Raw genomic sequence first — 221,172 nt, 5'->3', positions numbered from 1 at the left:
TTGACTGTCAAAACCCTCTAGGTTTTCTGACTTCATTTAGATTTTGGCCTGTTAATTCTCCAGTGTCTTGTTGGCTTTACCATGCTTTCAGAAGGAAGATAATTATATTTTACTCAGCATTTTAAGTTGTTTTTAGTGTGAGGATAACCAACCACGTTGAAGAGAAAAGAAGTCTGTTTAGCTTTTCCAACACAACTTTTTATTTTCATTGGAATTAATGTCTTTTTTCCCCCTTAACTTTCTACATAATGATACTTATCATTAATATATTCCCAGGCTCTCCTCTGGTTAAACAAATCTGTTCTCAATAAGTTCAAATGTATTCGTATTCAATCAGTTTTATTTCTTAAAGAAATCACTCCCAAATCCTTCTGAACTGCTCTAATCTTATGAATTGATCTCTAGTCCTGCCCTACAACTTGGAATCTCCTTTCAGCATCGCCTTGGGGATTCCTTTTGTTTCTCTTTAGTGCAAGGATACCTTGTTTCTTGGATTTCATACTTTTTCTGTCTTTTGACTAACAGTTGTCCTGGTGTAATAAATCCTCTCCTATCTTTCTGAAGAACAATGCATGGAATATCCATATTTTGAGACCTTGCATGTCTGAAATTGTCTTTATTCTGGACTCATAATTAGATCATAGTTTGGCTGTGTGTAGAATTCTAGGTTGGAAATAATTTCCTTCAAAAATTTGAAACCATTCTTTCTTGTCTTCTATCTTACAATGTTTTGATAAGCCTAACTGCTCTGATTCTTGATCCTTGTATGCAATTTGTCCTTTCTCTCTAGAAGCTCTTAGAATCGTTTGTCTGTGTCCAGTGTTTTGAAATTCTATAATGATGGATGTGGTGTGGGCCTGATTTGTTTTGCTATCAGTGTGCCCTTTCAATTTAGAGGCTCAGTTCTCCATTTCAGGATAATACTTTAAAATAATTTCTGTGATGATTTCTTCCATTCTGAGTCTCTGTTCTTTTTGTGGAACTGTCATTATTCAGATGTTCAACTTGCTGGACTGATCCTTTGCTTTTTATTAATTTTCTCCTAAGGTAGAGCAAATTTGATTTTCAACTTTATCCTCCAGTCTTTCTACTGAATTTTTATTTCTGCTATCATGGTTTTGATTTCCAAGAGCTCTCTTTTTCTTACCTGAATAGTAGTTACTTTTAAAAATAGATTCCTGTTGTTATCTTACACACACAATATATTATCTCTCCGAGGATCTTGATGGATTTTTTGTTTAATTTTCAGTTGCTTTTTCTCCCTTGCAATTTGTTTCCTCTAAGTTGCTCTTTTTCTTCTTGCTTGTTTTGGTGTCTTTCTTGTACATTAAATACTTTCCTTAAATTTTTTATGATCCTTGGCTGTCAGCTTATATTTTAGAATGAGGATATTAAAAAGCTGATTGGAAGGATTGTGTGAGGGCTGGGGCACATAGGCCAAGGGCTTAATTGTAGGATTCCTTCACCTATTTCTTTAAGAGAAGCCTGATGAGAGTATCTTTGGGATTTCTCTTTGGGGCTGGACAGATTCTCCAGATGAGTTTTTCCAAAGATACAGTCATTTCATGTTTATGTTTGTTTAGGAATCAATTTCACAGGTTTGCTAAATCAGTTACCATTCCTCCATTTGCTTTCTAGCTTCTAAAATGTTGCTGCTGTTGTCTCCTTTCCCTGTCCCTTTGTTCCTACATGGCCTGGAGGATAATACGTGCATTCGCTGCCTGCCCCTCTCCCCCCAGCTCCCGGTTTTCAACTGGAAGTCCCCATTATTTCTTTAGGATAATTTTATTAGACGACAACTGCAGGATCGCGCTGAAAGGTTTTGACAGAAATTTGCCAGATTGCCCTTAAGTTGTATGTATATGTGAAAAGAGGAATACTATTATATAATAATTGTTTTGCCACAAGTATTAAGCAGCTTTCAGGAGTATTGCGTGCACGCACCCATCCGCCTCGATCCTCCGCCTGGCGGCGGCCGGACACAATACAAGAAACGGCTTAAAAAGCAATTAGAGATGCGCACAACAGCTGGGCGAGGACCGAGAAAAACTGCTTAACTAGGCCTAGCGGGTAGACGGTGCCTCTCTGGAACTGATGGAGGGTGGGAGGGGGTCCGATATCGTTGGTGATTGGTTGGCCTCTCTGACCAATCGTGAGCAGCGAGTGGTTTTGCTAATCGTCGTGATCCACCTCCTCGTGGGCTTTGGAGCCACGTTGGCAAATGGGACTAGGGCACATAAGAGGGACAGAACATTTAGCCAATGACACCTTGTGGCGTTGATGGGCGGGGTGAGGCCGCCGCCAGGTTTAGGGCGGAAGGAGTTGTTCTGGATTAGAAGGGGAACGAAAGATGGCGGCGGAAACGCTGCTGTCCAGTCTGTTGGGGCTGCTACTTCTGGGGCTCCTGTTTCCCGCAAGTCTGACCGGCGGTGTCGGGAGCCTGAACCTGGAGGAGCTGAGTGAGATGCGTTATGGGATCGAGATACTGCCGTTGCCTGTCATGGGAGGGCAGGTGAGGAGGCGTAGAGGGGACGAGGGTCCGGGGCAGAAGGGGAAGGGGGAGAAGGTAGAGGAAGAAGGGCAGCTGTGGAGTCTGTGGCGGGAGCCTAAGGAGAATCGGGAAGAGTTAAGCAGGGGTTTTATGAGGACTCCGGAGGGTCGTAATCGGAGACCCATTCCCTTGGGGCCAGGGCCTGGGAGGGGTGGGGCTTCCCACTGTCCACTTCAGGTCCCAGTTCCTGATTGAAACACTCAGACTCCTCCCCCGTGGAGAAGTGGGAGTGCCCTTGCCCCTCACCCGCTAAACACAGCTGGAGGACTTGTGGTTCTCTCTGTCTTGACTGGGCTCTTCCCCAGGATATGAAGAGGGATCTCGTTGTTCTCCCTGATCCCAACCTCTCTTTGCCTCCCTGCACCCCGACCCGCACTTCTTTCCCAGAGCCAAGCTTCGGACGTGGTAATTGTCTCCTCTAAGTACAAGCAGCGCTATGAATGTCGCCTGCCAGCTGGAGCTATTCACTTCCAGCGTGAAAGGGAGGAGGAGGCACCTGCTTACCAAGGGCCTGGGATCCCTGAGTTGTTGAACCCAATGAAAGATGCGCCTTGCCTGCTGAAGGTGAAAGGGACTGGGATGGAGGGAACTAGGGCTTGGAAACTATCTATTTGGGAACCATTGTGCCTGTGAATGAGGAGTGATGGGGAGGATCTGTTGGAATTAAGAAGGCCATTGAAGGAGTAGGCATATTGTACAGATAGGAAAGAAGCAAAGAATCCTGTAACCACTGATGACACTTTGCTGAATGTAGAGGAGAGTTAGAAGAGCTCAGAATAAGGGTTAAGCTAAGATTGAGGTGCTAAAGAGGGTCAATGTGGGGCAGTAGGGGCACTCCCCTAGAGAAGCCTTCCTGGTAAAGTCACCCCCTCCCCTGTCACTCTCTGCCCAGTATCCTATTTTATTTTCATCATGGCACTTTTCATGATCTGAAATCATCTTTTTAACTGAATCGTCCGTTTATTCATTTTTGGTCTGAGTCCTAGCACTAGAACGTAAGTCTATGAAGTCAAAGAATTTATCTTGTTCACAGCTGTATCCCCCGTGGCTAAAACAGTATAAGGGAGTTCAATTAATACTTTAATATTCTATGTTTCCCTGGTCTGAATGCTACAAGGATATCATGGTTTCGTATCTTTATGGACGACAAAGAAGGATTTTTTTTCTTCTTTTGGCTGTGTTGGGTCTCAGTTGCCGCACGTGGGATCTTCGTTGAGGCACACGAGATCTTTCACTGCGGCGCGCGGGCTTCTCTCTCTACTTGTGGCGTGCGGGTTTTTCTTTTCTCTAGTTGTGGCACGCAGGCTCCAGGGCGCGTGGGCTCTCTAGTTTGAGGCACGCAGGCTTAGTTGCACCACGCTATGTGGGATCTTAGTTCCCTAACCAGGGATCGAACCCACATCCCCTGCATTGCAAGGCAGATTCTTTACTACTGGACCACCAGGGAGGTCCCCAAAGAAGGACTTTTTTATAAAAAGAGAAGAGTGGAAAGCCTACAGGTGCAAACCACTTAGGCTGTAGAGGTCTCTCTCCAAGTCACAGAAGGCAAACAGCCCTCCCTCCTCACCGAGAACCTGGAGGATTGAGTGTGGAAGCAGAGGGAGATGAAAAGTAAATGAGAGATTATGTGTCTTGGAGCCAGGAGAGATTCTGGTTCCAAGAAGAGACATCTGTACTCCATCCCCCGATTGTTCATTTTTTTTTACTGTTAGACCAAGGACTGGTGGACATATGAATTCTGCTATGGACGCCACATCCAGCAGTACCACATGGAAGGTGACTCCCGCCTACATTTTTCCTAAGCCCTCAGCAACCTGTCATGGAAGGTGACCTGCCTCCCCAGTTCCCTTCCCTCCTAGTCCTCTGAGGACAGGGTAACCACGCTTCACTGTGCTTTCTTTTGCAGATTCAGAGATCAAAGGTGAAGTCCTCTATCTCGGCTACTACCAATCGGCCTTCGACTGGAATGATGAAACAGCCAAGGTGGCAGGAGTGTGGGATTGGGAGAGAAAGGGGTCTGGGCTGCAGACTGAGAGCCCTGACGAGAAGGGGAGGGTCAGGATTAGCTGACGTGTTTCTTGGGGTTTGGTGGCTACTAGGATAAAGTGCTCTTCTTCCCTCTTGCTGTCTTTCTCACACCCCTTCCTCCTGCCTGATGTCCTCCCCAGGCCTCCAAGCAGCATCGCCTGAAACGCTACCACAGCCAGACCTATGGCAACGGGTCCAAATGCGACCTCAACGGGAGGCCCCGGGAGGCTGAGGTTCGGGTGAGTCTTGGGTGAGGGAAGTTGACACTCCCCCTCCCCCAGTGACAACTCAGATTCTAAGGGAAGAGGGCAGGTTTGCGTGGTATAGTCAAGAGTTTCTCTCCCAGACCCTAAACTCTAAGTTTAAGACTCATATTTCTAGCTTCACGTCACTGCCTGGATTTTCAGAGGCAGTTCAAGTCAACATTTCCCAAATCCTCCCCTCTGAACCCCCAACCACACTTTTATCTGTGTTTCTCCTTTTTGTCACCTAAGCTGGACATCTGAGTGTCATTATTGACTCTTACTTCTTCAATTTGTCCTCCTTTCATCATTTAACGACTCTGCAATGAGGTCGTGCTGGTGTAGGTATTGGGCTCTGCTCTGGGGGTACAGTGGTGAGCAGACACGCAGCCCCTGCCCTCATGGACTACAGTCAGGAGAGGAAGACAGAGACTAAAGAATCACAGAAATGAGCCTGTGATTACAAACTGAGAAGTGATATGGAGGAAAGGAATCAGGGTCAACAACAAAGTCCACTCTCTACTTCTAGACTTCTCTCACAGCTCGCCTCTTCTTTCCCATGCTTGGTACCTTCATCTCACTTCCATCACTGCCAACAGCCTCTTAACAAGTGCTCCCCATCCAGTAGTCCTTAACTGAGTTCAGGCAGACAGCTGTATGGTAGGCAGAGTTTCTCAGGTGATTCTAATGTGTATTCACAAACATAAACACCTGTAGAGAACCACATGACACAAGAATTATCTTCATGTAATACAGATTTGCACATGCAGCTGTGTGCTGGTAAATGTGGAGCACCGGGATCGCCAGGGTAGGGTGGGGTGGTGGAGGGGGAAGCCCAGATGTAATGTTTGCCAGTATCCATGGTATAAATATCCCCATCATGGCAAAATTCATACTATCACTGTGATGTCAATCATCTTGCAACATTCCTGAAAACTTACCAGTTGGCTCTGGCGAACTGGCCTGAGCTGGCTTCAGCACACCACTATGAGCAAGTGTCCCTTCTCTACTGAGTTCTGGAAAACCTTCAATAATTATGCCTCACACAAAGGATAAGATCCAAATACTTCAGCATAGGCTGGGGTGGCAGCAGTGGAGGTGGTGGGAAGCAGCCAGATTCTGGATATATTTTGAAGGTAGAGCCAAGATTTGTTGATGGATTGGATGTGAGGTGAAGTCAAGTATGACGCCAGGGATTTTAGCTTGAGCAACTGGGAGAATGGAATTGTCATTTACTCAAGTGGGAAGAAACGGGTTTGGAGGAAGAAACTAGGCTGGTGTGGGACATATGAAGGTCAAGATGCCTATTAGATATCCCAGTGGTGATGGTCAGTTGGTAGTTGAGTCTGTAACTCTGGAGTTCCGGGACAGGGTCTGGGTTGGAGATATAACATCTTACTGCGTTTCTGTCCCACTGCCCTTCTTCCTGTCCTTTGAACCAGTGAGTCTCATTGTTCCCTCTGCCTAGCGCCATCTTCCCAGAGATCTTTAAATGGCTGGCTCCATCCTGTCAGGTTATATACACCTATGACACCTCCACAGGGAGACCTAACATAGGCACACAGACACACACACCCTTCCGCCTTGATCCTGGTAAACACCTACGGTGTTTTATATTCTTCAATGCATGTATCATTTCCTGAAATTAGTTTATTTTTTGAGTTTAATCTCTCTCTCTATCCCCAGTAGAATAAGCTCCAGGAAGTCAGGGACAATGTCTGTCTCATTTTATGCTGTATCATCAGTGCCTTCAACAGCGCCTGGCACCAAGTAGGTGCCCAGAGATTATTTACTGAATGAATGGAAGAAATGATAAGCCATTTCAAAGGTCACTTTATTTTATGTGACCTTTCTTGGCTAGCCCAGAAAGTTCATTGTGTCCCCTCAGCGCTTCATATACATATACAACCACATCCACATATATCCACGTCTTAGCCTGTTTGGGCTGCTATAACAAAATACCACAGGCTGGGTAACTTATAAACAACAGAAATTTATTTCTCACAGTTCTGGAAGCTGGAAGTCTGAGATCAGGGTGCCAGCATGGTTGGGTGAGGGCCCTCTTCCAGGTCACAGACTTCTTGTGTCCTCACAAAGGAGCTCTGTGGGGTCTCTTTCATAAGAGCATTAATCCCATTCATGAGGGTTCCATCGTCATGACCTAAGCATCTCCCAAAGGCCCCACGTCCTAATACTATCACAGTGGGCATTAGGAATTCAATATACGAATTTTAGGGAGACACAGACATTCAGACTATAGCAACCCACAGCATCCACACACATATATGATCTATTATAGCACTTGATTGTATTGTTTGTTTCTTTACTTGTCTGTACCTTCAGTAGGCTGAGAACTGAAGGCAATTTTCCTCACATCTGCTGAACCATATGCCCTGTGCTAAGCACTGGAGATGAAATGGTGACTGAGAGACCCAGTCCTGCTCTCCGGAGACAGACATTAAACAAAGAGCCACAGGAAGCAGGGTAAACTCTCTGATGGGTGAGGCACTTTTCACAGGGGAGCACACAATAACGGAACTAATCGAGTCCAGGTCAAGGGGAGGCCTCTGGAGGAGGTGACCTTTGAACCAGCAGTTAGTCCAGCAGCTATAGACCAGTGGGAAGGAGAGGGCATTCCAGGCAGAAGGTACAGTGAGTGCAAAAGGCCTGGAGGCAGGAGGGATTGATAGCCGTTCCCAGTGACTGGAGGGAATTGTGGGAGATGAGGCTGGGCAGTCTTTAGGGGACAAGTCACAGGTCATGAAGCTCTGTAGCTGTGTTGAGGAGTTTGGACAATCGGAGAAACGAGGGGGAGCCAGTGAAGTATTTTGAGCGGAGTGGTGCCATATTCGGTGTTGGTTTTGAAGGCTCACTCTGGCTGGAGCATAGCAAATGGTTGGGAGACCAGTGAGAAGGTGGATGCAGTAATCCAGGTGAGAAAACAAGGTGGTCCAGGGGTGAAGACATGTGAATTATTGGAGAGACTTAAGGGGCAAAATCAATATAGTAAGATTCCCAGGTTTCTGGCTTGAGCAACTGGATGGATGGTGGTTTGTTTTTGAGATGGGTACAGTGGGAAGAGGAGTAGGTTTGGTGAAGGAAAATGATGATTTTGATGTTGAACACGATGATTTTAGTGGCTGTAGGCATCCAAGTAGAGATATCTGAGGAGGCTGTGGATCTGTGGGTCTGGAGCTGACGAGAGAGGTCTAAATAGAACCCAGAGTGCTGGAGCCATCAACATACTGTTAATAATTGAAGCCATGGTATGGATGAAATCCCCCCCTGCCCCCCCGCCCAAGAAACAGGATATAGTGAGAAGTGGGACAGAACTGTGAGGAAGCCAGCATTGAAAGCCTGGGCAGAAGGGAACTTTGCCAAGAAGAAGCGACCAGAAGGGAGACTGTGGTGACATGGAACCCAGGAAGGACATGTCTCAAGGAGGGACTGGTCCGTGGTGTTGGCTGCATCTGAACCTTCAAGGAAGTGGAGAATTAAAAACTGCTTGTGGGTGATCATAGGAATTGTTATTTTAATAAAAGCAAAACAGGAACATGGAAATAAAAATTCAGACTGTAGGGCTGGGAACCAGATGAAAATTGGTAAGTCCGCTGCCCCCGGTCTCCCCTGACCAGTCCTTGGGTTGGACTCAATGCCAGAGGTCATTGGCAATCTCCACCAGAGCAGTTTCAGTGGGCTGGTGAAGCTGAGGTGTTGAGGAACGTGGTGAGGAAGTGGGAATCTTTGAAGAAATCTGGCTGTGAAGGGAAGGGAAAAGGCGAGCACTAGTTAGCAGGGCTGTGGGCTTGGGAAAGTGGGACTTTGTGCTTGTTGTTTCATGTGTTAAGATGGGAGCGTGTTTAAATGCTGGGTGGACCTAGTAGAAAGGAGGCAAGGCTGAGGTTCAGGAGAAAGAATGAGAAGAGAGTGTGGGCAGGGCTGCGGTCCTGAGGAGGCGGTTCTGTGCTTGTAACTAGAACCAAACGATGGCATATTTGCTGGGGAGTCTGGAGGTTTTAGTGGCAGAAAGTTGAGGGCGTTCCTCTGTGGCTGCTTTTATATCCTGATGGGCCACCCAAGTTCGTAGCCTGAGTGACTGAGTGAATCCCCCACTCCGGGGCAGGCCTGGTGAAGTTCCATCTTCCCAGTGCCTCCTTGGCGGGAGCAGTGTGCACAGCGTTTGGTAAAAGTGCAGTTTCTGGGGAGTTTTGGAGCAATCGGTTAGCCATCTGGAATTAAATAAATTTGGATCCCTATCTCAATTCGTACATTAAGTAAGATTTCAGAGAGATCTAAGATTTTTCCATTAAAATGTTTAATTATGAAACATTTCAAACATACAGAAAATAATGTCAAAGAGACCCATAAATCCACTGCCAAGTTAAACAGATGTTAACATTTTGCCATATTTGCTTCAGATCTGTTTTTTTTAATAGAAGGAATAAAATGCTAATGATATAGTAAAAGCCACCCTCTCATTTCTTCCCTCTCTCTCCTCTCCAGAACCACAACCATCTCTGTGCTTGCTTTGTACTTTTATTAATGCTACACATATCACAGGCAATATATATATTTTGTATTTTAAAATTATACATCGGTATAGTTTTGCTTTTTCACTAATCAATGTTTTTACTATTCTGTGGAGTGACATGGAGATCCAGTTCAATGACTTTTTTAAAAAATAAATTTATTTATTTTTGGCTGCGTTGGGTCTTCATTGCTGCACGGGGGCTTTCTCTAGTTGCGGCGAGCGGGGGCTACTCTTCGTTGCGGCAAGCGGGGGCTACTCTTCGTTGCGGTGCGTGGGCTTCTCATTGCGGTGGCTTCTCTTGTTGCGGAGCACCGGCTCTAGGCGCGCAGGCTTCAGTAGTTGTGGCTCACGGGCTCTAGAGCGCAGGCTCAGTAGTTGTGCTGCATGGGCTTAGCTGCTCCGCGGCATGTGGGATCTTCCCGGACCAGGGCTTGAACCGTGTCCCCTGCATTGGCAGGCGGATTCTTAACCACTGTGCCACCAGGGAAGTCCTAAAATGGCTTTTTCTATATCTGTAAAATATGCTGTTGAGATTTTGATAGGGATTGCATTGAATATGTATATCACTTAGTGTAGTATTGCCGTCTTAGCAATATTATGTTTTCCAGTCCATGAACATGGAATGTCTTTCCATTTATTTGTATCTTCTATAATTTCTTTTAATAATGTTTTGTGGTTTTCAGTGTACAGGTCTTTCACCTCCTTGGATAAATGTATCCTAAATATTTTTTTTGATGCTATTGTGAATGAAATTTTTTTTTTAATTTCCTTTTTGAATTGTAAGTGTATAGAGATACAACTGATATTTGCATGTTGATTTTATATCCTGCGTCTTTGCTGAATTCATTTATTAGCTCTAACAATTGTTTTGTTTGGGTTCCTTTGGATTTTCTTTTCTTTTTTTTTTCAGGAGAAGGAAGGATTTATTACTTACAGCAAGTACGAAGGACAGGGGGGGATCTTTCCCAAAGCAGTGTCTCCCCAAACAGCAAAATTGGGGAATGTTTTAGCTAAGGGTACATGCATACTCATGAAGAGACTTGAGTAGAGGAGATCAGCATAGAATTGGGGCAGAAGTGGACAGAGTCCAAGCTTTAGTGTATTGAAGTCAGGAAGGTCAGTATCATCATTCTGGCCTCTATCTGGGTGGGGGCCTTAGTTCCTACAGAACTCAAAGACTGTATCAGATTGTTATGTATATCCCTTGAGGAGGAGCTAAAACTGCACCCCAGATGGGACTCAAACCCGCAGTCTTCCAAGTGAAACCACACAGCTCGTCTCAGGACTTAATGAAGCTCATGTTCTTTATGTTTCAGAGCAGAAGGAATTCAGCAAGAGGGAAAGTGATAGGTAAGAAGTAGATTTATTAATATCCTTTGCAAAGAGGTGGCAGGAAAATGAGGCACAAGAGATGGTCATGTCCCAGGTCTCAGGTGAGTTCCTGGGATGGGCCATCAAGTGAGGGTCCTTGATTTTGTGCAGGAAAGAATTCAAAAAGCAAGCCGTAGTAAAGTGAAAGGAGAGATACACATTCCATAGACAGAATGTGGTCCATCTCAGAAGGCAAGCATGGCCTTCTTTGGATTTTCTATGTGTAATGTCATGTCACCTCTGAAACAGATAAATTTACTTCTTCCTTTCCAATTTGGGTGCCCTTTATTTCTTTTTCTTGCTTAATTGCTCTGGTTAGAACTTCTAGTACTGTGTTAAATAGAAGTGACATAAAGTAGGCATCCTTATCTTGTTCCTAATATTAGGGGAAAGGCTCTCATTCATTCATCATTGAGTGTGACATTAGTGGTGGGGTTCTCATGTATGGCCTTTATCATGTTGAGACATTCTCTTCTCTTCCTAGTTTATCAAGTGATTTTATCATGAAAGAATGTTGAATTTTGTTAAATGCTTTTTCTACGTGAATTGAGATGATCATGTGGCTTTTTTCTGCATTCTGTTATATTAATGTGATGTATTATGTTACATAGATTGATTTTTTTACATGTTGAACCATCTTTGCACTCCTGGAATAAATCCCACATATATCATGATGTATAATGCTTTCAGTGTGCTGCTGAATTTGTTTTCCTCGTATTTTGTTGAGAAATTTTGCATCTGTATTCACAAGGGATGTTGGCCTATAATTTTCTTTTCTTGTAATACCTTTGTCGGGCTTTGGTATCAGGGTAATGCTAGCCTCATAGAATGAGTTAGGTAGGCATTTTTTTTATATATTCCATATTTAATTCCTTAGTTATTACATTTTCTCTATAGCTTATCTTTTTCTTTTGTTTAGACTGTCTTAAATGTACTTTTAATTAACAAAATTTTTTTTCAGAACAAACTTTTTATTGAAGTAGAGTTGATTTACAATGTTGTATTAGTTTCAGGTATACAGCAAAGTGATTCAGTTATATATATTTTTTCAGATTCTTTTCCATTATAGGTTATTACAAGATATTGAATATAGTTCCCTATGCCATACAGTAGGTCCTTATTGTTTATTTTATATATAGTAGTGTGTATCTGCTAATCCCAAACTTCGAATTGATCCCTCCCCCACCCCCTTTCCCCTTTGGTAACCATAAGTTTATTTTCTATGTCCATGAGTCTGTTTCTGTTTTGTAAATAAGTTCATTTGTATCATATTTTAGATTCCACATATAAGTGATATATGATATTTGTCTTTCTCTTTCTGAATTACTTCACTTAGTATGATAATCTCTAGGTGCATACATGTTGCTGCAAATGGCATTATTTTGTTGTTTTTATGGCTGAGTAGTATTCCATTGTGTATATATACCACATCTCTTTATCCATTCATCTGTCAGTGGACATTTAGGTTGCTTCCATGTTTTGGCTATTGTAAATAGTGCTGCTATGAACATTAGGGTGTTCTTTTTGAATTATAGTTTTATCCAGATATATGCCCAGGAGCGGGATTGCTGGATCATATGTAACTCTATTTTTAGTTTTTTTGTTTTTGTTTTTTTTGCGGTACGTGGGCCTCTCACTGTTGTGGCCTCTCCCGTTGCAGAGCACAGGCTCTGGACGCACAGGCTCAGTGGCCATGGCTCACGGGCCTAGCCGCTCTGCGGCATGTGGGATCTTCCCGGACTGGGGCACGAACCCGTGTCCCCTGCATCGGCAGGCGGACTCTCAACCACTGTGTCACCAGGGGAACCGTATTTTTAGTTTTTTAAGAAACCTCCATACTGTTTTCCATAGTGGTGCACCAATTTACATTCCCACCAACAGTATAGGAGGGTTCCCTTTTCACCACACCCTCTGCGGCATTTATTATTTGTAGACTTTTTAATGATGGCTATTCTGACTGGCGTGAGGTGATACCTCATTGTAGTTTTGATTTGCATTTCTGTGATAATTAGCAATGTTGAGCATCTTTTCATGTGCCTATTGGCCATCTGTATGTCTTCTCTGGAGAAATGTCTATTTAGATCTTCTGCCCACTTTTTGATTAGGTTGTTTGTTTTTTTGATATTGAGCTGTATGAGCTGTTGTATATTTTGGAAATTAAGCCCTTGTTGGTCACATTGTTCGCAAATATTTTCTCCCATTCCATAGGTTGTCTTTTCGTTTTGTTTATGGCTTTCTTTGCTGTGCAAAAGCTTTTAAGTTTAATTAGATCCCATTTGTTTATTTTTGCTTTTATTTCCACTTCTCTAGGAGACGGAGCCAAAAAAAATTTCTGTGATTTATGTCAAAGAGTGTTCTGCCTATGGTTTCATCTAGGAGTTTTATAGTATCTGGGGGTTTTTGGGGGGTTTTTTTTGGTTTTTTTTTGGCTGCGTTGGGTCTTCGTTGCTGTGGGCGGGCTTTTCTCTAGTTGCGGCAAGCAGGCTTCTCATTGCAGTGGCTTCTCTTGTTGCGGAGCACAGGCTCTAGGCGTGCAGGCTTCAGTAGTTGTGGCATGTGGGCTCAGTAGTTGTGGCTCTGGGCTCTAGAGCGCAGGACCAGTAGTTGTGGTGCACGGGCTTAGTTGCTCTGAGGCATGTGGGATCTTCCCAGACCAGGGATCGAACCCATGTCCCCTGCATTGACAGGCAGATTCTTAACCACTGTGCCACCAGGGAAGTCCCAGTATCTGGTTTTATATTTAGGTCTTTTAATGGGATTGTTTCCTTAATTTCTCTGATATTTCATTGTTAGTGTATAGAAATGCAGCAGCTTTCTGTATATTAGTTTTGAATCCTTAATTCCAATATGATTAAAATTTTCAGTCTTTATAGTTTGTACTTTGGATCTTTTATTAAATACTTTTCTATTCACCTATATTTTTGAAGTTTTAGAAGATTTCTTATTATATTTCGGACTTCAATCAAAAATTTAATGTATAGTGTAAGCTTGGGACCTAAATATACCTAATTTCCATCAGGATAACCAGTTGTCCCAGCATCATTTATTGAGTAATCTGCATTTCCTCTCTGATTTGTAGCACCACCTCAGTCATTTATCAGGTTCCAATATATGTGTGCACTTTCTTATTGGCTTCTCTTTTGTTTTAAAAGTCTGTCTATTACTAAGTTTCGTTATCTGATAATGTGCATTTTCCTTTGTTCTTCAAAACCATCTGGGCTATTATTGGATAAGTTCTGTGAAAAACTGTTTGGGGAGTTTTAACTGGAAGTATGTTGAATTTTAGATTAATTTGGAGAGAATTGATATTTTATGATATTGAGTCTTCATATACTATGAACATGATGTTTACTTCTTTTTATTGTCTTGTACTTTAGTAAGATTTAAATGTTCTCTGTGAAGCTCTCGTACATCTTATGTGAGGTTAGTCCTCGAGACCTTGTAGCTTTTGTTTATTTGTGTCTTGTGCGTATATGTACATGTTCCAAGCATACAGGCACCTTATAGTTTTTGATGCAATTGTAAATGGCATCTTTTAAAAATTATATCTTATGATTGATTGTTGCTGGTGTATGGTCACATTAATTGATTTTATGTATTGATCTTGTATTCAGCAACTTTGCTGAACTCTCTCATTTCTAATAGTTTGCAGATTCCCGTGGATTTCCTGTGTAAATAATCATGTCATCTGCAAATAGGGACAATTTTTGTTTCTTCCTTTCTAATTCATATACATTTCATTTTCCTTATACTTACAGTGCAATAGAAATGGTGATGATGGCCATCTCTGACTTGTTCCTGACTTTAAAGGAAATGCTCTACACTAGTTTTTAAAAGTATTTTATTTATTTATTTAGCTGTGCCAGGTCTTTTTGTGGCACGCAGGATCTTCGTTCGTTGTGGCGTGCAGAATCTTTAGTTGCAGTGTGTGGGATCTTTTTTTTTTTTTTTTTTTTTGGCTGTGTTGGGTCTTCACTGCAGTGCGTGGCCTTCTCATTGCGTTGGTTTCTCTTGTTGCAGAGCAGAGGCTCTAGGCACGCGGGCTTCAGTAGTTGCGGCGCGAGGACTCAGTAGTTGTGGCTCATGGGCTCTAGAATGCAGGCTCAGTAGTTGTGGCACATGGGCTTAGTTGCTCCACGGGTTGTGGGATCTTCCCGGACCAGGGATTGAACCCGTGTACCCTGTATTGGCAGGCAGATTCTCAACCACTGCGCCACTAGGGAAGTCCCCGTGTGGGATCTTTAGTTGCGGCATTCAGGATCTTTTTTCATTTGCAGCATGCAGGATCTAGTTCCCTGACCAGGGATCAAACTTGGGCCCCCTGCACTGGGAGTGCAGGGTTTCTATTTATTTATTATTTTTTAAAAAATTATTTATTTTATTTACTTATTTTTGGCTGCGTTGGGTCTTCATTGCTGCGCACAGGCTTTCTCTAGTTGTGGTGAGTAGGGGCTGCTCATCCTTGAGGTGAGCGGGTTTCTCATTGCGGTGGCTTCTCTTGTTGTGGAGCATGGGCTCTAGGCTCACGGCCTCAGTAGTTGTGACTTGCAGGCTCTAGAGCGCAGGCTCAGTAGTTGTGGCACACAGGCTTAGTTGCTCCGCGGCATGTGGGCTCTTCCTGGACCAGGGCTCGAACCTGTGTCCCTTGCATTGGCAGGTGGATTCTTAACCACCATGCTACCAGGGAAGCCCGCGCAGGGTATTTAACCAAGGTTTTTGTTTTGTTTTGTTTTTAATAAATTTATTTATTTACTTTTGGCTGTGTTGGGTCTTCATTGCTGCATGCGGGCTTTCTCTAGATGTGGCGAGCGGGGGCTACTCTTTTGTTGAGTGTGCAGGCTTCTCTTGTTGTGGAGCACAGGCTCTAGGCGCGCGGGCTCAGTAGTTGTGGCTCGCGGGCTCTAGAGCACAGGCTCAGTAATTGTGGCGCACAGGCTCTAGAGCGCAGGCTCAGTAGTTATGGCGCATGGGCTTAGTTGCTCCGCGGCATGTAGGATCTTCCCGGACCAGGGCTCAGACCCGTGTCCCCTGCATTGGCAGGCGGATTCTTAAACACTGCGCCACCAGGGAAGCCCGGGAGTGCAGGGTCTTAACCACTGGACCACCAGGGAAGTCCCTGAAGTAACACTATTAACATATTTTCCTGTAGGCTTTGTAGACTCTCTTTATCAGGTGAATGAAGATCCATTCTATTCCTAATTTGCTGAATATTTTCATGATGCAAAGCTGTGGAATTTTTTTTTTTTTTTTTTTTTTTAAAGCTGTGGAATTTTAACACATGTTTTTCTGTATCTATTAAGAGGGTCCTATGGTTTTTCATCTCTGTTTTTTTATATGGTAAATTAAAGTAATACATTTTCTAAGGTTTTTTACCCTTGCATTTCTGGGATAATCCATCGTCATGAACTATTCTTAACACATTGCTATTCAGTCTCCTAATACGTGATTTTTACAGCTATTTTCATGTGTGAATTGGTCTATAATTTTCTTTTTTTGTATTGTGCTTACCTTCTTTTGGTATCAGGTAATATTAGCTTCATAAGTGCCTTGAGAATCTTCCCTCTTTGTTCTCTGAAATAGTTTGCTAAGATAGGAATTCATCTGTTTTTTAAAGGTTTGGGAGAACTCTGTAAAACTGCCTCATCCCCACAATTCACCACAGTATTGGTATATTGTGGGCATGGTTTTTACTACTGTTTTAATTTACTTAATGATAATAAAATTTTTTAGGTTTACTATGTCATGAAACATTAATAGATTATAATTTCTTAAGCCATTATTTCATTCCTAAATTTTCAAATGTATTAGCATAAAATTAGTGTTTTATTTTTATTTAAAATCTGTTTTTGTAGATATACCCCCTTTTTAATTCCTAATATTGACTTTGCTTTTTCTCTTTTTGTTGATCTGTCTTGCCAGAGATTTGTCTATTAGTCCAAGAGCTACCTTTTGACTTTGTTTATCCTCTCTATTGTCTGATTACTATTTCATTAACATCTTCATTATTTTATCTTTATTATTTCTTTCCTTCTTCTTTTAAGTTTGTTCTGTTCTCTTTCTAACTTGGATTTTTTTTCACACTTAAAAAATTTTATATTTAATTTTTGAATAGGTATTAAATTTTCATAGCTCCAATGTAGAAATGCTTTACAAAGTATACAGAGAAAAGCCTCAACACACCTTTCCCCTCATCAGTCTCTTCCCATCCCCATAAAAAGGTAACCATTGTTAGCTTCTTTTTATACACTCAGAAAATTTTTTTGCTCTTATTAAAACATTTTTAAAAATTGAAGTATAGTAGTTGATTATATTATATAAATTACAGGTGTACAATATGGTGAGTCACAATTTTTAAAGGTTATACTCCATTTATAGTTATTATAAAATATTGGCTGTATTCCCTGTGTTATACAGTATATCCTTGTAGTTTATTTTATACATTATAGTTTGTACCTCTTAATCCTCTATCCCTATATTGCCCCCCTCTTCATCTCCCCACTGGTAACCACTAGTTTGTTCTCTATATCTGTGATTTGACATTAAGTTATTTATGGCTTTTCTAATGTTAAACCAATTTTGCTTTCCCGAGATGAACCCAGTTCAGTCATATGTATTACCTTTGACTATCCTTTTATATCTTGTTGGGCTCAGTTTGTGATGTTTTAAAGGATCTTGTATAGTGTATCTCCTGAGAGATATTGACCTGTAGTTTTTCCTTCTAGTACTGTCCTTATCATGCTTTAGTGACAAGGTTATGCTAGCCTCAGAAAATAAATTGAAAAATGTTCACTTTTTCTATACTCTGAAGGGTGTGTAAGATTGCAATTTTTTATTCCTTAAATATTTGCTAGAATCACCTGGAAAATCATCTCGGTCTAGGTTTTCTTTGTGGAAAGATTTATGGAAACCCTCTATGATTTGTGGAAATCATAAACTTATGATTCATTTGATTTAGTAGTTTTAGGAATAGTCAAAGTTTTCTATACCTAGTTGGGTCAGTCTTAGTAAGTTATATTTTTTAGGAATTTATCTAGTTTGTCTCATTTTTCAGATTTATTGGTATAAAGTTGTTCATGATATCCTTCTATTATCTTTCTAATTTCTGTAGCATCTGTAATTAGGTTCCTCTTTTCCTTGCTCATGGGTTATTTTTGCCTTGCTCTTTTGTTACTGGTCAGTTTCTCGAGAGGTTGGTCAGTTTTAGTAGACTTTTCAGAGAACTCATTTTGACTATGTTGACCTTCTGTATCGTATTTGTTTTCCATTGTATTTATTTCCATGCTAATCTTTATTTTCCTTCCTTCTACTTTTTTCAGCTTTAATCTGCTGTTTTCTTCTAACTTCTTGAAATGAATACTTAGTTCATTTCCAGCTTTTCCTCTTTTATAATACGTCTCTTATAAATTTCTCTCCAAGTACTACTTTAGGTATGTATCACAGTTTTCTAAGCCTATTTTAAGTTTATCTAATTTTCAAATGGATAATACTTTCCCATGACTCAAAACCCAGAAACTATAGAGAGGTGTGCAGTGAAAAATTTCCCTCCAAACTTCCCTCGCACCTGCTCATTTCCCATCGTGCCCTCCTCCCACCCCCGCCCCCCAAGTAACCCTGCTTAGAGTATTCTTTGTCCTTCCAGCCTTTCTTTGTGTGTTTAAAAGCAATTATGACTAGAGATTCTTATTTCCTGTTCCCTTTTTTTACACACAATACACAGTATATTAAACACACATTCTGCACCTTGTTTTTGTATATCTTGACAATAATTCTTAGACATCTTTCAGTGGCAGTACATCTAGAACTTTATTCTTTGTTTTCACATTTGCATAATGTTCCATTGTGTGAGTATTCTATCATTTTGTCACCATTACTGTACTGATTAAAATAGTTTCCCCCCTACTTTTTGTCATTACAAAAGATTATTCCATTATACATATGTATATGTGTAACTGTATCTTGAAAGTGTAATTGCTGGGTGCAGGTTATATATATTTAAAGATTGTCCTTTTAAAATTTTTGTTATGGAAAATTTAAAACATAGAATCAGAGATAATTGTCCAGTGACCCACCTGTGTGTCGTCTGGCTTGAGCCAATATGGCCAGTCTCATTTCATCTATCCCCTTGCCCACCCCCCTGCACTACACCTCCACTCCCAGATTATTTGGAAACAAATTACAGACATCATATCATTTCATCCATAAATATTTCTGTATTATCCCTAAAAGACTAGAGCCCTTTTAAAAATATAACCACAATACCATATCACACTAAAAAATTAACCATAATTTCTTATCACCAAATATTCAATAATTTCGTTTCCCTGATTATCTTATATATCTCATAATTATATAGATTTTAATGGTGGTACCAGTTAATTTGAGTCCTCAAATACAAGTCCTGGACCATGTAAGTTTCAATTTGTTGAGACTTGTATGGTCCAGTATATGTCAATTTCTGTGAATGATTCTTTGTGCTTGAAAAGAACGTGTCCTCTACTGTTAGGCACAGTGTTTTCTGTATGTCTTTCAGGTCACGATTGTTCAAATCTTTTGTATCCTTACTGCTTTGTCTCCTGCTATAATTATGGATTTGTGTGTTGTTCCTTATTATTCTTTCAATTTATTCATCATTATTCTGTCAGTTGTTGCTTTTCTATCTTGGGGCTATGTATTAATTTGTTCAACAAATGTTTATTAAGTGCTTCTATGTGCCAGGCACTGTTCTAGTTGCTAGCGATATTTCAGAGAACACAACAGACAGAAATGCCTGCTCTAGTTGGGAGAGACAGACAATAAGGAAGATAAAGAATTACACACAATTTAAATTATCTTCCTCATAAATTGAACATTTTAACATTATGAATTGACCTTCTTTATCTTAGTAATTTTTTTACTTAAAGTCTCTTGTGTGATAATATTAGCTGTAACAGCTTTCATTGAGTTATGTTTACTTATTTTTTTCATCCTTTTGCTTTTATCTTTTCTGTATTCTTATGTTTTAAATGTGTCTCTAAATAGCATATACTTGTATTTTTAACCATTTATATATGTGTGTGTGTATATATTTGGACTTATGTCTAACGTTTTATTTTATGCTTTCTTCTGTTCCACTTTCTTTTTCTCTCCTTTCTTGCTTTTGGTTTATTTTGTCTTAATTATGCCACTTTTTCTCTCATCTCAGTGGGAAGTTATGCTCTTTATTTTTTTAAATAACATCTTTATCGAGATATAATTCACATACCACACAATTCAGTGGTTTTTTGTATAGTCAGAGTTGTACAACCATCACCACAATCAATTTTAGAACACTGTCATCACCATAAAAGAAATCCACTACCCTTTAGCAGTTACTTTCCATTCCACCTCTGCACCAAACCCCATCCTCCCTGTAGACAACCTCTAATCTTCCACTCTATAGATTTGCTTATTCTGGGCATTTCATTTCATATATATATGCAATGTGTGACCTTTTGTGTCTGGCCTCTTTCATTTACCGTGTTTTCAAGGGTCATCTGTGCATAGCATGTACTAGTACTTCATTACATTTTATTGCCAAACAATATTCCACATTCTATTTATCCATTCATCAGTTGATGAACACTTGGGTTGTTTGCACTTTTTGGCTATTATGAACAATGCTGCTTTTAACATATGTGAACAAGTTTTTGCGTGGACGTATGTTCTCATTTCTTTTGGTACATACCAAGGAGTAGAATTGCTGGATCATATGGTAATTCTATGTTTAACCTTTCGAGAAACTGCCAGACTGTTTCCAAAGCAGTAGCATCATTTTATAATCCCACAAGTGGTGTATGAGGGTTTCAGTTTCTCCACATCCCCATCAACACTTGTTTTTCATCTTTTTGCCTATAGCCTTCCTAGTAAGTATGAAACGGCATCTCATTGTGGTTTTGATTTGCATTTCCCTGATGGTTAACGATGTGGAGCATCTTTTCATGGGCTTATTAGCAATTTGTCTATCTTCTTTGGAGAAATATCTATTCAGATCTTTTGCCCATTTAAAAGTTGCAGTGTCGTTTTATTATTGAGTTGTAAAATTTCTTTATATATTCTGGGTACAAGTCCCTTCTCAGATGTGTGATTTGCAAATATTTTCTACCTTTCTGTGGGTTTCCAGTTCACATTCTTGATGGTGTCCTTTGCAACACAAAGGCCTTTAATTTTGATGGATTCCAATTTATCTATTTTTTGTTTTTGTTGTTACTTGTGCTTTTGATGTTGTATCCAACAAACGATTGCCAGGAAGACTTACACCTATGTTTCCTTCTAAGAGTTTTATAGTTTTACATGTAGGTCTTTGATCCAGTTGGATTTAATTTTTTGTATATGGTAGGAAGTAGGAGTCCACCTTCATTCTTTTGCTTGTAGATATCCAGTTGACCTAGCATCATTTGTTGAAAAGATAATTCCCACTGAATCATCTGGGTAACATTGTTGAAAATCAAATGATGATAACAGTGAAAATTAATTTCTGGACTCTCAATTCTGTTTTCTTGGTCTATATATTTATACTTATGTCAGTACCACAATGTCTTGATTATTGTAGCTTTGTAGCAAGTTTTGAAATCCATAAGTACAATTCGAAATCCAATCCTGTTCTTTTTTTTCAAGATTGTTTTGGCTATGTGGAGTTTCTCGAATTTTCATATAAATTTTAGGAACAGTTTGTTAATTTCTGCAAAGAACATGTCTGAAATTTTGATAGAGATTGCATTGAATCTGAAGATCAATTTGGGGAGTATTGTCATCTTAACAGTATTAAGTCTTGTAATCTGTGAACTTGGATGTCCTTCTGTTTGTCTTTAATTTCTTTCAGCAATGTTTTGTAGTTTTGAAAGTTTTTTTGTTTTGGTTTGGTTTTTTCCTGGGACATAGCAGGTGTTAAGAATAGTTAGCTATTGGGGGTTTTTTGTTTTTTTGTTTTGGCTGCGTTGGGTCTTCGTTGCGGTGCACGGGCTTCTCATTGTGGTGGCTTCTCTTGTTGCAGAGCATGGGCTCTAGGCACGCTGGCTTCAGTAGTTGCAGCACACAGGCTCAGTAGTTGCAGCGCAGGGGCTCTAGGGCGTGCGGGCTTCAGTAGTTGTGGCACACAGGCTTAGTTGCTCTGGGGCATGTGGGAATATTCCCCAACCAGGGATGGAACACATGTCCCCTGCATTGGCAGGCAGATTCTTAACCACTGCGCCACCAGGGAAGTCGTATTGTTTTTATATTATTATTTTTTTAAAATTGAAGTATAGTTGATTTAGGGAGTTCCCTGGCAGTCCAGTGGTTGACTCTGTGCTTCCAGTGCAGGGGGCACGGGTTTGATCCCTGGTCGGGGAACTAAGATCCTGCAAGCCACATGGCAGAAAAAAAAAAAAGTGTGAAGTCTAGTTGATTTAGTGTTTTGTAGTTTTCAGAATAATAGTTCTACACTTATTTTGCTACATTTATTCCCAATTACTTAATTCTTTTTGATGTTATTGCAAATGTAATTATTAATTTTATTTTTGGACTGTTCATTGCAGGTGTATAGAAATACAGTTGATTCCTATATCCTGTAACCTACTGAACTCATTTATTGTAATGCTTTTTTTTTTTTTCTAGTAGATTCCTTAGGATTTTCTATATGCAAGATCAGGTCATCTTGTAAATAAAGATAGTTTTAGTTTTTCTAATCTAGATGCCTTTTATTTCATTTTCTTGCCTAATTGCCCTAGTCAGAACCTCCAGTATGATGTTGAATAGAAGTGGCATGAGCAGACATCCTTCTCTTGTTCCTGATCTCAGGGGGAAACCATTCAGTTTTTTTACCATTAAGTATAGTGTTAGCTGTGGATTTTTCATGGATGCCTTTTTTTTTTTTTTTAATAAATGGCTACTTTTTTTTTTTTTTTTTGGCTGCATTGGGTCTTCATTGCTGTGCGTGGGCTTTCTCTAGTTGCAGCGAGCAGGGGCTACTCTTTGTTGAGGTGTGCGGGCTTATTGCAGTGGCTTCTCTTGTTGTGGAGCATGGGCTCTAGGCGCACGGGCTTCAGTAGTTGCAGCACGCGGGCCCTAGAGCGCACAGGCTTCAGTAGTTGTGGCTCGTGGGCTCTAGAGCGCAGGCTCAGTAGTTGTGCTGCATGGGCTTAGCTGCTCCACGGCATGGGGATTAAACCCGTGTCCCCTGCATTGGCAGGCGGATTCTTAACCACTGTGCCACCAGGGAAGTCCTATAGATGCCTTTTATCTGATCGATGAAGTTCCCCTTTTCCTTGTTTGTTGAATGTTTTGATCATGAAGAGATATTGAATTTTGTCAAATGCTTTTTCTGTATCCATTGAGATAATCACGTGGTTTTTGTCCTTTATTCTATTGATAGGATGTATTAATTAAATTAATTGATTTAAAAAATGTTAACCCAACCCTGTACTCCTGGAATAAATCCCACTTGGCCATGGTGTGTAATCCTTTTTATATGTTGTGGAATTCATTTAACTAGTTGAGGATTTGGGGGTTTATAATCATGAGAGATTTTGGCCTGTGGTTTCCTTTTTTTGGTATCTTTATCTAGATTTGGTGTCAGGGTAATACTTGTCTCATAGAATGAGTTGGGAAGTATTCGCTCCTATTTTTTGAAGAGTTTGAGACCGGTTGGTATTTTTATTTTTTAAATGTTTGATAGAATTCATCAGTAGACCCACCTGACCCAAGCTTTTCTATGTAGCTAGTGTTTTAATTACTAACTTAATCTCTTTACTTGTTACTGGTCTATTCAGATTGTCTATTTCTTCTTGAGTCAGTTTTGGTAGTTTGTGTCTTTCTAGAAATTTGTCCGTTTCATCTGAGTTATCTGATTTGTTGGCGTATAGGTGATCATCGTATTCCTTTACAATCCATTTTATATCTGTAAGGTTGGTAGTAATGTTCCTTCTTTCATTCTCAACTGTACTAATTTGAGTCTTTTTTTCTTGGTCAATCTAGTTAAAGTTTTGTCACTTTTATTTATCTTTTCAAAAATCAACTTCTAGTTTATTTTCTCTATTGCTTTTCTGTTCTCTATTTCATTCATTTCTGTTCTAATCCGTATTATTTCCTTCCCCCTGCTTGCTTTGGGTTTAGTTTGCTTTTCTTTTTCAGGTTGTGGGTTTGATATCTTTCTTCTTTTTTGTATTTTACAAGTAAAAATTTTCTTCTAAGCACTGCTTTAGCTGCATTCCATAAGTTTTGATATATTGTGTCTTCATTGTGTTTTCACTCATCTTAGTATTTTCTAATTTTCTTGTGATTTCTTCTTTGAGCCATTGGCTACTTAGGAGTATATGGTTTAATTTCCACATATTTATGAATTCCCCCAAATTCCTTTATATTATTGATTTCTAATATCATTCCATTGTGGTCAGAGAACATACTTTGCCCCTCCTTTCCTTTTTAAATTTATTTCATTGAAGTATACTGGATTTACAATGTTGTGTTAATTTCTGCTGTACAGCAAAGTGATTCAGTTATATATACATTCTTTTTCATAATTCTTTTCCATTGTGGTTTATCAAAAGATATTGAATATAGTTTCCTATACAGTAGGACCGTGTTGTTTATCCAGTCTATATATAATAGTTTGCATCTGCTAATCCCAAACTCCCAATCCTTCTCTCCTCCACCTCCCCTCCCCCTTGGCAACCACAAGTCTGTTCTTTATGTCTGTGAGTCTATTTCTGTTTCATAGATAAGTTCATTTGCATAATATTTTAGATTCATATGTGATATCATAATGTATTTGTCTTTCTCTTTCTGACTTACTTCACTTAATATGGTCATCTCTAGGTCCATCCATGTTGCTGCAAATGGCATTATTTCATCCTTTTTTACAGCTGAGTAGTATTCCATTGTACATGTGTACCACATCATCTTTATCCATTCATCCTTCCTATTCATCCATTGATGGACATTTGTTTCCATGTCTTGGCTATTGTAAACAGTGCTGCTGTTAACATAGGGGTGCGTGTATCTTTTTGAATTATAGGAGAACATACTTTGTATGATTTAAGTTCTTAGCTCCTTGAACATATTTATAATGACTACTTTAAAATGTTTCTCTATTATGAAGCAGAAACTAACACACCATTGTAAAGCAATTATACTCGAATAAAGATGTTAAAAAAAAAAGTTTCTCTGTGAAATCTAACATCTGTGCCCTCTCACAGGCATGTTCTGTTGCCTGCTTTTTTCCCGTGTATGCGTCACACTGAACTGTTTCTTTGCATATCTCATAATTTTTTGTTGAAAACCAGACATTTTTGGTATTATATTGAAGCAAGTCTGAATACTGATTCTTGCCCTCCACCACAAGACTTGTGTTGGTTGTTTGCTTGTTTATTTCTTTAGTGACTTGGCTGGGCTATTTTAATGCAGTCTACTTCTCCTACAATATGAGGCCTCTGATGTCACTTCTCTGAGGGCACAGCCTTGGACATGCACACAGTCACACGAGATGACAGTGGTTTCAGCAGGGCTCACTTTGTCTCTTTTGCTGATGTTACCCTGTCTGCCTCTGCTGGTCTCATACCCAGCTGTTCTTACCCACTAATTGCCAGCTGATTGCTCTGTAGTTTGTTACATGTGGGGCATAAGTTGGTCCATAGTCTGATCCAATTAAATTTGGGCCCCTTTACAGGGGTTGGTTTTTTGGTCTGTTTTTTGTTTTCTTTGCGGTACGCGGGCCTCTCACTGTTGTGGCCTCTCGCGTTGCGGAGCACAGGCTCCGGACGTGCAGGCTCAGCGGCCATGGCTCACGGGCCCAGCCGCTCCGCGGCATGTGGGATCTTCCCGGACCGGGGCACGAACCCGTGTCCCCTGCATTGGCAGGCGGACTCTCAACCACTGCACCACCAGGGAAGTCCCCAGGGGTTGTTTTTGATGCTACCAGCTTCTTTAGTGCTTACCATCAAATTTTTCATTTTTTTGAATGTGCCCGTAGGCTTAAACTTCCCCATACTCTGTTTTACATGAAGTCAGTTCCTTTGGAAAGAGCTTTGGAGCTCTCTGTTCTTATGGATTGCCTCTCCCCTGGGCAGAATCTCTAAGCCCCTGCTCCGGAGCTGGTATCAGGGACAGTGATCCAGTTCTGTCAGAGTGACACTCCTGGGCAGGGGTAATAGCCTCTGGTCTTCTCAGTTTGCATCTCTGTTGTGAAACCTCTGCCCTTTTAGTGATCTGTGGTGGGATCAAGGCCCAATATTCTTGTCCTGCTGCACCTGAGGTAGAGCCTCTGTCCTATGAGTGGGACTGGGTGGAGGAAGGGAGTCCTCAATCTCTTGACCACATTCAACAGGAATTTATTCTCTGCAACTCAGAACTAGAGAGGACTGAGAAATATTGGTGGCCTGCCCCTCTGGTGAAATACCATATCCCTTGGCTGGATGCTGAGGGGATAGGAAGACCCGTTTTTTTGACCACACTCACCTGGAGTGGAGCATCTGTCTAAGTGAGCTGTGAAGTGGCGGTTGGGGGAAGAGAGGGAGGGAGCAGGTCATGGCCCAAGTACTACAGACTTTCACTGTCCAAGATGTAGCAGATTTTCTTGAATAGATGTTTTTTAATTTGTTGTATGTCCTTAGGAAAATTTCCAGAGATTTTAAATGTGAATTTAAAAAAACTGTTCACCGGTAATGGAATTTCACTAAGCAGTGGGTCTGCAGAGCTCCTGCCGCTATTCAGAAGTGGGGCCTCCCTTCTACTTTTAATAGTTACTTTAGAAATTACAATGGTGTATGCTAAATTTATCAAAGGCTAACATCAATTGATATCTTTGTTTCTTTCTGAATAATACAAGGACCTTAGAACTGTTTGACTTTTTTTAAAATCATACACACACACACAAAGAATATATAGATTTCAAATACATATGAAAATATATATCAAATATGTAAAAGTATGTACATACTGTAATTATATAAAGCAATAACGTGAAACAAATCAGCTGGTTACCTACAGTTAAGCTGCCCAAGTTCAGTTCCTATTTTTACCACTTAGCAGCTGGTCAGCCTGGGTAAGTCCCTCAACCACCTCAAACCTAAGTTTCTTGAGCCACAGAGTTGAGATACTAATACCTCCCTTACTGGGTTTCTGTGATAATTAAATGAGCTAATGCATGTGAAGTGCCATATGCACAATGTATGCACAGTGCGTGATGAACTGTAAGTGCTTAATAGAAGACTGCTGCTCCAAGAACTAACGGTAATTGTTGGTAATTACTATTTACTCACCCTCTCTGTCCTGGCAGTTCCTCTGTGACGAGGGCGCTGGTATTTCTGGGGACTACATTGATCGAGTGGATGAACCCTTGTCCTGCTCTTACGTGCTGACCATTCGGACTCCTCGGCTCTGCCCTCACCCTCTCCTCCGGCCCCCACCCAGTGCTGCTCCCCAGGCCATTCTCTGCCACCCTGCCCTGCAGCCTGAGGAGTACATGGCCTACATTCAGAGGCAAGCTGGTGAGTAATTAAAACGAGGAAGGAGAGACATGGGGAGGGACACGCAGAAGATGAAGTACTGAAGAGCTGAGAGGAATGTGTCCCTGTCCTGCCTACATGCTGTCTTTCAGTAGACTCAAAGCAGTACGGAGACAAAGCCGTAGAGGGTCAGCAAGACCTGGACCCTCAAATATGGAGTGAAACCAAGCCTGGGGTGATGCCCCAAAAGAAAGCAGGTAGGCCCTTGTGTCACCTGTTCCATGAAACAGGTCTCCCGTTTCTTCCCTTCTCCAGCGTTACCGTCCTATACACCCAGGGGTGTCTTGTCCTTAACAGTCCTGACTGTTGGGGTGGGTGAAAAAGTACTATGGGCCCTAACCCCTTAGTAATAGAGAACGAACCCCATGCTATTTGCTCCCTTCTGTTTCTCCCCTCCTTTCAGGTTCTCCCTTGTTCTCTGTATTCCAGGCGCAAGCCTAGCCAAGGATGATGGTAAGGAATCAGATTTCTGGAAGATGCTTCACGAGCCAGAGGAACAGGCGCCAGAAACGGGGGAGGCACAGGCTGAGGTGAGAGCCAGCTTCCTAGCCATTTCTCTGATGAGGCTGAGCCTGGGTTTTGGGCTGGAGGGCCACTCAAGCTGAGGTCATTATGATGAGATGACCTCCATTTACCTAGGGATGGAAGCCTTTACCCAGTCATTGCTTTAAGAGTATGGTTGGCATGCATAAGCCTGCGTACTTGACCCTGCCCTTTTCTTCTCATCAGGAGCAGGAACCAAACCTTGAGGCAATGGATCCAGCGCCAGGCTCCCACGATGGTGAGTGAACCCTCCACGTCTCCTTTACCGCTTGAATGTATTTTCAGGTTCTGCAGGGGGCAGGTGGGGGACGGGTAGGGATAGAGCTAAAACACTGGGTTGGGCAGCCAGGCCAGCAGCAGATTCCTTTTTATAGGAGTGCGTGAAAGAGCAGGGGACTCGGCAGCTTGTTAGCATCCTTCTCTCTCTCACCTGTGAGGCCCCCTTAGGCCACATGAGCGCTCTCTGGAGGGGTGTGTTGGGCCCTATCTCTCACACTGGACAGGTAGTTCCTGCAGGCAGGGACCGTGTCCTTCCTTGGCCTCCTCAATTCCTCTACTTAGGAAGTAAAAACAGAAATAATTTAAGACACAATGGGTCCGTTCCTATTCTTTCATCACAGATTTCCAGAACAACGTGCAGGTCAAAGTGATTCGGAGTCCGGCAGACTTGATTCGATTGATAGAGGAGCTGAAGGGTGGAACAAGAAAGGTATGGGCCCTGCTCCAGGGAGGGGTGGAACCTGCCTCCCTGCTGGGAGCATTCAGAAAACCACCCCTGACCTGGGCCTGACCTCAACTTCCTTTACTCCTCCTGAGTCCCCCGGTACCACCTCCCTGTTTGTCTGCCCGCCACGTGTCTACAGAAACCCCAGCCATCTACCATCTCCCTCTTTCTCCCGATCCCCACCCAGGGGAAGCCAGACGCAGGCCAAGAGCAGCCTGGAGACGGAGCTGCAGAAGTCGCTCCCAGGGGACCGGAGGTGAAGGAAAAGCGTGATCCAGAACATGAGAACGAGGTGGAAGAAGAGGAAGACGATGAGGATGAAGAAGACGATGAGGATGAAAGGCAGTTGCTGGGAGAATTTGAGAAGGAACTGGAAGGGATACTGCTCCCGTCAGACCGAGACAAGCTCCGTGCGGAGGTGAAGGCTGGCATGGAGCGGGAGCTGGAGAACATCATCCAGGAGGTGAGTTCCACTCTCTCCACTCTTCCGCCGGCTGCTTCCGCAGCTGCCAGCGCCTGTGGGTGGGACAGGCCCAGGGACCGGAGGAGAACGGGGGCAGCACCTCGCCTGCCTGGGACCTATGACCTGGCGCCCTGAACCGCTAGCTGCTTACTTAATTAAAAGGGGGGATGGTGGGGAAGGGGGTCAGAGAGAAGGATGAGACTCAGATACTACTCCTCCGTGGAGCATGGACTGCCCCTCACACTGCAGACCCTTGACTCTCCACCCCCACCTTGGGCCTCCCAGACAGAGAAAGAGCTGGACCCAGACGGGCTGAAGAAGGAGGCGGAGCGTGATCGGGCTATGCTGGCCCTGACATCCACTCTCAACAAACTCATCAAAAGGCTGGAGGAAAAACAGAGTCCAGAGCTGATGAAGAAGCACCGGAAAAGGAGGGTTGTCCCCCAGAAGCGTCCCCCATCCCCCCAGCCAGCAGGTGAGAACTGTCAGGCAGGAAGGAGCAGCCAGGTCCATCATCTTCATCTCTTCTGAGAATGCTTACTCTCTCTCTCTCTCTGGGGTACTGTTCGCACTTGCCTTCTTCCCAACACCTCTGTCCCTTCGCCTGGTTACCTCCTAGTCGTCCTTTTGGGAAGCAGCTTTCGGAGGCCACAGGGCCTCTGGCTTGCTGGCGTGCCTGTTTGCCGGCTTGCTCCTGTACATCCAGTGCCTAGCACTTTGGCCGGCACCTCGTGGGTGATCAGTAGACATTAACCGAATGATGTGAGCCTGTGTGCGGAAGACCGCACGTCTGTGACAGGTGCTGCCTGTCGATGGCTAGCACTGCGCAGGGAGCGGCCCCAGCTAGCAGGGTGTCAGTGGGGCAGCCCAGCTGCTCATAAGCCAGCTGCCTGGACAGACTCGAAGTTCCCTTCCTCTTGCGCCCCTTGTGTCCATTCCACGGGGCCTGTGGGTGTGGAGACCAGGCATTCCAAATGGAATGTCCTAGTCTCAAACCTTCCATCCCACTATCTCTATCATAAACACTGAAATGTCTTTTGAGTCCCGACATTGTGGGGTGCCAAACCAGTTTTCCAACCTGCTTCTTAAAACAAACTTCTTTGCAGGCCCAGGTGGCCTGATTTTTGCTTCAGAAAACAGTCGTTTTCCTGTAGGTGATGGGCAGAATTATCGGGTCGGGAGGGAAGAGAGGAGACTGCAGTTGGTGGAGGGAGCTTTATGGCTTGCAGCGGGGTGGGGTGATGGGCACTAGTTTATTCTGAGCACTGGCTCACATACATGTTCGAGATGGAGTAACTGCCGAAACCAACTGCTGGCTTAGGGAGAGGCGACCACCACAGCCCCTCACCCTGGAGTCACGGCTCTGCTTTGTGTCTCCCTGTGTGTCTCCCCCTCTAAGAGGAGGATCCTGAGCACAGAGTCCGGGTCCGGGTCACCAAGCTCCGTCACGGAGGCCCCAATCAGGATCTGACTGTCCTCGAGATGAAACGGGAAAACCCACAACTGAAACAAATCGAGGGGCTGGTGAAAGAGCTGCTGGAGAGGGAGGGACTCACAGCCGAAGGTGGGCCCTGGAGGGCGGGCTGGATTCAGAGCTGTTGGAAGGGCTTGCTGCCGAAGTGGAGGGGCTGGGAACCTCGGCCGGGGGCCCCGGGGCAGAGGACCTGTGCTGAAGCTCCCACCCCTCCTCTCTATTCACCGGCTGTCCCAATCCTTTCCAGGTAAAATTGAGATCAAAATTGTCCGACCGGGGACTGAAGGGACTGAGGAGGATGCGCGCTGGCTGACTGATGAGGACACGAAAAACCTCAAGGAGATTTTCTTCAATATCTTGGTGAGAGGCGCCCCGCCCGTGAGTCCTGGACCTCCAGCCTTCCCTGTCCCGCAACCAGCTGAGGTGTTGAGGGTGTGGTTGAGAATCCTCCAGGCACCTCCCAGCCTTGCCGCTGGCTCAGCCTGTTTCCTCATCCGTAAGACGAGGCTATTGGTTCTGGGCATCGGGCCCTCAGCCGGAGCCCCACGAGCCATGTGTGCGCTGGCTCCTGCCTCCCCCATGCTTGCCCGCCCTCCCGGATCCTCCAGCGCCCGGGGCCTCCCTCGGCCTCCGCTCACCCCCCCCCCCCCCCCCCCCGTGCCCTCCCACCAGGTGCAGGGAGCTGAAGAGGCGCAGAAGGAGCGGCAGCGGCAGAAAGAGCTGGAGAGCAATTACCGCCGGGTGTGGGGCTCTCGGGGCGGGGAGGGCACGGGGGACCTGGATGAATTTGACTTCTGAGACCACCGCCTTTGGCTCGCCACGGAGTCCAGAGTCTTCCTAGACTGGCCCTGCCTCCTTCCCCCCAAACCCCCGGGGTCCTGAGGCAAAACAGCAGAGGAGAGCTGAGCTGTGAGCTGTGGACCTCGAGGCCCTCCTGGGGGTGTGCAGGGGCCTCGGGCTGAGCGCTGCTGCTACTGCTGAGAGCGCCCTCAAGACCTCCTAGGCCTGTGAGATTTGCTCTCCTGGGCTTCTCCCCATACCCGCGTCCTTTCCTCCCGGCTTCCCCCGTGTCGTCTCCCAGCTTCCCCCGTGTCGTCTCCCAGCTTGTGGGTTCCTTTGCCCTCCCTACCTAGAGCGCTGTGAGATCTTTTGAGTGGAGTAGGGCAGGGGGAGCAAGAAGGGCGGGGCGGTCAGCAGGCCCCAAGAGGCACGCCCACCCCTGCCTCACACCTGTTCAGAGGGCCTTCCCCCTTCCCCCAGACTGGCTTGGGATGTCCTGCCCCTTTCCCTTTCCACACTGTTCCCTACAATCTGTGCTTCTGAGTTGAAGCACCTTCTCTCTGTTGCTGAGAAAATGGGAAGAAAGTTGCCCACCACCTCTAACACAATCCCACGAAAAGGGTAGGCTGCGAATCCACCCACCATGTTCTAGAACAATCAGGTTTCAAAATAAAGAAATGGACCATCACACCATCAATCTTTTTTTTTCTTTTGGGAGGGGGTAGGTGGGTTTGGGGCTCAGTAGGGAGGAGACTTGGTGTTCTTCTCAGGCTGGAGGGCACGCTCTCTGATCCCATTCTGTGCGCCACAGTCCCGGCAGTAGCAGTGGGGCTGGAGTATGCAGGAAGAGACCAGGACGGTGAAACAAAGCCTGCTGGCCTGGCCCTGACTGAAACACTTGCAGTGCTGGTGTCCCTTCTCTTCTCCCCCTTTATATCCCGAGAGCCACAAGGTACACACGGAGTTACCCCACCACAGGGGCCTCCTGCCAAGCTCTCCTACAGTGCTGCAGACTCCATCCCACTACCTGCCAGCCATACCACTTCATTTCCCAGAAGAGACATCTACCTTTGGCCATGCCCAGAGAGAGGGCCGCTGCCCACACAGGCCAGCTTCCTAGTATGCCAGTGGTAGGCAGGCCTGGTTAGGTGTCTCCATCTCTTCCTCATTGCCAAGTGCAAATCTAGGTCCCCTGCTTCCCGCACTTTCTCCCCTTGCTCTGTCCGCATCTCTCAGGTGTGCAGCATTTTGCTGAAGACTCCGCTGACTCATGGGTAAGGGATAGAGGGCATGGAACTCCCACGTCTCCAAAAGTGGAAAGAAGGATTCAGTTGCTGAAGGAAGCTGTATGAGGTTGACCCTTTTCTTGCTGAAAGCAGTCTTGTACTTATTGGGCCAGTTACGCTTAAATTGTTTTATTTAAAAATGCAAATAGGTAGGCTTCTGAAACCCTGCTTCCCAGATCCATTTGTGTATCTTGAGGGGAGAGACCTAAGACACTATCGCAAGTGCAGCTACAGTCAGAATGCTGGATCCAAATCCTCACCCTCCACTTACTATTAGTAGGGCCTTGGACAAGTTGTTTTAACTTTTCCAGTGCTGTATCCTCATGGGTAAACTGGGTAACTGTACTGGCCTTGGCTGGTTGTGAGGACTGAATGAGATAAGAGGGTGTGTTGTACTCTTAGCACGGTACCTGGCCCACAGGAGGTGTTCAGTAACATAATAAACCAGCTGCTGAGTTCTGAAGAGACTAGATGGTACTTGGAGGCAAGAGTCATAGAAGGAATACCAAAAGCTAATCAGAAGCTATTTAGAATGGGAGAGTGGGGACAGGCTGGGGCAGGAGGGTTACCTTTGATTTGATAAGGGTAGAACCTTAACAGCATCAGAAAATGGAGTTCTACAGTTAGACTTAATTGATAGCTTCAGGCCACTACATCCAAAAAATAAAAACAAAAAACAATACACATTCTTTTTTAAGTGCACTTGGAACATTCTCTAGGATAGACCACATACTAGGACACAAAATAAGCCTCAGCAAATTTAAGAGGAAAGAAATTATTTCAAGTATCTTTTCTGACTACAATGGCATGAAACTAGAAATCAACCACAGAGAGAGAAACAAGAAAAAATTACGTGGAGATTAAACAACATGCTATTAAAAATACCAATGGGTCAATAATGAAATCAAAGAGGAAATTTAAAAATACCTTGAGACAAATGACAGTGAAGACACAACCATACAAAATCTATGGGATGCAGCAAAAGCAGTCCTTAGAGGGAAGTTCACAACTATACAGGCCTTCCTCAAAAAATAAGAAAAATCTCAAATAATCAACCTAACCTACCACTAAAAGAATTAGAAAAAGAAAGACAAACAAAACCTAAAGTCAGCAGAAGGAAGGAAATAATAAAGATCAGAGAGTAAATAAAATAGAAATTTAAAAAACAATAGAAAAAGTCAATAAAACCAAGAGCTAGTTCTTTGAAAGGGTAAACAAAATCGACAAACTTGTGGCCAGGCTCACTAAGAAGAAAACAGAGAGGACCCATACAAAATAAGAAATGAAAGATGAGAGATAACCAATACTGCAGAAATACCAACAAAATAAGAGAATACTATAAACAATTATATACCAACAAATTGGACAACCTAGGTGGAAGGACAAATTTCTAGAAACATACATCCACCAAAACTGAATCAAAACGAAATAGATAATTTGAAGAAACCAATCCCTAAGTGAAACAGAATCTGTAATTAAAAAAACAAAACAAACAAAACAAAACAAAACCAACCCCCTTCAAACAAAAGTCCATGACCAGATGGCTTCACTGGGGGAATTCTACCAAACATACATAAGAAGAACTTGTACTGATCCTTCTCAAACTCTTCCAAAAGATTGAAGAGGAGGGAACAGTCCCAAAGTCATTCTATGAAGCCTCCACCACCCTGATACCAAAACCAAGGACACTACAAAAAGAGAAAATTACAGGCCAATATCTTTGAGGAACATATAAGCTAAAATTCTCAACAAAGTATTAGCAAACCGAATCCAACAACACATAAAAAAGATCATGCACCATAATCAAGTTGGATTCATCCCAAGGTCACAAGGATGGTTCAACACACACAATCAATGTGATATACCACATCAACAAAAGAAAAGACAAAAACCATATGATCATCTCAATAGATGCAGAAAAAGCATCTGATAAAATTCAACATCCATTCATGATTAAAAACCCTTACCACAGTAGGTACAGAGGGAACATATCTCAACATAATAAAAGCCATTTATGACAAATCCACAGCCAACATAATACTCAATGGTGAAAAGCTGAAACCCTTCCCGCTAAAATCTGGATGAAGACAAGGATGCCCACGCTCACCACTTCTATAGTATTGGAGGTCCTAGCCACAGCACTCAGACAAGGAAAAGAAATAAAAGGTATCCAAATTAGAAGGACAGAGGTAAAACTCATTTATGCAGATTACATTATACTATATATAGAAAACTCTAAAGACTCCACACAAAAACTACTAGAACTTGGCTTCCCTGGTGGTGCAGTGGTTGAGAGTCCACCTGCTGATGCAGGGGACACGGGTTCGTGCCCCGGTCTGGGATGATCCCACATGCCGCAGAGCGGCTGGGCCCGTGAGCCATGGCCGCTGAGCCTGCGTGTCTGGAGCCAGTGCTCCGCAACGGAAGAGGCCACAACAGTGAGAGGCCCGCGTACCGCAAAAAAAAAAAAAAAAAAAAAAAAAAATCCCTTTTAAGATCATATCAAAAAAAAAAAAAAACAACTTAGGAATAAACCTGACCAAGACTTAACATGCTGAGCACTATAAAACATTGATAAAGGAAAGTGAAGATGATTCAATGAAATGGAAATATAGCTCAAGCTCTTGGATTGGAAGAATTAATAGTGTTAAAATGGCCATACTACCAAAGCAATCTACAGATTTAATGCAATCCCTATCAAATTACCCATGACATTTTTCACAGAACTGGAACAAGTAACCCTAAAATGTATATGGAACCATAAGAGAATTGCCAAAGCAATCCTGAGGAAAAAGAACAAATCTGGAGGCATAAACCTACCAGACTTCAGACAATACTACAAAGCTACAGTAATCAAAACAGCATGGTATTGGCACAAAAACAGACATATGCATCAATGGAACAGAAAAGAGAGCCCAGAAATAAACCCATACACCTATGGTCAATTAATCTTTGACAAAGGAGGCAAGAATATACAATGGAGAAAAGACAGTCTCTTCAGAAGTGGTGTTAGGAAAGCTGGACAGCTGCATGTAAAGCAATGAAGTTAGAACACTCCCTCACGCCATACACAAAAATAAACTCAAAATGGCTTAAAGACTTAAATATAAGCCATTATACCATAAAACTCCTAGAAGAGAACACAGTCAAAACATTCTCTGACATAAAGCATAGAAATGTTTTCTTAGGTTATTCTCCCAAGGCAATAGAAATAAAAGCAAAAATAAAACAAATGGGACCTAATCAAACTTTGCACAGCAAAGGAAACCATAAACAAAACGGAGAGACAACCTATGGACTGGGAGAAAATATTTGCAAATGAGGCAACCAACAAGGGCTTAACTTCCAAAATACACAAACAGCTCATACAGCTCAATAAAAAACAACAACAAAAAAAAACCTGAATCAAAAAATGGGCAGAAGACTTAAATAAACATTTCTCCAAAGAAGACATACGTATGGCCAATAGGCATATGAAAAGATGCTCAACATTGCTGATTATTAGAGAAATGCAACTCAAAACTAGAGTAAGGTATCACCTCACACCGGTCAGAATGGTCATCATTTAAAAAAGTCTACAAATAATAAATGCTGGAGAGGGTGTGGAGAAAAGGGAACCCTTCTATACTGTTGGTGGGAATGTATCTTGCGGCAGCCACTATGGAAAACAGTATGGAGGTTCCTTAAAAAACTAAAAATAGAGTTGCCATGTGATCCAGCATTCACACTCCTGAGCATATATCCAGAGAAAACTCTAATTCCAAAAGATACAGGTACCCCAATGTTCATTGCAACACTATTTACAATAGCCAAGACATGGAAGCAACCTAAATGTCCACTGACAGATAAATGGATAAAGAAAATGTGGGATATGGGGCTTCCCTGGTGGCGCAGTGGTTGAGAATCTGCCTGTCAATGCAGGGGACACAGGTTCAAGCCCTGGTCCGGGAAGATCCCACATGCCGCGGAGCAACTAAGCCCACGCGCCACAACTACTGAGCCTGCGTGCGCGCCTAGAGCCAGTACTCTGCAACAAGAGAAGCCACCACAATGAGAAGGAGCCCACGCACCATAGCGAAGAGTAGCCCTGCTCGCCACAACTAGGGAAAGGCCGCGTGCAGCAACGAAGAGCCAACACAGCCAAAAACAAATTAATTAAAAAAAAAAAGATGTGGGGTATATACATATATATGTATATATACATATCTCAGAAAGAGAAAGACAAATATCATATATCACTTATGTATCTAAAATGTGATACAAATGAAATTATTTACAAAACAGATACAAATGAACTTATTTACAAAACAGAAAACAAACTTATGGTTAACAGAGGGGAAAGTGGGTGGGGGAGGGATAAATTAGGAGTTTGGGATTAGCAGACACAAGCCACTATAAATAAAATAAACAACAAGGTCCTACTGTATAGCACAGGGAACTAACTATATTCAATATCCTGTAATAAACTATAATGGAAAAGAATACAAAAAAGAATATATATATATGTAACTGAATCACTTTGCTGTTTACCAGAAACTAACACAACACTGTAAATCAACTGTACTTCAGTAGAAAATAAAAATAAATAAATAATCAAGAAAATAGAGTTCTAGAGACCTCACTAGATTTAATCATTGTACTTTCAATAATAAATTCCTTTTTACTTTCCTTTGGCTTCTGGTAAAACTCCCAGCTGTGCTAAGGCACACAAGAGGAGGGGAGCAGGGTGTCTGACAGATGGTAACCAGGAGGGGGTGAGGAAGAGGGGATGGCGAACGGCAGCAGGAATCCAGGTGAGGACACCATGGGGAGCTGGGAAGATGGCGTGGATGTTAAGGGGCAGCAGCTCCCCTTCAGCTCCCAGGGAGTCCCCTTCTAGAGTCCTATTCAGCTACAGTCTGAAGGGCTCAGTGTTCTGTCACCCCACCCATGACCACCCTTCACATTTCCCACAGGCCAAGATGCAGCCCACGACAAAAAGGAGCCAGTGGAGTACTTAGTGTGGGGATTTGATTGGGTGCTGACACCTTGACCACCTTTCTCTGGTAGGAACCGAAAGGAACTTCCCGCTGGCCTGTGGTTCCCTGAGGTCATTTCATTCTCTCCAGGGTCCTTGTTTCCTCCCCATAGTCTCTCACACTCTTGAGCTACTGAGGAAGGGAGGGAGCTTTTGCCACCAAGAAGGAAAGTGGGGATGGAGTGGGGGAGTCCAGGGTCTCTGATGAAAGAGGGGAGGGGTGGCTGGGTCTTCCAGTTGAGGCTTCTTTGCTACTTGCCTCTCTTCCTCTGGGAAGGTTTTGCCTTCCCAGACCATATGCCTGCATCTGCACCTGTTACTGCACCTGCAACTCTGAATCCACCTTTTCCTGGGTCAGGGTGCTGTGCTAGGTGGTCACCCAGCCTAGGGCCCTGTAGAACCCGGGCCTCCCATGTGAGTGGGATCTGGGCCTGTTCCTGCCACCAGCTCAGTGGTGCACCTGCAACTGAATGTCCCTCGTGGGGATGAGGGGTGCAGAGGGCCAGAACCAACCTTACCGGAGGACGCTGGGCCACAGACTGGTTTGTCAAGGTAGCTGACATGTGTGTGGCTTTGCCCAGCCCGTGCCGGCTGCTGGCCCCCCGCCGCCCGCCCGCCCCCCGCCGGTCCCTCTACCAGGTCACATGCTTTCAGCTGCATGCAAGGAAAAGCGGGACTGCCTATATGCTGAACCACGAGATGCTGCAGCTCTTGGCGGCTGCGCCGGCCTCAGGCTGCTGTGTCCTTGCAGTCCTGTGCATGACATGGGGGTGGGCAAATGTCTGCCTCAGCTGAACATGGAGTTTGTGACGCCAGGGACATCTGTGATTGGGAGACCTTCCATCCCTTCCCTCCCTGCCAGGAGAGGGACCCCTACAATAAAGCTCTACTTCTGGTACCAGGTGCTCGAAGTGGGTAGGCTGGCCTGGGGCAGTCCTCCAGGACTGATGTTGGAGCCCCTACCAGGTGCCCTCTGAACAGATATTGTTCAGATTACAAATAAACAGATGCCACCAAGGTAACCTGCCCAAGATCACCTAACTATGAAGTGGAGGTACTAGTGTCAAAATCAGATCTGACCCCAAAGTTCCTGCTCTTAACCAAAGCTACTCTATCTTCTCACCCCTCCAGCAGCCCCCCTCCCCTGTCCTCTTCTCTAAGCTCCACACCCCAACTCCTTCCCAAAACAGGAGTTATCTTGGGAGTTAGTGACTCCTCTGCTCCCTGGGTCCCCACTGTTGCCCTGACCTGCCTGTCTCCTTCCACTACATGAACCTGGAACTGTTTGTTGTACATGATGGAGCATCTGACCTACTGCCTCCACGCCCTTGGATACTGCCCTGACACCAGCCCCAGCAGGAGGCACCCTCCCTGGCCCTCTCCCACCTCCAATTCCCCACCTTGATCAAGGCCATTCCCTGACCCAACTCTTCAAAAACAGACCAGCAGCTCACCCCCTAGACAAAATCACTTCCTCTTTAATTGCTGTTGAAGAAGATTCACACCACCTGCCTTGGAGGAGATGAGGGGCGGTATTCCCCCCCTGCCCCCGCCCCTCTCCTCTCCCCAGTTACCTGGTCCTTTGCAAAATATTTTAGCCAGGAAAAAAAAAAAAAATACCGGAAACCACTGACACAGACGGCCCAAGGGCTGGGTTGACTGAGGGAGGCGGGGCTGGGCCAGGTAAATTCACCCCAGCACCCCCTTTCCGGGTATGAGGCAGGGGGCCTGGAGACCCTCCCAGCCACCTCACATTCTCTTAACCCTGGCTGGGAGGGATCCTGGGGTTGAGGGCTGGGTCTGGACAGGAAGAACAGTGGGGGAGGGGTCCCATTGTAGGGGTGCCGCCTACCCCAGATCACCACGGGCGCTGCACAGTCACAGGTACGCAGTCACGGTCACAGACACTCACAACCCGAGAGCACCCCACCCCACCCCACCCTCTGCCCACCCTTGGCTTCCCCTACCCTGAAACGCCCTCCCCAAGCCCTGCCCGCCCCCGCCCCCTTGTTGGGGAACAAAGCAATAAATTACAAGGCCCCTCCCAAGTCCCCCTTAGCCCGCTCCTGCTCCATCCCTTCTCCCTCCCGAGATGGTAGTGAGGAGGGACCCAAGCTTTAGGCTCCCCCGACCCTCTAGCTTCCATCCATGGGTGGATGTGGGGGGAACGTCCTGATTTCCACTCCTCATGGTCCCTTTCACGGAAAGGGTTGGGGACCCCCTACCCCCATGGGCAGCAGGGGTCCTGCCCCTCGCTGCCCTTCCCCCTTCACTGGGCAGTGAGATTAGCATAGAAAGGGTAGGGTCCCCCTTATTGGCCTCAAGTCCCAGGGCTAGCCCTCCCACTTACTAACCCCTCCCTGTGGCGTGACGTCGCCCCAGGAGCCAGCCTGGGTAAGTGCTCGCGCGCCGTGGGACTGTCGAGCACAGGCAGGACTGGGTCTTTTCCCCCACCCCTAGGGGGCGCGAGCGGGCACATCCAAACGGCCAGGAGCAGGGACCGCGACGGGGGCGTCCCCTCCCGCCAACACCCAGAGGGTAGACCCAGAGCAATCCGAGGGTGCAAACAGTGGAGAGGGAGCGTGTCAAGATGGGGTCTCCATGCCTCGTTGGGGAGAGGGAGGTGAGTTTGTGTCTTCTGGGAGGCGTGGGGGCTGTGCCCTCTTGGGGGGGGGGGGGTAAGAAGTGCTCCCATGGGACGGGGTGCGGATTGGAGAGGTGAGTGGGTGCATCTGTCCAGCGGTCCACCCAGTGTGGTCGTGCCCGGCCCGTGGTGGGGTAGGGGGTGTCTCTCCGGCGGCGCAACTATACCAGCGCGACGGGGGCGTCGGCTCGGCCCACGCTGGCGGCGCTGCTCCGGCGACGGGGGCTGGGCGTGGCGGTAATGCTGGGGGTGGTGGCCGCGCTGGGGGTGGTGGCTGTGCTGCCGCCCTCACCCGGGCAGCCGTGCTGGAGGAGGATGTCGGCGCACAGCTGGCTGCCAGCCTGACGGGCGTAGAACAGCGCCGTGCGGCCCTGCGCGTCGCGGGCGGACACGTCGGCGCCGTACTAAAGGGCGGAGACGGCCGTGTTACGGAGCGTCCCCGGGGCCAATCCCCGCCCGCCGGCTCGCCGGGATCGCCGGGCCCACTTCCAGGGTCCCTGTGGGGCCCTCGGGCTCTCCCGCGCCTGGCTGTTTGCCAGACGGAGCCCTCAGAGACCCCTTTACCATCTCCGCGCTCACGTACCCATAGCAGCAGTTGCGTGATGACGACGTGGGCGAGTTCGGCCGCCAGGTGAAGTGGGGAGCGAAGCTGCGGGTCCTCTGGGCTGGTGTCGAGCGGCCCGTGTCGCGCATGGGCCAGAAGCAGGAGAACGGCGGCCACGTCCTGGGCCTGCACCGCGGCCCACAGCTGGCAGCCCAGCGGCTCCTCGGAAGTGCCCAGCGGCGCCAGGAACAGCAGCTGCTCGTACTTGGCGCGAATCCATGACTCACGCTCCTCCCTGCAGGACCAGGGATCAACGGGAAGGGCTCTAGGGACCCCGCACCCAGGACCTCTGCTCCCTACCCAGGGGACCCTCTCGGGAGCCGCACACACTAAGTCTCCCCTACCCCTCTCCTGCACGCGTACCGCGAAGAGTCCCGCGTGGGTTTGGCACGGCCCCGCGTGTCACTCTCCCACACGCGATTGGCCATGTCGTTGCCAATGGCTGTCAGCACCAGGGTCAGCTCCCGCGGCCAGTCGTCCAAGTCGAGCGAGCGAACGCGGGACAGGTGTGTGCCCAGGTTCCGGTGAATGCCAGAACACTCGATGCAGATGAGTGCGCCCAAGTTCAAGCTGGCCCACGTGGGGTCTGGGGACGGAACGCAGGGGTCAGCTCCTGGCCGAGCAGCACGGGCACCCCAGCATTCATCAATTCCAGCGAACCACACTCCCTCCCACGTCCCTCCACTGCTCCCTTGCGCTCACTGGGGGCCCCGCAGTCCACGCAGATAGAGTTCCCCTTGGCGTTCCGGATCGCCTGGATGGCCACGGCTTCGCTTTGGCTATCTGTGCGCAGCTGCAGGAAGGGTTGGGGTTAGTACTGACTCTCCCTCTGAGCCTTTATCCGGACTCCTCAGACACTCACCTCTGCTCTCCGCCCGACCCCCGACCCATTACCTTGACCTTGCTGCTCTCACAGCATTGCAGACTGGCTAGAATCTGACTTTCGATGGCCTGAACCCAGGCGTCCCGCTCCTCAAAACTGGCTGCCTCAAAGTGCCACGTCTGACCAGTGCTGGACACGATCAGGAACTCGAAGTTTTCCTCTGGGTGGGGGGATGGGATGGGGTCATGAGGGACAGAATTCAAACAGGAGCTGCCTTCCCCAAACCCTCTTCCTCCCTGATATCCATCCCAAGCCCCTGGGAGTGGGGCAGAGTCACTGGGGAAGCAGAGGGTGGGGGAGAGCAGGAAGCCCGAGCACATGCAGGGGAAGGCAGGAGCACCCCCGCCCCTCTGCACCCCAGCTGAGCGCCCCACCCAGCTCCCCGCTTGTTACCTGCTTTATAAATATTTCTTAAACTACCAAAGGATTTTAGTTTCCACATTTTGCGCTTGGCTGGTTTCCCGAAGCGAAGGAGATAGAGACAGAATGAAGAGCAGAAGAGAGAAAGAGACGAAGAAAGAAGAAAAAGAGGCAGATGGAGAGAGAGATAGTGACAGACAGTTCCAGAGACAAAGCAGGACAGACAGATGGGGAGAGAAAGCAGAACTAAAGTCAGTGGCCCCGGAGCAGAGTAGAGCGGAAGCCAAGAGCCATGACAGTAGGCAGATCTGGAACCCGGGTCTGAGCACCCGGCAGAGAGCAGGGGCGGTGGGGACTGGTTATCATGACCAGTGAGGAGCCGGGTCTCTGGGAGGGGAAGGGATGGCCAGCATCTGAGTGAACACGGGGAAAGGGGACAGGAGTTCACAGGCCTGGGGTGAGGGGTCCCTGGGGTTCAGAGGGAGTCTCAAGGATCTGGGGGGAGTCACTAGGGGCAGGAATGGGTATCATTGTAGTCAAAGGCTGTTGGGGGAGCTTGGCAATCACAGGATGTTATTGAGAACAGGAGCTGGGTGGTCAGAGCCCAGGAGCTGAGGAGTCGTGGGGGACATAGAGGTCAGGGGCTGAGTCCCTGGGGGTCAGTGGGGGACACAGAGGTCAGGGGCTGAGTCCCTGGGGGTTGTGGGGCCTTCTGGGTGCAGGGGCTGGGGTGACAAGCAGAGTTGAGGGCAGCAACAGGAATGAGAGGGTCATTAGGAGGGGGGGCAGGAGCTGCAGACGTGGGGGGTCACTGAGAACGGGCTGGGGACTACTGGGGTAAAAGGCATTGGCTGGGGAATGGGAGGAAGGACAGGGGCTGAGGGGCATCCATCCATTTTTCACTGAATAATGTGCAGAGTGGTAATCATAGTCAAGCACTCAGCGCAGGCACTTTTCCTCCTCCTGCAGGAGTGAGGTCAGGGATCTGGAGTTTCGGGGTGAGGGTCCAGGGTGGGAGTAGAACTGTCCACCAGGGCCTCACCTTCAGCCTGCCCAGCCGAGCCTTCAGTTTTAGATGGTGTTGTCAACTTTTTCCTCCTCTGCTTCTTCACCATGGGAGAAGGAGGGGGTTCCCGACTCAGGGGGCTCAGGTCTCCAGATGGGGTACAGTCTTAGGGAGGGGGACACAGCTGCCTCAGCTGCCCCCTCCAGAGATTTCCTGATTTCTCCATAGCCTGTCTCCCCTGAACTAGATTTGGCATTTTAGGGTCGCCCTCCTCAGCCAACCCTCTCTAGGAGGTCCCCCTTGATCATTCCTGGGGAGGAGGGCAGATGAGTGGTTTAGAGTCAGACCTGTACTCAGATCCTGGCTCTGCCACTTACTGGCCTTGAGACCTTGAGCAAGTCACTTAATCTTCTGAGCCTCAGTTTCTTCATCCCTAAAATGGGGATAATAATCTTGACCCGACAAAGTTGTTGTGAGGACCATTTGTTACAATGTTACTTGCTATTTTTTAAAAATACGTATTTCCAAACATTCCAAACATTGATGGCTGGCTATGTGCTGACCATGTTCTCAGTATAAGCCTCAAAGCAACTGTCTGAGGTAGAAACTATTATCTCCCTCTTACAGATGAGGAAACTGAGGTGTGGAGAGGGCAAGTAACTTGCCCAAGTGGCAAGCCAGGATTCAAGTTCAAGTTCAGGCAGCTTAGCTCTAGAACCCAGTTGTGTTAGCCATTATGCTAAACATGGTATGACTGAGCTGGGTGCCTGGGCACCCAGTTGATGCTCAAGGTGTCCACTCATGCATTCAGCCTCCAAGCTCCCACCCCAATTTCACTTCCCACTGCATCCCATCTGGATCTGGAAGACAGTGGAAGGAGGGTGAGTCCTCACTGACCAGTGCTGAGGGCTCGGGCCAAATTCCGGTCTGGCTTCAGCAGGTGCTTAGATGTCTGGTCTGGTGGTGGCTGCAGGGAACTGGGGCTGGGGCTCGGGCTTGGGGTAGGAGTGGTGGCTTCTGTCAGAAGGGGAAGAAGATAAATCCTCAGTGAGCTACTCAGTCTCTGGGCCCCACTCCTTCCATGGTCCCTCTTCATCACCCACCTTCCCGCTTAACCAGTCCCACTCCCTTCTTCCCTACTACCCCTAGCCCTGGCCCCTCTCCTGCCCCTTTGTCATCAGCCCCACTCACCAGGGCCTTCCCCCATCTGGACAGTGCTCATGTCCTTCACCAGCCCATTGATGCTGGCTGAGGGGCCAAAAGCAGAGATGGCCCGTGGTGGCCGCTTGCCGGGGACTTTGACTGTTGTTCGTAGCAAGTCCATCTCCTTGCCATGGGTACTGTGGATGTAATCCTGCGGCAGTATAGGGGTTGAGAGTATAGGGAAGGTTGGGGTCCTCAGTGGTGCTGGGAAGCAGCCAATAATATCGGCTAGAGAAGGGCTGGAGGGGGGCTCTAGGAGCGGACTGGTTGGGATGAGCTCTAGGGGATGAGCCCAACAGACCGGGCCCAGCACTGTCTCCTCCAGAAAGCATCCCCGAATGGCAGGCCAGGTGGAGGTCCTTCCTCCATTTCTCCCACTGGACTGCAAGTCCTAGGGAGATGTATTTACATTTCCATCTCCTGCATGGGCACATGGTAGGTGCCTAACAGATGTTTGCTAAACTGAAAAGAATAGGACTAGCGCTTCCCAGAACCGATGTTGGTGTTTGTCAGAGGCACAGACTGGGAGAGCTAGAAGTGCATCCAAGGCCAGCCAGTGTGGCCCAGCCAGTCTCTAGCACTTACATTAATGCTGGGATGGTAGAGTAGGAAGCCATTACTGGACAGGGTCACATATTTCTTCTTCCATTCTTTGTTCAAGGAGTTGCCACTTCGCTTTAGTAGGAAGCTCTGGAGAACGGAAAGAGGCATATGGGAGAAAACCAGTTAAGAGCACCTACCCCCAGCCTGCCCCCGGTCCCTGGGCCACCCACCTGTTTGATGGGGATGGCTCGCCCACTCCCCGTCGTCTCTCCCCGACTGTCCAAGCTCCGCTTCTCAGAGTCACTGCCCCGACGATTCTGGAATGGTTACTGGCATCAGTTAGAGGGTGGATAGAGGGATATGCTGACGAAAGGACAGGGAAGACAGATGAAGAAGGGCCCAACAGAGAGGTCTAGGGATGAGGGAAGATGGGCAGGTAACAGAGGACAGGATGACAGGAGGTTAGAATGTCCAATACCGCAAAAAGGCTGGTCCTGCGCTTGGCTGCCCGGTGCAGGGACCCTGGGGTGCTCAATCCAGCCACGGCAGCTGCCTCAGCTCGGAGCTCCCGGTGACCAACGTTGGGTGAGGATGGGAGGGAAGAAGAGTAATCGCTAGTGTGGCCCCCGTTACTAGCCTGCAGGCAGATGGAGGGGTCAGAACAGTTGAGATGCCCCCCCCACCAAGCTACAGTTACATCTAGCTCTGAGGAATTTGAGATATTCCTTCATTTCATCACCATTTATTTGTATTACCATTAATACTAAAACTCCTCACTAGCACTGTCACAGTGCTTTAGATTTCGCAGAGGTTGACTTCACAAGTATTATGCCATACAATGTTCCCGACAACCTTGTGACGTTTAGGTGAGTTGCTCAAGGACGCTGCAAAGGGTGTTTCAAGCCCGGTTGATTTCCAGTCCAACGCACTTTCTACAAATGGTATCACTGCCATTTCCATCTGCCCCCCGCAACCTCCTTGGGTTCTCTGTACCTGTCCTTGGATCACCAGCCCTTCCTCTGATTCCTACCGGCCCCTCTGTGGACCCTGAAAACCCAACTCACCTGCCCAGCTACAGGAGTGGAAGCAGCTGAGTGGCTTGGGGAGCTGGGCAGGGACTTGCAGGCAGCCAGAAGCTGTTGCTGTTTGCGCAAGGTCACCACCTTCTGGGCCACTGAGGGGAGGGGGAGGAGGAGGAATGAGCGGGGCAGATACCCAAGACCACCCTTCGTTGCCCAGCTTTGAGAACTCCCCAGGAGATAACATAGGTCCCAACTTCCTTGTCACTGTGGCCTTCATGCCACCTGTAGCCTAGCCAGCTCCTCCTGTCCAAAAGGACCTGTGGCTATGAAGCAAACCTTCTCTGACCTCCCTGGTCCCTCCTCCCTCCTATGCAGGTTAATTTCCTGTCACTCACAGAGAGAGGCCTGGATGTGTGACCTCCAAGAATATCCTAGTCCCCGGCTCCCTGATTCCCACATATGTGGGGATCGCCACACTCACCCTCTTGGAAGACCCGGTCCACATTGAGCCCATAGGTTGCACAAGTCTCATAGTAGCTGCAGCGCTTCATATCGGCACACAGAGCCCTGGCACGAGCATCGCCCACAACCCGAGGGGAGGAAGCACTGATCCGGTCTAAGGGGACAAGAAAGGGGGAGGACTGGATGAGGGGGCCCCATCCCCACTCTGCTGCTTTCCTTTCTCTTGGGCTCTAGTCCTAGACTGGGACCACTAGGACAGGGTATGAGAAAATATCCCTCCTATGACCCAGTGCAATGGGAGCATATAAGCCTTTTGTGGACGCTGAGCCCAGCTCACATGCCCAGCTGCAGCATGAGTAGGGTGGGTTAGCTCTGTGTGAGTGTCTTCAAAGAATACTCCAGAGGTGAACAGAACGTCCTGGTAAGGTCTGAAATGGCTGAGACTCATGAGTGACAGTCACCCAGCCTTGCAAACTCAATGAACCCTGAGCTGAGTGGGAGGACACCTGGCATATGAACCAGGAAGAGGTTGAATGTCCACGGATAACAGGTGGACTGTTCACCTGCAGCAAGAAAGCAGGAGGCGAGCGACAGGTGGAAGCAGCCACCTGCAAGATAGGCATCCAGACAGAAAGTCCTGCCGGCTTCATACAGGTGGGTACTGGAGAAGCTTTTCCTGGCTCTGCTGGAAAAGATGGCCTGGTGGCCCTCTCTGTGTTTTCTCCATCATTTCATTTGTGTCTTCTCTTTGTTTTTAGATAAGTTCCTTTGAAAAGTGTCAGCCTGACCCAGCTGTAGCAAGGGGAAGATGCAGAAGGCTTTCTAGCCACACTAGGGCCTGAGGTTTTCACTGTATTTACCATGGTGGTGGCATCAGGAAATGGCAGCGTGAGGAACACAAGGTAGGTGACATCTCAGAGGAATGAGGACTGCCACTGTAGCTGTCCCTTCCATCCTGGAGAGTCCTCTTTTCTCTCTCAGACCTTGGTAAGTTTATGCTTGGTTTAATGACTCTCTTATTTGGGAGACCAGACTCCTTCCAGAGGGTTACTGAAGTTATTTGGAGATGAGGCTCCTTCCAGAGGGTTACTGGAGTCCAAGTAGCCGTGTCCACACATTACCAAGCTCTCACCTATGTTGGGTGATACCCAGTAGGAACTCCCCTGAAAGCAGCACTTCCCCAGCCCCTCCTTACCTTGTGTCCCCACCAATGCCAGGGCCAGGCCTCCTCGTCCCTCCCCCCGAAGGGAGCTCAGCTGCCCATGAAGACGGTTCACGGCCTGGAAACTGTTCTCATCCTCCAGGCTGAAGACGAAGATCACAGCATCTGCCCAGCCTGAGAACTTGCGGAGCGTGAGGGAGCAAATGGATGGTCAGACAGGTCCACTCCTCTGGATGCTATTCCCAAGGAGACCTGGGAAACCAGAGCCCTCTCCTTTGGCTAGTGCTGACCCCAGCCCACCTGCCTACCCCATCATCTCATCCCTCACCTTGGTATCAGGTGCCCCAGCTTCCTCTCGGATCAACACCAGATGTGTCTGTCCATCCACTAACATTTCTTTCTTGTGCTGCTCACCTGTCCAGAAGAGTTGGATGTGGTAGGAGGTCAGAGGTCACAGTCACCAAACCTCCCCATTCTCCTTGTACTTTAGCTATTCTGGCCTCATTCTTCCTTCTGGTCTCCATACCTGCATAGTCATTGATCACACTGCCTGGATCCCTGACCCCAATCCTTAGCTTACTATGGCTCCTGAGAACTTACTCTCTGTCTTCTCCAGCACCTGGTATGAACCGGTCAGGAATCGGTGGATGAGCGATGACTTCCCACTCCTGGCATCACCCAGCACACCCTGAGGACAAGGTTGTAGAACAGAGATTGCAGGAATTAAGAGAAAGGAGGATGATTGAGTCTGGACACTCCAGAGAACTCAAAGGGACTGGCAGTGTTAAATCATCCAAGCAGGGTCCTACAGGGCCTGGCTGACAGTCAGTCAGGAGACAGCATTTGGGAGGATCAGGCCATGCATGTGTAAGAGATGATCTCAAGCTGGAAGTGTACAACAAGCTGAAGAATGTCAACAACTCAGTACCTTTTTTTTTTTTTTTTTTTTTTGGTGTTGTGTTGTTTAGGAAACATACTAGATGCATGTCTGGTGGGGGGCATGTCACAGCTCTGGGCACTAGTTGGAAAATTTTACCCAATTCTAGGCAACAGAACATGAAGGGCTAGAGGGGAGATGTCAGAAATAAGTAGCCTGGAAGAGGACCATGGACAAGCAGGAAGAAGGGAGACTATAGAAGAAAAGGTTGTGCGGATGTATCAAGTCCTAGGAAGGTGCCATGAAGGTAGAATCTCAGGAGAACTGGAAAACTATTCCCCATTCTCACAGAGAGGGAAGGGAAGAGGTGAAGAAGAGAGAGTTGAGAGTTCAGTGGCGGGCGGGGTTGGGGCGGGGAGGTCAATCTTCATACAGACAAGGGGACTGGGTTACCTACCAGGCGCAGTTCAGGAATAGAGCGGCTCAAAGTCCATTCCTGGCTATTGACCACAGCTTCTGTAACGGAAAAGTTGTAAGAGGGGATGCTCCAGGCCAAGGAGGGCTCCCAACCCTCAGCTCGCCCTCCTCCTTTTGTAGCTGCCCAGCCTGGGCTGGAGAGCTGTGTGGAAAGGCTAGGTTTGAGAGTGGTCCCCAGTCCTCCCATCCTAGCCACTCTCCCCACAGCTGTTGCTGCCGCTCAGTGGTTGCTTAGCAACGGAGCCAGCAAGACAAAAATACTTCGGTTGGCATCTCCCTTTAAGCATATCCCCAAACGTAGGTCCCTGCTCCAGATCGAGGGACCAAGGCTCTGATCGTGGCGGGTTCTTCCCTCTGGAAGGAGAAAAGGTGTCCTCTCCACCGGCCTGACAGATTCTCAGGGCAGATCTCAGGAAGAGGGGCTGGGACATAGAAGGGAGTGGGTCTTCCTCAATCTCCATTTCACAGGACAGAAACTGAGGTGAGGATATCCTTCCCCCTTTTCAAGGTCAACGGCACGGTGGCCCTGACCCCTCCCCACAGCCCAAGAAACGGAGCTTGGATTTTTTCTATACCTCCCTCTCCCATACCCTTCCCACAAGCACCCTCCAAGAGAACGGTGGGAAAGGGCTCCACTCCCTGGCCGAGAGAAGCCACAGGCCTGGGGAGGGATGGGGGGCACGGGGGAGGGAAGGATGCTCCTTCCGCCCGCCGGGTCCAGCCCCCGCGCCTGACACTAGCCGGACGTTCCCGGGGCGCCGCAGCTGCGGCGGGAACTCTGGGATCCGGAGCCATCTGCTCCCACCCGCACCAGAGCCAAACCCCGGGGGCCGCCCGCGCTCTCGGACCCGCCTCCTCTCCCGGGAGTGTGAGCTGAACCAAGACGCCCTCGCCTCTCTCTTCCAGAAAATAAATAAATAAAGACACCCCCCTCCTCGCAAAAAGACACTACTTTCTCCGCACCCTCTCCCAAGTCTCCAGGGGTAAGGATTGCCTTTGCAGCAGTTCCACCCCCCTGAGTCACTCGTGGTCGGTCCCCTGCGGGTTTCAATGCTGCTAGGGGGCCGGGGTGGGCGGTGGGGGAAGTGAGGCTTCCTATCAGCCCCTCTCCCTTCACATTCAAGTATTCAGCATGTTCCAGCCCCCACGTACTCCCGTACTGCCCAATCAGCCTTCACTGCCTGGAAAGAAACCCACTGCCTCCCTGCTGCCTCGCTAGCCTGCTCTCGGCCCAGGAAAAGACCTGTCCCTGGCGAGAAGCTGCCTGCAAGGTCACGCTCATGCCACCTACCCCAAGTGCTCAGGAGAAACTGAGGCTTCCTCATCCCTTTCACCTTCAGTGTTCCTCTGGGTAAGGCAAAGCCCAGTTTCCATCTCCCAGAGTCCAGCTGAGGCTGGAAGTGGGGTCTGGGGCTTCTCTGGGAGCAATTTCCTACAGCCACGCTGACCAAGGGCATTATTTTCCCAGAAAGCTCTGAGGCTTTCTGAGTCCCTCTGAAATCAAGTCTTCTCTCATGTCCCGCAATGCCTACTCACCCCTCTCCAGGACCTCTCATCCTTTGCCCCAGTCCTTGGCAGAGAATTGAGCCTGGTTCATCCACCCACCCAAGAAAGAAGCTTCTCTAAGTCAGTCCTGCACACCGCTCCCCCACCCCAAGCTGAGCATTTCAGGTGCCCTCCCCTCGCTGTTCTCTGGCCCTGGTCCTACTCACTAGGGGAAGCGCGGAGCTCTGCACCCAGCAGCTCCCTAGACCCGCTGCCAGAAGACAGGACCGGGGGTCCTGGAGGAGGTCCGGAGCCAGGAGGCCCCCCTGTGCTCTTGGTAAAGATGCCGCTGATAAACTTGAGCATCTTGCGATCTCGAGTGGATGCTCGGCCCCCCTCCCGGCCCCGTTTCAGCCCCGGAGCTGGAGGCTCCAGAGTGATTGGAGGTGCAGGCCCAGTGGGCAGCGCGGAGGCGGCGGTGGCAGCAGCGGCTGGAGCCAGGGTTGCTGGGACGGTTAGCGGAGGAGGAGAGCCAGCAGGCGGTCCCGGGTGCAAGTCACTGTTGTCCAAGGTCTTACTCTTGCCTTTCCGAGGGGACAACTTCCCGCGGGCTCCGGGGCCAGCCCCGACCCCACCTGCGGTCGTGGCTGCCGCTCCCCCTCCCCCGGCGGCGGCGGTGACAGCAGCAGCAGCAGCGGCAGAAGCTCCAGTCCCGGTGCTGCTCTTTGACCCCTTGACCCTGGGCTTGCCCTCGCTTTCGGGCCATGACAGGCGGCTACCGGTGCCCTTGCCCCCGCCGGCTTTGGCGCCACTGGTGGTCACGGTCTTGCAAGGCTTGGGAGCCGGCGGAGGAGGCGCCACCTTGAGCCTCCGGCTGCCGGTGCCGGGGTGCGGGGAGGAAGAACCGGGGACGACGCCGCCCGCCCGGCCTTCGGGTTCCGGACCCCCCCAGCTCGGGCTGCTGAGCAGGGGGCGCCGGGAGGAGGTGGGGGCGCCCCCGGGCTTAGGGTCGGGACTCAACCCCCCGGAGAGTGGGGGCCCGGGAGGGGCGGCCCAGAGGGAGAGGCGGCGGCCGGGAGCCGGGGAGACGGGGCGGGCCGGACTGGCCGGAGCCGGGGACAGGGCGGGGGGCTCGGCGCCCCCGGCGCCCGCGCTGCTCGTGCTGATCCACAGCGCATCCTGCCGGTGGAAGAGACGCTCGTGCCGCTTCTTGCCCGGCTCCTCCGCGCCTCGGGGGCTACCAGGATCCCCGGTCTCGGTACCTCTGGTCCCCGGGGCACCAGCTGCGGCCGCAGACGGAGAAGGCGGCGGCGGAGGCACCGACTCGAGCTTGACCAGGGTCAGCGAGATGAGGTAGGTCGTTGTCCGGCGCTGAAGCGCGCCCGCGCCCCGGCTCATGGGGCCCCGAGACCCCCGAGCTGGGGAGGGGAGGGGACTCCCCCGGACTGCCTCAGGGGGGCCCGGCCATGGGGCCGCCCTGCTCGCTGCCCCCAGCCCCCGGACCCCGCTGAGCCCCCGGCCCGGCTCCGCTGTCGCCGCCGCCGCCGCCGCCTCCGCTTGCGCCCCCCTCCCATCACACGGGGCGCCCCCTCCCCATGCTCCCCGCCCTGCCCCCCCACCCCTTTGGAGCCCCGGGACCTTGGTGCTGCTCCAGGGAGGCGCGCCGGACCCCGCACCCCGGCCTGGGTGGCGGCGCTGAGATGGGCGGGGGAGGGCGGGGAGGACTGTAGAGGGGCAAAGAGGGGAGAGGGAGGAAAAGGGGGCAGAAAAGAGGAACCCGAGGCTAGGGAGAAGAACCGGTGCGGGGGAGGCGTTGGGGATGGGGACTCAAGGGGCAGGGGCCGCGGATGGGGGGTCGGAGAGGGGGTCTTAAGGAGGGTGGGAAGCTAATGGGGCTGGTCGTGCGGGGGATTCGCAGGGGCGCGGGGAGGATGCTGGGGATGGAGATACAGGCGCCGGCGGGGGAGGAAGGAGGGAAGCCGGAGGGGGTGGGCACCCACGGGTCTGGGGTCTAGGAGAGGACGGGCGTGAGATCCGGGCGCAGGGTCTGGGGGGCTCGCCGGGGCTCGGCTTGGTCCGGATGCGCGCTGTGTCCGGGCGCTCCCCTCACAGTGAGGAGGAGGCGGCCCCCGGCCCCCCTCCCCACTCTATCTCCCCCCGCACCTTCTCTCCCCCAGCACGGCTGTCTGCGAAGGCGGTGCAAAATCCAGGACTGGATTTCCCTCCCAAATCCTGGGCTGGATTTCTTGGAACTTGGACTCACCTACTCCAACACTCCAGCACCCTCCCTTAGCACACCCCGGTCAGGGAGCGCTACTGTTGTGTATGACATTTAGGCGCGAGAGTAAAGATCGGTGTATGGGTGGACGATCCTCGGAGAAAACGGAGCAAATGCGGGTTCACTGCCAACTCTGGGGAAGCTGATGTGGGAAAGTGGGGAGCCCTGAAATCTCTTTCCCAGGACCCCTTGTTTCCCCCAGGTACTTGCACGAGTCCCCTTCCCCATGACCCAGCCCCCTCGCTCACCCCCACCCTCCATACGCGGTGCATTGACTGGGCCGTACTTGAGCCTAACTGTCCCAAAGTGAACTTGGAAAGTGTTCCCTGGGGATGGGGACAAACATGGAACTTAGCAGGGTGGGTGGAAGGAGGGGGTGCCTCAGGAGGGGAAAGATCTGAGGAGTCGGGGAACACAGGCCGAAAAGTGAGTCAAAAGACTCCAGCTCGGGGTGGAAGGAGAAGGAATACGTCTACAGACTGACACCACCCCCCATACCAAAATTCATCCGGTCTCCATAGCAACCGTAGCTCCAAGAGTGCCTCAGAAACAGCGGGGATAAGCAGAGAGGAGGATCGGTGTGTATGGTGGGCGGGGGCACCCGCCAGGGGATTTGGGGTTAATGGAGGCACCACCTTCACACCTGGTTACCCACGTGTGGGGTATTTAGCGCCCCGAATATAAAGACCGCCCTCAGTTGAGGCAGAGGGTACAGGCCTCTTCTGGGTTTCCATTCAATCTCCTGAGGTTTCCGGGGTGGGGCTTTTTTAGAAGGTTAAAGAGGAGACAGACAGAAAGAATGGAAAACGTCTGCTCTGTGTCCTCCACCCCTTTAGGGACCTTGGAGTTGAAGGCTTACTGTCCTCCAGCCCAGGGAGAAGGTTGAAGGGGGTAGGCCGATGGGGGACAGAGGCTGAGACCGGCAGTTGTGGGGTGGGCGTAGAGGGGGCCTCCTCTCAGCCTTGGAGACCCCTCCCTGGGACTTGGGGAGTCTCAGCGTTCCCCTAATTTGGCGTCCCACCCTCCTGACGCAGCGGAGACTATAATAAGTGCTGCTGTGGGCGGCTCTCGGAGGCTGAAGCCAGCGGCATGCTCGGCCTGGTAGGGGGTAAGGTAGGGGGGCAGTACCAGGATGCTGGGTGCCCTTTCCCTCCGCGGACCTGTCCCGAGGTCAGCACCGCCCCCCAGAGCCCTCCTCCCACCGCAGCGTCAGGATGACACCATCCCCAGAACAGAAGACCCTTCAGCAGCCTTTTCTGAAAGAGAAGGTGAAGATTTGCTGATTCTGGCTTAATTCTCCTTCCTTCCTTTGGTGGCCTCAGTTTTCCTTTAAGTTCAATGGGAACAGAATACTGACTCTTAGAGTGGAACAAAAATCACTTATGAAGAGTGGTCTTCTCAAAGAGTTCAGCCCCCACCGCTCCTCACTCCCTCCTCTCCAGAGCTAAACTGAGTTCCTCTACCTGACTAAACCTCTTTCCTCCCCCACCCTTTTCTTTTCCTGCTGGGGTGGAGCTTGGAGTTCCTCCCTAGGAGGCCCCATGGGGCCACTGCCCCCTAGGTCTGCCTTTCCAACAGCTGTAGGGAAGGTATCAGCTATAGTTCTTGGCAAATGGTGGGGGACAGGAGGTGAGAGGGGCACTACTGGAAGAAAGGAAATGGGAAGGGAATCAGACTGTTCCCTTAGGAACCTGAACCAAACTGGTTCTTCCCCAAGTTATGCTCTGATGGCCTCTACTATCAGAGGGGTCTGGCAGGAGGTATCCTTGATGGAAAGAACAGTATCTTGCCCATCCCCCCACCCCAACCCAGGTAAACAGATAAGAATGGAGAGGCTGGAAGAGACCAGGATATGATGGAGGATGTGCTTCTCCCAGACACCTTTCATGAGCAAAGTAGCCGGCTTTTATTGGCTCTTTGCAGCTTCGGGGCAAATTAGATGACACCAGACCAGAGGTGGCCTCCAGTTCCACCAGTTCCTTAGTGGTGGGGCCTTGTGGATAGAGAAGCTGTTCCTGCCAGGGCCCCACCACAGGATTGAAGGCTGGGGTGGGCAGGAGGATGTGGCGGATGGTGTTGCTATACCCGCACTTCCTCCCTGTGTTGTCATCACTTGCTCTAATGGCACTAAGGACGAAGGGCGGAAGGTGTGGTGGGGGGGGGCGACAGGAACGGGAGCACGGGGAGGAGAGGGGACCGAGGAGAGTCTTTGGAACTTCTTTGCACTTCGGCTGTGCAGAGCATGCTATGTGAGCGTTAGTGTATGTCTGGGAGCCTGAGATACTCTGCGTGGTGTATTTCAATCTGTTGTGGTGTGTGTGTGTGTGTGTGTGTGTGTTCTCTCTACAGCTGGAGAACAAGAGGTCACTGATCCTTCATGGGTCCTGGGAATGACCACATTATCCAGTCCCAGAACCTCCTGCCCCAAACTGCTTCCTGCCCCGGACTCCCCAGGCAGGGTCCAAGTCTACCATGGGTCTGTCACGGCCTGTCTTCCCCATGCTCACCCACTTCTCCATTGTCAAGTTCAGCTCAGCAGTGACCTGTATTTTGATCCCCTGGGAGAAGGATCAGCGTTGGGGAAAGAGGAAGAATGATACCTCCCATGTCTTTTTCCATTCTTTCCAAATATATTCTTCCCCCAGAGTCCCAGCTCCATCTTGGGGACTAGAAAGTGGCTGATTGGGAAGTGCTGTATGCTCCAGCAAGCCCTTATATGCCCCTGCTGGTCCCCAATACACCCAAGATGGGAGCTAATCCTTCTCTTACCTCGTATGCGGTCCACTGAGGTCTGAATGCTGTCCCGAAGTTCAGGGTCGCTCACCCTCTCTGCCAGCTTCCTGAGGCAGCTTAGAGCCTGCCTGGTCACCTCATGTCGTCTGACTTCTGCTCTCACTGCAGCTACAGCCAACTGCCTCTGGGCATTCATGTTGCCCAGATCTGTCTTGCTGGGCTAAAAGCAACCTCTGGCCCTGAAGCCCATGGCCCCGCAGCCCCCAAACCCCAGAAGGCCTCTTCTGCTGCGCCCCAGAACTCCCCTCCCCTGCCTGCCCTTCCGTCTGTCGACTTCACTTCCTGACTGGTGAGTTTCAAACCCACAGCCTGGGTCGGCACTACCTCCTGCACCACCCACCCCCTCTAGCGTTGGCCTATCAGCTCTGCCAGCTGGTTCCTGCTGTGATTCCCCAGCCAGGTGGACGGAGAGACCTTAACAAGCATCCCAGGGCATCCTGCGGGAGGTGGCTAATTAAGATGGGTGTTGGTGCTGGGAAAATGTGGCACACCAGGTCCCAGGTGTAATCCCAAACTCTTGATGACCTACAGGTTTGTATTCAGTCTCAAACTCTTACAGGAATCCGTACACACCCGGTCTGCCACCTTTAATGCCCTGCATTCCAGCTTACAGTTGTACTCCCCACCTACTCCGCACGTCCAAAGAGTTCAAATACTTACCTCTTGCAATGTAACCCTTCCTTAGTCGGCTTCCCCACTGCAACCACCTCCTGCTTTAAAGGGCCAAGTAGGTACAGGGAGAACAGGTTATGGAGGACAGTAACCTATAATCAGACAAAACCACAAGGCTCCATGTTCAATTAGTTTCATAATAATTAACTCATCTATAATACTTAATAGTTTACAACACACTTTCACACATATAGACTTCACGACAGACCCAAGGGGTAGGATTTTTATCCCTATTCTGCAGAAAAGGAAACTGAAGCTCAGAGAGGCCAGTAAGAGGTGACACAAGGATACCGATCTAGGTCTTTTGAGTATAGTCCTGATACCCTTTTCACTACACCAGCCAACTAAGATGCTTGCCAACAAGTTCCCCTTATCCCTAATACCACTGTCTTGCCCTTGATTTAGGACCTGAGAGAGAAGAGGGTGGATGAGGAATTGAAGGACAGAATGAAGATGCAGGGGTGGGTGAGGGGGGAAATAGTGGATAGTTTGATGTAATCATTTTGCTTCAGGACTCAAACCTTTCTGGCCCTGCCAAATGCCTCTTCTCCTGCGTATCTAACTGATACTAATTTGTTAAGGATAGAGGAGTTTAATATATTAATGTGTAGCTGGAGAGGAGAATTAGGGTTAGGATTACCCACGGGCAACTGTAAAATAGCCTGAACAATAATAACTAACAATGAGTGTTTACTATGTGCCAGGTACTGTTCTAAGCATTCTACATACATATATTAACTCATTCAATTTTCACAACAACCCAAGAGGTAGGTGTATTGTTATTTATCCCCATTTTACAGATGAGGAAACGGGCACAGGCCAAAGCTTAAGTAACTGGCCAAGGTTACACAGCTAGTAAGTGGCAAAGTTGGAACCCATGCAGTCTGACTCTAGCGGTAAGATGATGCCACTTACGCAGTCATAGAATCTAAGTACGCACAAATGTAAATCATTCTGTGGGTTTGAAGGGAGGTTTTTCATTTGTGTTCCTACTATGACTGCCTCTTTCTCTTGGGGGAAAGAGGGACTATGCCCTTTCCCATCCCCACGAAGAAGGCCCTGTGTCAAAGCACTTATTTAATAATAAACAAATATTGATCAACCACTATGGCCGCGCCTAGTGAAAATGTGGACTCCTCCTTCCCCTCATATTTATGCATATTCCAGACCCCTCCCTTTGTCTTTTTTTTTTTTTTTTTACGCGCCCAGGATCAGGCATGTACTCTGAAGACTCCAGCACAGTCATGTCTGTACCTGTGGCTTTGTCACATACAGGAATGCGCCGGCCCGAGGCTGCTGTTTTTCATATTGAATGTCTAGCATGTTCACACATCCCGTTAGGAGGGGATATGGAACAGACTATGTGTACCAGTGGACGCACTTGCAAACATGTATTTGCTAGGTGTCGCTGTTCCCAACCCGGGGCCTCTGTAGCCGGGGTAAATAGCTCAATATTTTGCTTCTCTGGGTGTTCCAGCGTGTGACGCAATAGCAGCGAACGAGGGCGTCATCATGAAGTCACTGCAGGAGAAGGGGAAAGGGGCGGGAGGGCACTCCCTTGAGGGGAGGAGCCCTTTCACCCGGCCCTCGAAGCTGCACCTTCTCTCTCTTCACCGGCACCTTCTCTCTCTTCACCGGAGTTTCTCTAGAGCCTCCTCCCTCGGATAAGACCTCTTCCAGTTGCCACCACAGAAAGCTCTGTTTTCAATCCGGGGTTTTGAAGTTTAGGCTCTGGTCACTTTGAGAATCTCTGGAAGCCCTGCCCCCAGTTTTAAGTTTCATCCAATAAAGAACCTAAAGGAGGGGCCGGCAGGCGGTTCAGTGACGCAATGCAGATTGATTGGCATTCAGGCCATCGACGTCCTGGATTAGCCCCGAGTTTCGCCAATGCAAAGGCAGGGGTGGGACGGTGCAGGCGCAGAGGATTGGGTTTGGCTGGACTCGATTTAAAGAGACAGAAGCTGTCGGGGTCCAAGAAGACGGTACCCACGACCCTCCCCCCAAGTCCTTGGGACCACTTGGGTCCCCAAAGCTGGGGAGATGGTTTGCGGAGGCTTTGCCTGCTCCAAGAATGCGCTGTGCGCGCTCAACGTAGTCTACATGGTGAGGTTTTGGAGGTGGGGGAAGCTTCCGGGCGGAAAAGCGAGCAGGGAGAATCTCTAGGGTACTTCCGATGGGGAGAGGGGTGTACTGGGGATTCCGGGAAGATTCCCGGGAACTTCCGGCGAAGAGGGAATTCCTGGGGACTTCCGTGGGATGAGGGGAGACTTCCGGTGACCAGAGGGTTTGTCTGGGGGTGGGGGTAATGAACTGAAGGCTGTGGGCATAAAGGCCCAGCCCTCCCTCTTGTGAACTTAAGTTTCTCCCAAATAGAAGTGATGGATGAAGCTAAACATTCCATTTCATATTCATAGACTCTACTATCCCTGCCACCTCCCACCCCTATCCCAGACGTTCTGACCTCTGATGGGAGGAACGCCCAGGGATGCTCCCGGCCCTGATAGTAGCACCTCCTCTCCTTCATTCACACAAAACTCAGTTCTTTTCTGTCCAACCCCCGGGCCCCGCCCCCGCCATGGCCTTTGGCTGTGGTGCACACTAGAATTCTTTCAGATGTACCTGCTCTGTTTCCCATAGCTGGTAGGCTTGTTGCTCATTGGAGTGGCTGCTTGGGCTAGGGGCCTGGGTCTGGTGTCCAGCATCCACATCATCGGAGGAGTCATCGCTGTGGGAGTCTTCCTTCTTCTCATCGCGGTGGCTGGACTGGTGGGTGCTGTCAACCATCACCAAGTACTGCTGTTCTTTGTATCCTGACCTGAAGTGATGGGGGCACTGGGGCTCGTGGGAGGGCCGAGTCAGCTAGGAAGTTAGTGACAAGGGTAGGAGACCTCAGGGATCTTGGGGATATGCCTCCTTGCCCTCCCTTATACCATACTCTATGAAATAGAAGCTGATGATTTTATTGTTTTCAACTGACATAATTTTATAAGTTCTATGACTAGATCAGATAGTTATTATAGGCGGAACATAAAAGAATCTAGGACTTTTTTGTTTTTTTCCATAACTCTTCCTCTCAGTACATGATCATCCTTGGTTTGGTTTTCATCTTCCAGTTTGGAATCTCTTGCTCATGTCTGGCTATTAACCTAAGCAAACAGGTAAGAGGGTGCCCTTTCAGGTACTTGATTTTTCTCCACCTCTAACCTCTAACTCTACTCTCAGTCTGGCCCCAAAGGTCATTCTTAGGTCCACTACTTCCAGAATCTGGAGCCATTTGCTTCCTCTGGGATGTCTGGCTAATTGTCCATGAGGATGATCCAGAGGAAGTGGACAGTTATCATTGTGTCTGCACCTTTGCTTCTGAAGGATGTTAACTCCCTTTACTCGAACTGGGATTAGGGTGTAGGGGGTTCTTAAGGTTAGCAGCAAATAATTTTCTTCTGCCTGTACCCTCCAGACAGATGTCATCAATGCTTCCTGGTGGGTCATGAGCAACAAGACCCGGGATGAACTGGAAAGAAGTTTTGATTGCTGTGGCCTGTTCAACCTCACAACCCTGGACCAACAAGATTATGCTTTCTGCACTGCAGTGAGTTGGTGTGGGAAAGCGTGCAGGGTGCCAGGGCGGGAATGGACTGACACTGGGCAAGGCCAATGCCCAAATTGGCAGATTTGAGTTTGAACGTGATTGCCTCTCTCTAGTAGCTCACTTGTATTGGGGCTGTGTGCTGGTGGGAGTGGTGGGGTGGATACAGAGACTAGAGAATTAGCCAAGTGAGATTCCAGTCTGTAGGGTACTGATCAGGAACTGGAAGATAGTTTCTAGGGTCATTCACCATAGATATTAGGATAGAGCACTGTAGCGATTCTGCATCCTCCAGACACATATACGTGTGTTTTATCCTCAGATCTGCAAGAGCCGGAGCCCCACATGCCAGATGTGTGGAGAAAAGTTTCTTAAGCATTCCGATGAAGCCCTGAAAATCCTGGGGGGCGTTGGACTCTTCTTTAGCTTTACAGAGGTAACATTCTCTAGTTCCCTTATGTCCTTTCTCTGCCTCTCTAAGGCTTAGCCCCAGAGATTCAGAATTGGTGCTTATCTCTTTCCCTTTGCTTCTACAGATCCTTGGTTTGTGGCTAGCAATGAGATTTCGGAATCAGAAGGATCCTCGAGCCAACCCCAGTGCCTTTCTATGAGACTTTGGATCCTTCTGACTTCTCTCCTGCTGTCTGCTTTCCCTAAGCTTTTTCTTCCTCCCTTAGGGAAAACCTGGGGTCTATAGCCCTTTTTGTTTGAGAAAAAGGAAAGGCCCTTTGCCATGCTCCCTAAAGATGACTGAATAGCTAGGCTTTATGCCTTGACATGTTTTGTTGGGAGTAAGATTATAAGGAATAAAGAAAAACCTTCCTTCCTCTCTCCCTAAGTGAATATGGGAAGCTCCTGGCAGTGCATGAAATGGGATGGGGGTTGGAGTCATTCCTGGCTGTTTCCCCTCTTCTCCCTTCCACATACTAGACCATCTCAACACATCTGTGCTCCAAGAGTAAATCAGGGACAGATCCAGAGAGAAAACCAAGCACTCTTGTAATAAGCAGGATTCGGTTTGGGGAAGTTCAGTGAATATAAAAATAAAAACCATTTAAACTCCATAATCAAAGAAGCAACGTAAGTGCCTTTTCTTCTCTTTAGTTAGTTGAGGGGCTCCACTGACTATGTAGGCCCTGTGACCTAAGGAGAATGTGCGGGGAAGTTCCATCTTCCAAATGGTTTTTCCAAATCCCCAAACGGCAAAGCCAACCAGAGAAAGAAACATTAAAAAAAAAAAAAAAAGACCAGATTTCTTTGTTTTGTTGTTTTTCCTGTATAAAAAAGGATCCCAATATCAAGGTATAGTGAAGGGGAAGAACAAGGGACATACCCCTTGGCGTAAGGACACGGAGAGGGCAAGAGGAGGATAAGCCTCAAAAGGAGGGGTGGGAGGGGAATGTCATTAAGGCAGCAAAATATTCTCTATAAAAAGTTGGAGTCGTCTCCATAGCCTCAGAGATGAAGGCAGAGGATCACCTTCTTAGTGGGGGGCTCTCCACTCAAATGTTCAAAAGAAGGGAAATGTTGGCTTCTCTTCTCTTAGTTCTGCTGCAACCATTCCATGGCTCACTCTGGGTTACCTTCTGCCTTATGTAGATAGGAGTGCTGCAGGGCTCGGAAGGCAGAGATCCGCTTGTGTGGGTTAAAAGTCAGCATCTCCTGAGAAGGGAGGCAAAGGTCAGAAAACCGTGAAAAAAGACTTCCGCTCACCCCCAACAATACCTGGGATGAGCTATTTTCTATATCCCTCTTTGTGGACAGCCATTCAAAGCAGCAATAAAAACCAGCCCATCCACCAACAAGTCTCAGTAACCACCATGTGTTTGGGTCCCTTTTATCCTGCTCCATTTTCCACCCCAATCTCACCCCATGCCCACGCCCAAGCCCAGTACCAGCAGCAGCTGTGCCCCAGACTCTTCCATCTCAGGTACCACCGACTGCACGGGGCGGGGCCCTCTGGGGGAAAAGGCTCCTCGGGGTAGAGACACATCTCGGGGCCAGTCATCCTCTGGGGGCAGTCCGATCAGGCTATGGGGAACAGGAGAATTCTGGTCAGGAGGGCCCTTCTCCAGCCCCCATCTCCAGGGGCAGAGCCAGTTGCCATTCAGGGCTCAGCAGAAAGAGAAGGACTCAGAATGGAAAACTCTTCCCCTCTGCAGGTCACTTACTCAAAGATTTTGCCTAACTGGTCAGCTTCAGAGTTTCCACAGAAGAGAGGCCTAAGGTGAAAAGAGACATTCATTTAGGTAGCAGTCATTTTCAAAGATACGGTAGTAGAACGACTACTGCTTAGTGGCTCAAACCATAGGGTAAGAAGAATAAAGGGTTACGAAATTCCTAATTCCACGACATTTCAGAACTGCTGGTTACGGACAAGATGGCCAGTAGAATTCAAGTGGAAGAGTGGGCAGGGTATGGATGTGGTTTATGAATATGAGATTTGGGAAATTCAAGATGTTCAGGATACTTGGGCCCCATACTTTCGACGAAACATCTCTGCAAAGATACAGCCAACACTCCACATGTCCACAGGTGTTGCATATGTAGACTGCAAAAGAACTTCTGGAGCACGGTACCAGAGTGTAACAACCTAACGGGAATAAGAAGAGTGGATGAGGGACCTACGAATTACCCTGAAGCACAACTGCTTCACTAAAATCAAGGATGTGAAAAACGCATGCCTTCTCAACTGCTATGGGCAATCACCCTCCTCCCCCAGCCAGAACCCATTTTGGCTACCATCATTCTACTGACCACAGGGGTAAGTGCCATCTGGTAGCTGTAGATTCTGGCCAGGCCAAAGTCGGCCAGCTTAACTGTCCCACCACTTGTCACCAGAATGTTCTCTGGCTTCAAGTCTCGATGAACGATGCAGTTGGCATGAAGGAAATCTAGGCCTCTTAGAAACTGGCGCATCAGATCCTGGTTTGGAAGGGGGAGGTACAGAGAAACTGAACTAGGCACCATACCTGAAATCACAACAGATGCTACTACAAAGGTCCCAATCTACCTCTCAGTGTCTGCCCACCTTACTCACCTTGATGGTCTCCACTGGCAGGCCTGGCGGGGGTGCCTTGTCCAGATATGTCCTTAGGTCTTGGTCCACATGCTCAAACACCAGGGTCACTTTGGTCTCCCGGTCAGTTCGGGCTGTGGCACAGACGTCCATCAGCCTGTCCGGAACAAATGGTAACTCACTGTGCAATCATCTTTGACCCAACATGGCCTCCTCTATTCCCTCAGGGTCCCCACTTCTCTCCTGACCACCACTCCACACCTATAGGTTAGGTTGTCTTTTCCCTTTTACTACCCACTCCCAACCCTCCATCTTCTCACCGCACAACATTGGGATGCTCAAAAGCCTCCAGCCGCCGCAGTAAAGCCACCTCACGGACTGTGCTGATGGGCAGGCCCCCTCCAGCACCTCCTCCATTGGGGACTCTTACGCTCTTGAGGGCCACAAAGTGGCCACTGTGGGGATCACGGGCCTTATACACCGTCCCATAGGCACCAACACCAATCTCAGCCACTGGCTCATATCGAGGGGTAGCCATTCTCAGACCAGAGGAGACCCTACAATCACAGAGACTCCTACCACCGAAATTCCTTCCACAGTTCGGATGGTATGAGCCTGCAGCAACAAAGTGACTCCCACAAAAGACATCACAAAGACAACACCAACAGCATCCCGTCCCTTTCCCAAACTTCCATGATGCCGACTCCCAGGTAACACAATGACCCTAACCCCAACCCCTCCAGCCGCGTGAGCTCCTAGAATAAAAAAATGCATTTTCCTTTGGGGCGATCGAACCCCGCACAAGGGAAATGCCACACGACACACTCCCTACATCGAAGACCCTACACCCAGTCCCTGAAATTAGACCTTCCTACGGCCACAAAGGAACATATCACACCCTGCCCCACTTCCCGCCCTCGAGCGACCCTTCCATAACCAACCCGCGTAGGAAGCCGTGGAGGGCGAGTATGGTCTCCATTCCTGGAAAGGGCTACACTTACCTCACCCCGTGTCTGGAGCTGCGGGGGCGGCCCGTTATCGGGGCCCCGGAGCCGGTTCCTGCCGCGCCATACACTAGAGCTCGGTTCGGGGTAGCTGGACGCTACGGGCCCGACCATAGACACAGGCCACAGGCTAGAGCGGCCCCCTTTACCCCCACCCTCACCATGTGACCAGCTGCCAAAGAGGCGCGCGGAAATCGAGGGGGCGGGGAGAACGCCGGACGTTCGGAGCACGTGACCATACTACTCAGGCGCAGAGGGGCAGCCGGGAGCGGCTTTGAACGGGAAGGGGGCGGGGAGGGGAAAGGGGCGGAGGGGCGATGGCAACCACGTGATCTGTTGCTATCACACGTGACCGCTTGACATTGCTTGGAGAAGCAGAGGTGTGGTTACGCAGCAGGGCACGTGACTGGCTGCCGTAACTCTGGATCGGGGCTGGGGCGGGAGAAGAGAGAGGGTGGAGTCCAACGCGATGCCATGGCAACCTGGGCCACCCAGGATTCCCAACACTGGGCTGGAAGCCGAGCCTGAGTGCATCTCCAGTCTCACTACCCGTCTCTCACTCTCTCTCCTTGTGGGGAGGTGGGTCGGGGGACGGGAGGTGGTGCTGTCGTCTTTCTGCTCCACCGCTATAGGAAAAACATATTCTCATTTGTGTCTTTGTTTCACTCATTCAACAAATTTTTACTGAGTGCTGCTTCCTGAATTTATGTGGGGGTTTTGTTTGTGTCCTCTAAACTAGTGATAAGGCTATCTGTAAAGATATAGCCACATATTTTACATGTGGTCATATAAAATAGGGAGTAGACAGTACCCATATGAGGGCGAAACTAGGATTAAAGGATTGATGGAAGGAAGATTAATACAGTAATCCAACAGGAAGAGTGGCAAGGTAATACCCTTCCCTCTTCCCAACTTTCACCTCTTCCTGGGAGTGTTAAGGCAGAGACCAGATACCTTCTGGCAGAGAAGTTATTGATGAGCTGGAAACAGCAATACTTGACCTTTAAGGTTCTTTTCTGCAGTAAGATGCTATGACATATGTGTGTATGTGTATATATGTGTGTATGATACTATATACAGCACATATAGATGGATAGATATGAGTGAGCATGTGCAAGGAAGTTACCAGCACGCTGCATGAAAATGACTGTGCCCTTCTGCAAAACCTTGTGACTCCTTACATGGGGTCATTGTGTTTCCCTTTTTTCCCCTATTGCAAGCTTTCTTAGCCCTTGCCCCTCCTCAGAACAGACTTTTCCCAAATAGCCTCTGTTTACAGACATCTAGGTAGACAACAGGCAAGTTTCTCTGACTTCCCTTGTCTTACCGGCTCCAACTTCTTTATCTCCCAACCCTTTGGGGGAATGGGAATAAGGGAAGGAAGGAATCAGTGTCTCATTTATGATAAACTGTCTAAAATCTGAAACCATTCTATTACTCTATTTGCTCTCCTTTTGCCTAACTTCTATTCTCCTTAACCATCTGCCTGAGGATGTAAGAGTTCAGGCTTGAGATTAATATAAACCATGCTCCAGGGCAAAATGGAAGACATATCAGTATAGATTCCCCCTCTTTGCATTCTGCTGGTTGTAGTTCTGGGCCCTTGCTGGCAAAGGCAACTAGGACACTAGTAAGAAAAATCTCAAGGTCCTAACTGGCTAAGGGGCTTGTGAGGAGTATGTTTCATTGGTTATTTTGCTAGGATTGGTTGGTTTGTAAACCTGGAAGGCTAAGTGTCTCTGAGTGTGTCAAACTTCCATCCTACACCAGCAGGGTCCACTTTAGCCTCACCCTCCACTCACTGTTTTTAAAATAGAAGTCATCCTCTATGTTGACTTGGGTTCCAGCCCCTTTTTCTGATTCATTCATCCACCATCCAAAATATTTGAATGCTTCATAAGAGCATTACTCTCCTTAATCACCTTCTGTTGAGGATCCTTAGTTTGACAGTCTGTCCCTGATTACATACCCTCCCTTCTCCTGTTAATTACTCTTTTACTAATTAGTTTTTTCCATTGTGTTTGATACAGTGAGCTCCCCTGGAATTCCTTTTCTCTAAGCACTGAAAAGGAGAGGAGAGGGAGGATGTAAGTGTAAGGCAGAAATAATGTGATGAGGGGGTACAACTGGTTCTCAGGGGCAAGACCCCCATAAAAGCAAAGAGCTAAGCATGTGTGTGTGTTACGTATTGTTCACTTCAGTTGCAGTGGTGGTGGGTCAGGAGAATACCAGGAAAGACACTCATCCCTTTAGCACTCCAGTCTCCCTTGCTCACTCACCTCCCTCACACATTACAATTACACACTTCTGTTTCTCTTACAATCCAATTCGATCCCTTACACACTCATCTCTTTTCCATAGTCACACACCGTGCACACTTTTCAGTCTTTTGTGTAAGTGTTTATTGCTTGAGTCCATCTCTTGCTCACTCACCTCTGACAGTTGCATAGCTTGCTTTCTTTGCACACTCCCATTTTGCACAAGTCTCTCCCTCCCTGGTGCACCTGCGTCTTTGACCACTCACCTTCCATCCTCACCCGCTCACCCCCCCCCCAACACACACACACCCATTCACACACCTATTCTACCCTAGCGCACACCCCTTTTCTTGGCCACTCCCCTCCCTCCACCCTCCCCCGGGCTCGCACACTCGCCCCCGCCTCTGGGGACACCTGCTCGTGCCGGGCAGGGCGGGGATGCGCAGCCGCGGCCACTTCTCCTCCTCTCCCCTTCCCCGCCCCGCCCCTCCCTCCATCCCTCACCGGCTCCCCGGCTCCCGCCCCGCCCGCCCGCCGCTCCGGGGGGGTCTCCGCCGCCGCCGCCGCCGGAAGGAGCCGCCATTTGCCACCGCCGAGCGCACGGGCCGAGCTGGAGCCGCGAGCCGGAGCGGGACTGGGGCCAGGAGGACGGCGATGGGGGGCGGCCCCGCCGCAGGAGGACCGGGGCGCGTAACCCCGGGAGCCCGGCCCGCCCCGGACCCGGACCCGCGGGGCGCGACACCCTGAGCCCCCCTCCCCGCCCACTGCCCCGGCCATGACTGCCCGCCCCGCCGCCCCCGGGCCGCCAGCCCTCTCGGCCCCGCAAGCCCCGCAACCCCGGCTGTGGCAGCAGTGAACGGCTCTCGCAGGCCCCGAAGACCCCCGGCCGGGCTCGGCTCTCCAGCGCGCGCCCCCTTCCCGGCCTTGTCCTCTCCCTTCCCCCAGCCGCCCGAGAGTCCCCCTTGCACGCCGCCCCCCGTCCCCCGGCGCCCGGACGATGCTCAAGTCTCGGCTCCGCATGTTCCTGAACGAGCTGAAGCTGCTGGTGCTGACGGGCGGGGGGCGGCCCCGGGCCGAGCCGCAGCCCCGGGGGGGCGGGGGAGGCGGCTGCGGCTGGGCGCCCTTCGCCGGCTGCTCGACCCGGGACGGCGACGGAGACGAAGAGGAGTACTACGGGTCCCAGCCGAGGGTCCGGGGCCTGGCCGGCGACAAGGAGCCGCGGGCCGGACCCCCGCCGCCGCCCGCGCCGCCGCCGCCGCCCCCGGGCGCGCTGGACGCCCTGTCGCTCAGCAGCAGCCTGGACAGCGGGCTCCGAACCCCCCAGTGCCGAATCTGCTTCCAGGGCCCGGAGCAGGTAAGGCCCGGGCATCCGGCGGCGCAGGGAGGGGTGGGGCGCGCACCTGGGGCGCCCGGGGAGACCGGGAACAGGGGGCGGGGCCTGAGGAAGCTGGGCGGGACCCAGCGCCCGGGGTGGAAATGGAGTGAGGTTGGGGGGCTTGGCTGGAGACTCCGGGAGCGCAGATTTGGCGTGGAGGGGGATCAGGGGTCCCCAGGAAGGGGTGGGGCTTTCTCCTGGGAGGGCTCAAAATCTCTCCCCTTAACCGAGACACCCTTTCTCGCCCACTTCTCTCACCCCAGGGTCTCTGTAGGCTGAGAGGGCCTATCCTCTGGGAGGTGGGCAGAGAGAAGAATGCTTCTTGAAGGGAGGGGTCCAGCCGGTGCCCTTGCCTTCCTCGATAGTTTTCTACGTGGGGCACTTTTCTTCACTTCCCATTCCACAACTTTGCTTCTCATTCCGAAGAATATCCTCTGTTTAAATGTTATGGACAAAGTTGTCCAGGGATAGTATGGGGGGGGTCTCTATGTCGTGAAAAATTACTCTTTGATTAAAGGGGAACACCCTCCACTCACACTCTTAGGATTTCCCCCTTTTTGATACGTGGAAACTGAGGACTGTAACCTATCCCAGTCTGCACCACATCTGTGAAATACTTTACAGTGATGGGGAGTGGGTTAGGAAGGCATGGCTCAGAAGCTCTGACCCTGCCCTCCTGTCTCTCCAGATCCTAAGTGGTAGCCTTCCATTTGGGAACCCTTAAAGAGCACCCTCCTCAAACTCTGGAAACAGGGAAGACCCAGTATTCACCGGCCAACCCTCCCCCGCCCCCCCCAGTCCCTTTCCATGTCTCTTCTATTCGGCCAGGGAAGTTTACCTTGAGCTCCAATTTTTTTCTTTTAGGCTGCAGCCTTAGCTTCTTGCCCTGTTTTGGGTGAAAAGCCTGATTTTTTTTTTTTTTTTTTAAGGTGGGAGACTGACCTGGAGAGGAGGTTTTCCTCTCCTGTAGTGGAGAGGACTGGGGTCGGGTGGCGATAGCTGACAGGAACCCTCCTCACTCTTCCTCCAGGGGGAGCTCCTGAGCCCCTGCCGCTGCGACGGCTCCGTGCGCTGCACGCACCAGCCCTGCCTCATCCGCTGGATCAGCGAGCGGGGCTCCTGGAGCTGTGAGCTCTGCTACTTCAAGTACCAGGTCCTGGCGATCAGCACCAAGAATCCCTTGCAGGTGAGGTGCAAGGGGAGAACTCTGAGACCGGGGCAAGGGCCTTTCAGCAATTAGAATCAAGGACCCTCCAAGGAGCCTATTTATCCATTTACTCTTGCTTTCAAAGTCACCCTCCCTACCATTGCCATAATTTAGTATCTGTCTGTAAATCCTCCCTTCCTTCATTTACTCACAAAGACATTTATTGGGCGCCACCTGTGTTCCAGGCCCTGGGATAACAAAAGAGGAAAAGATGGTAGTGCTGCTGCTACTGCTGGTAGCAAACATGTAGAGTTTTCTATGGGTCAAGTTCTTGGTGTGTATTAACTCCTTTAATCTTCATAATAATCCTAATAGTTATGTTACTCAGCCAGTAAGTAACGGAGTAAGGATTTGGAATTCAGACCTAGATGGTCTGGCTTGAGAGCACCTGCCTGATCATGCCTTTCCAAAATAAGACAGAAAATGGTCTCAGTGTGAGAGATGCCACATTCTAGATGTGATCAAGGCACAGAGAAGCAGATTGTTAATCCTGCCTGAAGCGTTTCAGGAAGGCTCCTGGTGCATCCTTCTATTCAGGGCCACCCTAATCTGGCCCTCTGTCTCTTTCTGTGACTTTTTGGAGCCTTTTCTCCTACACAGTGGCAGGCCATCTCCCTGACGGTCATTGAGAAGGTCCAGATTGCAGCCATAGTTCTGGGCTCACTCTTCCTTGTCGCCAGCATCTCCTGGCTCATCTGGTCCTCACTCAGCCCTTCAGCCAAGTGGCAACGGCAAGATCTGCTTTTTCAGATCTGCTACGGCATGTACGGCTTCATGGATGTCGTCTGCATAGGTGAGGATACCTCTCTCTCTCTCACCTGCTCAGCATTTTCCTCCAACTCACACACTTAATTTTCCCTGCCCATTCCCTCAGTTTCATGGCCACATTTTCTACCATTGGGGGCCTTTAGGGCTATCTCCCTTACCTGCTTCTCCAGGCCCTTTGCAAATCCTGTCTCCTCCCCCTGGAGAAATGCTTGCTTAAGTACCTCTGGCCTAGGTCTGGGCAGCAGTTGACCCTGGATTTCTTATCCTCTTGCTCAGGCCTCATCGTCCATGAAGGCTCCTCTGTCTACCGTATCTTCAAGCGCTGGCAGGCAGTAAACCAGCAGTGGAAGGTCCTGAATTACGACAAGACCAAGGACATAGGAGGAGATGCAGGGGGAGGGACGGCAGGGAAGCCGGGCCCCAGGACCTCACGGACGGGCCCCCCCACTGGGGCCACCAGCCGCCCCCTGGCCGCCCAGCGCATGCGGACGCTCTTGCCTCAGCGCTGTGGTTACACAATCCTGCACCTACTTGGACAGCTGCGGCCACCAGATCCCCGTTCCAGTTCCCATTCCGGCCGCGAGGTTGTCATGAGGGTCACCACAGTCTGAACTAAACTCCAGGAGTGGGGATCTTGAAACAATGCATCAGCCGAGATAAGCTGTCATGGCTGCTGGAGGTACCACCTGGACAAGGTGTTTGGGGCACACTGCCCCACCACTGAGGATCTCTGTGGGCAGCCTCAAGCTGGAGACATTGTCTGGCCTCTACTGCCCACTGGGTAGAGGTGCCTGGATGACATTCCAGCCCCCAGTGACAGCTCCCCACACTCATCCTGCGGCAGCCAATGGGCAAGTGGGGAGAGCATCTTTTCTTCCCTAGAGAACCGTCCTTACCTCAGCTCCTAGGGCCTCCAGCCCCCCAGCTCCACTATGGTGACTTGGTGAAGGGGGTCCAATGTGAGAAGAAAGGGGCTGTAGACCCCCCCCAATCCCCACCCCATGGCCACAGGGCAGCTGGCAATAAGACTAGTATACATTGACCTCCCATTCCCTGCATGAGGGTGGGGGTACTTCCCCCTGCTCCACCCCCCATTGCATGGGGGGAGGGCATAAAGAATCATTTATATGCACGTGGAGACTCCTTTCTCATCTGGGGCTTTTCTGGAGGGTTGGGAGGTGTGGGCAGTTTTCTCTGCAGAGGCTGCAAATCCCAAATGCAGCAGTGGATTCTGAGTTGGAGGTGTAACTCCCACTTGGTGGTGAATAATTCACATTGGCTGCTAGGTGGCAGTGCTCAGAAGTATCTAAGGGGTGGACCTGACACCTGCATGTTGTGTGATTTAGAACAAAATCTCTCCACCGTGGTTTTCCTGTCTACCTCATAGGGTTGGACTGAGGATAAATGAGGGATAGGTTGAATGCCATTGCAAAGAAAATCAGTGATGGCATAAAAAGATCTCTAGACGAGTTGATGGTCCATTTATTTCAAATAATAGCTGGTTAACAAATTCCAAAATGTTTTTCATCTGGAGTTGCACAGAGCCTTGGAAATTTGTGTTAAATGTTATAATAGATATGGAGAATACGAGGGGAAATAGACACTGCACATGTGAAGGGTAGTGGTTATTTGTAAGAATGAGAGCTCCTCCAGCCCCCCTAAACACTGGGGAATGGGAAAGGCTGGAGCAATCCTTCTAGTTCTGGGGATCTTGTGGGTTCTAGTAATCCCTACCAGGTAATGTGCTCACCCAGAGAAGTGGTATGCAGTGAATTTGGGCTCGTTTGGAGTAAGACAGAATTTCCTAGAGTTATGAGTCTCCAACCCCAGTTTAAGCTACTGCTATGGCAGTTCAGGGTCACAGGTCTGATCCTGCTGTGTCCCAGCTAGTGATAATAACTGGAAGATGTGCTTGGAGGCAGCAGCATAGAGGGCTGTTGTTTATAGAGAAAAGGTTTGGGAAGGACTGGTTAATTGTCAGCCTAAAGCCTGGTCCCTTTCTCTCGAGGCCTTGGGGCTGTGTATTATATGAATGATGTCTTTTACGTGAACTATCCATCAGCAATTAAAATAATTACTTCATAACATTGCTTAAGTCAGATCCAGAGGCCTTTCCTATTATTGGTCCTTCTCTCAGGGAAGATTCTGCTCTGCCTTCTCCCTGGAGATGTTTTGGGGACAGTGCTTCTCTATTAAAGGTCACATATCCTTGCCCAGGAAATGGTCTTCTCCATCCCTCTTCAAAAGGGGTCTTGGTCGCTGTCCACGGTGCTGGCACCCAGACTTGCCTGGGAATATAGGAACCAAAGCTGTACTTGGGTTTGAATTTCCTGGAAGTGTTGAAGTGCATCACCTCCAACCTTGGAGGGGATCAAAGTGGAGACAGGACTGAGGCTGAGCCTCCCATTTTTCCAGTGGGAAATCGTTTCCCAGAGAGATAACCTTCCACATTCCCCACCTGGGGAGACAGAAGGGCCAGACTTCACTGACTTGCCTTTCACAGAATAGCTGGTGGAGACCAAAAGGGAGACAGTAAATCCAAGTGACTCTTAGTTCTTATCCTGGCAGACAGGGCTTAGGTAGCTATGACACAGTTGAGGCTTGTGCCAAGCCTGGGCTGTCCCCTACAGTGGCCGCACATGGAGGCTCAGACATGCCCAAGAGCATAGGCACGCTTACACACAAACAAACCGCCTCTGTTTCCACCCTGCGTCCTAAAACGAGGCCCGGTGAGACAGTATGTTCCCCTCCCCTTCAGGACCATTGGAGGTCTCGGTATGGAAGTTGGGAACAGCGAACTGTAGGGTCCTCTCTCCTTTCCTTTTTCCACCTTTAAGAGATTCTTGTCCAGGAGAGGGGTCATAAGAACTGCTGCCCTCCTCAAGTGAGCCATCCTATTTTCCCATGAGGAGTGTGGGTGTGCAAAATCTTCCCCAGTGATTCCAGGGGAAAGAGTCTGAGAGGAAGCTGGGCGTTACTCCCCCTCCAAGCTCAAAACTGCTAAAAATCAGGTCACTTAGGTTCAAGCTGAGCTTAGTGGTAGGGAATGGGAGTGGAGACTGAGAACCCAGTAGAGAAGGAGCCGAGAGGAGGGGCAATAAGAGCACACAAACCTTGGTCTCTGCACAGGGCCTTGGGTATATCCTGCCCCTCTGTAGGTCTTACATAAATAGATACCTCCCAGAAGGCCAGTGGCTGACGGAGTTTCTGCAGTCAGGGAGCCATGTCTAGGGCAGGGGCTGAGGTGGTGAGAGGAGGGGGAAGTGTGAATTGAAATCTCTGTCTCCATCTGCTAATTGGAATGGAGGGGAGCAGGAGGAAGGGGAACAAGTCCTGACACGGGGAGGGTAAGCTAGGCTACAGAAGGAGCTGCAGGGAATGTGCTGAGAGATGTATTTGGATGGAAGATCAGTTAATCTATATACATCACAAGGGGAGAACGGGGCCCAGCCTCTGGGGGGGCCAGATAATGCTGACTCAGGGAAACAGAGGCTCCTGCTGCCCACCCCTCTTCTCCTGCCTTGGTGCCCTAGGGCTCCTGGCCACCTCCACACTTGGCTTTCATCCTCTCTGTCTGACTTCACTTCTCTGTCTGTATCCCTGTCTTTCTCTGAAGGAAATTGCCTTGGAGCAACTTCTCCAGAGAGGACAGTGTCCATGCTAGGGTGTCCTTTGGTCCTGGCACTCCAGGTTCCAAAAGCACTCTTCTACCAAAGAGTCAGCCGTCTCTGGCTGTCTCAGCAAGTCCCTATCCACCCTTTTAACAGCCTAACCCTCGAAGCTACTTTTCACCACCATCCCCTTCATCTCTTACAGGGAGCCAGACTTGGCTGTTCCCACTACAGATAGAAATGTGTCTGGCAAAACTGACCAAACATAAAGAATAATTTAATAATTAGTTCTCTTCATGTACCTGTGATAGTCCCCCAGATTTTTATAAAATCTTGTCCTCAATGATCTTCTCTATATTTTGGAGATAATTAAATATAGAATGACAAGTGAATAGTAAGTTCTGTGGTTAGTCTTTAAGATTAAGTTAAGATAATAAAAAATTAAAGAAAATTGCTAAATTACCTAGACCACAGTTCTGTAATTTAAATCACTGCCTCAATCTGTGATGGCCGTAATTATTAAAAGTATCTTCATTAATTAAGAAAAGAAAAGAAATGTGTCTGGGTTTGTGATGCAAACCATTCTCCCAGGTGTCTAGACCTCCCACTGTTATGGGGTCACTCCCAGGACCTAAGAAACCAAAGTGGAGGATTTGTATGATGGTCTGGCCTCCAGGTCTTATAGGAAATGAGAGTGGAAAATAAGTCAGTCAAAAGTCAAGGATGGAACATTCAATTTTTTTTTTAATTTAAAAACTGAATATTTAAGAACTTCAATATATAAAAGGAAGGCTTGGGCAGGGACAGGTCCAAAGATATCTCTGCCTGTGACCTAAATGGTGGGACAAGCCAAACCTAATAGTGACCAGAGAGCCAAGGAGAGTTTTTTAAAAATCATACACCAGGTGAGGATAGACTCACCTTCCTAGGGGCAAGATGAGGAAGGAGCAGGGTAGACAGAGCCTGGTAAGCCGCTTATCCCTTCTGCCACATTGCCCAAATACAATCTGAGAATCGATATGGTGTCAGCCAGTCAGGGATAGGCCCTGGCAGGGTGTATAGAGACAGAATAAGACCTCATCCTTCCTCTCAAAGAGCTCACATGCAAGGAGAGAGGATCAACCAGGTGCAGACCAGATGCACAATTACTTAGCTCATGCCATGATAAGTGCTTAGCCAGCAGCAAGAGTGAATACTGTGAAGCCCCAAAAGGCCGGTGGTCGAATTCTTCCTCAGGCCACCCAGCATGATTAGTTAAAATCAGAGTTGGCCCTTGAAGGATGCATATGATTTGACCAGAAGGGCTTAGCAGGCAAATGGACCATGGTTTTCTCAGGGCTTGCTGGGTCAGGCCAAGTGCATATTTCACACCTCGATCAGGCCTGCTGCAAGCACTTTGCTATGGTCTTTCTAACCAGTTTGGTCAGAGAGGCCACAGGGGAATACACATATCTTGGTCTTGTGCCTGATAAACCCCTATGATGAGAGAAACGGTGATGATGACAGTGTGCTTCCACGGGACTATCTGTCCACAAACTGTAGGTTGATGCTTCTCTCAGGTACCAGGACAGTCCGGGTCATGGGTCTGACTGGGGCAGCACCTGGCTCAGGCTGCACCTCAAAGTGGATCAAGATCTGGAAAGGGAGGAGGAAGGCTATCACTATGGGAGGGGTCTACAATGGTGGGCTTGATTGGCAATGGGCATTATTAGTGTTAGGATGGTCAGTGTTGGAATGGCACCTGTGGCGGGTAGGGGATGTCTTAGTTAATGATGGTAAGAGATTGTGGTAGGGAAAAAGATAGTCCAAATACCCTCACTCACCCTCCAGGCCTATGATGGGATTGACATATTTCAGAGGATTAGGTCTCCCAAGTCTTATATATTTTCCTATGCCTATCAGGAGAAGAGCTCATGGCTTTAGAGCTCCAGTCTGGGGAAGGTAGGAGATCTAGATCACTCACCTGGGCCAAAGCCATTTGCAGCTCAAGCTCTGCCAGGCGTCTCCCCATGCAGCTGCGCTTGCCAAAGCCAAAGGGGAGAGAGGCAAATGGGTGGGAGGCTGGGCCATCCCCTAGCCAGCGAGCTGGACGAAAAGAATTTGGCTCTGGGAACTGGGCGGGATCCCTTGAAGTGGCATAGTGACACAGGGTGACCAGCGTCTGGTGAGGGAGGAACACAAACTTGTCAATCTGGGCCCAGGAACGCCAGGAGGGAAGTAGAGAACAGGATCTCTGGACTGGGACGAAGGCAGGCTCTGGTTGGTTGTGATGTGGAAGTTTTCTGGGGCTACTTTTCTCTACTGCCCCATTATATCCTAGAGAGGCATTGAGGCCAAGGAGAGGGTTTGAAGGGCTTATTGGGAGTATTTGAGAACAGGAACAGTCCCAAGGTAGTGAGGGGTGGCTTAGCAAAAGGGGCCCATAGGCTCTACTCACATTTTTGGGGATAATATATTCACCCACACAAATGTCTTTGTCTGGGACACGGGAATTTCCAGGTACCACAGGGTACAGTCTGGATTGCAGGGCACAAAAGGGAGACAAGATGAAGCTGGGGGCTATAGCCTCCCTCTCATGCCCACCCCCCCAACTTCCAAACCCATTCTTGGCCAGGCGTAAAGTACCATTTTCCTCTGATCTCTCTCCCTGCTCCCATCCGCTAGCTGCTTCCCCAGCCCTTCCCCAGCATCTTCTCTAGCTCTCCTCTTCTGCCACCTCACCTTAGCACTTCCTTGATCACAGCCTTCAGCAGGGGCATTTGCGACAGAGCAGTGGCTGAGGGGTGGGCACTGGAGCCGGGGCCCAGGGCAGCTGTGATCTCAGAATGGAGTGCCGTCTGGACTTCGGGGTGACGAGAGAGTTCATACAGAGCCCAGGAGAGCGTGTTGGACACCTGAGGGGACAGGTGAGAGCGTCAGAGGGGTTGAGAGTAGGGACCCAGCATAGGGGGCAGAATCTGAGGCAGTCTGGAACCCAGGAGGTGCTAAACCAAGCTGGCCTGGAGGACCATAATGGATCCCCTGCAGCAGGAAAATGGCTCCTGAGATTGAGGAGGTTAAGCTGCGGAAGTGGGACTCCCAACATGGAGGGAGGACCTCACCGTGTCCACTCCAGCTAGCAGCAGCTCTGTCACATTCCCTAGGATGGACGGGGCAGGCAACTCTTCCCGGAACAGGAAGTAGGTCAGGTGCGCCCCAAATCCCGTGTCCCCCTCAGACTTTCCCTGGCTCCTCATGGCTACTTCGGCCTCTCGCCGCTCCACGTGCTGCTGGGCTGCGGGCACAGGGGACAGGGACGCCTCACTACCGCTGAACAGCTCTATGCTCCCCCACTCCTACTTCATTTCTGTGCTTTACCAAATGCAAACATCTGGTCCCAGTCTCGGCAGAGGCGGCCCCAGGGTCCGGGCACGAGGCGGTGCAGCCAACCGGGCATCGCCATGGTCAACAGTGTGGACACAAACACCGATCTCACCGCGCGGATGAAGGTCTCTGTGTCTGGCGGCACTTCGGCCTCCAGGCAGCCGAGGCGGGAACCCAGCAGCACCGCAGCGATGCCTGGCCGGGAGGGGGCGCTGTCAGGGCACCGGGAGACCTGGACCGGGTGCCTCCTACACTTGCCCCTGTCTAGGGACTCACCTTCTAGTCCAAACTTGTAAAACTCTCCTGCCACGTCTCGAACCAGGGCGGGCGGCCCAGCGTCCAGTCCCCGCTGGCGCCGCAGTCGCCTCACAAGGTCACCGACCACGTCGTGCAGGGTCCCGGCATAGCGGGCGGCCGCCTGAGGCCGGAGGAGGAGCGGGGCCAGGAGGCTGCGGAGCCTCTGCCATTCTTCGCCTTCCCTGCGGGGGTGCGGAGAAGGGGCGCATCAAGGCAGACGGTGGTGTGTAGAGGCGGCCCGACGGGGCTGGCAGCGCTTGAGAAGGAGCGTGTTGGGCTGGGGTGGCCAGGAGGGAGACTGCGTCTGTTCCCTTGGGGGTACAGAAACCTGCCCCTGCCTGCACCCGCTTTCCATCCACCCTCCTCCCCCACTCCTCGTTACTCATTTCCTGCCCCGGAGGGGCCTGGGTTCCTGGGTAAGCTGAGTCACAGAATCTTACTTTACATCTAGATCCTGGTGCCTCAACCCCTTCCGTGAGTTCCCAGGATTCTGGCTTCAAAAGAAAAAGAGCGGAAAGCGAGGCGAGAGCCGGGCTCTACCTGAGCTTGGGCGAAACAGACTGGGGTGGAAACCTCGATTTGCCAGAAGGTTGGGGGAAACGACCGACCTCCCTCCACATCCCCAGACTGCCTCCAGACCGGCCACAAAAGAGGAACGCAGCTGGGCGTCGGGGCTTTGGAGCCAGAGGACTCACGCGGTGAGCAGTCCGCAAGCCCGCTGGCGGCGGCGACGGTGCTCCGCCCAGGGTGAGAAGCTGCAGCGTTCGGGCCAGGGTCCCTCCTGTCGTAGCAGCTGCTCGACGAGTGTAGGGGTCGCCACGTACACAGTGCGCACCGTCCCGAAGCTGGCCAACCACACCGGCCCAAAGCGCGCGGCGCCCTGCACCTGGGAGTACAGGAGCAGCGGGCACTGGAGACCCGGGACGGCAACTGCCACCTCGGCTCGTGCCAACGCCAAGGGCGTCGTTTGGGGTTAGAAAGAGGGAGCTTCTGCTCTCAAGCAGTGTAAGGTTCTGATGCTGCAAACCCCTCCTCCTCTTTCCCTCATTTCCCATCCCTAGGAAGTTTGAGTGTGATTGGCAAAACGGGGGGCTGGCGGGGGGGGGGGGCGCGGGCGGGGAGGAAGGACTTGGTGCAAAGCTGACATTCTGGATCTCTCTTTGGTCACCTGGGCGGAGAAACCCCTAAAGGTTCCTCACGTGGGCTGTCCATCTCAGGACAAGCCTCCACTGAATGTACAGGAGCGCACTAACTTGAAGCCAAACGTGCCTCCCGCGCACTTGTCCTGGATCTACCGAGTCTCCAGAATTCTGCACAGCGAGAAGGCGCTTTCTGAACGCACTCCTCTGCTGGGTGTTGGGACAGACTCCGCCCCTGGCGAACCACCGACCCCAGTCCCAACTTGTCTTTTCCATAATTCATGGGCATCTGTTCTCACTGGCCCTCCCTCCTACGTTCTGCACTAGGGTGTTGTTAAAGCCAACCTCCCCAGCTTTCAGTCCCGAGAACGGTGCCCTCTACCTGAAGCTCGTGTAGCCGTGACAGTCCCCCCTTGCAGAAAAGTTCAGCAAGGAAGCCCAGCGTGGAGGGGCCTGGGATGTCCGCCAAGCCCCGGGGCGCTGACTCCGAGCCTCTGGAGCCCAGTGAGGCGCCCAGCTCAGGAGGGCAGCGGACGCGATGGAACACTCTGGAAGCGAGCTTGAGGGTCTGGGTCATGGTCTGGCTGGGGAACCCGGGAAACAGTGCTTCTCCGGAGCGTCTTGCCCCAGCCCCTATTTAACTCTTGGGCGCGATAGTGGCGACGCCCCCTCTTCAAGCTCCTCAGCCAATCCCCTCTCCTGAGTGGTCTGTGCTGGGGATTAGCACCCAGGAACAGTAGGCGGGGCCGGAGCTGCCACAGAGGCTCCCGTGGACCTCATGTTGCAATGACCATCTTGGGAGGGGAGGCTTCTCCTCCTGGGCTGGTGCCCTAGTCCAGCACCCTAAAGATCTCTTCCTCGGAAAGGCTATTTGGTGAGGCTTAGGTGACCAAGATACAGGCTGGGTCCCTGGTATTCCCATCACTTCCTCAGGCCCACTGGGGCCCAACCTCAGGAATTCCCCATCCTCCAGCTCCTCCGGGAAGGGAAGCAGGGAAGAGGCACAGCTGTAGCTGTCCTCAGATTCCAGGCTCATCGGGATGCACCTTTTTGGTATGTGAGCACAATTTTCCTGCATTACTACATCTCCCCCTCCCCCTGTACCTGACACTGGGCAGATAGCAGGTGGGTTAATGGGTTAAGATGGTTCCAGGAGCCTTCATCTTTATTCCTTGGGAAGGGGGCTTGGTCTCTTCCGTCAACAAGCCCTGTCCTTCCAGCCATGGTAATTTGGTGCTTGAGGAGCACAAATGAAGGAACTTTTTGGAAATTAGAAAAGTTGAGAGATTTTTCTGGGCTCCTGGACAGAGCAAGGGCTAAGCGAGTGCTCTGAATCTCCAGCTGACTCAGTCCCCTTTGTGGGGCTTTCTAGTCAGCAGCCCCTTTCCACTTTTAGCCTCAGAATCCTCCCCAGTTCACCTCTGCTCCTCACTCCCGCGCCCCCGGCCCTGGCAGGCTCTGTGTCAGCAAGTCAGCTCTGAAGTTCTGGGATCAAAGCAAAGGTCAACATGAAGAAGGAGAGGGTCTCCACCACCACACCCTCCCAGAATCTCCAGAGACAGCAACAATAAACGGAACACAGATTCCCCAGGTCAAGTCTTAGGCAGGGAGAGGACAGGAGTGATACACACTCTAGCCCTTCCTGAGACACAGCAGCATGGGATGTGCACACATACACGTTACCCCCTGAACTGCAAAATAAACACGAGTGGGCAGGTGATTTGAGCTTAGAAGGCAGTTTAGATGGACAGTGGAGAACTGTGTTCTTCACTCCAGCTGAGAAGGAGAAATCCCAGGAGAAGGGACTGCTAAGGGAGAGCAAGATTCCACTCCCTTCCAAAGATCCCTTCTGGTCCAAGGTCTTTTGACCTTCCCAGTCAGCTGCTTTTGCTTTCTGCTGCCACTGGAAGGGTAAGAAGGTGAGAGGAGTCAGGGGTGGTCATGAACTCCAGGGTTCTGCCCTGGGCAGCTCCTCAACTTCTTTGAGAGACTGTTGCCGCTCAGCCCTAGCAGGCTCAGCTCGGAAGGTCCAAGGGCCCAGTCTTCTTTCCAGTCCCTGGAAGATGGGGTCCAACTAAGGCAAAGTCAGCAAAGGCAAAGTCAGTGATCAGGAGGGGTAGGATTGGGGGTCACTGCCTAGAGGGTGGGATCCTGTATTCTTCGGAAGATAGCTGGGAAATTCTTTCCTCCATTGCGTAGAACTTTCTTTCCCTCCTCGGTTGAGGTGCCCAGATGTCCCACAATGGGATCTTCACTCTGGGAGAAGGAAGGGTTCAATAAGTCCTTGCCCTGGTCCCCAGACACCCATCCCATCCTCCTGGCATTAAGCTAGATTCAAAGCATACAGAACTGGCATTAAGCTAGATTCAAAGCATACAGAACCACTCTGGAAAGGACCTTTCCAGAAATCTTTGCAATTTCCCTTAGGCCCCCTACTTACCAGCTCCTCCAGAGGCACGCGCTCAAACAGGGGGTGCCCTTCAAAATGGGTGCACATCCAGTCATGTAGCTCCAGCACATCAGTTATGGTATACACCAGCCCCTGCACAGGCAAAGTCACCCTAGATGGGGGGCTGCAGGCAACTGAGCAGCAGGATCACGGGGGTGGTGGTGAGTCCTAAATGCACCCCCACTGAATTCTTAGTGGAAGGTCCCTTATTAGGTCCCTGACCCCATCCTCCCTCCCACTCTCGACTCACCCCGACCCTCAGCACGTAGGCATATTCTGCCAGCAGCGTGGGACTGATGATTCGCCACTTGTGCTTTGTCCGCTTGAAATGTGGGTCAGGGAAGAGGAAGAACATCTTTGTCAGCTGTGAGACAGACGTGCACCAACAGGATTGTGAGAGCCTGGCCTCCATGCCCCACCTGCTTACCAGCCTAACCCATGGGTGCCCCTCCCCACCTGGCCCTTGCGGAAGAAGTTAGGAAGGTGTTTCATGGCATTGCTACGGAGACAGGCGATGTTCTGGAAACCACCTCCAGGAGCCGCTCGTAGGGCCCGAATCCGGTCTTGCACATAATCTGAGACTTTCACCCGGATCTCCAGACCCAGAATCAGCGTGTCTGGGAACAGCGGTGACAGTTCCACTGGTCACAGAAATAGGAATGGAATCATCAACCTCATACTTGCAGTATATTCAAAGGAGTCAACACAGGAAAGGAAGCCTCAATCTGCAATTACCAAAATCAATAATGACAAGAGAGCTACCTGTATGGATGGCTCTGTGCTGGAGGAGTGGGCTGGGGGAGACCCAAAAAAAGTCACCAGGACTGGAAGTGGGAGGGCCTGGGAATACATGTATCTTTGCATGTGCTTTAAAGTCTTCACAGTGTTTTCACACGTCTCATTTAATCCTCATTACATTCTGTGGTAAATTGCAAAGATGAGAAAACTGAGGGTCAGAAACGCCCAAAGTCACAGAGCTAAGAAGAGGCAGAATCAGAACTTGAACCATGGTTTTCTGCCACCAGGTACCATGAGCTTCCTCTCTGTCATGCTGTTATTTCTATGGAAGATCTAAAAACAGAGAAGTCGGTCCAGCATGTATGGCTGGGACAATACAGACAACACAAGAGAAATTAGAAAATATGAGCATGGAGAAGGAATGAGCTCTGGTGAGGAAGGGGGGAGGGGGAGGGGTGGTGGTGGAATCCCTAAGAAAGACAGTTCAGGATCACTGGCCACAGCGACTAATCTCTGACGCTTGTGCTGACCAGCTCACTGACCCGGCACCTGGCAGGTGAAATGGCTCACGTAGGGACTGGGGCCAGGGGCAGGGCCAGACAAGACAACCCAATTTCTAAGAGGCTTTGAGGCAGCCCCCTCCCTTCTCCAGGGCAAAGGCCACAGACCCAGAGTGGAGGGAAAGTGGAGGTTCTCCACACTGATGTCACAGCACCAATGTCTGGTCCGAAGGGGAAAGGCCAACTATGCCCCCCGCCCCAAACCTGCTGAGTTGGCAGAACCTAGGCGTTGCCTCTCCTTGCTCCAGAGAAAGGGCCAGAGTGTTACCTAACAGGCCGCCATAGCCACAGCCTATGTCTGCAAACTCCACTTGGGCTTCAGCTCTCTTTTCTTTCTTATCTTTTGGGTCATCGTGGCTCTGATTTTGAGTCAGTGGAGCAAAGAACTCTGGGTATAGCTCAGACCAATCCATGTCCTCTGGCTTCACAGGGCTATTGGAGAGAAGACGTGAGAAACATGAGAAGGTTGGTCATACCATTGCAGAAGCAGTACTGTGTGTGTGGGTGGATGGGTGAGGGTGGGAGATGGATGAGAGGAGGGTTTCTCAAAAATTCTGTCAGGGCGGGCCCTTTGGCCTCTAGGAAGCACAATGGAAACCACCCTTAACCTCCCAGTGTGAATCATAGGCCTATCAAGTGGCCCATTATTGCTGATCTGCCTGTCTCCATTTCCAGGGTTGATGTGACTCTGGCTGGGCAGCTGTCCTTTCTGGGGCTCCAGTTCCCCTTGTCCCAGAGACTGGCTTCCTAAGGCATAGGGACTTTGCTTTGTTGAAGTTCTCTGCGGGAAGAGGATGGAGTAAGGTGTGGGCAGAATTGTGTATAAGTTTGTCTCCTTTTAAAATTAATTTTTATTGAAGTATAGTTGATTTACAATGTTGTGTAAGTTTCTGCTGTACAGCAAAGTGAATCATATATATATATATATATGGATATATATATGGATATATATATATCCACTCTTTTTTAGATTCTTTCCCCATATAGGTCATTACAGAGTATTGAGTAGAGTTCCCTGTACTATACAGTAGGTTCTTATTAGTTACCTACTTTATATATATAGTAGTGCATATGTCAATCCTAATCTCCCAATTAATCCCTCCCCCCAAGTTTGTCTTTTTTTAAATCCCACAGATAAAACTGAAAGATGGAAACGACATTCGGCCTCCATTACTCTAGTCTCCGTAACAATTTCTTTCTCTTCCCAGACTTGCAACTCTACCCAGCCTTCGGCCAGAACGCCACGCCCCCTCCCAACCCGCCAACTCCGCCCTCTGCCCAATCTCCCAGACCCACCCTCCGCAAACTGACGTCACCCAGCTGATCCTCCCGAGCCTACCCTAAACCCTCCAACCGTCGCAGCACAATCGCTTTTCCCGGCTACTCTGAGAATTCTGCCCTACTCTCCCTCCCCCGCTCGCCCCTGCCCTGCTCACTCACTAGCGCAGCGTGTGGTCCGCCATGGGGTTGGAGTGAGCCCGCTGCCGATAGTAGCGCTTCTGAGGCTGAGGGGCCTCGGCTCCTGCTGCGGCGTCCCCAGTCTCGGTTCCCGCCATGATCCCCAGCCCGGGTTTATCCACCGAACCCACGTGGACCACGACCGAGGCTCAGGGCGCACGAGAATGACGCACGAAGGCACGTAGTGAGCAGAGCCCACCCCTTAAAGCTCCAGGAGTGAATTCTAATGGTCTGCGCAGGGAGGAACGCAGAGGGGCCGCTGGTCTTTAACTGGGCTGGCAAGGCCAGACCCGCACCCAGCCTCTTTCCTTAGCCTGCTTCTGTTCGGTCTGGGTTACCACCCCGGTTGCAGGGCCCCGTGCACCCCGCAGGTGAGAGGGGTCCAGGGACCCCGCTTCCTACGGTGAGTTAATCCTCCCTCCTCTCCCCTTCTCCCGCTCTCCGAGCAGTCGACCGGGTCTGACCCCCGTGGTCCGGCGTGAGTCCCATCGTGTGTGCGCTGGGGACCGGAGCTAGGGAGGCAGCTCCTCATTCCATCTCCAGGAAGTCAAACTGGAGGAAGGAGGGCAAACTCGGGGAGGCGGGGCTCGGTGCCACTGGGCAGCCGAGACGGCCCGCGGTCCTCAACCCCCACGCCGCTTCAGATCCGGGATCCGAGCGCTGGCCGGCGAGCCGGCACTCTCGCGGCCAGATGGCGGATCCCCGCCCAGATCCTGAATCAGAGCCCGAATCCGTGTTCCCACGGGAGGTCAGACTCTTCGCCGACTCCTACTCGGAGAAAAGCCGGTTCTACTTCTGTGGTCACGTGCTGAGCATCACGGAGAACTTCGGGTCCCGCCTCGGGGTGGCAGCGCACGTGTGGGACGCGGTGAGGAGTGAGCGGCCCTGGGCTAGGGTCCGCGGAAGGTCAGACCCCGGACTCTCGCTTTCCCATATGGAGCCAATCCCCGCTGCAGTCTTATCTTTTCTCTCTTTTCTCCCATAGGCTCTAAGCCTGTGCAACTATTTCGAGAGTCAGAATGTGGATTTCCGAGGCAAGAAAGTGATCGAACTGGGCGCTGGGACGGGCATCGTGGGTATCTTGGCAGCGCTGCAGGGTGCGTGAGCTTTGCGGTGGGAGGGGGTGGGGGGGAGGACGGGGATGTGGAGAAGTTGTCACTTCCTGTATTCTTGGGAGAGGGGAATGGTTTGGAACCAGCCTAGTCCCTTCTTTCTAACTTTTTTCGTGTGTGTGCCCCTACTTGCTCCTGTGTGCCAGACAGCGCTGATTGGCTGTCAGAGCACCCAAGGTGGTTAATTTGGGGGCAAGGAATAAAAATCGGGCAGGCCTTAGTAGAAGGAGTTTTTCCTACCTTTTTGCTCTTTGTGATTTCATGGATATTTACAAGGAAAAATCTCCTTTGCTTTATATATGGTCTTCTGTCAAAATGCATATATGGGTGTATCCTGTAGGGGGAGCAATTTGCAGGTATTAAACCTCATGAGTACTTTATGACTTCATTGTGAATATATTTTTGATTCTTTAGGATTTCATTGCTTGGGAGGAACAAGCTTATGAGTTTCTGAGGGTTAGGGTGTGTTTTGTGGGAAGTGGGGTAGGAATTAGGCACTGCAGACTTGGGAAAGGAAAAGGTAAGGAAAATTTTGCTCCATTTTTGTCAAGAAGTAAAAACTACAAAGGAAACGGTTCCTTAGTTTATAATCTAACGGGCAGGCAAAACTTCACACCGAAAACTTTCCTTTAAAAACACTTATGATGTCATCTCCCTAGGAATGCAAATTAACATGTCCTTGTTCATAGGGACATAACACGAAACACATTCAGGGAAGTCTTCCCAGAGGCAGGCATTCTTTCTTCTATTCATCCAGCCAACATGTATTTGGAGTCCCCTATGTGCCAAGAATCATGCTAGGTATTGGGATACAACAATGAGTAAGATAGATTTCCTCTCCCCAAGGAGTTTATGGTCTAGTGGTGAAGATGGGGGAAGGTGTTACTGGATGAGAACTATGGCGAGGTATGTGCAGAGCCAGTGGACATGCTCTGGCCGTGTCTCCCTTGACTCTCTGGGAGCCCATCAGGGAGAAGCTCTGTCAGATGAGGAATATGAACATAGCAGGCTCAGAAAGAACCGAGGGAGTGTCAACAGCAGCTTTCCATGAAGGAATGGGTGGATGAGAAGTGGGCAGATATGCTAAAATGGGAGAAAAATGGGTGTAATACGGATGGAAACATCTTTCGCTTGCTCCCAGACTGGCTTCTTCTTTTGCTCCCTATTCTGCTGCCAAGTCAGAAATCTGGGTGTCATTCTCATCTGTTGCCCTCGCCCCTCTCATCCTGGCAATCAGTGAGTCCTTTGGGTCATATGAACTTAATACTTCCCGAGTTTTCTATTCCTCTTCCCTTCCTCTCTAGCTCAGGCCACTGCCATCTTTTCCCTGGATTTTCACAAGTGTCTTCGAGCTTCCCTATGGGGAAGTTTGGCTTGCCCAAACTAGATCTTGTGCTCTTCCGCCACCAAACCTGTTTCTCCCTCAGCCTTCCCCATCTCAGTGAATCAAATTACCATCCACCCAGTGGGACATCTAGACCCACAATTGACACGTCCCTTTTTCTCGCCCCCAACTCCATTATCCAAGTCCGATGGATTTATCTCCTAAAAATCTCTTGAATCTCCTGTTTTTCCATCCACACTGACGACTCCCCAGTCCTTGTCACCATCACTTGCCTAGAAGGCTACAATTAGTCAAAATGGTCTTCCTGCTTCTACCCCTTGCCCACACCTAGACCTCTGCCCATTCCACCCGACTGGCAGAGTGATCTTTCGGCATCTCTTCCCCATCTTTCAATGGCTTCTTGCTGCTTTCAGGATAGAACTAACCCCTTTGGCATGGCCTCCAAGGCCCTGTGTCTCCCTCTAGCCTCTTTCTCTGCCTGTCCCTCTCCCTCTTGTACTCCTTGTGCTACCTAGTGCCCTCCTATCAGTTCCTCAAGCCTATCTCGATGTCCCCTTCCTTGGAGCCTTCACACTGGCTGCACTCTATGTCTGGAACCCTTGTACCACCTGGTTAATGCATATGCCTTCTTCAGCGCTCAGCTCAAACATCACTACCAAGGGAAAGCCTCCTGGACCCTCCCACCCCCAGGCCCTCCTAGTATAATATACAACTGTGTTGACTGGTTTTATTTTATTTATTTATTTTGGCTGCTCCTCGCAGCATGGAAGATCTTAGTTCCCCAACCCGTGACCCCTGCAGTGGAAGCACAGAGTCCTAACCACTGGACCGCCAGGGAAGTCCCTGGTTTCATTTTAAATTTGTTGTCACTATCCTCAGATGCGTCCTTAAGCGCTGCCCAGCTAGCTTCTTACCCTGCCCTCACCCACTTATTCTTCTGCTCTCCTAAACATCTTGTTTCTTATCTTTTTGCCCTTCAAACTTCCAAATGTCTCCTCAGCTGATGACTTTGTTTCCTAGCTCTTCTGATCGCTTCTGTTTTCTCATAGCAGATATCCACATGTTCTTATCACAGCATCTCTTCCCCAGCTGTGTCTGTGTCTGTCTGCACTGCCTTCTCTCCTGTTACCGTGGCAGACGTGCTGTGCTCCTAGTTAAGGTCAAGTGTGTGTCATGAGACCCCAAACCTTCTCATCTACCTAAAGACATTGTTCCTGCAAACACCCTGCTCTACCACCTCTCCTGCATTATCCGTTTTCCCTTCTCTCTGGATCATTCCATATGTGTGTTTGTGTGTATTATGCACATAAATAGGCTGTAATGTCTCCTATCAGAGAAAACTCTTGATCCTACACACATCCCTCCAGTTCCCACTCCATTTCTCTGCTCTGCTTTATGACAAAACTCAAAAGAGTTAATGCTCATTGTCATTCCTCTCTTCCTATTGTTACCTCAATTCCATTCTAGATTCTACCCCCCTCCCCAACCCAGCCTGCCCCCTCCACTCCAGTTGCTCCAGAAAGGCTGTGAGCTTCACTTCTGACTCCATGTTGTTAAGTACAAGAGTCAGTTATGAGCCCACCTTACTGGACTTGGCAGTGTTTGTCTCTCCCTCCTCCTTGGAAGACACTTCCTTTGGCTTCCAGGGCACCACACTTCTGGGTTCTACCCACCTCACTGGCATTTGTTCCATTCTCCTTTGTTGGTTCCTGTTCTTCACAACTGAAAGTCTGAGTGCACCAGGGTTCAGGAGCCGTCCTCTGACCCCTCTCCTTTTCTGTCTACACTCACTTCCAAGCAGTTCCATCACCTCGTGGCTTTAAATGCCCTTTCCGGGCTTCCCTGGTGGCGCAGTGGTTGAGAATCTGCCTGCTAATGCGGGGACATGGGTTCGAGCCCTGGTCTGGGAGAATCCCACATGCTGTGGAGCAACTAAGCCCGTGCGCCAGAACTACTGAGCCTGCGTGTCTGGAGCCTGTGCTCCGCAACAAGAGAGGCCCGCACACCGCGATGAAGAGTGGCCCGCACTTGCCACAACTAGGGAAAGCCCTCGCACAGAAACGAAGACCCAACACAGCAAAAATAAATTAATTTAAAAAAATAAAAAATAAAAATAAATGCCCTTTCCATGCTGATGACTCTATGACTCTCCCATTTATATCTTCAGATTTGTTTGTATAATCAGCTACCTACTCAATATCTTCCTGTGGTTGTCTGATGTACATCTCAAGCTTAATGTGCCCAGAAATGCACTCATGATTTTCCTGTCCATACCTGTTCCTCCTGCAGCCTTCCTCACCTAAATAAATGACAACTTAGTCTTCTAGTTGGTCAGGCCAAATATCTTGGAGCCATCCTCAACCTCCCGCTCCCAATGTTTCATATCTAATCTGTCAGCAAATCCTCTTGACTGTACCTTCAAAATATATTCATGACGACCAATTTCCTAGACATTGCTGCCCTGCCTAGAATCTGGCCCTACTATTATTTCTCTCACTTACTCTGCTCCAGCTACTGGCCTTCCTGCTGGTCCTTAGACTTGCCAGGCACACTCCTGCCTCACGGTCTTTACACTTGCTAGTCCCTCATTTGGTACATCTTAACCTGAGAGACCCACAGAGTTTGCTCCATCACTTCCTTCAGGTCTTTACTCAAACATAATCTGCTCCATGAGGCTTTCCCTAACTACCCAATTTAAAATGACATTCCTGCCCTGTCCCTCAAGCACTTCTTATCCTCCTTCCCTGCTTAATGCTTCAGCATAGCATTTATTACCATCTGACTTACAGCGTGTTTTGTTTGTTTCATTTTGTTTGTTGTTGTAGGTCTCTTGCCACTAGACTGTAAGCCCCGGGAGCAGAGGGATTTTGTCTGATTGGTTCACTGCTGTATTCTCAGCACCTGGCATAGAGGCACATAATGAATATTAATGAATGAATTCTGAGTATTGTCTCTTTCTGTAATAATCACCATGATCGTGATTAAATAGTTTTGCATTACCTCATTTGTCTCTACCTCTATAACAGAACTCAAGGAAGGCCAAGGTTTTGTTTTACTCATGCCTGTACTCCCAGAACTTAGTAGATGCTCAATAAATATATTTACTGCATGAACGAAGCTTTCTGAAGTCCTAATCTAATCATCGTCACTCTCTGCTTCTGCCCTTAAAACCTATTGCTCTCAGGATCAAGTCTGAATCTCCTTAGCATGTCGTAATCATTTTCCTCTGTACTCTCATGTTTTGACACTTTTCTCTTCCCTTCCACATCCTCTGAGATCCAGCCTTCCTTGAATACAGTGTGCTCTCTCCCAACCAGGCCTTTGTACTCTCTGGTCTCTGCTTGGGAAGCTCCACTTGACTAACTCCTCCTTGTCCTTTAAGGCTTGCTGAGGTCATGTCTTCTGGGAAGCTTTCCAGATCCATGAGGGCTGGCTTGTGTCAGTAAGGGGTGGGTGTGCAGCCCACCTCCAGCTTAGTCCTGCCCAGGCTTCTGCTGACATCGAATTGTCGTGTGTTGGGCAGAGAGGTTGAAGATTAGCTTAGAGAGAAATGTTGATGTTGTAGAATGTAGAGTAATGAGATGGCTGTGGATGAGGTTGAGGTTAGGGCAACTAAAATTCAAAGTGTGGACTTTGGGCTGTCCAAACATTATCCTCTAAGCCCTGAGGTCCCTGCACCTTCTGAGCAGGAGCCGAAACCCCTTGGTTGGTCCCTCTGACTTGCATTTCTCCTCCTTCCTCTCTCTCAGGGGGGGATGTTACCATCACTGACCTGCCCCTGGTCCTAGAACAGATCCAGGGCAACGTCCAGGCCAATGTGCCGGCTGGAGGCCGGGCCCAGGTCCGCGCCTTGTCCTGGGGGATTGACCAGCATGTCTTCCCTGGAGACTATGACCTGGTGCTGGGGGCTGATATCGTGTATCTGGAGCCCACCTTCCCACTGCTGCTGGGGACCCTCCAACACCTGTGCGGGCCCCATGGCACCATCTATCTGGCTTCCAAGATGAGAGACGAGCACGGGACAGAGAGCTTCTTTCAGCATCTCCTGCCCCAGCATTTCCAACTGGAGCTGGCCAAGCGGGATGAGAATGAGAATGTTAACATCTATAGGGCCAGGCACAGGGGACCAAGACCTGCTTGATGTCACCCTTCTGCCCCTCTGTTAACATCTATAGGGCCAGGCACAGGGGACCGAGACCTGCTTGATGTCACCCTTCTGCCCCTCTGTTAACATCTATAGGGCCAGGCACAGGGGACCGAGACCTGCTTGATGTCACCCTTCTGCCCCTCTGAACACCTTGTTCTAATGAAGGAACTGCCACATGTCCAGAGCCGTAAACTTAAGGACCAAAAACGATGCATTTCCCTTGCCTTTGTCTTTCCTCCTTCCCTTTTTGTTTCCTGAGATACTCTTGGGCAGGTGCAGGGAGGTGCTATGTGCTAGGAATACTAGAGCCCTAGCTGTACTGGGCTAGAGTGCAAAGGAAATTCCCAGTTCCTGTTCTCAGCAGCGGAAGATGGGAGGGTATCCAGGATTTTATGGGAAGGGGAGGTAAGTGGGATGTGTGAACAGTGGCTGCAGAGAGACAGTCATGATCCCATCTAGTCCTGCTGTTGTCTTTTTATACAGAATGGATTTTTTTTTTTCCAGATTCTACTGGAATTTTTTAAAAAGGAAAATAGGGCTTCCCTGGTGGCGCAGTGGTTGCGAGTCCACCCGCCGATGCGGGGCACGCGGGTTCGTGCCCCAGTCTGGGAAGGTCCCACATGCCGCGGAGCAGCTGGGCTCGTGAGCCCTGGCCGCTGGGCCTGCGCGTCCCGAGCCTGTGCTCCGCAGTGGGAGAGGCCACAGCAGTGAGAGGCCCACGTACAGCAAATAACTAAATAAATAAATAAGCAAGCATTAAAGATCTCTTCTGCATCCAGAGAACTTGGGCTTTTACTGGGGGGCTGTGAAGCAAGAAAACTCTGACCACCCACTTCTTGCTTCTAGAGATAGTCTGGTGGAACCATGGCTCTAACTGGGTTAAGTCCTCCCAGCCCTGAAGTTGGGGATAGGCAGCAGAGCTGTCCTTTGGGCCATAGCTCCTTCACTCTTTTTGGAGTTGGAGCCCTGATCACTAAGTATCAGGTTCTCTTTGATTTTTCTTTGGGTTTCCAGTCCCTATCAGTCCTTCCTTCCTAATGTGTTTTGCCTTCACCTCTTTTCTCCTCCCACTGTGGGGCCTCTCATGGGGGCTCTCCTGACTTACTCCTTGGGCCACACATCACCTCCTGGGGCCTCCTGGCCTCCATTCACTCCCCTTCAAACCATTTTGTAAACTCTGGTGATCTTCCAAAATCAGCTCTGATTAGCTTCTGCTGCTGCCCAACAGAAGCAAGAGTCAGCTCTTCTGCTTGGTACTCAGTGTGTCCCGTGTGATCCCAAATTATCCTGCTCCTTCATTTCCTACTGGTCTCCTACATGTAAGGCAACCTCTGACCAAATTACAAAAGGTCTACTCTTTGTTCCCTAAATCCACACCAAGATTCCCTGGCTTCTTCCTTCATTCTTTTTGATGATTCCCTGCCTGGAAGGGCTATTTCTACCTCTGAAACTCTTCATTATTCTTAGCTTCTCTCCTGAAAAAAGCTTTTCCTGAGCCTCCTGTTTGAATGTGATTTCTTTCTCCCTTGAGACGCTTTAACTAACTGTTCGTCTTGTAAGGCTTTCCTTGTCTCGTGTGATCATTTGTCTGCTCCCTATTTTCTCACCATTAGATTACCTTGGAGGGCAGGGCTATGGTTCCTGGCACACAGTTGGTGTTCATCAAATATTTTTGTTCCTTCAACAAATATTTACTCCTCCTCCCTGTGTGACCTTGGCCAAACTTCTGAACCCACCCAACTACCTCACAAGTTTGTCATGAGTCATAAATGGATAATGAATATGAAGTACATTGGAAATAAACATGAAGTGTTACCACGTGTCTTGTTGTTTTGCGACACTTCTGTCTCAGGCTTTCTGTTATTTTACCTGCGGGGGGTAATTCCTTTGTGAAATGTAGTCTCAATACGCCAAGTAGGGGAGGCGAATGCGCCCCCCAGGACAGCAGGTGGCGCCATCTCCGCTTGGCGCGTTCCGGTGGAGAGTTTTGGCCCCGCCGCTACGCCGTAGGCCCGTGGCCTCACGGGTGCGGCAACAGTTTACGGCCCCCGGAAAGATGTCGCTGCTGCGCTCACTGCGCCTCTGTTTGGTCGCGCGGCCCGGGAGCTGCCAAGTGAGTGCTCTTGGCCCTGGCCCCGTTCTGCCTTCCTTGCAGGTCTCCCGTGCGCCGGGCACGCTCCCTCCCCTTCCCCTGGCTGCTTTCGGCTCCATCTCCCCCTTCCCCGCACCTCGGTCCCTCTTCATGGTGGAGCGTCTGGGCGCTGCCTTTCCTCCCACCCCCTGGTCTGTCTCTACTAAGGTCGCTTCCCGGCCGACGTGCTCCCACCCCACGAGCTCCTTGCTGCTTCCTGCTTCTCATGCTTTCTTACTCCCTCCAGGTGGGGCCCCTTCTGCTTCAGTCGCCCCAGCCGTGGCATACATTTCACGCTGGGCCCTGGCTGTTCTCCTCGGCTTCCAGCAAGGAGCTCCTCATGAAGCTGCGGCGGAGAACGGGCTACTCCTTTGTAAACTGCAAGAAGGCTCTGGAGACTTGTGGCGGGGATCTCAAACAGGTGTGGGAGAGGAAGTAGAGGGGAGCAGGGGTGGGAGTGGGGTACTGGGGCCCGACCCCAGTGCATTTGGGAGGTCGCGTAGAAGTCAGATTTGCTGCCCAGTGACCCGTAACGACAGAGTCCTAGATAGAATTCTGACTTCAATGACAGTTTCACCCATTGACTCTTACCTATTTCGAAGCAATTGACTCAGGGTCGCAGGGCTAAGAAACTATTCCACGCAAGGCTGCTATGAGATTTCCTGCTGCTTGGGGCTGAAAGGGCTCGTGGGAGCTTTGGAGTCAGACCGACGACTAAGACCGTGGTCTTATAAGATCTTATAAGGTCTTATAAGATCGTGGTATCCTCACACTAATCCTGTGACCTTGGACACCTTGCTTAATATTTCAGAGTTGCATTGTTTTTTTTTTTTATATAAAGAAAATAGTACTATCTTCCCCATAGAGTTGTTGTGAAGATTAAACTTATTCAAAACACCAGGCACAATGCCCACTGTTTGTCATTTAGTGGTAGGCTGCCAATAAATGATAGATTAGTTTCTCCTGTAGGGCTGAGGGGAAGGAGAAAGAACTGGGGAACCTGAGGTATTTTAGAGCCCCATTCTGTTCTAAATTCTGTGCCTTTGTCATCTGCCTTTTATCTTTTTTATTTATAGGCAGAGAGCTGGCTCCACAAACAGGCCCAGAAGGAGGGCTGGAGTAAAGCTGCCAGGCTCCATGGCAGGAAGACCAAAGAAGGTCTGATTGGGCTGCTACAGGAAGGAAACACGACTGTGTTAGTAGAGGTGAGTTGTCAGAGTTCCAGATGCCAGGAACAGCTGTCCCTTGGGTGTAGGCTTTGTGGTAGACCCTTTGCATTCTTAAAGAAGAGGTGTTTGAGAACCATAAAAGCTAGTTAGAATTAAGCCCGTGAGATCGCAGTTACTAGCTATGGATTCATTTAAGTATAGAAATGCACAGGTTGTGGGTGAGAAAAGGCCTAGTAGTGCAGACTGTTGTTCCTAAATGTGAGTCAGTTGTGGCCTTACACCTCGTCACTGATTGTTTCCTGGAATAGTTAGATTTTAAAGCTAGGAATTAGACTAATTAGATGATGGACAGCAAGCAGCTGTTTTAGAGGAGGTTTAGGGGCCCAGCTGGTGAAGAATCAGGTGTGGATTAGTTTAGAGCGAGAGAAGAGATAAACAAGCTGATAAAAGTGGTTTGGCATTGGAGGAGCCTAGGGAATGAGGTGATTATGGCATGTGCCACAGGCAGGTGGTGAACTTGTAGTGAATCCTTTGGGGGACGTTATGGAACCGTCCTGTGAATGCGCAGGTTATCGCTAACTCATTGGCACAGCAGGAATCCCTTCATTCAGTTTCTGGCCTCAAGCTAGTAGAGGAACTGTGGATTTAACCCTAGAGACATTTATTTCTGTTTTGTTGCGTCTGCTGTCTGTATTACCAATACCTTGCTTTAAGGCATTTTTGGAGACTGTTAGTAAACAGCTTATACAGCAACATCAATTTCTTCCCACAGGTGAACTGTGAGACAGATTTTGTTTCCAGAAATTTAAAATTTCAACAGTTGGTACAGCAAGTAGCCCTGGGAACCCTGTTGCATTGTCAGAGCCTAAAGGATCAACCGTCTACATATAGTAAAGTGAGTTTGGGGGTTGTCTCCAACATGCTGGATTTGTTCCTCCCCTCTTAGGGTCTTTGCTATTCCATTTTTTCAGACATTCTCATGTCTCACTTCCTTATTTTATGTTTCTGCTTAAATGTTATCTCTCTGGAGAAGAGTACCTTCCTCCTATTGCTCTATCCCCTTATTTTGCTTCATTTAAAATTTGTTGTTATAGTTCTTATATATTACATTTTAATTTATTTATTTCTCGTTTGCCTTCCCCAATAGAATGTAAGCTTCATAAGGCAGGAGATTTGTCTTTTCACTAGTGTGTCTCTGGTGCATGAGGAGTGGGCCCAGCACTTGCTAGGGGCTCTGTTGAATGAATGAATGAATGCCAGTGGAATACAGTCCATAAATCAGGTGAAGCTTTGTGTTCAGAAATCTAGAATGGCCTGAGGAAAGGATTTCTAAATATGGATGCTGGAGAAGGCACAATTTAGGAGTCTAAGCATATTCTTATCTATAGAAGGATCAAGGAAGGAATTGTATCAGTATGCCTTTGATCCATCCTTATTGCCAAGGCAAAAATGAACCAACTACTCACAACAATTTTTTTGTTTAGTACCACCTTTTTCCTTCTGTTTATCTTTCTTTTGAGATCTTGTGGTAAATGTTAATTATTACTGGCATTAAATAGTCATATTACATGGAAAACTATGTTGAGATTATTTTTTAGAATTGTACTGAATAGATGAGTCACTTGAAGTAGAAATTCTAATCTTGACTTCGCCAGTAGCTGTTTGTAACCCTGAGCTATTCACTTACTTTACTGTGCCTCTGTTTCATTATCTGTAACAAGGGGCTTTGGTCCCTTTTAGCTTTATTAATTTTTTCCTTTTGGGCTTTATCTTTTTAAAACTTTTATTTTGAAGAAAATTCAAATTTGCAGAAAAGTTGCCAGTATTCTACAGTAAACTAGAGAGTAAATTTATCTAGATTCACCATTTGTTAACATTTTGCCTTATTTACTTTATCACTTTTTATATTCATATTATCGTCATCCCTATTGTTTTTTTATCCTTTTGGGAGTATGTTGCGGACATTAGAACCCTTTATCCCTTCAGCATGTATCTCCTAAAAACAAGGACATTTTCCTATATAATCACAGTACAGTGATCACATTCAGGAATTTTAACATTGATACAATATTTTTATTTAGATAATATACAATATACATTCCGTTTTTGGCAACTAGCAGTTTTTCTTGTGATCCAGGATCCAGTCCAGTAGCATGTGTTGCAATTAGTTGCCATGTCTGTTTGGTTTCCTTCTTTGTTCCTCAGCCTTTCTTTGTCTTTCATTACACTGACATTTTTGAAGGGTACAGGACAGTTGTGTAGAACGTCCTTCAATTTGGGTTCAACTGATGTTTCTTCATACTTAATATGGATTTTTGTAAGAATCTTAAATAAATTACCCTCTGTTTTTCTCAGAACATCACATCAGGAGGCACAGGGGGTTGGGACTGTGGTCTTGTTATTGATGGTGCTAATTTTGATCTCTTGGTTAAGGTAGTATCTGCCAGGTTTCTCCACTCTAAACTTACCATGTTCCTTTTTTGTAACTAGTAAGAAATCTGTATGGGAGATTTTTTTGAGACTGTGTAGACATCCAGTTCCTCAAAAAACTTGTGCCTGAAAGTTTTAGCATCCCTTGATGATTCTTGTCAGGACCAGTTGTTACTGTGATAGTTGCATAGTGGTTATTTTTCTAACCCTTATAGTTTCTTTCACATGGGTTAGTTTTATTAGGTGGCATTCTATTGTAATAAGATTTCTCATTCTCCCTTTATTTAGGGATTTACTTAGTAGCAACATTGACTCATAGATTCTTCTTTTATGCAATTCATTATACAATCCATTAGTCTTTTTCTTTTTAAAAAAAAAAAAATTTATTTATTTATTTTCGGCTGCGTTGGGTCTTTGTTGCTGCACGCGCGTCCATTAGTCATTTTAATGCTCAAATTATCCCCGGATTTGGCAAGTTTAAGCCAAGCCTATGCAAGCTGGCTCCATTGTCTTTTTGGTATGGCCTTATTATTTTCTGACTACTTCTGTACTTTTTGGCATAACAGAGTATTCTGGGCTTATGTCATACTTTCCTTGCCCCAGCCATGGGATTGGCAACTTCTCCAAGGGGTCCTGATCCTTTCTGGTGGGGGAATGGTTTTTAGAAACCAAGATCTGGGCAGCATTAGGTATGCTTAATTCTACTGAGATGTCATTGCTGCTCTGCTCTTTCAGCAGAGCTAGGAAACGCGTGTGTGTGTTTCAGTTCTAATCTTGCACCACAGCTTCTTTCTTTTCTTCCCCCTTTCTATATTTGTGCCTTCCTTCTCTCATAGTGAATACGCTGGCTTCTAGCAATTTCAGTATGTTTGCTTATTTACTCTCTGTAGGGTACACACTTTGTTTCAGAGTTATTATCCCTGACCACTGCAAATAACAAACCTACTAAGGAGTTCAAGATTTCTTTGATGTTCTTTTTGTCCTTACTTTGAAGTTATGTGGCCAAAGGACTGTATCGAAAGTAACTTGGATTAGTTTTTTCCCCCTTTTGAGATTGTGTTATTCCTTTGAAATACAGTTAGAATCTCTGTTTCTGTTTAGTCAGTGTTTGTTTTCACCCCCAATCCTTGTTAATTTAATTTTATTTTTGTGGGTTTTTTTGTTCTTCTTTTGTTTTTTTTGCGGTATGTGGGCCTCTCACTGTTGTGGCCTCTCCCGTTGCGGAGCACATGCAGGCCCAGCGGCCATGGCTCACGGGCCCAGCCGCTCTGCAGCATGTGGGATCTTCCCGGACTGGGGCATGAACCCATGTACCCTGCATTGGCAGGCAGATTCTCAACCACTGCATCACCAGGGAAGCCCCTAATTTTATTTTTGAATATGTAAAACATTAACAAGGTTCTGGAAGTTAAAACTCTCCTCCCCCCTCCGCCAACCACATACACAAGTCTTACTTCCCTCCTCTCCCTTCCACCCCATTCCTGTCCACTCCTGTGGATAACCATCTCCACTAATTTCTGGTTATCCTTTTTGCAAAAATAAGCATATTTACACAAATATTTATTACACAAGTGTTGGTATAATAGGTATGTATTCTTTTGTTTTTTTCACTTAATATATCCTGGAAATACTCCATAGCAGCTCATGGAGACCATCTTTTTTTCTCTCTCTTTTTCCAGCTGCATAGTATGCCATTTTGTGACTGTACTGTGGTTTATTCAGCCAGACTCTGCCTGTTTGGACATTTAGACTTCCCAGTATTTTACAATTAGAAATAATTGCTCAATGAATAACTTTGTGCCTATGTACTTTTGTATTGTTGGAAGTGTATTAGAGTACATTTCTAGAAATAGGATTGCAGGGTCAAAGGATAAAAGTGTATGTAGGTTTTTTTTTGTTTTTTGTTTTGTTTTTTAATTTTTTTTATTTTTTTAAAAGTGTATGTAGTTTTGTTAGCTGTTGTCCAATTCCCTGCCATTGGATTTGCACCATTTTTCATTCCTACCAACAATCTACAAACCTTTTAGTTTCAACATTTTATGATTGTATGAAAATATTGTTTCTGATTTCTAGGAAACTACATTCTAAGAAGTTAGGCCAGAGATTGGGATGGGATTGGGGGTGGAGTGCTTCGCAATTTTTAACGTTCTTGGCTTAATGAAAACATTATCTATTTATACTTAGTTGTCTTAAATCATTTGCTGAGAAATAGACTTTATTTTTGCTTAGTCTCTTGGTAATTTTAATCATACAGACTGACTCGTGTTCATTTTCTTTGTGCACTTAGGGCTTCTTGAATTCCTCTGAGCTCTCTGAACTTCCAGCTGGGCGTGAGAGAGAAGGCTGTCTCAAGGATCAGCTGGCCTTAGCAATTGGTGAGTATTTGTAAGGATCTGGAAACTGGAGATTAATAACTGGATCTCCTGGTATCTTTGGTATTCCTCCAAATCTAGATCAAGAATTACAAGGTCAAGTTCCTTCAAGGGTCTGATAATCTGATTGCGAGAGGTGGGTTGTGTGTTAGATATTAGTGAGCAGTGGACGCCCTGAAAAGCTCACACTCTGCTGAAGAAAACCATTACCAAGCCACCTGTTATTACTTTGAGGGAAATGGGATCCCAGTGTCATCAGAATTTTTAAATTCCTTTAAAAGAATTTGGATTTGTATGAAAAAAAATTTAGTTTCTAGCTGTTTGCAACTAATTAAAATTAGTAGGCATCACTGTGCTGACCAAACAAAGCATGTCTTTAGGCAGAGATGGCCTTTTGACCTCCGGTTGACTACCTCTCTGTACACTATGAAGGAAATAGTCCGTCAGAGGTCATTTCATCTTCTTTATGAAGGGATCCAGGAGTATCTCAGGGCATCATGTTTAGGAATTTGTCCTCTCTTAAAAAAAAAATCTGATCCTGAATTTGTGAAGGTACATTCTTTCAGAACCACTGGCTATAGGAGCCGTATCTGGATCATTGGCAGTGGGAGTAGTAGGGATTTTGCCTTCTTCGTACATGTCCTTGATGGAAGGAGGGAGGTACGGCTGGGGTTGGAGCTTGCTGGGAATTTACTGCTCATCTGATGTTTCCAGTCAGGACATCAATTCTGTTTTTATCAGGTCATCTTGAAGTATGTATGATGTTTCAGTGAGTCATGGTTGAAAAATTAGATAGACAGCCGTGTATGGAACTTATTAAGAAATTCTGGAAGAATTGGGTGTTTCAGCCTTGCCAGTTTCTGGGAATTAACTATTGGGTAGATGCTTTGAGCTGTTTTAAGATTCCTTTTGGTTTCTGGATACTTCCCTTTTATGACTTTTAGTTATAACAATGGCTAATTCAGGGATATTTACCCAGACCCCTTTGTCTATTCTCCTACCCCTACCTACCTTTTGGCTTCTTTGGACTTGTGTTAGAGGGGATAGCATCCTAGAATCTGTTTTTGGTTCTTATAAATAACTCTGAAAATATTATCTTTTAATTTTTGTTGAGGGGAAGCTGAAACCACCATATGACATGGGGCTTTGGATTTTCTGGGGCTTTTAGTTTTGGACTTTTTCCTGATACAGTGGATGATCAGGAGTTGTCTGTGTCAGTTATAGTGGTTTTTGGGAGGGATGGTGATTTGGTGGGAAAAAACAATTGGTTTGGAGTCAGATCTGAGGGGGTTATTTTTGTTTTTTTGTTTTTTTTAAGATTTTGTTTTGATGTGGATCATTTTTAAAGTCTTTATTGAATTTGTTACAGTATTGCTTCTGTTTGACTTTTTGTTTTTGTTTTTGTTTTTTTTGCGGTACGCGGGCCTCTCACTGTCGTGGCCTCTCCTGTTGCAGAGCACAGGCTCCGGACGCGCAGGCTCAGCGGCCATGGCTCCCGGGCCCAGCCGCTCTGCGGCATGTGGGATCTTCCCGGACCGGGGCACGAACCCGTATCCCCTGCATCAGCAGGCGGACTCTCAACCACTGTGCCACCAGGGAAGCCCTGTTTGACATTTTTGTTTTTTGGCTATGAGGCATGTGGGATCTTAGCTCCCCGACCAGGGATTGAACCTGCACCCCCTGCATTGGAAGGCGAAGTCTTAACCACTGGACCTCCAGGGAAGTCCCTAGATCTGAGTTTTAATTCCAGCTCTGCCATACATTAGCTCTGTAGCCTTAGGCAGCTTCCTTAAGCTCTCTAAGCCTGAGTTTAAGGTAGTGATGATAGCCAGATTGGAGCACTCACTATGTGCAGATACTGTAATAAGTTCCTTTACACATCTTATTTATTTCTCCGGATAACCCTGTTTTCAGGTTATTTTAAGTGGCATCCTCTCCATTTTACAGAAGAGAAAATGAAGGCTTGATGAATTAGTAAATGGGGTTATATCATTAAGTTACTTGCCTAAGGTCGAAGCCAGTGAGAGGCAGAACTGAGACCCGCGCCCAGGATATGTGTGACACCAGAGCCTGTGTTTCTAAATACCAGCATGGCACCTAGTTGGTGTTCACTCCATTTCTCCCACCCTCTCCCCCCACACCCCTTTTCCTGTTTACACTGAAAATGGTATCTCTCCCTCTGTGGCACATCCACGGTGTAAATGCGGAGGACTGTCTCCCAAACTTGGCTGCTTCTGTGCATATTTTGGTACTACCACGAGCATCATATTCTGGAAGTGTGTTTTTTGTTTTTGCTCTCTCACAGGGAAGCTGGGAGAAAACATGACTCTTAAACGAGCTGCATGGGTGAAGGTGCCAGCTGGGTTCTATGTTGGCTCTTATGTCCATGGGGCAATGCACAGTCCCTCGCTCCACAACCTGGTTCTGGGGAAATATGGGGCCCTGGTCATCTGCGAGACGTCTGAGCAGAAAGCAAACCTTGAAGACCTTGGCCGCCGCCTTGGGCAGCATGTGGTGGGCATGGCTCCTCTCTCTGTTGGCTCCCTGGACGATGAGCCTGGGGGAGAGACAGAAACCAAGATGCTGTCCCAGCCGTACTTGCTGGATCCCTCCATCACACTGGGACAGTATGTGCAGCCCCAAGGGGTGTCTGTAGTAGACTTCGTGCGGTTTGAATGTGGAGAAGGCAAAGAGGCAGCAGAGGCTGAATAGGTTCCAGAGACTTTTGGCCCAGGAGAAAATGTTTATTCTTAACTCTGGACATTATTACAAAGAGGAGTTATTTCCTAAGCCTCTTCAAACCCAGCATTTGTTTTTCATTTGAGTTTATAATGAAATTATATACTTCATGGGTTAAGCTATTAAATAAAATTGGTATATAATAAAGAGAGTAGAATCTTTTCTTTGTTTGTGTAATGCTGGGTCTAGCTTTTTTGTGCCTGACTTGTGACAGGTTTTAGAAAACGACAGGTGGGTCTCACTGAAGTGACTGACAGTGTCTGGGAGAACAGGCATCACCAACTGTGCTGCTGCCCCCTTCAATGCAGATTTATTATGGTGTCCCTAAAATGTCTACCTTGTTCCATCCTACTCCTGTGACATAGAACTCTCTTGTTCCGTTTTGCTTTGTGACGCTTTGGACTATGCTTCTATCCTGGAACTTCCCCAGTTACATTACTTGTGCCACATGGATTCTTTGGAATTGTTGACTCAAACTTGGAGTTGTCTGGAAAATGTGGTTCATTTGTGGATGTCCATAGCGTGCTTTGAAGGCTCTCTGCAGTGGTATACACACTGATTCTGTCCTCATTACTGAAATTAATAACACATGGCCCTGTTTCTCCTCTGGATAGTGGGGTGGGGATGGGTGGGGACTGAGGTTTCCTGGACAGCTGTAAGGCAGATTTTGGCATTCTTAGGTCAACAGGGATTCCAGTTATCCAGAGAGCTCACTCAGCAGTGCCTCTTTACTTGCCCAGTACTGAGACATTTCTCCCAGTAGAACAAAATAGTTATCATAATGGGCAGACCCAAAATACTGAAAGAAACTCCCTTTTGCTCTTACAGGTATCATCTTGGAAAATTTTAAAATCTCTGGCACATACAATTCTGAGCATTTAGATTTTGACTTCAGGGTGTATATGTGAATAACTTCAGTGATTTGTGGGTTAAATAGGAAATACCGATCTTAAGATTTAAAACAAACTCAGGCCCTTGCCCCAATATTAAACACTTTAAACTTAGTTTTTTTGTTCTCTTACTTTTGACTTCTCCAGATTCCTGCAGTTTTAGTGCTTTGTGCTGAGGCCACAAAAATTAAAAAGTGGGTAGCTAACATTTTAGGTATATAACAACTAAGGAACGCAGGGATGAGAAAAATGGAGAACATGCTGTGATTTGCAGAGCCTACTGTGTCAACATTAAGTAGCTGGATGTTAGGCAGAAATTAGTAGAGAAATTCTTTCCTGGTACTGGCACTATCTGCTTTCTCCTGGGGTCTCGCAGTAGGCAGATGCCTTCTTGCCTCAGAAAAGCCCCTTTTGTTTCTTCATCTGGAGCTGTTTCCAGCCAGGCAGAGCAGCAAATTGCCCTCTTGTGATGCCAAACACAGAAACAAAGTCCTGTTCAGAGAGGTAATTCTAAGAGAGAAGACAAAGTTTCTAGTTAGAAGGAAGACCTAGCACCTGTCAGTGCTAACGGGGTCGGGGAAATGGGGCCAAGAGAGAGTCCCAGGTAGTTCCCTGAAAGGGGAAGTAGAACGATTTCTTCAGAAAGTTTTTAATAGACTTAAATTATTCATTGGAGAGTTCTTTGGCTTGTGGAGTCCCACCTTGGCCTCTGAAAGCCCTGGCTGGATTTGCGCACAGTCCCACCTGGCACCAGTGTCTTGCCAGAAGGACAAGAAATGGGTTATATATTATGTACAAATTCTGAACATTAGGCTTTGGCTGAATGGAGAACTAAATTGATGGTTTTCCTTGCTTTCTGCCCTTACCTGCCATTTTTTATCTGGACATTTTCAAATGCAAGATCAGGTGGACCTTAATGAGAGCATAAAATTCTCCTAACATTTATTTATTAATGATTAATGAATATTTACTGTGCAAGTAAAATTATTAAGATATGGTCTCTGTTTTCAAGAAAGTTGCAGCCCAGATACTTAAGAGTTGGTTAGATAAGACACTGTGGAAAATCCAGAGGCCCTTCCCCTTCAAGGGGGAAATAAATTAGTTCATTCAACATGACTGTTAATTCAATCAGCTGAAACTTAAGGTGTGCCTGTGATCTGCTGGGCACCATTCTAGATGCTGAAAAGCTGAGAACGTGGGCGTGAACAAAACAGACAAGGTCCTTGCTCTTGGGGGTATCACTGGAGTGGGGCAGATAGACGGTGACCCAGTATAAAGGGACTGTAGGTGATGAGGGAGGCCTTCCTGGGGAGGTGGCATTGCAACTGAGACCTGAATAGTGAGGAGGAGCTGGTTGTCTGATGATCTGGGAGAAAAATGTTTTCAGGCAGGAGCAATAGCAAGCATAAAGGCTCCTGTTCGAGGAACGGAAAAACAGCCACCGGCTGAAGGGCGGGAAGTGAAGAGGGTAGCGATCTGTGAGGTGAAATCAGAGGTGGGCAGGGGCCAGATCGTTTGGGGCCTTGGAGGCCATCAGAAGAACTTTGGATTCTAAGTGTAGTGGGAAGCCATTCAGGGTGTTTTAAATAGAAAAGTATCATCTGTTGTAGAAGCCCATTGGTGGTTATGTGGGGAACAGATTGTAGGGCAGGGGTGGAAACCAGTTGGGGGCCTATGGCAGTGGTCCATATGGCTGGACCGTACTGGCAGCAGAGAGATGGAGAGCAGTGAATGGAAGCTAGCTGATGGATTGATGTGGGAGGTGAGAAAAAAGAAGCAAGAAGGAGCCCTGGGTTTTCGGCTTGAGCTCCTGGGTGATTCAGATGTCTATTGAGTGCTTTACAGTGTTCCAGATCTGTCCTAGGCTGTATACTGAGAAGGTGCTTTACTCATGGAGAGCTCCACGTACGTCAGATGCAGCCACTCACCTCCTTTTTGGCAGGGTTCACATCCTCAGGCAACTCCTGACTCTGATTTTTCAACAGAACTTCTACGGGGTAATACTTTGGCTCAGAATTTAGGGAGAGGGTTGTGCCCCTCATATCCTAGGGAAGATAAGAATGTAGACACTGGATAAGACTCTTCAGGTCTGTGCCGTTGAAGTTCTGTGTTTATAATATTTAAATTTTGGTTTTTACCACTTCATACTTTATAATCATCCTTTAGAACAATGGTCCCCAAAACTGGCTGCATGTCAGAATCATCTGGGAATCTAAAATATTCAGATTTTAGGGTCCTTCTTGGGAAAGTGATTCAGTAAGTCTAAGGTAAGTCCTGTATAGCCAGTTTGGCGTAGATGTTTTGCTTAAACATCATTTAAATATTGTGATCACATTCCTTCTATTGGTACTTTTACTTGGGCTCTACATTTCCAGTCTTCAAATGACTTCAAATTCAAGTCATACTTCTTTTAAATACTTTTTAAAGATGCTACATTGCCATTAGCTTTGAAATCTTGAGTTTGTACAGCACAAAGGACAAAACTGCCAGATGGTTTGGACAGTGGTGCCATGTACTTGTCCTGATGTTAAAGAGCTGTTGGATTCCTGGCCAGAAGCTCCACTTCTTTTGGCCATTAAAATAGGGGTAAAAGGGCTTCCCTGGTGGCACAGTGGTTGAGGGTCTGCCTGCCGATGCAGGGGACACGGGTTCGTGCCCCGGAGGATCCCACATGCCGAGGAGCGGCTGGGCCCGTGAGCCATGGCCGCTGAGCCTGCGCGTCTGGAGCCTGTGCTCCGCAACCGGAGAGGCCACAACAGTGAGAGGCCCGTGTATCGCAAAAAACAAAAACCAACAACAACAACAAAAAAATAGGGGTAATGGCCTGAGTTTCTGTGGACGCCCCTGTCTGAAACTGATAAACATTATCATGTGGGTTAGAAGCTTATTATTTCTGAAAAATACTAACAGTAAGTTTAATCTGTCCTGAATGACAGAGAGAGTTGAATAATAAAATTTGGTTTTGTTTTCATTGTTTTTTTAAACGGCAAGTCTGTTCTAAATTCTGGAAGGCAGTAAAATAAGGAACTTGGCTCTGAGACCTGCATTTCTACTGATTAAAACAATCTTCATATCAAAATAGACCACCAGAGTCATACTAAGAAGGACATGATAGGATTTTGGCCATGTTGCCTCTGTAGCATTTGCTGTTTCTCTCTGGCTCTGGTTGTCTGTGAATAGCTCCTCCAAGAAACTCACAGCAGTGATTCTCGTGATAGCAGCAGCGTCTCCCAGCTCTTCTTTTAACTGTTCATATGATTTCCCTGCCTGAAAATAAGAAATAGAAAATACAGTATGAGATGCTGCTTATAGGGGAGGGACATGTCAGGCCTGGTCTGTACCCTCGAGAGAAGCAAAAAAGCCAGGGGACAGAAGACATTTCAGGGATAAGCAAAAACAAAAATCCCCCCTTCTGGGTCTATGCAGGGTTGGGAGGTACTTAAACATGGTCTGCATTCTTTGCTGGTGGCCCCTCAATGCTCCATACTAAAAGCAGTTGACTAGGAGTCAGTAAACCTGGCTTCTTTCCGCTGGATAATTGTGACTTCAGACAAATAACTTCTCCTCTGAGATTCCTCATCTGTTAACACAGGAAACTGTTCCCTAGCTATCAGGATGTAGAGCTCAAAAAGTAATGTGTGTGGATATACTTTATAAACTATTACGTTTTCACACACTGCTTGTTCCTGAGGCAAGCTGTGAATTCTCTAACTGGACTTAGTGCCCTGGTGGGCACGAAAGAGAAGGAAAGTAAAAAGCGGGGAGGGGAGAGGGAGTGGGGGAGATGCGGTCCTGGGTTTACTCAGCCCTTGAGTACCCCGCCATCCCACTGAGCTCTTAGTGCCGAGCGCCCTGGCAGTAAGAACATCTTCCCGATCCTCTCTGTTCTTACGCTCCAAATGTGAGGGTCCCAGGCCAAGAACCAGCCTGTGAATATGGGAGGCTCAAACCCCTGTTTAATGATCAGGATTGGTGTGCCGGTGTCGCGGCCGCTGGGGTGAGTGTGCAGGTACTCCTGGGCGGTAGCAAGAGCGCTCTCCTTCTCTGTGGCGTTGGCCTCAGCCCCAATCCACAAGAACACCTGTTGTGGTAGAGATTGAGTATTTGTTATTGAGCTCATACCAAGGGCTAAGTATCAATACTAGATCATACGTGCTGCCCTGTCTTTCCCTGTCAGTAGTTCACAGCCTCATCAGAGTAAAGCTTTTCTCAGATTCATTTTGATTTATGGATCTTCCCAATCTACATCTCCAGTCCTGAACTCTCTCTCTCTGAACTTTAGCTTCCTGGATCCAGCTTCTTGCAAAACACCTCCTCTTGGCTGACTCCAAGCACGTCAAGTGTAACACCCCCCAAATGTAGCTCTTTTCTAAACTTGTATCTGTGTCTCCATTCTTGGTGAATGGTGTCCATTCAGTCACCCAAGGCAATAACCTGGGAGTCATCCTAAATGCCTTCCGTAACACCAGGACTTAGCTAATTTACCTCCTATGCTTTTGTCCAGTCTGTCACCATCCCTCTGTCTCTACTCCACAGCTCCTGTGTGGGCCAGCAGCTGCTCTTACTGGACTAGGACAGTAGTCTGCTGATTGGTCTCCCAACATACAGTCTTTTTCCTCACAAGCCATCCCTCCTCTACTACACTCGCCAGAGTGATCTATCTAAAGTACAGTCTGACCATGTCACTCGCCTGCTTAAATTTCAGTAGCTTTCCCGGATGAATTTCAAACTTCTTGACGTGGTAGGTAAGGCCCACCCCTACTTCTTTAGCTCCACCTCTAGCGTGCTCTTTAACTCTGTCTTATGCTCTGACGATACTATTTGTAGTTCCCTGTATACTAGACTATTCATGCCTTGGTTTTCCTTTGCCTGAATGCCCTCTTTACCTGATTAATGCCTGTTTATCCTTTGAGTCTGGGAGCCATCTCCTCCAGAAAGTCTTCACTGAGCCCCTAAACTGTGTTGAGTGCCCCTTATTTGTGCTCCCATGGCACCTCATACATACCTCCCTCATACTAAAATGATGTTTCTATGTCCGGTCTCCTCCACCCCCGCTCAGCCTTAAACTCTGAGAGTAGGATGAGGCCCTTGGCCTTGGTGACACCACACCCAGCACAGTGATTAGAACAGACAAGGTGTTGAGTATGTTTGCTGAGCCAAACTGAAGAAAATGGGATGTGGCGAAGGGGTGGCCTTGAAGATACGCTTTCATATCCCTTTGTTCCCTAAAAGGCCCATATCCCTGGGTGTGGAGCCTGCTGCCCTTGGTCCTGAGAGAATGGAGTGCATGATGATAGGATGGCGTGATTTTCCTAAAGCAAAGTGGGAAGATTCCCAGGATGGTGAGTTTTAAACAACATTCTAGTCTCTCCAGCCCTGGCAAAAAGCAGGTTCTTCCTTTGGTCACCACTGACAAATGTTTGATTGGCTTGGGGATGGTCCAGGGCTACCCTGGCTTTATGTGGGGGGGTTGGGGAGAGGTGCTACACAAAAAATAGCCTAAAGCTTGAGGATCTTTGTCATTTGTTCCAAGCTCTCTGGCTGTCTTACCTGGTCCCAGGTATCCAGGAGCATCACGTCATCTGGGTTCAGGTCATCCTGGGTGAAGTCCGTGATCTCAGTGACAATGAAACGGCCAGTCTTATTGGAACATTCAAAGAGACGGGACTGGACATCTAGGATTTCCTGCTGTAGTCTGCAATACAGTCCATTTGGTAGAGGAACTGAGCTGCTTAGAAATCATGTGCAGTTCACAAGTCTGTAGGCAGGGGGAGCCAAGAGGAGGGGATGCTGTCGTCCTGTCCCTTTTGTCATTGGCATAGGGAGTTTTTCCTCCCAGCAGGTCCCAGAACTCAGCTGGCTCCTGGCCCTCAGCCACTGTGTTCTCGGTGCCATCACAGAGAAGCCCGGCCAGCTCCTTAGCCATTGCCCGCTCATCCCCACTAGAGCCCTGAGAGTGGGGTGGGGAGAACACAGATGTTAGCTGTACACAGGCACGTTGATGTGGGAAAAAAGTGTCTGAGACCGATAGCTCAGTGCAGCCAGGATCATCTACCAAGACACAGTACCTCAGGACGGGGAGATAGATAGGTGTGTTCTGGTGCTGGGAAGGGCAGGGGGCAAGGGGCGGGGGCACAGAGGAAAACAGCGGTGGCAAAGGACAAGACTAAACTCTGAAACCCACAGTGGATATTGACAAGTCACCTTTGTTTTGCTTTCAGTTGGAACTTTAGCACCTACCTTTGACTATTTTTTAAGAGAAAATTTAAGTGTATTTTAAAAATTATATACAGGAAAATTCACTCTTTTTGCCGTAGAGTTCTATGACTCCTGACGAATGCATAGAATCATGCTACCACCACCACAACAAAACCAGAACAGTCATCTCACCACTGCAAAAAATTTCCCTCGGGCTACCTACCCCTTTGTAGTCAAACCCTCCCTGAATCCTTAACCTCTGGCAGCCACTGATCTGTTCTCCATCATGATAGTTTTGCCTTCTCCAGCATGTCGTAAATGGAATCATACACTATGTAGCCCCTGTGCTGGTGCACTGTGCACTTAGCATAATGCATTTGAGATTCATCCTTGCAGTTGTGGGTATCAACAGCTTGTTTCTTTCCATAGCTGAGTAGTGTCCCGTTGTGTGGATGCACCACTGTTTGTTGATCCTTCCTCCAGTTGGTTTGCTTCCAGTTTTTGGTGATTACAAATAATGGTGCTATAAACATTTGTGTACAGGTTTTTGTGTGAAGATAGTTTTTTATTTCGCATGGGTACATACCCAGGAATGGGGTTGCTGGGTCATACGGTACGTGTATGTTTTATAAGAAACTGTCAAATTGTTCTCCAAAGGCCATATTTGCATTCCCACCAGCAGTGTGTGAGAATTCCTATTGCTTCACATTCTCACCAGCACTTGATATTATCTTTTTTTTTCAGTCATTCTAATAGGTGTGTAGTGGTATCTCATTGGGGTTTTCATTTGCATTTCCCTAATGACTAATGATGTTGAGCATCTTTTCCTGTTCAATTCTCTTTTGCAAAACAATTTTAGTGCTTTCTAATGCAGATGCAATCTAAATTGACAAAAATCACATTTTTAGTGTTTTTGTTCAGTGTTCATGGCCGTCCTGTTACAGTCCACTAAACTGGTGTGGAAAGATTGACTTATCCAGCCTGCATCCAGCCTCCATGTGTTTAGAGGTTTATGGAGGGTCTCCTGGATGTAAGCAGTGTGTTAGTGAGTTTCTAATTAGAGGCCTAATTGTGGGGAACATTGTCAGTCCCTTTGAAGATCCTTTAGGAAAGGGCTCCTTTTTTTGAGGACTGCTCCAGCCCACTCTTTAGTTCCTTTGCCCTTGCTGACAGGAGGGTTGGTGCAGGGCTGGGCTCTGAGGGGCTGGTATGACCACTGGGCCAGCCATCCTACCTTGCCATACCACAGGTAGTGCTCTGCCTGGGTCCGCAGCAGAAAGACATCATTGGAGTTTAGGGAGGAGGTGAAGGCTGGAACCTCCACCACTTTGGTGTTAGATTTGTCATTTCCTTGAATCTGGAAGAGCCTTACCGGAGGATCGGGCTGGGCATTTCCCTTCCTGGAAGTCCCACCCTAGAGAGAGAGAAAAGCAGCATCTAGAACTAAGGTGCACCATGTGCGCCGGGCACTGGTCTAGCATAGTGGAGAACATGGATGTGTTTGACACCGTCTTTGCCCTCAAGGAGCGTCTAGGCTAACTGGGAGAGGTTGAGGTGAGCTGGAGTTATGGTACCAATAGTATTAGCTTTCATTATGAGACCCTGATTACATGCCAGGCTCTTTGCTGGTGCCTTATCTACATCATTTTATAGATCCTCATAATAACTTTGTGAAGTAGGTATTATTATCCCACAGTGCAGATGGGGAAACAGGCTTAGAAACTTGGCTAATAAATGACAAGACTAGGACTTGACCACAGACTTGTGTATATCAAACATGTGACATTATACATTCCTGGTAGTGCTTCAGCCAGGGCTTCATGGAAGAAATGGAACTTGAATCTGAAGGGGCACATTCTCTGGGGGAGGTGGACAGGTAATCATATGGCACATGTGAGGTCTAACGAGGACACCCACCTGCCTGGCGTGGAGTGTGTAGGCTAGGGAGCTGAGGGTGATGTGCCTGCACAGGTAATATGGGTCAGATTATAAAAGACCTTGAACACGAATTAGGCAGTGGTTTGGACTTGAAGCCCTAGGCAGTCGGGATTCACTTCGGTGTCTTTAGAGAGATTCACCCCCTTCTTGGCTATGTCTTCCCCAAGCCCTGCTCTCTACCCCTCCTCTCCTCTACTGTAGTCTCCTGCTGACCTGCTGGTTCTGAGCATTCTGCTTATGGTAGAATTTTATCTGAGGGCTCTCACCTCAAAGATAACCAGCTTTCCTCTGAAGATGGCCATGAAGTGGCGTGGCTCCTTCCCCATGGTAACCCGAACCTGCACAGGGGCCCCATCAAACTGCCGGTCCACCTCCACCGCCTGGTATGCCGAGGCTGCCAGCTCATCCTGTGAGGCGTGGCGGCCCTGTAGTGGTGAGCGGGTGCGATGGGTCCCTGCCACCCCTGGCCCTAGCTCAGTGGCCAGAGGAGGCGCCAGGATCCAAAGCTGAGAGGCTGCCCCAGGCCTACCTGCCAGATGTACAAGATGTAGTGCGGCTTCCCGTGCATCTTGTACGTATAGAGAACCAGATAGCAGTCTCCCCCATAAAAGAAGCCATACCACTGATGCTCCACGGGGACCAGCTCCAGGTTTTCAATTCTCCAGACCTAGGCATAGAGGGAGACACAGTTCCCCAGAGATGGGAGTCCCGTGAAGAAACAGCTACCTGGAGGGAACTGGGCCATGCTTAGCAGAGAATCCAGGTGGGTGAGGCACTAACGTCCATTCAAAGTACACCTTCCCCCTTTGGTGCTTCTTTCCAGTGGTGAGGGCTTATCACATTTGCATGATTTGAATCCCAAGAACTGGATCGTCCCTGGTCAGATGCATCCCCATCATGGCTCAGAGATGATTTGAATATGTCTGCCAGGTGAGTTATTGATAGCACACTGGAGTATCTACCTTTCACTTCCGTGAAGAATTGTGGGAAAACCCTGCAGACTCAGACACCTCTTTGAATAGTCCTGAGGTGCCAGAGGTGGAAAGGAAAGCAAAGCAGACACGGAATCACGTGTCCCTTCTGTAGAGCAGCGCAGCCAGGAGGGCCAGTGCTGCCGCCTACCCTGGGATTGGGTCACTGGGCTTACCTCAACGTTGCCGTTGCCGTCGTCGACCATTCTTTCCTGGGCTGCCACCTCTGGTTTGGTATGCAGCAGGGTCCCATCACATTTATCCTGGAAAACGTTAGCTGCACGGAAGGGGTTGGGAGAAGCCAAGTGAGCAAAAAGCACCTGTGCCTGCCTTTCTACAGAGTCCCGGCAGTGAAAACACGATCTGGGGGCAATCTTACCGATTTTACCAACGCTGAACGTTTTCCCCAGACCCACGGTCTGTTCCTTCACTGACCACTTCTGGAACAGCTGCTTGAACATGGCTGACTCGGCACCGTCACTGACGGTCTCCACGTTGGTACTGCTGGGGTAGCCCTTCATCTTGATGAAGTTCTGTGGGTGCCCCCCCCCACCCAAAGGACAGGTCAGTCCGGGAGTGCACTGGGCTCTTGACTTGGTTGGTGATTCAACCCTGTGAAGCCAGTTGGTAGGACTGTTCCCTTCTCAGAGTCAGAGTCAAATTCTAACTCACTTCTGTCTAGGGACCAAGTTACCTGCCTCAAGGAAAGGACTGAGTAGAACATTTTGACATCTCTTCATTGGCCTGTCATGATTATTACTGATTTTTTTTTTTTTTGTAAGATCCTCTATTCTGTGTTCCTTCAGCACTCCTGTACTCTACTGACTTTGTATCACCTTCATTTGCCCCTTTTTTGCTTTGTAAGTGCATCCTGCCTGGTTCATCTGCATGGGTCTGCACAATGTCATAAGCTCCTTGAGGACAGGGCCATTGCCCTTGATATGTGACACCTCCTTCAATAATAACAGCCACCTTTTACTGAGCAGGTGTGTGCGCCAGGTATTGTTCTGAGTGCTTTATAAATGTTACTTAATCCTCACAACAACCCCAGGAGATGGCATTAAAGCTGGATTTGAATCCCAGTTTGTCTGACTTTGAAGTTATGTATGTAACTGCGATGTTCTATACTCTGGGGCCTAATATGGCTGTCTGAGCACATCTGATGTGTTATGGACAGAATTTTTTGGACAATATTGCACATCCATAGCTCCTACCAGAGCTTTAGACATGGCCATCTGTTTCTCAACCTTTGTGGCTCCTCTTCCTTTCCACACATAGATCTTGGTTCCACTTTGGTCTAGGATGTAGCAGTCCTGAAGCAGACGGTCAGGGATAAAAGTGGTTACTCCTGCCCAAGACCATGAGGAAGGCCTTTCCCTAGGGTCTGCCTCTGAAGCCAGGTCTGGCTACCCCAAGCCAAGCCCACCCAAGCTCTACTTACATCATGGTTCAGTAAGCCCTGGACCAGAGGCCTCGTTGCTACATCTGTGACCGCCAGCTGCCCAGCTGAGTCTGAGACACTAGAGAAGGGGAGAGGTTAGCCTGTACCTTCTCTTCTACAAAGCATCGTGTAGTCAATCTGATATTGCATGGCTTTGTCTTAGAATGGAGTTTCTGGGTAGAGTTCAACTTCTTGCGACAGGCATGGCTTGAATGCAGACAGGAATGTGATGGACTGTGTTCTGTGGAGGAGACTTTTGTGCATCTCTCTTCCGAACGTTATCCTGTCCACATCCCTAGGCACATATAGATCTGAGCAAAGGAATGGTCTCCCCCAGAGACCAGGAAGAGTTGCTAACAAGAGCAGATGGTAGCTGCTCAGGGAACACCGAGCTCCTTATAGAAGCTGCATTTGAAAAAGACTGAAAGAAAGCCAGTCACCTGCACCCCAAACGAGGAGCGAAGCAGAAGTGCTGGTTTTCTGGGGGGACACCTTCCCCCTACCCCAGCTTCCAGCCAGCAGCCAGGCTTAGCTACTCACTGATACAGCGTGATATTTGATTTCTGCTGCTGATCTGTGATCTCATCGGGGACCGCAGGCTTGATAATGGAGTGCCGGCCGAGGGTGTCCTGAAGGACCTTCATCAGCTCTGGACTGGCCGCCTCCTTGTCTCCCTCGATCACTCCTATTTCAGCACGGCCCCCTCGCTCCCTGTCCCGAATATGCTTTGCCAGGAGCATAGCCTGTAAAGAAGCCCGAGGACCGGAGGAGCAGCCTGGATCCCAGACACAGGAGTTACCCTGATGCTGAGTCGCAGGCTCATACACATGGCCTGTCTCTGAAACAGATGCTGCTCAAAGGCAGGGGTCTGGCTTGAAGGGCAGGAAAGAGCCAGCGAGGAAAGAAGAAGGAAAGGGCAACTGAGGGAGTGCAAGCCCGAGAGGCCCCGTGGGGGGTGGGGGGGGTGGGGGGGGGTAAGGAGGGAGCAACAGAACAGGCCACACCTTCAGACGCTCCCTGCTGCTGCTCTCTGGGCCATTCCACTGGATGATGACCTTCCCAAGGTCCAGCAGGAAGACATCACCTCGGTTAAAACTGTCCCAGCTCATTTCCACCTGCAGGGGAGAGGTAGACATTATGTAGGAGGAGTTCTTAGGTGCTAGGCGGAGAGGCCCTGGGCCCAGGACAGACAAGGGGCAGGACTTACCTCGGTGGCCCTGATGTTTCTCTTCCCCTTCACGTGCAGCAGCCGCTTCACATCGTAGGTATTGGTCTCCACGTGCTTCATCCCGGAGGCCACACCCCCCTTCTTGTAGCTGAGGGAACATCCGTTATTTATTGAGCACCTGCTATGTGCTAGGTACTGGGGAGACAGTTGTGGATCACACACATGCAACCTCTGCCCACGTGGGTGACGACAGTAAATGAGCCAGGTAGACATAGATGCTGGTCACCACTGCCACAGAGGTGCACTCAGACAGCGTGTTCAGGGCAGTCTTCTCCGAAGGACTGACATTTGAGCTGGGATATTAAGAGTAGAAACCAAAAAAAAAAAGAGTAGAAACCAACCACCAGAGGACTAGTTCTCCAGACAGAGGGTGCATCACTGATGAAGTCCCCAGAGCACAGAAGAACTTCTTTTGTTTCGTTCTAGAAACTGTGTGAATGTCGCGTGTGATGGGGAGAGGGGCACAAGTCAGGCGGGAGCAGAAACATTAATGACACCGTGGCCTTAAAAACCATCTCACTCCAGGAATCCGCTCTCCCGCCCCTGGCCCTCACCCCAGCCCAGCCTCCCCCAGGGGTCCCATACGTGAAGGGCACGCAGAAAGCCACGGGGAGCAGAGGCTTCCCTGGTGACTCAGTGTGGTGCTCTGTGCCCAGCAGGTCCTCAGTGGGGACTGCTGACCTGCAAGAAGCTGGCCTTGGACCAGCCTCAGAACTGTCAAGCTCATTGGAATTCCTTTTTCTTTTCAATCTCAAGTGCAAAGTTTTGAGGTAATCAAGCTCCTCAGTTTGTGGAAGGTTTTCACCATTGGCCTTTATGAGACCCCTCTCTTGTAGTAAGTTCCCTTTTATCTGTATACCCTACCCCCCTTTCTCTCCCTGCCATAGGCATCCATTCTAACAGTTTAACATCAGTCTTTTTATTTTCATTCTGGTAAAATGTGGCCTGTTGTTTTGAGTTTATGTATTTTTTTTAAAACAGAAATTGGCATTCTGTTCTATATTTCAAGCCTGTTTCTACCTGTGCTCCCTAAGCCCCATGTTTTTAAGGTCTGTCCACATGTCAGATGTGCCTCTAATCTGTTGCTTCCAGCTGTGGCATTGTACTCCGCTGTGTCGCAGAGTGTTTTTCCTGTCCACATTGCCTGCAGCTTCCCACCACCACTAATGTGAACGTTCTGGTTCATGTGCCCTTGTGGACCTGGGAAGGTGAGAGTGCTCCTTTGGGTCACACGCCGGGGGTGAGATCTGCCCCAGTGGCATCAGACTACTCTCCGGAATGTTGGGCCAGTTCTCACTTGCACCAGCAGGGCACCTGTCTCCCCAGAGCTTCAACGACACTTGGCGCCTCTCAGCTCTCTGATTTACGCTGCTCTAGTAGGCGGAAATGATGGCTTTGTTTGGATTTGCATTTCTCTGATGACTTTCTTCATACACATTTTGGCCCTTTTGGTTTCCTCTTTGGTAAACTGCGCTTACGTCCTTGCTCTGTGCATAGCTACTCACATGATGCCCTGCTTGAAGTAGCCGCGGAAGGTGTCGGACTCGTGGCACTGGACCTCCCGGTGCTGCACGGGGCTGCCCCCCAGGTAATCATCCAGCTGCGTAGTGTAGATAGCTGCGCAGCTCTTCTCATCCTGCGAGGAGTCCTTCCCAATCCAGAAGTGGATGTCCTGGGAGAGGATGCTGCCCACTCTCCGGGTCTGGGATGTAGTCAGAGAGATCAGGTCAGGGGCCAGCTTGCCTCCCCTTCGCTGCTGTCCCTTCTGGCGTGGGAAGAACATGGCCTACGGTGACTTGTGTCCTGCCCTTGGCAGGCTCGGGGCCTCTCCCTCCCTGCAGTGGCCCGGGTGCAGACCTCCTCTGTGGCTCAAGCCCTGGCAGCGCAAATCCCTCCCCACATTTGGGGAATGTTGACAGCTTATTGTTCTCAAAATAAACAGAGACCAATGGGGATCTTTTCCGGGTTGGACTGCAGGCTTTTCTCGCTGCTCTTTCGCACCCCTGCGCTTGCACATCTGGCACAGCGCTGCTGTCCACCTGCATGGCTCTGTCAGTGCCGTCCATGTGGGAGATTGTTTCCTCCGCTAGATGAGTACTTCGAGGCCAGAGGTGGCCTTGTATCCACCTGGCCTTCCTTCACAGCACTGTGATCTGGGGTCTGGGTCCCAGAGCGAGAAGTGCTGCTGTAGGCGACTCGCTGAGGTTCAGACTGAGGGCCACACCCATACCCTCTGATGCAAAGTTTAAAACCCTGGCCTAAGAAACCCTTTGATAGTCAAACTGGAGGCCTGTTCTATATAAAAGCGAGGAAGAATCAAGATGGATACCAGATTAACCTCACGGGCAGATCTCCCAGTGGGGCCCCAGAGCATGGTGCTCACCGAGAGGATGATGTAGCAGTCCCCCTCATAGAAGGTGCCGTGGGCATTCAGGGGCACTAGTGCCAGCTCCATTTTCTGGAAGGACAAGGGGTGTGTATAGGCTGCATTCTTTCCCTCCTCCCCCGACCCCCCCCAGGCCTCCCCCGCACGCCGTCATTTGACACAGGCGGCAGGGGAGAGTGGGGAGATGTCCCCACGGGGCGTGGCAGCCAGCCACAGGATTAGCGTGGTCACCCCTCTGGCTTCTGCTGAACTCCACCTGCCCGGCCCTGGGTCTGGATCCGGGTGCCTGTCCTCACCCCATCCTCCTCGCACCGCCTGCCCGGCCTCATCTTGCTACACTGTGAAGAGCCTGTGCGCCGCCTCAGTCCTTTGCAGAGTTGGGTGTAAGCCCTCAAGTAAAAGCCTGTCTCTGAGCCGCTGCACCAGAGTGCCTCCAGGGCTGACTCTGACCACCCAGAGCTGGCCAAGTTCTGACAGAATGGGGAGCCAGGATTCTGTGAGGCTCTTGGGGGGAGTGCCGGCCATGTGCAGGCTCCCTGCCGAGGGCTCTGTATTTGGAGTCTGGGTGGGAGCCCTGATGCACCTGTCACCAGCATGTGTGGCTTGTCCCAAGAGAGCCATTCCCATGGCCTCAGATGTGGACTTTCATCATACCTCCTAGTAGGTAAGCCTGCAGTCATGTTTGAGTGTATTCTGTGTAAAATATGCGTTAAATGTAAAAATGTTAAATATCCCACAGTTTGCGTAACTCTTTTAGTACCTATTAGTTTTTAAATAAACCGGGAGCCTTAAAACAGTGGGAGTGACCTGGGCTCTCACAAGCTCTGAGCTGCTTGCTAGGGGGCTGTGACCCCCCTCGTGGTGGAGGATGGTGAGGTGGGGCATCATCTCTGGGTTTTCTGCAGCAGACCCACTTACTGGGCTCAGAGCAGGGAGGTGGGGTGAGGCTGCCAGGCCAGGGCGGTTCCCAACTATAGACCGTTAGAGCTCGAGGTCAGCCAGAGGGGCTCAAGCCCCGAGTGGGAGAAGGGATGAGCAGGGTACCGATCTGTGCTGTACCCGCCAAATCTTCCTACCACCTTGCAGGAGCCAGAGTGCCCCGTGCAAGACAGGTTCCATTGTCCTGACAGAAGCGGCCAGGTGTCTCAGGGCTCCGTGGGTGGGCCTGGGCCCCACCCATCTCTCCAGGGCATTTACTCTAGAAGTGCCGATGGCTAGATAAAAGGCAAGCCTATTTTTGCTTGGAGCCCTGCTCTCCAAGGCCAAGAACATTTCCTCCACCTGTCACCCGCCTGCTCTGAGCACCCAGGAGGGGTCAAGGATAGGAAAACGTGCCCTTTGGAGCTGCCTCTCACTGTTGATGAACTAGACAGGAGATCAAGGCACATGGAGGGCCTTCAGCAGACCAGAGTCTTCTGCCCCCATCCAGTCCAGCTCACCTCTATTCTCCAGGTGATGATCCCAGGGTCGTTGCCCACAGCCTGAAAGGCACTGCTCAGAGACATGGCGCTTTGTCTTCCTGGGACTGAAACATCACAGAGCAAGCACGGAGATGACGCCTCTCACAGCAGTCATCCAGCCAGTTTTCCTCCTAACTCACTTCCCAATCTCTTGTCAGCCATCCTGCTGTGTCCTTGTGGTGCATCTCTGCACTATCTCACAGTGATGCGGAAAATGACTTGTCCAAGTTCATGTCGTAAGGCTGGCTGGCCCAGGGATCCCCACCGGAAATTCTGCTTCCCACTTGCCACTTTCCTTGTTAAGAGCTCTGATAACACAGCCATGATTATTTACTGAAGGGGTGACATATGCTAAGCCCTGTGTTGGTTCACTTTATGTTCTCTCATTTAATTCTCATAAGCTGAGTATATTTTCTTTGTCTTACATTGTGGGAAAATTGAGGTTCAGAGAGGTTAAATAATTTACTCAGTATCACTAGAATGAAATCCATACCTGATCTTAAAATCTGTGCTCTTTTCTAGTTTCTGTGATGTACTGCAGCCCTTCCTAACTTACCTAAATTTAGTGGCACATGGGATTGAAAAGCTTAGGTCGGAATAAGTATTTCCAAACTGGGTTTCCTTCTTTCATTCCCAGTCCCTCTAACTCTCCCAGACTCCCTGCTTGCCAGGTCCTCTCCACAGTCAACAATTTGAGCTTTTACTTCCCAGACTTTTTCAAGTAAAGTATCCTAAAACTCAGACAACCCATTCTGCTTCTGTCACATGACTAATATATTCCCTGTGCCTCACAGAAGAGGGAAAGTAAAATGGCAGGGCTGGGCCTGGGACAAAGAGTTCAGGGTGCCAGCAGGGGCAGGTGGGCGTGGCCTGTGGGCAGATCCTCCCCCCGGCCCCTCCCACACAGACCCAGACAGTGGTGCTGTGGCCGCCCACAGACAGGGTGGGGAGAGGGAGGAAGAGGTAAAGAGAAGTATGGATTGTGTACCATCTCTGTTCGAAGTGTGTCTAGGGTTATTAAGCACCTACACATGTCCATGGCCACACAGGCTTTAAATAATGAAAATTCCTGCCTGGTTCTTTTTTTTTTTTTTTGCGGTACGCGGGCCTCTCACTGTTGCGGCCTCGCCCGTTGCGGAGCACTGGCTCCGAACACGCAGGCTCCGTGGCATGTGGGATCTTCCCGGACCGGGGCACGAACCCGCGTCCCCTGCATCGGCAGGCGGACTCTCAGCCACTGCGCCACCAGGGAAGCCCCTCGTGCCTGGTTCTTGCTCTCAAGGGGCTTGCAATCTGATTGATACACATCACTGATGAATGCTTCCAAGAGGCAAAGGAAAATTAGAAGGGCTTGACGAAGTTACATAGGATAAAGAAAAAGAAAAACAAAGAAAAAACAACCCCACCCAGAAAGGACTATCTGGGGTTTTGCTATTTGGAGGCATATTGTGCTTGTTAAGAGGAGCATGTCTGGCCATTCTTTTCTTAAGCCTTGGTGGATGAACCCAGGTTTGGAGAGTATGTGCCATTATCCAGTATGGACGTTGGCAAAAAAAACAAAAGAAAAGACAAACAAAAAACTCTCTTTGTCTACTGCTACAGCAGGACTAAAGCAGAGCAGTGATGCGGAGCTGCCAGTGTTTAAGGATTTAATTTGATAATTGGCACTGCCCCACCCTGTGCTGCTTAGAATTGCCAGGAAATATTTGTTCAGGTTTTCTTCAGACCCTAGATTTGTCATTAAAGGCAAATGCTGAAAAAAAAATAAATAAATAAAGGCAAATGCTGTGACCCAACTAGGGGAAGGGGACAAGGAATTCATTCCTTGGAGAGAGGTAAGAGTAAACCTGGTAAAAGTCAAACCAGCTGGCACTAATTAGAACTGTGAGTCCAGAGGCCAAAAGCAGTCCCATTTTCCAGCAGGGACTTGGCAATCAAAATGCTCACTGGGCCAGGGTCCCTGAAATGCAGGAGAGGACATGCTCAAAGCAGGGACTTTGCCATACTGGAACACCCAGGAAATGTGATTGGGGGACTGAGCAAAGTCCCCCAAAGCTCAGTCTCTCCCTCCCTCCTCCTCAAGTCCTAATTTATCAACTCAGTACCCTTTGAGACCACTGCACAAACCGCTGGGCGGGGTGCAGTTTTGAAATCCCAGCCTAAAAGCTGGTGGCCCTTAATTCTTACCAATACTCCTAGGAATGGACCCCAAGCAGAGGAAGCTGGTTTAAATTTCTGCCTTGCCCCATACCATCTCTTTGAGATGGGTGAATCTTTCCAAGCTTTTGAAAGTGTGTCCTGTGTTTAGTGGTCTCTAAAAAGCACCTTGACTTCTCAGCAGGAAGTTTGCAAAACTGGTCACAAACTCCTGGTTCAACCCTTTAAAAGCCTCATCCGAGAACACAAAGCCAAGGAAATTTTAATCTCCTCTCTTTTGTTTCTTTCTAGTTCAAGTAAAATTGCTCTATTGACGTGCATCCATAAACCAAATAGAACTTACCTTGCCTTCTCTCTCAGCAGTCTTCCCAGTTTTCTGGCGGGTAAGCACTGTTGAGGAACCACCCAATGCTGGAGGTTCCGGGTCCTGCTGCCTTACCTTAGTAATGACTGCGCATACACTGGGTTATATTTGCTTGTGTTTGCATCCTAACCGCATTTTCCTAGTCCTGGCCAATCACAGCCAACCTAGCCCTGAGCTTGACTTATTCAAACCAGAGAGAAAGCTGTATCTGTTCCTATTCAAAACAGCAAAAACAAGAGCAGACTTTTAAAGGCTTCTTTTAACTCCAGCTCCACACCCTGATCTAATTGATTTTTTAAAAGTGCACAGCCCATCAATAATGCAGGAAAGAGGGTGGGAGGATATGAAATTTGCCATATTGTAGATATGAATGCATTACACTGATGACAGGAAGCAGGGGCTGGGGCTGCCCCCCGCCCTCTGAGTGCATGGGATGTCCAGGCTGGCAAGCGCCTCCCGAGAAGCTCCTGGGCATTTCTCAGAGGGGAAGTCTGGGAGAAGGGCCTGGAGTGAGTTATTAGGTCATTCTGTTTTGCCCCTTGGGGTCTCCCTTGGGGTCATAGATCAGCCCAGTCAATATCTGAGTGCCTACTATGTGCCAAGAACCATGCCGGGCTCTGAGTTTCAAGGCTCCTAGTGTGGGGAAGTCAGTAAGGGGCACAGAAGGAAGACTGTAAATCCCTTGGGGCTTCTGGTTCCTCCCCAGAAGTCAACAGGACACCAAGCATATGCTTATTAAGCACCTGGATGGCAATGCGGTTGATTCCACATGGGGGCCAGGGAAGAGCTAATGTAGCCCGACTTCTGTAACCTTGAGCAAAATCCCTGTGCTGAGTGCGCGGCTGGTCCCCCAGCTTGGGCGCTCCAGCCTCGTCATGACAGAGGCGTTTTAAGGGAAGAAGGGGGGGTAAGTGCCCGAATGAACAACAGGAGGGTCAGGAGGCAGTGCCCATTCACGGATGGGTTTTTTAAACCCACTTTTATTCATTAATTGTAAGTAGTACAAATATTCCAAAAATATAAACAGACTCTTAATGGCGTCCTACATTTCAAGTTTTTGAATACAAGTTTATCAAACCATGAACCTGTGAGCAAGGTAGTCAGAACCCCACAGCCCAGTCACATTGGGAAGCAGATCTCCCCCACCCTCCAAACGGTATCTTGAAGGGGGTTACGTGGCACAACGTGGAACACGTAAAATCTGAGATACTACAAGCAAAGAAGCTCATGGGGCGCAAAGAGGAGGGTCTGCTCCAGGGGCAAGCCCCACAGCAGTAAAGGAATGGTGCAGGGGGCCAGACCCCTGCCTTCCCTCCCCTGCCTGAATGCAAGTATTTACCAGTATTAAAATAAAAGGACAAAACTAAAACCCCATTTTACAAAAAAGGCGACTGAGGGACAGTAGTGGCAAGTAACCGACTGAAGACCTGAAGGGGAAAACAGGCTTACTTTCCGCAGACAGTGGACCTGTCTGGGACATGGGATACAGGACAGCCTTACGGGGGGGTTGCCTTATTGAATGAGGCCTCATGAACAGGGTAGGGGTAGCAAAACAGAACGGGATCCATTTCCCAGGGAATGACTGCCTTTAGACTTCCCATGCTTTTAGCACAGAGAAGTTTCTGGGCCACTGTTAACAGAGGTGAATTTATAAAATGGTCAAAATCTTTGGGAGGCAGGAGGGAATTAAACAGAAGGTCCCAGGTTAACTGAAGGCAAATTTACTCAACCTCACTATAGTAAGGGACCCATGGACCTACAGAGTGTCCCCTCTACAATGTGCAGAGTGGAAACTCTTACCTGACCCTTTCCAAACCGGTCCTGTGTCCAAAGCTCCCCCTATGAGAGGGACACGAACATCAGGCTTTTGATTTAGAAGCCCAATCAGAGAGACACACTGTGTCCCTGAAGAGGCACCTTAAAGAACTGAACCTGGCAGGTGGGCAGATTCCTGGCACGGCGTGAACTGGGGTCGACCAGGCCTGGTGGCCTGTTGCTTCCCGAAGACCAGCCTCAAACAGGAAGGGCTGGTAGGAAACCCCGGAAGAGATCCTGGGGTGAATTGGCTCCCTCTCAATCTTGCCTTCCTCCAAAACTGAGTCTGGCCTGATTCCTCTAAGGAGCACGTCTTGCAGTCATCTCTTGCCCCTAATACACTGTGAAACTGGAGACCAGAAGGTGCATAATGACTTCAGGCTGGCTCTGGTCCACACCGATGGACCCTGCTTAGACCTATTTGGCTGAGCTGCCTCTCTAGGGAAGGGAGGAGACGGTGAGTGGGGGTGTGGCATTTCCGGTGAGGAACTGCATGGGGGCAGGGCAGGGCAGGGTTCTGGCGAGAGCGAGGCCTATGGAGCCAGGCTTCATGCAGAAGCAGCGGGGACACTCCCACCAAGCCATCCTGGGTTCTGGTCATGAGTCCCTTGGAACACTTGGACAAGTCTGATAGGAAAGCGGGTGGCACCAGCTCTTCCTTCACCTGGAGGCAAGGAGACCCAAAGCAGGGCAGAAAGGGGCCTCGGAACTGGATCAGCTTAGAGCCTCTTATTGCTTATTTAGTCAGAAAAGCATAGCTGGACCCCATGGCAGATTTGGCCCAAGGGCTAATCCTTAGGATGGGGCTTGGGAGAGAGGCCCCTCCTGCAATATTAGGATAGAGGCCTAGGCCAGGGCCTTAGAATCAGAAGCTCCCACTTTCCTTCAGGAGGTGTCGCTCCTGGCCAGCCCTGGAGCCCTCTTCCCCTACCTGCATGAAGCAGGATCCCACAGGCACCAGGGAATGACGCCTGGGAAATGATCACATGGGCTTTGGGGACCCTGTTCTACTCATGTGACACCAAAGGGAAAGACAAAGCCTCACAACCTTGGGACAAGGAGGGGAGGTGGCATCACAATGCTAGAGAAGGATGCTAGGCGCTCAGAACGCCAAGCTGCTGCTCCACCACCTGGTCCCGGCTAGCTCCTCACACTGCCCTAGTGTGTGGCCAGTCTGAAAAGGATAATGGGGTAAGTCCTGAGTGGGCGGTGTTCTTGCACCTGAAGCAACTTACAAATGCTTTGTGACATCTGCCTCCAGGGAAAACAGAGAGGGGGATAGGAACCCCCTCCCACCCAAGGGAGGGAGGGGAGGCCGTGGCTAAGGCAGTGATGCTGAAGTGGGGCTCCCTCTAGGGGCTCCCTTGTGCTCCCAATTACAGCAGCACTTCCCCTTTTGTTCTCCATCCTGGGGAAACTTCCTTTGTGTGACTTATTTGTTAAAGCATTCACTATTAAGAAACTTTGAAAGCAAAGAGACACGCAAAGCGCAGGTGTGTGAAGAGCTCACTCACACCTGTTACCATTGGCAGGAGGCACGTGCGTTACGTTGGCAAACTAAACGGTGAGAACACCCAGCCCCTCAGCCCAGGAAACGCAGGAGTGCCTGAGACCCTGGAGAGAAAAAGCATCAGCCAGGAAGGACAAAGACACCTGGCCCTGGGGGAAGACACGAGAGAAAAGAGCCCTGCCCAAGAAACAGGTGGGTGGGACCCAGAGCGCCCTTCCCAGGCTTGGGGACAAAGTCCCTGCGGCAGCACCAGCACAGAATGCCTGAAGAGCAGACTTCGGGACGCATCTCGAGCCCAGCTGACCTACAAGCCAAGGGGACACACACACTCATGCCCTTGGGATTCTCCTCTTCCCTGCACCGCCAGGGCCTCCCACGTTCACCTCAGGCCCAGGACTGCAGCTCTGTCAGAAACAAAACAGCCCAACACTCCATATTTCGAAAGAGAATTTTAAAACAGAGTCAAAAGAACGGAAATCAGTTATCTGTCCTCTTCCAGGGCAGGGAGAAGACCTCCTTCCCCACAGGTTCAAGACTATGGCTAGGTGGTGAGGGAAGGCAGGCCCGGCACCCAAGCCTTGGGGAGACACAGAAAGGGCCCGAGCCAGGCACTCGGCCAGAGGCTAGTGCAGCCCTTGGGCCACAGGACCTGATGGCCACTGGGGCTACCAGTTCTGGATACAAGCTTTCATCTCCCCAGAAGTGTCGTCTTTCTGTCTGCAGCAGTCGGCTAGAGAAAGGCTTCAGGAAGATGTGTGCCTGGGGCACCCGAAGGCAGCCTCTGACCCTACCTTTCTCCGTGGCATAAGCCTTACAATGCTGAGGAAAGGCCATAGGTTTGGCGACGGAGCCTTCAATGGTCTTCATCCCTATAGAGCTCGGTGGCTCTCAGGGTGACAGGAGAGGAGACAAACTAACTTGGGGAGAGTCTTGATCATTCACTTTCTCCCCCAACCTGAAACACTTATATCCCGGGACCACAGTTCAAGGCAAGAAACACTCATACACATACACACACACACACACACACACACACACACACACACATACATCTCGGGAACCCAACTCAGGGAGCAGGCAGCTCTGGGTATCGCTGGTCTGACATCTGCCCACTCAGCATCTAACCTGTCCTAAAGCTCTTTCCAATCACTTCTATTTCCAGGTCTCATTTGGTGAGATGCTCCAGATTCCGCTCTGTCAGGCTGATCATAAAGGCACAGTGTAGGAAAGTCCCTACTGGGATGGCCATTGCTTGGCGGCAGGGAAGGCTAAGGGGCCCGCAGCTGCCCAAGGCTGGTGTAGACGTCCTCTGCTGCGCTCAGCTCCTCAAAGACTGGGATCAGGTTCAGCAGCTCAGTGTCTGCCATGTCATCAAACCAAGACTGCACAGGCACCTGGCGAGGGGGAAGGCAGCGTGAAGCCTTCCGGCCGCCACTGCTTCCCTCCCTGGCCCCACACCCCAGAGGCTGGCTGGTCCACCTGGGATGGTGCCCTCCTCTGGTAAAGCCCATGGTTCCACCACCATCCCCTTCTCCCTCCTCCTTCCAGGGCAGGAACTCTCCCAATCCCTGCAATGTGGGTGTATCTGGACCACTCACTGCATTCTCTGGGTGGAAGATGTAAGAAGCAGGCGAGTTGTCCAGAATGAGGGTTTTCCTCAGGTCCCTTCCCAGGCGGCTGAGGTCCTTGACATAGCAGCCCTGGTGAAACACACAGGACTCACGGAACAGGCGGGCCCGGAATACCCCACACCTGTCCAGCAGATCCGTCACAGGGTCAGCATACTGAGAAGAGAGAAGAAGCTTTTTGTTTGGATGCAGTCCTGGTTTCCCCGTGGTATCCTGTGGACCTGCATACCTGCTGGTATGCCACACCTGCTCCCAGTTCTTTACTCCCCTCCTGCCCCCAGGTACCTTGGCTAGGCTGGCAGTGAAGAGAACACATTCAAAGAGTTCCCCCATTCGTCTCAGGAACTCATCCACGTAAGGCCTCTTAAGCACGTACACCTGAGGAAAAGCAGAAAGGCTTGTTGGAGGCATCCCTATGAGGGTGAAGCCTCACGGCATCGGTCACCGTCACCACCTACACAAAGAGCAGTAAGTAGGTTCAGACCTTACTCTGTCTGGACTCCCACACCCCAGCCTCTGGGACCACCTGGCTGGAAGCCTTCTGCCCCGCAGACCAGGGCACGAGCGTCACCTCCTCACCAGGCTTCTGCCGGCTCAGTGGTCCCAACCTTGACCCAGCTCGGGAAGAAACAAAAACACCTAATGTCCCAGGAGCCATCTGTTTCCGGCGGCGAACCATCAGCTGCCTCCAGAAACAAGTAATCAAGAATAGGCCTCACAGATGGAAACAGCCTATCCTGGATTACTTGAATCCAGCCACAGCCTCTGTGGGAGTTTCCTGTCCTTGGCTCTGACAGGACAGTTAGTCCAGGACCCCATCAGGCAGGGTCGCAGATACTTCCTGAAACCTCATGCCCTCGCAGAGCTTCTCTGAAATGCACCAGGGGAAAGTGACTTTTTCCCCTCAGTGACCGCAGATCTGACACCCTGCAGCATCTTGCTCTAGTGACGCCCCCATTTTGTGCTTGCCCCTGACAGCCACCCCTAACCCTGGTGTCCACCTTTCATAACCTTGCACATTATGGCCTAAAAGCTTCGCTGGCCGCGTGTCCCTCATGGCCCTGCTGTCTATTGCTTCCCTGTCTCCATCCAGGTGTTCTCCTCTCATCCAGCCTACACAGGTGCTACTGGAACCACTCCTTCGAAGTTCTTTTCGTCCAGCTCACTCCCTGCTCAACAGCATGTGCCTGCCATGCCTCTCTCTCCTGGAGACGGCCTGGACTGGCCATCGACTCACCAGACCCCTCCCAGCTCTGCTGCAGGAACCCTCTGCTCCAGGTAGCCACAACTGGGCCTCCTTGCATTTACCATTTCTTTTTTTTTGGCGCTACACAGGCCTCTCACTGTTGTGGCCTCTCCCGTTGCGGAGCACAGGCTCCGGACGCGCAGGCTCAGCGGCCATGGCTCACGGGCCCAGCCGCTCCGCGGCATGTGGGATCCTCCCGGACCGGGGCACGAAGCCGTGTCCCCTGCATCGGCAGGCGGACTCTCAACCACTGCGCCACCAGGGAAGCCCTCATTTACCATTTCTTTAACCTTCAACAAGTCCCTCCCTCCTCCTGGCTATTCATCAAGCTTGGCATCCTCTCAACACTCTTTGCTGAAAACGCACCTTCTGCAGGTAGACACCTCACCCCCACCCCCCGCTCATGTAAATGTCATCCCTTTTCCATTATTCACACCTCTCCTTGTTAGCCAGGAGTTCACAGTGTTTGAAGATACGCCTTTTTTAAAAAGTCTGTGGGTTCTGTATGTTTCTCTATACCCTCAACTAGACTGTAAAGAGCTGCTGTGCAGAGTCCAGCACTGGGACTGGGAGAGCACCTCAGCTGGGAGGAGGGTGGTGGGGTGAAGAAAGCTTCTAATGGACACAGGATAGTGCTGACCACCCATGGAAGCCTCAAACCCCATTTCCCTACAAGTAACTCTTCTATCTGACTATCAACACCACAGGATCCTTAACCCTGGACTGAGCAGGTTGTGTAGGGCCAGAGCCTCACCTTATTTAGATTCAAGCGCTTTTTGATAGATGTGTACTGAGTATGTATTGTGGCAGAATCCAGTGTAGGGACCCCAAGGGAAGGGGAATTGGAGAAAGCTTTACAGAGGAGGAGATGCCTTTTCTGGGGAGAAAGAAATTCACCAGCTAGATGGAATGGGTGGGCAGGGGAGGAGAGAAAACAGCTAGTACTGACTTCGTTGTCTGTAACAGGCAGATACACCAACTCTTCAGCTTTAGAGAAAATGTATTAAGCCATATCACAGTGCTGGTCACATTCATTAGGGGCAGGGGAGATAAGTAAATGATAGCTATTACTACTATTAAATAATTTAATTTTAAACAGCTTGGCTGCAAAGAGAAAAAAGGTGACAGCTAGAGGGGGATGAGGGGCTGCATTTTTTAAGATGCGAAAGCCTCGAATGTGAAAGTCTACCAATAAAAGCAGAGAGGCTGAAGTTATAGGAAAGGATCAACTGATGGAACACAAGCCCCGAGGAGCAGAAGACCCTGAGTTCCTGGGCTGGGCGTGGCCTGGCAGCAGCTCACCTGGTGAGTGGTCCCTTCGATCTCTACAGGCACTATGAAGTCAGCGTTGTTGATTGGCTGGAAGGCAGAAGAGTTAAGGAGTCAGCTCATGGGAAGGGACAAGAGCCCAGCCACACCCCAGTCCCTGCCACAGCCAGTGCTCCGCCCCCTGGGCGGGGTGGGGAGGGACAGATATCAGAGGCCCTAGGAAGCCCCTGCTGTCCCAACTAAGTGGCTCTCACCCAAGTACAGGCTGCGACATCCCTTCTGGTTTTCCCCACTTACCACCACCTGCAAATTCTACCTGAGCTCAGACAGTCTCTGGGCTTTCTTAACAAACATCCTGATAAAATGGATAGGGGCATGGCCCAAGGCTGACTTAACCCCTCTTTTGTACCCCTGTACAGAGCCCTGGTGGCTGTGCTGCGACGAGGGGGGCGGGGCAGCTGTAGCCTGTTGTCAGCAACTGCGGAGAGCAGGGGCTCCCACTCAACATCATTCTCTGGTGGGGCCTCCAGGTATCTGTGATGCAACTGTGGCCAAATGCCAGAGGCCGGCCCTCCTACTTATGATCACTCTTCCATCATCAACTTTAGGCCACTTCACTGGCACCTGCAGTCAGGCTTCCAGGACAGCCCAGGATGAGTGTAAGAAGAGCTCCAGATGTCCAGTTACCTTAAAGGAGCTATGCACAAGGGTTTCATCCAAGTCAATGACCACGCAGATTCTTCCTTGATCTTCCTCTGTCACCTCCGGGAGCAGACAGGTCCCTGGAATCTAAAACCAGAGCCAGGCTACTGAATCTGCCACCAAGAAAGACTAATTTTCCCCAATAGAACTCTGGGAAGAGCTGGGCCCACTGAGGAGATGGAAGCCCCCTACTTCAACCCAAGAGAGGCGACACTTAAAGGCCAAGAGGTAGAGAAAGAAGAGACTGAGCTGGCTCCTTCCTTCAGCCTGGGACTGTGAAGTGATCCGGATACTGGAGATGGAGGCCAGAGCTGGTGATGGATACCGGCTGTCCCCCGCACAATCTAATGCCTTGCACGTGGTGGGCCCTCAGCAAATATCTGGGACAAACAGCTTCCAAGGGCAGGGAGTTAGCCAGCCAGACACAGAGGAATGAGGGCTTCACTGCATGGGGCATGGGGTTAGCAGGTATCACTGGGTGTTGGGGCTTCTGAGGCCATACCCTGTGAGATTCACATACCTGATAAAACTGGTACTGGAGACACTGGAGCAGATCCGACTACGGGAGAAAAGAAGGTGGTCAGTGCCAGCCCACTAATGCCTTTCCTGGTTGTCTAAAGCCCACTCAGGCCTGGAGGCGAATTTTCTCCCCAAGACCCCAGCCCCCTGGAAAGCTCTGACACAACAAAAGTGACCTTCCCTAAGAGCTGGGCAGGAAAGGGGCCAAAATCTTCTTTCCACACTCGGCCTGATGAAGGATGGAGAAGGAAGTGTCCCTGTTCTCAGCTGCTATTGCCTCTCCAAGGAACAGGGGACTCAAGCAGCTGATGCAGGGACACAGAGTCAGAGGCAGAATCAAAATCGGAACTCCTCACTGTGGAGGTCTGGCCTCTTGCTTAGTCCTGAAACCCAGGCTTCTCTTTGAGAACATGTGTTTTCTCCATCCTCCTTGGGGGCCTAGATTAGGGGGAGGTGCACTGAGCCCCTACAAAACACAAGTAAGCCAATGTGAGCCCACACTGTGGGTCCTGAAATGTGAGGGGAGGTAGAGTGCAGAGAGCTCAGAAAGCCTCTTCCCGCCTTTGGCTAATAAGTAAAACGTTATGATGTAACAAGTAAGTGATCTTAATGGAAACCCTGAAGAAAAATTAAAATCCTAGCACTTAGAAAAACTTAATGTTGGCATTTTAGTGCATTTCCTTCAAGCTTGCTTTGGCAAGCAGTCTTTTTTCTTCATGACATATAATTTTGCATTCTGCTTTTTTTTTTTTTTTGGGGGGGGGGGGTATGCGGGCCTCTCACTGTTGTGGCCTCTCCCGTTGTGGAGTGCAGGCTCAGTGGCCACGGCTCACGGGCCCAGCCGCTCTGCGGCATGTGGGATCTTCCCGGACCGGGGCACGAACCCGTGTCCCCTGCATCGGCAGGCGGACTCCCAACCACTGCGCCACCAGGGAAGCTCTGCATTCTGCTTTTTGACTTAATGTTGCAACTCAATATTCTTCCACATTGTTGTGAACTCTTAGTAAAAATTAATAGTTCAGTTAATACCGTCATGTTGTACTTCATTTAACCATTGTCCCCTTTTGCATAATGAGGTGATTTTTCACTGATGTACGTATCTTTAGCCTGGTTTTGAAAGAGAGGAAGGACAGCTAAACCTTGGTGTTTCAGAAAGAAGTACAAATGGCACTGCGGAAAGGAGGATTTCTGTCCCCCGCCTCTGAAATGCCAGACATATCTTCTGGTAATTATAAGAATCAGAGACACCCACACATTTCCAAATGTCTCTCACAGGTACAGGTGATAGTGCTGGAAGGGGTTATCAAGAATGTGATCGAATTTCAATTCCTTGGTTCCCTGAAAGCCTAGTAACTTGGAAGGTATTTTTGCTTAGTTAAAAATAAAAAACAACAATCACAGGACTTACAACCAGAGAGATCTGAATTCAAACCCTGATACTACCATTTATTAACCATTAACTATTCAGCGGCTACATACACCCTCTGAGTCTCAGCTTCCATCTGTGAGTGGGAATCCTGTGGCTCTCCTTGCAGGGCTGCTATGGGTCACGTGAGACAAGCTACGCAAAACACCTTGCACGGTTCCTGGGACCTGGAAGGATCTGGACCGCGGGGCCCCTCAGAAACCACAGGGACATCCAGATGGCCCACACCACAAATGGGAATCAACAGGAAGAAGATGGACCACTATGGGAAGGACAGAGGAAGGGCCTCCTCCGGGCCAGAGATCTTCCAACTCAGGCAAGGCTGCCCTGTCTCCCTGCCGTGGTTGCAGGGACCCCCACTCGCTCACAGCAGTCCCGTCCTTGCTGGTATCACACCACCCTGGATCCAGCTACCTTAGCAATGGTGTTGGCTTCCTCCTTGTATGCGGAGAGCTCAGTGGAGGAGCTTGACTGGCCAACATGCTGGGCGCGAAAACAGCAGAAAAGGGCCTTGAAGATGTTACGTCCACGAGGCTTCTTAGGAGAGGACTTGGAGACCAGGCCTAGAGTGGAGGGAACGACAGAGGCGTTAGCTACAGGGCGTCTGTCCACAAATACCCACCCCCGTGCTCTATCTCCTCTAGTTTATAAGCTCCACTGGGGCACAAGGCACGTGCTTGGCGAACAACCAAATACAGTCAGTGGTGAAATGTACATGTTTATTCCAACATCTTCTCTGTAAACTAGAAACAGCAGGAATCCCCAGTCCCTGGTTTGGGAAGTGAACTGCAGAAAACTTGCTCTTCATTCTGTGGGGGTGAAGGGGCACTGAGAGATGGGGCCAGCTATAGAATCTACTTTGGTAGCAGCACACTGAGGGAACACTCCAAGGTAATTCACAAAAATCCTCCCTAACACCAGTTCCCAGAATACTACCCATTCTAGAGCAGGGAGTGAGCTAGACCTCTTCAAGTCGGTGCAGCTACAGCCCTGTTCTAGGTCAGCTTCCTTCAATCAGTTAGTAGGCAGCACTGAGCCCAGGCTAGAACAACAGACTAGAAAATAGAACAGCTTCAGCCCCAAGAAACTACAAGTTTCATTCACACCCTTGTGTCCATACCACACTCCGGTCACTTTCCTTAACACTCCCTCCCCTCAAAGACCACAGGCACATCACTCTCTTGGGACACATACATCCAGCGCTGGGTTCTGCGTTGACGTCCCTGCTTCTCGGCTACAGCTGCTAAGTCCTGCCTTGACAGTTTGGGCTTTGGAAACACAAAGCCATTTTAATAGAAGGCTTGGCAAGGCAGCCCCAGAAAGGCCAAGCTGATAGAAAAAGCTACAAGCATTTACAGGATCAACCAGAAATGGACTTCGGAAAGTCTTTTTCAGGTTCCTTTTATTATTTTTTAAATTGGAGTATAACTGCTTTACAATGTTGTGTTAGTTTCTGCTGTACAGTGAAGTGAGTCAGCTATATGTGTATATACATCCCCTCCCTCTTGGACCGCCTTCCTCCCCTCCCCCCACCAAGCTCCTTTTATTTTAGAGGAACTGTGCGGGCAACTGTTGATGAACAGGGAGCCAGGATGGGTACTGTGGCCAGGAGGTGGCGCCGCACAACCACTGCCAGAATGGTCCTCAGCCACAGGTCTTCTCCTCTCCGGGGGCCAGGGCGGGGGCCAGGCCTTGGGATGAAATCCACCCCACTCGGCTTTAAAGCACAGGGCAAACTCCTGTGCAGGGAAGTAAGTGCCAGAAATGTCTGCCTTTATGTGGCGGGGGGGGGTGGCAAACAGAACGTGGCACTGAGGATAACCTTCCCCGTGCTGCTGGGTTTAAGAAGGGAAGGGGGGGCAATGTGGTGAGCCCCCCACCCCAGCAAGGCCAAGCTCCCTGGCTCAGTCCTCAGAGTACATGCTGCACCTGCACGGAGGCGGCTCTGGCAGAAGAGGTGATGGGAGAGCCATTAAACACCCAGTTACTGGGCTGCCTGAGCCCCTGGAGAGGAGAGAAAACCAAACTCTGTTCCCTGGACCAAAGGTGAGGCCGCTGACCCTCAGTCAAAGGGCAGTCAGCACCGCCCCAGGACAACCAACTCAGCTGTGGCTCAGCAGGAAGGCTGAGGGCTTCCTGCAGGTGCAGGCTGGGCACCCCAGTCCATCTGGTCCAGTGCTCTCTCTCCTTCCCCTCCCTGGGTCAGGCAGATCCCTTGACACTGGTATGACCATTAGACACCTTTTAGAAAATGTTCAGGCTTCCCCAGCAATTAGCCTAAAAACCTGGATATCACTCTCAAGCTCCTGGCCCTGCTGGAAGAGTCAAGATTTCCAGGAACTGAGGATTTTGCCCCGAAGGAAAAAGTTGCGTTGGAGGCCTCGCCCAAGGCCCCTGAGTCCAGGAGACAAACTTGAGAGCAGAGCCCAGTACTTAAAGACAGCAAGATGAGAGGTTCCTCGGACTCTCTCCTACTCTGAATAATCTATCCAGAAATCGGAAGGAAAGGACAGCTTCTCCACCTCGCTGTACGGCCCACCTTCAATTCCGAGCCCAGGGACGCGAGCAGACACTGACACAAAGCTCTAAGACCAAAGCTGAACCATCCCTTTTCCTTTGGTTTATGGTTTCTTCACGCAGAACCACAATCAGAGGCTTAACCCGGGCACTGAGCCTTTCTTAAAAGGCCACACAGCCCAAGCCTTTCCTGAAGAGAGGCCATCAAGAACGCACTCAGCATCTTAGTGACAGACGCTGTGAAGGCTGAGTAATCCTGAGAGGCAGGGGTTGAAAGGGGCAGCTGGCTGGGGCCGTGGAGAGGCCTCGCCGGTGCCCCCTGCGGGAGGCCCAACAGGCAGGAGCACTCCAGCCTCAGACAGGGAGCTTGGGAGGGGGCAGGGGCGCTCCTCAGCTGGTTCGGACTCTGCAGGGGATGAGGTCTTCTTAAAACACAATGCGGCCAGGCAGCCCCTGGGCCTCAGAGACCACAGATGCCTTGACCCCGGGGGCAGGCGCTCGGAGCAAAGAGCTGTGGCGCCTGGGGAAGGGACCCCAGACCCACAACAGCAAGGTCAGCACCCCAGATGTTCCTCACTACCCCCTCCCCCACTGGGGCCCCACTTCCCTCAGTCCTTCTCCAGGCTGTGTGTCCTCCTCACCTTTACAAACACTGCCACTGACAATCAGTGGCCATCAGGGCCTCTTCAGCCTCCCCCTAACATGGCTGCCTCCTGACGGGGCCTGCAGTGGCCTCAGCCGGGTACATTCACTGGCCTCTGGCTTCTGAGCAGCAGGTGCTCATGACTCTGGCTGAGTGAATAACTCTGGGGCCTCCAGGGCCTTTGTTGCTTCTACAGAGCCAGGACCTGTGGAAGCCTTCGCTGGTCTACAACCGCCCAGAAGAGTTAGAAACAGAAAGACTCCCTCCCTTACGAGGACAGGGAAGTGGGCTATGACGAGCTGGGCACCTGAGGCAAGCCACTCCGTCTTTCTGGGCCTTGATCATGTTTACTGAGCACCAGTGATGGGCCAGGCCTGTGTCAAGACACTTGACATCATTACTTCATTTAATCCTCACTACAAACCCATTTCTAAGCACTAATCCCCCATTTCACAGAAGGGAAACTGAAGCACAGAGAGCTTAAGTAACCTGCTTGAGGTTACACAGGTAGTAGGACAGCAGAGCCAGGATCTGAACCCAGATCTGCCTGAACCCAGAGCCAGGGCTCTTAACAACTACTCTGTAGGGTCCCCAACAGCTCAGGCATCGTGTACGATTACTCCTGCAACAGGTGGGAAGTGGCAGTGCACTCTTAAGATCTCTCAAGAGTGTGTGCCCTACTCCTCTCTAGGCTGGGCTGGTGAAGGATCAGTTTGGGGACCAGCCCCCCTCCTTTGTTTCCTCTTGGGCAGTCCATGAAAGGTGTAAGGGGTGAAATAGTACAAGGCTCCCTTCACCGCCACCCCGGCCCTGCACCTGCTCCGACTGGCAGATACCTCTGGGAGATCAAGAGGACAATGCGGGGGCGGGGGGAGGAACGTGAACCAGGAGCTTTGGTCCAAGAGCCACTTTGTTGAGGGGGTTTAAGGATGAGGGGATACACCCAGAGAGGGATCTGAGACTCGTATCAAAGAGCCTTTCGAAGGACTCCTTTCAACCAGCGCTCAGCACTGTGTCCCTGACAGCCAGGTGCAGGTCACCCCCACCCCTCTGTGTGTGACAGGAAGGGGCAGTGGCCCCCTCCCGGGAGACGAACACTGGCACAAGAGGGTTTACAGGCCGGTGAGCATTTCATTGCACAGGTCTCCCCAGTGAGGGAGGGCAGGATTCCAGTGGGTACCACAAAGCTCCATTACTGATGTGCATCTGTTCTCCTGGCTCCAAACATCTGGTTTGGGGCTGAATGTCGGAAAGGACCAGCACAGACCTAACGGGGGGAGCTCTGGCTCAAGAAGAAAGTGCGCAGGTGGCTGAGAACAGGGAAGCCAAGCCACCCCTTCAGCTCACTGCTGTGAGGCTTCCTACGGAGGCAGGATGTGAAGAGAAGTGGGGATGTGGGAGGTATTCCCCCTCCCCCTCCCCACAGGATCACCTGGGCTGGGGTCCAGGCTCTGCCAGTTACTACTCAGCCACACAGCCTCTTTGTGCCTTCGTTTCCTCATCCGTTAACTGGGATAACAGCACGACCACTCTGACTGAACACGGTAAGGCACTGTGCAGACTATACTTAGAAGCCGCGCTCCTTTTCACATCATCTAAGGGGAGACGGCCACTCCTCAGCAACACTGTGACCACCCACCCAGCATGTGGCTGAAGCTCAAGGACAGAAGATGAGACAGGTGCCAGAGGAACTCGGATCGTGAGCAGGTTTCAGAAAGGCAAAACCACCCCTATACCTTCTCCCAAATTCACTACAAAACTTGTTTTCCAGTTGCAAACTCCTTGGCTGGTCTCTGCAAGTAACAGGAAAGCAGGTGAGGTTGTTCCACTTGAGACAAAGAATGCCCTCTCCCCTTGTGTCCACCATCACTGGCCCCCAAGAGGCACCAGGTGGGGATACTACTTGCCTCTGACTCTCAAGAAGCCTGTGCGCATACATGTATGCGTGTACACACACATGCGCGCACACACAGATGAAGACTGGCTTTGCCTGGACAACACTATTTTTAACCTTCTTCAGAAGGTCAGGTTGAGATATCACTGTTGCCAACAGCACAGCTTTGTGTCCCAGCAAAGGGACTCCTCACACATCCGCCTGGGATTCGGCAGAAGGCAAGCTCTCAGGCTGTCGGATTTTAACAAGCCCATTCATGTAGAAGGATGCTTTCTTGGTTCATCTCTCAGAGTACTTCTTTCTCCACCATCTCTCATTCCCCCCACAGTAAAGGATTTAGTCTGGCTATCACTATAAAATGGCCTCCCGGAGGGGCCTCCCTCCCCTTAGCTTTTGGAGGAAGGAGAGTATTTGGAGCATTTCTGGCCTTTCTTGGCCAGCTGCCTGGGCCTTGCAGCCAAGATGCATGTGATTGGGGCTCCCCGTGGAGAGGAGTCCTCCCAGGTCCTCAGCAAGGGGCATCTGTGCCTTGGCTAAGGACAGGCCCTAAAGCGCCAGGTGGACAGAAGGACTCTTGGACCATCAGGTGAGTCAGCAGGGGAACAAGAAGGTGAGAGATGCCTAGACATCCCCCACACAGGAAAGACTGGAAGCCAGAGGCAGGGTGTACCAGTTTCCACGGCGTGCAACTGCTGACACTGCTCTCTTCAGGTGACAACGCAGGGGGGCCTCACCCAGCTCGGCACCAGTTCCCGAAGTTCCAGAAAGCAGCTGTGAAGTTGACAGCATGGACTTTTTTTTTTTTTTTTTTTGCAGTACGCAGGCCTCTCACTGTTGTGGCCTCTCCCGTTGCGGGGCACAGGCTCTGGACGCGCAGGCTCAGCGGCCATGGCTCACGGGCCCAGCCGCTCCGCGGCATGTGGGATCTTCCCGGACCGGGGCACGAACCCGTGTCCCCCGCATCAGCAGGCGGACTCTCAACCACTGCGCCACCAGGGAAGCCCAGCGTGGACTTTTAAAAAGTAGTTTTAACCACATTGTTTGGCTCACACCAGCATGTTCTACACTAGCACCCTCCCTGCGACCAGCAGCCAGGCTGTCCTACCTACGCAGACGTCTCCATTAGTTCCCCTTCCCTGGACAGGACAGCTCCCTGCCTCTACCTGTCTTCTAAGAGAGGAGGGCTTCTTTCAGTCCTGGGTCCTTAATGCCACTTGTGGGGTGAGGGTGGGGGACCCGGTCACTCACTGCCTAGCCTGCCTTTTCCCTGCCCCTCCAGCAGTCGTCACTGATCTCAACATAGGGCCTCAACTTCAGGACCTTCCCTCAAGAAGCACTAAGTTTTGGAAGCAGGGGATCCCTAGCAACTTCTAAAACAGGATCAAGATACTCTGTCAATTTCCAAATCAGCCTTTAAAAGAGTTATTGGCAGAACACCCGCCTGGGCAGCTGTAACATATTTTAGAAACATGCTGGGGCTGGGGGTGGGTTCCCAGAAGCAGCAACAGGCCCTGGACCAGAGCAGTTTCCTCACAGATACGTCAGCAGCAGGCTCAGCCCCCAGCTCCACACCAGAGTGCTCTTGGTGGATGTCAGGAAGTGATCTGATGGCTCACAGCAGCAGCAGGGATAGACCTGAGATGCCATCCAGGAAAACCCAAAGGGCTGCACCCTGCCCTTGTTTTACTGTATGCAATGCCTGCTAGAGCAGAGATGTCATTGTGGGGGACTGGAAGCCATACTTGCCCGCCTTGAGCCTCCCGCTCCCCCTAAGGAGGTGCGGAGCAAGGCCCTGTGGGAGGCCGGGAGGCTAAAAGAAACCTGCCAGCAGGACACAAACACCCTCTTAGTGGCTGTTTCAGCCCCTGACTTGGCTCTCTGCCCGATTCCTGAAATGCTTGGGTCTGGTGGAAGACCTGAAGAATCTAGTGCCTCTTTCCTCTCCAGCTAAGAAGCCTGCTTTAGGTGACATATGCATGAGAGTGAGATGGAGAAAGAAGAACGAAAGCTCAGGACAAAGCAAAGGACCCTCAACCGTCTCTCCTCTGACCAGTGAACAACAGAGTGGTTACATAGGTGCCATGGACTTAGGCTTAAATCCTGGCTCTGCCACATATAAGGTGTGTGGCCTTGGGCCTCAGTTTCTTCATCTGTAAAATGGAAAGACTAACATTACCTATTACATAGAGCTGTGAGAATTACAATGCGGTCTGGGTGTGTCCTGACCCTAGTAAAACGCTCAGTAAATCTCAGCTGCTAGTCATTCAGTACAAAGCACTTTCATACCTTTATCTCACTCAGTCTCAATCTCAAAATGTTCACAGTGAAAGAGAGCACAGAGATTTCTCATTCGAGAGGTCACAGAGGAGTAGTGGCAGGGTCAATCCTGGGAAATGGCCTTTTCCAGGACTCCACAAAAACCAATCCCAGTCACACACACTCACACACATACACACACACACACACACACACACACACACACACACACACACGCTCATTGAGGGTGGCCAACCGGTTCCTTCCGTCCTTCCTCTCATGGCTGGCCCCTGCAGAAGGAATGGAAGGAGCCTGCCAGGGAGTCTGTCCCACCTACAGGGTCACTCACCTACTCCTCCCACACCCCAGCTGCATCTGGGACCAGCCCACCAGTATAGGTGTGTCCACTGAGAGAGCACTGAGCTGGAGTCAGGAAGCCTGGCTCTTGCCCCACTTCAGCCTCTCAAGCAGCCTTGTGGTCTCACCTAAGGCACCACCACCCTGGGTTGTTTCCTCGCAGGCCGATCAGGAAAGGTCTACACTGCATGGTGTCTTACAAGGTGGCTTCAGATCCCCTGAAAGCTTGAACAGGCACTCTAAAAAGTGGAATGCACAACACGAATGAGAGGCAGTGCGGGTCAGCGTTAGGTTTGACTCTGAGCCAGTCCTAGCTGACACGAAGCAGCCACGTTCCTGGGGACAAGGTGCTTGGGGTTTCTCAGCGGAGGTTTTCCTCACTTGTCAAGTGGGGATCATTCCTATCTCACAAGGTCATTGTGAGGCTCAAGTGAGACACTATCAATAGATAGAAAAGGCTAGGGCAGTGCCTGCCCCACAGTGACTGCTCTATAAATATCACGTGATCATTACTGGTAAGTGGGGATCACGACTCTGTCCATTCACACTCAGAAAACTTTTGGACTCCCCTTTAGGAGCCGCAGGATCTTTAACAAACAGGAAAACTGGATCCCTCCAGGGACTCTTCCTGCTCAGGGCTAAACAGGCAGCTGGGGCCGCTGCTGCGCTCACCTGGCTCTTCTCCAGGGACACCTGTCAGAACCACAGGGAGCATTTGGAACACGCGGATGCCCGGCCCACCTGCTCCTGCTCTGATTCAGGTAAGACCCAGGTGGGGTCTGTATTTTTAGTAAGTGTCACCGGAGTTTCTGATGTGTGTCCCTGGCTGGGAGCCAATGTCTAAAGGTTGCCAGTGGTCCCTGACTAACCCCTGCAGGACTGGAGGGTGATTCAGCCAGAGTCCCTGTGGCCCCTTTCCCCACCACATCTCACTGGCTCAATGTCTCTGCAGGTCTCAGGGGACTTGCACCCCAGAGCCTGATTTTCCTTTCTAGGGGCACTCGCTCTAATCCGTCACAAGGCAAAACACCCAAGCCTCCTGTCCCTTCCTGCAGGTCCCTGTTCCTGGGAAGGAGGAGCCCTAGCCCCATTCTGCCACGGAGGCAGAAGAACTAGGACCCACGTCCTGGGAAGGGACTTCCACACACTGGCGGTATGCGCTCTGAGCCTTCCCATGAATCTGCTTGGTTCTCATTGGGGTTGGGGCCACATTTGTTCCCTGAGAACTGTGTGGGTGGGAAAGAGCAAATTCTATAGGATGCAAAAACTATTCATATGTCAAGACAGAAAAAGAAGGTAGTGAATAAAAAGAGAATAAGAGCAAAGCCTGATTTGGGGTGGGGGGCAGGGTGGGAGGGGAGGACGGCGCACCTGGGAAAAGAAAGGAAATGCCAGCAGGTCCACTGAGAGATCGGGTTTAAGGCTATAACCCTTAGAATAGCTGACGAATATAAAACAGGACATCCTTGCACCTCCTGCCCAGAAGGCCGTGTGCTCGCTGGAGTACCCATTCTGTAATAACAGACCTGGTGCAGGCACACTCAGACCTGAAGGGCTGGGCACTCTGCCAGACAAAGAAACTCTGTTCTATTTGGCCTCTGGTCCAGAGAGGCTTCAAGTTCTAAGTCAACTTCTCCACTTTGATTTCTACTAGTTCCTTCATAAGATTTGCACGTTAATAAGCTCATCTGCATCCCAGTTGGGAACTATTCCTCCATTTCAGAAGAGGGAGGGAATCATGACAGCCACACCCAACCCGGTGTCAGCAGGACAAGTGAGTTAATTCTGTGCTTCCCGAGCTGGCTTTCTCAAGGTTGTACCCCAAAACCACAGCAGCAAAGACATAGCTTAAGAACATCTATTTCTCTTCAAAATCCCAGCTTCTTTTTCTTTCCTTGTTACTAGCATTCCTTAAAGAAATCTGAATCTTACTGGGTTCTTTAACTCTCAAAACAAACGCAGACGGTAAGAGAACGCAGCACACAGTTGCCTCAAGTCTTCATTACATCCACTTCTGAGGGGCCGAGCAACTGCTCACAAGGTTTAGACTTCAGAGACTCTTCATAGGAGGTGCGTGGCTCCCCGGCCTCCTCCCATCCCAGATGCCCAGGCGCCAGGCAGGACGGCAAAAGCCCCAAGGCACGTGCTACTCACATAAAATCCCATCCTATGTAACAGGGGCACAAAGAAGGGGTCTGCGCAGCAAGGCTGTTTGTCAGTCTCAGAGGGTGATTCTTCCAGAAGGCCTAAGCCCTCACATTAGTGTCCCCTCTGACCCCCGGCCACCTGTCTTTAACAATAAAACCCACATGACCGTGTGCTGTTTGCACCGTGTCCTTGGGGGAATGGAGGAGAACCGGAGTGGTGGTCTAGCTGTCTAAAAAGGAAGGACGTTAACATCTATCAATTATCTGCTAAGTACAAGGCATTGGAGAAGGGTAGAGACCGGTACTCCTATTTTATAGATAAGTCACCCAGCACAGTAAAGTGAGATTTGTCAAGTCTCACTGCAAATAGGGATTTGCATCCAGGCCTGAGGCAACCAATTTTGCTCCTGGAGCAATTCTTCTGAACACTTCTAACTGCTGCCCCTGCCCCCCAATCCCCTCTTCACCCTGAGAGACAAACTTCCCAAGATGGTAATAAAAGACAATAACCCAACATACCCAAAAGCTAGGAGGAGGAAAGCTGAAGGAGAAGGGGAAGAGATATATACTTACATATAAATACGTATTGTCTTTCTCTTGCTTAGTTATGAGCACATGTATTAATTTTCCACAGAAAGGCTGAGAGCATCAACTCACCTTGGCTAGAAATGTGACTTCTATCGTATTTACCGTTTTAACAAAGTCCGTGTTCATGAGGGATTTGGAAGGTCCCACCGAGAGCATGAAACGGGACCTCTCTTCCACCCAGTTTCTTTAAGACCCCTATAGTTGAGAAGGAGGAGACAGGATTCAGGAACACTACCACCCCTTGCCGTCTCTCAAGGGGTTTTCACAGCACTTCCTGAGTCCTGGTCCGTTGCAAGCTCTGCAAGTTAAACTCATCAGCAGAACTGCAAACTCCCAGTCCCGGGATGGTGGGCATTTACAAACGTTGTTGCTGAGTTAGCAGGGCTCCCTTGGGTTGCTTCGGAAGAGAGCAAACACAAGCTTAAGTCACCACATAAGCCCCTACCTCACTCCAAGATGGGGGAACAAGACAGAGGAGCGAGACTCAGCAGCCACAGAGGCCAAGGCTGAGACTGCGCAAGGAGGGGAGAGGCACCAGTGGGGCGGGAGGAGCCAGCTGCGAACACACACCCTGGATGCTCACAGAACAAGCTAAGGAAGAAAGCCCCAGGGAGACTGAGTCTTGGTCTAAACTTTTCAAGTTAAGGGCCTAGCTACAACCACAGTGAAAGGTGTTTAAGCTTTTACATGAGACAGTAAGGCAGAATTTCTCCCTTATGGGGAGAAAGCAAGAGTTAGAAAAACCTGCCACCTGCCTAATTCTTAGGGGTGGTCAGTTACCAGAACCTGTTGTTCAGTTCTACATGTGAAAAGACAACTCAAGGCATCATCATCCACTCCCTGAAAGGAAGGGGCTCAGGCCTCACAGAACAAAACAAAAAAGGTCCCAACTCCCCCAGACGGTCTGTGGGTCACTCAAACTCTGGAGGAGCTTGCCTCCGCCCTCTCATTTCACACTGGGAGGTTATAAGGTGGGCCCATTTCCCTGGCTTCTCCCCATCTAACCTCGAAGCCCGAGGCACAATCTCCCAGCGATGGGGCGACACCCTCGTATGGGGCTGCAATAAATGGCATTTTCTGGCCAAACTGATGTTAACTTTTCTCTTTTACTTTGGTATCGTACACACCCCTATCCTTGCTGTACCAGGAAGCCATTTCACCCTTCTGTCTGGGAAGATGATCCAATTTTGGTCCTTTTATCATCAATGCTTTCAGCAACTTTGTTTGTTCTACTTCCCCTACTGTAATTACTTTTGAATCATCAACACACCCAGCCAGCCTTAAAGCTCCCAGAACAAAATGCTAAAAAAGAAGAAAAAAAAAACCTGCAATGGCAAACAACTTCACTAAAAAACTGCCCATGCTAGGAGCAATTTGTATTTTTCTAGAAATTTACTGATTAATAAACTGCCTCAGTACTCCTTCCCCTTTTTCCAAAGGGAGGCAGAGCCTAGAAATGGGACACTGTGAGAAGGGGAGAGGGCACGGAACTCCAAAGGAGCTAAATAAAACATCTGCTCCCCACCCCTACTTTTATTTTATTTCATTATTTTTTTTTAAAGATGCAGGATTTGTTTGTAAGTGATGAGGGGTTCAAAAAGTTGGTTTGCTGGTTGCTGGGTGCCCAAGCAGCCTAGGAAGAAAGTATGTCTTCTCTGGAATGCAGTCAAATTACACGGGGGTGGTGGGGGGGAGAGACCCCCAAGCTGTCCGCTTGAGAATTCAGATTCCTCCAGGGATAAGTCTGAAGGACAAACCACACAAAAAACGAAAAACGTAACTCTAAGAAAAATCCAACCAACATCAGCAGCTGAACACTGTCAAGAAGCCAGCTGCTTGCCTTCTACTGTCATCTGTTCTGTTCCCTACCACTTGCCCTGGTGGATGAAACTTCCAACTCTGATTTGTAAGCTGTCCCTTCAGAAGTCCAGCTTTCCCTCATTCCTGGTGTGGTCCCCTCACTGGGAAGACACCCTCCTGAGCCCCACCAGGAGGAGAGGACCAGAGTAGGGAAGCTCAGGACTCTTCTTTCCCTTCTCATCAACACTGCCCCCTCTGGAATCCTTCCACATCCACATTTCTTCATTTCTGGCTAGCACTTGGAGTCCCTTCCTGAGATGAGGTTAGGAAGAGAGCGGGAAGAGTCCGAAGTTAACACAGAAAGCCTCCCCTCTTCAGCCCTCAGCACAGCTGAGCAGGCAGTAGAGGGGTGAAGTTGTAGCCTGGTTAGTGATGCAGTCAGGAGAGCATCGGGTCAGGGTCTTTTGCGGGGGTTGGGATCTGAGCAGGCAAGGCTTATTGAAAGTAGGGCCAGCGATGCAGGAAACACACACTACACCCCGCCGCCCCCCGCCCCCATTGCACCGGGGAATTAGGGAATGGCTGAAACCACCAGGCCAGCCCGTTTGCCCCTAGGCAAGTTGGGGGAGCTCCTTGGGACCGGGAACCCCTGAAATAAATGGTCTGCTGACTAATGTTGCCAAATACGAGGATGTGGGGCTATACCCAGGCTCCACAGCTGGGCCCCCCCGCAGGCTCTAGGCCTCAACATGTTCAAGTGCAGCACTGGCCCTTCTTGCCCTCTTCTGGGGGCATTGAGGGGAAGGGCAGGGACGCTCCGAATTTGGGCCCAAGAGCGTGATCTCCCCAGCCTCAGGCCAGGTGGCCCCAGTCTGGGAAGTTCTCCAGAAAAAAAACGCTAGTCCTTACTCCCCGCGGAAATTCTGTCCACTATTTTAGACACATTCCTCAAGACCCCGAAGAAGAACGTGGGGGAGGGGAAAAGAGTTTCGGGGCCTCCACCGTGACCAAACTCAGATTCCACCCTCAGGCCTCAACCTTTCCCCCGCCCCCAGGAGAGGCCTCGGCCTCATCACCCTCCGGTCCCCAAATCCGCCCCCGAGAGGGCCCGCGACCCCCCATGTGTCTCCACCCGACCCGCAGGAAGGCGGGGGCCGCGAGCCGCTGCCCACGAAGAACCCGCACTTTTTCGCGGCGCGATTCAGAAACACGCCGGGTCTGATGCCATCCGGCGAATTATATAACCAGGGACACCAATCTCGGGCTAAACAAACGCGGCTCTGTGTGTGCGGCGGCGGCCCCGGGGAAGCGCACCGGGGCAGGGAGGGGCTCCGGCCGGGCCTCGGGGTCGCGCTTGTTTGCTCAGCGAAAGAGGCAGGAGGCGGCCGGGCCAGAGTCCCGCGCGCCGAGGTCCCAGGCCGAGCGCAGGGCCGCGCGCGGACCAAGTCCGGTCAGCCAGAGCTCGGCCCCTCCCCCACCGCGGCCGCCCCCTCCGGGCGGTGAACTTGGTCCCAAGTCCCGCCGGACGCCGTCACCGACCACTGCCTGAGCAACCTCGGGCTTGGGGGCGGGAGAGGTGGGGGCTGGGAATTGCCGGACTCCAGTCCCGGCTCCATTCTAGCTCGGGATCGTCCGGGACCCCCTCGTTCCCCTCCCCTCCCCACCTCTCTCCCCGCGGTCCTGGGGCAGCCGCGCACTCTGGTGCGGGAAAGTGACGACCCCACCCCCCAACTCTGGAGAGGATGGGCGCAAGTGGACTCGCGCTACGAGCGCTTACCCCTCTGTCTCTCTGCCCGGGGGGAGGGAGTGCAGGACAGAGTGACAGCTGCGCGGATGACGCCCCTCCCCCTCGGGCGCTGGGAGCCCGGGGCCCCGCGCAACCCTCCCCGGGGCCTGGGTGCGCACCAGGTCGCAGAGGCGGATGGAGTAGGGGGTCGGGTGGGAATCCCCCACTCTGAGCCCCGGGAGATCTGGGGCCGAGACTCGGGTTCTGGGCTGTGCTAGCCCCCTCCCCGCCCGGGGGCGACGCAAAGTTTTGGGAAGTTGCTGCCCCTACCTTGCTTGGTGAGCACCAGGGCGTCTTCCCTCCGCGCCTGGGTGATGATGGAGCCGTGTTCCATCTAACAATCCCGCGGGCCCGGGCTGGCTGGGCGGGAGGACGCGCGGGCGCACAGGCTGGGCTGGGCTGGGCTGGGGGGCCTGGGCGGGGGCCCGCTCCGGCTCCGGCTCCGGCTCCCGAGACTCCGACTCCCACTGCTGTTCACATCCCTGCTCTTGTTCCTCCCCTGGGCCGGGAAGGGAGGCGGCCTGTACGGAGAGCGGGAGGCCCGGGCAACGGCTCCCCCGGTTGCCCCCGGCCCCGATCCCCCGGCGGCAGCTCCGGGCTCCTCAGTTTGGGTCCAACATGGAGAATCCGGAGCGAAAACAAGAGGAGGAAATGGGACACGGGGCGGTTTCCAGGCTCCCCCCTCCCCTCCGTACTCCAGATAAACAACCCGCGGCTGCAGCGCCCACCCCCGCGCGCCTCCAGGATCTCAACCCGGCCTCTCTACAGCCCGCTGGCGCCTCCCGCTCCGAAGCACCGTCATAGGCCCCGGGATCCTCCACCTGTGAACGGCCCGGGTTGCGGAACATCCGGAGCTTTGCAATTTTGTTACGGAAAAAGCGAATCCCCGAGGGGGGTGGGGTAGCGGGCGGGCAGGCTGGCAGGGGAGACTTGAAACCGCTCCGGCGTTCCGATTGGCCCTCTCCGAGAAAAGGGGCGTGACCCCTCCTTACTATGCGGTGCGAGGACCCAACAACATTCCAGACGCTACGGCCACGCCCCCGGGCCACTCCCCCCCTCGCCGGGCTGCGGCCTCCCAGCCTCCTCGGCCACACCCCCTTCCCAACTACTTAAAAGGACACTCCAAAGCTCACGTTTCCCTACTCTGTGCTGGGGTGTTCCCGCCTGTGTAGTTCTACGTGGGTAAGGTAGAATGGTTCCGCCCTTCCGGTAACCGAGCAAGCCACGAAGCCTACTCAGGATGAGAGAGAGGGTTCGGACAGTTGTTTTACTTCCTATTTGGCGCTCGAATTGTGGACCCACTGTTTCACATAAGAGTACAACCATCGAACCCTGAAAGGGATATGTGTGTGTGTAGGCGGACTCAGGACCTCAGAGAATGAGAGCTGTGACTGACCTCGGGATGGTCTGACCCCCCGCCCCCCCCACTTCAAATGAGACCTAAGGAGCCAAGCTTTGCTCAAAGCCACTCACTTATTCCCATTCAAGTCTTCCCCCGCTTTCTTCCCCTCCTCCCAATGCAGCCCTGCCCGCTTTGCTCCCCCTCCCTCACAATCCCAGCCTCAGTTTAGATGGATAGAGGTCTTTAAGGGTAGAGCTTCAGCTCTGTGGACTCTTGCTGCCCTCCCTCCTTGCTTTTAGGCCCCAGGCACCCTTCGCTGGCTAAGGCTCCTGGGCTCTCGTGAGCCTCCGGCTCAAGATACTAGGTGAGGGATATACATTTGTTCCCAAGAAGTGGGAGCTCCAGAAGGGCAGGTTTCAGCTCAATATCAGGTCTTTTCCAGTGAGCTACAGCTGTCCACAGGTGACACGGGCTGCCTTGGGAGAAAGGGAGCTGTTCACATCAAGGCTGGTGAGAGTAATGTCCAGTGAGATTGCACTGGGTGACTTCTGAGCTACTTCCAACCCCCGTAGTTTATGATTTAATGGAGCTTACCCTGCCAAGGAAGGAACTTTCAGGAAGGTCAGGATTTTTCTGGTCCCTGGGGGGGTGGGGGCAGCTGATGGCCTTCCTGCTGCAGTTCCCATTGCCCAACACGCACCAGGTCTCACTGGGGGTTGGAGGACAAGCAAGCGGGTCACATCTTAACTCACCAGGAACTATCAAACACCTGCTCCCCATAAGGACAGGTGAGGTGGTGATGTGTATGTGCCTGTGTGCCTTCACAGTGCTCACGTGTACCTGTTCCTTCTGTTCCTACACATACATACATAAAACCTTTTTATATAACACCATTTTAATGGAAATGCAGTTTTTCCAAAATGAAAGTAGCTGGTACAGATCTGAATGATGCTTATGTAACTTTAAACACTGAGTTTGGGTAGATCCTAATTCATTAACAGAAGGGGAAAGGGAGGAGTTCTCACATATTTACCTCCCATCTTTGTCAGAAGGTCAAAAGGTCATGAATAGAAAAGGATTTTTGAGGTAAATCTTTAATAGGTTGCTAGGGGGCCTTTTGGGGCCCTCCCCCCACCCTCTAGTGGGGTAGTTAAGCTGCTGCGGTGGGAGGAGGGGGGAGTGCAGGCAGGAGCTGAGGACTGAGGATTGAGGGGTACCTGCTCCGCCCCACCCCTCCCATCCCACTAGGTAGTGTTGGGCGGGACACTTCACCTCTCTACACTGTAATTTCCTCCTCCATAGAGACAATCCCTCCCCCTTTTATAGTTTACAAAGTACTTTCACATACATTTTCTGTCACATTTGATCCCTTATTGCTTCGAGGTTGACAGAGCAGATATGCCCATTTTGTAGATGAGGAAACAGGGTTTGGAAAGGTTAACTGACTCACCTAAGGTCTCACAGCTTGTTAAGAAGAGGAGGCAGGACTAGAAGTTGTCTTTTTATTTATCTATTTATTTATTTTTGGCCACGCCACGCAGCTTGCGAGATCCTGGTTTCCGGACCAGGGACTGAAACTGGGCCCACGGCAGTGAAAGCGCTGAGTCCCACTGGACTGCCAGGGAACTCCCTAGAAGTTCTCTTTTGACTTTAAGACTTGAATCTTGACACTTTACCTAGTTCCTTTCCTATCTATAAGATGGAGGAGATACCAGAACCTAGCCACTGTCCTGTCTTTTTTTTTTTGGTCACTGTCTTTTCTTGCTAAGAACTCTGACTGCATCACCTCCTCTGGGAAGCCCTCCCAGATACCCACTCTCAAGCCAGAGCTTTATAGCCTCCTATGTACTCTCTCAGAGCACTTAGCATCATTTCTTGCAGATAGTTTGCTTACAGACTTCCCCACCAGAAGATGGATTAAGACTGTATTATTCATTTTGGATCTAGCATAGTGCCTGACACAGAGCAGGCAGACTTTCTTTATGTATTTGTGAGTCTATGTCTTAACCAGAGCTCTGAACCAGGGGTTCAGTAAGACACACAGCAAGAAATACATTTTGTGTTGTGAGATGACTGAAACAAAAGTTTCATGGGACAATACTTATCCTTGCTATGTGCATGCACTCTGATACTTTCTATTTATTGTATTCTGTTTTTTTAAGATGCTGGGCATGACTCTCTAAATGGATCTCATGACCCACCACCAGGTTGTGACCCGTAGTTGGAACCGCACTGCTTTCATCTCTGTGTGCTGTGGACGCCTTCCGTGTGTAGGGCTCTAGCTGTCCCTGAAAGATACAGAGGCAGTGGCCCTCAAGAACCTCTTGCTCTGAGGTCAAAGAAAGGTTCATTTTTAAGAAAACACACAGAACCCTTCTAAGACCAGAGGCACTGGGGTGCTAATAGAACCAAGGGCAGAGGGGTGAGACGATGGAAGGTCCCTGTGAAGCCTGGTGAGCACCTCTGTGCCCCCAGAAACTACAAAAGCAATGGCAGCTTTACTGGAGCCTGGAACACAGACAGGCAGGGCTTGCACTCTTGATGCCATGGGCTTCTCACTGCTCTGTCCCCAGATTACAGGTCTTTAGCCCAGAAAGCTGTCTGGGGTCATGATGGGCATCTTTCCTACAGTTAAGGGGGTTGGGGAAGTGGGAGGCCTAACTTCTGCCTCAAACAGCCTCATAAATACCCTCCTCCCTCCAGGCCCTGGGCCAGTTGCTGGTTGTGTGACTTTGGGTGGGCCCCGTTTAATTAGGTTCAAGGGTGACAGCTGAGGCCAGGGCTCTCGGGGCCTAACACCTCTCCCAAGAGAAAGCTTACAAACTATCTCTGGTCACCTACCTGTTTCTTCCCCGTATCTTACCTTTACCTCTACCGGAAGGCTGCTGAGAGGCAATCCAGAAGCAACAGCCCCTTCCTGCCCCTACCGCCACCTGAATGCAGGCAGTGGGGTAGTGAGGGTGTGGCTCAAAGGAGTGCCATTCCTGTCTCCCATGGCTCCTCCGGTTGGACTGGCTGTTCCTGAGCCAAGGTTTGGGAAAGGGAAATAGCTGAAGGAGCTTCCTCCATGGGAGGTGCACGCTTGCTCCAGAACCCTGCCCCTTTCCCCACAGAAAATAAACACAGGGTTGGGCGGAGACAGACCTTTCTTGACCCTCTGATGTCATTGAAATGTTCCATTAAAATGTTTTAAGAAAATTTTTATTACAAACAGAACACATCCATGTTCTTGCTTTCTCTGATTGTTCTTGCAGAGTCTTAGTTCCGTTTTGTATTGTAACTGGGAAGGTGGGGTCTCAGCACCAGGGTTCCGGACCCCTGTGCCCTCCTGTCACAAGGCTTTTGCCTGGCTGTTTCAGGCAGGGTCCTGGGGGTGAGGTGGGGTGGGATGAAAAGACAGATCTGGTGACAGTGACTGAACAGTTGTGGGGGGTGCCAGATGTGGAGGCTGGGGAGGGAGGGAGGAGCCAGTGGTGGTGAGTATAGCTTCTACGTAGAGTCGCCCGGGGAACCTCACTGGGGCTTCAGATTTGGGATGATGCATTCTGCAAGGTGCAGGCATGTTCATCACCCCAACCTTACCACTTAGTTATTGAGCCTCTTGATTTAGTTTCCTCATCTTAAAATGGGGATAATGTTAGTACCTACTTCATAGAGCACTGTGACGATTAAATGAGATAATATGCAAAGCGATGAGCGCCTGAAACACCGGAGGTGCTCAATAGATATTACTCTCATCATCATCAACCTTGCCTTCTGCATCCATCATCTGCCCAGTTCCCCACACCAGAAACCTGAGGTCACCCAAGACTCCTCCTCCCCACTCATACTCACCCCCACAATCCATCCTGAGGCCAAGTGGCTCTTCCCCTCGCAAGTATTTGTCGGGCCTTTTCATTCTCCCCATTCCCACTACCACTCTCTCAGGGGACGCTGGCATCAAGCTCTCTCCTCCTCTAGGGCCCAAATCCAAACCCATCCCCAGCTCTCCTAGAAGATGATGCAAATCTGATCCTGGCTATATGGAATGATTCAGCAGTTCCCCACGACTTTCAGAACAAGCACAGATGCCTGGCTCTGGCTCCTGGTGGCTTACCCCACCCATCTCGCACACCTTCCCCACACTCACCCGTGATTCTGTCCGGAGGAAAGAGGCACCTGTGATCCTTTGGCACCGTGTGCTTCCACGCTTTTGCGAAGGCCGGTCTTTCTGCCTGCGTGCCCTTCCCCCTCCGGTGTGTGATGACTCCTCAACCTTTAAAATACAATTCAAGTGCCACCTCTTCCTCAAATCCTCCCAGGTCCCCAGCGGGACTTAGATGCTTCTCTGTGCTCCTGTATTTTCATTCTGGTTTACTTGACTGTTGCCCCCACTCCCGAGTAAGCTCCTTTGAGGGCAGGCACTGTCTTTTTTCCTCCACTCCCCTCATGCCCTCACAGAGTGGCAAACAGTAGGCTCTGTTGGAAGCTAGTCCCGCTGGGCACTTTCCTCCCCGGGCACTGCCGGTCTCCCGGGCCAGTGAGCCAGGGAAGCTCGGAGGCAGAACGCCAGCCTCCTAGACACTTTCTCCACCACCCAGGACAGGGAGTCCCAGACCCGGAGCGGAGCCTCGGAGCCTGACGGCCACCACAGGCACAAGAGTCTGGAACTCGGAAGTCTGGTCACATCTAACCCGGGCTTTGCAAACGAGGCCGGAGCCGACCGAGGCTTGGTGAAACCGACAGACACACCTCGCCCAGCACTCAGAAAGGGCGCGTGCCGTGGACGAACCCGCAGCAGGGTAGACCCTCGACCCTCCCACCCCACAGACAGTATGTGAGCGTGTAAGATAAGGACAAATGAAACTATTTGGGACAGGAGCCGCCGGGCCTGGCCGGGATTTCGGCCTCCCTAGATCCCGGTTCCTCGGGAGCACTGCCTCCCCTCCCCCCACCTAGTCCTGGGAGGCCACGTGACCTGCGCCCCCAGGAGCCACTAATCGCCTGGCTCCGTCCCTTCTCCTAAATAGGGAAGCGACAGGAGTAGATCGAGTTTCTCGGCCCGTATTTACAGGTCTCCTGGACGAAGCCAAACCACCTCCTTCCCTCGCTCCCCCAGCGCGCGCACTGGGGAAAGGAGAGAAGGGCCCCCTCCTGCGCCCCACCCCCACCCCTCCAGTCCTCCGAGCCGCGGGTGCGGCCACTTCTTTCTGTCCCTCCCTCTTCCCTCCCTCCCTCCCTCCGCAGCCGCTCCGCCGGCCCCTCTGGGGGCAAAGCAGAGGTTGCCGCATTCCAAACCCCGGACGGCCCTTTGAGGTCACGTGGCGCGATGGGGGTGGGGCGGCAGAACGCCCCTGACCTAGGCTGGCGACCTAGAGGCTTTGCAGTGAAGCGGATCCTGGTGCCTTCTCCCCAGGCCTCTTGGAGGCCAGCTTCGTTTGGGGAGTGATGCAAGGCGGATTTTTACCCTCCAGCGCCTACTGTGTGCCTGGCCCATGCTGAGTACTCACGCTTCTTACCTCCAGGCCTCCCTGCACCCAGGCAGGGGGCTCACGCCTTTCCCACTGGAAACACTGGCCGGGAGTCACCAAGGCAAAATGGATAGGGAGGTGAGAGACTGGCTTAGTTTATGCCAAGATGGGTCTTTGTTAGGCCCAAGTCCAGAGCTAACCGTGTCCCCTCTGTGTAGCCTGGGACCCAGCCTGACCTCTGAGAGCTGTACTTTGGGCCCCGGGGACAAGAGAACTAAGAGGGGTGTGCTTTCCTTCTGGGCTGTGCAGACAGTCTCTAAAGTGCTCCGTCAATTTTAGTGTGAACTCAGTTGGAAATCCCTTTACTGGAGCTGAACCTGGTCCCGTGAAGGGGCCTTGGCTGCTTTATGAGGTCAAGGCGGGAGTGGGTAGACTGGAAGTTGAGGCACTGGCCACAGCCAACTTGCCTGAGAAGTTTGACCTTGTAGGAGAGGGAGAGTATGGAGGGTAGAATGGAGATGTCAGGAGGGAGGCATATTTTGGATGGAGGGGGAGGTCTGCATCTGAATATTTATTACTCTTTCAAATCTTTATTGAGCCCTTACTAAATGTGAATCACGTGTTTAGCCATTGGCATGATCATCGGCTATTTTACTAGTCACAGGCCCTGACCTGGAGCTAGAGTGATTAAGAATGAATTCCTGTCCTCATCGAGCTTACAGTCTAGTGGGAAAGCTAAACAAGTGAGGGACATTTACAGAGCGGTGTGCTAAGAGCGACAGTGGGGACGCAGAGTTGTAGGAAAACACAGAGGAAGAGCATTTAGCCCAGACTAGGTTGGGAAGGAGGATGGCTATGGAGTAAGTGTTATCTCTGCCGAGGGCTGAAGTTTAAACTATCCTATATAGGTTGGGGTGAGAGTGGAATAGGAAAGAGTAACCTTTCAGGTAGAGGGCACGCACTGTGCATGCGAAGTCCCGGAAGCTCGTTCTGGACCGTGGAGTACAGCCACCCTGTGAATGGCTGACAGAACAGGAGGAGATGGAGAGAGTGCATTTGGGAGAAGAGGGCTGAGCTGATGAGTAATGCCCATCTGGGAGGGGATGAGGTTGGGGAGACCCTTGCTCCTCTGAGTCCCTCAGGCATTCTGTAGTGGAGGATGTGACACCTCCTTTTATAGTTGCTTTATAAAATTAATATTTTTTTAATCGAGCTAATACAAACACATTGCTTACAAATCAAGTCATTCTAAAGGGCTTGGAATAAACACAGAAGTCCCACTGGCCTTTCTCCCAATTTTAATCCTACTCCCCAGGGGCAACCGCTTTTAACTCGTTTAGCTGTGTCTTCTGGTATTTCCTTCCTTATTTCTAAATAATATATGTACTGCCATTCTGGGTTCATTTATCTAATTTGTTGACTCCCTGTCTTGGTAGATGAGGATTTTGATTCTCTTCCTTGCCTCTTCCCCTCTTCCCACTCCCATTATGTTTATATCACAATTTAGGGTTAAATCCATGTTCAGTGATCTCATTATTGACTTTGAAAATATTGTTTACTTTTGAGGCAAGTATGCTGGTTCCATTTCCTTTTCTAATATAACTTTCTGTTGTGTGCTCTGTTTACATTTCCTTTCTTGTACTACTTTTTTGTTTTTCCTGGAGTTAATTGCCTCATTTTTTATTTGCTTGGATTTCTTTGAATCTCTGACTCCATCTTCCCACACCCTTCAACAGCTCTGTAAAACGCCTTCTCAGTACAGTTTTGCATATGGCCAAACCTGTCATATAATCTTATTGGTTCTGTTTTGTTTCTCCTTGGAGACATTTGTCCTGCGGTGCTCCATCCTTCTGCTTTTCTCTGGATGCGTGCGTTGCTCTTGAGGCCTGTAGCACACCTGTCACCCTGGGACTTCTCATGGCCAATAATTAAGAATTCACTTTGCCCTTTTCCTCTTTCAGGGACCCAGTGTCTTCCTCTTCCTCGGTTTACTTCATTGTTTGGATGAAGCACGTCCTCCAGTAGCTTCCTGAGAAAGAATGCCTGGGAGGTAACAGTTTAGAGACTTTTGCCTACCTAAAATGATTTTATCCCACCCTCACTCTTTCTTTCTTTTCCTTTCCTTTCCCTTCCTTCCTTCCTTCTTTTCTTTCTTTCTTTTTTAATATTTATTTATTTGGCTGCGCTGGGTCTTAGATGCAGCACGCAGGATCTTTGTTGCATCATGTGGGATCTTTAGTTGGGGCATGTGGGATCTTTAGTTGCAGCATGCAGGATCTAGTTCCCTAACCAGGGATTGAACTTAGACCCCCTGCTTTGGGAGTGCGCAGTCTCAGCTGCTGGACCATCAGGGAAGTCCCTCCCTCAGCTTTTTTTTTTTTTTTTTTTTTTTTTTTTTGCGGTACGTGGGCCTCTCGCTGCTGTGGCCTCTCCCGTTGCGGAGCACAGGCTCCGGACACGCAGGCTCAGCGGCCATGGCTCACGGGCCCAGCCGCTCTGTGGCATGTGGGATCTTCCCGGACCGGGGCACGAACCCGTGTCCCCTGCGTCGGTAGGCGGACTCTCAACCACTGCGCCACCAGGGAAGCCCCCTCCCTCAGCTTTTGATCCCACTCCTTCTTCTCCCCCTGACCCCCCGCAAAGTCCAGAATCTCTCTGTTTCAATTCTGTATCTCCAGAATCGATCTCCCTGTCTCCTGCATGAGTGGGGAAGGGGACACAATAAATCACTTCATTGTGCTGGGTACCACTGAGTTTCCTGACGATCAAATTGCACTTTAAGTAGGTCTTTGAACAAGCCCCCAGCTTTTAGACCCCGGCCTTCTAGTTTACTCGCTCCTTCCAATTCCTAGCCTCTCTGAGGGGAGTGTCCACTTGCTCCTCGTGGGCACATGCCTGTGGATGTTCTGGGCCTGCCTTTCTTGCCACTCTCCCATACACTTTCTGTTTTCATACGATGTAGTTCAGGATTCTTTTTTTAAAAAAAATTTATTTATTTATGGCTGCATTGGGTCTTTGTCTTTGCACGCGGTCTTTCTCTAGTTGTGGCGAGCAACTATTCTTCATTGCAGTGCGCAGGCTTCTCATTGCGGTGGCTTCTCTTGTTGCGGAGCACGGGCTGTAGGCGCACAGGCTTCAGTAGCTGTGGCACGTGGCCTCAGCAGTTGTGGCTCGCGGGCTCTAAAGCGCAGGCTCAGTAGTTGTGGCTCACTGGCCTAGTCGCTCCGCGGTATGTGGGATCTTCCCAGACCAGGGCTTGAACCTGCGTCCCCTGCATTGGCAGGCAGATTCTTAACCACTACACCACCAGGGAAGCCTGGTTCAGGATTCTTAATGTCTCTTAGTTTAGTTGAAGGTGAAGTTTGGGTTTCTGTTTCTGATTCTCCTTGTTTTGAGGGTGATGTTTTGAGAGAAAAAGGGGACAGAAAGGGCTGTACTCCACCATCTTGTGACCACAAGTCTGAGATGTCTCCCTGAGGTGTACGGTAGAGCCAGTCTGTGCCTGACACTCCTGCTGACAGAGAGGGAGGGGCTTATCTGTAGGAGGAGGTGAGCAGGGGAGAAGAGGAGCTTCAGAGCTTAGAAGAGCTGCTGTGGGAACCTGATTGGGAGGCCCCCAGAGATAACAAGGATTACTGGGCCCCAGTGAGGCCTGGGTGAGGTGAGACTGAGAATCAGCAGAGAAGGCAGCAAGGAACAGGGATGGAGGTAGTGAGAGGCAGGGAGTAACCCCTAGCTGGGAGGGAGAGAGTGAGGGGCTGGGGGCCGTTCTAGAATGGGGGGGGTAGGGGGGAGGGGAAAGGCAACAAAGTGACTGGCTTTGAGGCAGGCCGTTGGCCAGGAGGCAGAAGAGGATGAGATACTCTTGATAACCACTAATCAGATGTTGATTATGTGCCAGGGGCTGAACCAAGTTCCTCAAAGCAGGCTCAGAGGAGTGGGCAGCCGAGAGGAGGAGGGGAAAGAAAGGAGTTTAAGGTCAGAGAGGGCAGGTCTGAGGCTCAGGTTTGAAGGTGAGGCAGGTCGGAGTGACAGTGGAGTCTTGGGTCCAGAGGTAGGAGAGCCCCTCAGGGCAGAACCACCAAGCGGAAACGCGGTGGGTGGGAAAGGCCAGTCATTTCAGTCATCTACATGGATGGCCTCTTGGACACCGAGGAAGGATAGAGTTTTTAAAAGGGAGGGTGGTCACTTCAGTCCACTTCAATATTTACTGAACTTCCATGTGACCCACCTTCCCCAGGTTACATAGCCTGGGGGTACAATCAGAGTAAAGTCACCTGAAGTATACAGCCTCTGGCTCTAAGCCCTAATCTTGCAGCTCTCAAAACCCCACAGGCTGTTTCTGGGGTCTTAGAGCTCTTTCCCGCCTGCTCCTTGTGTGGCCGTTCTATTCCACCTCTCGGCTGTGTGCTGACATCACTCCTCCTGGCCCTGAATGCCACTTCTGTCACTCCTCACTGTGCAGCCCCAGAGCTGCATCAGCCAGGATTCTGTGGTTACAGGCCACAGAAACCAACTCTGGCTAACTTAAGCAGAAAAGCAGTTGATTGGAAGGTTATTGGGCAGCTCACAGATTCAATAGCCACTCTCTATCTTTTTTTCTGGGCTGGTAAGCCTTGATTTTGTTCTGGAATTAACCTGCCCTGTACTCAGGAAAGGGGACCCCCCTCAGCCACAGGAGTTGAATGTTGATAAATCTAAGCAGCCAATCAGGGTGCTTCTGCCTCCTTGCCAGTGATTGGTTTAGGCCTAGGCATGTGATACAACCCTGGTCAATGAGACATGAGGTGAGAAGCCCACTAGGCCAGGGGTCTCCACAGAATCACAGAGAAGCTGACTGGAACCTTGACCTTATTGAAGGTGGAATCAACCCTGTGTGCCTCTGAAAAATGATATACTTTTTTTTTTTTTCTTCGGTACGCGGGCCTCTCACTGTTGTGGCCTCTCCCGCTGCGGAGCACAGGCTCCGGACGCGCAGGCTCAGTGGCCATGGCTCACGGGCCCAGCCGCTCCGCGGCATGTGGGATCCTCCCAGACCAGGGCACGAACGCGCATCCCCCGCATCGGCAGGCGGACTCTCAACCACTGCGCCACCAGGGAAGCCCGAAAAATGATATACTTGTTCATTGTTTAAGCCACCTTTAGTTGGTCTTCTGTTGCTTTCCACCAAAAGGTCCTAACCGACACATAAGACACTGCCAAGTATCTTTCCCTGGTAGCCTGGGGTGAAGGAGGAAAAAATAAGCTGATGGCTAAGGAGTAGGATTGATAAATTTTCAAAATAAAGGAGACTGATGCATCTTTTGAAGATACAAGAATTACCTCATAAATAAGAATTGACTAAAAATGCTAGAGAGAAGGGGAGTAACTCTGAGAGGGGACCACCAATTATTAAGTAGACACTTACTATATACCAGGCATTGTGAAAGCGGCTAAGGTGTGGTGATGAGCAGAAGACAAGATCCCTGCTCTTAGGGAACTTTCAGTCTGAGTGGAGCAGAGAGACAATAAGCATGTAAATAACACAATAAACAGGATAAGGTAATGGAAGGTAATCTTAGGGGGGTAGTTAATTTTGATAGATGGAGGTCCAGAAAGTCTGCTCTGAAGAGGAGACCCAAAGGGTGGGAATGAGCCAGCTACGTGAAGAACCATATGGAGATTCCAGAAAATGTCTCGGGGAGCAGCAGTTGGCTCTGTCCTGGCTGGGAATTCCAGAAAGGGAAAGACATGGCGGCAAAGCTTGCCTTGGAGGCTCACTCAGGCCAGGAGTGACAGAATAGCTGAAGACATGTGTTTTCCCGGCTCTGCCTTGGACATTAGCTCCCCTGTGACAGGACAGGCTGGGAACCGAGGTGTCGTTGACTTTCTAGAGGCTGAAAAAGTTTGAATGCAGTATTTTGAGAGAGAGCCTGTGGGTTGCAAGAAAGACACTTGGGGCCAGCAGGTGACCCTGGTGCTACCACGTGTCTCCCCTTGTCCCTCCAGTCTAGAGTCCCAACCTGTTCCTCTGTTTTAACATGTCTTAGTTCAGACTGCTATAACATGATACCATAGACTAGGAGGCTTTATAAACAAGAGAAATTTATTTTTCACATTCCCATTTCCAGATCAAGGTGCAGGAAGGGTCAGCGTCTGGTGAGGGCCCGTGTCCTGGTTCCTAGATGGCTGGCTTCTAGTTGTGTGCTCGCATGGCAGAAGGGGCAAGAGAGCTCTATGCAATCTCTTTTAAGAGGGCACTAATTCCATTCATCAGGGCTTATGATCTAATCACCACCCAAAGGCCCCACCTCCTAATACCATCACATTGGGAGTTAAGATCTCAGCATATGAATTTGGGCGGGGCCGGGGGGGGGGGGTAGGGAGTGGGGGTGGTGATGGATGGACACACACACACACACACACACACACACACGCGCGCGCGTGCCCCTTTAGTCCATAACAAACAGCTCAACCAAACCAATAAGTACTTCCAGAGTGTTTACTTTTTGTGTAGCTTCTGGGAGTTTCTGTGGGGTGGATACCACAACAGAAAGATAAAACCTAACCTCAAGGAGCTTGCTGGTAAAGGATTCAAGAACTCTGCATCTGAAACAACTAGAAAACAATTTATCAGCAGAAAATCAAGGATACCTCATAAGGTTATATACCACGGTGACCATCACAATCCCCTCACTGTCTACTGCAGTGGTGACACCCTCCCAGCCTAGCACCAATGGTCCCGTCTCCTCACCTACTGTTCCCTTCCCCCCCCAGGGTTAAGGGTGACCTGTTTCTGACTGAGCTCCCCCCACCCCATCCCTTTAAGGTGATTCATCAAGGTGGAGCCTGATGCGTGATTTCTGTTCGTCCTGTGTTGCCTTCCTCCAGTCTCCTGGGGATGTGAAGGAGGAGATGGGAGGGACCAGTTAGCTGGATTAGTTGCCCAGAGGTGACAGTGCCGCAGTGGGGCTCTTCAAGGGCCTATCCAGCAAGAGGTCCTAGTTTGGGGGATCCTGAAGCTGAACAAATAAGAAAAACATTGAACACGTTCCTTGTTGATCTGTTGAAGAGGCAGACCGCTACCAATTTTCTTGTGCTATCTCATTAAATCTACACAACAATCCTTCAAGGGCGGCGGAGGGGGGCGGGGGGGGGGCGGTTTATTCCATTTTACAGTGGAAGAAACTAAGGCACAGAGAAGCAAAGTCACTGTCCTAGTCAAACAACTAGTGGGTCGTGCAGCCAAGATTTGAACCCAAGCCGTGTGACTGCAGGTGTCCATCCCCGTTTGACACCACAGTCCACACTGCCAAACTGGCTCATTCTAGGAATTTCCCTTCTCCTTGCCACAATATTAAGAACTGAGCTAGAGGCCATTCTGAGCAAGGACCAGTTCCCCTCCTCCCTGTGTGAGGAGAAGGAGCTGGGATCCAAGAGAGGAATTCCGGAAGAGACACTGCCATTTGGGCTCTTCTTCCTCAATGTTCCCCAGGCGGGGACGCTAGCTTTTGATTTGCCAGGTGTCTCTCTGTTCTTCTAATTAACGCCAGGGTCAGCTTGTAGCCAGAGCCCTGCCTGTAGCTGGAATCCGTGCCCCTGTGGCTCAGGGGCCAGTCCCCTGTGAGAGCAGGAGAGGACAAAGCAAGCCCTCACTCGGGGTGGAGCTTCCTGTGATGATGTTCCCTTCGCCTCATCTATAAAAAGCTCCAATCTGATCTACCCCATTTCTGGTGGAGGCCAGGGTGGCAGAGTGTGCGGGAGGAGGAAGAATCAGGCTGAAACAGCTCCTCTTTGCCTCCCTGGATTCTCTTCCAAAATGCTGGCAGCACTGCCAGTTGGAAAATATTTTTTTCCCTCCCTTTGTCTTCTTTCTTATTTAAAAAAAAAAAAAAAGCCATCTGGTGTCAAATTCACTCCTGGCACATCATAAAGGGTAGCACTAAAAATGTCCCTGAAAAACTAAAAGCAAAACCACAGCAGTACACATGGGATTTAATCTCAGCATCCTAGAATTTCAGAGTTGCTAGGGGCCTCAGAGATCAAACCGTTTGTTGCACCGAGAAGGAAACTGAGGCCAGGAGGGATTAGATCACACTTTCAAAACTGTTTATTGAGCGCCTACTCTGTTCATGGCACTCTGCGGGGTCGCGGGGGGGGACTAATCGAGATCATAAAAGACAAAAACCTCTGCCTTCCTAGAGTTCTCAGTGGGAGGTTCTTGCCTCTGTCCTCGGGCCTGCCTCTGCCACCGCCCTTCCCAAACGGCCCGGCCATTCTAGCCCCGCGCTGCACCACCGGGCCGCGTGGTTGTCACCTCCAGGCCGTGGGCCGGCTGGGGCCTGGGGCGGCCCAGCTTGGCGCGCCGCACCCGGGGTTTTCATGGGGCCAAGTTTGCAGCACGCCGCCCCAGTGCGGTCCCCGGCCGGCCGTCGCTGTGATCTCCCGCCGCTTCCGCCCGCCGCCGCCGCTGCGGCTACGCATTCCTCAGGGTTGAGCAACAACTTTCCCTCCGAAGGCGGCTGGGCCGGGGCCAGGCGCCCCGGGCCGCTTGCGCTGGGCCCTTCGCGGGGCACGGCGCGGGTCGCCAGTGTGGGCCTCCTAAGGGGTGCGGTCCGCTCTCCAGTACCTGTCGCGGCGCTCTCGGCGCGGATCCCCGTCCAGGGCGCGGCGCCACAGCCGCCAGCCCTTCCCCTGGGAGCCGAGGCGGGCGCAGGCCGGGGACGCTCCGCGCTTTCCTGACCGCTGCACCAGGACTGTCTAAGGACCAAGCGGCTGCGTGGGCCTGACCCAGCCTGAGCGCGCAATGTTTGCCTCGATTTTTTACTCCAGTTGCGAAGGTTCTTTGACGACGGAAGGAGGAGGGTTTGTAGTAACTACAGAAGAGAGGTCCTAACCCACTTCTTAGTCTGAATCTAAATATTTACAACAATCGTGTTAATGCAAGCACTTTTATCCTTTGAATACACATTATGCCCACTGAACTTCAGCATATCTCTGGGAGAAAGTTGGTTTCTTACTGCTTTACTCATGTTACAAATGAGAAAGGCCAGGCATGTAGTTCCATCTCTAGTCAGAAGCCAAGAAGCAGCCCAACTCGGCGCACAATCCGGGGCCGCCTCAGGCCTCCTGACTCTCGCTGGTCAAAGCAAGCCCTTCCTGGACCCTGATGTGACCCTGAGAGGAACTGGCCCAGCTTTTCAGTCCTGGGGGCTGAGTGTTGGAGCCTGTAGGGTGGAGTGGGGTTAGACAAACAGATTCAGCTCTAGAGTGTAGACTAGTGAGTCTAGACTCACTAAAATGTAAGCCCCAGGATGGCAGGGATTGGCTCTGTTTTGTTCACTGCTGTAACCCCGACTCTGAAAACAATGCTTGGCACATAGTAGATGCTCAATAAATATTTGTTGAGTGGATAAATGCATACAGCAAAGGTCTTCAGATTTCTAACTAAGAATTAAACATATATCCCACTTTCTGCACCTTTACCTTCCCTTTGAACTTTTGCTTTCTCTCTTTTTCTGCCTCTTAAATCTTGAACTTATGTTTTAAAGGTTTTGGGGGTTTTGTTTTATTTTAATATATTTGGAATAAGTTTAGACTTACAGAAAAGTTGCAAGATAGTGTAGAGTGTTCCCAAATACTTTTCATTTTACCTAGCTTCCCCTAAAGTTAACAACTTCCCTAACCGTGGTACATTTGTCAAAATGAAGACATTAACATTGGCGCAATACTATTAACCAAACTATTGACTTCTTGCGGATTTCATGTTTTCCACTTATGTCCTTTTTCTGTTCCAAAATCCAAATCCAATCAGGGATGTCACATTGCATTTAGGGTGTGAAGCTTTTTTTTTTTTTTTAAGAGTTTAAAAATTTTTTAATGTGGACCATGTTTAAAGTCCCTGTTGAAAGTACCACAACATTGCCCCCGTTTTATGTTTTGGTTCTTTGGCCCCGAGGCACATGGGGTCTTAGCTCCCGATCGGGGATCGAACCCACACCCCCTGCATTGGAAGGCAAAGTCTTAACCACTGGACCGCCAGGGAAGTCCCTAGGGTGTGAAGCTTTTTAATATGTGAGCCAGGTCTCATTGTGTAGGGTCTCTTTCCTTGGCAGTGAGGTAGGAGAGTGTCCCTTGTCACTGGACTGAGCTCCCTGTCCTGGGGGCCAAGGAAATACCTTGAGCCCTGGATTTCCTGAGACTGCTGCTAAGGGATTCCTTCTGGGCCTGCCTGCTGGATCTGGTAGCATCTGGTTCAAATCCAGACCCCACTGGGTCTCCCCTCCCTGCCCCCTTCCCTCCACCATGCACATACCTGCCAGGGAATAGCCATGCTGCTCCAGGTCTGCATTTCCTTTGGGACCTGACTCTTCTCTATGCCCCTCACTATCTGGCTGCCATTCCTTGGTCTTCATGAGGGGTCAACCCCCTATACACCCCTCCCTGGCTTCACTGTTCCTCTTTCTCCATTCTGGAGTCGTCTTCCAGCCTGAAACCCTCAGGGCGACCTCTCTCTTGAGCTGTGTTACTTGGTCACAGCTCACCATCCAGTGAGCCTTGGGATTAGAGATGAATGAAGTGAGACAATCCATTTATTTGGTCAGCCAGGATTTTTGGAGCATGGCTGGGTCACAAAGATGAACAATTCTGGTGTCTGCTCTCCAGGATCTTACCATCTGGAGGAGGAGACAATGTGAACAAATAATTGCGTACATGGGGACATGCCCTGATGGAGATAATGTGTGTGAACAGTTGTGTGGCAGGAAAGGGGGCAGAGCCCAGCTGCTGGGGCTGTGCAGGACCATAGGGACAGCTTCTCAAATGAGGTCATGCTTGAGATGGGTCTTGAAAGATGGATAGGAAGTGGTAGGTGCCCAGAAAGTGGGCAGGGAGAGGAGTGAAGAAGGGCATTCCCAGAAGGATTGAGAGCAGGTATGAAAGCGCAGGGGTGTTTGAGAGCAGGGCATTTTTGGGGAACTGCAGGGTAGCCCAGCGTGGCTTACCCTCAGGTGGTTTAGGAGAGGGTGGTTAGAGAGACCAGTGGGACAGGTGGAACAGCCAGGGCTTAGGTGCCATGGTAAGACGTTTGAACCTTGTTCAGCAGGGGGTGAGGGCTAGGAGTCAGTTTACTTCTTGGAATGGTCACTTGGGCACTCTGTGGAGCCTGGACTGGAGTTCAGGGGCACCTGGTAGGTGGCTGCTACGAGAAACCAGACAAGAAGCAATGGGGTGTGAACCAGGGCGGTGGGTTTGGGGCAGAGAGAACAGACGCCAGAGAAGCTTAGGAGGCAGGACTTAGTGACTGGATGGCAGGGGCCGTGGTGAGAGGTGAGAGGGGTTAAGGGTGACTTCAGAGCCCTGGCTTGCAGGAGGAAGGGAAGGGAGGCTCAGGGGGCTGCTCATCAGACAGATGAGCATCGTTTTTTCTTTTCTTTTTCTTTTTTGTGATACGCGGGCCTCTCACTATTGTGGCCACTCCCGTTGCGGAGCACAGGCTCCGGACGCGCAGGCGCAGCGGCCATGGCTTACGGGCCCAGCCGCTCCGCGGCACGTCGGCTCCTCCCGGACCGGGGCACGAACCCGCGTCCCCTGCATCGGCAGGCGGACTCTCAACCACTGCGCCACCAGGGCAGCCTTCTTTTATGTTTTATGTTATTTATTTATTTATTTTTGGCTGCGTGGGTCTTCGTTGCTGCCCGTGGGCTTTCTCTAGCTGCGGTGAGTGGGGACTACTTTTCGTTGCAGTGCGCGGGCTTCTCATTGCGGTGCTTTCTCTTGCTGCGGCGCACGGGCTCTAGAGCGCAGGTTCAGTAGTTGTGGCGCACGGGCTTAGTTTAGTTGTTCCGTGGCACGTGGGATCTTCCCGGAGCAGGGTTCGAACCCGTTTTCCTGCATCGGCAGGCGGATTCTTAACCACTGCGCCACCAGGGAAACCCCAGATGAGCGTCTTGAGTGGGGGCCGGGGATGGGGTGTTGCACAGATGGGCTCGCTGGACCCCCAGCTTCACTGCCTAGAGGAGAACTGTCTTAGGGATGGGAGGCAGCTGCAGAACAGGCCAGCTGAGGGTTGTAGCTCCCTCAGATGGGTCAGGGGGCCCTGACCTGGGAGACATTGGTGGGAGGGTGGGGGAGTGGAGAGGAGGGGCACTGAAAGAAATGGCGTGAGGGATGGAGGAGGGCAGTTTGGTTCAGGGAACTGAGGGAAGGTCACCATGTCATTCCAGACACAGAGCCAGAGCAGGATTCGACATCCTCGCGGAATCTGAGAATGGACCACCAGGGGACAAGGAGGTCCATGGGGCCCTGAGAGAATGCTCAGAGGCAAGGAGGCGAGCAACTGTTTTAACCCCACCCCCCAGCTTTGGACGTGTCAGCACCTGCTGGAGTTCCGGAAGTGGCTGGAGTTTAATCTGAAGGCTGAAGCTTCTGTTTGCTTGTGGGAGCGTCAGAGGTACCTGAAAACACCTGTGTGGACAGTTTATGCAGCTGGAAGGGACCTGTGGCAGGTTTCTAGTAACCGCCCCACAGAAACCCTGATTCTCAGCCGAACATTGTTGAGAATTGTGAAGGTCTGAGATTTTATTCTATTTACAAGCTAGCGAATGAGCCCCTGTGATAGCTGCTGGGGAGCTGAGACTCCTGGTCAGAGATGAAGGGCAGTTTATTACAGCAATAGCAGTAGAAGAGTATCAACCTCAGTTCCCATAGGGCTTCACAAGGATGGCCAAGTGATGGTGTCAGGACACACAGTCAGTTGCATTTCAGGAGAGGAACCCCAAACTTGGGGAACCCAAATCTTTTATAATGGGAAGTATGCCTTCACTCTAGAGGAAGGCACTATATACCTTCTATGGATGTTCACTGTATCCTGGAAATGATAATCTAAAATGGAGGACAGTCAGTGCTTCACTTGCAAGAGACGCAGAAATGGAATAGAACCATGGAGAATTCTCTGCCAGGAAACACATGGCCAGAGAAAACAAACAACACATTTCCCAGCCTCTCTTTTTCTTTTTTTTTTTAAATGAGAAGTGTTGGATACAGAAGCCCATAGGTAAAACAGCCCTAAACTTTTTTTTTTATTAATTAATTTTATTTATTTATTTTAGGCTGCGTTGGGTCTTCATTGCTGCACGCGGGCTTTCTCTAGCTGCGGTGAGTGGGGACTACTATTCGTTGCAGTGCACGGGTTTCTTATTGCGGTGGCTTCTCTTGTTGTGGAGAACAGGCTCTAGGGTGCGTGGGCTTCAATAGTTGGCATGCGGGTTCAGTAGTTGTGGCTCATAGGCTCTGTAGTTGTGGTGCATGGGCTTAGTTGCTCCACAGCATGTGGGATCTTCCTGGACCAGGGCTCGAACCTGTGTCCCCTGCATTGGCAGGTGGGTTCTTAACCACTGCGCAATCAGGGAAGCCCCCAGCCTCTCTTGCAGCTAGGTGTAACCATCTAATTAAGTTGTGGTCTATTAAGTGTAAGCTTTTGTGTGGCAGCTTCTGGGGAATTGCAAAAAAAAAAAAAGGGGGGGGGGCTGGCGTATGCCCTGCACTTCTGATGGCTGGAATATGGATATGATGTTGGAGTGTGAGCAACCATGTTAGGCCAGGAGTGGCATGTAAGGACTAAGGATGCCAGACTAGCAGATGCAAGGGGCCTAGGTCTCTGATTATGTTTGGACTTCTTTACATGGGAGAAAAAGAAACTTCCATCTTAACTTTTTTTTTTTTTTTTCTATATGCAACTGAACTTGATTCCAACTGATATAGGGCTAGCACAGAGAAAGACCAATGGAGGATTAGACTTGTCAGCAGAGAGAAGGGTTAGGGTACTTCTCCCCCTTCCTTCTGCCTCAGCCTCATCAGGGACAGGGGGAGGGGATGGGGAGTCACCTCTGGCTTGTTCACCACCCACCGGTGATGCCCCATTCACAAGGGGGCCCAGGCTGGCCACGCGACCCAGCAGCATCCTTTCGAAGGCAGCAAGCAACAAGCTGGCTCCATTCACAAACCCTGTCCTCCTTTGAAAACCAATCATCGTGCGAAGCGTGACTGGGTGGTGGCCAGCGCTGGCCCATCTGTCATGCCCTTTCAGAGAGCCAGGCATCAGCCGCCGGCCTGGGCCGATCCAGCCCCTCTCCCTTTGTACCCCAGGGACACTCACTGTAACGAGATCACAGTGCCTACTGAATTATTCAGAGCCGCCCTGAGTGTCAGTGTTATTATAAACATGCAGATTTCTCCGGGCTCCAAACTTCCAAATCTCCAGCAGCCATCTCCCTCCAGGAATTTTCATTGGCTGCTTTGTGCCTGTGATTTCAGATTCCCCAGGCCTTGATGGCCTAATCTGCCTTTGACTAGCTCCTACCTGCCGCCAGGCATGAAGGCCTCCGTGCTCTTTACGCACCACTTCAGGCCCCATTCTTTGCTCAGCAGCCAGTCCTCACTGGCACCCCAGCAGCCTGCCTCTTCCCTGTCTCCTCCCGGCTTCACCGCCCAGGTTGGTGACATCAGACTCTCCCAAGTGCCTGCCTGATGGGGACACGTTAATAACAGCATCCTCCACTTCCGTGGGTCTCCGTCTCATCTGTGTCCTTGTGAGGCTTTAAGCCTCTGGGTCTCCCCTCCCATCCCCATGTTCTAGCTCCAGCACAATCTTCCCCTTCCCCACAAGTCCCAGATTCCCGGTTCTCTCTGGAGTTGGTCTGGAGAATACCCCCCAGCTGGTAATGAGGCAGAGATGGTAATGCACATTTAAGAGTAATGAAATGCAGTGATATTTCAGGCCTGACAGACCTATTTCTGGCAGCCTTAGAATTAAAGTGTGAGGCTTTGTACTGCAGCTGCTACTAGGAGCCTTCAGAGTTTTTCTAAAGATGTGAATAAAGCTTGCAGGGTTTCAGCTCAGATCTCTGTGGCTATTTATCCTGCTGATGCTTTCATTGTACCTTTTTATTTGAAATTTTAGAGCTTTTAGATGAAGGAAACGCAGCAGCAAGTGTAAAGCATACAAAATACCCTGGTGGGGGAGAACGTCCCGGTTTTTCTCTCAATTGTCCGTGACAGCTCTGGGGAGGAAGAGGGCTCGCAGGGCTTCCCCGGCGTGGCCTCCATCTCCCCTTTGAGTGGGCTCCACCTGGATCCTTGCTCTGCCAAACCAGGGAGCAGGGCCTCGTGAGAAAGCTCTAGGAGGGAGTCCATGCCACAGAGATGGATGGGGCCGCGCAGCCAGCCCTCCCTCACTGCCTCACTGCTGTGTGAGCTGAGCCTATGCCGTCCCTGGTTGGTGCATGTGGCAGAAGGGAGTAGATCCACTCTGGGCCAATAGTGAGACCTCACTCTCCAGACTCCAGACAGGAAAGGCGGCCTGCTGACCCCTGCCTCGGCACGCAGCTCCATCCTGCCAGGCCACCAGGGAGGCTGGAACCATTCACGAGGAGAGCTACAGAGGGCAGTGGTGCAAATCGCGGGCTGTGCCATCAGACCAACCTGGGGGTGAACCCTGGCTCTGCTCACCAACTGCAGTGCCGGGGACAAGCCACCGACCCTTCTGGGCGTCAGTTTCCCCACCTGTAAAGTGGGGATAATAATGCGTGTATCATTTAGGTCCTTGTGATGTATTAAGGTACCTGGCACATCTGAAGTCACAGTGTCTCTTACTAATACGAAAGTTACCTCAGGAGTCAGGAGAGCTAGGTTTCCTTCCCGACTGCCACTTGTGGGTCAAGTCCCTTCCCCACCCTGGGGCAGCGGAAAGAGAAGGGGCTCTGGAGTCAGATAGAACCAGGTTCCAACCTGGCTCCTTCCTTTTCTGGCTTTGTGAGTTGGGCGGGTTGCTTAACATCTCTGAGCTCCAGTTTCTTCATCTGTCAAAGCAGTGATAATGAGTACTCATCTCAGAGGGTTGAGGTGGGGATTAAACAAGAGCATCTTCCTGAAGAGCCCACCCACTCCCTGCCGTATAGTAGGTGTTGTATAAATAATGGCCCCCTTCCCTCTTCCCTTCTCTTCCCTCTGCTTCTGTTCAAAGGGGAGAAATTTTAGATCCAGAATTTCAGAAATTCTATAGGAAAAATGACCCAGAATCCTCAACTGGTAAATGATGAGAGAGAGAGAGAGAAAGAGGGAGAAGCAAATGGAATGTGTGGACCTTATTTGGATCCTGATTCAGACAAACCGACCGGGAGAAGAAAAAGAGACCATCAGGGAAGTTTTGCTATTGGCTGGATATTCAATAATGTTAAGTAATTGTCACTAATTTTTTAGGTGTGATAATGGTATTGTAGTTACTCTTAAAAAGAGTCTTTATCTTTTAGGGTATATACGGAAGAAATTACAGATGAAATAATATGGTAGTTGGGATTTGCTTTAAAATAATTGAGTGGACTGAAGTGGGTGCTGGGGCGTAGATGAGGCAGAATGGGCAGTCCACCATGTGTCGATGACAGTTAAAGCTGGGTGATGGGACTTCCCTGGCGGCCCAGTGGCTAAGACTTTGGGCTTCCAATGCAGGGGGTGCGGGTTTGATCCCCGGTTGGGGAACTAAGATCCCACGTGCCATGCAGCGCGGCCAAAAAAAAAAAAGCTGGGTGGGCTTCCCTGGTGGCGCAGTGGTTGAGAGTCCGCCTGCCGATGCAGGGGACACGGGTTCGTGCCCCGGTCTGGGAAGATCCCACATGCCGCGGAGCGGCTGGGCGTGAGCCATGGCCGCTGAGCCTGCGCGCCCGAGAGCCTGTGCTCTGCAATGGGAGAGGCCACAACAGTGAGAGGCCCGCGTACCAAAAAAAAAAAAAAAAAAAAAGCTGGGTGATGGTCTCTGGGGGGTTGGTCAACTATTTTCTATGCTCTTGTATAAAAAAGGCAGTGATCCTTTCTAGATGGGAAGTGTCTCTTCCATCTGTCTCTTCCTGTGCATCCTTCCAGCTCTTCCCTTGCTTCAAGTCCACCTTGTTGCTCTCCTGGACTATTATGACAGCCTCCTCCTATAGTCTCCCAGCCTTTGGTCTCTCTCCCTTCCAGTCTCCTTCCCATTTTGCTGCCGAAGTTATCCTCCCAGAACACAGATCAGATCATATTACTTACCTGCTTAAAAATCTTTCGGTAACTCCCTACTGCCAATAACCTATAGGAGTATAAAACCCTTAGTACGATACACAAAGCCCTTCACAGTCTAAACTCAGCCTTTCTGCCCAGTCCCAATCCCAGCCTGATCTTCACCCCTCGTGAAGCCAGGCTTTGGTCACACTGGCCAGGCACTTTCAGACCCCCGTGTCTTCTCCTGTGCAGCTCTCTGTTTGGCAGGTCCTCCCACCTCTCCCCTAACTTCATCTATTAAAGACTAAATTATTTTTCAAAGCGCGGTTCGAGCGTCATTCTTCCTTCATGCTTTCTGGAAGTCTTTGCACCGTTCACCGAATATCTGTCTCTCTGTCTTCTGGCATATGGCGGGCTCTTACTTCCTTGGCTCTCTGAGGTTGGATGGGGCCATGTGACCAGTTTTAGCCAATGGGTTGTAAGTGGAAGTCACACATTTCACTTCTGAGCCAAGAATTCAATTGCTAATTCAAAATCCTCCCAAGCTCTCTTTCCCTCTGGCTCAGCAATATCCAGATATCTGCTGCTCTGCCAGGCTGGGTTCTGGCATGAGCGTGATGCTGTGGAGCAGAACCTCCTGTCCAGCGTGAGGGCTAAATAAGTGTGGGAGAAATAAATTGGAGGGGGTGCTTGTTTCTTCAGCATAACCAAGTCTATTCTGACTGGTAATGCTTCTCTCTGTGATGTAGAATCAACTGTGCTGTTCTCCTTATGTTTGCGCCATAATCCTGTGTGTGTAATGTGTCTAGATGATACAGCCCTTCAGGTCAGGAATTCTATTTTGCGCTGCTTGTATTCTGGCCCCCAGCGCTTAGCATGGTGACCTGCAGAGCGGAGGTGTGAACCGAACATCCAGCAGTGCAGAGCTGTGGTTGGTGCAGCTTGTGGGGCGGGTCGTGCAGGGGTTAAGATGTGCCGTCCTTGTGAGGGGCCCCCACACTCATTTGTCATGGGAGTCGTGATGGTTTGGAGATGGAGCTGGGATGTAGCTTGATGTTCTCAATGGATGCTGTGCCCAGCCCCAGGGAATGGGTCATGACTGGTCTAAGCCAATCATAATCATCCCCTTCCCTTGTGCTTATGAGTAGTTTACACATGGGCAATTACATGGTCCAGTTCTGGACAATGAGATGTAAGGGAAAGTCTTGTTCTCTCCTTGAAAAACAGAAAGAGATGAGAAACACAACTGGTCTGTTTGGAGTTTGGATTTCACTGAAAGCAGAATCTGAGAAAGGACTCAGATGCTAATGTTTCCATGAGAGGTTTCCGTGAGAGGGGATCCCAGGGAGCAGAGGAGAGGGAGAAGAGAGGGTAGAGTTGGGAGAATGAAACAGGAAAGGAAGACAAGCCAATAAAGGGTGTACTTTTGAGCTTGTTGCACTGGGGCTTAGTCCTGCTGGGGACCCTCTGAGGGACATCCAAATTGTCCCTCCATAGGCGGGAGGCTGGGGCATTTACCCAACGATGTTCATTGGTTGCTGGTCACTCCTCCTTTTCCTGGAACTGGATGTTCACTGGTAACTTCCTGGTGACCAGAATCCAGTGGGCATCTTGCTATTCAGTTGCTTCTTTGCTGTGTTTGTCCCCCACTTCCTGCTCCTGAGCTCTCTTCTGCCCTGGTTTCTAGGCCAAGTCTTCCTCCATTGCTTCTCTGCAGCCTCTCTGGCCACCTCTTGGTTTCCTTCCCAGGCTCCTTTCCCTTTTTCCACTCTGTAGACATCTCCTAGATTCTATTCTGGTCTTCCCCACTTCTTCTACCTACTCTCACTGGGCAAACTGATTCATGAAATGGTTTCAGCTGTTACTGTTGTGATGCCAGCTCCCGAATCTACACCCCCAGCTCCCTGTCCTGAGTTCCGCAGGCATGTATCTATTCAGCCAACCAACAGATATTTATTGAGCAGTTTTTTTCTTTTTTGTCCTTTGGCCACGCCGGGCGGCTTGCGGGATCTTAGTTCCCCGACCAGGGATCGAACCTGGGCCCCTGGCAGTGAGTGCACCTAGTCCTAACCACTGGACCGCCAGGGAATTTCCTTTATCCAGCAGTTTGAATCTGCCAGGAGTTGGGATAAAGCAGTAGACAGGAACTCACCTTCTAGGAGGACTAGACAATATGGAGCAGTAGACAAAATCCAAATAAACCAGATAATTTTAGCTGATGGTAAGTGCTACGCAGACAATAATCCAGGCCCGTGTGATAGAGCGTGTGCGTGTGTGTGCACTATTTCCGACTGACTGCTTTGAGGAGGTGGCATTTGAGCAGGGATCCTGTTGTTTGTGGTTGTGCAAGTGCAAAGGTCAGAGTGAACTTACCAGTGTATCTGAGGACGGATAGGAAGGCCGGAATGGCTGGAATGACGTCAGCACAAGGCAGTGTGGTGACAGATAGTCAGGAAAATAGCAGGGCCAGGTGAGCAAAGTTTTAACAAGATCTGCAGGTGATGGTTACATGCGCTTTTGCACACATTCGAGAGCAGCTGGGGGAGGTGGAGAAGGGAAGAGATGAGAAGAGAAACTTCATTTAAGTTATTCTCCCAGGGAATTCCTTGGTTGGTCCAGTGGTTAGGACTCAGGGCTTTCACTGCCGGATACCTGGTCGGGGAACTAAGATCTCTGCCAACCTCGCGGTTCGGCCAAAAAAAAAAAAAAAAAGAAAAGAAAACAAAAAAAAATTATTCTTCAAAAGTATCTTGGGAAGTGTAGAACACAGAGAAGTATAAAATACTACCACGCCCTCCTATGAGTCCATAGCCAGCTTCAACACCATTAACTTAATTTAACAAAGGAAACTGAAAGTAGCAGCCCGGAATGTAGGAGGAAAACCAGGGAAGTACTATGTCCATGAAGCCTGTCAAAGAGAGAGGTCATTGGTGGCAAATAAAGCCAACATGGTCTTGTAGGTTTCTTTTAGTTTTAATCTTTTTACTCAAGTATAGCTGATTTTCTTTTTTAAAAAAATTATTTATTTGGCTGCATTGGGTCTTCGCTGCTGCGCGCAGGCTTTCTCTACTTGCGGCGAGCAGGGGCTACTCTTCGTTGCGGTGTGCGGGCTTCTCATTGCAGTGGCTTCTCTTGTTGTAGAGCATGGGCTCTAGGCTCACAGGCTTCAGTAGCTGTGGCACATGGGCTTCAGTAGTTGTGACTCACGGGCTCTAGAGGGCAGGCTCAGTAGTTGTGGCACACGGGCTTAGTTGCTCCGTGGCATGTGGGATCTTCCCAGACCAGGGCTCGAACCCGTGTCCCCTGCATTGGCAGGCGGATTCTTAACCACTGGGCCCCCAGGGAAGTCCACAGCTGATTTTCAATATTGTGTTAGTTTCAGGTGTGCACCACAGGGATTCAGTATTTCTGCAGATTATACGCCATTATTGGTTATTACAAGATAATGGGTATAATTCCCTGTGCTATACAGTATATCCTTGTTGCTAATCTATTTTATATATAATAGTTTGTATCTGTTAATCCCATACTCCTAATTTATACTCCTTCTTCCCTCTCTGCTTTGTAACCGTAAGTTTATTTCTATACCTGTGAGTCTATTTTTGTTTTGCATATACATTCATTTGTGTTATTTTTTAGATTCCACATACAAGTGATATCCTACAGTTTTGTCTTTCCCTGTCTGACATTTCACTAAGCGTAATATTCTCTAGGTCCATCCCTGTTGCTGCAAATGGCAATATTTGGTTCTTTTTATGGCTGAGTAATACTCCATTTATATAACCATACCACGTCTTCTTAATCCAGTCGCCTGTTGATGGGCATTTGGGTTGCTTCCATGTCTTGGCTATTGTAAATAGTGGTGCTGTGAACATTGGGGTGCATGTATCTTTTCGGATTAGTGTTTTCATTTTTGTCCGGATATGTGCCCAGGAGTGGAACTGCTCAGTCATACGGTAGTTCTATTTTTAGGGAACCTCCATACTGTTTTCCATAGTGGCTACACCAACTTACACTCCCACCACCCGTGTAGGAGGGTTCCCTTTTCTCCACATCCTCACCAACGTTTGAGAAGCCTTTCTAAATTTCTCAAGGCAGACTTAGGTGCACCTTCTTTTATCCCCCTGGTTAATGTTACAGTCCTAACCTCATTTTGGTAACACCATTTAGGTGTCTGCTCCCCTCTACATTTGGCTATAAACTCCTTGTTGGTTGCCTACCCAGCAGCCATTCCCTCCCTACTGCCACAGTGCATGGTTCCCCTTAGAGGATTTCGCCCATTCCCAGCACTGGCATTTGGGTGGGATGGACTCTTATCTCTAATTATCCCTTAGCCACTCAGCACACTGGCCACAAGGGCTGGTTCAGGGGTGGGTACTTGACCCATTTCGAGTGAATGAGAGAATATGAATCTCAGGACTTGTAAAGCAGATACTAGTATGAGGATATGAGTCGGGAATTGCTGTGGCCACTTTATGACCAGATGAACCTGGAGCTGATGGAAGGCCTGAAGCTGCATGAAGCATGGTGATGAAGCCACCATGAAAAGCTGAGTGTGAGACGGGGAACAGAGTCCTTGGTGACAGTGTATGCACTCTTGCATCAGGCCTTGCTCAGAGCCAGCTCTTCCTCTGGACTTTAGTGTAATGTGATCCAGTAAATTTTCTTTATTGTTTAAGCCGATTGAGTTGGATTTTTGTTTATTTCAACCTAAAAAGTCCTAACTAGCACAGAAATTAGTACCATGAGCCAGGGGTTTCAAGAGGCAGCTCCCGCCTTAAATGATTCAACCCTAAAATGATTCAACCCAAGGAGGTAAGATGATGGGCAGTAATAACCCCGATATCTTGGCTTGAGAAACTGGCAGTCTGATACAGCTAGTTATACAGTTTCCTATTGTATCTTGGGATGCAGCCCATGTGCCTACTGTGGTTATAGCAGCACATTACTTAGTAGAGAAATTTAGAGCGTTGGATAGGGTTAGTTCCTTCTTGTTGCTCTTAGTAAGGTGCTATAAAAAGGTAAACTTATGTTCAAACTAGCCTACCCAAAAACAGAAAAGGAAGAAAATAGAGTTTTGCTAAGAGAAGCTCTTTCTGCCTATGGTCAAAAGTGACTAAGGGGGCTTCCCTGGTGGCGCAGTGGTTGAGAGTCCGCCTGCCGATGCAGGTGACACGGGTTCGTGCCCCGATCCGGGAAGATCCCACGTGCCGCGGAGCGGCTGGGCCCGTGAACCATGGCCGCTGAGCCTGCGCGTCCGGAGCCTGTGCTCCGCAACGGGAGAGGCCACAGCAGTGAGAGGCCCGTGTACCGCAAAAAAAAAAAAAAAAAGGCTACGATTCTGGAAACTGGAAAGACAGGGACTTCCCTGGTGGTCCAGTGGGTAAGACTTCACGCTTCCAATGCAGGAAACCCGGGTTCAATCCCTGGTTGGGGAACTAGATCCCACATGCATGCCGCAACTTAAGAGTCCGCATGCAGCAATTAAAAAAAACGATCCCGCATGTTGCATCTAAGACCCGGCGCAGCCAAAATAAATAAATAAATAAATATTAAATAAAAAAAAGACTGGGACACACATGAAGTCTGTTCCCTAGCTCTTTCCTAAGTACCTCCTGGTTTTCATTACCTCCAAGACAAAGGGAACCATCAATTCCATTAGATATGTAAGTGGGATATAGCCTACAGGCAAGGACCAGACTTGGGGTGCCTCTCCAGTTGTCCTAAGGTATAGCTCAAGATTAAATATAAGGCTGAGTGTCTGGGAAAGCACTAAGGCCTGTTACTTAGAGAAAGGTATACCCATGCCAGACTCCAGACCCAAAGACTAGTCTCAACAAGATTTGTGGGGTTTTTTTTTTTTTTTTTTTTTGCGGTACACAGGCCTCTCACTGTTGTGGCCCCTCCCGCTGCGGAGCACGGGCTCCGGACACGCAGACTCAGCGGCCATGGCTCATGGGCCCAGCCGCTCCGCGGCATGTGGGATCCTCCCAGACCAGGGCACAAACCCGTGTCCCCTGCATCGGCAGGTGGACTCTCAACCACTGCGCCACCAGGGAAGCCCAAGATTTCTGGTTTTATAGACTAGCTCACAGAATCTACCAGAAGCAAACAGACTGGAAGCCTATCAAGGGAGTTATAGTGCCAAAGAAACTCTAAGCCCAGATGCCAATGGCCAGAGACTTTTCAACTCCTAACAAATTTCTTAGGTTTCCAGACCCAGTGAATCAACCTTCATAGGGATAAAACATTAAAGCAGTATTTTTTACACTTTTATGTATATAAGAAGCTTATTAAAAATATCAGTTCTTGGGAATTCCCTGATGGTCCAGTGGTTAGAACTCCATGATTCCATTGCAGGGGACCCGGCTTCGATCCCTGGGATCTCTGGTCAGGGAACTAAGTTCTCACAAGCCGTGAGGTTCGGCCAAGAAAGAAAAGAAAGTATCAATTCTTGGGCTTCATTCCTAAAGAATGTGACTCCTTCTGTCTGGGAGTGAGCTCTGGCATCTGCATTATTAATAAACTTCCCTGGCGGTTCACTTGCAGGGGACTGGGAACCCGCACTTTGGGAAGCATTGCATTTAGGGAAATTATTAAATTCCTTAAGGGCAGCAGGACTTCTTTTGTCCTTGTAGCATCTAGCACTGTGTAGGGCACAGATGGGAGCTTGGCAGGGCCTTGCCCACTAGACCTGAAAAGCATGGGTATCCAAGGTTGATTTGGGAAGTGTGCAGACTGTGATTCCAGAGACTGATCTGCCCTGAGTCCCCCCTCCCCGGCTCCTTGATTCTGCTTGTTCCTGCTTTGCACCTATTGGGGTGGCCTTATCCAGACACTGAGCTGGCAGTGAATATGTCTGGGATCCTCTGTCAGTGCCCCTTGTACAGGCAGAGAGTTCTGGATACATCTGTGGGCGTGAGGAGAGTGTTTACTAGGTTTCGCCATGTTTATTGTCTTCCTTCTACTGCACCTCAGACAGGGAGTGTTCTGAGAGCCTGAGTGAAGCAGCTACACTTTTCTAGTACCTTAGGTGACTCATGTGTCTCAACTCCACACGCCTTCCATCGAAGGCCTTGGAATTGTCAAGGTCAGGATATTTAAAGCCACATTCTTGGGAGTGCCCTGGACACTGCCAGCTCAGCTCAGGAAGAGGGAAGTGCTCAGAGGACAGCTGTCAGAGTTAGTGCCCACTGTTTATGGCAAGTCTGAAGCATATACCAGTCATGAGTATGGCTGTATGGTTCTGATTGGTCATGGCCAAGTGATCATAGATTTCTCTTTATTCATTCTCCTACATATTTAATTCAGCACCTACTGTATGCCAAACACCAGGGAGGATACAAAGCTATGTAGACACAACCCCACCCCAAATGAGCTCACAGGCGAAGAAGTGACATAGTGGCCCTGCAGAGAGACTCATGAACAATGGTCATAGTCACAGGCAGGGTATTATAAGCTCACTAAGGAAGGGCATACAATTTGGAGAGATGGAGATGATGGTGGGGTGTAGCGAAATCTTCTGGGAGCAGGCTCCCGGCTGAATACATAAACTTAAGTATAAGTAACCCAGGTCAACTTCAGCTTCTGGCCAAGATGGACTAACAGGGATGGGATTTACCCTCCCACCTGAGGCAATGGAAAGGTTGTACAAAATATATGAAGCAATCGTTATGGACATCAGACAGCACAGTGATCCTTGAGAGAGGGAGAAAAAACGAAATGAGCCCTGTGAGCGCTTCAGCCTAGTTCCTTGAGAGAGTTTCCAGGATGCAGCACAAAGAAGAGGAACACAGGTGGAGTCCAATAGTCTTTCTGAGTTGGGGAGATGGACCAGGGAGTCCAGGGAGGCCAAGGCAGCTAGACTTTTCGGGGCAGAGTACCAGAGAGTGAGATGTGGAGAGAGGAAGGAGGATAGAGAAGAGAGAGAGACAGAGACAGAGAGATCCAGAAATCTGCAGAGGGTTCCTTGAAGTTTTCAGCTGAGTACCGGTCAGAGCATGTGTATGAGGAAACTACCTGAGTCTAGAGAAGCAACCAAATAAAAGCAGCAGAGGAAACAATCCCTGGAGGTCACACAAGACAAATAATAGTTTTTGTTCCCACTATAGCCAGAATGGCAAACCTCATACATCACGAGGCATCAGATAGAGTGCTCAGAAGGGGATCACCTCAGTAGTGGGGAAAAATTAGCTCTAGACTAACAGATATTCTGGTCCCAACTAACAAAACTGAAAAGCGAGCCTCAAAAGGATTAAACTATTTCCAAGTAACTTAACTGTATCCCAGAACAAAGCTCAAGAATATTTATAGGAATACAAAAATATCCAGCACCTAGCAAGGTAAAATTCACAATGTCTGCCATTCAGTTCAAAATCACCAGACATGCAAATAATTAGGAAAATATGACCCATAACAAGGAAAATCAATCAATCAATGAAAGCAGACCCAGAATTGACACAGATGTTAGAACAAAGATATTAGTAGACAAAGACATTAAAACAGTTATTATATGCTCAAGAAAGTAAAAGAAATATTAAGCATGTTACGTAAAGGCATGGAAGGTATAAGAAAGATCCAAGTCAATCTTCTAGAAATGAAAATTATAATGTGAAATAAAAAATACCCTGATGGGATTAACATCAGATTAGACACTGAGGAAGAAAACACTAGTGACCTTGAAGATATAATTGTAGAGACTATTCAAAATGAAACACAGAGAAAATAGACTGAGGAAAGAAAAAACGAACAGGGTATCAGTGGATCTGTGAGAAGACTTCTGGGAGTCTAATATATGTGTAATTGGAGTTTCAGGAAAAGGGGGAGGGCAGAAAATATATTTGAAGAAATAATGGCCAAATATATTCCAAATGTGATGAAAACTATAAACCCACATTTCCAAAAAGTTCAGTGAAACCCTAGCACAAGAAACTGAATTTCAACAAGGGACATCATAATGAAATTGCTTAAAATCAGTGCTAAATAGAACATCTTAAGAGTGGGCAGTGTGGGGGGAGGGAGAGACATTTTATGACAAAGGAACAAAGATAAACAATTTCAGCAGACTTTTTTAAAAAATAAATTTATTTATTTTTGGCTGCATTGGGTCTTCTTTGCTGCTCGTGGGCTTTCTCTAGTTGCAGTGAGCAGGGGCTACTCCTCGTTGCAGTGCGCGGGCTTCTCATTGCGGTGGCTTCTCTTGTTGCGGAGCACGGGCTCTAGGCGCATGGGCTTCAGTAGTTGTGGCACGCAGGCTCTAGAGCGCAGGGTCAGTAGTTGTGGCGCACAGGCTTAGTTGCTCCACGGCATGTGGGATCTTCCCGGACCAGGGCTCGAACCCGTGTCCCCTGCATTGGCAGGCAGATTCTTAACCACTGCGCCACCAGGGAAGCCCCAGACTTCTTTTTAAAAACAATGAAACCAGAAGTCAATGGAGCAACGTAGTTAAAGTACTGAAAGAAGAAACTGTCACCCTTGAATTCTATACCCAACAAAAAATACCTTTCAGAAATTATGGTGAAATGAAAACTTTTTTAGACAAAATGTGAAAAAATTCATCATCAGCAGACCTGCACTATGAGAAATGTTGACATCAGTCCTTCAAGCAGAAGGAAACTTATACTGTTGGGTTGGCCAAAAAGTTCATTTGGGTTTTTCTGTAAGATGGTATGGAAAAACCTGAACGAACTTTTTGGTCAATGCAATATATAGAAGTCTGGATCTACATAAGACAGTTAAGAGCAGTAGAAATGAGATGTTCCAACTAATAAATGAAGAGGGAATGATATAACTAGAATATCACAATTTTAAAATTATTTATTTTTGGCTGCATCAGGTCTTAGTTGTGGTGGGTGGGTTCTTCGTTGTGGCAGGCGGGCTCCAGAGCGAGTGGACTCTGTAGTTGCGGCACTTGGGCTCTCTAGTTGTGGCTCAAGGGCTTAGTTGCCCCGTGGCATGTGGGATCTTAGCTCCCCAACCAGGGATTGAACCCACATCCCCTGCATTAGAAGGCGGTTTCTTAACCACAGGACCACCAGGGAAGTCCCAAGAACATCACAGTTTTGAAACCCCTACTGAATTAATGGATCTAGGCAATGAAGAACAATGGCTGATAGTATGACAAAGAGAGACAACCAGGTATTATACACATTGTTAGAGGCACACTTCACCACCTATGTGCTATCAAAAAACAAAAACAAAAAGATAATAATAAACCTGAATCTAGCCTCGAGATCTAACTACCAATTTACAAGATATCTAAGGGGAAGAGAAACATGTTAAATGACGCCACTGTGTTTTAATTAAAAAAAAAAATCTAGGCTTGGGAAATTCTGTAGGATAAACAATCAGATTGTTTTCATCAACAGAGAGATTGACATTTACACGGATGGGGAGCTACAAACTACAAGAGACTTAAGAGCCATGTAAGAGTCATGTCAATCAATCACAAGGTATGGATCTTTAGATTCCTAATTCAAACTAACTAAAAAGGGACAAAAAAAAAAAAAAGACAAGACATTTAGGGAAATGCGAACACTGACAGATATATTAAGGAATTACTGGAGGAAAAAAAAAAGTTATCCAGGCCAAAGAGAGGAGGAAGATCCCTTCAGTGGGTGGGGACAGCACTGGCAAGGGCATGACCTCTTAGGGAGAGGGGCAGAGTTGGCATTTACAGGAGAAAAGACTCCTGCTGCATACGCGTAGTGTCCTCTGACCTTTCCCCCCCGGGCTAGGGCTGGCTGGGGTGCTCTGGTTTCTGAAAAAGGAAAATGCAGAATATTGACACGGAGACTATTTCTGTTGACTTCTTCTGGCCTCCCTGGGTGTAGGGACCGCCTGGGGGAAGAAATCTTGTTGAGGGCTTTCAAGGCCACCCTTAGCAACAGGGGACAAGCACCCAGCAGCCTGAGGGAGACAGAGGCTTTGAGCACTTCAGCCTCCTCCCACCTTCTCAGCTCTGCCTGGGGGTAGAAGACCAGGAGAGAGGAGAGAACTGGCATGAAGGAGAGGAAAGAAGAGAGGGAAGGAGAAGAGGGAAGAGAACAAGGAGAAGAGAGCTCAGCGTGCACTCAGATGCTTCCGAGTACCAACTGACTTCAGCCTCTAGACATTAGGTGGAACGCTACCCTCCTCCCCTTGTGCTGCCTGCAGTTCAGTCCAGAGACAAAGCTGCTTGTAAGGAGGGATAAAGGGGATGCTCCGGCCACAGAGATTAAGGAGTTTGCTCAGGTCGATGGGCAAGTTGAGATGACGAAATGGCTGAAGGACAAGCCCGGGGCCCTGACTCTGTTTTATCCACCATCACTCAGGATTGATCTTGTGCTCTGTGGTGCCCCTGTCCTGTGGTCCCTTGCTGCACCAAGTGCCCAGTGACAAGTAACAACCAGACTCTTATTAGCCAACATTACTGAGTGCTCACTTTGCCAGGCCCTATTCTAACTGTTTTACATATTAATTCATTTCATCTTCTCAACAACCCTTTGAGGAAGATACTGTTATTAAACCCACCTAATAGATGAAGTAACGGAGCTCAGAGAGCGTAAGTTGCTTACTTAAGATCACACAGAGAGTAAGTGGCCCCCCGTAACTGAACCTAGGAGAGGTCTGGTTGCAGAGCTCGTGCTCTTCACAGCCACCCCAACAGCAGTGGTGACTTCGACACACTCCCCCAGGGGCCCGTCCACGCGCATCCTCTCCCCGCTGGGCAGCTGAGGCCCAGGGCTGGAATCGAGGCTTCCCGGCGGGCCACACTGGAAAAGCCACCCTGCGCATAAAAGGCTGGGGGCCCCCAAAGCTGGGGAAGATCTTGCCCAAAACGAACTGCGTGCCTGCCCTAAACTGTTCTCAGCTGAACAGCCTGGATGCAGGGCTGCTCAGCCCATGATCCTCATCAGCCGTCCAAGAGAGAAATCTGCATCGTGACATTCTGATCCCAGGATACGAAGGGGACCTGGGGAAGCGGGTGTGAGGCAGCGCCGTGTCAGGAGGGCTCGGGCCTGGAGGGCCGCCCAGCCTAGCTCTCGGTGGGCAGCTGGGTCTCCTCCCCAGGTTCTGGCAGAACACCCTTGAACGATTTAGCCTGAAATAGCATAAGAACTTCTTTCCCATTTTTTCCAGGCTTTTGGATGAAATTATATTTTACAAATGACTCATTATTATATTTATAGCTTCTCTCCAAATGATTCAAATTGTGGTTTGTCGCCTCCCTGTCTCTCAACTCCCCCCAGCTCGACAGGAAGAAGTGCTGTTTACTGTACGGCCAGGTGTGGCCCCGAGAGCTGCTGGGCCCCCTATAATTACGTGCCCTGAGCCCTGACAGGCACTCGGGCACATGGAGTCATGTGCAGCCTTTGTTCCAGCACGTCGTGGTGGTGGTGGTGGTGGTGGTGGGGGTGGGGGTGGTGGGGAGCTTGGGCTCGGAATCCGCCACTGTAGGAAGTGCCTGTGTGTGCCGGTGGTGGTGGTGGGGGGGAGTGGGAAGGCTGTTCCCTGGAGGCTGTGACAGAGGGTGCCTTTGTGAGGGCAGAGGCTGGAGGAGCCAGAGCTGCACTTCCTCAGAGCACCCTGTGAAAAGGCTGGGGAGGGGGTGGGATCTGGGCCTAGGACCCCCCCCACGCTGGGCGCTATACTCCTTCCCCTCCCCCAGCCTCCACTGAGGAGCTGAGAGGGTGGCCGATGGAGGAGGTGGCGGCTCAGACATTTCAGGCTGTGCTAGTGTCTGCTTATTGACACTTGACGCTTTCTTGTGAGGAACCACTCTGGCTCTGTGTCAGGAAGGATGGGGGGTGTGCGTCTGGTGCTTGAGTTCCCTCCCCCTTCCAGGCTCCGCTCCCCCATCCCTACCCTCCTACCCTGGCTCCCCCCAGCTCCCAGGAAACTGTGGTCAGGTTAGTGTGAGAGCAGCTTGCTCTTAAACAGGCCACCTTTGAAAGGAAGAGTGGCGAGAAGGCCCCATTTGCACTGACAGTTTATTCCACCAGGTGCCTGTGGGATCAACGTCCCCTTGGTCTGTTCTCCTGCGTACTTAGAAAAGTGGAAAGCCCACAGAACGGGACAGAAAGACATTCTGGAACTCACAGTGTTAGTCTCAGAGCCCTCACGGCAACCCCCTGTCCCTGGGGTCCTTGGACCTCAGGCGTGGTGACCCACAGACGCCTGTGGCTGGCTGTGGGGTGGGGGCCCTGGGGCCGCAGCAACGACAGGCCGCCCGGGCGCCCGGAAGGCCCAGAGTTGAGAAGGGAAACAGGCCATCCTAGAGGGAGCTGGCTTCTTGGGACACGTCTGCAGACCCCTCCCTGTGCCTCAAGGGAAGAATTGGCTCCTTGATGTTACCGATTCTGCAGCTGAGGGGCAGCGCGGGGCAGGAGGCTGGGCCCCGACCAGGTCGGAGCCTGGAGTTGCACGCAGTCCAAGCCTCGGGCTCTGGTTGTGTCCCCAGCTCGTCCACCAGGGTTCCTTCGGGACTGCTTCCATTTTCACATCTTGGCACCGCCTGAGGGAGTGGGAAGGTGGCTCCGGAGGACATGCTGTGGGAATGGGTGTGGACGGGCATAACGTAATTATTGGTGAAATCAGTGTGGAGCCTTAACCGGATGACTTCCATCTGGGCTGAGCCCCGTCCCTGTGAGGTGTGTGAGGCTGTCCTGAGGAGCAGCCAGGGCCCTAGACGTGGAGGCCTGGGAACCCCTGCCTCTGGGGTGTTCCATGCAGTGGGGAGGGGCCTTGACAAGCCCCTCCTCAGAGGGAAGGGAAGGCTGGGAGAAGGACCAGAAGGGGTCCTGGTGAGGTAGGGGTGGCAGCAGGAGGAAAGGGAAGGGCCAGGTGTGGACTCACCTGGGCTGTGGGTGACCTGAACGTCCTCCTTGGGCCTGAGGGACAGAGGGACTCTTGTTGGAGAGAAGTGCTGCCTCCTGCGTCCCGTGTAGAGCCGGGGCTGGCGGGCTTCCGACAGCAGCAAACCCAGCTGGTGGTCAGACTGAGGGGCAGCCAACTCAGCTAACTGAAGCCACCTTTGGACCACCTTCTTTGTGGGGTTTGTGGTCCTGTAGCCGCCTTACTTGTGCTGGCACCTTTTCACCAGTCAAATTTTGACAGTCATGTCAACGAATTAGAGTACCTTGAAGATCGTTAGAAGATGCCGTTTTTGAATATGTGCTCGAGGGGTTCGACTCTCCCTGGCCTTTCGTGTACCCCTCCCCCAACTCTGCCCCTGCTTGGAACCCCACTGCACGCCTGGTGGAGGTGATGCGATGGGCAGTCTGTGGGCAAAGCTGGATCCCAGCTCTGCATTAAGAGTGAATCGTGGAGAAGATGTGTCTTGACAAAATGGGCTTTCATGGCGGAGATCAGACTGGGAAGGACTCGGCTTCATTCTACCTCTAATGAGGATGATGGTTGAGGGTGTTGGTGGAAGATCAAAGTCATTATCTTTAGGTCGTATTTACGGAGTGATTTACTGTCTGCCTCCCTATTTTCAGGCAGCAACTTTCTTCTAATGTTTGAGATGTTTCTAGTTTGACAAAGTGAAATTAGAGATGATGAGACCAGCTTGCATGCACTCCTCAAACTGTGTTCACATCCATTATCTCATGCGGGGTGGCCTGTTCCCTTCTCCATTTCCTTTATAAGGATATTGAGATACAGAGACTAGATAATTTGCCCAAGAGCACACAGCTAGTTACTGACTAGGTTTAGAGCCAAGGTCTGAATACTCCTTTTCCAGTGATGTCTCTCTGTGGTCCTTCTGCTTTCCATCAATTTGAAAAGGAGGCAGAAGCCTACAGCCATGTAGGTGGGGTCAGCAGAGAGATGACTGAGAGCAGGTGAGGGTGCCCTCCTTAGCCTGGAACTCTGTGACAGGTGTTCACAGAGCTGCTGAGATCCCAGGTGGCAGAGGGAAAAGCCCCCATTTGTTGAATTAACTGCAGGTCTCTCTTAGGGTCAGAGTGAACGTTGCTGACATTACGTTTTTACTGTGGTAAAGTATGCATCATATAAAATTTACTACTTTTACCGCTCTTAAGTGTATAGTTCAGTGACATTAAGTATATTTACACTGTTGTGCAACCATCACCACCATCCGTCTTCAAAAACGTTTCCATCTTCCCAGACTGAAACTCATACCCACTGAACAGTAGCTCCCCATTCTCCCCTCTCCCCAGACCCTGGCAGCCACTATTCTACTTTCTGTCTCTAGGAATTTGAGTACTCTAGGGGCCTCGTGTAAGTGGAACCATACAGTATTTGTCCTTTTGTGTCTGTCTTACGTTGACTTATTTTTTATTGGATCACCATTTTTAACTACAACTGGGATACTGGTTAGCAGTGCTCCATGCCCATAAAGGGGTAAAAAAAAAAAAAAAAAAGAGAGAGAGAGAGAGAGAGAGAGAGAGAGAGAACAAAAGTGACTTGGGGTGAATTTCCCAACTGGGAGGGGTACCAGATGTAAGGGGGCGGTGGTGGGGAGTGGAGAGGGAGAAAGTGTTACATAGAAAAAAATGGCGTGCTTTATCATTCCAGGGGAGGGGTGCATCCCCCCTGGAGATAGATGCCTCTCTTTTGAGGATTATGAACCCTGATGGAGAAGCCGCTTTGTCTGGTGAGAACAGTGTGCCCCTCTGGGCATGCTGAAGGCAAGACAAATTGTTGTGTGAGAGAAATCCACAGGAACTTGGAGTTTGGATAGAAGGGTCTAGAGGAGAAGAGAGAGGTTGGAGAAGATAGTATAAGTTGGGACTTAGGAAATAGTGAGAAATTTTTCAAGGCTGGGAGATGGTGGATAAATTTTCTGGAGAGTAAATGTCTACTAGTAGATTCGAACGTGCTTACTGTAATTCCCCTCCATTTCCCCAAACTTTAAGTAAATGTCTACTACTGTGCCCATTAGCCTGGTGGGAGTTGGAGGGGTGGCTGGTGGGGAAGCGGGAAGGGGGCATTGCACGGGTGATAGAGGGGTGCTGGGGGAGCACGGCAGCTACAGGAGGTGAGATGCAGAAGGAGGGGAGAGGCGGACAAGCAGGAAATAGAGCCAGAGGTCGCCAGAGGAAGCATTAACCTTCTGAGGGTCCTGCGCACATGGTCCGTGATGGAGGCAAGAGGCCAGAGGGACTGTGAGGCTGAGGGGGGCGACACAGTGATGGGGTCCCCATAGTTGGGATGGGGCTCAAGTCGTTTCTTGAATATTAGGGGCAGGCATTCCAGTTAGATAGCCTGAAGGAATGAGTGGCTGTGGATTTCTCTTCTTGGAGACCTTCTGGCAAAATCTAGACAGGGCACAGCCTGGGTCATTAGGAAGCAGAGGCTCTCTGTGGCCCCATCAGCTAAGTTCACTGCCTCCAGGATGTCCAGATTCACGGGGAAGAGAACTGTTTTTCTGAGAGATGGAGATGGGGCTAGAGCCAAACCCAAGCCCAGAACATGTCTTGAGCTTTCAAAACACCCTTCTCTTTAAAATCGTCTGAAAGCAGAGATCTGGGGCCGTGACTGTCTCTGATGGAGACAGATGTTTTTGGGACCTTCCAGACATAGCAGGAGCCCAACGAGAGGGTCTGGCTGCTCCCACCCAGAGATCCCAGAGGAATCTGGCATGGAAGGCGAGCTTCGTGTCACCGGGAACGTTGGAGATTCCCTCACCAGGTCCTGGGCTAAGTGTGGGCTGGGGATGGAGCCCTGCCTGGAATTACTGATGCATCCAGAGATCTCAGGACCAGCCTGCATGGTGGAGGTGGGGCCGACCGAGGACATTTCCCTCTGGTCCTCTCCAGCCTTGGCCCAGAGAACCAAGGCTCAGGGCTTGACTAGCTGGATCCCATTTTGGTCCCAGCCCAGCATCCCTTCGTTAGCTGGGTCCTGGGGAAAAGGGCCCGGCTTGGCTCACACTTGAGGAGGTTTGCCAAATGTGTTAGTTGCCACTAAAAGCTTGTAAACTGGGGTGCAGGATGCTGAGGGGCCTGGGCTGGCCCGAGGATGTGCCGTTTAGAAGTTCCAGAAGTTCCCTGCAGGTTGGGAGGGAGGAATGTCGCTGCAGAATCACAGGCAAGCCTGTCCTGGGGCCGGGCCAGCTTTCCCTTTGATGGGCCCCTCTGCTCTGGGGGAGCTGTGTGTTCCCTTCTACTCAGGCAGCTTGGGAAAGACCAGAGGCCCTTTCAGGGAAAGGAGAAAGAGGGAAAACAGGCCTGAAAACACTGTAGTGAAAGCCTAATTCTGAGCTTCAGCTGCGGACCCAGGCCCAGGGCACAGATGCATTTTCTACTCCGTTATGAGAATGTGGATGGGTTCTGAAATAGGTTGTTTAGGGGAGCTGCAGAGCCTCAGAGCTTCGGTGCTAGAAGGATGTTGAAGACCAACTAGTACAGCCCCCTCATTTTGCTGGGAGGCTAATTTGAAACAGAATGGAATTTGGCAGGGGCTGGGATGCCTTTTTTCTTCTGAGGCCCCGTTTCCTGAAAGAGACAGTGTCCGAGATGAGTTGGTTTCACTCATTCACTCATTGGCCTCCTTGGTGCATTAAAAAAAAACAAAACCAAAAGCAAACAAACAAACAAAACAACCCTCAGAGGTCCAGATCTGGCTTCTTTGAAATTAACAGAGTTTGTGGCTTCCAGGGAGTTTTCAGTTTGGAGCCATCATTTCTGTTTGTTCATCAAATTGTTTGTTCACCACAGGCTTCTTGCCAGATCTCCTTTTGCACGTTATCAGGCTGTGCTTGTGAATGGCCCAGGGAAGCCAGAAACCGAACTCGGGAAAGGACTGGAATAAGGCAGGGGCTGGTATGGTCTGGGTGGGGGTTGGAAGATGGAGGTTGACAGGCCTGTGGTTAAGGGTGGAGGTCTGAGCACCCTCAACGAGGAGCCTTACAGCAACAGAACATCTGTGCCGGGCTGGACGCTGGGGCCGCCTGTGGAAGCAGAGAGGCTGCCTTAAGAAGATGGCACTCGGATTAATAAGGGAGGGCTCTGAGGATAGGCAGGCCTCTGGTACAGGAAGCTGAGGAAAGAGGAGACCTGGATGCGGGACAGCCGGCTCTATCAGAAAAAGAGCAAAGAAAGAGACAGAGTAAGGGGCACGGAATGAAGTGGGGCCTGAACTGATTATAAGTTTTGGGAGGGGCCCAGGAGGCTGCCAACTTTGATCTCACTTTCTGGACAGGCCTTTGGGTTATTTCTTATACCCACCACCCAATCACCAGAGAGCTATCACCTTCTGATATAAGAAGCTCTTGGCAGACAAGTGAGACATGTGCAGCTGGAATTGGGGGCAACACAAGCTGGGTGTGGGCTGGGGAGGGGACATACATATGCTGGTGGAGGAGAGGAAAGTCTTTCAAAGGCTCCTGTCTGGGGAGGCCAGTGGGAGGAGAAAGTCAGGGCTCAGGGCAGGGGCATTGTGTGTGCTGTTCCCATCGTCCCCCTGTGCCCGGCTCAGGGCCAGGCACACAGAAGGTGCTTACTGAATGAATGAAGTTGGTATCTGTCCGAACGCGTGGAGTGCTGTTCTCTTGAATCCCTATGTTAACTACTATTTTTCTTCTTCAGGATTTAAAAAATAATCAAGAATATTTGCCTAACTTGAGCCTTCTCCTTCAGGAAGGATCTTACCATTGGTGTGACAGAGGGCATTAGGCACTGTTCTGGAAACTATCGCAGCATAAAGACCCTCTATTTGGGGAGGGAGGGGAGACAGGAGGAGGGCCAGAATGACCTCTCAGGGTCCAGCTGGCTTTGTGGGATACAGAGGGTGGACTGAAATTCGCCAAGCTGTGCTGGTGATGCGGAGGTCATCGCAAGACGATGCATTAGCAACTTTGTTAAGTGCGTCATGTTTTTCTCCATGTGACAGCGCCCGGCTTGTGCCTCTTCCCCAGCAGATAACCAGTGGGGGAAAAGAAAATGGAACCCAAATCTTTTCTCTGACAAGGTTTAACTCCTGGAACTGGTTACTCTGAGAAACCATGGGTCACCTTCCTTGGACAATTTCAGGGCCCATTACCGTGGTTTAGGGAAAAGACATGGCACTGAGAGAGATTTCCTCCCCTCCCAGCTCTATGCCTTGCGGGAGGCTCTCATCCCCCAACTTTGCTTGGGCTTGGTTTTGGAAGTGATGGTTAATCATCTCCTGCTGTAAGCATTTCCTGGAAGGGCTTGGTATAGTGTTCCTCCAGAGACAGGGGGATGCCTGAGATGACCTCGCCAAGTCTTGCCCACTCTACAGTTTCTGCATCTCAGGAGGATCTAAGCATTTCCTTTCCTTCATAAGTTGTCAGAGTTAACTCCACGTGGGCGTGGGCCTGGGCTCCTTGTAGCTACACCACCCTCCCTCTAATATTTAAAAGATCTGTGCTGGTTCTTAGGGCCTTAAAATCATCGATTTATTTTCCTTGGCTCTGCCTGAAAAGGCCACATCGGTCTTTTTTTTTTTTTTTTTCCTGAAAGCTAGGTCCTCTGGGCTAAACACAACCGCCTCTCAGCTCTAGAAATGGCTGATTTTCATCATGCCCTTTCCCGATCAAATTATTTCTTAAATTGCATTCCCCCCTGCTGGGTGTTCCGGGACACAGGAGCCAGTCCGTGGGGGCCCCTGGTGTTTCTTTCTCCCGGAGTACTTGAGGGAGAGCCTGTTTCTCCGTCGCACACTTTGGCCCGAAGGGGGCAGGCGGCCCCCGGCCCTGGGCAGGGGATGCTCGGGCGGCGCGGTCGCGGGCAGCTGCGACCCGGGGCGCAGACCGCGGGGCCGGGTAGGGGCGTGGTAGGGGCGTCTCTAGCGCTCCTGAACGTGACCCACCGCCAGAACGCTGGGGAGCAAACCGCTGCGCCCCGGGGCCGAACACCGCCCTCCGCCGGCGTCTGGGGCCACCGGGCAGCGCCGCAGGAATGAGGCACCGTGGACCGAGGCCCTTCTCTGTCACGGCCGCGCCCCGGCTCGCGGGGCTCCGGCGCTCTCGGGGCGCCCCCTGGCCCGCCCGCCTGGCCCCCTCCCCTCCAGCCCAGCCCGGCGGCCTGGGCCCCTATGGGAAGGGCTGGAGGCGACACCGGGAGGGGGCCGGTGGAGGAGGGAGCGTTCCTGCAAATCACATGATTTTCCCGCTTATATAAATCACAGCTTGTTTTTCTCAACTGGCTGCAGACTTAAAGGTGCAGTGTCTTCTTTCTCTCCCAAGGGCAGGGATGCCCCGGGGTGTTTCTGACGGCCCCGAGCTGGCTGGAGGTGGCTTCACTAATGAGAGCGTCAGGGTTTAGGGAGCCCCCCACTCCCATCCCACCCCCACCCCATACTCGGGGATGTTTCCTTTTAGCTGGAGACCAGGGAAGGACGTGGAAGTATGATCACCAAAGGAAGCAGAGTCAACCCGGGTTAGCGGCGTGGGTCAGAGACCTCTCTGGAGACCAGCTCCCCCTGAAAGCTGCTGACGCCCTGGATGCCCCTGGGGAGCCCTCAGCTGAGGGGTCAACATGAAGCTGTCCTGTGGGAGATCTGTTGTGGCCAAAATCAGGCTTCCGAGGCTGACGCTTGTTATTCTGACCAGCCCTGGCTATTTGAGGCCAATGTATGTGGGAAGAAAAAGGAAATCAACACGCGTTGAGCACCTACTATCTAAGTATGAGGCACCGCAGGGAGAAACCTACTAGACCCATTAGACCGTCTTCTTCAAGTGGTTTATACTGTTTGGGGGTGATGAGATAGAGACTTGTGAGAGATTACATAGCACTAGCATGTTTCAAAGCCTGTTCCAGGCCAAATAGAAGAGTTACAAGGCAGTACATAATTACTGCCTGATGAACAGTACAGATAATGAGTCTTGCAGGCTTTGAGAGGAGGGCTGGCAGGCCTGAACTGAGAGGTGGCAGGAGGGAGGAGGGGACAGCCTCCTGGGGACACTGGGGCCACAAGTGGGGAGGAGAGGGGAGGAAAGGAGCTTGGTGTTGGAGGGGTGTGTGCAGCAAGCAATCCTTTGCTAAACTGTGGAACAGAGGAGTGGAGGATGGGGCTGGAGGCTGGAAAGACACGGGGCCAGATGCAGGCAGCCTAGGGAGCAGGGCTGAGCGCGGACTCGATTTGATGAAGGCAGCCTGGCATCCAGTGAAGGTGAAGGGCAGGTACGAGGTGTGATGTTTCTGGCGGCAGTGTACAGGTGAACTGAAAACCCTGAGGGAACCAGCTGGAGGCTTCTGCGGGGACCAGGTAGACAGAAGGTTAACGGTGCTAGGCTGTGAAGAGAAAAAGTAGAAACGAAAAGTGAAGGGTAAGAGAGATTTGGAAGAAAGAATTGAGATCATTGAGGGATTGTGTATATGCAGGAGAAATGACCAAAAGTGATGGTGATTTTGAGCTTGGGATGCTGGGAGGAGGGGGTATGTGAGTGGTGAGGTGAAGAGCTCCTTCTAGAAATGTTGGGTTTGTAAGGGGAGTGGATCTTAACTGGGAACTGTCCAAGGGGCTGGAAATCAGAACAGAGGATCTGCACGGAGATGACCCAAGGGGTGAAATGACCCAAGGGGTGAAATGACCCAAGATTTTTTTAAAAAATTAATTTATTTTATTTTTGCTGTGTTGGGTCTTCGTTTCTGTGCGAGGGCTTTCTCTGGTTGTGGCAAGCGGGGGCCACTCTTCATCGTGGTGCGCGGGCCTCTCACTATCGCGGCCTCTCTTGTTGCGGAGCACAGGCTCCAGACACGCAGGCTCAGTAGTTGTGGCTCACAGGCCTAGTGGCTCCGCAGCATGTGGGATCCTCCCAGACCAGGGCTCGAACCCGTGTCCCCTGCATCAGCAGGCAGATTCTCAACCACTGCGCCACCAGGGAAGCCCTGACCAAAGATTTTAAAGGGAGATGACAGAAAGGGAGAAGGAGACCCAGGGCCTGGGAATACCCACGTTTAGGGGGAGGAGCCAGTGGGGAGGCTGTGGAGGAACATGCAGCCTCAGTGAGTAGTGTCTCTGCCTGACCTTGGCTACGTTGTTGATCCTCTCTGATCTGTAAAATGGGAGAAGCACACACAGTTATCCTATTCTGTGCAGATTACGGGAAACACATGAAGCCTGTTGCACACTGCACGGTGTTTGGCACATAGCACGCGCTTAATCCCAGTGTCCTCCCTGTCTGCACTGCCCTTCCCACCTCACTCCCCCCACCCCCATTTCATTTAAGTGACTGGCACTCGAACAGAGCCTCTCCCTTCTTAAATTGTAACTGAACTGTTGTTGCTGTTGTTTTTCTTCTTACCCAAGTCGCCTTCATCTTCTTCTCCTTCTAGAAGAAACAGTCTTTGCGTGACTAATTATTTGAACCGGAGATACCCTCCGTTATAAAGGAAGGAAATAATAAATTTGTTTCCTAAGGATCTCTTAGCTGAAGATGGCCATTACCTCATTTGATCCTTCCAAGCTGCCCTGCAAGGTTCGGGAGGGCAGTTATTGTCAGGCCTTTTTGTCCCCCTGAAAAATGGAAGAAAGCTTGTAGAAAGTCTGATTATTATGTTTGAGAACCAACCACATGTCTAGCGGTACCCTCGAGTTCAGAGATTTCCAAACTTCGGAAATCTTTTCAGCCCTTTATTTTTTGGAAATAAATTTTACCAGGAGTCAAATCAGATACAGGCAACCGAGTTCTGGTTTCAGTGGAATCAGGAGGCTCTGATTCTCGATCGCTGGGCTCTGCTCCAACTGCTGGTCCCCAGGCCAGGCTGGGAAATGGGGCTGTGCTTCTGGGATGGCCCTGCACCCAGAGCCTCTGTCTCTACACTCAGCTTCTTTCCCCTCCTTTTCAGCCACAAACTTCCTGACTTTGAAGGCCTGGCTGGAGCCCAAGAAGGCTTCACAGACCCCTGGGTATGCCCATCATGCAGGTTAAGTGTTGTCTCTGGTGATGCTGCTGCCTGGAGCATGAACCAGCTGAGCAGGACCAGCAGGCACTTGGACACGGAAGGCCTGGGGTGCTGTCTCTGGTCAGACACGATCAACAGCCACTCCTGGTGTCCCTGGTCCCAGGAACCACCCCGGCTGGTATGCCGGGGTGCTCTGCATACTCAGTGTGCTTTGAGTTCTTATTTCCTTTTTGAATGTGTTTCTTGAAAAACAAACCCTTTGAGGTCAGAAAACAGTTTATGGTTTTCAGAACGGTGATTGGAAGTAAAACAAATAGTGTAACCTGTTCTGCAGATAGTTATATAAAGCTGTGAAAGAGCCACAAATAATGTACTCTCACTTCAGTACTGTTTATCGTCCTGTTCAAAGCAGCCACCTGTAGGATTCATTACTTTGAGTGCTATCATTTCCCCAAAGAGATAAGCATAAAAAATGATTAAAAGAATTACATGTGATTTTTGCTTTTAAAATAAAATCTTGGTAGGTTAGCATCCTAATCTTATAGCTGTTATTTATTTTTTCCACTGATTTATTTATTTGCGTTAGAAAGGTAATACACACTAATGGTAAAAACAGAAATGCAAATCTTTCTGAAGGGTGTAAAATGAAAAGTAGAAGTCCCCTCTCATTACCCAATCTTACTCCCCTGAGACGATCAAAGTTAATGGTTTCTTATGACCCAGAAAGTTTTTATGTTGTGTGTGTGTATATACATGTAATATTTTAACACAAATGGTCTAGTTCTGTGATTATCTTTCCCACTTAAATATATATCTTGGCATACAGGTCTATCTCAGTCTTTTAAATGATTGTCTAGCTCTGGCATTTCATTGAATATTTTATATAATATTCCCATATTTAGGTTGTTTCCAATTTTTTCCCCTTATAAACTGCTATAATAAGCATCTTTGTATAGATTGTTGCATACTTGTATATATGCTAGTGTGTATGTAAGATAAATTCCTAGCAGTGGAGTTAGGTGAAAGTACGTGTACATAAATTAAAAAAATTTTGTTCTGCACTCCTTAAGACATATGAAAAGACATAAAGCATAAAAACAGCTTAAAAACATTGTTAACACACATAAGTTCTCCTTTGTACAAGCCTGATCGCCATCCCTCTTGTTCTACCCCGAGGATGCCAGGATCCTAAATTTGGTATTTATTGTTCCCATGCAATGCTTTGAATGTTTTAATTTATTTTTTAATTAATTAACTTATTCGGCTGCAACGGGTCTTCGTTGCCGTGTGCAGGCCTCAGATCACGCGGGTTCAGTAGTTGCGGTGTGTAGGCTCTAGAGCGCGTGGGCTCAGTAGTTGTGGCGTGCACCTTAGTTGCCCCGCGGCATGTGGGATCTTCGTTCCCCAACCAGGGATCGAACCCATGTCCCCTGCACTGGAAGGTGGATTCTTAACCACTGGACCACCAGGGACGTCCCTGAATGTTTTTCCTTTTACGTAAGTAGTACTTTGCTGTATATGTTCTTCTGATACTTGCATCTTTTCCTCAGTATTATATTTCTGGGAGTCTTTCATGCTGATACCATTTCAGTACTGAAGTTATTCAGTACTGAAAAGAATACCAAGTTATTCTTTTCAGTACCGAATAACTTCAAATTATATGAATACACCACAAATTATATATCCATTTCCTGGTTAATGGACATTAAAGGTGCACCAGTTTTTCTTCTGTTACAAACAGTGCAGCAGTGAACATTCTTGTGTATCTCTCTTTTTTTTTTTTTTTTTTTTTTTTTTTTTTGCGGTACGGGGGCCTCGCACTGCTGTGGCCTCTCCTGTTGCGGAGCACAGGCTCCGGACGCACAGGCTCAGCGGCCATGGCTCACGGGCCCAGCCACCCCGCGTCATGTGGGACCCTCCCGGACCGGGGCACGAAACCGCGTCCCCTGCATCGGCAGGCGGACTCTCAACCACTGCGCCACCAGGGAAGCCCTTGTGTATCTCTCTTGATTGTATATGTCTGGGGATTTCTCTAGGGTATTTGCCTATGAGGGAACAGCTGTTCACAGAATATGAGAATCTTCAATGATATTAGACATTGTTCTCCAAAGTGGTTTTACACTGTCACTGCAGTCAGTTACTGGACATCCTTACCAATACACTTGGTATTGTCCAATCATTTAATTTTGCCAGTTTGATGTGAAATGCTTCTTGTGGTTTTCGTTCACATTTCTTGGATTACTCATGAGGTTGGGTGTCTTTTCATGTATTTTGTGGCCATGCGTGTTTCCTCTCGTGTGAATTGCCTTTGCCCATTTTTTTCCTGTTGGAGTGTTTGTCCTTTGTGATCTCCGGTGGCCTCGGCCTTTAGCGGCTTGAAGCAGGATTTCGGTTACCCAGCCAGAGACTGAAGTGAGGCCGAGGCAGTGAGAGCGCTGAATCCTAGTAACTAGGTCCGTGGCCAGTGACAAGGCCCTGGCCCATCGGTTTTGTAGAGATGAATTTCCTCAAAGAGACGGAAAATAGTGAAACAAGTAAAGTGTTTATTAGGAGGAAAAAGGGTACGTGTGGATACACAGGGGCGGGCCCAGAGAGAGAGAGTCATGCCCTCGTGGTAGTTTGAATCACTTGTATAGGGCATTTCTTCCGGGTTTCCTCTGGCCAATCATCTTGCTTTGCCTGGCGCTGAGTCCTTATTTGGTTTATCTTAGGGTCCTCCCCTGTGCACGCGTGGGCATCTCTTAGCCAAGATGGATTCTAGCGAGGAGGCCTATGGGTAGGTTGACATCGCCTACTGTGGGGTGGTGTCCCCTCCCTTTTTGATCCCTGAGGAGCCTTTCTGCACATGTGTAGTCGGTAAGGTCTCCTTGACCTCAAGAATGAGAAATATGTGGTCTCTTTATCTTTTATCTGGGCAGAGCTCAGCTCCTCTTTGCCTCTGCCATTACTGTTATCTTGAAGTGTCAGTCCAGTTATTTACCGTATTCCTGTTGTTGTTTTTATCAGGAAGTGTAAACAGGAGGCTGGCTGTAAATGTCTAACCTGGAGCCCATCTATCTCCTGCCTCACTTTCCTTATTGATTTATAGAATTTCATTATATTTTGTGCTTACTGGTCTGTTATGGGTTAAATAATATCTTCTCCCAATCTGTTGATTCTCTTTTCACTTTTTAAAAATTTTTATTTTTTATAATTAATTTTTATTGGAATATAGTTGATTTTACAATGTTGTGTTTCTGCTGTACAGCAAAGTGAGTCAGTTATACATATATCCACTTTTTTAGATTCTATTCCCATATAGGTCATTACTTAGCATTAAGTAGAGTACCCTGTGCTATACAATAGGCTCTTATTAGTCATCTATTTTATATATAGTACTGTGTATATGTCAATCCCAATCTCCCAATTTACCCCTCCTGCCCCCCACTTCCCTCTTGGTAACCATAAGTTTATTTTCTACACCTGTGGCTCTATTTCTGTTTTGTAAATAGGTTCAAATGTACCATTGTTTTAGATTTCACATATAAACGATTTCATATAATATTTGTCTTTGTCTGGCTTACTTCACTCAGTATGACAGTCTCTAGGTCCATCCATGTTGCTGCAAATGGCATTATTTCATTCTTTCTGTGGCTGAATAATATTCCAATTTATATGTATACCACATCTTCTTTATCCATTCCGCCGTCGATGGACATTTAGGTTGCTTCCACGTCCTGGCTATTGTAAATTGTGCTGCAGTGAACATTGGGGTACATGTATCTTTTCAAATTATGGTTTTCTCCAGATGTATGCCCAGGAGTGGGATTGCTGGGTCATATGGTAGCTCTATTTTTAGTTTTTAAAGGAACCTCCATACTGTTCTCCACAGTGGCTGTACCAATTTACATTCCCACCAACAGTGTAGGAGGGTTCCTTTTTTTCCACACCCTCTCCAGCATTTACTGTTTGTAGATTAAAAAAAAAATTTATTTATTTAGCTGCGCCATGTCTTAGTTGCGGCATGCGGGATCTAGTTCCCTGACCAGGGATCGAACCCGGGCCCCCTGCATTGGGAGCCTGGAGTCTTAACCACTGGACAACCAGGGAAGTCCCATATTGTTTGTAGAGATTTTGATGATGGCCGTTCTGACCAGTGGAAGGTGATACCTCATTTGCATTTCTCTGATAATTAGTGATGTTGAGCATCTTTTCATGTGCCTCTTGGCCATGTGTATGTCTTCTTTGGAGAAATGTCTATTTCTTTTCACTTTTCAAATGGGTGACTGAATGAACAAAAGCTGAACTAATGTAGTTTTTTTGTATTTAAGTTTTTGATAGTGTTAATTGCCCAGCTTAGACTTCGGTCAAAGGTGTATAAGAATGCCTGTTTCTCCACACTGCTGCCAACACTGGGCATTATCGGTTTTAATTTTTATTAATCTGATACCTGAAAAATGGTGCCTCATGGTTTTGATTTGTCCTAATTATGAGTAAGCCTGAACATACTTTCATAGGATTCTTTTTCTGTTCTTGTTCTTCATTTCTTCTATTGGGTAGTTTGCTTTTTCTTAATTGACTTTCCTAATGGATTTGTAAGCGTTTCTGAAAGTTAAAGAAATTTGCCCGTTCTGCCATGTGTGTGCCTATATGTTGTACACATAGCCCTTCACTGCGGCCCACTGGATTAGGGAAACCTTAGCCTCTATAACACATTTACCCTCTTTGGCCCTTGAACACTTGGCCACATTGAGCAATAAAGTAAAAAGTTGCAGTCGGAGGCTGTGGGGACGGCAGAGGGAGGAGTGTTGTTCTGTGTAAGTGGGAGCAGCTGAGGTAGGGAGCGCGCGTGTGCGTTGTGGACGGCCATCTGATATTGAGGCGGTTCTAGAAATGGAGGCTGGGGAGAGAGTTTGAGTTGGGGTGACGGTGATGTGGCCTGCGTTCTTATTTCTTAAGAAGTAGGATGTTACTAATGCCTGGATGAGTAAGTCTGAGGTGTCTTGGGTGTAAGGTCGGATCTTAACAAACGGCACCGCGAAACAGAGCAAAGCTTCAAGTGAGCTTTATTAGGGAGCGCTCCCGGGCGAGGTTCACTGGTCCGAGACAAAGGGGCCAGAGAAGTCGCACCCGGGCGAGGGTTTGGGCAGAATTTATAGGGGATGAAGGGAAAGGGGTGTGGTGAATCTGGGAGGGCGCAGGGTATTCCTTATTTGGTGGTCTTTTCGGGTATCCTGGGGGACCGTTAGTCCCGCCCCTCGAAAGGCGGGAAGGCTGGACCCGGTGCAAAGTCCCCAGGTCAGTTCCTGGAACTGGGTGGTCCGGAATGTCTCCAGGTCAGTGTCTGGAACTGGGTGGTCCAGAGAATTTCGGTCTGATGCAATCTGTGAATCTGATTGTGTTCCCCTGCCTTGGGCTAGTTGGCCTTACATTGGGTAGCTTGGCTACTCTTGGCTGGCAGTGAGAGTAGGGGATTGAGTAGTTCTGAGGGTCCAGATGTGCCGGGCACATAGCCTGATGGGAGGCGTTACTGGGTGGGGAAATGGAAGCTTGAGAAAGCTGATTGGCTCCAGGTCACTAGGCTGTAAGTGGCCAAGCTGGGTCTCAGCTCAGGACTAGCTCCCTCCCAGGCCAGGTCTGTGCAGTAATACTAATGGTTCTACCATGATTAGGCTCAATTAGGGGAGGACTCAGCTTTTATAAAGAGATTTGTCAGGAGAACCTTCTAACAAGAGCATAAAATTAGGACATATTTTAAATAGATTGCCATCTCAACAGTGAAATTTCACATTTCTATGTTTTAGTGTTAGTAATTGGCTTAAGTAGTCCTTCCAGGAGAACACAGGTAAATGAACAGTAATTATAATTGGACTCTATTGAAAAAGATCAGTCATCTTAATAGTCCTGTTCACTCCTCAAAGGATGTTCAACACAGGAAACCAGCCATGAATCTATTTTCCCCTTCTTGCATTTGGTAGAATTGGATGACACTAGACTTTCTCTTCACTCATTTTTTCACTCAACAACTCTTCACTATGTGCTCACTTTGTGCCGTTTTGCTGAGAGCTGAGTGGTGAACAGAACGGACACAGGTCCTGCCCTCAGGGAGCCTAGAGTCTAGTGGAGAAGATAATAAACAAGTAAACAAACAAATACTTAACGGTTGTCATCAGTGCTGTGAAGGACGTTTGCAGGTGCCGTGACAGAGAATAATATGGGGACCACCTTTAGATGGGGGGAGCCCGGGAATGTCACATACATTTTGTGGGTGATTGGGTACTAACATTTAATTTTTGGTTAAAAATCCCTCCTGTAATCAGCCTGCCTCTCAACAGTTTTCTTTTAGCACAGGAGAAACAGCAGCACCCTATGAAGATGAAAAGCAGGACATGGAATGATTTCTTCTGGGGGCTACAAAACTAAGACAATGACGAGGCTCCCTGGACAGCCTCTCCTGCTTAGGTCTTCTGAAGGGAAGTACCATGCACCCTCCTAGCGCAGTCTTTTCTTACTATCTGGGTGTGAATCATGATTTTTAATGGAAATCTCTTCCTTGAGGTAAATAACTACCAGCCATCTTTTTTTTTTTTTTTTTTTTTTTTGCGGTACGCGGGCCTCTCACTGTTGCGGCCTCTCCTGCCGCGGAGCACAGGCTCCGGACGCGCAGGCTCAGCGGCCATGGCTCACGGGCCCAGCCGCTCCGTGGCATGTGGGATCTTCAAGGACCGGGGCACGAACCCGTGTCGCCTGCATCGGCAGGAGGACTCTCAACCACTGCGCCACCAGGGAAGCCCTACCACCCATCTTTAATGGGAGTACCTGAAAGCATCTAAGGAGAATACAAATTCTAGAGTCTGTCTAGAAATAACATGAAAAATTCCTCTCCTGAGTTTGCTGCCCTTCAATAAAGCCGCTTACTCCAAGCGCATCTGGAAGGTTTGCTTTCTGCTCCCCACCCCTTGCTCCCTTTCCCACCTGCCAGCCCAGCAAAGGCCAAGTAGCAGCACACGGCTTAACCATCTTCTTGGCCCAGAAGTCTCTGCCAAGCAGAAGTTTCCTCAGTTTATAAACACTTTCATTTTGGTTGTTTGAGCCATGATGAGAGCACCAGGTTTTCAAGGATATAATTTGATGACTGTGACTAGGATTCACCACCCATCTCCCAGGACTTTCTTAGAGAATTTTAGTTGGTGTGTTTTCCCTTTAGTTATGTGTATGTAGAATCTGAATGACATTAAACTTTCTCTTCACTCACTCACTCAGCAACTGTTTACTAAACGCACACTTTGTGCCATTTTGGTAAGAGCTGAGAGAGTGGTGACCAGAAGAGACCCAGGTCTTGCCCTCATGGGCAAAACACCATTAATCAAACCACCATCCTTAAGCAAAACACCATTACTTAACACACCTAAACAAATTAACGATAATTCTTTGCATTCACCTAAATCCTCAGTCCACATTCAATTTTCTGGTCTTTTATTTGGCCTGGAAGAGGGCCTCTCTTTCTAGCCATTTTTTAAAAAAATTCTTAGTGTTGCTTCGCTTTCTTCCTAGTCCCTCTTCCTAAGCAAGGTAACGTATAGCTCTAGACGATTTCCAGGTATTTGGTCACCTGTGGGAGAGATTTCACTTTTCAGGCAGAGGGAATAAAAGTAACCTGAGTCGGACGTGCACGCGATGGAAATCAAATCCTTGCCGCCATTAAACTGGTGTTTGGGGTCCATCTTGTGGCCAGAAGGTTTTTAACACAAACCTGGACTCCCGGTTGCCCTCTCGTGGCAATAGGCAGCATGACATCCTAGGACCCTTTCCCTGCCTTGTGTAGGATTACAGAAGTAAAGATACAGATGAGGAAGGGAGTTAAGAGTTAACTTAACAGCCATAAAGCAGATAGGACTCAGAGATGAGCCAGGAGAGTGCCAACACTGGCATGGCATTTGCAATTGCTGCCTGCTGCCCTGCAGGATATTTAAGAAAACCCCAAATATGAAAATCCAAATTTATAATTTTGTGTGGCTGCGGTATGAATATATGACATATTCTCAATTATTAGTTTTTGATCATTATCCTGTGTCCGAATCACAGAATTTTAGAGCTGGAAAAGATCTTAGAAATTAGTCAACAAAATTGTCTTGAAGTTTTACTATTAGCCTCTGTACTAAGTGCTGTTAGAGACCTAAGATGATTTAGATACGTATAAACCCTTTCCTCAAGGAGTTAAATGTGTAGAGGTAAAGACAGATGAATGAACAGGTAAATGCCACGTAGTATGCAGTGACAGTGGAAGACCATGCTTGCTGTAGGACAGAGATGTGGAATGGCCACTTCTACCTGGAGGTCAGGGAAGGCTTGAAAGAGAGGAGGTAGCACCGGACTTGTGTCTTGCAGAAGAGGGAGTTTTCTAGGTGGGCTGGGTGAGGGTGGAGATAGAAGAGGGAGGCCTGGGCAGTTGGAAAGCACACGCAGGGAGGCGGGACGTTGCATTGGGTGTCCAGGTACTGCAAATACGGCTGTAGCATGGGGTGGGAGGTACATAGTAGATGCTCCATAAATCCTTGCTGAATGAATGAATGAGAGAATGAATGATGATGACGGGAGTGGTGAGAGAGGAGGGTGAAGAGGTTATGTGGGGGACAGATCATATGAACATTATGGAATATGTTCCATAATTATGTTCCATAATTCATAAGGAATATGAGCATTATGCTGGAAGAGGTGAGGGAGGGTGGGGCAGGGACCATTGAAGTGCTTAAGCAGTGCAGCTGCAGGATCAGATTGATGTTTAAAAATAATTTGGCGAGGACTTCCCTGGTGGCGCAGTGGTTAAGAATCTACCTGCCAATACAGGGGACATGGGTTCGAGCCCTGGTCCAGGAAGATCCCACATGCCGCAGAGCAACTTAGCCCGTGCACCACAACTACTGAAGCCTGCGCTCTAGAGCCCGGGAGCCACAACTGCTGAGCCCACGCGCCACAACTACTGAAGCCTGCGTGCCGAGAGCCTGTGCTCTGCAAGAGAGAAGCCACCGCAAGGAAGAGTAGACCCCGCTCATGGCAGCTAGAGGAAACCCGAGCACAGCAACGAAGGCCCAACGCAGCCATAAATAAATAAATAAATAAACAAATAATTTGGTTAGAGAATTCCCTGGTGGTCCAGTGGTTAGGGCTCCGTGCTTCCCCTGCAGGGGGTACCAGTTTGACCCCTGGTCAGGGAACTAGAGCCCACATGCCACAACTAAAGATCCTGCATGCTGCAATGAAGATCCCACACGCAGCAACGAAGACCTGGTGCGGCCAAAAAAATAAATAAATATTAAAAAATAATAATTTGGTTAGCAGTGAGAAGGAAGCAGAAAACTAATTAGCAGGGTACTTTAATAATTTGGTGAATGATAAGGGCCTGAGATGGTGGAAATGGAACATTGAGGAAGGAATGGATTTAAGTACTATTTATTATTTTTACTTTAAATTTTTTCCAGTTTTATTGGAATATAATTGACATATAACTGTGTTAGTTTAAAGCATACAACATAATGATTCGATAATACATGTATATTCAAAATGGTTACCATGGTGTGTTTAGTTAACATTCACCACCACCCATAGTTACAAATTTTTTTCCTCGTGATGAGAACTTTTAAGATTTACTCTCTTAACAACTTTAAAATATATAATATTGTTAACTACTACAGTCACCATGCTGTAAGTTACATCCCCAGAACTTATTTATCTTATAGCTGGAAGTTTGTACCTTTTGATCACCTTCACCTAATTCCCCCACCTCCCACCCACCCCCACCTCTGCTGACTACCAATCTGCCCCCTGTTTCTATGAGTTTGCTTTTTTTAGATTCCACAAATGAGATAATACAGTATTTGTCTTTCTCTGTCTGACTTATTTCACTTAGCATAATGCCCTCCAAGTCCATCCATATTGTCACAAATAAAAGGATTTCCTTTTTTGTTATGGCTGTATAATGGTCCACTGTGTGTGTGTGTGTGTGTATATATATATATATATATATATATATATATATACACACCATATTTTCTTTATCCACTCAACAACACATAGGTTGTTCCCATGTCTTGGCTATTGTGAATTGTGCTGCAATGAACATGGGAGTGCAGATATCTCTTTGAGATGATTTTGTTTCCTTCGGTATGTATACCCAGAAGTGGAATTACTGGATCACATGGTAGTTCTATTTATAAATTTTTTAAGGAACCTCCATGTTGCTTTCCATAGTGGCTCCACTTTACATTCCCACCAACAGTGCACGAGGGTTCCCTTTTCTCCACATCCTCACCAACACTTGTTATCTCTTGTCTTTTTTTTTTGTAAATTTATTTTATTTATTTACTTTTGGCTGCATTGGGTCTTTGTTGCTGTGCGGGGACTTTCTCTAGTTGCGGCGAGCAGGGGCTGCTCTTCGTTGCAGTGTGCAGGCTTCTCATTGCAGTGGCTTCTCTTGTTGCGGAGCATGGGCTCTAGGTGCACGGGCTTCAGTAGTCGTGGCATGCAGGCTCAGTAGTTGTGGCTCATGGGCTGAGTTGCTCCGCAGCATGTGGGATCTTCCCAGACCAGGGACTGAACCCGTGTCGCCTGCACAGATAGGCAGATTCTTAACCACTGCGCCAGCAGGGAAGTCCCTGCCCATCTTTTAACTGAATTTTTTTTTTTTTTTTTTTTTGCAGTACGCGGGCCTCTCACTGCTGTGGCCTCTCCCGTTGCGTGGAGCACAGGCTCCGGACGCGCAGGCTCAGTGGCCATGGCTCATGGGCCCAGCCGCTCCGTGGCATGTGAGATCCTCCCAGACCGGGGCACGAACCCACGTTCCCTGCATTGGCAGGCAGACTCTCAACCACTGGGCCACCAGGGAAGCCCCTAATTGAATTGGTTTTGCTTTTGTTTTGTTTGCTATTGAATTGTATACGTTCTTTATATATTTTGAATATTAACCCCTTATTAGATTTATGATTTGCAAGTATTTTCTCCCATTCCATAGGTGGCCTTTTGATTTTGCTGATGGTTTCCTTTGCAGAAGCTCTTTAGTTTGATGTATTTCCACTTGTTTATTTTTGCTTTTGTTGTCTTTGCTTTTGGTATCAAATCCAAAAAGATCATTGCCAAGGCTGATGTCAATGAGCTTACTCTCTATGTTTTCTTCTAGGAGTTTTATGGTTTCAGGTCTTATGTTCAAGTCTTTAATCCATTTTGAATTGATTTTTGTGTATGGTATAAGATGGGGGTCCAGTTTCATTCTTTTGCATTGGCTGTCCAGTTTTCCCAACACCATTTATTTTTTAGTTATTTTTTTTGTGATACACAGGCCTCTCACTGTTGTGGCCCCTCCCATTGTGGAGCACAGACTCCAGACGCACAGGCCCAGCAGCCATGGCTCACGGGCCCAGCCGCTCCGTGGCATGTGGGATCCTCCCGGAACAGGGTACGAACCCACGTCCCCTGCATCGGCAGGTGAACTCTCAACCACTGCACCACCAGGGAAGCCCCAACACCATTTATTGAAGAGACTATCATATCCCATTGTATATTCTTGGCTCCTTTGTTGTAATTAATTGGATATATGTGCATGGGGTTATTTGTGAGCTCTTTATTCTCTTCCATTGATCTGTGTCTGTTTTTATGCCATTACCATAGTGTTCTAATTACTATAGCTTTGTAATGTAGTTTGAAATCAGGAAGTGTGATGCCTCTGGCTTTGTTCTTCTTTCTCAGTTTCTTTGGTTATTCAGGGTCTTTTGTGGTTCCCTACAAATTTTAGGATTGTTTTTTCTGTTTCTGTGAAAAATGCCATTGGAATTTTGATAGGGATTACACTGAACCTGTAGATTGCTTTGGGTAATATGGACTTTTTAACAATATTAATTCTCCTAATCTATGATCATGGAATATCTTTCCATTTATTTGAGTCTTATATGTCTTACAGTTTTCAGCTTTATCTCTCAGGACTCCTCTGCTCACTTCCTCCAAGCCAGACCCTTAAACACATTGGAACACATTTCCCCTTCCTCTGCATTGCCACCAAAATTCTTTCCATCCTTTAAGGTCAAGATTAAACTGTCCTTCATTCAACATTCCCTGATCCTTCCAGCCCAAACTTTTTTTGTTTTTTACTTTTCTGAACTTCTATAGCACGTAACACATACTGTCCTCTTCTGTAGTAATTTTGAATCCATTTTATTCCCTCTAAGCCTGTTAAGGTAGAAAAGTTTTGTCTTATTTCCCTTGTTTTCTCCTAAGAGCCTAACAAAATGTCCTATATGCTGTATGCTCAGTGAATATTAGAGGAATAATTGACTATACAGAAATCCTTAGGAAGTAGCTTAACGGGGTATGTGCTATGGTCTGAATGTATCCCCCAAATTTGTATGTCAAAATCCTAATGCCTGGTGTGATGGTATCAGTATACTGTAGTAGGTAGAGCCTTTGGAGGTGCTTAAGCCATGAGGATGGAGCCCTCTTGAATGGGATTAGTGCCTTATTTTTTTTTTAAATTATTTATTTATTTATTTATTTTTGGCTGCATTGGGTCTTCATTGCTGTGCACAGGCTTCCTCTAGGTGTGGCGAGCGGGGGCTACTCTTCGTTGCGGTGCATGGGCTTCTCATTGCGGTGACTTCTTTTGTTGTGGAGCACAGGCTCTAGGCATGTGGGATTCAATAGTTGTGGCACACGGGCTCAGTAGTTGTGGCTCACGGGCTTTAGAGCGCAGGTTCAGTAGTTGTGGTGCATGGACTTAGTTGCTCTGTGCCATGTGGGATCTTCGCGGACCAGGGCTCGAACGCATGTCCCCTGCATTGGCAAGCAGATTCTTAACCACTGCATCACCAGGGTAGCCCACAATAGGCACTTTTCATCCATTGTTTCTGATCCTCAAAAATAATACTTCAAGGTAGGTATTATTATTATCCACCTTTTACAGGTGAGGAATATGAAGCTCGATGAATTCAAACATCTCACTCAGGGCCACATAGCTAATAAGTGCTAGAAATAGTCTTTACATTACTTTCTCACCCTTGCAGAGGGAGGGCGAGGTGGGGGTGAGGAATGAAGTTTGACTGGTGGAGGCCTGGGGAGGCAGTGAGGGCCTGTGATGAGGTGAGCAGAAATAGAACCAGGTTTTGTGGGGCTGAAGTTTTTACAATTTGGGGGGCCCTTTAAGAAAAAGCATGCAAAAGTATGTACAAAATTGCCTATTTAGATACTTATTTAGGATGAAAAAATAAATCACAATGAATGACTGATGCTTTGGAGACTCAGCATACTTTCTTCTGATTCTTTTTTTAATATATTAATTTATTTTTGGCTGCATTGGGTCTTTCTTGCTGCGCACGGGTTTTCTCTAGTTGCGGCGAGCGGGGGCTACTCTTCATTGCGGTGCGCGGGCTTCTCATTGCGGTGGCTTCTCTTGTTGCGGATCATGGGCTCTAGGCGCGTGGGCTTCAGTAGTTGTGGCACGCGGGCTCAGTAGTTGTGGCTCCCGGGCTCTAGAGCGCAGGCTCCGTAGTTGTGGCACACGGGCTTAGTTGCTCTGAGGCATGTGGGATCTTCCCGGACCAGGGCTTGAACCCATGTCTCCTGCATTGGCAGGTGGATTCTTAACCACTACGCCACCAGGTAAGTCCTTTTCTTCTGATTCTTTTTAGGCAATTCAGTAGAATTGCTCACATAGAAATACCTTCTGATTGCTTGGCCTCCCCATCTAGACCCTTGACAACTCCAACATGCCCAGAGGCCTCCCAGGTGAGTGCCCTGAGGCTGAAACTTCCTTAGCCTCACTGTGAATCACCTTTGGAGGTGGCTAGGGTGTGGAGTGAGGCATGAGGGAGAGATCAGAGATGGGCTATAAGTATCAAGAGAAGGATGTGTATACTACATGTTACCTGATGATTCTACAAAGTGAAGGGGTTGGGGAGAGAGTGCGAGGAGAAATGATGTTTTGTCTTTCAGACTTAAAAAAAAAAAAAAACTCCACATCAGAACAGCCATGTTAAAATGTGAAGTCCCCCTTCCCACCCTGGTGAGCCCTCGCCATCTTGTCTGTTGCGTCAAGGAGATGGTTTAGTGAAAGGGACCTGGAAACTGAGTTTTGAAAATGAAATCGTCCATCAGCAACAAAACATTTTTAATATTTTAGGGGTGTGTGTGTGTGAGTGCAGAGACTTGTGAGAGAGGGAGAGAGGGAGAGGAGAGAGTTTTTAAGCAGGCCAGACTTCAATCTCTGATTTTTTTTCTTCATAACTTTTTAGATTGGCTGCTAAATCTTATTTTAAACTAAATATAAAACACATCTTCACATCTATACTGTGAAGACAATTATTCCCAATACCTGTTTACATTGATTATTTCTAAAAAACAAGGATGCTATGAGGAAGTATCTAGGGCAGATATAAAGGAGACAGTTGAAGGTGGTCTAGGCCAAGAAACCTGTTTTCCTCTGTAATGCAGACTGGTTGTCTGTGAGCTTAACAATAGGCAGACCCGTGATGTTCTCTTGGAGACCTGTGAGCTGAGCTGGCCCTGAAGGTCTGGCCCAAAAGATGAGTCTCCTAGAAGGGAGAGGGATGAATGGTAGTCCCCAGGGTACCACCAAGTGAATGGGGTTGATTGCTGATGATAAGAAGAAAACAAAGAGGATGTGGGTGAGCAGAAGTATTTAATAAGCCTTGGACACAGCTTAACTGAAATTCACAGACATTTAGTAATAAATTGTCTACGTGATTTAAAAATTTTTGAAAATCTGTTTTTTTGCTCTATATTATTAGGGAAGAATTACTGCTTATTAGTCTTCAACAATTTAGAGGGACTTATTTTATTAGATCTTTTCCAGACAGTAAATGTCACACTTTATTTTTTCTAAAGAGGAGAAAAGGTGGAGAGTTGGGGGTCTAGCCTGGTCTGAGGAGCAAGAGGAGTGGGGTGCTGTTGGGGCCTATGTGCATTGAATCTTTTGTAGGGGGGGACTTAGGTGGTACTTCGCTAATTAGTAACTAAAAGAAGACTGTGGACGCTGTTGAGGACAAACATTGCCTCATACACTTTCTGCTGAAGGACACCTTGCATAGGAACTGGTCACCAACCCCACTTTCTCTGTGATTAGAATGGAACAAGTAGCACAAACGTGGGTGGAAAGGTGTGGTAGATAGAATAATGGCCCCCTAATTCCTGGTGTCTTTGAATATGCTAAATTATACGGTAAAAGAGACTTTGCAGAGGGAATTAAGGTTATGAACTTTAACATAGGAAGATTATCCTGGATTATCCAGATGGGCCTAATGTAATCACATCGTAATCACATGAGCCTTTAGAAGGGGGAGAGAAAGGCAGGAAAATGAGGTATGAGAGGTATGAGACTAAAGAAGAGGCAGGAGAGACTTAAAGCTTGGAAAGGACTCAAACCCTGGCTTTGAAGATGGAGGAAGGGGGCCACATCCAAGAGGGCAGCCTCTAGAGCAGCAAGGTGACAGCCAGCAAGGAAGTGAGGACCTCAGTCCTACAACCACAAGGAACTGAATTCTGCCACCAACCTGAACGATCAAGCAAACAGATTCTCTCCTAGAGCTTCTAGAAAAGAATGCAGCCCTGCCAACACCTTGATGTTAACCTGGAGAGACCATGTCAGACTCCTGACCTACAGAACTGTAGGATAATAAATTAGTTTTACGTTTCTAAATTTATGGTGATTTGTTACTGAAGCAATAGAAAACGAATACAGCAGGTCAGGCACTTAGTTTCTTTCATATATGTGTATATATATGTGTATATATATATATTTTTTTGTTTTGTTTTGTTTTTTGGCCACACCACGCAGCACATGGAATCTTAGTTCCCTGACCAGAGATTGAACCCACACCTCCTGCAGTGGAGGCATGGAGTCTTAACCACTGGACCACCAGGGAAATCCCACTACTTAATTTCTTATGTCAGTAGTCCTTCACTTTTTAAGAGTCATAGACAGCTTTGAGAATGTGATGAAAGCTACGGGTCTTCTATCTAGAAGAATTCATATACACACAGAACTGAGTATAATTTCAAGAGGTTCATGAACCCACCAAAGCACCTCTCATGGATCAGGTTAAAAACCTTTGTAGAAGGTAGTGTTTAGTGGAGACAAGCAGGGTACAAGTGGCTGCCTTGTAATCTCCCACCGAAGGCTGTCGCAGTACCCAGGAGAGCACTTAGCTGGGTTGCATTGAACTAATTCCGTTTCAGTGAAATGAATTTCATAGATAGTGAAGCTAAAAGGCCACCATCTCAGCCTGCTCTTTTACTGATGAGCTCCTTGGAGGGCACACTGTTGAGTGTGACAGTCAGTCTTCATCAGATAGCCACTGATATCTAGTGATTTGAGGATCATACAAAGGTTTAGAGAATAATGAAGCATTGAAATCAAATTTTTGAGGTATAAACGTTATTTAATAACTCATATAGACACATATATGAAAAGAGCCTCAACAGCCAAAGAACTTATATGTGGAGGAATGATTGTCACTTGCTGCTCCTTTGGATCATATACATAGTGATACCACTGGCAAGAATGCATGAAGGAAGGAAAAAAATGAAAATCTAAAGATTACTTTTTTCAGCAGATTTTAATTTAATCTGGTTCACCTAAAGAAATTTTATGTGACCTTCTTTGCACATAATAGGCCTTTAGTATACATCTGTTTATTTTAGCCATTAAAAGTAGAATTTTAATATTGAGACAGACCTTTAATATAATTCCTTTTTAAAGTGAGGAAGCACAGAATAGAAGGTGGAAAGAAGAGAAAGTATGAAGATACCTTTCTGGCTTTCCTTCCATGGGCTTTTTATGTAGGAAGCTGAAGTTCCTTCTCTCCTCCTTCCATGACCACAACCACTACCAGTTATTATTTATTGAGCTACTAATGTGTCAGATATCAAAACCATCATTATTAATCCTACAGCAATTCTACAAAGTAGATCTTATTATCCCCACGTGTAGATGACAAAAGTGAGACCTGGTGGGACTGTTATGATGTTTCCAAGTTCATAAAGCTCATTAATGCAGAGGCAAGAGTCAAACCTAACCATTTTTTAGTCCAGAGCCTGTGCTGTTTCCAATATGCCATGCAGCCTCTGTCAGGCTGGGAAGGAGATGACCACAGTGGGCTTGGTGAAGTACCAGCGGATGATTGGTGAAGCGGCCAAGGGAAGCCGGGCTGAAGGATGAGACAGAAAGAGCAAAGGAAAGACAGAAGAGATGTGGCATATGCAGAGAAAGGTGGCTGGATGCCGGGTGGGAGTTAGCAGAGTGGTTTCTTCCACCAGCCATGGTCGATGGCTTGGAGGCCCTTCCTTGACAGCCGGCCAGGCAAGTGGGCTTTGAGGAGGTGTAAGGGGAAGACATTGATGAGTTGCTTGACTCCTTCAAAAAGGAGCTGTGCCTTGTGACTGGTTCCAAAATCTTTGTCCATTGACAGATACACTTTTTCCTGCCTGGGATTCTGTGGTATGAACGGTACCATAGAATGGTAAGAACACAATGAGGGTTAAAGGCATGTACTTTCTATTCATTCTATTCACTCAGCATCCTTGAGCTTCTTGGGGTTTGCAGTGTGCTTTTAGTCAAACCCAGGAAACATCTGCAGTATGCTGTCTTCTCCTTGCATGTATCTCTTGGTGACATTTAGTTTCAAACCCATAGGTTTAGCATTTCCTTGTTTCTTTGTGCCAAAGTTTCCAAAAGTGGAAACTTATTTTCTTACAGGATGAAAATATGTAAAGGAAACTAAGATACATGTTGCAGGGAAGATAAACAATAGCACCTAGTCTTTGAGACAATGATAATGACAGGGATGGGTGGGTGTAAATTTGAGTGGTTGTCCTCAGGTTACATTTCTACTGTAGCCTGCTGCAGGCTGATAGCCAGACTGACTACAAGTTTCGGACATGCACCATGCCTTTTTCCAGGTTTTCAACCACATTGTTCCAAAGCATAGCTGCCAAAAAAAAAAAAAAAAAAAAAAGAAATCCAATAGAAAATCCACGTGGTTCCAAATCCACATAATGAAAACCATGAATGCGAGGGGTGCTTATAGGTCTATGGACTTCCACCTAAAATTCTTTTGGGAAAAGTATCAATTTTAGAATATAAAAATAGACATGAATGATGGTTATGGTGGTTGTATTTTTAAATTTTTAATTCCTTAATTTAAAATCATCACTAATTATTTTTAATTTTTCTTCCAGTTTTATTTTGATATTATTGACATACAGCACGTGTATGTTTAAGGTAGAATGATTTGACTTACGTATATCATGAAATGATGATCACAGTATGTTTAGTGAACATCCATCATCTTATATAGGTACAAAATTAAAGACATAGGGGCTTCCCTGGTGGCGCAGTAGTTGAGAGTCCACCTGCCGATGCAGGGGACGTGGGTTCGTGCCCCAGTCCGGGAAGATCCCACATGCCGTGGAGCAGCTGGGCCCGTGAGCCATGGCCGCTGAGCCTGCGCGTCCGGAGCCTGTGCTCTGCAACGGGAGAGGCCGCAACAGTGAGAGGCCCACGTACCACAAAAAAAAAAAAAAAAAAAATTAAAGACATAGAAAAAAGAAAAAAAAATTTTTTTTGTTAGGATAACTCAGGATTTACTCTCTTAACAATTTTCATATATAACATAGAGCAGTGCTAATTGTATTTATCATGGTGTACATTATATCCCTAGTTCTTGTTTATCTTATAACTGGGAGTTTGTACCTTTTGACTGCTTTCATCCAATTCCCCCTCCCTTCTCACCCACCTCTGGTAACTACAAATCTGATCTCTTTTTCTATAAGTTTGTATGTTTGTTTGCTTTTAAAGTATAATTGACCTATGACACTATGTTATTCCCTGTCACACAACATAGTGATTTTTTTCTCTGCATTTCAAAATGATCACCACAATAAGTCTAGTTATGATTTGTCACCATACAAAGATAATCCTTAGTTATTGACTATATTCCCCACACTGTAAATTTCATACTCATGACTCATTTATTTTGCACTTGTAAGTTTGTACCTCTTAATCTCCCTCATCTATTTCTTTCTTCCCTCCACCGCCTTCTCCTCTGGTAACCACCTGTTTGTTCTCTGCATCTATGACTCTGTTTCTGTTTTGTTATGTGTGTTCATTTGTTTTGTTTTTTAGATTCCGCATATAAGTGAACTCATACAGTATTTGTCTTGAAGAGGGAATTTGGCAATATCTAAGAAAACTACATATGAATTTACCCTTTGACCCAATTCTGTAGGAATTTATCCTGAAGAACCATCTCCAACAATACAAAACTACATATGCGTAAGATTATATGTCGCAGTGTACTTGTAATTGCAAAATGTTGGAGCTAACCTCAATATGTATACATAGGAGACAGACTGAATATACATACTAGAGTGCTATACCCATAATAGACTACCAGGCAGCTTTTATGGAGTGATTTTCAGGATTTACTGTTCAGTGAAAAAAGCAAAGAACAAAAAAGAATAAATAGTATGCTACATTTGGGGTAAGAAATAAGGAGAAATAGGGCTTCCCTGGTGGCGCAGTGGTTAAGAATCCACCTGCCAGTGCAGGGGACACAGGTTCAATCCCTGGTCTGGGAAGATCCCACATGCCGCAGAGCAGCTAAGCCCGTGCACCACAACTACTGAGCCTGTGTGCCATAGCTCCTCAAGCCCGGGCGCCTAGAGCCGGTGCTCTGCAACAAGAGAAGCCACTGCAATGAGAAGCCTGCGCACCACAACGAAGAGTAGCCCCCGCTCCCCACCACTGGAGAAAGCCTGCACACAGCAACAAAGACCCAACGCAGCCAAAAATAAATAAATAAAATAAATAAATTAAAAAAAAAACCTTTACAAATAAGGGGAAATAATATGCCTATATCTGCTCATTTTTTACAAAATGATATATTGAAAGAATAAACCAGAAACGAATGAAATTTACCTATAGAGGGAGAGTGGGAACAGAGTGGAAGGAATATAAGAGATAATGACACTTCTCTGGATAAGCATTTGTGTACAGTTTTGACTTTAGAACCATGAGTTTTTGGGTCTCCTTCTTTAGTTTGTTATAAGGGTAGCCAGACAGGTAAAATGTGGTATAATGTGTCTATTATGCTGTTTAGGCTAAAGGTCAAGGTCTACATCTTTCTTTAAGGAAGTGGGATATTTTCCAAGGTACTCACTTTTCCAAATTTAAGTAGAAATGTGTGGACCTTAGCTCCATTCTTGGCATTAATGTAATTGAGTGACACCGTGTACTTTTCTGTGTCCAACTTGTCAGCCTAGGGATTGACTACTCTTGAGTCAGAAATGTGCTTTATCAGTTGTGATGCTCTTGGCCAAAAGTAATAGAAAATCCAATTCAAATTTGTTTAAACATTTACTATCTTATGTAACAATCTGGAGAAAGGGCATGTCCTCAGTGACCTCATCAAGGACCTACGTTCCTTCCATCTTTCTGTTTTTTTTTTGTCATCCTCAGCATGTTACCTTTTCCTCTGAAGTTGCCTTCTTTCATGATTCCAGGTTGTCTGCCACAGCTTCAGGGGTTGGCAACACCAGGAAACAGGAAATGAACTGTGCCTATCATGTGTTCCTTTTAAAGAGCAACTTTCTTAGAAGGCCTCCAGCATATTTCCCCTTGGCATCTCATTGGCAGAGTTGGCAAGGGAAATGGCAATTATCATGAATCACTTAGAATAATCAAGATTAATCCTCTTAGGCTGAGGAGGAAGTATAGTAATGCATTTGGACACTGATATCTAACAAATAAAACAAATACCTAAAACAAATACCTAAAACAAATAAAATTTTCCACAAGAATGGAAGAAGGGAGAAGGGGGACTGATATTGGATATAGTGCCACATCCCCTCGCCCAATGAGTGATGGTGATGGTAGGTAGCTATATGGTGCGGTAAATGGTCCTTTAGGGAAAAAAATCTGTGCACAAAGCAAGTTCCCTTAGAAGAAGATGTGACCTGGCAGACAATTATCAGCATTTCTCATATATTATTATTATTATTATCATCATTATTATTATTATTTTGGTCGTACCTCGCGGCATGTGGTATCTTAGCTCCCGACCAGGGATCCAACCCGCGCCCCCTGCAGTGGAAGTGCGGAGTCTTAACTGCTGGACCACCAGGGAAGTCCATGTCATATATTAACATTTGTTGCATCAGTTAACTAGTGATGAATGTGATTATCTGATGGGAACATTATTTTTAAAATTTATTCCAAAATAACAACTTTTTGTTAAATTATATAAATATATAATCCTTGTAAAGAAGTTAAACCATAAACTAAGAAAATAATTGCAGTTGTAAAGAGGAAGGAGGAGTATGTTTATTTACTACAATGGAGTGATCTTCAGGTCTACTGGTAAGTTAAAAAGCAAGGAGGGATTTGAAATTAAGAAAAAAAATTCTGTTAAATTACATGAATCTTTGTAAAGGACAGTAATGAAGGCTGGAGGCCTAAGTAAGTAATGATGAAACACTGATACTAGACAGTTATAACATTGTATGAAAACAGTTATAAATGCATCTGTAATACCTCTTTTTTAAAAAAAAATAAATTTATTTATTTATTTTTGGCTGTGTTGGGTCTTCGTTGCTGCACACGGGCTTTCTCTAGTTGCAGACAGCGGGGGCTACTCTTTGTTGTGGTGCGCGGGCTTCTCATTGCCGTGGCTTCTCTTGTTGCGGAGCGTGGACTCTAGGCACATGCGCTTCAGTAGTTGTGGCACACGGGCTCAGTAGCTGTGACACGCGGGCTCTAGAGCGCAGGCTCAGTAGATGTAGTACATGGGCTTAGTTGCTCTGTGGCATGTGGGATCTTCCCAGACCAGGGCTCGAACCTGAGTTCCCTGCGCTGGCAGGTGGATTCTTAACCACTGTGCCACCAGGGAAGGCCCTGTAATACATCTTCAATTGATCTTGTACAGCAGATATTCCTTAACATTTATTTTCCTGCCATACTAATGCTATATTGTTCCCCTTCTCAGGATCATAATGTTTTTTTTACTTTTTAATTGAAGTATAGTTGATTTACAGCATTATATTAATTTCAGTGGTAAACATAGTGATTCAATATTTTTATGGATAGGATCATAGTTTTTATTTATTTCAATTTTGGAACTGACTTGAAAAGAGATAGTATGTATCCAAAATTCCAAAATAAATAGATCAAGTTTCTAAAATTGAAAAAAAAAAGAATACAATTCCCTTTGCAATAGCATCAAAAAGAATAAAATACTTAGGAATAAATTTAAAATAAAGTGCAAAACTTATACTCTGAAAACTACAAAAATATATAAAAGAAATTAAAGAAGACATGAATAAATTGAAAGACATCAAATATTCATGGATTGGAAGACTTAATAATGCTAAGATGGATGGCAGTACTTTCCAAATTTACCTACAAATTCAACACAATCCCTATCAAAATCCCAGTTGGCTTTTTTTTTTTCCAGAAATTTATAATTTATATGGAAATGCAAGGAATCAAGAATAACTAAACAATCTTCAAAAAGAAGAACATGGTTGGAGGACTCAGTTCCTGAGTTCAAATTTACTACAAAGTTACAGTAATCAAGACAGTGTGGCACTGGCATAAGGGTAGATATATAGATCAATGGAATAAAATTGAGAGTCCAGAAATAAACCATTACATTTATGGTCAACTGATTTTCAACAATGGTGCCAACACAATTAAATCAGGGAAAGAATAGAAAAGTCTTTTCAACAGGTGGTGCTAGGACAATTGAATATTCACATGCAAAAGAATGAAGTTAGACCCCTACCTCATGCCATACACAGAAATTAATTCATAACTATGAATCATAGATCGAAATGTAATAACTAAAACTATAAAACTTTTAGAATAAAACACCAGAGTAAATCTTTGTGACCTTGGGTTATGCAAAGCCTTCTTAGACATGATGCCCAAAGTATAGCAACAAAAGAACGAGTAGATAAATTAGACTTCATCAAAATAACAACAATTAAAAAAACCTGGGGCTTCCCTGGTGGTGCAGTGGTTGAGAGTCCGCCTGCCGACGCAGGGGACACGGGTTCGTGCCCCGGTCCGGGAAGATCCCACATGCCGTGGAGCGGCTGGGCCCGTGAGCCATGGCCACTGAGCCTGCGCGTCCGGAGCCTGTGCTCTGCAACGGGAGAGGCCACAACAGTGAGAGGTCCGCGTACCGCAAAAAAAAAAAAAACCTTTTGTGCTTCAAAGAACACCATCAAGAAAATGAAAAGACAACAGAATGGGAGAGAATATTTGTAAATCACACATTGATAAGGAACTTGTATCTAGAAGATATAAAGAACTCTTATAACAGCAATAGAAAGACAAATAACCCAACTGATAATTGGGTGAAGGATTTCAACTGACATTTCTCCAAAGAAGATATACAAATGGCCAATAAGCACATAAAAAGATGCTCTGCATCATTAGTATTAGAAAATGCAAATCCACAATGAGTGGGACTTCCCTGGTGGTGCAGTGGTTAAGAATCCACCTGCCAACGCAGGGGACATGGGTTTGATCCCTGGTCCGGGAAGATCCCACATGCCGCAGAGCAACTAAGCCCGTGCGCCACAACTACTGAGCCTGCGTGCCACAACTACTGAAGCCCGCGTGCCTAGAGGCCGTGCTCCACGACAAGAGAAGCCACCGCAATGAGAAGCCCATGCGCTGCAACGAAGAGTAGCCCGCAGTGGCTGCAACTAGAGAAAGCCCACACACAGCAATGAAGACCCAATGCAGCCAAAAAATAAACAAAAACAAACAAACAAAAAAACCCCACAGTGAATTAACATCTCACTCCCACTAGGATGGCTATAATAAAAAAGATGGGTAAGAACAAATGTGGCAGGAATGTTGAGAAATTGGAACTCACATTGCTGGTGGGAATGTAAAATGGTACAGCTGCTTTGGAAAACAGTCTGGCAGTTCCTCTAAATGTTAAACATGGGGTTATCATATGACCCAGCAATTCTACTCAAGAGAAATGAAAACATAAGCTTACACTACACAGTAACTTGTACACAAATGTTCAGAGCAGCATTATTCACAATAGCCCAAAAGTGGAAACAACCCAAATGTCCATCAACTGATGAATAGATAAGTAACATGTGGTGTATCCATACGATGGAACATATTCCGCAATAAAAAAGGAACAAAGTACTGATACACATACAATATGGATGAACCTTGAAAACATTATGGTAAATTAAAAAAGCCAAACATAAAAGAACACATATTGTATGATTCCATTTATATGAAATATTCAGAATAAGCAAATCTATAGAGACAGAAAGTATCAATAGATAAGTGGTTACTTAGGGCTCGGGAAGATGGGGGGATTGAGAGGGAATGACTAAGGCAGGCAGAGTGTCTTTTGGGGATAATTAAAATGTTCTAAAATTGTGGTGATTGTTGCATAACTTTGTGAGTATACTAAAAACCATTAAATTGTACAGTTATTTTTATTTTTTATTGAAGTATAGTTGATTTACAATGTTATGTTAGTTTCAGGTGTACAGCAAACTGATTCAGTTATACATATATATATATATATTTTCCACAGATTCTTTTCCCTTATAAGTTATTACAGAATATTGAGTATAGTCCCCTGTGCTATACAGTAGGTCCTTGTTGGTTATCTACTTTATATATAGTAGTGTGTATATGTTAATCACAAACTCCTAATTTATCCCTCCCAACTTCTCCTTTGGTAACCATAAGTTTGTCTTCTATGTCTGTGGGTCTATTTCTGTTTTGTATATAAGTTCATTTGTATCATTTTTTTTAGATTCCACATATAAGTGATATCATATGATATTGTCTTTCTCTGACCGGCTTACTTCACTTGGTATGATAATCTCTAGGTCCATCCATGATGCGGCAGATGACATTGTTTCATTCTTTTTTATGGCTGAGTACTATTCCATTGTATAATTATACCACGTCTTTTTTATCCATTCATCTGTCGATGGACATTTACATTTTAAATGAGTGAATTGACTGCACAGTAGCATACGATTTATTTTAAAAGAAAGAATATAATTGCTTATATATCTAAAAATAGAAGGATAAACAGTAAAACGAATGGTTGTTTATATGGCAAGGGAGGGATAAGCACAGACAGGACAGGGGTAGAAGCTAGATTTTTTTCTAATAGCCTTTGTCCTACAGACTTGACTTTAGAACCATGTAAATATTTTATATAGTTAGAAACCAAAGTTAAATTAAAAAATATAATGGCTAAAAATTGAAATCAAGAATAAACAAATTAAACTATGTATTGAGTTGGTGGCATAATCACACGAGGAATCTAAGTGACTTTAAAACACTGTAATTGACTACACATCCCTATTAGAATATATCCTGATAACAAAAGGAGTTACAAAAAGCCCACCCCGCCCCCAACAAATAACAGTTTTCAGTAACCATACTGTGGTGGTAGTGCCAAGACTGTTGCTCTGAGACTGTTGTTTGTACATGGTGGGATAAAGCAAACGAGTAATTGTTGTAGTTTAGGCACGGGTAAAAGCAGATACAGATTTGAGATTGATGCGGGTAGTCCTGATTTTGAATTGGACATATTAGTATAAACTCATGTTGCGTTGTATCTTTAACCAACAAGGACACATTTCCTAGCTCCACTAACTGGAAAGGTCTAGAAACAATGAACCACTCAGTAGCAATAAACATCTTTAGCACATTGTGGCCTCTAAAATAACCATTTCCCACTCAAAAGAACCAGGGTTCCTTGGAGAAATGGCTGGTTCCATGTCTGGGACAGGAAATGCTGGAGATGAGTCTGGAACATCTTGTCATTTAGAAGGCAAGGAAGCTATCAGAGACTTAGAGAGTTGTGTCAAAGGACTCAGGAGCTAATCAGAAGAGATTCCCACTGGCTAAAGACAGGACAATTTGAGCAACAATAAGAATGATAATTGAGAAGGATTAAACACATCAAATATTTAATTCTTTTTTACACATCAAATATTTAAATACGTGAGTTTAAATAAGTAAATAATGATACTAAAATGATACTTAAAAAAAAGACCTCTCACTGTCAATCTTTGATAGATGTGAGAGAACCAACTCATAATTTTGAAAATTGGTAAATAGAAAGAATTGTGTTAATCCTGCCTTTCCTATATGAACTATATTTCAGGGGAACCAAATAGATTTGAAGGGAAGTTTCTTTGTCTTTGAAATTTTCTCCTTATGGAAGCATTTCAGTAAATAATTGAATTATAGAATAACACCATTTTGTAAACCCAAATACATTAATGTGTCAAGGTAATGATTATCAATAGCTGCTAACAATATAAAAAGAGAGACAACTATAAACCAAAAAGGTTGCCAACACCAAATGTTGGAGAGGATGTGAAGCAACTGGAACTCTCATACATTGTTGACAGAAATGTAAAATGGTACAACCACTTTTAAGAACTGTTTGGCAGTCTTTTTTAAAGTTAAAAAATCATTTTCACTCCTAAGTATTTACCCAGAAAAAATGAAATGCCCATAAGACAATATGTATAAAAATGTTCATAGACGCCTTATTCATAATAGCCCCAAAGTGGAAACAACCCTAATATCTATAAACAGGAGAAAAGATAAATTGTGGTACATTCATATAATGAAATAATACTCAGCAATAAAAAGGATGAACTAGTGAACTGATATATCAACAACATGGATAAAGTTAAAAGGTAATATGTTAACAAACGACACAAAAGAGTACATGCTGTATAATTCCATTGGCATAAAGTCCAAGAACAGGGAAAAGTGTCTATGGGGATGGAAGCAAGAAAGTGGTTGGCTCTGTGGGTGGAGGGGAATTGACTGTAAAGACTCAGGAGGTAACTTTCTGGGGTGATGGAAATATTCTATAACTTGTTTTGGGAGTAAACTACATGGGTGTACACAATTGCTAAAACGAACTGAACAGTTAAGATTTGTGCACTTTATTTTAACCCATTTAAAAAGACAACCAGATTTTTTGTGCCTCCTGATGGGTGTACACAAAACTCACAAAATATTCTTGACAAAAACATTGAATCTGAAATCTGATCAAGCTCCTAGATCTAAGTATCAATTTATAGGAAACAGAGGGGACAAAGAAACTTATTTAATAACATTCTGGGGATGTGAGAGCTTTATTGTGGGGAACTTTATTGAAGTATGGTCTTTAGACTCCCGCAGGGGGCCCTACTCGCGCCCTCCTCTAGCTGCGTCCTTTCAGATGGGGCAGGAAGTCCACGGGACCAAGGGGATATGCCACTGCCCCTTCCAGACCATGTTCTGGCTCCCTAGAACCTGAACTTCTCACTTTATACAACCTACGCCTGCTTTCAGGGCTTGCGTGGGCCTCTTCTTTAGTTCATCTTCCCAAGGTTTGACTGTGCAGCCAGGGGTAGCTGTTTGAAGAAGATGTAGATTGAGCTTAGAGATGTGGGTGGGAGGAGGGGTGGGGGCAGGAGGGGTGGGCAGGGTGTCCTTGAGAAGGAGATGGAGCCAGGGGTGGAAAGAGAATGGGACAGCCTGTGGGCCACGGGCCAGCTCTCCTGTACAACCACAATCCAGTGAGGAACTCTAAGGAGTCTGAGAATTCGAAATTCTAACTTGGCCTTCCAGGTCTAAGAGGGTTTATTTGTCAAGGAAGGATCATAGAACATATTTAACTGTTAGCTGGAGTTATAGCATTTAAATACTTAGATATATGGTATTTCGGGCTCCATTTGTACTACTGTCCCAGGTCTGTAAATGTTAGGGTCAGGCCTACCTCAAAACTCCTAAGCTCAAACAGCCCAGTTACTTCCCCAAATAAATTGCAAGAAAAAAAAAAAAAGAGGAGAGAGGGAGAATCTATAGATTAGGAAATATGTGAACTGAGTGAAATGTCTGGATCTCAATCTAACTGTAAAATGATGTATAAGATAAAAAATTGGAACACTGATTGGATATAATTGATCTTATGAAGAAATTGTTAGGATTTTTTCTTTTTAGTGTGATAATGGTATCAAGATTATGTTTTAGGGAATTCCCTGGAGGTCCAGGGAATTTAGGGCTCTGGGTTAGGGTTAGGGTTAGGGCTCTGTGCTTTCACTGCCAAGGGCCCGGGTTCCATCCCTGGTCAGGGAACTAAGATCCTGCAAGATACACAGCATGGCCAAAAAAAAGAGAAAAGATTATGTTTTAGAAGTATCCTTGTCTTTTAGAGGTACATATTAATATATACATATATATATGTATATATATATTTATTTATTTTTGGCTGCGTCGCACGGCTTGCAGGATCTCAGTTCCCAACCAGTGAAAGCCTGGAATCCTAGCTGCTAGGCCACCAGGGAAGTCCCCGTATTAAAATATTTACAGATAGAATGTTTTGGATTTACTTCAAAAATTGGGGTGGGAGAGGGAGTGGGTTGGAATGTAAACAAGGGTGTCAACTGAAGCTGAGTGGAGCTACATAGGAGTTCATGCTCGTCTTGCTTTTGCGTAACCTTGAAAGTCACTTGCAATCCCACCAGAGATTTCCATTACTAACATTTTGTTAAATATTACTTCTATGTGCACTTACCTATTTATATAAATAGGATCACAATGAACATGATGCTTTGTAACTAGCTCTTTTCACTCAAAAGTATATTTAGTCTCTTACTTATAAAACTTTAAGTTGTTTCTAATTTTTAACTAATATCATAACAAATCATTTTCTGATTTGCCTGATTATCACCTTTGAATTCATTCCTAGAAGTATCACTGCTGGTTCAAAGTATACATATTTAACATTTTGGTACATGTTGCCAGATTGCACTCAGAAAGGCTGAACATACTTACATTCCCACAGGACCCTCTTTCACTTCTCTGCCAACACCAACCTTTGTAGCTTTGCTAATCCAATGATAACATGTCATCTCATTGTTGGGATTTTTTTGTATTTCATAACTAGCAAGAATAAAAATATTCTCCTATGCTTATTAGCCATTTGTAGAGTGTGTGTGTGTGTTGTTTGCTTGTTCATGTTCTTTACCAGGTTTGCCTGTTAGGGTGTTGAACCTTTTTATTGACATGTAAGAGCTCTTTGTGTATTAATGACATACACATTTGTCATATATGTTGCAAACATTTTCTCTTGGGTTGTTGCTTCAACTTCAATTATATGTGTGTGTGTGTGAGCGTTGTTTTTGTTGTTGTTGTTTTCCCATGTAGTAATTTTTTTTTTTTTGCGGTACGCGGGCCTCTCACTGTTGTGGCCTCTCCCGTTGCGGAGCACAGGCTCGGGACGCACAGGCTCAGTGGCCACGGCTCATGGGCCTAGCCACTCCACGGCATGTGGGATCTTCCCGGACTGGGGCACGAACCCGTGTACCCTGCATCAGCAGGCGGACTCTCAACCACTGCGCCACCAGGGAAGCCCTCAAATATTGTCTTTTTTAAAAAAATTATTTATTTTTTGGGGGGGGCTGTGTTGGGTCTTCGTTGCTGCGTGTGGGCTTTCTCTAGTTGCAGCGAGCGGGGGCTACTCTTCATTGCGGTGTGTGGGCTTCTCATTGCGGTGGCTTCTCTTGTTGCAGATCACGGGCTCTAGGCATGAGGGCTTCAGTAGTTGTGGCACATGGGCTCAGTAGTTGTGGCTCGCAGGCTGTAGAGCGTAGGCTCAGTAGTTGTGGTGCACGGGCTTAGTTGCTCCGCGGATGTGGGATCTTCCCGGATTAGGGCTCGAACCCGTGTCCCCTGCATTGGCAGACAGATTCTTAGCCACTGCGCCACCAGGGAAGCCCTACATCATCATTTTAAATGGTACAAAGCATCCCACTAACTGCGTATCAGGGTAGTCAGTCAGACTGCAACTCTACATTCCCTTCCTAGATAACCTGCGGATGCTCTTACTTAAACTAGTATGAGTGAACTTCTCTTATCTGCAACAATATTATCCAAGTCTAAGAAGTGTGGGTGTAATATATTTAACCTATCTTTTTTGGTGGACAAACTGAAATGAACTCCACCCAGCTTAACACACGTATGCAGTTTTGATTATTTCCTTTTAAGAACATCCTGGAAGTATAGTTGCTTAGTTAAAGTATATATTTTAAGGATTTTGATACATATTTCTAAAATGCCTGGGGAAGGGGGACATGTACCAATTTCTATCCCAACCTGCAATGCTTGTTTCACTGAACACTTGCCCAATGCATATACTAATTTCTTTTTAATCTTTGCCAATTTAATAGGCATTTAATATGCCATTTATATTTTTAGCTAATGTGGCTGAACATACCTATTTATTGGCCATTTTTATATATATCTTTTGACATATTTTTGTTACTCTTTTGCCGATTTTCAATAGTTTAAAAATTACTAACATCCATACCCACCTTGACATCCTCTTTCCTAGTTCTGCCTCCTATCTAAGCTAATTTATGTACCTGATCTATGGATCTCATCTCCTCTTTTTTTTTTTTACATCTTTATTGGGTTATAATTGCTTTACAATGGTGTGTTAGGTTCTGCTTTATAACAAAGTGAATCAGTTATACATATACATATGTTCCCATATCTCTTCCCTCTTGCATCTCCCTCCCTCCCACCCTCCCTATCCCACCCCTCCAGGCGGTCACAAAGCACCGAGCTGATCTCCCTGTCGTCTCCTCTTTCTTTATGGAATCATTCAATCAGTTATTCTCTTTCTTGGCAGTATCTTTAACTACCAGGTTTTTTTCTCTTATACTAACAAACATCACTGTCTGTTCTCCTTACAGAGAAACTTAACATTTTTCTTTCACTTGCCATTCTCCTCCGGCTACTGACCTTTCTCTTCTCCTTTACAGCCCAACTTCTTGAAAGAATTGTCTTCACATGCTGCGTCCACTTCATCCCTGTTTCTTCAACTCATTACAGATGATTTACATTAAGGTCTTCAATGCTGTCTTTGTTGCTAAGATTTTAGTAACAGAATTATATCATATACATGTGAAAAAGCAGGACTTAAAATGGTTTTCCCCAAATATACTCAACTATGCAAAAAATATTTATGCAGAGAAAATAACTTATATGTAATATATGAAAATTTTAAGATACTTCTGGATGACTGGTGAGTTTTATTTTCTTCTTTTAAAAA

At 48.7% G+C, this 221,172-nt stretch overlaps 11 protein-coding genes across 27 annotated transcripts; 5 read left to right on the top strand and 6 right to left on the bottom strand.

Annotated features, from left to right (window-relative positions):
• The first annotated feature begins 2,327 nt into the window (after positions 1-2,327).
• Positions 2,328-31,891, top strand: OS9 (OS9 endoplasmic reticulum lectin). Of its 11 annotated transcripts, none has more exons than XM_065887910.1 (15): positions 2,351-2,512; positions 2,939-3,115; positions 4,264-4,327; positions 4,458-4,534; positions 4,720-4,818; positions 26,991-27,201; positions 27,315-27,416; positions 27,649-27,749; positions 27,949-28,000; positions 28,383-28,471; positions 28,674-28,949; positions 29,235-29,424; positions 30,349-30,513; positions 30,671-30,783; positions 31,096-31,891. In XM_065887910.1, exons 1-15 carry the CDS (start codon positions 2,351-2,353, stop codon positions 31,219-31,221), a joined length of 2,004 nt encoding a protein of 667 aa, XP_065743982.1. In that variant the 3' UTR covers positions 31,222-31,891. The 11 variants fall into 11 exon arrangements, with proteins under 11 accessions (XP_065743986.1, XP_065743982.1, XP_065743981.1 ...); XM_065887909.1 differs by having other exon boundaries at positions 27,312-27,416; XM_065887912.1 differs by having other exon boundaries at positions 28,674-28,904; positions 31,096-31,221.
• Positions 31,892-40,186: 8,295 nt separating this feature from the next.
• Positions 40,187-55,441, bottom strand: AGAP2 (ArfGAP with GTPase domain, ankyrin repeat and PH domain 2). 2 transcript variants are annotated; one of them, XM_065888404.1, is made up of 19 exons: positions 50,462-51,632; positions 48,730-48,788; positions 47,996-48,083; positions 47,724-47,809; positions 47,429-47,576; positions 46,253-46,387; positions 45,814-45,923; positions 45,228-45,386; positions 44,980-45,066; positions 44,792-44,896; positions 44,195-44,357; positions 43,901-44,020; positions 43,040-43,168; positions 42,031-42,090; positions 41,649-41,797; positions 41,457-41,547; positions 41,118-41,340; positions 40,734-40,989; positions 40,187-40,554 (listed from the first exon to the last, which is right to left on the bottom strand). In XM_065888404.1, exons 1-19 carry the CDS (start codon positions 51,630-51,632, stop codon positions 40,312-40,314), a joined length of 3,582 nt encoding a protein of 1,193 aa, XP_065744476.1. In that variant the 3' UTR covers positions 40,187-40,311. The 2 variants fall into 2 exon arrangements, with proteins under 2 accessions (XP_065744476.1, XP_065744477.1); XM_065888405.1 differs by lacking the exons at positions 42,031-42,090; positions 50,462-51,632 and adding an exon at positions 55,282-55,441 and having other exon boundaries at positions 40,312-40,554.
• A 2,404-nt stretch (positions 55,442-57,845) lies between these two features.
• On the top strand, positions 57,846-60,625 carry TSPAN31 (tetraspanin 31). 2 transcript variants are annotated; one of them, XM_065887573.1, is made up of 6 exons: positions 57,846-58,080; positions 58,615-58,782; positions 59,055-59,135; positions 59,435-59,566; positions 59,886-59,999; positions 60,100-60,625. In XM_065887573.1, the coding sequence occupies exons 1-6, from the start codon at positions 58,018-58,020 to the stop codon at positions 60,172-60,174; spliced, it is 633 nt and encodes a 210-aa protein (XP_065743645.1). In that variant the 5' UTR covers positions 57,846-58,017; the 3' UTR covers positions 60,175-60,625. The 2 variants fall into 2 exon arrangements, with proteins under 2 accessions (XP_065743645.1, XP_065743646.1); XM_065887574.1 differs by lacking the exons at positions 58,615-58,782; positions 59,055-59,135 and having other exon boundaries at positions 58,018-58,080; positions 60,100-60,174.
• Positions 60,626-60,800: 175 nt separating this feature from the next.
• CDK4 (cyclin dependent kinase 4) lies at positions 60,801-63,830 on the bottom strand. Of its 2 annotated transcripts, XM_065886668.1 has the most exons (8): positions 63,584-63,830; positions 62,903-63,139; positions 62,604-62,739; positions 62,321-62,488; positions 62,047-62,156; positions 61,735-61,785; positions 61,459-61,594; positions 60,801-61,225 (listed from the first exon to the last, which is right to left on the bottom strand). In XM_065886668.1, the coding sequence occupies exons 2-8, from the start codon at positions 63,118-63,120 to the stop codon at positions 61,133-61,135; spliced, it is 912 nt and encodes a 303-aa protein (XP_065742740.1). In that variant the 5' UTR covers positions 63,121-63,139; positions 63,584-63,830; the 3' UTR covers positions 60,801-61,132. The 2 variants fall into 2 exon arrangements, with proteins under 2 accessions (XP_065742740.1, XP_065742741.1); XM_065886669.1 differs by lacking the exon at positions 63,584-63,830 and having other exon boundaries at positions 62,903-63,271.
• Positions 63,831-66,841: 3,011 nt separating this feature from the next.
• MARCHF9 (membrane associated ring-CH-type finger 9) lies at positions 66,842-71,293 on the top strand. The gene is made up of 4 exons (XM_065887730.1): positions 66,842-67,198; positions 68,250-68,405; positions 69,027-69,219; positions 69,471-71,293. Exons 1-4 carry the CDS (start codon positions 66,842-66,844, stop codon positions 69,803-69,805), a joined length of 1,041 nt encoding a protein of 346 aa, XP_065743802.1. The 3' UTR covers positions 69,806-71,293.
• A 2,369-nt stretch (positions 71,294-73,662) lies between these two features.
• CYP27B1 (cytochrome P450 family 27 subfamily B member 1) lies at positions 73,663-78,181 on the bottom strand. The gene is made up of 9 exons (XM_065887875.1): positions 77,987-78,181; positions 77,161-77,351; positions 76,445-76,647; positions 76,163-76,363; positions 75,907-76,079; positions 75,527-75,699; positions 75,243-75,321; positions 74,769-74,966; positions 73,663-74,440 (listed from the first exon to the last, which is right to left on the bottom strand). Exons 1-9 carry the CDS (start codon positions 78,179-78,181, stop codon positions 74,327-74,329), a joined length of 1,527 nt encoding a protein of 508 aa, XP_065743947.1. The 3' UTR covers positions 73,663-74,326.
• Positions 78,182-78,734: 553 nt separating this feature from the next.
• METTL1 (methyltransferase 1, tRNA methylguanosine) lies at positions 78,735-82,922 on the bottom strand. The gene is made up of 6 exons (XM_065887784.1): positions 82,792-82,922; positions 81,620-81,783; positions 80,510-80,694; positions 80,304-80,417; positions 80,045-80,146; positions 78,735-79,860 (listed from the first exon to the last, which is right to left on the bottom strand). The coding sequence occupies exons 1-6, from the start codon at positions 82,905-82,907 to the stop codon at positions 79,741-79,743; spliced, it is 801 nt and encodes a 266-aa protein (XP_065743856.1). The 5' UTR covers positions 82,908-82,922; the 3' UTR covers positions 78,735-79,740.
• Positions 82,923-83,500: 578 nt separating this feature from the next.
• On the top strand, positions 83,501-89,407 carry EEF1AKMT3 (EEF1A lysine methyltransferase 3). The gene is made up of 3 exons (XM_065888088.1): positions 83,501-83,677; positions 83,795-83,906; positions 89,016-89,407. Exons 1-3 carry the CDS (start codon positions 83,501-83,503, stop codon positions 89,405-89,407), a joined length of 681 nt encoding a protein of 226 aa, XP_065744160.1.
• Positions 89,408-91,454: 2,047 nt separating this feature from the next.
• TSFM (Ts translation elongation factor, mitochondrial) lies at positions 91,455-105,426 on the top strand. 3 transcript variants are annotated; one of them, XM_065886541.1, is made up of 6 exons: positions 91,455-91,568; positions 91,792-91,965; positions 92,621-92,749; positions 93,486-93,608; positions 97,431-97,518; positions 99,821-100,415. In XM_065886541.1, exons 1-6 carry the CDS (start codon positions 91,470-91,472, stop codon positions 100,225-100,227), a joined length of 1,020 nt encoding a protein of 339 aa, XP_065742613.1. In that variant the 5' UTR covers positions 91,455-91,469; the 3' UTR covers positions 100,228-100,415. The 3 variants fall into 3 exon arrangements, with proteins under 3 accessions (XP_065742613.1, XP_065742616.1, XP_065742615.1); XM_065886544.1 differs by lacking the exon at positions 99,821-100,415 and adding an exon at positions 105,399-105,426 and having other exon boundaries at positions 91,470-91,526; positions 97,431-97,528; XM_065886543.1 differs by having other exon boundaries at positions 91,470-91,526; positions 99,821-100,227.
• On the bottom strand, positions 101,541-116,811 carry AVIL (advillin). Of its 2 annotated transcripts, none has more exons than XM_065886539.1 (19): positions 116,746-116,811; positions 115,304-115,378; positions 114,426-114,622; positions 112,900-113,008; positions 112,697-112,807; positions 112,233-112,435; positions 111,693-111,771; positions 111,466-111,564; positions 110,631-110,784; positions 110,428-110,528; positions 109,810-109,947; positions 109,547-109,705; positions 108,577-108,756; positions 106,951-107,094; positions 106,695-106,841; positions 105,037-105,225; positions 104,343-104,411; positions 103,073-103,189; positions 101,541-101,654 (listed from the first exon to the last, which is right to left on the bottom strand). In XM_065886539.1, exons 1-19 carry the CDS (start codon positions 116,809-116,811, stop codon positions 101,541-101,543), a joined length of 2,451 nt encoding a protein of 816 aa, XP_065742611.1. The 2 variants fall into 2 exon arrangements, with proteins under 2 accessions (XP_065742611.1, XP_065742612.1); XM_065886540.1 differs by lacking the exon at positions 116,746-116,811 and adding an exon at positions 103,816-103,829 and having other exon boundaries at positions 104,339-104,411; positions 115,304-115,375.
• A 5,730-nt stretch (positions 116,812-122,541) lies between these two features.
• Positions 122,542-144,245, bottom strand: CTDSP2 (CTD small phosphatase 2). Its single transcript, XM_065886806.1, has 8 exons — positions 143,661-144,245; positions 129,817-129,965; positions 127,978-128,016; positions 127,443-127,544; positions 126,789-126,845; positions 124,526-124,618; positions 124,211-124,396; positions 122,542-124,006 (listed from the first exon to the last, which is right to left on the bottom strand). Exons 1-8 carry the CDS (start codon positions 143,722-143,724, stop codon positions 123,881-123,883), a joined length of 816 nt encoding a protein of 271 aa, XP_065742878.1. The 5' UTR covers positions 143,725-144,245; the 3' UTR covers positions 122,542-123,880.
• Between the last annotated feature and the right edge of the window lie 76,927 nt (positions 144,246-221,172).

This window comes from Phocoena phocoena, chromosome 11 (assembly GCF_963924675.1).
Source record: "Phocoena phocoena chromosome 11, mPhoPho1.1, whole genome shotgun sequence".
Taxonomy (NCBI): domain Eukaryota; kingdom Metazoa; phylum Chordata; class Mammalia; order Artiodactyla; family Phocoenidae; genus Phocoena; species Phocoena phocoena.
Note: the sequence above shows the minus strand (reverse complement) of the source record. Positions and strands in the feature narration are given on the sequence as shown.

Coding starts and splice junctions, on each gene's coding strand:
- CYP27B1 (XM_065887875.1), bottom strand. CDS start 78,181: ATGACCCAGACCCTCAAGCTCGCTTCCAGAGTGTTCCATCGCGTCCGC. Junction 76,364..76,444: donor TTACAAGTTTGGACTAGAAG/GTGAGTCCCTAG, acceptor CCTCCCGGCCAG/GCATCGCTGCGGTGCTGCTG. Junction 75,322..75,526: donor GTGATCAAGGAAGTGCTAAG/GTGAGGTGGCAG, acceptor CCTGCAATCCAG/ACTGTACCCTGTGGTACCTG.
- AVIL (XM_065886539.1), bottom strand. CDS start 116,811: ATGTCTCTGAGCAGTGCCTTTCAGGCTGTGGGCAACGACCCTGGGATC. Junction 110,529..110,630: donor GTTCAGCGTTGGTAAAATCG/GTAAGATTGCCC, acceptor CCTTCCGTGCAG/CTAACGTTTTCCAGGATAAA. Junction 105,226..106,694: donor TCCTGGATACCTGGGACCAG/GTAAGACAGCCA, acceptor CTACCACAACAG/GTGTTCTTGTGGATTGGGGC.
- OS9 (XM_065887909.1), top strand. CDS start 2,351: ATGGCGGCGGAAACGCTGCTGTCCAGTCTGTTGGGGCTGCTACTTCTG. Junction 28,001..28,382: donor AGCGCCAGGCTCCCACGATG/GTGAGTGAACCC, acceptor CTTTCATCACAG/ATTTCCAGAACAACGTGCAG. Junction 28,472..28,673: donor TGAAGGGTGGAACAAGAAAG/GTATGGGCCCTG, acceptor ATCCCCACCCAG/GGGAAGCCAGACGCAGGCCA.
- AGAP2 (XM_065888404.1), bottom strand. CDS start 51,632: ATGAGCCGGGGCGCGGGCGCGCTTCAGCGCCGGACAACGACCTACCTC. Junction 45,387..45,813: donor CCACTCCTGTAGCTGGGCAG/GTGAGTTGGGTT, acceptor ATCTGCCTGCAG/GCTAGTAACGGGGGCCACAC. Junction 41,548..41,648: donor GTGAGAGCAGCAAGGTCAAG/GTAATGGGTCGG, acceptor CCCTTCCTGCAG/CTGCGCACAGATAGCCAAAG.
- CDK4 (XM_065886668.1), bottom strand. CDS start 63,120: ATGGCTACCCCTCGATATGAGCCAGTGGCTGAGATTGGTGTTGGTGCC. Junction 62,740..62,902: donor GAGCATCCCAATGTTGTGCG/GTGAGAAGATGG, acceptor TGTTCCGGACAG/GCTGATGGACGTCTGTGCCA. Junction 62,489..62,603: donor TGCCAGTGGAGACCATCAAG/GTGAGTAAGGTG, acceptor CTTCCAAACCAG/GATCTGATGCGCCAGTTTCT.
- TSPAN31 (XM_065887573.1), top strand. CDS start 58,018: ATGGTTTGCGGAGGCTTTGCCTGCTCCAAGAATGCGCTGTGCGCGCTC. Junction 58,783..59,054: donor ACCAAGTACTGCTGTTCTTT/GTATCCTGACCT, acceptor TCTTCCTCTCAG/TACATGATCATCCTTGGTTT. Junction 60,000..60,099: donor TCTTCTTTAGCTTTACAGAG/GTAACATTCTCT, acceptor TTGCTTCTACAG/ATCCTTGGTTTGTGGCTAGC.
- MARCHF9 (XM_065887730.1), top strand. CDS start 66,842: ATGCTCAAGTCTCGGCTCCGCATGTTCCTGAACGAGCTGAAGCTGCTG. Junction 68,406..69,026: donor GCACCAAGAATCCCTTGCAG/GTGAGGTGCAAG, acceptor TCTCCTACACAG/TGGCAGGCCATCTCCCTGAC. Junction 69,220..69,470: donor CATGGATGTCGTCTGCATAG/GTGAGGATACCT, acceptor CCTCTTGCTCAG/GCCTCATCGTCCATGAAGGC.
- TSFM (XM_065886541.1), top strand. CDS start 91,470: ATGTCGCTGCTGCGCTCACTGCGCCTCTGTTTGGTCGCGCGGCCCGGG. Junction 91,569..91,791: donor CCGTTCTGCCTTCCTTGCAG/GTCTCCCGTGCG, acceptor TACTCCCTCCAG/GTGGGGCCCCTTCTGCTTCA. Junction 93,609..97,430: donor AACCGTCTACATATAGTAAA/GTGAGTTTGGGG, acceptor TTGTGCACTTAG/GGCTTCTTGAATTCCTCTGA.
- CTDSP2 (XM_065886806.1), bottom strand. CDS start 143,724: ATGGAACACGGCTCCATCATCACCCAGGCGCGGAGGGAAGACGCCCTG. Junction 128,017..129,816: donor AAGCCAACACCATTGCTAAG/GTAGCTGGATCC, acceptor TTTCTCCCGTAG/TCGGATCTGCTCCAGTGTCT. Junction 124,619..126,788: donor TCGAAGGGACCACTCACCAG/GTGAGCTGCTGC, acceptor GCTTTTCCTCAG/GTGTACGTGCTTAAGAGGCC.
- METTL1 (XM_065887784.1), bottom strand. CDS start 82,907: ATGGCGGGAACCGAGACTGGGGACGCCGCAGCAGGAGCCGAGGCCCCT. Junction 80,418..80,509: donor ACTTCTTCCGCAAGGGCCAG/GTGGGGAGGGGC, acceptor TCTGTCTCACAG/CTGACAAAGATGTTCTTCCT. Junction 80,147..80,303: donor CCTACGTGCTGAGGGTCGGG/GTGAGTCGAGAG, acceptor TTGCCTGTGCAG/GGGCTGGTGTATACCATAAC.
- EEF1AKMT3 (XM_065888088.1), top strand. CDS start 83,501: ATGGCGGATCCCCGCCCAGATCCTGAATCAGAGCCCGAATCCGTGTTC. Junction 83,678..83,794: donor CAGCGCACGTGTGGGACGCG/GTGAGGAGTGAG, acceptor TTTCTCCCATAG/GCTCTAAGCCTGTGCAACTA. Junction 83,907..89,015: donor TATCTTGGCAGCGCTGCAGG/GTGCGTGAGCTT, acceptor CCTCTCTCTCAG/GGGGGGATGTTACCATCACT.